The following is a 288,358-nucleotide window of genomic DNA, read 5'->3' on the forward strand; positions in this document are numbered from 1 at the left end:
TGCTAGTTGGTACCTTCAGCACAGGGTGCCAGGGTACACCAAAGGGTGCCTTACCATTCCCAAGGGTGCTGCTCTTGTCCCAAAGGTGCTGTGGGACCATATCCACAGAGTACCTACCTCCCCAGATTGGTACCCAAGCTATCCAGATGAATCCACAAGGTTCAGATCTGCTCCTACCAAGTCTGGTCTCCCACTTTCGGTTTCAGACACCTACCTCACCAAGATCATACGAGTGGAGTCAGCTGCTGATTTCTATGGGCAGCTTCCTCAAGGAACCACCCACATGCGCTCTATAACCAGCCCCCATTTTCCAACCCCCGTGAAAATGGTGAAGGATGAGTTCAGGACCATGACCTCCTGATTCGAGGGTCTGATGGCATTTCCGTTCAGATGGGGAGAGACCCTCTCTGCCTGCATGAAAATTCAGGCCCAAGAGTGCTCAATGGAATTGACACTAACTGTACTGGCCAACAGCTGCTAAACCAGATTAGTGTTTGCCTTCTCCCCACCTGCCACAAGGCAAAAACCTAAATACAAAAGATGGGTGGTGCTGAAAATCTGAAAGAAAAATAGAAAATCCTAGAAATGCTCAGCAGATCTGGCAGCATCTGTGGAGAGAGGAAAAGAGTCAATGGGCGTGACCAACCGGCTTCGTTGCGTTGGGGTGAGAGCATAATATTGCTGGTAAATCCTGGGAAGGGCCTCGCGCAGTTTCCCAGAAGCCTTTATGCCTCCCGGGATAAATACAAGTCCCGCGAGGCGTCAAATGCAGAATCCTGCCCAATGCCGGCATAACTAAACAGCGCGCGCCTAAGTAGGTTTAGCCTCCTTAGGCGCGCTTACCTGGGATCTACCAGCCTCCACAGTGAGGCCTCAACTGAGCGCCATTCAGTACTGGTCCACGGACCTGGTCCATTGGAAGACCCTGGGGTGCCAGGGATAGGGCAGCTGGCCCCCTGGCCCTTCCCCAAGGCCCCCCAGGCACCTTCGCACTGCCCAGCTGGCACCTTGGCACTCCCAACCTGGGACTATCAAAGTGCCCGCGTGGCACTGTTAAGCTGGCAGCTGTGCCAGGGTGCTAGGGTATCATGCCAGGGTGGCACTGCCAAGGGTGAGAGCCCCGAGGGGTGGCCATGCCCAGAAAACAAAGCTGGTTGGTGGGAGGGTTTAAGGGTGGGGGGTGCAGGGCAGGTAAGTAGGGAACTTTGGGAGGTTGTGGTGGTTGACCAGTGGGGGTCCCCAGGGACCCTATTGTGGGGTGTCCTCGACAATGTCAATCCCCCACACTTCTTACCCGTGTGTGTCAGGGCACACTTTCAAAATGGCACCCAGATCTCGGAGTCCGGCTCGCCTGCGCTAAAAAAAATTCTATGGCGGGATTTACCGACTGTTCACGCTTGTGGAAGATTCTGGTCCCAGCCGGGTGTACGGTTTTCCCAGCGATGAGGGGTGCAGTCAATGGGACTCCCATTGACAATGGGCGGTCCAGTAGATCCTGCTGGCAGGCTGCCTCTGCCACCGAAAAACACAGTGAGGTGGTTAGTAAATCCTGCCCCAAGTGTGGGTTAAACAAGATAGAAACTCCCAGGCCCCAAAAAAAGGTTAAGTGTCGTTTGATAGCGGTGGGCAACTGGCCGGCAGGAAACTCCCTGAAAAACCTGCCACAAATAAACTTAGACATTTTTCTGTTAATTTCCGCCCAATGTTTCAGGTCCATGATCTTGCATCAAAACACCAGCATTCCTTTGTTTTCTTTCTTTGATGGGATGTGGGTGTCACTGGCTAGGTCAGTATTTGTTGCCCATCCCCAATTACCCTTGAGAAGATGGTGGTGAGCTGTCTGCTTGAACCACTGCGGTCATCTGGCGGTACACTTACAATGCTAATAGTGAGTTCCAAGATTTTGATCCAATGGAGGATCGGCAATATAGTTAAGTATTTGGCTTGAAGGTGGTGTTCCTATGCATCTGTAGCCTTCGCCCTTCTAAGTGGTAGAGGTTGTCGTTTGGAAGGTGTTGGCGAAGGAGCCTTAGATTTCATAGAATTTACAGTGCAGAAGGAGGCCATTCGGCCCATCGAGTCTGTACCGGCTCTTGCAAAGAGCACCCTACCCAAGCCCACACCTCCACCCTATCTCCATAACCCAATAACCCTACCTAACACTAAGGGGAATTTTGGACACTAAGGGCAATTTAGCATAGCTAATCCACCTAACCTGCACATTTTTGGACTGTGGGAGGAAACAGGAGCACCCGGAGGAAACCCACGCACACACAGGGAGAATGTGCAGACTCCGCACAGAGAGTGACCCATGTCGGGAATCGAACCTGGGACCCTGGAGCTGTGAAGCAATTGTGCTAACCACTATGCTACCGTGCAGCCTCGGTGAGTTGCCGTGTAGACGGTACACACTGCCATCACGGTGCGTTGCTGGTGGAAGGAGTGAATGTTTAAGGTGGTGGATGGAGTGTCAATCATACAAGCTCCTCTAGCCTGGATAGTATCAAGCTTCTTGAGTGTTGTTGGAGCTGCACTCATCCAAGCAAGGGGAGAGTATTCCATTACACTCCTGGCATGTGCTTTGTTAATGTTGGGCAGGTTTTGGGGTGTCAGGAGGCGAGTTACTTCCCTCAGAATTCCCAATCTCTGACCTGGTCTTATAGCCATTGTATTAATATGGCTAGTCCTATTCAATTTCTGATCAATGATAACCCCCAGGATGGTGATAGTGGGAGATTCAGTGATAACAATGTCATTGAATGTCGAGGGAGATGGTTAGTGTGGTATCCTGACCACAAAAATATAGTCGAACACGGTGTGAAAGTTTAATCTTTACTTATGAAATTATCAAAATAATAGTATGGATTCAGAAACTAGCAGCAGTTATACACAACTATACACAGCTCCTCGTGGTGAATATTGAAGCCCGCCCTACCGATGATGTCACTCATGCATGCTCACACTTGCTAAAGATATCCATGCAGATAATCAAATAGCAAGATGCTTACTATAACTTTCTCAACAATTACATTCTCTCTTGTTGGGAGCTGGTCATTGCCTGGAACTTACGTGACACGAATGTTACTTGCCATTTATCAGCCCAAACCTGAATGTTGTCCAGGTTGAGCTGCATATGGACATGGACTACTTCAGTATCTGATGAGTCATGAATGGTGCTCAACATTGTGCATTCATCCACGAACATCCCCACTTCTAAGGTCATTGATGAAACAGCTGAAGGTGGTTTAGTTGAAGCCACTACCCTGAGGAATTCCTATAGTGATGTCTTGGGACTGAGATAATTGACTTCCAAAAACCCCGGCCATCTTCTTTCGTGCTGGGTATGACTCCAACCAATGGAGATTTTTCAAAATTTCCATGAACTTCAATTTTGCTAAGGCTCCTTGGTGCCTCACTCAGTCAAATGCTGCCTTGATGTGAGGGCCAGTCACTCACCTCACCTCCTGAACTCAACTTTTTTATTTTATGTCATCAAAATGCCTTTTGTTTATGTCATCAAAGTGTGGTACTGGTGGCACCCAAACTGAATTTCAATGAGCGAGGTTATTGCTGTCGCTGCTTGATAGGACGTGCTGACACCATCTTACATCACTTTTCTGGTGATGAAGAGCAGTCTGATAGTCAGTAACTGGCCGAGATGAGTTTGTCCTGCTTCGAGGGATACATACTCTGATCGTTCCTTGTTGCTGGGTGAAAGTCCTGGAACATCTGGACATTACCATGAGAGCTAGTTAGCGGTTCAAGAAGTTTCATTATCATCTTTTCAGGGCTTGGCACAAAATAAGGCCTCGTCACTGCCACCCGCAATTCATGAGCAAATATTTTTAAAGTTGTGTAAATGTTCCTTCAGAGTAATGTCAGCAGATTTCAGAACAAGTCTGCCCAATGCTAGCCCCTTCAGGGACACTTTCCCAATTACGTTATCCTGTCTTGGCTGCTTGCTGACGTGGGTACAAAAAAAAACCTTTATTTATCCAAACGGTATATATATATTTAAAAAAACTAATGACTGTGATCATCGCAGGCTCCAGTCTGCAAATTATTGCAATAATGCCCTCCACCTTCAGACCCTGGTATTACACAGTCACATTCCTGCTTCTGTGATCTTGATCTCAGCTCTCAAAATATTTTCTGAATGATTTGACAGATTTTGTTTTAAATTATGGGCGAGATTTACCAGCTGTTCACGCCAGCAGGAAATTTCAGTCCCACACCGGCGCATGGGTTTCCCGTCTGCGAGGGGTGCTGTCACCGGGAAATTCCGTTGACAACGGCGTGGTCGGTAATCCCGCTGGCGGGTCACACGCTCTATAATTCTAAATTCTAGGCATGGGAAGCAGTAAAGAAAACATGGATTTTACTCATTTTCAGACTCACGGCTTTGGTTTATATGTGCTAAAAACATTTTGATTGAACACCATGCTTTAACCGGTGGAGCACTTCATTTCCCTATGGTGAACTGCTTGAGATTCATACTGTTGTACAAATTACACAAAAATTCTCCCCCCCCGGCCCTGACCCAATTCAGTCAAGTACTAAGAAATCCAAACGCGGACCAAAATGGCAGAACTCATTAAATAAATGCTACGATACAAGAATTTATCCAGTCTGCTTGTGTTTGAGGGGTAGTAGTTGTCAGTCCTGACTGGATCACTGATTAGCTCTGGATAAATAACTAAATTTAAGATTGCATATGGTTATCTTCTTTGTTGCAGCCACAAAGAGAAAGGATCAGAGGTGGTGCATGTCACGTTTGTATAACATAATGCAAGGGGGTTTAGTTACAAGATGCTGCTCAAACAGGGTACAGTGGTGAACTCCGTAAGTAGCCCGCGAAATGCTCCAAAGATGTCATTGCGTTACACATGACAAGAGCCAATCGTGTTACTCTAAATACATCAGAATCATAAACCTAAAAACAGTACATATTGCAGAAATAGAAAATGTTCGAGGTGGCAGAGTGTCGCAGTGGTTAGCACTGCTGCCTCACGGCGCCGAGGACCCAGGTTCGATCTCGTCACCAGGTCACTGCCTGTGTGGAGTTTGCACATTCTCCCCGTGTCTGTGTGGGTCTCACCCCCACAACCCAAGATGTGCAGAGTCGGTGCATTGGCCACGCTAAATTGCCCCTTAATCGGAAAAAAAAAAGAATTGGGTACTCTAAATTTAAATTTTTCAAAATAAATAAATACAAAATGTTAGCCAATTTACTGCAGAGCTATTAAATGTATTAGCAGCATGAATGGGTACTACGGGCGGCACGTGGCACAGTGGTTAGCATTGCTGCCTACGGCACTGAGGACCTATCTTTGAATCCCGGCCCTGGGTCATTGTGCGTGTGGAGCTTGCACATTCTTCCAGTGTCTGCGTGGATTTCACCCCACAACCCAAAGATGTGCAGGGTAGGTGGATTGGCCATGCTAAATTGCCCCTTAATTAAAAAAAATAATAATTGGTTACTTTAATTTTTTTTTTAATGGATGGGTACTACAAGGGTGCGCACAACAGCCTACTTGATCAAAGCCTTGACGTAACCTGGACCTGCATGCAGTGGCACTAGATGTAAAATTCCAAGTGATTTTTAAGTGACAACTTGGTGTACTTTGACCTACACTTAATAAAAGTATGTGTTAAATTAAACCAAGCTGCTGGAGAAAATGCAAAGAATTGGAAAAGGGATTTCTTTTCCTGTGTTTGTGATATTTAAGTCCACTTGTCCTCGTTTGTTCTTTTTAAGGTCTGAGAGATCACAACTTGGCAAAAATGAGACAAAATTGCAGGGAACTGTAGCAAAACAAAGTTAGTGGGGGGAAAAAGCTTTTTTGCATAATTATTATATCCAAATGAGCAAATCTGCTCAGTAACCATGGCAACCGGAGAAGAGTACATGAAAAACTCTGCAACCTCGATTTGAACAGGGTATGCAAGGGACTATACAAATGGTGCCAGCATCCTTACCTCCTCATTCAAGCCAATTCTATTCTTAATCTCAGGTTTCAGGAGGCAGACGGGTACTTTGTAAATGTTCCAAACAAAGTCTGATGACCACTAAAGGGAATTTAACCTGGGGCCATGACTCAGGCACATTACCCATTGTGCCCAACAAATCTAGCATCAAGCAGGATCCCTCCTCAGAGACAGGAAGGATTCTGCATTTTTGTTGACTTCATGTAATAAGAAGACTCACAGAAAAATATTGGGCCTGGCCTCACCCAACCCCCAAGCCCAGCCAATTACCTCACCCCAAGGGATATTCTCTTGGGGCCTCAGCAGCTGTCGCCTGCCATTCCCAATTTCATCAGCCCAGTGGTGATGCCAGCCAGGCCTGACTGGACTTAAATAATGGAAATGCGACCTAAGGTTGAGGCTCACGCCATGCATGGCTCAGAAAACATGCTGCTTGCCCTTCCCCTGCCATTCTCTATAGCAGCTCCCCTCCAGGTTAAGTTTCCTTAGTGAGGAAAGTCACTCAGGGTCCCATTACCTCATTGCTATCCAGAGACAGAACAGGAAAAGACAGGATCTGAGCCCATCTCAGTGCTCAGAGTTGAATAACCTGTAAAAACTGATGGTCAAAGCTTACACATAGACAATGCCTACACGAACAAAATACAAGTTAGCTCTGTGCAGCCATGTAATTGTCCCCCAGGCAAGAGTAATTCAGATTTCAGGTAGCTGGAGAAGTTAAGAAAAAAAAAATATACAAGGGAAATATTTACCAACTGATGTAGCAACAACTTGGTTGCGGAGGCAGGACTCAATGCAAAACGCTCATTATTTTAGCAGGCTGTCACCCAAGAGAGGTCGACATAAAGAATAGCCATGGAGACAGCGTACAGGAATACAGTTCCACAGTGGCCAGCCACCCTCCTGTACCCAGTCTACATGCCTGTTGCACGTGTCAAATCCCAGATAGTCACTACTACCAGACCACTGGACGTGACAGTTATCCCAATTTAGTTCCCATTAAATAACGACATTTGTGCACTTACCAGCAGATATCAGTAGGTGAGTTCCATTCCCAAATGTGACCTCCTGGTCTCTTCCAAGTTTCTCTCACAACAGCCAGGTGTAGAGAATTCTCTGTACTTTAACACCATGTCATGATTGTCAACATTGAGGGCATTTAAAAGTTTATTGGATAAGCATATGGATGATAATGGCATAGTGTAGGTTAGATGGCCTTTAGTTTTTGACTTCCCATGTCGGTGCAACATCGTGGGCCGAAGGGCCTGTACTGCGCTGTATCGTTCTATGTTCTATGATGCTGCCAATAGCTTTCTTGCATTGAAATTCAGGAAGTTAAAAGCTCTGTTCAAGTCGGCAATACCTGTCAAAATTACATTTTCTAAACTGTACTAAACTGTACATGCGACAGTTCAACTCCTGAAGTTGTATGGCGCCTGGACACCTAAAACTGCCTTCAATGTCAGTGATGGGAATGAGTGAATTGGTCGAAGGTTATGAAGACATTGGGTTGGATCTTCAGTCCTTTTGAGAGGAGCAACCTAGAATCCAGGCATATCCGAAAAGAAAAATCAGCACAAGTAGGATTCACTGCAATTTATATCAATCATTTTCAGCAAGCTAATTTCAGCTTTCAGAGTCTTGAGAATTCCAAAACATGAACTGCTGTGAATGGTGTAATGTTTCTAGTTCCTGGTAAAATGAAACCATCAAAATTTCTTACAAATGTATTAGCTATTCATCCACTAATATTGTGAATCATGATTTCTATACAGTATTACCGAATTTCGAGCTGACAATTTCGAGCAGATAAAGTTGATTGTTGCTGGGAGCATTGGTGGTTTTCAATCTTATCTCAGACCAAAGTATATATTTTTCAAACTTCAGTGTTTTCTAGTCACAGGCACCGATTCAGAATGATAAAACTGTCAGTAATGTTCAGTTGGTCAATAACCCCTCAAATAAATTGAATTGTATATTCATCAACTACTTTAGAAACTCAGCAACTTACATCAGAGCTGAGAGGATCATAGCCAACTTCGCTGGACAGCTCAAAACGTCAACATCAGTAAATGCAAAGACTGTTTCAGATAATTACAGCCCCAAGTTAACATTTGGAATAATGTCCTTACTATGTATTTCTCTGTAGCTTTTCTCACTTATTTCAGGGGCATGCGTCAAATTCGATATTAAAATAATTGCAAACGGTGGTGTGGTAACAATTTTAAATTGGGTGTACAATATCATAGGAAGGAAGAAGTAATTATTAGGGGAGTCTGGATACATGTCCATTGTCAGAAAGCTTTGTCTTGTGACTCTAAGTGCCATGAGAGTTTTGGAGTCATGTATTTTATTATACATGTATACACATAAATACTTTGCTGAAAATACTTTGGCTTTATGTGAACATCATGCAGAGTAAAGGAATAAATCACATGCCTTCATATAGAATCCTTCAGAACCTTACAATGGCACAAAATGCTTCACAACCACTGAAGGACTTTTAAATTGTAGCACTACTCCATGCAAAGTCAAACCACAAAAATATATTTACCTGATAACTCAGTGAGCAGCTGAGTGTATAGAGAAGCATGATTAGCCAAATAGCTAATGCATTATCAGCCCATCCGTCTGTATTACTATCACACATAAATGGACTAGAAACTGGCAAAAGCTAGCCAGGAAACAGCAGCAGGAGGCCACCAGAAGTGACCCATTCACTAGCAACCTTCAGTCAACCACAGCCGGACTATAGAAGTCATCTATCCACCACAAATAGCAGCCACCGCCCAGCTGAGCCAGAATCAGCCAGAAACTAGCCAAGTGAATAGAGCTGAGAACTGGAGGAAGGGGGGTGGAGAAAGTGAGTAGAGAGAGAAGAGAGGGTAAGGGATGGATATTGAGTTACAAGTTTGGGGAAGTCTTTGGAACTTTAAGACCTGTGAAATAAATTCAAAATTATACTAACAAGGATTAATTGGTGCAATTATTAATGCTCAGCATGGATGCAGTAGAGAATGGAGAGTGCAAAGTCATATCCCAGTCAAACGTAGCTCATGGTTCTGGAAGAGAATACAAAATAAGGCCACACAATAGGGCAGAACTAATAAACTCTCAATTGCTTCCACACAATCCATGTATGATGCTCTCCCTTTGTTTCTCACATTTCTGGTTCATTAAAGCACAGCTGAAAATTACCTGCTATCCTTGTAATTTACCACCCACCACCTGTGGCAGACTGAAGATGATGGAAAAGGTGAAACGGACAGGTTAATTACATTTAAAAATGCCTATGTCGTTTGCACAATGAGAAAAGCGAATAATGTTTGGACTCAAGTTCATCATTATGGCCCTCAACAAAAGCTATTGAGGTCCCTCCCACCTCAATTAATACACTGTTCAGAATTATTTAATTTAATAGTTGCAAAGTTATTTCGAAAGAGACAGATTCTTCTTGCTCAACTTACTGTTGGATTAATGTGAACATCTTGCAGAGGAACAAATTACTTTCATTTATGTAGCACCCTTCATGATATCCCATAATCCTTATATCCAATTAAATTAAATCCCAACAGGTTTGTTTCAAATCACTAGCTTTCGGAGCACTGCTCCTTCCTCATAATTAAATTAAAGTTCAGTTACTGTTGTAAAGTTGGCAAATTCCTGTACCAGCCTCCTCGAACAGGCGCCGGAATGTGGCGACTAGGGGCTTTTCACAATAACTTTATTTGAAGCCTACTTGTGACAATAAGCGATTTTGATTTCATTTCATTAATTTTTCAAATGCAGCAGCCAGTTCGTGCACAGCTTCATCCCATAAACAGCAATTAGTTACAGGATCAAATATTCTGCTTTGGGTGTCTTGATGGAAGGATAAATAATGGTCAAGCCACTAGAAGAAGTCCCCTGCTGTTCTTTGAAAATGTCATGAGAATTCATATCCACACCAGAGGGCAAGATGGGACCTTGTTTAAAATTTTCACTCGAATACAGTATTTATCTATTCCTGATGATGACTTTTAAAAAATAATCCTTATTGTCACAAGCAGGCTTACATTAACGCTGCAATTAAATAACTGTGACAAGCCCCTACTTGCCACATTCCGGCGCCTGTTCGGGTACACAGAGGGAGAATTCAGAATGTCCAAATTACCTAACAGCACGTCTTTCGGGACTGTGGGAAGAAACCGGAGCACCCAGAGGAAACCCACGCAGACATGGGGAGAACGTGAGAATCCACACAGACAGTGACCCAAGCCAGGAATCGAACCTGGGACCCTGGAGTTGTGAAGCAACAGTGCTACCCAATGTGCTACCGTGCTGATCGTAAGTAAGTTTGACTGAATGGACATTGAGGCCCATTCTGGCTAAGAAGCAAAGCTTCAAACATTTTGTCTCAATTGATAAGTACCTTTGAAAACATCAATGAAACAAACATTCTTTCGTCAAAGCAAGACTGGTTTGAATGACTTTAATTATTTTGGATAAATCACAAGTTCGTACAAAGATACTTAATTTTTGTAACTGGTATTGGGCAGTGAGGGGTGGGGGTGTAAGACGTGGGGTGGGGGAATACTATTGTGAAGAGGACAGAAGGAAATGTTCAAAAAAGCTACAATTCAATGGACAAAATGTTTAAAAACATTTTATTTGGATATGTTCCAATCATCGTTGTTTTGACTTCATAAACTCACCTCTTCTTTTGAGCTTAATCAGAAATATTGAAAGTGCAAAGTACAGCTTTTATGAAGTTTTTATATTGAGGGCAATTATTGCTTCGGCCTTCCATTTTCATTGGGTTTGAGTAACGACGAGCGCCGAGAAACAGCAGCTAGATTCTTACAGTGGTCAGCGGCAATCTTCTTCTCAGACGAAGAGGCAGTAACTCGTCGGCACCCGGTTCCAGCTGCAATGTAGCTGCAATGTGTTCTGTAACCAGGAGGCCTGAGAAACTGGGTCTCAGACACAATTAATATTAGCCAGGTGCACTGCCACCTCCTATCGCAGAAATTAGTATCAGACCTCATGCCTCATCAGTTAAGTCTTGGGATGGAAAGCTGGATTGGAAATGATGGAGGTGTGTGGGGTGCAATCAGAAATTTGTGGAGTCAGAAAAGCACATCTGCTTCTCCAGGATCTGCAATGATTTTTTTTTTAAAACAGATCTTATTTTTTGGTAGCAGTCACTGTTGACAAATCCTGAGTGGAGCCTGCTGAATGTCTGCTGAGATATCAAATTTATATACACAAGGGATCTAACAACACCTATTCTACGTAGAGACACCAGACAGTTGGGCTGGATTTTGTTTAGGTCTCTTGGGTGTAGAAAAGCACTATCCAAAATGGACTGCTGTGCCCTCCTTTCCTCCAAGTCCCAACAAAGGCAAGTTTTAAAAGTTTCCTTCAAAATTCTCTTTGCTCACTCTTACATGCAGTCACCAAGTGGACTGCTGCAGACGCTTTAACTCTCTTCCATTTTAAGACAGTTTTGAGATCCTTCTGATGTAATGGGACCCTGATCCGAATGAATGGGAGAGGCTCAGGTGGCACTGCAAGTGGCCGGAAAAAAAAAATCAAGCTTGTAAAAATTGTAACTGAGGGAATTTAATGCAAGTGTCCACCTGCCAAGTATTCAACCAGACACAAGTTAAAAATTCCCTTCCAGAAGGGCAGCATGTGGCGCAGTAGTTAGCACTGGGACTGCGGCGCTGAGAACCCGGGTTCGAATCTTGGCCCTGGGTCACTGTCTGTGTGGAGTTTGCACATTCTCCCCATGCCTGCGTGGGTTTCACCCCACAACCCAAAGATGTCCAAGTTAGGTTGATTGGCCACGCTAAATTGTCCCTTAATTGGGACAAAAAATATTTGGGTACTCTAAATTTATTTATTTTTAATTACCCTCAAAGAGCTTGATAAAATCTGAAAAAAAGTTTGCTCAATCATTTTTGTCACACTTAGCCTCTGTAGTGTAAGCCTGGGCCAGCACAATTTCCCACCAGAAAGCAAGGGTGAAAGGCTCACACTTAACTCGCCCGTAACCAGGTGGAGGTGGCGTGAGACACATAACAGTTACGCGGTCGTGAAGTAAGTAAGTAAAGTCACCATAGTTCCACATGACCGTAGGCTGCTTTCCCCTCTCATGGGGCGATGGTCATTTAACCTGAGCGTCATCACACCTCAGGCGAGGGTCAAGGCTGAGAAGGCAGGGCCTTCATGAATAACCTCAGTCGGTACAGGAATTGAACCCATGCTTTTGGCTTCACTCTGCATCAAGAACCAGCTGCCAGGCAAGTGAACTAAACCCGCAGTATGTCCCAGAGAGAGAGAGCAGTGTAATAAGAACTTTATAGTAAAGGAGTACTACACAAGACTACAGCTGCTTAGCGCAGACAATCACATGATGCACAGGTGCTCTTTTTGTATTCTTGGACACAGCATCACAGCACATGGTTGTAAATTTTATCTACACCTACGAAAGATTGAATCCAAAGAGATTGAAAGATGCAACATTTATTACAGGAATTACACCTTTTTACAAGTCGGTTCTTTTTATTAGTGGACATCCAACCCCCTATGAATGGGAATGGAGGTACAATTTCCATCTTCAGTTTTCTCTTTACATTAAGAGGTAATCTCACTGTTAGCACCATTTAAACAAAGGCCGATTCCTTTTTTCCCCCAAAAATACCATGTTTAAACAGCAAATGGCAGCATAATTGGGGAAACTGGCTGAGTAAAATAATGGAAATGAACAACACAGAGTGAATAACGATACTCATCCCCTTTGGATGCTGCCAGTTTTACTCTGTGTGGATTCATTCAATTCTTGGGCTTCATGATGATTTTTCCCAGCTGGTAGCTTTCCTCCACTAATGAGGTCAACCGCACTCCAGTTCAAATTTTCAAAACGACGGGCATAGGACGAATGGCGGGTTTTCAAGGGGGCAGCAAGAATGAGATTTCCCTTCTGAAATGGTACAAAGCCTTACCGCTTCTGTGGCACAGTTGTTCACTCATTAACCGTTAACTAATCATTTAAAATCCCCCAAAGAACTGTAACACCATATTTAAGTCTCGGCTCCAAATCTGTACACTCGGGTTAAACAGCGGCAAGTCAAATTAAATGTGTCCGTGATTGTTGATCAGCATTAATCATTTATTAACAAAATCTAGAGATCACTCTTACACCAACAAAAGCTTACCATTCGAGAAATATTCCCATGTACTCCGATTAAAATGTGATTTGCTGGTCTGGCTGGGTTCTTTTTAAATCTACGACTACCACGCAAGATAAATAGATTACACAATCAAAACAATACCTCACAGGGCAGTAAAAACAGCATGGGCAAGGCAGATGGGGCGTACATTTGCAAACTCAGACAGCTGCAGCTCTAACCTGGCAGCAAGTCATTCAATGCTGCAAGTCCATGCCCCTAACCCACAACTATTTATACGCATTAAAGCAGAAGAACAAGGTACCCGGTAGACATCTTAAACTGTACATTGGGCTTCACAATTCATCAAACTGAATGAAAATGAGCATGGCAATTAGTAATAGTTTAAGAATTTGTGTATATTAATACAGAAACATTCATAGTTAACTTTCAATGACCAAGTTTCAATGTTCATTATGCCCTTTATTTATACCAGTCAACTCCAGAACTGTTTCATGTTGCAACAAGCAGAGACTTTCACAGTTGAGCAGCAAAGAGTACTGGTACATCACTGGTGTCGCTGCCAAGATATTTCAGTCAGTGTTTGTTGGGGCTGTGTGGGCACCAGTTGCGCCTTCTGTCTCTGTCGTTGCAGAAACTGTAATATTACCGGGATTGCCAAGGTCAAAAAAAAACAGTAGCATCAGGTTCGGAGACCACACAGATACCATCACTGTGCTGATCTCGTCAGTGGAAAGAAAATGCTGCTTCAGCAAAAACCACCCACATGCCTGAATGAGAGAGAAGTTGTTTACAGTGGATCAAAACTAATAGCCATTTTATCCATTATTTCGGGAGTGGAGTGGAGGCAGGAAGAAAGGCAAACCTGTTTTACAACATAGCTGTGTAACCTAGGATGATCACTAGCAGAGGAGGTAAAGGCCCCTTTCCTTTGTTAAGTGTATCTGCTCCACAATTCCGGGGGGAGTGCAGAGCTGACACATGGGAAAGGGTGGGAAAATATTTGTGTCAGCAAAGTGTATGCATCTTAGCTATAAACCACTGATTGGATAAATCATACAATAAAACAGGATAGCTATTAAAATCGGTCAAAATGTCAATGTCAAGAGTTTCCACTGTATGAATTGTTCACACTAAATGGAAAATACAATGACAGCCTCGAGTGTGAATATTCTGTTCTTTGAAAGTTTCACCACCAGTAATTAACACCAACCTTTTACTTTTACCTTGCTTTTCCTTAACTTAAGTCATTCATGAGCTAATGAGGATTTAAATGCCTTTTAACATGATTTGGGCTGCAAATAAGAGACTGCCTGCTTTTTTTCTGCCCTGTGTTAACATAATCAAGAAGAAAAATTTATGACAAAAATGACAGGCCTAGCTTAAATTACATAAATGCAGTCAGTACTTAACATCAAAAGGAAAGCTGGTTTGAACAGTTTCACAGTCTTTTGAGGGCGGGAGGGCTCTCTCTCTCTCTCTCTGAATTGGCATCCACAGGTGCCATCTTACAGCAGTTGCTGTCAGAATTCAGCAATGCTGAATAATAGGATGGAGGCAGAGCTAGAGCTCTGGTACGAAGCTGGCCTTAAAGTACCTTTCACATCATCAAGTGTCTTCTGCGGTGCAGTGCAAGGTGGTCCGAGCGGGAAAAGCTCCGGTCACAGTCCGTGCATTTGAAAGGCTTTACGCCTGTGTGCTTGCGGAAATGCCTCGTCAGCTCATCAGAGCGTGCAAACTTCCATGTACAGCCTTCCCAGGTGCATCTGTAGGGTTTCTCTCCTACAAAACAGAATAAGCAGAATAAAGTGTTAATTGCTGCAAATTTTAATAAAACAGCATTCCAAGACTACACCGCACATTTACCTGGGTTCACAGAAGTAGGGGATACAATTCTAACATCGGGCTGGAATTTACATCCCCCCCTCCATCCAGCATGTTTATCTTGGGGTGGGGGGGGGGCATAAAAAAATGTTGGGTGCCCAGCCCAACAGATGCCCGCCCTTAGGCATATTAAGGTCTTAACTACCCAATTATGGGCTTCAATTGACCTCCACTGCCATATAGCATGGCAGGGGTAGGCAGGCCGGAGAGGAAGGAAGAGGTGCTGATCAATCGAAGGTGACTTGTGCATATCTGGGAAAGCCGCCCCAAGATGTCACCACCACAATCCATCCACCCCCACTTTGATCCTCCCCGCCTGGCCTCCACGTTTCAGCACACCCCACCTCTCTCTCCAAGCTCTGTGATCCCTCTCCGCACTATGATCCATGATTTAACTGTCTTTGACCATCGTGATCTTCTTTCTGAGGCCTCCTAGCAGTCTCACCAGGGCCCCCGATGGAGTTCTGGCAGAAAACCCAAACTCAGCAGGGCCATTTGAACTCAACAGTAAGTTCAAACAGTTTTGGCTATTCCAAGGCCCTTAGCCCGTAGTGTGAGAATTATGAATTTATGGAGTAGATGTAAACACTCTTGAAAGGTGTTTAAGCTCTTGAGTTTAAGTGTTTAAGCATTGTGATCTGAGGTTTTTTAAATCCTCTGCTCTTTAAACTTGAGGAAAATACAGGCTTCCCCTGTCACTGGAAGTTAAAAGACACTGTCTGCTGAACTACTTGACAAACCATCTGGTGTAGATTATAAAAGCACATAACCACCTACTCCACAGATTCAATTAAGTTCACTGTTGTTATTTTCTGAGCGCATTTATGCCATAATGAATGCTTGGCTGAATTTCGAAACTATAAAAACATCTCAGCAGGGGTTCAGAGGTAGAAGGTATAACACCTGTTCTATCACCTTCGCCCTTCTCACCCCAAACACTCCTTTCAAATGGAAGGGATGTACTTGTACTTTTTTCAATTGAGAATACTGTATGTCCTCAGAGTGCCCTGGTGAGGTAATCTCGCCTGGCTCCCTGTGGTGGAGACCAGTAGTGATTCTTGTCCGCTTCACGTTGCGCTGGCGGGTGGGAGAATATCAGGAGCTAGGAGAATTTGGCTTAAAGGCAATTTCAAATATGTAAATGCTTTTAATATGCTAATCTGGTTCATGCCCTCAGATCATGTCAGCTCAAGCTGGCCAGGAGCATCATCCACTGCTCGCCGCCCGGCATAGCTCCTGTTTTGGCCTCTCTTGCTATTCTTTTGAAATAGTAGGATTTTCATGGGCTTTGCACTGGGTGCAGTGCAGCCGGAGAATCCCCCGCCCTCCTCCAGTTTCTTTCAAGAGGAGCTGCCTGACCTGCTGAGTGTTTCCTGCACTTTTGTTTTTAATCATGAGTTCAAAGTTTGAGTGACAGTTTAAAGAGTCTGTTAAAAGATTAACTGTCTTTGATGTGGCTACTGAATAGAAGTGTGTTTGATTTAATAACTGATTAACCACTCAAGGAGATTTTGAATAGGCTTTATGAGTGAAATCGTTTTCACAACCACGTATACATTTGCCAGACCTGTATTGGATTGTTGGATGCTTTTTCCCCACATGGCTCCTGAGGTCTGCCCATGGTGGACACTCGTGGCTATGAAGGTGTCATGGGGGGGGGGGGGGTGTGGGGGTGTGAAGGGCATTAGTTTTTAAAAAAGTAATATTAGAGGACCCAATTATTTTGTTTTTAATTAAGGGGCAATTTACCATTGCCCATCCACCTACCCTGCAGGTAGGTTGTGGCGATGAGACTCAAGCAGACTGTGCAAACTCAACACGGACAGTGACCCGAGGATCGAACCCATGAGACAGCAGTTCTAACCACTGCGCCACCATGTCGCCCATGAAGGCATCAGTTAGCATGAAGGTGGCATGGGGGATTATGAAGGGGCATGAGGGTGGGTGGGAGATGTGAGGATTAGAGGGCCTACCAGATCCCAAAACAACTGAATGAAGTCCCGAGAAAACAAGGGTGGGTCTTCCAACCAGCCCTTCTCAGCATTTGCCCGCCACTTTGATCTGCTAGGGTTTATTTCTGGGGTCAGCCGGCTTGACTCTATCCCGAACTCACCTTCCCAAGGTGAAAATTGGGTCAATAGGGGCCTTTAAATCGAAATGGGCCTGCTGAGTGGAGAAATTTCCCAAGCGAGCCACCCGTCTCAGTGGCAAAATCTAACCCAACAACTCTAATAATCCAACATCACTCTGTACTGAAGTGTCAGCCTGGATTGTGTGTTTAAATCCTGCAATGTGGTTTGACACTTTTAATCTATAGATGTGTGTGCATTTAACCATAATCACATTAGTTGAACAGTTCAATAGCAAAAGGAATAATATTAATTTAAAAGCAGATCTGGCACTGACACCCTTGAACATAAGCAATTTAATATGGCTCTCAATAGTTATCAAGATTCATGTTTTTTTGTTGTACTTTTGTAATGAAATTTAAGAACAGACTTAAAGGATAAAACAATCAATACAAGTGCACAGTTGTTCCTTGGAGGCATGGAGCGATTAGCTGCCCTGCACAATCTTGGAAATGGAGATCTGTTCAATTATTTTAATACTGAGGAAAACCTCATCACTAAAAGGTTTCAGATGTGTTAGTGGATACTTGCCATACTAAATGAGATGAGTTTAATGCACAGCAACATTGCTCACAGTCAAGAAATGACATGAGCACACTATAATAAAAAAGCAGTAGCTATATAAGCAAAGCAATTAATAGAAACCCTATCGCACAGGCTGGTGATGCAAGCACTCATGTGTTCACCCTCCCCTTAGAAAATGAATCCTATCAAATGATGACAAACTGTGGTGGTGGAAGCTGACTTGGTACACTATGCAAATCTCAACACCTTTTGCTGACACATCAATGCTGCTTTGTGAAAACATGCAAATTATCCCATATAGCAGAGATCTTTTGCATAGTGGCTGCATGTCTGGGCACACTACAAGTAGAGGGAATTTTGCCTTTTCCTGCTTTTCTCTGACCTGCATAGGAAAAATCCTGAAGAGTTCCACTGTATTAACCACTTCACAAAATTCTCCTTCATGAAAGATTTCTGAAGACTTTGCTTTCAAATGGAACCGCGTTAACCTGTTTCTTATCAGACGTTCATACAAGTTTATCATACATTTGTGTGAAACAAGGTTTAACTCATACACGGGCCATCTAGTTCAGTTATTATGAACAGGCTCCAGGAAAGGGAGACATTTGTGAACCCCTCATGGAGTACTTTACTAGATCTGTTTCCTCCCAGTAAAATGTTCTCGATGTACTTGTCTAAACAAAGCTCTTCTCACTTTTATTAGTTTCATCCGCATTCATTTTAATTGACCTGCTTTAGGAATCTAACAAAGTGAAGCACTGTTTTACTGATACTACTGCCTTTGCCAACCAAAAACAGATACTGCCACTTTTGTATCTTAGCAACGTCTTAGATAGAACACAAACAAATGATTTTATAACTGGCTATAATGTAAAAGGAATCTGCTCTCTTATCAGGGAGTTCAATCAAACTCCAAAGTCAGTCTACAATCATTATCTGCCAGTTTCCCTATAGCTGACTAGTTCACTTGATCAATTTAGTCCACAAATTATTTTTACTAAGGCTCAACAGTTTTACAGCATTTTTCTTCAATTCATATCTTTTACAGGATGTGGGCTTCACTAGCTAGGCCTGCATTTGTTGCCCATCGCGAATTACCCTTCAGAGGTGGTAGTGAGCTGCCTTCATGAACTGCTGCTGTCCCTGTTGTGTAGGTATTACACCACAGTGCTATTAGGGAAGGAGCTCCAAAATGTTGACCCAGCAACAGTAATGGAACAGTGATACATTCCCAAGTCAGAATGGTGACTTGGAGGGGAACTTCCAGGTGGTGGTATTCCCATGTAACTGCTGCCCTTGTCCTTCTAGATCATAGTGGCCGTGAGTTTGGCAGGTTCTGTCTGATGTGTCTTTGTGAGTTCCTGTAGTGCATCTTGTAGATGGTACACACTGTTCGTCGGTGGTGGAGTGGGTGAATGTTTGTGGAAGGGCTGCCAATCCAATGGCTGCTTAGTTCTGGATGGTGTTGAGCTTCTTGAGTGTTGCTGGAGCTCCACTCATCCAGGCAGTGGCTGGTATTCCATCACAGACCTGACTTGTGTCTTGTAGGTGGTAGAGAGGCTTTGGAGAGTCAAGAGGAGAGTTACTCACCAAAGAATCCCTAGCCTCTGACCTGCTCTGGTAGCCGCAGTATTTATATGGCTAGTCCAGTTTTTGATCAATGTAACCCCCAGGACGCTGATAGTGGGGAATTCAGTGATGGTAATGCCATTAAATGTCAAGGGACTGGATATTTCTGGACTGGCATTTCACGTGGACTGCTTCAGTGTCTGAGGAGTCACGAATAGTGCTGAACATTGTGCCAGTCATCAGCAAACATCAACACATCTGACATTACATTGGAAGGAAGGTCATTGACGAAGCAGCTGAGGATGGTAGGGCCTAAGACACTACCCTGACGAGCTCCTGCAGTGATGTTCTGGAACTGAGATGACAGACCTCCCACAAACACAACCATTTTCCTTTGTGCCAGATACGACTCCAACCAGTGGAGAGTTTTCCCCCTGATTCCCATTGACTCCAGTTTTACTAGTACTCCTGGATGCCATACTCGGTCAAATGCTGCCTTGACTTCAAGGGTAGTCACTCTCACCTCTGGAGTTCAGCTCTCTTGTCCATGTTTGGGCCAAGGCTGTAAGGACATCAGGAGCTGAATGACCCTGGCGGACCCCAAACTGAGTGTCAGTAAGAAGGTTATTGCTAAGTAAGTGCCACTTGATAGCACTGTTGATGACCTCTTCCATCACTTTGCTGATGATGGAGAGTAGACTGATAGGGCGGTAATTGGCTGGCTTGGATTTCTCCTGCTTTTTCTGTACAGAACATAGTTGGTCAATTTTCCACATTTCCGGGTGCTTCAGCTGTAATAGAACAGCTTGGCGAGGGGCGTAGCAAGTTCTGGAGCACAAGTCTTCAGTACTATTGCTGGAATATTGTCAGGGACCGTAACCTTCAACCACTTGTTGATCACATAGAGAGAACTGAATTGGCTGAAGACTGGCATCTGTGATATGGGGGCCTCTGGAAGAGACCAAGATGGATTATCCGGCACTTCTGGCTGAAGATTATTGCGAATGATTCAGCTTTGGCTTTTGCACTGATGTGCTGGGCTCTTCCATCATTGAGGATGGGGATATTTCCAGTGAGTTTGTTTAGTCCACCACCATTCACAACTGGATGTGGCAGGACTGCAAAGCTTAGATCTGATTTGTTTCTCGTGGGATCATGTAGCTCTGTCTATCACTTGCTGTTTGACACTGAGTGGCTTAATAGACCATTTCAGAGGGCATTTAAGAGTCAACCCCATTGCTCAGGAACTGGAGTCACATGCAACATGGCTGAAAAACTCAACAAAGTTTGCTTATTGGCCAGGTGGATGCAGGTGAATGTACTGCGTCCTTATTTGGTATTTATATACAGCACAAACCTGCAACGATAGTAACAGTTCTGCAGTGAAATGAATTGAAACTTTCACTTAAGTATAAATGAATGAGAAACCCAGTAAAACTTGTTACCGTACTGAAAACAGATTTAATATGATCATTCACAGTGTAGCATTGAGCCATGTAATTCAGAAAGTTCCATGGAGGAATTCCAGTCAGTGTTAAGTTAGCAGATCTTTGTCAGGGTACAAGTAAGACTCAGCGCCCCTTAGGATGATGAAGTTGTAGGGGGAGGGGGATTTCCAAAAGGAAATTCACGGATTCAGCCTTCTAATCCTGCAGAAATCAAACACGTGCTCATTAGGTGAAAACCAGACCGAGCTTAGCTGTGAAATCCCACTTAATCAAGGAATTAATCAAAATTTATCAATTCAGTCTGTTTACCCAAGTTCAAATAGTTTGCAGCTCTTTTTTTTAAAAATTACAATGGGATCACTAATTCTGAACTCTTCCGCCAATTTTTTAAAAGGTCAGTATCATAATGCCTAATTGTCCATAACCGCACATGGGGAAAATAAAATTCTGTGTCTTTTATAGGTTTACCGCAAATGAATCCACATTGCCTGGAAATCCCATAGTCCAGGATTAGCTTGCATCTGTGCAGCTTCAATATCTGGATTTAGGTCAGCTCAGTTTAATACTCTAGCGTCTAGATCTTCACGGACTCTGGGATAAACACCCAATAACTCTGGAATGATACTTCTGCACAGTGCCTGAGCTAGAGTTCATCACCAATAATAATCCAAATCAGCACACGCACAAATGTCAGGGCAGTCTGTTAAAACAAAATATGTACCTTAAACTGGCTATCGAAAATGAAGGAAGCCGTTTTTTCACACTTGAGGTCACACATGATGCAATAAGGAATTGCATTCAGTAAATAGCACAAGTATGCCTGTCCAGCACAAATGTAATGTTCTTTAGGCAACCTCCAACTGATAGACGATACCAGCTTTCCGACTGTCAAGGTGTGCTAAGTGTTCAACAAACCTAGAGCACATCACTCCTAAATTCATTGGATTTTGGAAAAGCTATTTAACACTGGCCTTACTGGCTGTTATCCGTTTCTTCCAGCATCACAACATTTCTTGCAACTGATGTACAGAAAACATTCATGATTGAAACAAGAAGGGGTGGCATGCGGCGCAGTGGATAGCACTGGGACTGCGGTGCTGAGGACCTGGGTTTGAATCCCGACCCTGGGTCACTGTCTGTGTGGAGTTTGCACATTCTCCCCATGTCTGCATGGGTTTCACCCCCACAGCCCAAAGATGTGCAGGTTAGGTGGATTGGTCACGCAAAATTGCCCCTTAATTGGGAAAAAAAAATAATTGGGTACTCTAAATTTTTTTTTTAAATGATTGAATGAAGACTATGAATTTGCCATTCCTCAAAAAGTGGTGAACTGGATTAGTGTCAATGTAGCTTTCATCCCACTGATGCACTAACTTTGGCAACCAACAGCATTGCCATGATGCCAAGATCCACAGGTGAATGTACTGCGTCCTTATTTGGCATTTATATCCAGCACAAACCTGCAAGTGAAAGTTCGGCAGTGAAATGAATTGAAACTTTCACTTAAGTATAAGTGAATGAGACACCCATTAAAACTTGCTACCGTACTGAAAACAGATTTAATATGATCATTCTTTCTCATGTGATAACTACAACACTTTTTACAAAGCACTGGTATGAAACAAACTTTTGTTTATTCATGTTAACTCTACGGAATTTTCATCTGATATCAGTCCTCTGGCCAGTTTTCCTCTCTTGAAGATTGGTAAAGTACAGTTCCATGTATATTCCCTGGAAAGTGGCTGTCATGTATGTGAAGCTGGACAATGAGTTGGGAAATAAACTTCACCGTGGGGGTGTTCGCAATCAAAATTTATCGGCCATCGTTGGTTGCTTGCACTTTCCAGTTGGCATCAGTGACGCAGGTGTCAAATCTTTGTTAATTTTACCGTCAGCAGCAATGCTCCCTTGTACAACAAGCTGCAAGGTACACCACAGGCCTTGTTAAATACAGTGTGTGAGCAAAACAAAAATTCAAGGGGTCACAGAAAATACTGGCCCTTCACACACACTAAAATTTAAAGGGAACATTGCTCATCAGCCTGCTGGTGCTGGAATTAATTGTTGTATTTTTAAAAGAAAATCAGTGGAATAGATTGACTACCTGGGAACAACAACAAGCAACAGAAGGAATTGCGTAGAATCAAAGACAGCTCTCCACAGTGGTCGACATTGTTCAACTGCGTGGTTTAATTGGTCCAGCGACCTCTTCTGCCTTCATGTTGTATTCTGCCATTCCAACGATTCGCAAGCCTTTTCTATGCACCTTCTCCTTCTCCAGAACAGGCCCCTCCCCACATTCTGTTTCAGGTTATTAATGTGCTGTAACCCTGTGTAGATAAGCGGCACATTTTTATGTTACTGTGGACAAGGAGTGTAGTCCAGGATAGTATAATACACCCTATGATGCTGAACAAAGAGGTCCCATGGTCAAGCCCTTGTCTTGGCTGAGCTAGTGATTTCAGCAACTGGCCTCAGTGTTTCTGAGCTAAGCGGCCTGGGTATATTTGCACACGTCAGGTGAATAAAAGACCAAGGGCTGGATTCTCCACCCCGCCGCGCCACATTTCTGCCCCGGCCCCCCCAGCAGGATTCTCCATTACACTGGCCGGTCAATGGGGTTTCCCATTGTGGGGCAGCCCCAGGCTGTCGGGAAACCCACGGGCGCCGGCATAACGGAGAATCCCGCCGGCGGAGAATTCCGCCCCAGGTTTAAGTGTAATAAATATAGAAAATGCTGGTCAGGCAGCATCATTGGAGTGTGGGAGGGAGGGTTAACATTGCAAACCTTATGTTCCTTTGTAGAAATTAGACCCAATCAGCTCTCTCTCCCCTGATGCTAACTCACCTGTTGACCGCTTATTCTTATTTAAGATTTCTTGCACCTGCAATTTTTAAAAAAAGTTTCCAATTAAGGGGCAATTTTGTGTGGCCATCCACCTACCCTACACAATCTTGGGTTGTGGGGGTGAAACACATGCAGACACGGTGAGATTGTGCAAATTCCACACGGACAGTCACCGGGGGCCTGGATTGACCGTGGATCCTCGGTGCCGTGAAGCAACAGTGCTAACCACTGTGCCGCCCGCACCTGCAATATTTTACTTTGCTTTTATTCTTTCATGGGGTATGGACATTGTCGGCTCGGTGCCCTTGAGAATGTGGTGATGAGCCCCCTACTTGAACCACTGCAGTCCATGTGATGTAGGCACACCCATAGTGCTGTTAGAGAGGGAATTCCAGGATTTTGCCCTCAATGGCAAAAGTGAAGGAACGGTGTTTTACCTCCAAGTCAGGATGTTCTGTGGCTTGGATGGGAACTTCCATGTGGTTGTGCCCTGGTCATTCGCAGTGGTAAAGGTCGTGGATTTAGAAGATGCTGTTGAAGGAGCCTCAGAGAGTTGTTGCAGTGCATCTGGAATATAGCACACACTGTTACCACGGTGTGTCGATAGTGAATGGAGTGAATGTTGAAGGTGGTGGATGGGTCGCCGATTAAGCAGGCTGCTTTGTGATGGATGATATTGAGCTTCTGGAGTGCTGCAGGAGCTGCACACAACCAGGCAAGTGGAGAGTATTCCATCACACTCCTGCCTTAAGGTTTATAGATGATGGACAGAGTCAGGAAGCGAGTTGCTTGCCACAGAATTCCCAGCTTTCAACGTGCTCTTCTAACCACAGTATTTACATGGTTGGTTCAGTTCACTTTCTGGTCAATGGACTTCAATTCCCCAGGATGTTGATATTGAGGGAACAAGCGATGGTAATGCCATTGAATGTCAAAGGGCGATGGTTGGAGTTTCTCTTGTTGAAGATGGTCATTGCCTGGCACATGTGTGCTGTGAATGTTACATACCACTCATCAAACCAAGCCTGAATACTGTCCAGATCTTGCAGCCTATTGGCCCTGACAACTACGAGAACCATCCTCCAGAACCCGCTCTGAGGAAGAGTCATAGAGACTTGTAATGTTAACTCTGTTTCTCTCTCCACAGGTGCTGCCAGACCTGCTGACTTTCTCCACAATTTTATGTTTTATTTCAGAACCATCTTCCGTTGCGCTAGGTATGACTCCAGCCGGTGGAGAATTTGTCTGATTCTCACCGACTTCAATTCTGCCAGGGCTCCTTGATGCCACACAGTCAAATGCTGCCTTGATGTCAAGTGCAATCACTCTTGCCTCCCCTCGAGTTCGCTCTTTTGTCCATGGTTCTATAGCAACTGTAATAATTTCCCCTCACTTGCTCCAACCCATCCAAGTTCAACACGTTATTCTTGGTGACGACCTGCAGTTCTTCAGCATCGATCATTGTCACCAAGAGAAAGAGTTTCAATGCAAAATGCAACTTAGAAAGAATAAGAAAAAAAAATTGCTAAATGGTGGGATGGAAATCCAGGTAGCCCAGGAAATCTGGATAACAGAGTCGATCAAATTGACAACTGCAGAAGAAATCACCTGTTGGGATCTGTTGACTGGGTTAAAAAAACCCTCCTAACCCTGCACCTCACTGAACCCGAGGTTGTTGAAGGATGAGCTCACTGAAGCAACCATAGTGATTAATTTCAAAACAAATTCCTCAATGATACTTTCATATGGAGGTGACATCCAAGGTAATCCAGTCCTTGCAGTCACAAGGGGCAGACAACCCCTAACTCTCATGCTCACTTTCCAAGAAAATAGACGAAAAATTCACTAGTCACAGAATCTGGTGCTACTGAGAAGCATCATATGGGCTGGGTTGAAGTAGGGTTGGGATGGGGGATTGGAGGAAACAGTGAGGAAGAAGGAGTGCTGTTAAACATGCTACATTTTTAGAAAAATTCCCAAATGTTTTTTTTTGTCACCTGAATTCTAATTTTCCATAAAGATCCTTGTGACACCTAGGAGGCCAGTACATTATTACATTAAAGCACTGAGTTTCTTCAGTCTTCCAGCAACCCCTTGTGGACATCAGATATCTATGTCAAGTTACTGAATTGTTTAGCTGCAATATGAATTGTTTTGGTTCCAATAGCACGAGTTAGTGCACGTTCTTAACCGACATACAATATTGATCTGAAAGCTGCACTTTGCCAAAATGCATTCTGCTCTTTTTGTAATTGAGTATGTTGGGAAGATTTGATTTGATTTATTATTGTCACATGTATTAGTATACAGTGAAAAATATTGTTCCTTGCAAGCTATACAGACAATGCACACCGTACATAGGGAAGGAAGGGGAGACTGCAGAAAGTAATGTTCCTCTCATGCAGGGCCTTAATTCATGTATGCAGCTCTATCCACATTTTCCTTTGCCTGTGTCGCCACAGTGATTGGCTGAAGGCACGGACAGGGATGAAGTATTTTTCTTTTGAAAACTTTTCACAACCACCATGGGCGGCACGGTTGCATAGTGGGTAGCACTGCTGCTTTACAGCTCCAGGGTCCCAGGTTCGATTCCCGGCTTGGGTCACTGTGCGGAGTCTGCACGTTCTCCCTGTGTCCGAGTGGGTTTCCTCCGGGTGCTCCGGTTTCCTCCCACAAGTCCTGAAAGACGATCTGTTAGGTGAATTGGACATTCTGAATTCTCCCTCTGTGTACCCGAACAGGTGCCGGAGTGTGGCGACTAGGGGCTTTTCACAGTAACTTCATTGCAGTGTTAATATAAGTTTACTTGTGACAGTAAAGATTATTATAAAATTATTATCTAAAAGTGCTTCACAGCCAATAAAGTGCATGTAGCAAACGTGACAGCTACACACCACACTGGTTTTGTGATATTGATTGAGGGATAAACATTGGCCAGGACATCGGGGATAACTCCCCTGCTCCTTTTGAGATACTGCTGAGGGATCATTTCCATCACTCCATGCGGAGCATGGGGTGTCATTTTAGCGGCTCACCGGAAGACGGTATCGGAACAGTGCAGCATCCCTGCACTCAAGTGCCAGGCTCGAGCTCAAGCTCAGGAGTGGGACGTGAATCTGGAACCTTGTGGCTTATAAGCTGGATGCTACCTGCTGAGTCACGGTTGACATGTGCGCACTTATGAATACTTGGCAGTGACACAGCATCAGAGGCGCAGAATTCGCCTTCAGCCCCTTGGGGTCAGGGGCTGGCAGAAACAGTGAATAATGCTGCTCCATTGTCTAAATAAAACAGAAAATGAAGAAAGAAGAAAAGAAGACTGAAGGAAGGAAAGGAGATAGAAGATCTATGATTCTATGAAGACCATGATGACTTGCCTTATTTTGTGCCTTTTAGGACTGCACAATGTCCCAAAGGAATGTAGTGTAGTGTCTTTACCATTGCAACATTGGAAACGCAGCAAGCAATTTGGTGAACACAAGCTCCCTTAGAGAGCAATGTGATTTTTATAGAATGTGTTTTTGTTAAGATGGATTAAAAGCTTGGACACTGCACAAAAAAAACAGGATTCTTAGAATCTCAACAGTGCAGAAGAAGGCCATTCAGTCCATCGTGTCTGCACCGACACTCTGGAAGAAGGCCCTAAACTATGCCCACTCACCCGCCTTATTCCCATAACCCCACCTAACCCTTCGACACTAAGTGGCAATTTAGCATGGCCAATCCACCAACGGTGCACATTTTTGGGCTGTGGGAGGAAACCGGAGCACCCGGAGGAAACCTGCGCAGACAGTGGGTAACGTACAAACTTCATGTGTTAGTCACCCAAGGTCGGAATCGAACCCGGGTCCCTGGCGCTATGAGGCAACACTGCTAACCACAGTTCTGTTCTGTTGTCCTGCATCATAGCCATTCCCACCTCAGTTAGGCTTGAGGCATTTTATTGGGAATTCTCAGTTTTCCTGGGCTGCTGGAAAGGTGACAAAATGGAACTCCGAATGGGACTGTTCTCCAAACCAGGATCCACTAGTGGGAGAAAAACAGAAAGAGAAGCAGCTGCTGGCATTGTGATCAACACAAGTATTGTGTTGGAAGGTGGCTGAAATCATAAATGGTGCTTCAATACCAACACATCATCACGTTACTTGAAGACTTTCACAACCACCTAAGCTTGCCTCAGTAACTGAAGGCCCAAAGGTAGATGGCAGTAAGACTCACCTCCATGCACATCATGCCCTCATGTAAATTACTGAGCGGGTGAAAGACTGAAACATTCGCAAGACACTCCGGGGAATGCACTGTTTTTTAAAACCACCACATCACTCTGTATACTTTCAATGCCTCAAAGAAGACAGACAGCATGTGACTGGAATAAAAACAGGATGTCCTGGAAATACTCAGCAGGTCAGGTAGCATCTATGGAGAGAAACAGTTAACGGGCACAATTTAACTGGACTAAAAGAGAGTCCCGTTTGGCGGGGTGTTTCTTGGCGCCTGTTGCACCAAGAATCACACCGCTTTTAACGGGACTTTGCCGGTGTTCTTGGCCACGGTGAGGAACACCCCGCTGAGGCCGTACTTACCTCATTGTCTGCACTGAGGAACTCAGCTCGCTAGTGCAGGAGTAGTATCCACAGGTCAGGGAACCATTTTTAAATGCCGGTCCAATATTTTGACCCCCCTCAGTCACCCCACCGTAGCTTCTGGACCCCCACCCACTGCACTCAACTTACCTCTTGGGGTGGGGGGGGTTCTCGAGCCCCGATCACTCCACCTCTTACGGACAAGGCCCCCCCTGGGCCTGACCCCTGGCACAAGCAACCTGGCATCCAGGCACCTTGGCACTGTCAGCGTTGCACACTGTCCCTGCCATCCTGGCAGTGCCTGGGTGGCAATCTCCAGGGTACCTGGGTGGCAGTGTCAAGGTGCCAGGCTGGCAGTGCCCGGGTGCCAGCTGGAGCGGCAGGGTACCACGCCTGACCACACCGAAGTCTGTAATGGCCTGGGTGACCCTCTACAGGCGCTGTTACACCTGGCCCACGTTTGTGTGAAAACCAATGCTAAATGACGCCTTGGCAAGGTCTCCCAGGTGAGGACCATAGTGCCAGGTCCGGGAAGAATCCGGTGTGGACATTTTTAAATGAGCCTAATCTGGATCTCGCCCTCTCGCGAGATCTCATGAAATCTTGCAAGGTGTTGTGTTTCGAGCATCGCAAATCTCACGAGAGGCCTCTCGCGAGATTCAACGGCCTCATCACGTCACCAAGACGTGCGCAACAATGCTATTAAATTACACTCAATGTTTCAGATTGACAACCCTTTTAGTACTTGATCGGAAGTTGGAAGTGAACCGGCAAGAAAAGGTTATTTGGTTGCCAATTAATCCAGCATATATGCGGCACGGCAGTCATTGTACATGAGTGTCCACTGTGCTAAACATGCTATAATTTCTTAATCTGTGAACAATCGCAGCGTCACCTCCTCCCCCAGTACCCTCCAAACCCTTCATGCCCTGAGCCCACCACATTGGCCTGGATGTGGTCCAGGTCAAGTAGACTGCCTGCACTGGTGGCTGAAAATTCCAATTGCCGCAGGAATAGTACCTTAATTAAGCAATCAAACAAAGTGGCTATCCGCTACTTGTCAATGGGCAGTCAATCTGATCCTGACCTGCCTTCTTTGTAAAGGACTCTGGGTCGGTATCATGGTGGCACTAAATTGTAGGTCCGTCTGCCTCCGATTTGGACCCCAACGGGATTGTTAAGACGCTGTGCCCATGGCCGTAATGTATGTGAGCAGCAGCCCAGATGCACTCACTCACAGGGGAGGAGTTAGTTAGTGAGACAGTGGGACTTGTTCACTGGGCGAAACGCTGCTCACCCGGGAGTGAAAACAGCAGAGGTGGAAAGCTATTTCTCCACAGACGATGGCGAAACAACTAGCATCATTTGAACAGCTTAAGGACCAAATCACACTGGCCAGATCCTCAAAAGCAAAATGACACAGAGGCAGCAAATTGCACAGGTAGTGTTTCCATCCTTGTGATGTAGCTGCTGGAAAAGCTCAGCAGGTTATCGGTGGGTCACATTCTCGCTCATCAGTCAGCAGGTCCCCCGTCCAAGTCACACTTTTGAGCCCTGCGCACGAAATCACCTTGGCGGCAGTCCTTTATCGGAAGGCAACTCCCAGCTGGCCGAGACAAGCACTAATGGTACACTGATGTGAAATCCAAGCTAGAGGGAGACGGTATACAGAGGTGATGAATGCAGTGTAAAAGCTTCACTCAGTCAACCATTATCAGTCAGAATGTCGAACAATGTTTCAAAACGTGAAGATGGTAGATGTAATTTTAATTATTCAGAAACTGTACCACTATGGTGTCACTATGCCCCGTACCAGCCTCCCCGAACAGGCGCCGGAGTGTGGCGACTAGGGGATTTTCACAGTAACTTCATCTGACGACTACTTGTGACAATAAGCGATTTTCATTTTCATACACTGAACTAATATTAAGGCTTTATCCAGAAAATAATTTTCAAAATTCAGCTCAGAATTTGAGAAAGCAAGGTTTCCCACAGAGGGTACTTCAGAGGCTCATAGGTGGCAGTAGGTGACTGCCTTCTTGCATTGCTCAAAGGTGAATAAAAAGCGCACAAAGATCTACCTGCTGCATAAAGTGTATTTCTGCCACCTCCTCCTTTCTCCCACCCTCAAACACACCCCATGGCTATCAATACTTCTCTAGATGCAGTAACATCTATGTCACTCATTAGAGGGTCTATGTTGACGAGGATATTTCAAAAGCCTGGGGCGGGGGGGGGGGGTCGGAGAATCGCCGTGGGCCGGCGTCAATCCCACCCCCGCCGTGTCCCGAATTCTGCCACCGGACATTCGGCAGGGGCGGGAATCGCGGCGCGCCGGTCGTCGGGCCCCCCACGGCAATTCTCCGGCCCACGATGGACCGAAGTCCCGCCACTGTCAAGCCTCTCCCGCCGGCGGGAATCAAAACACCCACCTGACCGGCGGGACTGGCGGCACGGGCGGGCTCCGGGGTCCTGGGGGGGGGGGGGGGGGGGCGCGGAGCGATCTGGCCCCAGGGGGTGCCCCCACGGTGGCCTGGCCCGCGATCGGCAGGCGGGCCTGTGTCGTGGGGGCACTCTTTTCCTTCCGCGTTCGTCATGGTCTTCACCATGGCGGAGGCGGAAGTGACCCCCTCCCCTGCGCGGGGATGACGTCATCAGCCGCTGTTGCTCCGGCGCATGCGCGAACTTACGCCAGCTGGCGAAGCCCTTTTGGCCCCGGCTGGCGTGGAACCAAAGGCCGTTCACGCCAGCCAGCGGAGCGCCAACCACTCCGGCGCGGGCCTAGCCCCTCAATGTGAGGGCTTGGCCCCTAAAGGTGCAGAGACTTCCGCACCTTTGGGGCGGCCCTACGCCGGAGTGGTTCACGCCACTCCATCACGCCGGGACCCCCCGCCCCGCCGGGTAGGGGTGAATCCCGGCCCTGGTCTTTGCCAGAGGCCAATAAACAAGTCACGAACTCCGATAATCAAACCGACTCGAATAAAACAGCCTGAATTTTGCACTTTGGGAGCTGCACTCACCTGTATGGATCCTTCGATGTGCCTTTAAGTGAGAACTCTTTGTATACACCTTGTTGCATCCCTCAAAGTCGCACTGGTGCACACGCCTCCGTTTGGGATCAGGCGACTCAGATCTTGGCAGCCGTCGTATTCCATGCAAGCTCTGAGCACTATGAGAGAGCGGGGAAAAGATGTAATGTTAGCATATAAAAATGTACATTTTGTTTTTCATAAAATACAGTTAAAAATCTTCCATTTCAAAAAAGAATTATCTGGCAATTGTGGTAGTATTTTTTTCAGGCCTCTGCCATTTCTCCCTGAAAAAGGGAGAACATTTGCACTGGCTTCGATTCTGGTATATCCTGCATGACTGAAGTTGCCCAAATATACCTCAGTGTAGCTGCCTAACTAAACAGCTTTGACTTCCAATGGATCAATAGCACCACCAACAGGACAATAACTGTAGTACAGCTTGCAAAAAAGGAATGGTTGCAAAAAATGGTTTCAAAGTGAATGATCAAGGTTAAGAGGCTAGTTAGAGAGATTTAAAAAAATCTTTTGAAGGTTCTTTTGCCTCTCTCGATTCGTTTTTAAAAAGATTTTGGCATTAAATTCCACCTGCACTATTTTCCACTTTTCCACTTCCATTGGCAGCACTGAATCCCATTTCTTCGTTAAGATTGTTGGAAAACTTTGAAAGACTGAAAAAGCTGGCGCAATAAAGATGCAGCCCCAATAAGGCCTTTAACAAAAAGGCTCATGGCGTGAAAGGGGGATTTAATCAAATGGTGTAGAGGGACATCACTTGTCAAGTAACCTGCTGCAGGTAAGTCAACAGTGAAAGCCTGAAAGGAGAAGATTTGAAGGAACAAGGTTCATCTTGCAGAAAGAATGTGATAACACACTCGATAATTTTTGATACTTTATTAGCGCTTTCGCCTGATGTTGGCTTCTGCGATAAGCATTGGGAGTACAGGTGAAAATATTCTATCTTGCTGAAAATTACTATCTAGCTGTCATTTTGGGGAATTAATTATTTTTCCTTTACCTGAGGAGGGAGCAGTGCTCCGAAAGCTAGTGAACATGATGGACTTTAACCTGGTGTTGTAAGACTTCTTACTATGCTGACTAATGGTAAGTTATCCTTTATCATGCGAGAATTGAAGTACAGGTGTAGTGAAGTCCTGCTTCAATTGTATAGAACCTTGGTTAGACTACACCTGGAATCTTGGTCCCCTTCACTCAGGAAGGATATTATTGCCACAGACAAAGTACAATGAAGGTTCACTAGACTTGTTCCGGGTATGGCGGGACAGTCCTATGAAGAAAAACGAGGGAAACTGGGCTGTATTCTCTAAAGTTTTGAAGAATGTGAGGTGATCTCATTGAAACCTAAAAAATACTTACAATTTCAAAAGGGGGAAGTCACTTAGGACCTAGATGAGAAGAAATGTTTTTACTCTTGATTCTTTGGAATTCTTCAGCTAGAGGGCTGTGGAAGCTCAGTCATTGAGTATGTATAAAGCAGAGATTGTCAGATTTCTAAATGCCAATAGCACAAAGGGATATGGGTAATAGTGTGGAGAAAAAGACCTTGAAATGGATGTTCAGCCATGATCACATTGAATGGCGGAGCAGGCTCACTGGGCTGAATGGTCAACTCTTGCTCCTATATCCTTTTGTCAATATGAATCCAAGCTCTCAATTACTCAGATTTTGGCTGGGCTTACTGTTCTGAAAGCCACTTAGTGAAACAATGACAGTATAGGACCAGCATTGGAGAACAAAGTTTCCCAAGAAAATCTGATATACTGTAATACAGAATGTAGACATTCAGGCTCAGATTTCAAAGACATTTACGCTATTCTGGGTCAGATAAGAGTAACGCGTTTTCATCTAGCTTGGAGGATGAGGAGCTTGAAGATTGATGGGAATCCCAGACCAACGTGTCTCATCCGATTGGAGAAGTAAATCAGGAAGCACAAAATGTGATTTTACCCTCACCTGCCCACTAAGAAGCTGACTGGATCAGATTGGCATCCAGTATTGTATCCTGCTTTAAACTTCACTGGGAAGTCAGGGATTTGGAAACAGTGCTGGGGGAAGAGGGAGCACTGGTCTGTCTGAGGTGAATGCAAAAGGATAGGGAAACGGTTACAGGCAGCCCTTTGTGGGGTAGGTGGGTTGCAGATGTTGAAAGAACTGCCGGTGACCGTGCTTTGGGAGAAATGTTTGCAGCTGCAGCTATGGTGCATCGTCAAGTAAACTAGACCCAAAGCGATCCAGCAGAGGGCAGCAGAGCAGAGCTACTGATTGGCTGTTCCGGGGAAATTTGCATACTCGCAGGGCGGTCAGCCTGATTTGAAGGTGTACCTGCGAAAGAGACCCGAGGAGTTCGAGTGAAGGCAAGCATCCAGCAGAGGGCAGCAGAGCAGAGCCACTGATTGGCTGTTCCGGGGAAATTTGCATACTCGCAGTGCGGTCAGCCTGATTTGAAGGTGGTTTGTGGAGGGTCTGTTGTAAAGTGACAGTTAAACCCGAAACACTTCGTCAGTGCTCCCCCCCCCCACCTCCTCCTCTAACCAAAAACAAAACCACGGTCGTTGGGAAGCGGGAGCAGGGGCCTGTCGTGAAGGTGAGTGAGTGCCTTTAAATTTGCTTACCTTTCAGCGGGAGCAGGGTTTGAGGGAATATCAGGTAAGCTCTTCCTTTCTCTTTCTTGTTTTTTTTAAATCTAGAGGTGATGTCAGGGAAGGCAGTACAATGCTCCTCCTGCAGAATGTTTGAGGTGAGGGACGCCGTCAGTGTCCCTGCTGATTTCATCTGTGGGAAGTGCACCCAACTCCAGCTCCTCAAAAACCGTGTTAGGGAACTGGAGCTCGAGCTGGATGAACTTCGAATTACTCGGGAGGCAGAGGGGGTCATAGATAGAAGCTTCAGGAAGGTAGTTACGCCAAAGAATAAATCTAGATGGGTGACGGTGAGAGGGGCTGGGGGTAAGCAGTCAGTACAGGGATCCCCTGTGGTCGATCCCCTTAGTAACAGGTATACCGCTTTGGATACTGTTGGGGGGGACGACTTACCAGGGGTCAGCCATGGGGTACAGGTCTCTGGCACAGAGTCTGTCCCTGATGCTCAGAAGGGAAGGGGGGAAAGGAGTAGAACATTAGTCATTGGAGGCTCCATAGTTAGGGGGATAGACAGGAGATTCTGTGGGAACGAGAGAGACTCGCGATTGGTCTGTTGCCTCCCAGGTGCCCGGGTTCGCGATGTCTCGGATTGTGTTTTCGGGATCCTTAAGGGGGAGGGGGAGCAGCCCCGAGTTGTGGTCCACATAGGTACCAACGACATAGGTAGGAAAAGGGATAGGGATGTAAGGCAGGAATTCAGGGAGCTAGGGTGGAAACTTAGAGCTAGAACAAACAGAATTATTATCTCTGGGTTGTTACCCGTGCCACGTGCTAGCGAGTCGAGGAATAGGGAGAGAGAGCAGTTGAACATGTAGTTGCAGGGATGGTGCGGGAGGGAGGGTTTCAGATTCCTGGACAATTGGGGCTCATTCTGGGGTAGGTGGGACCTCTACAAACGGGATGGTCTACACCTGTACCAGAGGGGTACTAATATCCTCGGGGGGAGGTTTGCTAATGCTCTTCGGGAGGGTTTAAACTAGTTCAGCAGGGGATTGGGAACCTGAATTGTAGCTCCAGTACACAAGAAGCTGAGAGTAGTGAGGTCATGAGTAAGGTTTCAAAGTTGCAGGAGTGTACCGGCAGGAAGGAAGGTGGTCTAAAGTGCGTCTACTTCAATGCCAGGAGCATCCGGAATAAGGTGGGTGAGCTTGCAGCATGGGTTAGTACCTGGGACTTCGATGTTGTGGCCATTTCGGAGACATGGATAGAGCAGGGCGAGGAATGGTTGTTGCAGCTGCCGGGGTTTAGATATTTCAGTAAGTTCAGGGAAGGTGGTAAGAGAGGGGGAGGGGTGGCATTGTTAGTCAAGGACAGTATTACGGTGGCTGAGAGGACATTTGATGAGGACTCGAATACTGAGGTAGTATGGGCTGAGTTAAGAAACAGGAAAGGAAAGGTCACCCTGTTAGGGCTTTTCTATAGGTCTCCGAAAAGTTCCAGAGATGTAGGGGAAAGGATTGCAAAGATGATTCTGGATAGGAGCGAAAATAACAGGGTAGTTGTTATGGGGGACTTTAACTTTCCAAATATTGACTGGAAACACTATAGTTCGAGTACTTTAGATGGATCCGTTTTTGTCCAATGTGTGCAGGAGGGTTTCCTAATGCAGTATGTAGATAGGCCAACAAGAGGCGAGGCCGTATTGGATTTGGTACTGGGTAATGAACCAGGACAGGTGTTAGATTTGGAGGTAGGTGAGCATTTTGGTGATAGTGACCACAATTCGATTACGTTTACTTTAGCGATGGAAAGGGATAGGTATATACCGCAGGGCAAGAGTTATTGCTGGGGGAAAGACAATTATGATGCGATGAGGCAAGACTTAGGATGCATCGCCTGGAGAGGAAAACTGCAGGGGATGGACACAATGGAAATGTGGAGCATGTTCAAGGAACAGCTACTGTGTGTCCTTGATAAGTATGTACCTGTTAGGCAGGGAGTGAGGGAACCATGGGTTACTAAAGCAGTTGAATCACTTGTCAAGAGGAAGAAGGAGGCTTATGTGAAGATGAGACATGATAGTTCAATTGGGTCGCTTGAGAGTTACAAGTTAGCTAGGAAGGCTCTAAAGAGAGAGCTAAGAAGAGCCAAGCGAGCACATGAGAAGTCTTTGGCAGGTAGGATCAAGGATAACCCTAAAGCTTTCTATAGGTATGTCAGGAATAAAAGAATGACTAAGGTAAGAGTAGGGCTAGTCAAGGACAGTAGTGGGAAGTTGTGTGTAGAGTCCGAGGAGATAGGAGAGGTGCTAAATGAGTATTTTTCGTCAGTATTCACAGAGGAAAAAGACAAAGTTGTCGAGGAGAATACTGAGATACAGGCTACTAGACTAGAAGGGCTTGAGGTTCATAAGGAGGAGGTGTTAGCAATTCTGGAAAGTGTGAAAATAGATAAGTCCCCTGGGCCGGATGGGATTTATCCTAGGATTCTCTGGGAAGCTACGGAGGAGATTGCTGAGCCTTTGGCTTTGATCTTTAAGTCATCTTTGTCTACAGGAATAGTGCCAGAGGACTGGAGGATAGCAAATGTTGTCCCCTTGTACAAGAAGGGGAGTAGAGATAACCCCGGTAACTATAGACCAGTGAGCCTTACTTCTGTTGTGGGAAAAGTCTTGGAAAGGTTTATAAGAGATAGGATGTATAATCATCTGGAAAGGAATAATTTGATTTGGGATAGTGAACACGGTTTTGTGAAGGGTAGGTCGTGCCTCACAAACCTCATTGAGTTCTTCGAGAAGGTGACCAAACAGGTGGATGAGGGTAAAGCAGGTGATGTGGTGTATATGGATTTCAGTAAAGTGTTTGATAAGGTTCCCCACGGTAGGCTATTGCAGAAAATACAGAGGCATGGGATTCAGGGTGATTTAGCAGTTTGGATCAGAAATTGGCTAGCTGATAGAAGACAGAGAGTGGTGGTTGATGGGAAATGCTCTGACTGGTGTCCAGTTACTAGTGGTGTGCCACAAGGATCTGTTTTGGGGCCGTTGCTGTTTGTCATTTTTATAAATGACCTGGAGGAGGGCATAGAAGGATGGGTGAGTAAATCTGCAGATGACACTAATGTCGGTGGAGTTGTGGACAGTGCAGAAGGATGTTACAAGTTACAGATGGACATAGATAAGCTGCAGAGCTGGGCTGACAGGTGGCAAATGGAGTTTAATGCAGAAAAGTGTGAGGTGATTCATTTTGGAAGGAATAACAGAAAGGCAGAGTACTGGGCTAATGGTAAGATTCTTGGTAGTGTGGACGAGCAGAGAGATCTCGGTGTCCATGTCCATAGGTCCCTGAAAGTTGCCACCCAGGTTGAGAAGGTTGTTAAGAAGCCGTACGGTGCGTTAGCTTTTATTGGTAGAGGAATTGAGTTTCTGAGCCATGAGGTCATGTTGCAGTTGTACAAAACTCTGGTGCGGCCGCATTTGGAGTATTGTGTGCAGTTCTGGTCGCCACATTATAGGAAGGATGTGGAAGCTTTGGAAAGGGTACAGAGGAGATTTACAAGAATGTTGCCTGGTATGGAGGGAAGATCATATGTGGAAAGGCGGAAGGACTTGAGGCTGTTTTCGTTAGAGAGAAGGTTAAGAGGGGACTTAATTGAGGCATACAAGATGATCAGAGGATTAGATAGGGTGGACATCGAGAGCCTTTTTCTCGGATGGTGATGTCCAGCACGAGGGGACATAGCTTTAAATTGAGGGGAGATAGATATAGGACAGATGTCAGAGGCAGGTTCTTTGCTCAGTAAGGGCGTGGAATGCCCTGCCTGCAACAGTATTGGACTCGCCAACACTAAACGCATTCAAATGGTCATTGGATAGGCATATGGACGATAAGGGAATAGTGTAGAGGGACTTTAGAAGGGTTTCACAGGACGGTGCAACATCGAGGGCCGAAGGGCCTGTACTGCGCTGTAATGTTCTATGTTCTATGTTTTACTAAAATGGAGTAAGTAGAGAAGGTGGGAGAAATACTTTAGGGTGTGTTCTGGGAGGGGAGGAGGTGTGGGGAGGGTTAGGGTGCGAGGGGGAGGGGGGTTGTGCGGGGGGGGGGCATTGTTGGGGTTGTGGGAGGGGGATGGGTGGTGGTGACGTGGGAGGAGCTGTGCTGAGTGGTGGGGGTGTGTGAGGGGGGTGTCTGGACAGTTGTGGGGGTGTGGGAGAGAGGGTGTGGGGGTGGGGTCATCGGTATGTGGGTTTGTTGGGATTGTGGGAAGGGCCATGTGAGGGGGCTGTTAGTGTGTGGGGTGGGGGGTCGTGTGGTAGGGGGGGCTTGTGAGAGGGCATGGATGGGGGGGGGGGGGGGGGTGGGGGTGTTTTGTGAAGGAAGAAGCCACAGCGGCATTCATGGAGTGGGGAGGAGAAAATTAGGAGCAAAGAGTTTGGCAAAATTTCACTTTGCTTTCCCTTCGAACATTAAGCATGGACATGTTTAGTGTTAACCTGTTTTTAGGCAGTGCTTCTAAGTTATTTAAGTCTCTGAGAAACATTTAGAGGAAATACTCTGTTGGACTTTAACCTGGTGTTGTAAGACCTTACTGTGCTTAATTTGATTGTGATGGATTACACAGGTGGCCATCAGATCCGACATGCTACACCTGCAACACTACACCATCTTCACCATCATTATTATGCTCAATTTAACCAATTAGGTTAAAGTTTGGAAATTATAGACTGTAGTCTATTGTTATACCAAATAGTTTAACTAGTTAAGCTATACATTTAATGCAATATATATCTCCCAGTACTGATTTAAACTACTATTATACTTTAGAGGGAAAGCATCTTTAAAAACTTAACAAGCAATCACCTGTCTGATCTCCAAATTAAAACCTGGAAGGCTCACCAGTGTTAACGAGTGGGCCTCTGAACACTCATGAAGCCTGCTAGGAATTGCTTCTGCAGAAATATATATCTGCATTGCCAAATAAATAATGCAACGAGAGGAACATAGAACACAGAACAGTACAGCACAGAACAGGCCCTTCGGCCCTCGATGTTGTGCCGAGCAACGATCACCCTACTCAAACCCACGTATCCACCCTATACCAGTAACCCAACAACCCCCTCTAACCTTATTTTTTTTTTAGGACACTACGGGCAATTTAGCCTGGCCAATCCACCTAACCCGCACATCTTTGGACTGTGGGAGGAAACCGGAGCACCCGGAGGAAACCCACGCACACACGGGAAGGACGTGCAGACTCCACACAGACAGTGACCCAGCCGGGAACTGAACCTGGGACCCTGGAGCTGTGAAGCATTTATGCTAACCACCATGCTACCGTGCTGCCCTAAGGAAAGGAGGAAAAAGGTAGAAGAGAACCATCACTCACAAATATGAGAGGTTGGTATTATGTATTTTCAATCACTCACAGGTGAACTAGTCAAATGAACAAAGACACCCACCAGAACATACTACAAAAAAAAGAGGCTTAGTAATAAATAATTTTCTCCACAGCTTCAAGAATTTGCCCCAACATAATGAGATGTGTCCACCTGTCAGCCCTTTCCCAGAGCTCTTCAATGATGGTTCCCTTTCCGTTCTGAAGAAATGTCCCTGAAGAAAGATCTCTGGAACCATTTCACATGGAAGGCCACAGGTGTGTTTGTGCAAAAACACTCTGACTGCACAATGAAGACATCAACTGGCGATGAACCGCACACAACGTTTTATAAATTAAGTTCTGTCATTTCATCCAATCCTCCTCAATCTAGTGGAATAACTAGGATCACACTCTACTGCTGCAAGTTACAGTAGTCATATTTAGCAAGAAACTTGTCTTAGGTGGTATCAAGAAATAATCCACATTGCATTGGATTTGTTCATTGTTATGTGTACCCAGGTACCGTGTAAAGTATTTTTCTGCGAGTAGCTCAACAGATCGTTAAGTACATGAAAAGAAAAGCAAATAAAAGAAAATAATAGGGCAGCACAAGGTACACATTGATAACATTTTGCATCACTTCGTCAAGGACGAACTTAACAGTAGTCAGCTTGACATCAATCCACTTGGGGGGGGCTACACAGGCCTCCGTGACCCCAATGTGGTCATCTCAACTGCTGGTGATGTCATGTGGGGTGGGGGGGGGGGGCATAATGTTGGGCGTGAACCTGATGACGGGGGGGGGGGGGGGGGGGGGGGGGGAGCCTTGCGCCTGCTGCAAACGGGCCCAGAAAATCCACACCCCACCCTACCACTGTATATCAGTGCACCTTCTGTGGCCACAAGAACCATATGCAATTGGTTTTGTCAGAAACAAGACAAATTGATCTATTTTCTCCCATATGAAAATGGGAAATCTCACAAAACCTGGAAGCAAAAGCAGTGGGTACAAACAAATATCCCAGTCGGAGGCAGAATTTTCAAGCTGTGTTACAAGTTAGAATTATGACTATTTATAGTCAATAACGAGAAAATATAGCCTAATGAGGGAACTCAGCTATTGTAGTGACAATAATATATATGTGCATGCACATACTCTCATTTTTACTCCCTCTCTCCCGTATCAGAAGAGGCTCTTTTTAGATTCAGGAGCACTTTCACTGACTAATCTATGAATGGACTAGCATGCAACGCCAAAGAGAACTTTAGGGTTCCCCCATGTCTGTCCAATGACAATCGTCTGTATATCAGGGCCAGCCACACTGGAGGCACCGTCAAATTGTTGCAGAGGGTAGTTCACCTGATCAAATGCAGAGTGTCTGAAATGACATTCTTTGAAAGTCGTCTTGGACACAATTGTCAAAGGACTTTATTACACTTACAAAATCATCATTCTTTACGGAACTGAACCAACACAACCAGCAGGGGGCAGCAAGGTTCTCTTTCCCCAGCAACTATATCCACCCTCCCCCCCCCCCCCCCCCCCCCCCCCAACCTTCGTTAAGGCAAGATTAAATCAGCTCTGGTGCACAGACGACAAACAGACTAACCTCCTTATGAAGTAACTTGGCCAGTTGCCTGCTTCCTGCTGTTGCGCTGCGTATAGCCTAAGCTGCACACAGACACTTGCGTAACATGTTTATCCGGGAAGGCCACTTCAGTTGGCAGGGGTAAACTATCGCCAGCCCTTTCCCCTTCCCGACTGGGTGTGGGCAGTTTGAAAACCCAAAACCTGTTTCAGCTTTTGAACTCAAACCTCGTTTACTTTAGTTTTTTCCCCCCACGGCGTTAGAAATAAAGAAAATGGCAAAAAACATGAGGGGAAACCGTAAGCTTTCACCCGGATTCTGCAGGTTGTGAGAGTTGATCAAACAGGAGAGATGATTTACTAATACTGACCTGAAGAACTTGTTGACTGGTGCTAAAAATAGAAGTGAAGAATGTAAATTGGTGTTTAGAGGTTGGGACATGACCCCGAGGGGTTTGCCCTGAATCACAGCGTTCTCAGATGAACCGTTCAGATTGTGTTTTCAGTGACAGTTTTTTAAAAAGAAACTACACAGCCCAGTCGTCATGGTCTTTGACACAAGTTGGTGTCATCGTCACACAACATGTCATATGTTGTGCCTGTGGGTCGGGGGGGGGGGGGGGAGACTTTTGCTGGGAGCTGGGGTTGCTGTGCTACGTGGCTTACTGAGCAAGCAGGAGGCCTGGTGTGACAACTGGGTGTGGTGCACTGTGACACGGTAATTGGAGACGGCTGCAGCACGAGAAGGCGTGGCAAGCAAGCACTGTGCTTTGGGACATGGCAAGATCACACAGTGCAGCCTCACTACAGAAGCCAAACAACAGATTCTGAGAGCAAGCATCACATGATAATTACACCAGTGGAGTGGGATGCCGATGTCACTGGACCGCTGAGATCTCTAATTCGCTTCTCTACCATGTTCTTTGTGTTATATGTAACGCACATGTAAATTTCATAGAATCATAGAATTTACAGTACAGAAGGACACCATTCGGCCCATCAAGTCTGCACCGGCTCTTGGAAAGAGCACCCTACCCAGGCCCACACCCCCACCCTATCCCCATAACCCAGTAACCCCACCCAACACTAAGGGCAATTTTGGACACTAAGGGCAATTTAGCATGGCCAAGCCACCTAACCTGCACATCTTTGGACAGTGGGAGGAAACCAGAGCACCCGGAGGAAACCCACTCACACACGAGGAGAACGTGCAGACTCCGCACAGACAGTGACCTAAGCCAGGAATAGAACCTGGGATCCTGGAGCTGTGAAGCATTTGTGCTAACCGCTATGCTACCATGCAGTATTTCAACATCACAGTTTGAAGTCCTCAGGAGCCAAGCGTTGAGTTGCTATGAAACTCTTCCCTGTCTTCTGCCATCTTCAGTATGGTTCTGGGGCAAGGAATTCAACTCCACCATAGAGCTGGATTGAAAGGGGTGATTTCAGTAAGTACTCCTTCACATAAAAGATCAGTGGAAATAGGCTACGTCACTCAAATATTTCCAAACAAATACAAATAGTTTTGTTTGGTACCACCATGTTTGGTGTCACCGTGCACTGCTGCCTCACAGCGCCAGGGATCCAGGTTTGATTTGTGGCCTTGGGCAACTGTCTGTGTGGAGTCTGCACGTTCTTTGCGTGTCTGTGAGAGTTTCCTCCTGGGTGCTCCGGTTTCCTCCCACAGCCCAAAGATTTGCAAATCAGGTGGATTGGATATGCTAAATTGTCCCTCGGTGGTGTTACAGGGAAAGGAAGGGGGCTTGGTTAGGATGCTCTTTCAGAGGGTCGGTGCCGACTCAATGGGCCAAATGGCCTCCGTAGGCACTGTAGAGGTTCTACAATTCTATTCTATGATATTAAGGAATAGAGAACCCAAGGCTGGTAAATGAAGTTGAGGCACAGATCAGCCATAACCTACATTGAATGGCAGATTAGGCTAGTACTCCTTCTTGTACTCCTATTTCCCCATATTGTTCCGCATCAATTCCTTAAATAAACAGGTTGGAGGGGGAAATTTGTGTAATTATTAAAATTTTGTTCCATTTCATGATACCTTCTGTTGCTGCGGTTTCTTCTTTTATAGAATTTACAGTGCAGAAGGAACCCATTCGGCCTATCGAGTCTGCACCGACCCTTGAAAAGAGCACCTCACTTAAGCCTTTGCCTCCACCCTATTCCCGTAACCCAGTAACCCCACCCAACCCAACTTTTTTTGGACACCAACAGTAATTTATCATGGCCAATTTACCTAGCCTGCACATCTTTGGACTGTGAGGGGAAACCAGAGCACCCGGAGGAAACCCACACAGACCCATGAGAATTTGCAGATTCCGCACAGATCCAAGCCGGGAATCAAACCTGGGACCCTGGAGCTGTGAAGTAACTGTGCTAACTACTGTGCTACCATGCTGTCCTTTCATCTCAGGTTATTTCTGGGTAACAGCACCACCCTATTTGGTTAGAAAAGCACAGATATCTGTGACGGCTATCAACAGACACACCCCTCCTCGAGCAGAGACTCTCACTCTCAAAAAAACCCCAATCTCACATACTGAATTGAGCTAGAGGGGTTAAATGGCCTTTTCCTGTTCCTATTTTTTGGGAATCAACTGTACCTTTTACCATACAGCGGCAAATAATGCAGATCCGTGTTAGACTAATCTCGCTTAAGCTACCTCACCTGCCAATCACTAATGCGTAGTCTCTAGTTCAGGGGTGGGCAAACTTTTCCGTGCAAGGGCCACATTCAGAAATTCACAATTCATAAAGGGCCGCACAGTATATTAAGTAAAATAATTACTTCACCAGGTTATGATTCTGGGCGCCTCATATAGAACATAGAACAGTACAGCACAGAACAGGCCCTTCGGCCCTCGACGTTGTGCCGAGCAATGATCACCCTACTCAAGTCAACGTATCCACCCTATACCAGTAAGTAACCCAACAGCCCCCCCCCCCCCCCCCCCCCCCCATTAACCTTAAAAAATAAAATTTTTTAACATTTTTTTTTTAATGACTTGATGGGCCGCAGAAATACCTTTGGCGGTCCGCATGCGGCCCGCGGGCCGTAGTTTGCCCACCCCTGCTCTAGTTGATCGGGAGTGTCTATATGGCCGCCTCCGATGCTCTCCCACTGAAAAGTGCACATGGCCATCAGGTTCACCTCCACTCTCCCACATTTTGAGAACTGCCCACATCTGACAGCCCCAGCTCAAAAATGAAGAATGGCTGTGAAAGGGGTGTCCAGGGGCAGCACGGTGGCGCAATGGTTAGCACTGCGGCTCACGGCGCCGAGGTCCGAGGTTCGATCCCGGCACTGGGGCACTGTCCGTGTAGAGTTTGCACGTTCTCCCCATGTTTGCGTGGGTTTCGCCCCCACAACCCAAAAGATGTGCAAGGTAGGTGGATTGGCCACTCTAAAGTGCCCCTTAATTGGAAAAATGAATTGGATACTCTAAAAATTAGAAAAGAAAAAGGAACAGTTTTTATCAGTGGCCCCAATATCCTGTCTCAAATATTCCATGGAGTGAAGAGGAAACCCGCTTTGGTATCCTGTCCCTGGATGAACAATGAGGTGGACAGGAATTGACTGCGATGCTAGGTTGACAATGTCCGAAAAACAACTTTAGAATGGACACAAGATCCTGGTAAAGAACTGGTGAAAGGATGGGGTTAAATCATGAGCTGATCACAAATCATCATTTTGCTTAAAGTAAATTTTACTGGATAATATAGAAGTGACAGCTCCAAGGATCGGATCAAGTCCAGCTGGGGTGGGATATTTATTTTTGGAAAATCCTATAATTAGTGTGTTTTTATCAGTGTTAGCCAGATTGATCTTGGCATTTATCCAGATCGGTCTCTTGTGGACACGAAACCAAGCTTAGAATAACAAAGCCGTCTTAACCAGGCTGATGTGTCTGTTGCTCTGTTTATTAAGCTATGCCATAACTATGAGGGAGGAACACCACATAAAGGCTAGCTCAATACTCAGACCTTGGAAACACTCCTACAGGCTATTTCTCTCGAGTTATGATGAGGTTCCTGTCATTCACTGAACTAGATTCTAGTGTTAATCAACGCCTTCAAGGAAGGTACAAATGGGAGGAAATTGTCTGTGTGTGTATAGGGGAGGGGGGGGGGGGGGGGGAGGTGGCAACACCAATCAAGGTAAATTATATGATTTTGTTTGAAGTGGGCCTCATACTAGACCGGGCATTACGGTAGCACAGTGGTTAGCACAGTTGCTTAACAGCTCCAGGACCCCAGGTTCGATTCCAGCTTGGGACACTGTCTGTGCAGAGTCTGCACATTCTCACCGTGTCTGTGTAGGTTTCATCCGGGTGCTCCAGTTTCCTCCCACAGTCCAATGATGTGCAGGTTAGGTGAATTGGCCATGCTAAATTGCCCTTAGCATCCCAAAAAAGGTTAGGTGGGGTTACCGGGTTACGGGGATAGGGTGAAGGTGTGGGCTTGAGTAAGGGTCTCTTTCCAAGGGCGGGTGCAGACTCGATGGGTTGAATGGCCTCCTTCTGCACTGTAGATTCCACGATTCTATGACTAGGTCTCATCCCATTTCATTAGTAAAATGGATACAATATAAAGAGAGGCTGAATAATCCCTCTGTAGTTGCTACCATCATGTGTTGCCAAGCCAACTGCCGTTTGAGATGCAGCATTCTATATTTGGAATTTTTAAAATAATGCACTCACATTGTTGGCCATGGACTGGAACAGAATCACAGTGTCGGAAAATTCGAGTCTGTGCTTGCACTTCAGTTGAGGCCTTCATATCTTTTTTATTCACTCATGGGTTGTCAGCTTGCGAATAAAGTCAGCGTTTACTGCACAGCCCTAATTTCCCTTGAGAAGGTAGTGGTGAGCTTCTTTCTTGAACCGTTGGTGTTCACGGACATCCACAGGACTGTTTGGGAGGGAGTTTTAATCCAGCAGCAATGAAAGGAATTGCGATATTGTTCTAAGTCAGGATAGTGTGTGACATTGAGGGAACGGAAAAGCGGTGGTGTTCCAATGCCTCTGCTACCCTTTGTCCTTCTATGCCATAAATGTCACAGGTTTGGAAGGAATCTAATCTCATCCCCCCACCATTTCCACACATGTTCCTTCATGTACACCCTCTTCAAATATTTCTCCAAAAACCTTTGGATATACTGAGTTTATGCTACCGGGAAGCAGCCTCAAGCTTAAGAAACTCACAATCATGTTGCTACATTGATCATGAAAATGAACGGTAGGACTTTACCCTCCATTTCCTCCAAGCCAAGTTAGTCAATCCTATAGTCTCTGCCTCAATAGCCACATGGGTGTCCTTGATGTTATGGAGCAGGGATCAGCTTAATGCACAGATTTATAAAATCTCAACTCCAATACTGTTATTCTTCCAGAAACTAACAAATTGATTTTTTTTTTTTTAACCAGGAGTCCATGTGATGGAACTTGTCTACAGCTTACTTAGCAAGTTAATTCGCCAAGGGAATCATAGTAAAATGTCACTCAGAGTGATTTTTTAAAAAAAATAGCAAATTGCTCTGTAGAGTAAGACTAATTTATAAAAGAAGCTGTCAAATCATGTGCTTACAATAAGACAGTTTTATGCTGAAAGCAGTACATGAATCCTCACCTTCTTCAATTTTTTGCCCCAAATGTTTTCCCTCCTAACCTGAAAATGCTGACTTATTTCACAGATATGACTCCATGGGTGCCAGCAGCTTTTATTCACTTGAGCCTCAACAATTAATGTCAGTATATTATCTATCTGACTGTGGCGCAATTTTAGAGCAGTTCATTCTCCAGATATCTATACAAAGGGATTTCCAGCAGGAGTTACTATATAGCAAATCAGGAGTAAGAAACCTGTCCATTTATTTCCTTATCTAATCTAGGGATCATAAACCAAGAGTAGCACCCTACCAATTAACCAGACTGAGATCAGCGAACCCTGTGCCAACTGAGGACAGAATTTGCAATCATTCTGATCTCCATCATTTCTGCTTGTTCCTCTCTTCCAGTTAATACCTGCAGCCCCTTGCGTTATTTCTTTGTTGAAAGAAGAAATGGTGAGTAGCTCACAGTAACCTGTTCATCCAACAGCCCTCCCTAACTTCCACAAAGAAAAGGTTCTGGCCTTTGCTTTGTACATGACATTAGCTGTGAACCATCATGTGTGGGTCAGTACCAACTTCTCACAGAGGCTGCTGAACTGGTGGGGTTGGAGGACTTGGAGGAAGTGTATGTGTTGTCCAGGGGGAATGGCTTTAGATACCTGCAGGTTCCAGATTTTGTGAGGAAAGAGGTGCCATTCTCTCCTGGGCTGCCACCCCTGGGGTTGCAGAACAAGGTGCTGTCGAAGGATAAAATAGGGGAGGCGAAGGTGAACCTTGCGGAGGGTGAATGCGTCTTCAACGTGTGCGGGGTTAAGCTTTATTCAGTATAAGGTGGTGCACAGGGATGAGTAGGTTCTTTGCAGGTGTAGAAGATAGGTGCGGGCGGTGTGCGGGGGGGAGCCCGGGAATCATGTCCACATGTTCTGGGCATGTCCAAGATTGAGGGGGTTCTGGTAGGGGTTTTTGGACGTGATGTCCGAGGTGTTGGGTGCAGAGGTGCTTCCGAGTCCAGAGGTGGTGATATTTGTGGTGTCAGAAGACCCGGGGGGGTGAGAGAGGCCAATGTTTTGAACTTTGCCTCCCTGATAGCCTGGGGTTAGGGTGCCGGGACTCAGAGCCTCTGAAAGCAGGAATGGTGATGAGCGACCTGCTCAGAGCTCCAGAGGCTGGAAGAGGTCAAGTTCGCTCTGCAAGGGTCAGCAGAGTGGTTCACCAACAGGCGGAAGCTGTTTATCGATTTAAAATGGGGAAGGTGGGACGTGGCGGGGTGTTGGTGTCAGGGGGGGTCAGGCGGGTTATGGTTGATTATTGAGTTGTTTTGTTGCTCTTCTGATATTTTGTGAAAATGCCTTGAATAAAAATATTGTTTTTTTTAAATAATTTGCAGAACTCGCTGCCCCATAGTATGGTGGAATTGGGGTCATTCAATGGTTTCAAGGAGGAGATTTTAAAAATGGGTTAGAGGTATATGGGGAACAGATGGAGAGGAGGTCAGCCATGATCTAATAGAATAGTGGAGCAGGCTAGAAGGGCTGAATTGCCTATTTCTGCTCCTAATTCCTATGTTTCAAAATTCTAAACCTTCAGTAGAACATTATCTACTGCCAACATGCAGGTTAAATCCAATGATTGGGAAATGACATATTACAAACAGAGAGCTCCAACAAAACAGCCACTGGCCCTGGTTTTTCCTTCACAGCCTGCCTTAAATACTCACCCATATGGGTCATCCAGCAGACGGGTGGGATCAATAGGCCACACTGAATCCTCCCTGGGGAAAAGGAGAAAGTAACTCTGTTCAGTCACTTCTATCATGATTTTTCACCCAATGCATGCACAAAACACATTGTAGTCATCCTACAATCAAGGAACTCACAAGAAATACATTTGCACACACCATCACTGTGGTTCCCAATAAATTGTGCCCACAAAGGGGTCAGTTATATTTCAAAGCTCTGGTGCCCTTGTGGTCTCACAATGAGGTTGGCACTGGGCTTGTTCTGGTTAGGGAACTCCACCAATAGATTCTCTCAGGGATTTCAGGTACAAGCGCAATGTAGTGCCCAACTGACAGAAAGTGCAAATACATGGCAGAGGCTAGATTATGTGGCAATTTACACCAGTTAATGCACTCAGATAACAACTGAAGGTGAGCCATTACCACCGCCGACCACAAAAGCAGAAGACATTGAATACTGTAGTCTCGTTTGCAATCTTGGCAGTTGGGATTTTGTAATAATTACAACAGTAAAGCAGGAGACAGCAGCAGACGGTCTGAATACTTACTCTCTCATCGCCCCCGATAGGTTGAGAATGGCAGAGCTGCTCTCATGAATGCTGTCGAAGGACATATTAGGCGAATCATCGTCTTCCTCACTGTCAGTTTTACCCTCCATAGGGGACATGGGACTCTGATCAATTCTCACTGCAATGAGACAAGAGAGTGTAACCATTACAAACGTTTTTGATCTTACTGAAAACTACACATTAAAAACAACTACACAAACCTATTCTCCCCCGGGTGGAGTTTCTCATTTTTTTCGGTCTTCTTTTCCACCGAAAATCTCAAAAATAAAATGGTCACCTGAACCCTATTTGCTGAATTACCCGATCCTCTCTCCTTCTGTTTCGAAGCTTGGTCTACTGCACTGTAAAGATGTTCCCATACTTCCTAACTGTCTTAGATATGTTAGTTAGCAGTGACAGGAGTGTTATAGCATGTATTCCTCTGCTGCTCAGGTAAGGAGGCATCTAAACTTTTAATGCCACAAGGTATCTTTGCTGTCGAAAGTCAGAGGGAGAGGTTGATTGTTTCTCTGTCGACTTGACAGCTCCTAAGGGCAGAAAATCCAGCAGGGAACGACTGGTTTCCACACCCTGTTCCATATGTGACACTTTGAAGTGAAACGTTTGGCAGGTGGTGGGCACACAACAGACAGAAAATGTTCACTAGTACAGACACGAAGGTAAATATAATTTATTTGATTTGGTTTATTGTCACATGTACCAAAGTACAGTGAAAAGTATTTTTCTGCGGTCGAGGGAACGTACACAGTACGTACATATTAGACAAAGAGAATAATCAACAAAGAACATTGACAAATTTTACATCAACAAAGTGATTGGTTACAGTGCGGAACAAGGGGCCAAACAAAGCAAATACATGAGCAAGAGCAGCATAGGGCTTCGTGAATAGTGTTCTTATAGGGAACAGATCAGTCCGAGTCGTTGAGGAGTCTTGTAGCTGTGGGGAAGAAACTGTTCCTATGTCTGGATGTGCGGGTCTTCCGACTTCTGTACCTTCTGCCTGATGGAAGGGTCTGGAAGAAGGCAATGCCTGGGTAGGGGGGGTCTCTGATAATGCTGTCTGCCTTCCTGAGGCAGCAGGAGGTGTATACAGAATCAATGTGGGGGTGGCAAGCTTGCGTGATGCGTTGGGCTGAGTTTACCACACTCTGCAGTTTCTTGCGATCTTGCACCGAGCAGTTGCCGTACCAAACTGTGATGCAGCCGGATAGGATGCTCTCTATCGCTTATCTGTAGACGTTTGTGAGAGTCGATGCAGACATGCCAAATTTCTTTAGCTTCCGTAGGAAGTCGAGACGTTGTTGGGCTTTTGTGACTGTTGCATCAACGTGAGTGGACCAGGACAGACTGTTGGTGATGGTGACCCCCATGAACTTAAAGCTAGGAAGTCGAGGATCCAGCTGCACAGGGAGCGGTCAAGTCCAAGATTGCATAGTTTGGTTATTAGTCTTGTCAGGATAATAGTGTTGAAGGCGGAGCTGCAGTTGAGGAACAGCAGTCTTACATAGGTGTCCTGGTTGTCGAGGTTTTCGAGTGTTGATTGTAGAGCCAGGGAGATAGCATCTGCTGTGGGACGGTTGGGGTGATAGGCAAACTGCAGAGGACCGAGACCGTCTGGGAGGCTGGCAGTGATCCATCTCATGACTAGCTGCTCACAGCATTTCATGATAACAGGCGTCAGGGCCATCGATTGGTAGTTGTTGAGGCAGGCTGCATTGTTCTTCTTTGGTACTGGTATTATGGTGGTCTTCTTGAAGGAGGCGGGAACTTACCTTAGAGTGGAGGAGTTAGGTGGTGAAGATATCTGCGAATACACTCGCCAGCTGGTCTGCACAGGCTCTGAGTGCTCGCCCAGGGGCTCCGTCAGGGCCTGTTGCTTTCCACGGATTCATTTTCAAGAAGGCAGCTCTTACCTCTTGAGGCTGTAATAGTGGGTATGGGTGTGATTTAGAGCTGAAACAGCATCATATAAGTCTTAGTCAATTAAGATCAACTGCTAATTGGCCCTTTGAAGATTCCTGTTAACTTTCCCTTCTGTTTTTGGCATTCGTTTTTAATGGTGAAAAAAAAAGCCACCATTAGGTCTGATTCACAATGGAAAATGCTCATGCCACTCAGTACCACTGTTGCCATATCATAGTCATATTATTTACAGTGCAGAAGGAGGCCATTCGGCCCACCGAGTCTGCCCCAACCCTTGGAAAGAGCACCCTACCAAGCCCAAACCATCACCCTATCCCCGTAAGCCCACCCAACCTTTTTGGTCACTAACGGCAATTTAACAGGGCCAATCCACCAAACCTACGCATCTTTGGACTGTGGGAGAAAACTATAGCAAGCCCACGCAGACACAGGAGAACGTGCAGACTCTGCACACCCAAGCCGGGAATCGAACCAGGGACCCTGGAGCTGTTAAGCAACTGTGTTAACCACTGTGCTACCCATATATAAAATATATATGGTTGGTGAGTCTAGAACCAGGGAACATGGTCTCAGAATAAGGGGCAAGTCATCTAAGGTAAGGCAGAATGTCTTCATTCAGATTCTCTGCCCTAGAGTGTTGTGGAAGCTCTTAATCATTGAGTGTTTAAAACAGAAATCGCTAGATTTCTGGATATCAAATGAAATCAAGAGATATTGGGACAATGGGGTAAAATGTCACAGAGGTGGATCATCAGGCAGGAACTGCTTGATTGTCAGAGAAGGGTCGATGGGCTGAATGGTCTCCTCCTGCTCGGATATTCCAGGAGAATCATATACAGCTTTGAAATCCTTCCATTTACCGGTGCAGATTCTTTTACAAATTTTGTTCAGTTATCAAGGAGGCTGTGGGGTGCACGCACCATTTAAGTGATACAAGACCATGCAGACCAGCAAAGTTTGAAATGTAATTCCTTATTTTCTACTGAATTAGTAAAGTGGTAATAGAGACACTACAAGCGAACGTCATTGTTTCTGCTCGGAGGACTACCCAGTGATCACCAGTGCCTTCAATGCTATTGTTAAGAGCCTTAGGGAGAGGAGAGGATAGGGAGAGTGGAATATCGTGAAGCCCTCTGGAATGGGAAATGAGGCAGACTTATTTTTCTTTTAATTTACAGTACCCAATTTTTTCCAATTAAGGGCCAATTTAGCGTGTTCAATCCACCTACCCTGCACATCTTTTGGGTTGTGGGGGCGAAACCCACCCAAACACGGGGAGAATGTGCAAACTCCACACGGACAGTGACCCAGAGCCGGGATCGAACCTGGGACCTCAGCGCCGTGAGACTGCAATGCTACCACTGCACCACCGTGCTGCCCTGAGGCAGACTTAGTTGAGTGTGAGGTAAAATGTCAGCTTCCTGCTGCGGGATGAAAGTTAAATTAGTGGCAAATGAAGGTGGGGAATGCTTCTTAGCGGCAAGTGTTAGGAACCTATTTTTAATACATTACCATGCCAATTAAAACACACCTAGGCAGATTAAATTGGACTGTTGGAAATGAGAAACACGTGTCCTCAAATTCACAACAGGTTAAAGGTTATGTGCAGCAGGAGAGAGAGGTTGCCTTCCTGGTGGATTTGGACAAAATAGGTGCTGCTTTTCCTCTATGGGAATTGTGTTGAACCGGGGAGAGGCGGCATTGCTGCTTTGAGATCAGATGGCAATTGTTGAAGGGGTATGGGGCATGGCTGACCAAGGAAGGGGAGGAGGTGGCAACTCTAAGAAAATGCATGGGGGATAGATGGACGAAGCTGAACTGTACAAGGAAGGTCAATGTCTACCGAAGGTAGGTCAAACATGATTGTGGGTAGACTTTATGTGGATGATTAATGGCGAGGTCAAGAGTCAATGGTAACAAATCGCAAATTAATGATGATAGAGGGAGGCCCAAGGATTTCCAACTTCCCCAGTGGCACAAAATGCCACACTGATTGCGGGAACTTTCTGACTAGCGTGTGAAGAAGCATGCCAAATCTTTGAAAGAGCTATCCTGGGTTATTCCCACACCTCAGCCTTTTCCTCGCACAGTTAACCTTGCAAATTAGTCCTCTCCAGGTACATGTCCAATTGCTTTTCTAAATGCCCTAAAGTAATATGCTTGCTGTGTGCTGAACAAGTGCTGCGGCATTTGGAGTTCTCCTGACTGTCCACTACGAATTTGCTGGAAGATCCCCAGGAACCCAGGGGGACAATGTAAACACAGCAGCGCCGTAATTAAACAACAATGAAATCGAAAAGAAAGAGTGGGTTGAAAATGTTGTCATGTGTCGATGGTGCAGTGGATTTCAAAGAATTATAGTTATTCTTGCTATCACATATTTGCCAAAAAGCAGTCTGCTGCAAAATGACATAAATCAGATTAGCAAGTAAACCGATAATCTGCTGCAGTGCACTTCAACCTCTTGCACTGTGCCAGCTCCAGGTGTGTGCCGCACAGTCCTGGCAGCGCATCCAGCTGCTGATTGCTGCAATGATGATATCCGCTGCTTCCAACTGCCTTTGCTTAACTGGTGTACTGTGAATGGAGCAGCTCAGGAAGATGGGTCTGTTCATTAACCATGCTGAGGATTCCCTCTCCACATGAACGGAAAGTGCACTTTGGCTTCGACCCTCTCTCGCATATCATCTTTGCGTGAATCGCATGCCCACATCCTCTGCCCAAACTCACAAATGCAGTTGGGTAGCAAAGACGAGAGAAAGAATATGGAACAAACATGAGGGAACAATGTGTTAGTTGTGAAATTTAACCTTTTAGCCAGAAATGACCAAGCATAAACCTGAGCATGGACAAAGTCCATCTATCCTTCCAGCATTTGACCAATACATCTACCGACACATATCAACAATTTGGCAGCACGGTAGCACAGTGGATAGCACAGTTGCTTCACAGCTCCAGGGTCCCAGGTTCGATTCCTGGCTTGTGTCACTGTCTGTGTGGAGTTTGTACGTTCTCCCAGTGTCTGCGTGGGTTTCCTCCGGGTGCTCCGGTTTCCTCCCACAGTCCATCGCGGGCCAGAGAATCGCCGCAGGGGGCTCGCTGCTCGACGTGGCGCGATTCCCGCCCCCGCCAATTCCCGGGTGGCGGAGAATTTCTGCCACGGGGGGGGCGGGATTTACGGCGGCCCCGGGAGATTCTCCGACCCTGCTGGGGGTAGGAGAATTTCCCCCCAGATGTTGGGAAAATGCTCTAAACGTTTATGTTTTAACAATGCACTTAGAAAAACATAATATCATTAGAACAAGTTAACATGGTTTTATGAAATGGGAAGCCTGTTTGACATAGTTATCAGACTCTGCAAGTAAGCACCCAAGTACAGCAGGCAGTAAAGAGGCAAATGGTTGTTGGCCTTCAGAGCAAGATGATTTGAGTATAGGAGTAGAGATGTTTCACTGCAATTGTATAGGGCATTGGTGAGGCCACACCTAGGGTATTGTGTGCAGTTTTGGTGTCCTTACCTGAGGAAGGATGGTCTTGCTATGGTGGGAGTGCAGCAAAGGTTTACCATGCTGATTCCTGGGATAGCGGGACTGTCACATGAGGAGAGACTAAGTCGGTTAGGATTATATTCATTGGAGTTTTGAAGAGTGAGAGGGGAATTCATAGAAATTTATAGGGCAGGATTCTCCGCGATCGGCGGGGCGCCAAAGACTGTCATGAACCACTCCGGCATCAGGCCGCCCGGAAGGTGCGGAGTCCTCCGCACTTCCGGGGGCTAGGCTGTGCCGAAGGGCCTCCGCCGGCTGGCGAAGGCGCAGGACCGCCAGCGTTGTCTGGCCATGCGCAGAACCGCCGGTGCGTTTCCTGCGCATGTGCAGGGGGTTTCTTCTCCGCGCCGGCCATCACGGAGCCTTACAGAGGCCGGCACGGAGGGAAAGAGTGCCCCAGGCCCGCCTGCAGGTCGGTGGGCCCCGATCGCGGGTCAGGCCACCGTGCCCCCCCCCCCCAGGGCTGGATCTCCCTGCACACTAGCGGGACTGGCCAAAAAGAGGTGGCCGCTTGCCCCATTGGGGCCCGGAGAATTGCCCGGGGGGGGGGGGCGCGCTGCCAACGGCCCCCAACCGGCGCGTCGCGATCCCCGCCCAAAAACCGGCGCCGGAGAATTTCGCAGCCGCTGTCGGAACGGCGGGGCGGGATTCACGCCGCCCCCCGGCGATTCTCCCACCCGGCGGGGGGTCAGAAAATCCCGCCCATAAAGTCCTAACAGGATTAGACAGGGTACATTCAGAAAGAATGTTCACCCGGTGGTGAGGGAGTCCAGAACTAAGAAAGAACAAAGAAAATTACAGCACAGGAATAGGCCCTTCGGCCCTCCCAGCCTGCGCCGATCCAGATCATTTATCTAAACCTGTCTCCTATTTTCCAAGGTCTACTTCCCTCTGTTGCCGCCCGTTCATATACCTGTCTAGATGCCTCTTAAATGATGCTAAAGAACTAGGGGTCATAGTTTAAAGGTAAGGGGTAAACCTTTTAGGACTGAGGTGAGTAAAAATTTCGTCACTCAGAGTGGTAAATCTGTAGAATTCGCTACCACAGAAAGTAGTTGAGGCCAAAACGTTGTGTGTAATTTCAAGACGGAATTAGATACAGCTCTTCGGGCTAAGGTGGGATCAGGGTATTGTACTTGATGATCTGCCATGATCATAATAAATGGCGGAGCAGGCCTGAAGGGCTGAATGGCCTCCTCTGGCATCTATTTCTATGTTTCTATATTGTTAGAGTTTTGCTTGGGCTGTAACGAGTAGGGTAGATAAAGGGGAATCAGTAGATGCAATGTACCTGAATTTCCAAAAGACATTCGATAAGGTGGCACTCAAAAGGTTACTAGACAAAATAAGGGTTCACATATATATAGATGACACGTGGAGTATAATATAGGGAAGTGTGAAGTTAGTAAGAAAAAAAAGATTTTTTTCTTTATAAGGTGAGAAACTTTATAAGGTAAGTAAGTGTTGTAACTTGGGTGTGCTGTAAAGGAACACAGAACGTTAACATACAGGTACAGCAAGCAACTAGGAAGGTAAATGACAATTTGCCCTTTACTGCATGTTGATTGGAGTACAAGAATAAGGAAGTCTTGCTACAGTTGTTTAGTGTTTTGGTGAGACCGATCTGGAATACTGGGCGGGATTCTCTAATAATCGGGCGATGTCCCCACTCCTACGTCAAAACACAGACGTTTCACTCTGGACTTTCCTGAAGAAAGTCCAGATGATTCTCCTACCTGAAGGGGGCTAGCAGGGCCCCGGAGTAATCCTCGGGGTAACAAGCAAGAAAATCTTTTAAAATCTATCTATCTACCACATTCTTCAGTCTAGATTCTGTTCTCCAAGAGAGGACATAAGCTGGTCTGATGTAATGACTGGTGATCACATGCAGACAGTTATAACTGGTGAGTAACCACCATTCCCCATTGCTCTTTACTGGTCTTCAGAAAATCTCTTCATACTCCTCTGGGCAATTAAAGAATGGAATCCTGCCAGACAGTTGCCAGCAAAGTCACTGATCATAGATCGTAGAATTTACAATGCAGAAGGAGGCCATTCGGTCCATCGAGTCTGCACAGGCACATGGAAAGATCACCCTAACTAAGCCCACACCTCCACCCTATCTCCATAACCCAGTAACCCCATCTAACCCTTTTGGACGCTAAGGGCAATTTAGCATGGCCAATCCACCTAACCTGCACATCTTCGGACTGTGGTAGGAAACCGGAACACCCGGAGGAAACCCAGGCACACACAGGAAGAACGTGCAGACTCCGCAGAGACAGTGACCCAAGCCGGGAATCGAACCTGGGACCCTGGAGCTGTGAAGCAAATGTGCTAACCACTGTGCTACCGTGCCTTGGACTAGACATTCCACTTCATTGGAGTATTTACTCCCACACTGGACTTTTTCTGGCTCTTTCTGACCTGCGCTAGTGTGCGGATTTCTACATCATGTTCCTCATCAGCCAGTTCATGTTTGCTCACCTCAAGACACAGAGATCTCAATATTGACCATCTATCTCCACCGTCATGCTGACATCAGGTAGGCTTGCATTTCAAGTTATCAAGTAATACAGGCTAATCTTTCCAAGGGCTGCGTTTCCTCCGGATGCTCTGGTTTCCACCCACAAGTCCCAAAAGACATTCTAAATTCCCCCTCTGTGTACCCAAACAGGAGACGGAATGTGGCAACTACGGGATTTTTACAGCAATGTTAAGCCTACTTGTGACAAGAAAGATTATTATTATTAAAGAGCACTACAGCAGTGTGCCAAACAGTGATTTGGGGTTTCTGTGCCTTGCATTGTGTGAGTTGAGGTTGGGTGGGGTCAGGAGGCATTAGCATCATTGGGGGCGGGGCTCGACATCATTGGCATGGAGTTCTACGTCATTGGGGTAGGCTTGTCGTCATTGGGGGTGGGATTCGGCATCATTGGGCTGTGGCACGACATCATTAGGGTAGGCTCAACGTCATTGGGGGGAGGGCTCAACATCATTTGGGGCGGGGCTTGATGTCATTGGGGCAGGGCTTGACTTCATTGGGGCAGGGCTTGACATCATTGGGGGCGGGGTCAACATCATTGGGGTGGGACCCAACATCATTGGAGGCGGGGCTGAATGTTATTGGGGTGGGGCTCAACATCATTGGGGGCAGGGCTCATCATCATTGGGGGCTGGGCTCAATGTCATTGGAGGCGGGGCTCGACATCATTGGGGTGGAGCTCGGCGTCATTGAGGGCAGGGCTCAGCATCATTGGGGTGGAGCTTGATGTCATTCAGGGTGGAGCTCGCCATCATTGGGATGGACCTCAATGTCATTGAGGGCGGGGCTGAATATCATTGAGGGCGGGGCTCAACATCATTGGGGTGGGGTAGGGCGCCACCCAGGCGGGGCATGGCGTAACATGAGGTGGGGCGGGGAACAACGTCACCTGGGCGGGGCGTAATCCCGGGCAGGGTGTAATCCGGGGTGAGACGCGGCATCACACGAGATAGCGGGCGGGGAGTGATGTCACCCTGATGTCATCCGGGGAGGGATGCGGTGTCATCCGGGGCAGGACACGGCATCATCTGGAGCGGGGCGTCACTCGGGGCGGAAAGCAGCGTCACCCGGGCGGCTCATCACCCAGGTTGGGCATGCGCTGGGCCCCCACAAAGAGGGAGAGCATGGGGTCCCCAAAAGTGTAAGTCCGTCTCTGAAGAGAGTATGAGGAGAGCGAAGAGAAAACAGGAGAAAAGTGCAAATTCAGGGTTAGGGTGAAGAACCCGAAAGGAGATTTGACCCAGTAGAGGCTGTGAGCAGTGAGAAGAGCATATTAATAAAGTGCATGGCTATTCCTGTCCAAAATGTAAAGTTGAAATTAAAAAACTTAAGTTTCACACTAACTGACAAACTATAATTAGAATACAATCCCTCTGTAGCTCTACCTATTACCCCATAAGGGAACACACACCCACATTTAAACGCAATATAGTTGGAAAGCGGGAATAACTGCCAGAAATTACAACTCAAAAACATCTTGAAATAGCAACCATGGCGCATTATTTTAAAATGGCTATAAAGATTTGTAAAACTACACTTAAATTAATTACAATGTGGATTTCTGTAAAAAATACAGCCTCTGTACTGTTGTTTATATATAACATATATTCCGTCAGTTAAACAATGACATTTTGTATTTTAGTCACAAGGCATTGACAAAACTATTCCATCACACACTGATCAGGTTTCTGCACTTTTTCCTACTGGAGGAATGTAGATCATTTCTATCTCTCTCTCTCTCTAACCAATTGTCCATAAGTTGGGCAACACGGTAGCATGGTGGTTAGCATAAATGCTTCACAGCTCCAGGGTCCCAGGTTCGATTCCCGGCTGGGTCACTGTCTGTGCGGAGTCTGCACGTCCTCCCCGTGTGTGCGTGGGTTTCCTCCGGGTGCTCCGGTTTCCTCCCACAGCCCAAAGATGTGCGGGTTAGGTGGATTGGCCATGCTAAATTGCCCGTAGTGTCCTAAAAAAAAGTAAGGTTAAGGGGGGGGGGGGGGGGGGGGGGGGGGGGGGGGGTTTGGGTTACGGGTATAGGGTGGATACTTGGGTTTGAGCAGGGTGATCATGGCTCGGCACAGCATCGAGGGCCGAAGGGCCTGTTCTGTGCTGTACTGTTCTATGTTCTATGTTCTATGTTCTATAAGTCTTACTCTAATCACACTCTAGTTATGACTTTTATGCAGAAAAAAAAAATATTTTGGTCTCCAATATAGGTAAAACCTTTCCTCGGTTGCCTTTGGCTCTGACACTTCAGACCGATGACACTTTGCATGGGACTCTCATGCTTTGTAAGTGAGTCCATGCATCTATTCACTGGATGGAGTATTTTATTGGGTTGCTCGACATCCCTGTGGTCTAGGATCAAGCCACCTGCTCTAACCAGATGTACCAGCAAGAGGAGAAAACCCCAACTCGGAAAGAAAAAATAGGAAGATTGTAGCATGAAGGACCATGCAAATTTTGAATCTGGATTATCATAGAATTTACAGTGCAGAGGGAGGCCATTCAGCCCATCGAGTCTGCAACCGGCCCTTGGAAAGAGCACCATACTTAAGCCCGTGCCTCCATTCTATCCCCGTAACCTAGTAACACCACCTAACCTTTTTGGACACTAAGGGCAATTTATCATGGCCAATCCACCTAACCTGCACATCTTTGGACTATGGGAGGAAATCAGAGCACCCGGAAGAAACCCACGCAGACCGAGGGAGAAAGTGCAGACTCCACACAGTGACCCAAGCCGGGAATCGAACCTGGGACCCTGGAGCTGTGAAGCAACTGTGCTAACCACTGTGCATATAAAAATGTGGTAGCCCCAATTTCTTTAATAATTTGGTTTCTGTGACACCAACATCAGAATTTAGCTACTAAACATTTGGCTTGAGAAGTTCACATTTTCAATGAATCACTGGTCACATTTTGAACGATTAAGCTCAAAACCTGAGAAAACAATTTGTTAATGGTCACTTTACTAATATCCAGGTTACAGGTTTCATAGATGCAGTTCATAGAACATCACTGGAGCATCATTTTCTGGGCATTGCACTGATTAATGGCCAAAATAAGTAAGTTGAAACCAGTGCATATTGCAAAAAGTGACAGACTTTTGCAAGCTCGTCAAGCTTCTCCTCGAATGCATCAACTCCTTTCAGGGGTTACAGTTCCACAAGAGACAGATAGCAACTGGCACAATATCCATTAAAACTATTTGTTCTTGGGGTGGATGTGTTGGCCACGAAATCAATCTTCATTGCCTAACCCAGACTGCACTGTGAAGATGGTGATGTGCTATCTTCTTGAATTACTGATAGTTGGTTTTGATGTTAACCAAGAGGCTCTCTTGTTTACTTCAGAGTCAAAAACTTGGGACTGGAGTCACATATAGACCACACCAGTTTAGTATGGCAAGTTCCCTACCTGAATTTCAGTTGTGACTCAGTTGGTAACACCTTCATCCCAAAGTTATGGTCACAGGAACAGCCCACATTTCTTACATTACAACAGTGACTACACTTCAAAAGTACTTCATTGGCTGTAAAACTCTTTTAGATGTCATGAAGTTGGGAAAGGCACTATATAAATGCATGGCTTTCTGAAAAGAAAGTTAATTTTCTTTACTACTACATTCCAGCAGCTCCACTGTCACACTTACTGACTTTTCTTTAAAAAAACAAGATCAATTCTTCATGGGTGCATCTTGACAGAGAAAATTAAGCAGGATATTCAAGATTGATCCTGTCTCTTTGACAGGAACCGTGACCAACTTTACCTTTCTCTAACCCCGGACTATTCTTACTAACTCACCAGAGCAGTTGCTGAAATTAGCTTGGGATTTGAACCTGGGACTTTCTAAATCTATTTGGCTCCACTTTTTGCTGAAAAGTAATGTGCTGAGCCATCAGGGCAGCAACTCTGATCTTTCACTGACTGGTGATCAGAAGATGACCATTTTCTTTCAACTTTTGCACAAAACCTATCACCGTTTAAAGATTCATCTGAATGCTTTGTAGAAATAATCTCAGGCACACAATTACACAGGCTATGTGGAGAATAAATATTCCTATATCAATAGAGCTAATATAATGCAACCTTTTTTTGTTAAATGTCTTCAACTTTGAGCAGCCTAAAGTGAAATATCTATTGTAATACTTCATACAATGAATTGAACAAAAAGTGTTACAAAATTGGATGCCTAGCTTAAAAGAATACAGAATATTCAACAACAAAGAATGAAACACATCAGCTTCTTTGAGAAACCGTTCTACCACCTTCCCTTTCAGTTTGGTGTTCGGTAGTAAGATACCACAACTCCAAGCCGCCAATTTCCACAACTAGAATCAGTTCCTAGAATTGAGTGAGTTAATTTCTGAACCGTCTTAAATGGACACATCAATTTCAAGTTCCAGTTTTATATTTTTAAAAATCTGTAGTCAGCATGTGTTGGTGAGTTGCACCTGAATCTCCAATCACAGCACAGTCACAAGGCTGTACAAATGGGAAAATAACCGATTTATTCATTAATATGATTACTCAATAAAAGGGAAGAGATAGAGCACAACTTTGTTGCAGAAATTATCACATTATGTCCAGTCGTATTTCTCACCTGCACCTTCACTTTTCCCATCATCTCCTATCAGAGGGACAGTGATTGATGATGTTACACCGTCTGGCTGCACTGTTGTGTAGACTACAGGCAATGACTGGACAACCACAGGTATGTGCTGGAGGTTTCCCATTTTGCTGGGTAAATTGATTGATGGTACAGTGTGTATAACGTGCAGGATCTGCTGTCCTCCAACTCCCTGAGACGAGGCCAAGATAGAGCCTGGTGATAATACTGCTGGGATGGCTGAAGTAACATTGACTGGTCCCCCAGATGAGAAGTCCGAAGAAGAGCACGAAGAGACTGCTGTTACAACTGGAAGCGAAGATGAAACCAATGGCGCTACAGGTGAGGTCCTAGATTTGTTTAAGGACAGATCAACAGGTTCTGTCTGAGGCTGGTTGTCATCATTTGAAAGTAGTTCCTCTGGTGGTTCCATTTTAATGTTGCTTAGTAACACTGGTGCATCTGTTTTTAGATCACGTAGCAATGTAGAAGATTCCATTTTCACATTATTTATCAACATGGGGACTGCTTCCATCCGCACATATTCAGAAGCTTGAACTGACTGTTAAAGAGAAGAAAATTAATTTTTAAAATGTATTCAAATGAGAAGCTTTGCTTTTATCAGATAGGTCAGACACATTTCAATAGGCAGAAATTATTGATTTGCACTATTCCCTTCAAACATACGAGAGACTCCAAATATCGGGCTGAATGAATGAAATGTTAACATGTGGCATCACTTCTACTCTCAGGTAATAGAATTGAAATGATTGAAATGCTAGGATTACTGAACGGCTGGGTACACAGGGTTGGAAACCAAACACTTTTGAAGCAGTACGTTTAAAAAAAAAATTTAGAGTACCCAATTCATTTTTTCCAATTATGGGGTTATTTAGCGTGGCCAATCCACCTAGCCTGCACATCTTTGGGTTGTGGGGGCGAAACCCACGCAAACACAGGGAGAATGTGCAAACTCCACACGGACAGTGGCCCAGAGCCGGGATTGAACCTGGGACCGTGGCGCCGTGAGGCAGCACTGCTAACCACTGCACTGCCGTGCTGCTCAGCAGCAGTACATATTTGAGCATAAACTAGGTTGGTATCGCATAATTCAGGCCAACTCTACAATAGTGACTGGTCTCAGGCCCAAGTGTGTAGGATGGATTGGGATGGTGGGGGTTTATTCAGTTCTCAATTAGGCTAGGACACCACATGAAAATTCTCTGCTATTTGCATTCCATAGTGTAAGTGAGGCAGTCTCTTAGCATTACAGACCCAGAAGTTATTTTAACAATGAAAACATGGCCATTGCTAGTGTATTTTCTTTCAATGGAAATTCCTGCATTACAGCAGTGAGTGGCTGCACTTCAACAGTACTTTGTTGGTTGTAAGGTGCTTTGGGATGTTCTGAGTTCATGAAATCTGCTATAAAAACACAAGTCTTTCTTCCTTCTGTACCCACAGGGACAACCTGAAGAAGAAAGTCCGCACTTGAAACATTAAAGCTGCAGAATGACAGACCCATCACTTGCTTAACTGGATGCAAATACAGCAGCTTTTTAAGTTACCCAGCGAAATCTCACACTGACCACTTATTCAGTCTATTAATCAAATTGCTCTAGCTGGTAGTCACAGAAAGGTACATGGTCAAATCAAGATTTCTTTTGCGGACAAACACGGAAAACACTGGACAATCTCAGCAGGCCTGACAGCATCTGTGGAGAGAGAAGGAAGCTAGGCAGGGATTCTCCCCTACCCGGCGGGGCGGGGGGGGGTCCCGGCGGGACGGAGTGGCGTGAACCACTCTGGCGTCGGGCCTCCCCAAAGATGCGGAACTCTCCGCACCTTTAGGGGCCAAGCCCTCACATTGAGGGGCTAGGCCCGTGCCGGAGTGGCTCCCGCTCCGCCGGCCGGCGTGAACGGCCTTTGGCGCCCCGCCAGCCGAGGCCGAAAGGCCTTCGCCGGCCGGGGGAAGTCCGCACATGCGCCGATGTGTCAGCGGCTGCTGACGTCACACCGGCGCATGCACAGGGGTGGGGGTCTCTTCCGCCCCCGCCATGGTGAAGGCCATGGCGGGGCAGAAGATAAAGAGTGCTCCCACGGCACAGGCCCGCCCACCGATCGGTGGGCCCAGATCGCCCCTCTCCCCCCCCCCCCCCCCACCGGACCCCGGAGCCCGCCCGCGCCGCCAATCAGGTAGGTGTTTTGATTCCCGCCGGCGGGAGAGGCCTGTCAGCGGCAGGACTTCGGTCCATCGCGGGCCGGAGAATCGCCACGGGGGACCCACCGACCGGCGCGGCGCAGGGGGTCGGTGAATTCCGCCCCTAATGTTTTGAGTCATCCAGATTTCAGCATCCACAGTAATTTGTAAGTTTTTTTTTAATGTTTTGGAAATAAATAGCACTGACAAGATAAAAACAGCCTATACCAAGACAATCTGGTAACTGGAATAACCAGAGACACATATAATCCCCATCACTGCACATTGATAATTGCAATCCACGAGCAGTCTTTTTAAAGGGGCACTTGTGGTTCCCAGTCTTTTCTACAGCACACTAGCAACAGATAAAACTCATCCAATCACACTTACAGTAATATACCCAGAGTGTGCATTGAAATTGGCTTAGTCATCAATCTGAAACGTTAACTCTGTTTCCCTCCACAGACGTTATCTGACCTGCTCAGTGCTTCCAACATTTTCTGTTTTTATTTTAGATCTCCAGCATCTGTAGCACTTTGCTTTTGCACAGAATTGGTTAGTTACTAGTACAGGTAATTAAGGAAGTGGATTAAAAGCTGACCTGCAATTCAAAGCTCATGAAGTAATGGCACCTTCAATGCCTTTTCCTGGTGTTAAAATCACTTACTATTGAGCAGAAAAGCACCAGCAGCAGCAGCAGCAGAGTTTCCAGCCTGATTGTACAGGCAAACAGCAAAAGTTGAAAACTTGACAAGCAAGCTTTCAATCATGGGTTTAAACCATCCACTTTCTGCTGCGTCCTTCCTCAATTCAGATGAGGGGCTGCATTTTACACCCCTCCACTGGACATGGGGGAGGGGGTGTAAAATAGGACGGGTGCCCACCACACCACGGGCGGGATTCTCCCCTACCCGGCGTGACGGAGGGTGCCGGCGTAGGGGAGTGGCGCCAACCACTCAGGGGTCGCGCCTCCTCCAAAGGTGGGGAATTCTCCCCACCTTTGGGGGCCAGCCCCGCGCCGGAGCAGTTTGCACCGGTAGACTGGCGCAAACACCCGGCGCAGTCGGAAGCGGGGCTGGCCGAAAGGCTTTCGGCGGTCGGCGCATGCGCCGGCAGTGACGTCAGCGGCAGCTGGCCGCTGACCTCACTGCCGGCGCATGCGCGATGCGGGGTTCTCCTCCGCGTCCGCCATGGCGGAGGCCGTGGCGGCGCGGAAGGAGAAAGAGTGCCCCCACGGCACTGCCCCGCGGAGTGAGCGGGGGGCCCCGATCGCGGTCCAGGCCTCCGTGGGGGCACCCCCCCGGGTCCGATCGCCCCCCGCCCCCCCCAGGACCCCGGGGGCCCGCTCGCGCCGCTGAGTCCGCCGTTTCCGAGGTGGTGTACACCTCGGCGGCGGGAGAAGGCCTCCCAGCGGCGGGACTTCGGCCCATCCGGGCCGGAGATTTAAGGTTAGTTGTTAAAAAAAGAAATCCCGCCGGCGCCAGCTGTTTTCACAGGCTGCCGGCGGGATTTGCACAACGCCGGTTTTTTACCGGCGGGAGAATTAGGAGACCTGCGGGAGCGGAAATCACGCCGCTTCCCGCCAATTCTCCGACCCTGCGTGGGGTCGGAGAATCCCGCCCCACATTCCCACCCATCCCAGAGCTCACCCGTTAAGGGGATAGGTGGAAGTGTGGGCCTAAGCAGGGTGATCTTTCTTGGCCTCCTTCTGTGCTGTAGGAATTCTATGAATATGCAAGGGTGGGCACTGAAACTGGAAGCCCACAGCCATATTTATAAAATCAAGCGTCAATTAGTCTGGTTACGAAGCAAACTGACCCTGATAATACATTGTCGATGCCATAGAACAGGGGTGGGCAAACTTTTCCGTGCAAGGGCCACATTCAGAAATTCACAATTTTAAAGGGCCGCATAGTATATTAATTAATAGTCCCGGTTGTAACCAATTAGCGTGCGGCATATACCTCAGCGCTTCCCCCGGCAGCATCCTGCCTTTAGCCCTCTTTTTCTCTACTTTTCAAAAATGGCGCTTCACCCGGTTATGATTCTGGGTGCCTCATATAGAAAATAGAACATAGAACAGTACAGCACAGAACAGGCCCTTCGGCCCTCGATGTTGTGCTGAGCAATGATCACCCTACTCAAGTCAACGTATCCACCCTATACCAGTAACCCAACAGCCCCCCCCATTAACCTTATAAAAAAAATATAAAAAATTAAAATTTTATGACTTGATCTTGGTGGGCCGCATAAAGACCTTTGGCGGGCCGCATGCGGCCCGCGGGCCGTAGTTTGCCCACCCCTGCCATAGAATGATTGTGTCAGGCAGGAGCGTGCAGCCCAATGTTTTGATCAATATCTTCGAAGGGCAAGCAAGGAGTCTAACTACAGAGGCTGCCCTTTGCCTATCAGGGAACGCCCCCTCCCCTTTTTCATCCTACCACCAGCAGCCTTAACCCCATAACCCCCTCCCCAACTTGACCAAATCCTCCCTGCCCAAGTCCCCGGACTTGCCTATACCTGGGGATCAATGAGCCTCCTCCCCCTCTTGCAGTCCCAGCAGCATCAGTAACGTGCTCTTGATGCTGCTCATGTCCCACTCGGCCCTTCATTAGCCTGCTTCATTAGCAAGTTATGGCTGCAAGGTGGGCCGGCATAGACCAGGTCAGCTCCATGTTATTGTGTTGCGAGGCAATGGACAAAGCAGTGTTGAAACATAAAAGAGGTGTACTGAACAAAGGCAAATAATATGCACTGGACAGCACAACTAATACTTGTTCCCACAACTCCCGGGCTAACTCTGACCAAGCCCCAGTGACCAGAACCGCATCTAAACTCCTGATAGTGTGACTTGCATACTTGTTTCCCAATAGGTCGTAGGCCCATCTCCTGACCTGCGAAGCCACCCTTTAAAGGGGACACACTACCATTTTCCTCCCCCCTCTTTCCCTTACGGATCCCGGAAGTACAGAAACAGAGAAACTCTTCTTTACAGTTCTTTACATACAAAAGGGTTTCAGTATTGGAGCTTAAAACAAAGTTCCGAAGGTAAGTCTATCAGGCGACTTCCTAACTCTTGCCAATGTCTCAAATCGACTCTTCCAGATTAGGAACTCCTGAAGCTACAGATCTGCCTGCTGTTGCTGAAGAGTTCACAACAAGGGTTGTGCTGACGACCACATCATCTCCCTTGGTGGCCATTGAAGAATTCCCTTGAGACGATCTCTTTTCTAACACCCCCACCTCAGCAAGTGGTATATTGGTAACTGGGAATGGGTCCACCTGCCCCTTTTCCGAGATGCTGGATTCTCTCCTCCTGAGATGGTCGATGTACTTTCTCGCCCCATGGCCCCTGTAGGTCTGTGATGTAGGGTACTGGCCCAGTCCTGGCAATAACTCTTTCAGGCAACTATTTCAGTCCTCCACCAAAGTTCCACACATATACTAAACCGTCTGTTTGAAACGTATATCATTCGCCTGAGTTCAATACACTTTCCTAGTTGTATCGTGGTAGCTTTGCTTAGCCTCCACCCTGTCCGATAAATTTGGAAATCCCAGCCATTAACAATTCAGCCAGGATAACTGTGCTACCCAAAATAATAAAAGCAAAATACTATGGACACTGGAGATCCATAAGCGCTGGAAAAACACAGCAGGTCTGGCAGTATCTGTGGAGAGAGAAACAGGGTTAACTTTTTGTGTCCAATTTGAGCTTCTTTGGAACTTTCTTTTCCAATTTGGTCCCCTCCTATCCAGAAGAAATTAGGTCAGTGAGGTACTGTTCAACAGATGACGGCTACCATCCAATACCTTTCACAAGTGGCTATTATTCATGAGCACTTGACAGCGAATATTTGCAGAATGATTGTGAAGGCCAACAAGCCACGCCCAACCTTTTCCTTACCCATCAGCCAGACACATACATGTTACATTAGTTGGCACTGGACAGCAATAAGAGTAGGAACCTCAGTTGATTTTCTATATCAAACAAGAATCCGTCAGAATACCACATTTGCACAGATTTGAAGTCACAGACCATTTATTTTGGTTACAACTGCAAATAGCCAGACTTTGACATTTTAACTTCATACAGCTACATAGTAGTCCTTGTCCAACATTTCCCAGACAGAAAGTGGGAACACCTTCTTTGTGCTTACTGAACCAAAACAGATACTTAGAACTAAATGACTTTTTTAAAAAACCGAATGAAATACTTTCCTCATGTTTCATGTTGTAACAGGCGAGCGAGGGAAGCCATCCCAAAGTTGGCAAGCCTAGGCACCTAGGGGTTGAATTTTGATGGTGGACATCCTCATTGACCATCGTGGCTTCAGAGGCTGAGTGGGTGCAAATGTTCCTGAACTGTGAAGTGTTACAGTGGCATGGCACAAAGCATCCATATTAATGTGCGCCTCACCAGGCAGTTCAGTGAAGTTAATACCAGAGAACAGGTTTCTGCAAAATTGACCATCAACTTAAAGCCCCAGGTTACCATTTGGCATGAAACAAAGATCCAAAACTAGGCTGAAGTCAGATCAGGTGCAAAAATAGTTAAGAAAATGATTAAACCTTATGAGCGATTCCATGATATTGATCTGTAGGGCTCTTCCAGAAATACTTGTATTGTTATCTATTTATTAAATATATCAGAGATTAAAATACTGAGTTCCCAAGTGATCCTTTGACATCTGCTGGATCACAGAAATTCCATCTCACTGTCTTTTGGATACAAGCGGCTAAAAGCTCCTCCATCCAGCCTCATGGACCTGCAAATGTGTGATTTTGTATTAGCTTTTTGGATCACTAAATGATTCAAGGAACTATATAATTTCATATTACAAAGTAATGCTGTTTGACATTACAGGGATAACTTTATGACTTGCATGATTGCTCTATACCAAGGCTGTAGGCAAGAACATTGATGAAGTAAAGGTCAGAGACACACAAGTACTTCCAGAGTCCAAAATAGCAAATTCAGTTTTGCCAAAGTTAAACAAGAAGAGATTTTAGCCCATGCATGTCTTTTTGTTTGGTTTTAGCATGGTCAATCCACCTATCCTGCACATCTTTGGATCGTGGACCTGGGAGATTGTGCAAACTCTACATGGAAAGTGACCCAGAGCTGGGATCGAACCTGGGTCTTTGGCGACGTGAGGCAGCAGTGCTAACCACTGCGCCACCGTGTCGTCCCTACCCATGCATGTCATAATGGTACTGGGAATGCAGACAGTTGGAGAATGTAGCAATAGTCACTGTTTGGAGGAAACAAGGAGGTAATAACAGTGAGAGATGGATGTTTTGCTTGGTGAGAATAGGGTAAGTGACCCATTACTAATGCCAATAGATTTGTGTTGTACTTGACTGTACTTTTAGTATTTACTGATTAATTTAAGAGCTTGTGGTTGTAAAGCACCTTTCATATCCTCAAGACACCACAAGGTGCTTAACAACCAATGAACTACTTTGTGAATTTAGGCAAACGTGGGGGAAGACATTTCAAAAGGTTCCCGAATGCAGCTTCTGGTTCACGACTCCTGTAAGAAGGCACCCAGAAGTTGGCCCCATTGCATAAAGATTTGGTGAGGGGCAGAATATGAGATGACACACAAGTGCCAGACAACAACCATCTCCAACAAGAGAGGATCTAACCACCGCCCCTTGACATTCAATGGCATTACCATTGCTAAATCCCCCACAATCAACATCTTGGGGATTACCATTGATCAGAAGCTGAACTGGACTAGCCACATTAATACTGTGGCTACCAGGGCAGGTCAAAGGCTAGGAATCCTACGGTGAGTAACTCACCCCTGACCCCCCAAAGCCTGTCCACCATCTACAAGGCACAAGTCAGGAATGAAATGGAAATTCTCCAGAAGACCAGAAGACATAGGAGCAGAATTCGGCTGCTCGGCCCATCGACTCTGCTCCGCCATTCAATCATGGCTGATATTTTTCTCATCCCCTTTCTCCTGCCTTCTCCCTATAAACCCTGATCCCCTTATTAATCAAGAACCTATCTATCTCTGTCTTAAAGACACTCAGTGATTTGGCCTATTCAGCCTTCTGCGGCAGTTCCACAGATTCACCACCCTCTGGCTGAATAAATTCCTCCTCATCTCTATCACTTTGTGCTTCTGATTTTCTCAGCATTTCCCCATTTAGTAAATAGTCTATGCCTTCATCACTCCTTCCAAAGTGCATCATCTCACACTTTTCCACATTGTGGGCGGGATTCTCCCCTACCCGGCGTGACGGAGGGTGCCGGCGTAGGGGAGTGGCGCCAACCACTCAGGGGTCGCGCCTCCTCCAAAGGTGGGGAATTCTCCCCACCTTTGGGGGCCAGCCCCGCGCCGGAGCAGTTTGCACCGGTAGACTGGCGCAAACACCCGGCGCAGTCGGTAGCGGGGCTGGCCGAAAGGCTTTCGGCGGTCGCGCATGCGCCGGCAGTGAGGTCAGCGGCCAGCTGCCGCTGACGTCACTGCCGGCGCATGCGCGATGCGGGGTTCTCCTCCGCGTCCGCCATGGCAGAGGCCGTGGCGGCGCGGAAGGAGAAAGAGTGCCCCCACGGCACTGCCCCGCGGAGTGAGCGGGGGGCCCCGATCGCGGGCCAGGCTTCCGTGGGGGCACCCCCCCGGGTCCGATCGCCCCCCGCCCCCCCCAGGACCCCGGGGGCCCGCTCGCGCCGCTGAGTCCGCCGTTTCTGAGGTGGTGTACACCTCGGCGGCGGGAGAAGGCCTCCCAGCGGCAGGACTTCGGCCCATCCGGGCCGGAGATTTAAAGGTGAGTTTTTAAAAAATGAAATCCCGCTGGCGCCAGCTGTTTTCACAGGCTGCCGGCGGGATTTGCACAACGCCGGTTTTTTACCGGCGGGAGAATTAGGAGACCTGCGGGAGCGGAAATCACGCCGCTTCCCGCCAATTCTCCGACCCTGCGTGGGGTCGGAGAATCCCGCCCTGTATTCCATCTGTCACTTCTTTGCCCACTCTCCCAGCCTGTCCAAGTCTCTCTGTAGCCTCCCTACTCCCTCAATACTACCTGCCCCTCTGCATATATTTGTATCATCTGCAAACTTAGCAACAATGCCCTCAGTTCCTTCTTCCAGATCAAAAATTTATATTGTGAATTGTGTGGTCCTAGCACCGACCCGAGACACACCACTAGTCACCAGCTGCCATCCTGAAAAAGACCCATTGATCCCCACTCTCTGCCTTCTGCCAGTCAGTCAATCCTCTATCCATGCCAGCATCTTACTTAACACCATAGCCTCTTAACTTATTTAACAGCCTCCTATGCGGCACTTTGTCAAAGGCCTTCTGGAAATATAAATAAATCACGTCCACTGGTTTTCCTTTGTCTAACTTCCTAGTTACTTCCTCAAAGAACAGAATTGTCAGACATGACCTCCCCTTGACGAAGCCGTGCTGACTCAGTCCTATTTTATCTTGCACTTCATGTGATCTCATCTTTAATAATGGACTCTAACATCTTACCAATAACCAAAGTCAGGCTATAATTTCCTGCCCTCTGCCTCCCTCCCTTCTTAAACAGGGATGTTACATTAACCATTTTCCAGTCTTCTGGGACCAGCCTGCCTCCAGAGATTCCTGAAAGATCACCACCAATGACTCCATAATCTCTTCAGCTATCTCCTTCGGAACCCGAGGGTGTAGTCCATCTGGTCCAGGTGATTTATCCACCTTCAGACCTTTCAGTTTCCCCAGCACCTTCTCCTTAGTGATGGCCACTGCACTCACCTCTACCCTCTGATTCTCCTGGAGTGCTGGTATCCCACTGGTATCTTCCACCGTGAAGACTGATGCAAAGTAACTTTTCAGTTCCACTGCCAATTCTTTGTTTCCTATGACTACTTCTCCAGCCTCATTTCCAGTGTTCTAATGTCTATTCTTGCCTCTCTCCTACCTTTTCTTTATTGAAAAAACTCTTGCTATCTTGGTGTCTTCCACATTGAAGACTAATGCAAAGTAACTATTCAGTTCCTCTGCCATTTCTTTGTTTCCTATTATTACTTCTCCAGCCTCATTTTCCACTGGTCCAATGCCTACTCTTGCCTCTCTCTTAACCCTTTTATATATTGAAAAACACTGTTCATATCTTCTTTTGTGTTACTAGCTCGCTTACATTCATTTAATCTTCTCCCCCCACTTACTGTTTTTTTAGTTGTCCTCTGTTTGCTTTTAAAGGCTTCCCAATCCTCTGGCTTCCCACTAATCCTCACCACTTTGTATGCTTTTTTTTAATGCTGCCCTTGACTTCCCTTGTCAGCTATAGATGCCTCGTCCTCCCCTTAGCATGTTTTCTTTCCTTTGGGATGAATATCTGTTGTGCCTCCTGAATAACCCAAAAATATTCCTGCCATTGCTGGTCCACTCTCTTCCCTGCTGGGCTCCCGTTCCAATCAACTCTGGCCAGCTCCTCCCTCATGTCTTTGTAGTTATCTTTATTTAATTGTAAAAATTATAGATTTTGGAATAATACCAATTTTGAAGAGAATTTGTATTGGTGCAAATTATTACGTGGAATAATTGTTGGTCCCTTTGTCATATACCCCTCCAAAAAAGCACAGGAAAAGTAGATAACCTCAAGAACATTGTTTAAAAATCATCTTCCAGCCAATAGACAGCCTAGCTGTGTGGAGACTGAAGTATAAAACAGCAGCTCTCCGAATTTTAATACAGAGCAGAATCAATAAAATAACGTTGGGACTGTGAACTGAAAAATGCAAATTGCCTCTCACAGAGTTTAGAGATCAACCAGCTGCAAAGTTTGCGAATTACAACACATAGCTCCTTTGCATAAAAATGAATCGGTAAAATTTCATATGCACACAGAACCACACACTTATGTGTATTATGTCATTTACAATACAATAAACAGCAAACTAATCACAGGGTATCTGAGCTTTCATGACAGCAATTTGGTTGACAAAATGTAATGTCAGAAATGAATCCCCCATAGCCCTGGATCATCCAGCGGAAGAAATCTCTCAGAGTCAGTCCAAATTTCATCTCCATAAAGCTGACTTCAAAGAACAGGCTAACAGATGGAAAGAACGTTTCAAGTTCACCTCAGGTTCATCTTAATCAGCTTCAAATTCAAGTTCATCAATTGTCATGCTGTAACAAACGCATTTCTGTACAAGACTCGAATAATTTCTTGCAATCAATTCAGAAAATAGTCCATTAACAGGCAAGCTATCAAGATAGGAAGAACAATCATACGTTATTTAATTTGGGTTCTAAATGCTGACTGCAGAAAACTGACAGCACTAATTATGTTAATGAAATAAAATGTGATCAGCTGCAGTCACACATTGGCTGAAAACCTATTCTGATTGAGGTGGCATTCTTTCAGTCTCCCGTTAAATATGAAACCAACACTCAGAGAAATTACACCATCTGGTGCATTACTAAGTCACATGACCCAAGGAGACACCAGGTTTAATCCCAATTTGTGCTGCGTCAATTGATATAAACTAAGTTGACAGTATTTACGCTATAATTGGTCCAGTGTCCCTGGGATAAGAAAGTGACTTTAGCTAAATTTCCACCCCGATTAATATTGAGATACCCCTGCTGTTGGGCATGTAGACAATGGGTTGAATTCAATTTCCTCCCCTTGCCGAGTATGGTGATGGTGGACATTTAATTGGGTGGGAGGGTTGCAGGTGGGAAACATGCTGCCTTCCCCACTTCGACCCTGATCAAGTCCATGGCAGGAACAAGCATGGACTACCCCACCCCCTTCTAATTGAGGCAATAAATTCCCACTTAATAGCCTCTTTCCACTGCCGCTATTATTCACCCTGTGGCAGCTGAGGGACTCACCATATGGGAAGCCCAAAATGCAACCTATCAGGACTGCTTGTGGGCTTCCGGGGGAAGAGGGTGTCATATTGGGAGTGTGGGGGGAGGGGGGGGGGGGTGAAGAGAGAGAGAGAGAGAGAGAAAAACATACGGTATCCCCTCCCACCAGCACGGACTGTGGCCCAGGTCCCTCAGCGAGTCTGGGACTCTGATGGATTCATTATCAGCAGCCGCCACTACCTCCCCAGTAGACCTGCATAATGAACATAGGGCGACAGGGTAGCACAGTGTTTAGCACCGTTGTTTTGCAGCGCCAGGGACCAGGGTTCCATTCCCGGCTTGGGTCACTGTCTGTGTGGAATCTGCACTTTCTCCACGTGTCTGTGGGGGTTTCCTCCAGGTGCTCCGATTTCCTCCCACAAGTTCCGAAAGACGCGCCATTAGGTAATTTGGACATTCTGAATTCTCCCTATGTGTATCCGAACAGGCACTGGAATGTGGAGGCTTTTTACAGTAACTTCATTGCAGTGTTAATGTAAGACTACTTGGGACACTAATAAAGATTATTGTTATTAACATTGCCAGTCTCCGATTGGCTGACAGCTCTCAGGGGACAGGATTACTGCCGCAAGATCCTTGCTCCTCGATAAAGCGTGCACTGCCCAGTTAAGTGTCTATTTTGCACTTAACGTGGCAAGTCTTATCAAAAAGGTGACACGAGGCTCTCCAGACCCCAATGAACTACATAAAACTTCACTCCCTGAGAGAGGGTGAAGGGGCTCAGTGATGATGTCCATCCCACTCCCCCATCCAAAGAAACCAAGGAATGGCCATTTGGACATGGTACCAGCAGGCTGCCTGTGTCAATCCAATTAAGTACTTAGTATAACTGAATAGATTTTCTTGAATTCGGTGAACCCCAAGTTTACAAAAATGTTTTTAAAAACTTTTATTTTCTGATTTCTAGTACGGGTTACCCAGTTTCATGTGACAGGTCTGATGTGCTGATTACCTATTGCTTAAAAGCTGCAAATATCAACAACAACACAAGTTCCCAGAGTAAGAATAGCACAGTGGGAAAGGAGCTGAGCATTCATCAAGCTATCAGAAGAGCCCAGCAATACTTCAACCCCCACCAAGGGCAATGGCTTACAGCAAACCAAAAACACATGGATTACACCCGGTGTGCCACGAAGTGCCACCAAAACCAAAAAGGAAGTCAGCAACTTCAGGAGCAGTCTCCTCATAACTTTTTCATTTAAAAAATAATTTCCTCCCCCACCCGCTCAGAATGTAACCGGCTTCAACATATACAAAGGTTAGTGTTTTCTAGGGCGGCACGGTGGTTAGCACTGCTGCCAACGGCACTGAGGACCCTGGTTCGATCCCGGCCCTGGGTCACTGTCTGTGTGGAGTTTGTGCATTCTCCCAGTGTCTACGTGGGTCTCACCCCCACAACCTAAAGATATGCAGGATAGGTGGATTGGCCACACAAAATTGTCGCTTATTTGGAAAAAAATAATTTGGTACTCTAAATTTATTACCAAAAGGATCTTTCAACTCTGACATGGAAAAAGTCACTTTCTAAAATAAATCAGGTTTCTCTCTCTCGTGCACATTCACAGCCCTGCTGTACTAACGACATATTGCAATGTTGCGGTGATACAGATGCACATGCTGTACTCCCTCTCCCACACTGCCCTGCTTTATCACCCAACAACTTCCTCCCACCCTACTTTACTGTACTCCACACAGCTGTCGCAGTACTTGCTGTACTCCCTCCCCTGCCCCTCCTATACACAAAGCCCGGCTCTACACTCCCTCCCCTATTCACACACAGTCCCAGGATACTCCCCTCTCCTTCATACACACACCCTGCAGTGCTGATTTCCACAGGCACAGCCTTCTATACTCCAGAGGTCACATTTAGCGTCCAGCCCCATGGATCATTTTCTCATTTGAGACCGAGCCAGCAGTTGCCAAGGTAACGAGAACAGGACGTGGAAGGGGATCTGAAAAACAGCACAGTCTACGCTTTTCACAAGTGCTGCAGAAAAAACGGCATGGATCAAAAAAATAATCCTGAAATTTACATGGGGAACAATTCAAATCGGAGAGATTAAATCGGCACAGACGCACACCATTCTGCCAAGACAGTACAGCTTTCCCTATTAACAGCAAACCGATGTACACATCAGACACTTCACCAATGCCTGCCACCCAGGCCAATACATTCAGCCAACTGCAGAAAAGTCTTACGGGGCAGGCAGCTTCCACACAAAAAAAGTGCAGTATTGTGCCTCACCCATTTGCAAGATATAAAGCCACGTGAAACAAGCAAAGCATCTTTTTAATGTTGCAGGGAAAATGCGAGATAGGTTCGGAACATGTACCTGAAGCTGAAGACACAACCTTGAATAGTGTCCCTCTGATAGTCCCATATGATGGGTAACAAAGCCAAGCTCCTCATCGAAATACAACAAATTTAACTCAATAAGTATATTAAATGTATAAGAAAATGTGTACCTTAAAATAATTTGACAATTATTGCAGCATAGAACACATATTTATTTCAATTCATTTAATTTCAAAATGTAATGAATTAATCATAGTCACATTTAAACTGAATTCATTGCCACAGGCTTCATCAAAATTTATTATGCAAAATATTCATAAATCTAAAATGCATTAGTTACTGATTCTCTGTTCCATTTATGGACCCGAGGATAATCGTTTAAAGAAAACATTTGTTCAAAGATCTTCTTTTCCTCTGAAAGAAAATTATGTAGAAAGTTTTATTTTGGCTTTTTTTTAAATATCTGTTTTGTTGGCAGCATGGAGACCCGCTCCCTCTTAGGAGGATCTAGTAACATTAATAAAGGGAGTGGTCTGGAACAGCTCCACTGTAAATAACAGGAGGAAGTTCGACTTCAGATCTGCACTGGAGCCACCTAACCCCAGGAAACCACATTACAATCTGCACATCCACATTTCCCAGCATAGATTGTCGGGGTATGGCATTGCAAAATGGCCCATTGGCAGATCTGAAGTACCATCCAACATGCAAATTCATGGAACCATACAGCGCAGGAGGTGGCTTGCCTATTGTAGCTGTATAGGATCTGTGAAAGATCTATACAGATCTATACAGGGGCCTCACGGTAGCATGGTGGTTAGCATCAATGCTTCACAGCTCCAGGGTCCCAGGTTCGATTCCCGGCTGGGTCACTGTCTGTGTGGAGTCTGCACGTCCTCCCTGTGTGTGCGTGGGTTTCCTCCGGGTGCTCCGGTTTCCTCCCACAGTCCAAAGATGTGCGGGTTAGGTGGATTGGCCATGCTAAATTGCCCGTAGTGTAAGGTTAATGGGGGGATTGTTGGGTTACGGGTATACGGGTTACGTGGGTTTAAGTAGGGTGAACATTGCTCGGCACAACATCGAGGGCCGAAGGGCCTGTTCTGTGCTGTACTGTTCTATGTTCTATGTTCTATCTATCCAATTAGTCCTATTCTCCTGTTCTTTGTCCATTGACTTGCCATTATCTCCCCTTTAAATGCACGTTCAATTCTCTTTTTGAAAGTAATTGCTGAATCTGCTTCCACAATCCTTTCAAGGAGTACATTCCACATCTGAACAAGTTGCTGCACAAGAAAGTTCTAATTGCTCTTCTGGTTATTTTGCTTAGTACCGCAAATCAGGGTAGTGACCATTCTGAGCTGTGACCATTTTCCCCTTATTCACTATATCAAAACAAATCATGATTTTGAATGCATCTATCAAATCTCCTCTTAACCTCCTCCATTCTAAGGAGAACAACCCCACCTTCTTCAGTATCTCCACCCATTTCCTACTAAATCTCTTCTACACCCTCTCCAAGGCTTCAACATTGCTCCTACAAAGTGGCGCCACAATACTCCAGCAGAGGCCTAGCCAGTACTTTATAAGCGTGCAATTTTCCTCATCAACCATATACAGAATAGTCTTATCCTCCATGTTTAAATTTCATGTCAATGTACAACTCAACTTTAAAAATAAATTCACTCAGGTCTGTTCTGCTAATCACTACCCAGTATCCTCTGCTGGAAAGTGCTCTGTGTGGACAGGAATGGCTAAGCTGCTCACTCAGGGACCGGTTAATTGGAAGGGTTGGCGGGTACCCACGTAGTCAAATTCCAGCACAAACCAACATATCCACGGTGAAAATCTGAGGGAATTCTCCAAAGGAAGCGCTTTCCAACATTCACTCATTTACAGAAAGCGATCTAGCTTTCATAAAACATCTAAAGGAATAGAACGACGTACCCTAGTAACCAGGCGTGTGGCCTAAGGGAATGCTGTCACCCACTTGGGTTTCTTCCACCCCTATGGCAGGATTCTACCCTGCATAGCAACTACGATGCTGTTGGTTTCACCGTTGCACAAGCAGCTCAATATGGATTCAGCCCAAAGAAAGTAGAAAGGCACAACTCCAGTTTATCCCTGCACAAAGTGAATTTCCAGCGATACCTAATAGTGAAAGAATTTGAATCAGCTACACTGCTGACAGGACCAAGCGAGTTCACATTTAACTGCCTTACAAAAGACAGTCTGAGATTTACTAACAACTTCCTACAATGAAGATCTCTATAATAATAATAATAGTTTATTGTCACAAGTAGGCTTCAATGAAGTTACTGTGAAAAGCCCCTAATCGCCACACTCTGGTGCCTGTTCGGGGAGGCCGGTACGGGAATTGAACCCGTGCTGCTGGCCTTGTTCTGCATTATAAGCCAGCTGTTTAAACTGTGCTAAACCAGCCCCTACTAATTGTGCACGGCCCCAGTGAAAGAGTTGAACAGTTATGAAAGGAGATAGTATCATGAACATCTTGTGAAACATTAGCCTACGCAAATCATCTATTAAGCTATTAGACTACTGAGTTGGATGATCAGCCATGATCATAATGAATGGCGGAGCAGGATTGAAGAGCCGAATGGCCTCCTCCTGCTCCTAGTTTTTCTATGTTTCTATCTTTTCACATTACCCCTGACATCATGGCACTACCAGGACCACCATCATCACGGCAGTGAATGTGTGAAAGATCCCCTCCCCATTCTCCCCTGCACAGACAATAAATGAATATATTCACAGTACCTGCTCTATTGCTGGATGAACTGTTGAATTCACCTACCCTATGCTAAGTGGCCACGGATACTCTTTTTTTTGCCTTTGACGCGAGTTCAAAGCTAAAAGAGTTAAAAGTTTAAAGAACAAAATATTTACCTGTCGACACTGGAAACTAGGATCCAGAATCTCATGGGAATGATGGAAGTCCAAAGCATGTGACTTTTGGCCCTGACAGATTCCATGTCTGAACTCATCCTAGCTGGCAGACAGGTTTGGTTCCCGCAGGCAAAAGGACCAGGTCAGTTTGATCCATCACCTCAACTCGACAATATGAGGGGGCCTGATAGCGGGGGAGCGATGGGAGGTGACGGGGGCAGAGAGAGGTGAATGGGTATGGCTACTCCTTCTATTCCACAGGAAATTGGTGGATTTCCCACGGCTCAGGAAATCCAGCTGGCCAGATTGGCTTTCCGATTGGCTGTCCAGAGACCAGCAAAGTTTATTGGACTTGGAAATATTTCTGGGTAATGAGATCAGTATTTTGCACTTGGCAACTGTTCTGGGTTTTGGGTATGGACTCGGAGATGAGAAGTTAGGTCAATCATTAGGTCAATTTACTGCTAGTGAGCAAAACATGCTCCTGGTAGTTGCCTTCCTGTAGTCACCAGCCTTACAGATCTCCGATATCTCCTCACTCACTTCTGGCTTCTTGTATATCTATTATTTCCAATGCTCCACGATTAGCAGCCATGCCTTCAGAGGCCAATGCCCAAGGTTCTGGAATTTCCACCCTAAAGCTGCCTGCTTCCTTCTCTTCCTCTCAGGCACCCCTTAAAACATTGTTCTTTCAGCAAGCTTTGGGTCATTTGCCCTGCTACCCCTTGTTATGTGGCTGCATCAAATTTAGTCTGGTGTTTCTGTGAAGCTCGTTAGGGTGTTTTTGTGTATCAAAGTTGCTATATAAATGTACACAGCTGTTGTTATTGACTTGGGAGTGGATTGTTCTCACTACCCTCTTGGGTAAGAAAAGGCAGAAAACAGTGGGAGTAAGGCAAAAGGAAAGGACATACCTACAAATAGGTAACTGCATTATTAACAAAAACAAAATCAGCTCATTTAAACTTCTGGATCATGAACAATAGAGTTTTACAGACTGTTTGACCACGTGCCAGACTCTGGAAGCAGCCAGCAATCCGAACATTTGTCCACAGGAATGAGATATCTGCTGAATGGATCCAAAACAACTTTAACTTATGTAACATATTAATGGAGCAGTGCAGCTTTAAAGTATGTCAGCATTTGAGTACTCTATCTCACTTGCTTCAGTCTGAGGACTTCAACATTCTGGTTGCCACTTTGGACAGTCGGAAAAGGAAACTGGTTGCTGCTTGGAAGTCAGAATTGCGACTGACGGGTTGAAGGCTTCACAAAAGTGAGATCAGGGAGGTGAGGAAGTCAGCGCGGGGCCAACAGAAGTAGAAATCGATCAGAGCAGGAGTTTCAGAGCCAACACCAGAACAAAACAAAAAGCTCCAGCCTATAATCTACAGCTGGATTTGAAGGCACCAGATGTAAACAACGTCAGTAACTGCCCAGCTGTTTTGGCACCAGGGGAAATGAAGAGCTCTGCCTTTTTGCACGTCAAGCATCATATTAAAACTATGCCAGTGGTGTGGTTCCCCACCCCATGCAGCCCGCACTGGGTTCCTGGCAGCTCACACAGTACACCAACTTCATGTCGACATGGATGACTACATGGTCCGAGGGTTTGGCTGGTTAAGGATGTGCTCCAATAATCTTTACGAAAGCAAAGTGTACAAAGAGAAACAAGAGTTAATGGGCGGGAATGAGGCCACCCCCCCCCCCCCCCCGGGGCCGGATCCCCCACGGCCCCCCCAGGACCCCGCTAAGCACCCTCCAAGCCAAGTCCCACCGGGATAGACCTTTTCCATTTCACGCCGGCGGGACTGGCCGAAAATGGCCAGCCGCTCGCCCCATCGGGGCCAGCAGAATTGCCGGGGGAGCCGCCCCCCCGCCCGCCACAGGTGTGGTGAACCATTAAACAAAAGGTTCTTCAAGCCAAGATTCCTTAAAGAAAAAGCCATTTTGCAATAAGCAGTACTTAAATAGTATGTGCTCCTTTAAATAGGGCTAATTAACAAGAAAACTTGAATTTACGTAACACACAGAGCAGGCGGCATGAGGAAAATCAGAAGGAAAATTGAAGGTGGAAATGACCAGGATGACATGAAGCTTGGTCAAAACTGCTGGACAGGAATTTCCCTGCAGCCTTCAGAACCCCAACCTCCGGCTGGAGCTTGCTCTTTGTGGGAAACAGTCACTCATTTTCCTCAGAGCAGCCAATAAAAGACCAGAGGCCGGACTCACTGTCCAATTAGGGATGGCGGGCGGGTTTCCGAAGCTGCAGTGCTGATCAGCTTGGAAGGAGCAGCAGGCTACAAATTGACTGGGCGCTTCAAAATGGAGGTGTGCTCCAACATTTATTTTTTTTTAAGTATAAAAATTGGCTTCAGCATCAGGCCACTGATGTGGACTTGGGGGAGGAAAGGGAGGGGTGGAAGGGCCCGTGTAATGAGCAGCCCAAGGCTGCTGCTGCACAAAGGCAGGCGGGGAGGGCTTTAGGCCTGTCTGGAGCCCTGGAGCATGTCCACACCTCAGGGCTGCTGCCCGGAGGCTGTCTAGTCCATGCAGCATGCAGGGACCTGGAGGCTGACTGGAAATTCCCACTTAATTCCCACCCTTAATTGGTCTTAATAGGTTGTTGATAATGTTAATCAGCTATCTGCCACCTGTGCTCAGGTGACACTGCGATGTCCCTATCCTCCCTCCGCAAGGATGGCCCAGAGGCAGGAGTGAACAGAAGAGCCTGGCAAGCAGGCCAGTGCATGATTGTTAACTCCCACTTCCAATTCTGACAGAGCCTAGAAGTCAAGCTCGCAGGCTTCAAAATGAGAGAGGGGCGGAGAAAGTGGAACTGCAGAGAAACACTGAGTAAATTCCAAAGGATGAGCCTAAGCAGCTACTAATAACAGGACAAAAATAAGAGGCAATGCTCAATATACCAGAGTCAGAGGAAGATACAGTTTGTTTGGAGGTGCTTGAAGGTTTGGAGGAGGCTACAGAGATATTGATGAGCAAGGCCATAAAGAGATTGAAACATGAGCATGAGAAGTTAAAATTGCAACACTCACATTCTGGAGCCAAGGAAAAGTCAGGGAGGAGATGGTGTTGGCTGAGCAGAATGTGATCCAAGATAGCATGCAGACACAAGCCAGAACGTTTGACTATTATTTTCATCCCGAGTGATATGTGCAAGTAATGAAGACTTCCACTGATAAAGAACAATGGAACAGTGGTATCGATTCACATCACATATTGCACAAATGCTTCGAAGTGAAATACGGAGCTTATTGCAATGATGATGAATTCACTTCAGACTTGCACACCGCTGCAGTTAAGGCACTATCTCCAGAGTTGTTTATCATGGGTTCAGAAACATTGGCCGGGATCGTCTCGGAATCAGCAGGGCGGCCCGTACCGGTGTCAAAGAGCGGCGTGAACCACTCCGGCGTCAAGCCGCCCGGAAGTTGCGGAATCCATCGCACTTCCATGGGCTAGGCCGGCGCTGGAGGGGTTGGCGCCATGCCAACCAGCACCGAAGGGCCTCCGCCGGTCGGCACGAGTTGGCGCATGCGCAGGATGGCCAGCGTGTTCTGGTGTTCATGCCACCCCCCGGCGATTCTCCGACCCGGCGTCTTGTTTCTCTCCGCACAGTTACTGCTGTATCTCCAACACTTTCGGTTTTTACTTCAGATTTTAAGTATCTGCCATATTTTGCTTTTGATCATCACCTGCACAACTTTCTCCCAGACCTCCCCCATGTCAGTTTCAACAAAAAGTGGCTATGGATCACTTTTCTTTCAAATTGCTCTTCGTGGTTAGCACTGCTGCCTCACAGCTCCAGGGACCCGGCCTCGGCTGTCTGTCTGTGCGGAGTCTGCACATTCTCCCCATGTCTCCATGGGTTTCCTCCGGGTGCTCCGGTTTCCTCCTACTGTCCAAAGATGTGCAGGTTAGGTGGATTGGCCGTGCAAAAGTGCCCTTTGTTCGGGCAGCACAGTGGCGCAGTGGTTAGCACTGTTGCCCCACAGCCCCGAGGTCCCAGGTTCGATCCCGGCTCTGAGTCATTGTCCGTGTGAGTTTTCACATTCTCCCCATGTTTGCGTGGGTTTCGCCCCCACAACCCAAAGATGTGCAGGGAAGGTGGATTGGCCACGCTAAATTGCCCCTTAATTGGAAAAAATGAACTGGGTACTCTAAATTTATATATTAAAAAAAACACACTTTGTTCAGGGGGCACTGCGTGCTCCGCCTGAACAGGAATCCTGATCGGCGATCGAGCAATGGAGAATCCAGCTCCTAATCTCTTCCTAACTGAAAATCTTTGCAGCATATGCCTTTCATCTGTCAAACTTAATTGCGATTCTCCACATCTACCCTGACCATACAAATAGGATATCAGAATCTGTTCCATAATAATGCAGATAACGCAATATTTCCTTCAACAGTTGCTGCTCTCAGTCCTCGAACCACGGGATGGTAACAAAACATTTGGGGATGATCCTTACATAACGATGCAACTGCACTTCTGAGGTACTTCATGGCTGCAAAACGTTTTGCGACATCCGGAGATCATAAAATGTTCGCAATAAATGCACGGCTTTTCTTTCTTCAGGTGTTTCTTCTGGATTATCTATTGGATTTCTTGGTGACTAACTTATATTGATGGTCTCTAGTTATTCTCATACCTGAACTTCAGGCCTGAGATTTCACTGAATCAGGAGGGCTCTGAGCCTTAGCCAAATGGCGCCAGAGCCCTGAATCCACAACTTCTTCCCCCGGATCTGGCACCCATCATTTTCGCAGAGTGGGGGTGGAATGAATTTTGCCCATCTGTAAAGCCAGCTGCCTTCACACAGAAGCAGTTTTGGTCACCCCTATTTCTGAAAGAAGAGTTGTGGGTTTTAGATGTTTGAGGGAAAGGTCTAAACCTGGTGAAGCTCTTTGGAGAAGTACGGTATCCTTTGGGAGAGCTCAGATATTCCTTTGGGATTATTAAGAGTAGACATAAATGTGTGTAAGAAGTGGATAATACCTGTTGAACTGTTAAAGTCATTTAAATCATTGTTCTATAAATTTTTGAAAAAAGCCTGTAGTTGCTTGCAAATGCACTAGCTGGTTACTGACATAAGCCTAAAGGTTATCATTGTAGAATTTTTTTTTTTAATAAACAATTTTATTGAGGTAGTTTTTGGCTTTATAAACAGTTACAGACATCATCAGAAAGGAAGCAAAAAAGGCAAAAATGTGCAAACATCCACGTACTTTCAATACTTCCACCGTAACATATTGCACAAGCCCGCTCCCCTCCCACCGGTACTACCCGCCATATTTTCCCTCCTACTCTACTCTAACCCCCCCCCCCCCCCCCCCCTGCTGACGCTCACTCTCCCGCAAAGAAGTCAATAAATGGTTGCCACCTCCGGGTGAACCCCTGCACAGAACCCCTCAAGGCGAACTTGATTTTTTCCATCCCCAGGAAACTCGACATGTCCGCAAGCCACCACTCCGTCTTCGGGGGCTTTGAGTCCCTCCACGCCAATAATATTCGTCGCCGGGCTATCAGGGAAGCAAAGGCCAGCACATCGGCCTCTTTCTCCCCCTGGACGCCCGGGTCTTCCGAAACCCCAAAAATTGCCACCCCTGGGCTCATCACCACCCTTGTTTTTAGCACCTGGGACATGACCCCCGCAAATCCCTCCCAGTACCCCCTCAGCTCAGGGCATGCCCAAAACATGTGAACATGGTTCGCTGGTCCTCCCGCGCACCTAGCGCATTTGTCCTCTATCCCGAAAAATTTGCTCATCCGAGCCACCGTCATATGGGCCCGGTGAACGACCTTAAATTGGATCAGCCCGAGCCTAGCACATGTCGCGGTCGAGTTTACCCTACTCAGGGCCTCTGCCCACAGCCCATCCTCCATTTCCCCGCCTATCTCCTTCTCCCATTTAAGTTTCAGTTCCTCTGTCTGGGACCCTTCCTCCCTCATGAGCACCTTATAAATACCCGAGACTCTACCCTCCCCTTCATCCCTCCCAGAGACTATTCTGTCTAGGATCCCCATTGGCGGGAGGCGCGGGAAAGATGGGACCTGTCTACGAACAAAGTCCCGCAACTGTAGGTATCTAAAATCATTTCCCCTTACCACCCCAAATTTCTCCTCCAAGCTCCTCAAACTCGCGAAGCTCCCTTCCAGGAACATATCACCCACCCTTCCCGCCCCTGCTCGCCGCCATACTCGGAACCCCCCATCCATACTGCCGGGGGCAAACCGATGGTTGTCGCAGATTGGCGCCCAGACAGACGCCCCCATCTCCCCCACATGCCTCCTCCACTGGCCCCATATCCGCAGGGTCGCCACCACTACCGGGCTGGTGGTGTACTTGGCCGGCGGCAGCGGTAGAGGAGCCGTGACCAGGGCTTCCAAACTGGAGCCCCTGCACGAAGCCGCCTCCACCCGCTCCCAAACAGACCCCGTACCCACCATCCACTTCCTTATCATAGCGATGTTGGCCGCCCAGTAATAATTGACCAAACTCGGCAAAGCCAGCCCTCCCTCGCTGCGGTTCCTCTCCAACATCGCCTTCTTCACCCGCGGAGACTTTCCCGCCCAGACAAAGCTCATGATCAGCCCGTTAACTCTTTTGAAGAAGGACTGTGGGATAAAGATCGGGAGGCACTGAAAAATAAACAAAAATCGAGGGAGGATTGTCATCTTTACAGTCTGCACCCTCCCTGCCAGCGACAGCGGAAGTGCATCCCATCTCCGAAACTCTCCCTTCATTTGCTCCACCACCCTGGCCAAATTTAACTTATGCAGCCTGCCCCAGTCTCGTGCCACCTGGATTCCCAAATACCGGAAATTTTCCTCAACCAGCCTAAACGGTAGCCCTCTCAATCTGTTCTCCTGGCTCCTTGCCTGGACCACAAACATTTCACTCTTGACCGTATTTAATTTGTATCCTGAGAACTGGCCGAACTCCCTCAGCATTCCCAGTATAGTTCCCATTCCGGCCACTGGGTCCGACACGTACAGGAGCAGGTCGTCTGCATAAAGAGAAACCCTGTGTTCAACCCCGCCCCTCACCATCCCCTTCCAACCCTCTGCGGCTCTCAGCGCCATCGCCAGCGGCTCTATGGCCAGCGCAAACAGCAGCGGGGAGAGCGGGCAGCCCTGCCTGGTCCCTCGGTACAACCTAAAGTACTCCGACACTTCTCTGTTGGTCCTGACGCTGGCCCTCGGGGCCTGATATAATAATTTGATCCAATCCACCAATCCCTCCCCGAACCCAAACCGTCCGAGCACCTCCCATAGATAGTCCCACTCCACCCGGTCAAAGGCCTTCTCGGCGTCCATTGCCACCACTACCTCCACCTCTCTACCCGCCGGGGGCATCATTATCACGTTGAGCAATCTCCTCAGATTGGCCGCCAGCTGCCGACCTTTCACGAACCCCGTTTGATCCTCCCCAATCACCTCCGGTACACAGTCCTCCATTCTCCCCGCCAGTACCTTTGCCAGGAGCTTGGCGTCTACATTAATCAGGGAGATTGGCCTGTAGGACCCGCACGCCTCCGGGTCTTTACCCCGCTTCAATATCAGAGATATGGTGGCTTGTGACATTGTCGGCGGCAGGGTCCCTCTGTCCCTTGCCTCATTGAAAACCCTCGCCAAGACCGGGCCCACCAGCTCAGAGAACTTCCTATAAAACTCTACTGGGTATCCATCCGGCCCCGGGGACTTCCCCGACTGCATGGCCTTTAGGCCCCCCAATACCTCCTCTACTCTAATCGGGGCGCCCAGCTCTTCCACTCGCCCCCCCCCCCCCCCCCCCCCCCCAACTGTTGGGAATGTTAACCCGTCCAGAAACCTTTTCATCCCCTCCGGTTCTTCCGGCGGCTCCGAAGAATACAGCTTACGATAGAAGTCCCGGAATACCCTATTCAATTCTGCCGGATCCTCCACTTTGCGCCCCCCCTCGTCCCTCACTCTACCTATTTCCCTGGCCGCCTCCCTCCTCCTGAGTTGCTGCGCGAACAGTCTGCTAGCCTTTTCCCCATACTCGTACACCACTCCCCTCGCCTTCCTAAGCTGTTCCACGGCCCTGCTCGTGGATAGTGCCCCCAGTTCCGCCTGTAGCCTCCGCCTTTCCCTGAGTAAAACCTCCCCCGGGGACTCCGCGTGCTCTTCATCTATCCGGCCCATTTCCCTGACCAATCTATCCATCTCTGCCCGGTCTGCCTTGGCTTTGTGGGCCCCAATTGAAATCAGCTCCCCCCGCACTACTGCCTTTAGCGCCTCCCACACGGTCGCCGCTGAGACCTCCCCAGTGTCATTCACCTGCAGGTAATTTTTTATACATTTCCGAAGCCTCTCGCAGATCCCCTCCTCCGACAGCAGTCCCACATCTAGCCTCCATTGCGGGCGTTGATAACTCGCTCCCCCGAACTGCAGGTCCACCCAATGCGGGGCATGGTCTGAAATGGTAATTGCTGAGTATTCCGTGTTCTTTACCTCCCCCATACAGTCCCTGCTTATTACAAAGAAATCTATCCTGGAATATACTTTATGGACATGCGAGTAAAATGAGTAGCCCCTTCCTGTTGGCTGTCCCTCTCTCCAGGGGTCCACTGCCCCCATTTGCCCCATAAACCCTTTCAGCTCCCTTGCCATTGCTGAGAGTCTACCCGTTCTGGGACACGACCGATCCAAAGTCGGGTCAAGGACCATGTTAAAGTCCCCTCCCATTATTAGCCTGCGAGAATCCAAGTCCGGGATCTTCCCCAGCACTCTTTTAATAAAGTCCACGTCATCCCAGTTCGGGGCATATATATTCACCAGCACCACCCTTCTCCCCTCCAGTCTGCCCCGTACCATCAGGTATCTGCCCCCCCTGTCTGCAGATATGCCCTCTGCCTCAAATTACACGCGCTTGTTGATCATGATTGCCACCCCTCTGGACTTCGAGTCCAAGTCCGAGTGGAAGACCTGGCTAATCCAGCCCTTCCTTAGCCTGGTCTGGTCTGACACTTTCAGATGTGTCTCCTGCAACATAATTACGTCCGCCCTCAGGGCCCGCAAGTGCGCGAACACCCGCGCCCTCTTAACCGGCCCATTCAGTCCCTTGACGTTCCAGGTGATCAGCCTGGTCGGGGGGCACATCCCACCCCCCCCACCCCGCCGGTCAGCCATAGCCTTTCTCGGGCCGGCCCCTGACCCGTGCGTCGCGCCATTCCTGGCCCGCCCTTTGGCTGCCTCCACCCTCGACCTCCTTTCCAGTGCCTATTTCAAGTCCCTCTCCCGTCATCAGAACAACCCCCCCTCCCCTAACCCCATCCCCCGATACCCCCAGCCCCGCCATCTACTGGCTGTAACTTCCCCCCCCCCATCTGACTTCCTTGACTAGCCAATCTGCTAGCCCGGTGACTCAACACTCCGGCGCCTTCCTGTCCCATTCCCCTTGTTCCCCGTCCTCCTCCCCCCCCACTGGGGCAAGCCGGCTCCAGTGTCTTCCACGAACTGCACAAAAAGCCCAAACAGGAAAAAAAAAAAACATAAAAAGGGAAAAAACCACAGAAAAAAGAGAAAAAGCACATAAATGTCCATGAACATAAGGAAAGAGTCTCAAATGTTCCGCTTGGCCCCTTTGGCCCCGCAAACCGTTGAGCAGCGGTCCAGGCACATTCGGCGTTCCTTCCCACAAAAATCCTCGGGCCCTAACTCGCGTCCTTGGGGCCTCCTTTCGGGACCAGCCCCAGGTCCCTCACAAAATCCATCGCTTCTTCGGGCTCGGAGAAGTAGTGGTGTTGACCCTGGTGCGTGACCCATAGCCGGGCTGGGAACAGCAGACCAAACTTCACGTGCTTCTTGAACAGCACCTCCTTGACATTCTTAAAGGCTGCTCGCCGCCGAGCCACCTCCTGGCTTAGATCCTGATAAATGCGGAGAACACTGTTGTTCCACGTGCTGCTCCTGGCGCTCTTTGCCCACTGCAGCACCCGTTCCTTGTCCACGAACCTGTGGAACCTAATCACCATCGGGCGGGGGGGTCCGCCCGGCCGCCCCTGCCTTGCCTGCACTCTGTGTGCCCCCTCCAGCTCCAGCGGTCGTGGAAAGGCTTCGGCTCCCATCAGCTGCTTCAGCAGGTCTGCTACAAACGCTGCAGCATCAGCTCCCTCCGCCCCCTCCGGGAGGCCGACCATCCTCAGATTGTTCCTGCGGACTCTATTCTCCAGCTCCTCCACTCTGTCCAGCAGTCTTCTCTGCCGCTCTTTCAGGCCGTCCACTTCTACCGCTGCAACCGTTTGCGCATCCGCCTGCTCCTCCACTGCCTCTCCCAGCTCCTTAACTTTAACATCCTGGGCGTCCAGCCTCTGGTTCAGCTGATCCACCGCTTTCTGGATTGGGTCCAAGCTGTCCCCCTTCAGCGCTTCAAAACTGGACTTCATTACCTGGAGCATGTTATCCAGCGCCAACTGGATTGCTGAGTCCGGGGTCCGTGTGTCCGCCATCTTAGGTCCCAGGTAATTTTCTTCAGGTCCTTGTCTCTATCCCTTTTTCTCCTTCTTCTTCTGCCTTCTGGAGTCCTGCTGTTCCATATGCCGCAGCCCGCTCCTCAGCGCCTTCGCTGCCGCTTTCCTTTGCCCAGCACCTTAAATTTTTCCCCCCTCCTGGGCATCTGAAGTGGGTCCAAGCTGTCCCTCCTCAGCAACTCCAAACTTTTTTTTCCCTTTGTCCTGGAGGAAGGAAGGTCCGTGGGTCCGCCATCTTACCCTTCAGGTCAGCTTCCTCCTTGTCTCCGTCTCTCTCTCTTTCTTCCTCACCTGCTGGCCTCCCACACTTTCATTTTCTGCAGCCCGCTCTCCTCTTCTATTCCCGGCAGCCTTTCTGCCGCCTCCGTGGTCCCGCTATCGCGGGGAAACAGCTGTTCAGGCCCGCCGGAGTGAGAGCCCACCGAATGTGCGGCTCACTCGGACATCGCCGCCACCGGAAGTCCATCATTGTAGAATTAGCACTCCTTAACTACTTCTATAACCTATTGCCATTAACATGGAGGAAGGGGGGAGGGCTGTAAGTTCAAAATTTGATTGACAGCTCCAAGAGGTTTTTGAAAGTTTCTTTTAATGTGGGGTAATAAATAGGTGTTTGTTTTTATAAGGAATTAAGTACTTGAAGGATTTAAATGAATTGAATTGAATTGAATGGGCTTTCATGAATCACTCTTTGTTTTCATATAGTGAAATCTATAATAGATAGAACACCATTTTGTTTCATCAGCATGGCTAGTGGGTCTACCCATGGTGGATGCTGGATGAGTTGGCATGGGAAGGTGCTAAGGGAAAAGTGTAGTGGATGTGAGGATCAGGAGTTGGCAGGAGTTGGATAGGGGCATCGTGAGTTGGCTTGGAGGGTATGAAGAGCCATGGAGCGTGGGTGGGGGGGCATGAGGTGGTACAGAATGTGGCATCAGGGATATGAGGGGGTCAGGTCCGGTTTTTTGTTTTATGCTTTTTCTTAAAATTGGGATGAAGGCTCAGAGCACCGAGGCGGACGGCTTAACCAGCCCACCTCAGCACCTGGCAGCCCGTTTCCAGTTTCAGTGGGCCTGATACTAGTCAGCTCCCATTTACCACACCCTGATGGTTTGGGGCAATTTTTCCTGAGTCAGTCTTGCAGTCAGGCAATTTCCCAACTCGGCAACCCAACTTGGGAGTGGAAATTCAGGCTTAGCTATGGGCTAACCAAGGCTCAATACAGGTTTAACATAACATCCCTACTTTTCAATTCTATCCCTCTAAAAATAAAGCCCAGTTCTTGGTTTTGCTGTTTTATGGCTTTGCTGACCGGTGGTAGAATTTTTACTGATTGTCGTATTTGTACTCTGTGATCTCTTTGTTCCTCTACTCCAGGATGCAGCTCTCCCTAAAGCACAAGACAGCCACAGAAAGGCAGCTGTAGTTACAAACATACATGTCACAGTTTGTTTCAACTCAGCAAGATCATACAACAACAAAGCAAGGTAATTATGTAAAGCAGTAAGAACAAGTAGCAAAATACTGAGGGGATGAATCACCCTGCTCCTCTTGGACCTAAACACCTGCGAAAAAAACATTGGTCTTCAAGACAGTGAAAATTTATGCGAACCTATTGAAGGAACAAGGGACGTGTCAGAAGTAGGTGTTCATCAGAGTTAACCCAGTCCTATCCCAAAGAGAGTCATTATTGGAAGTAAAGACAAACATTTGGACGCAAGTACATTGCAGATCATTCTGCATCTGGGTGCAATTTATAATCAAACTGAGAGTTCTCATCAGATCATGGTAGCACAGTGGTTAGCAGCATTGCTTCACAGTGCCAGGGTCACAGCGCCAGGGTCCCAGGTTCGATTCCCAGCTTGGGTCACTGTCTGTGCGGAGTCTGCATGTTCTCTCTGCGTGGGTTTCCTCCGCGTGCTCTGGTCCCCTCTCATAAGTCCCAAAAGATGTGCTGTTAATAATATAATAATAATCTTTATTGTCACAAGTAAACTTCATCCACTGCAATGAAGTTACTGTGAAAAGCCCCAGGTTGCCACATTCCGGCGCCTGTTCGGTTACACTGAGGGAGAATTCAGAATGTCCAAATGACCTAACCATAAGTCAAGGTAAATTAGGTAATTTGGACATTCTGAATTCTCCCTCAGTGTACCCGAAAAGGCGCCGGAATGTGGCGACTAGGGGCTTTTCACAGTAATTTCATTGCAGTGTTAATGTAAGCCTACTTGTGACAACAAAGATTATTACTTTAAAAAAAGATACAAACAGAAGTGTAGAAATGATTCATTCACCAGAAAATGAGAAACAGGCGCAAAGAAAATATGGACCCATGATTACAAAGATTTGGCATTTTGAAATTCTCAAATATGCACAAAAAAACTGAAGGTTTAAATATGGCTGTGATCTCACAATTCTATTTTGCCTGGTCTTGAAATTGCGGGATTTAAAAGCTAAAAACCGCATCACCCTTATTCTATTTCACAAAGCAAGAGGATCGGAAATATTTGAAAGGGCTCCCAAATGTGCCACATCACCCTGTTTTCTCTCCCCCACCCAAGGTGGGACAGTTGGTGGCAGCCGAAAACATTGTTCAGAGCCAAACAAGTAAATGATTCAATCCTGGTGGATTCGCCAGGATCAGGGAAAAGAGGAACAGGCATTCAAGGCCACAAAAAACAGGGACGGTCAATTGGCTCAACCAGTCTTTGTTGGTATTCATCCCCTGTTTCCATATATCCCTTAAATTCCCCTTTCATTCAATGACCTATCTAACCTATTCGTGGGAATGGTTTCTGTTTCAATCACTTACTCAGGTAGTACATTCTACAGCCTTTCAGCCCAAGTTTCAGACTGCTAGCTGTACTAAATTTTTTGCACTTAATCTTATACCAATATCACCTTGTTCTAGATCATGAACCACTGTAAGCAGTCTGCTTCTCTGCCACATTCTTTCTTAGCTGAAAAGCCAAAACTCCTGCAGTCTTTCCTCAAAGCTCTTGCGATTGATCTTGTGAATCTTGTCTCCACTACCTCCACACTCGAATGTCTGCCTTCTTTTCTTCAAGGTTGGGTCTGAGCAAACCTCTGATCCCTCTGGCTTATACTTTACAATAATAAGCTTTACTATTGTCACAAGTAGGCTCACATTAACACTGTAATGAAGCCACTTTGAAAAGCTTCTAGTTGCCACAGTCCGGCGCCTGCTCGGGTACACCGAGGGAGAATTCAGAATGTCCAATTCACCTAACAAGCTCGTCTTTCGGGACTTGTGGGAGGAAACCAAAGCACCTGGAGGAAACCCACAGACACGGGAAGAACGCGCAGACTTGGCACAGACAGTGACCCAAGCGGGAATCAAACCTGGGACCCTGGTACTATAAAGCAACAGTGCTAACCACTATGCTATCGTACTGGTCAGAGGCAGCACATCAATTTCAGTCCTACAAGTTTATTCAAATTGTGGTTTGTCAACATATGTTTTGGCAGGCCAAAATGATAACATACAACAGAACTAAGTTCTTGAATATTCACCATTGGATATTGTTAACAGTCAGATGGTATATTTTTACTGAAGTTTTCTACTTCAGCTACTTTTTCACATTTAGAATGGTCACACACAAGCCGGTGTTGGGCCTGAGACACTCACGTTCAAAATTTAAGTTTAGTTCCTCAGGATAAGCACCTTCGCTGCCAGTTCTGAAATTATACTGCCTCCCATTTCTTTTAGTAACCAATTCTATGGGGAAATATCCAGCATTTCACCCTTCCTGCCCATAACAGTGCTACGCCTCAGCAGAAATGTGGGCGTGAAAGTCCTTTCATCGCTATAGATACCAGATGTCACGTGTGCAACCTCTCCCTATAACGCCCACCTCATTTCATTGTCGCTGCATTCACCACTCCATGGCCAGCAGACACTGACTGAACGCTTGAATAGTTTTGACCAATTCTTACAAAACAAACACATCAGAATGCATCTCACTCAAAGGTCACATCCACCCATTGCAAGGTACAAGTAGAACAGAAATCAGCAAAATAGAACATTTTATAGACTTACCTCATTATGTTAGGACGGTAAAAAGTCAGTGAGACATTTACTCTCTTGTGATATCACATTACAATTGAACCTGACTGGTAATTAGGAGGGTGTTCCCAATAGCTGATAAAGTAAGTGCACAGTGTGATTCAGAGCCATGCAAAGATTCAGGCCCCAATCTACACTGCATTAGATTATCTCAGGTGGAGCCATGCTGCATTATGACCTCAGAAGAGAGTAAGAACCCACAGCCTATCTGTCCCTAAATCATATCCAGTTGATCCTGTTGGATTGAGGCCTAACTGTTACAATTTTCATCTTCAAAAAAAAGAGGAAACTGAAACACAAAGCATTTTTATTGTGTTCCTTCAGCCTCTGCTACAGATCCCGCATCATTGAAACAATAATCTTTTATCTGGAAACAAAAATCATCGCGAAATACAGAAAAGTGGCTCCTACTCTTTGAGAAGGCTGTTGGAAATATATTAGAGAGAGAAGAAGAAATATAAGAGGGGGAAAAAAACATCCATGGCTATACATGGAAGTTAAAAGATAAGGGGTGCGATTCAATGGCATCACCGCCCCCAACTCAGTGATGCAACGAGACCATTAAATCTCACGAGAGGCTTCTCTCAACATTCGCGATGCTCAGGACGCCTTGCAAGGTCTAACGGGATCGCAAGAGGGCGAGATCCACATATGCATATGTCAGTACCCAATTCTCCAGAGGCTAGGAACAAACACCCATGCCTGGGAGACCTTACCATGGCGCCGTTTAGCACTGATCCACACAACCATGGACCAGGACAAGGCCTAATAGCACATGGGGGGTCCCAGACCATTGGAGACACCTGGGTGGCCAGGAACAGGGCAGGATGGCCCCCTGGCCCTCCCTCTGGCACCATGGCAATGTCTCAGGGCACCCAGGTGTCACTGCCAGAGTCCAAGTGCAGTGTGACAAGGTGCCTCAATGGCACTGGCCAGGGCAGGTATGAAGAGGGCTCTGCAGTTTGGCGATGAAGGGTCGTGGGGAGGCCCGAAAGGGGAGTGGATAGGCCTGAAAAGGGGAGCCATCAGCAACCCTATAGTGGGTGGGGGACACACTCAAGCTCACTTAGAGATCTGGGCACCCCTGCAAAATAGCACCCTGATCTCTGCGGAGCCAGTCTCACCCATGAGTTCAGCTCTCCATTCATTTCTAAGTGTGGGGTAGACCGGTGAGAAATTCCCCAAGGCCAAAAAAAATGACTCTGGGAAAAATCTGGGTAAATGCCACAGGAGACCTCTCACGGCGTTTACCAGGCTCGCCACGCCTCGCAAGATCGAGACATTGTGATCTAGATCCTGCCAACAATGGGCGGGATCCATATTTGGCAAGATGTGTATTAAAGTGAGCAGCTAGTCTCACTTTAACATGCACTCGCCTGATCTACTCAAGGCATTGGGATCAAAACCTTTTGCCTCGGAGACCCCAGGCGAGCACCGGTTAGTGCTGGTCTTCACAAATGGGAACCATATCTAATCCATTGGCTGCAAGATTGCATAGTTCAGTCTGTCGCATGATGCTTTTGCTGTTTGGCATGCAAATAGTCCTGTGTGCAGCTTCGCTAACTTGACGGCTCATTTTTAGGTATATCTGGTGCTTATCCTGGAATGCCCTCCTGCACTCTTCCTTGAATGGGTAAGGGTGTTTATGAGGGAAACCCAAGTGGGACATTTAAACTCAGTGCACAGGACATGCAGACGCAATTTCCACCCTTGGAATGGCCTCAACACACACCAGAGTGTTCTACAACTTCATGGTGGAGGCCTAAATCCTCTTGAAAGACGATGGTATGTCCGTTAAGCTGTCAAGTGATTTAAATCCACTGGCCTTTACACTTTGTAAAAAAATTGCCTGCCTGTATCCAAGAATGAAAACAAATTATTTGTGCTTTTTCAATAGGTATCTGCTGATATAACCCGAAGGGCTATCATTATTATTACTTGTTACTGTTTTTACAACCTGTCATTATCAAAGTTGGGAGGGGTGGGAACAGTTGTAAGTTCACAGCTCCAAGTGATTATTAAAGGATTTGCAGACTTGATGTGGAGTTAAGAACAAGAAATCCAGGTACAACCTCCGCAAAGCCAACCAGGCTTATCAGAGACAATATCAGACCAAGCTCGAGTCCCAGACTAGCGTTACAGATTCTCGTTGATTGTGGCAAGGCCTAAACAACATAATGGGCTACAAAGCGAAACCGAACAGTAACTCCGGCAGCAGTGCACCCCTCCCCGATGAACTTAATGCATTCTATGCTCGGTTCAAGCAGGAAACCATCAAACCACTGCCCCAGCAGCCCCGGGCACACCCATACCCACCGTCAGAGTTTCCGAAATCATTTCAGCCTTCCTGAAAGTGAACTCTCGGAAGGCGACTGATCCTGCACAGACCAGCTGGCAGATATGTTCACGGACATCTTCAAACTCTCCCTACTCCTTTCTAAGGTCCCCACCTACTTCAAGAAGACAACCATCACACCGTTGCCAAAGAAGAACCAGGCAACGTGTCTCAATGACTACTGTCCAGTGGCCCTGACATCGATTGTAATGAAGTGCTTCAAGAGGTTGGTCATGAGGCACATCAACTCTATACGCCCAGGGTACCTTGATCCACTGCAATTCGCATACCGCTGCAACCGGTCCGTAGCAGACACCATCTCCCTGGCCCTACACTCATCCCTGGAGCATCTCGACAACAAGGACTCCTACATCAGACTCCTATTTATACACTACAGCCCTTTCAACACCATAATCCCAGCCAAGCTCATATCAAAGCTCCTAAACCTAAGACTTGGCTCCTCACTCTGCAACTGGATCCTCGACTTTCTGACCCATAGACCACAATCAGTAAGAATAAACAATACGCCTCCTCCATGATAGTCCTCAATACCGGGGCCCCACAAACCAGCATACTTAGTCTCCTACTATACTCCCTGCATGTCAAATTTTGGCTCCAACTCCATACATAGGCTTGCTGACAACACGATCATAGTGGGCCGGATCTCAAACCATGAGAAGTCAGAATACAGGAGGGAGATAGAGAGCCGAGTGGAGTGGTATAACGACAACAATCTCTCCCTCAATGCCAGCAAAACTAAAGAGCTAGTCATTGACTTTAGGGAGCAAAGTACTGTACACACTCCGGTCTGCATCAACGGGGCTGAGGTGGAGACAGTCGACAGCTTCAAATTCCTAGGTGTAAACATCACCAACAATCTGTCCAGGTCCACCCACGTTGACGCTACGACCAAGAAAGCACAATACACCTATACTTCCTCGGGAAATTAAGGAAATTCAGCATGTCCACATTGACTCTTAGCAACCTTTACAGGTGCACCATAGAAAGCATCCTATCTGGCTGCATCATAGCCTGGTATGGCAACCGTTTGGCCCAAGACCACAAAAAACCAGAGAGTCGTGAACACTGCCCAGTCCAGTGCACAAACTCGCCTCCCATCCATTGACTCTTTCTACACCTCCCACTGCCTTGGGAAAGCAGGCAGCATAATCAAAGACCCCTCCCACCCGGCTTACTCACTCTTCCAACTTCTTCCATCGGGTAGGAGATACAGAAGTTTGAGAACACTCGCAAACAGATTCAAAACCAGCTTCTTCACCGCTGTTACCAGACTCCTAAACAACCCTCCTATGGACTGATCTGATTAATACCACACTCGTGTATGCTTCACACGATGCCGGTGTCTATGTATTTGCATTGTGTACCTTGTGTTGCCCTATTGCATATTTTCTTTTCATGTACAAATGTCCTGGAGGGTATCTGAGGCAAACTTAGGCTTCCCCAAAAACCTCTGCCCATTATAAAGAAAATAAATTATTACATTCATATTGTGCTTTGATTACCGCAGAGCCTCCCAAAACATGTTAAAGCCAAAAAAGGACTTTTTAAACTGTTGTTACGCTCTCTGTAGAACTCAATGGAATTCTTGTCAGCCAAAAGCTGACTTCAGTCCCACTGAAGCCTCACACTTTCACTTGGCCAAGGGAGTTGATGGTTTCCAGGATCAAAAAGTTTCATCTTCCTTCACTCAGGATGTAGCTGGGAGCACCTCAAGCAGATCGTCATTAGCATTCAGGGCCAGGAGTCATTGAGGTGCCTGTTATATAAATTACCCCATGACCATGACCAAGAACAGGGCCCTCCAAATTTGGGCGAGGGCAGATGGGAATTCTACTACACCACACTTGCAATGGTAAACTGGGTCTGGACGTCGGAGATCCATGCTTTTCCTAAAGTTTCCCAAATATAAAGTAGATGAGTGATCAGCAATCAGGGAGGGAGGGAGACATGGGGTTGTAGGGGGGAGACACCCACTCAGCTATGATTTTCCACAAATTAATCAATAAATGAATATCAATGTTGCACGTAACACAGCATGGAGTGAATTACACTCAATTTTTAAAAAAAATTAGAGTACCCAATTCTTTTTTTAAGCATGGCCTATCGACCTACCCTGCACATCTTTGGGTTTGTGGGGGTGAGATGCTTTCAGACACAGGCAGAATGTGCAAACTCTACATGGACAGTGACCTGGGGCCGGGATCGAGCCTGGGTCCTCGGCTCCGTGAGGCAGCAATGCTAACCACCATGTCACTCCAATTAAACGTGATAGCACATCTTGAGGGCCGCATGGAGGCACAGTGGTTTGCATTGCTGCCTCACAGCACCAAGGTCCCAGGTTCGATCCCAGCTCTGGGTCACTGTGTGAGGAGCTTGCACATTCTCCCCGTGTTTGCGTGGGTTTCGCCCCCACAACCCAAAAGATGTGCACGGTAGGTGGATTGGCCTTGCTAAATTGCCCCTTAATTGGAAAAAATTGATTGGGTACACTAAATTTAAAAAAAACGTGATAGCACATCCATCATTATACAGGTCATACTTTGTTTTCTAGATCATTTTCAATGCAGTGCAGATGAAGTCACATCAATAAGATAAAAAGCATCATATATTTGGTTAGCACTGTTGCTTCACAGCCCCATGAACCTGGGTTTGATTCCCGGTTTGGGTCACTGTCAGTGCGGAGTCTGCACGTTCTCCCCGTGTCTGCGTGGGTTTCCGCCGGCTTTTCCCACAAGTCTTGAAAGATGTGTTTGATAGGTGATTTGGACATTCTGAATTCTCCCTCAGTGTACCCAAACAAGTGCCGTAGTGTGGCGACGAGAGGATTTTCACAGTAACTTCATTGCAGTGTTAATGCAAGACTCCTTGTGACAATAAAAGATTATTAGATTATCATTTCTATTCGGTCATCAGGAGGATATTCAGCATGCCATCCTTGGTCCATTGGTTTACATGCAACCACTCTGCAACAAGCTGTAAACCTAGGACTAACTTTCATTGTCCCTGATGACACTAACTACCTCTAATCTACCACCATTGACTCTTACTTCTCAGCTGCCTGCTTTGACAAGTCATAGATGAACCAACACTCACTACAATTTCGCATTGGCAAAACTGCTACACAATCTTTTGTACCCAGCTGACCAGGCTTACAAAGCCCCACTTCAATTATAATGCAACACTCGAGTCAGCTGTACCTTGACATGTCAGACAAAGTTTTTAAGTTTAAGTCTAGAAGTGGATCTTGAACTCACAGCATTCTAACTCTGACGCAGGCGTGTTAACGACAGAGCCAAATTGGCACTTTCAAAGGATGTAATAGCTGAAAGCCAGACCTCTGGTGGTGGAGCAGAGGCAGTGGGATAGGCTACCACCTAAAATCAGAAACAATGTTGACGAAATATAGTTGTAGAACATTCCAAAACATGAAGGGCTTTCTCTCAAGTTGCAGAGAACTTACACAGATGAACAAGGGTAGAATGATATGCTTGTCGGACCTTGTCCTGTAGAGAATTAGGGTCAATGGATTAGCTGAAATTCACAAAGATTGGCAACAGCGAAACCAATGAGGAGAGTCCTCAAGAATTTGATCCTCATGTGATCACTGCTTGGCTAAGCTTTGACAACGGAAGAATTGAAGAAACAGTCTTGGCCATGTGGGGTAGAATGATCTTCTCAAGAGTTAAATGGAACAACAAGGTTGTTTATTGTATAGCAATTGGACATTTAATTGTATTCAGATGGTGGCCATTAACTGGGGACTCACTTGCGCTCCTACGTAAACAATAAAAAGCATGTTGTTAGTTGAGTTTGGAGGTTGTTTGTAATGTGTCTCTGTAAATTAAAAATGATAAATGTGTAAAGACGAGGCTCTGGTTCTATCTGTTGCTGCCTGGCTATCCGAATTACAACAATAATTGTTCGCCATAAGTCTCAACCAAAATAGGCCTGGGAGACAGATGGTGTTAGCACCAGAAGCAAAAAAGAGATCAGTTTTACTCAAGAGACAAACAGATTCCGCAGCTAACAGGGAAGTGGTAACCAGATGGGATATTAAAAGGATAAAACTGAATTAAAGTTACACTAAAATTACAAAACCCTCTACATCATTTCTGCATTATAAGCACAAAGTACATACAAATTTCATCATTTAACTCCTTCATTGAGAACCCAAACTATGTAATAAAAAAATAAGATTTGAAAGGACACATCTCCAGCCCATTTCCTTCCTCTTGTCGGGTCCCTTACCCTTGGTGGTTCCCTTCTGTCACATCAGCCAAGTATCTCTTCTTTGCAAACCAGCCTAGTCAATGGCAATAATTACAGTCAACCCCAGCCCAATTTTCAAGTCCAAAAGAAACTCCACAGTCCAACAGCAACCACTGAACATCAGCCAACATTAGCAATCCTTCCTTTCCCCTGTGTAGTTCAGGGAGCCAGCTATAACCGAGCAGGGGTATGGGTTAATATATTGGAATGCACTGGTTTCTGTGCCTTAGTATTGGAACATATTAGCGTTGCCAACTCTGTTTGGATGTGTTCCTTGAGGTTTCATTGTATGACCTCCTGCCTCCAGCTACTCCACCCAGTCAAGTATTTTTCCACCATCTCCCATACCTTTATAAAGAATGCACTCGTGTCCAATGAAAAAAATACCAGCTTTTCTTTTTAGTTGCTCGTAGCACTGTCCAGAACATTATTCTTTAAATTTTTAAGGACTCCCGAGTAATCCTGGAGAGATGGCAACCCTGTTCCATGCATATGCTTATCCAATAAGTGCAGAATACAATGAAATGTTTTAGCAGATGTATCAACCATTATGTTTTACTGAAATCCCAAAGCCAATAATCTCCAAGAATGAAAGAACAAAAAAAAAGTGGAACTTCAAATGATTCTTTTTGCAGTGAAATTGTCAACTGAAAATAGATATGACAAGCTTATGGCCATGTGCAACATATTTGTATGGTCTAAGTTACTTGAGGACATAGGTGAGGATTAACAATCAGCCTGGGATGAGTGATGCGGATCAATCTGCTCCGATAAAAATTTGTGCTCTCTCTCTGTGCTACAATTGGAGCTGCTCCAAGTTTTGATACATGGGATGCTCATCATACCCCAGTACACTTCGCAACAATTCATATTAGCAGCAAGAATACCACTCCTTTCAAGAAAATTAACCTGCGCCAGGGTAGACGCCACCAATCTGAGCTCATCCCACCCATTCTCAAGAATCAACCCATTGCACTTAACAGCGGGAGTGCATTAACTAGGTGATTGGCGGCGAGTTTTAAGAGTTTAACTTGGATTTTTGCTCCCAAGCCACAGTATAGGGATCTTTCCGGCTTCCACTTCAGGAAGAAATGCCCTGAACAATGGGCTCTTTGTTCGAGGGTGGGTAGGTGCTTGCCAGAGTTGAGTTTGCTGGCCGCAGGTGGCAGGTCAGAGGCAGCATAAGGCCTGCCAAATGCCGAGATAGGATGTTTGAACAGATTTAATTATGACTAGTATCAATTTTTTTGCCTCGGTTCTCTGGGACTTTGTCCCAATTGTTTTCTTAAGCATTTGGCCCTTTAGTTCTCACCTTTCAATGCCCATCCAAACTCAACATGCTACCTCATGCCAGCCCATGCCCCAATCCATCCCCATGGCCCTTGGAAACTTAGTCCCAACTCATGACCCACCCACCATTATTGCTCTTACACCTGCAAGTCAACTCGGCCAGTATCTAATGTGGGCAGATCTCAGGAGCCATACGGAGATAAAAATAAGATTAAATCTATTTTTTGTAAAAATCATCCATTCATGCAAGTCAATTCAACATATTTAAAGCCACTCGATACTTAATCTGTTATGAAATCAAAGCTAGTTTTAAGGGATTTATATTTGTATTGGTAAACAATAAAAATCATGCAGAGTTTTACATGGGTTCAATTTAATTTTTCTGTGCCTGTAAGGGTAAAACCTACAGTTAGATTCATGCCGGAAAAAAGTGTTTGCATGTGTGGGGGTTGGTTAAATTCCAGCTGTGTTTCCATTGTGCTTAGAGAGGCTACGGCATGAAGAATAAATAAACCAGCATTGGTTGCTTAGCAACTGGGGTCTTGTAAAATAGAGAAGCTTTTACGTTTTCGTTTACCTACTTTTATTGAAGGTGGAGTTAGGCAGTGAGAGAGAAAGCAGGTCTCATAGCGCTGTTAGAAACTGTTGGTTTAAACGGCTAGAGTGGGAACGTTCTCTCAGCTTTGCTAGAAGAGAAGCCATACCACAGAGTGTTTGTTAAGAAATCCTAAGTGTAGAGATCTGTAGGGCATCGAGTGAAGGAAACTAAAGAAATGAAGAGAAGTTTCCAAGCAGCCAGAGGTTAAAGGTATTAGAAAAGAACACTGTTCAATAAAGTATGGATGACTATTTGACAAAGCTGAACTAAAGTTCCGAGTCTGGGTGACTCTTTGCCAAAGCGTTGACGAAGAGTCATCCAGTTTTGAAATGTTAGCTCCCTTCTCCCTCCGCAGATACTGGCAAACCTGCTGAAATTGTCAGATATTTTCTGTTTCTCTTTGAGTAAGATTAAGGAGTCGCCCAAACTCGTGTGGGAGAAATAGACTTTGAGTCATGGGGCATTTGCACCAGCACCAGGAGCTGTATGTCTTTCACGTCAATCGTGCCAGGACCAGTGTCCTGGCCAATTGTATAATTCTTTTCATATAAATTTAAAGCACCAATTTTTTTTTCCAATTAAGGGGCAATTTAGCGTGGCCAATTCACCTACCCTGCACATCTTGAGATTGTGGGGGTGAGACACATGCAAACATGGGGAGAATGTGCAAACTCCACACAGACAGTGACCCGGGGCTGGGATCGAACCCAGGCCCTTGGCACCGTGAGGTAGCAGTGCAAACTACTGTGCCACCATGCGACCCTTGCCCTTGTGAATTGTAAAATTATGGCGGTAGAGGTGGTTTTAAATTAAACGGGTGGGGGGGGCAGGGGTGTGTTCATATGAGAGGAGATTTGGATACAGTTAATGTTAACTAGAGAATGACAAGAAGGGACAGCATACAAACATGAGAGTCAACGGCAAATATGATCCATATGGGCTAAAATGGCTTTAAATTAAAAGGGGGGGGGAGAGTGGAAAGGAAAGTTAGGGTGAAGGGATATTTAGAAATCCAAAATGACAAAAGTTGAGGCAATGGGAGATCGCGTGATGCAGGCGCAGGAATGGCAGCGTTTTCTTGAGTTCTGTTGCTAGTCATCCTCCAATCCGCTTGTTTATCCTGTTCACGTGGCACATACATTTAGGGGCAGCACGGTAGCATTGTGGGTAGCACAATTGCTTCACAGCTCCAGGGTCCCAGGTTCGATTCCAGCTTGGGTCACTGTCTGTGCGGAGTCTGCACATCCTCCGCGTGTGTGCGTGGGTTTCCTCCGGGTGCTCCGGTTTCCTCCCACAGTCCAAAGATGTGCAGGTTAGGTGGATTGGCCATGATAAATTGCCCTTAGTGTCCTAAATTGCCCTTAGTGTTGGGTGGGGTACTGGGTTATGGGGATAGGGTGGAGGTGTTGACCTTGGGTAGGGTGCTCTTTCCAAGAGCAGGTGCAGACTCGATGGGCTGAATGGCCTCCTTCTGCACTTTAAATTCTATAATACTATCTAATCCAGGAGTGTGTCCCTCGAAGATTTATGGTCAGGTATTATTAAAACGGTGCCAAGGAATCCTAAAAGAAAGTGAAGATGAGGGAGCAGTTGGTTACAACTGGGGTGGAGCTGACTCTTAAATATGGCAACCTCTGGTTTTAGAGCTTGCTCTTTATCCAGTTCTTCTGAAGGTGTTGCAGATCATGACTGCAAACTTGGTTTGTTGGCACGGAATATTAATGCTCACAAGGCTGAGCTACAGAATTCTAACAAGAGGCTCGATGACAAGGAGGAGAGAATCCTGATTATCCAAAATGCAACTTTCTCAGCTTGTAATCCTTGGAAGCCCAACTTTGTGGTGTCAGAAATTCTAGAGGACCTGGAGAACTGAGGCCGGAAGAAAAATGTTTGGGTTATCGGTTTGCCAAAGAATTAAATTCTTTGAGAGCTGGCTGCCATGTTTCCATAAGCTGGACTTATTTGAATTGCACTGCATCCTGTTTCTGAGGCTCAGGGACAACCAATATATCTGTAATTAATTACCCTTTCCATAACTTTGGAGGTCACGAGTGTTGGAGCGGCGAGGCATGGTGGGACCTGGTGAGGGTCTATTTTCTCAACGCAGCAGAAATGTAGATACTTTGATGAAGTGAGAAAGTGACTGAAGGCTGTTGAGTGAATTATGCCTTGCATTGTCCTGCAGCACTGAGGGTGGTGTACAACAACTCTGTAAAGACATTTGACAATCCGACTATATCCTTGGCTTATATGAACTGCATGGAAGGCAATAACTTGAGTAATAATCTGCAGCTCATTGTAAAATTTGGACTCTGTCCCTGTTATAATGCATTGTCTGTTTGTATGTCGCTATTTTTCATATTAGCCGGGATATTTTCCCAGTCAAGCACTATATTGAATGTTTTATTCTGAAGAACCTCAAGGACTTCCATCTATTTTGAATGGAAAACATTCTTCGGCATGCTCCTTCTCGCTGGGAGGTGCACTGTGTAGGTGCTGTGGTAGCGGGGCTGCCTGATAGATATGGGTTTTGTCTTCTTCTTATTCATACTTTAGGATGATAATCTATGTGCTTTAAGATCTTCTTACTTTAATCATGATAAATATGAGCAGCACAACTGCTGGGAGGTGGGTGCGTGGTTTAAGTCTTCATGGGTGGGCGGGGGACAGCATGGTGTTGGGGGCAGCACGGTGACTGCCTGACGGGTTCGATCCCGGCTCTGGGTCACCGTCCGTGTGGAGTTTGCACATTCTCCTCGTGTTTGTGTGGGTTTCGCCAGCACATCCCAAAGATGTGCAGGTTAGGTGGATTGGCCACGCTAAATTGCCCCTTAATTGGAAAAAATGAATTGGGTACTCCAAATTTATTTTTTTTAAATGGGTGGGCGGTACGGTGGCGCAGTGGTTAGCGCTGCTGCCTTACGGTGCCAAGTTCGATCCCTTCCCCAGGTCGCTGTCCATGTGCAGTTTGCACATTCTCCCCACGTCTGCATGAGTTTCACCCCCACAACCCAAAAAGATGTGCATGATAGGTGGATTGGTCATGCTAAATTGCCCCTTAATTGGAAGAAAAAAGAATTGGTACTCGAAATTTATTTGAAGAAAAAAAATAGTTTTCATGGGTGTGGCCAAAATACGGGAGGGGCATTTAGCATCATTCTCATTCTGGCTCATCTTTTCTTTTCTGAGGAGTATGTCTCCTGAGTGTAAGGATGGAATTGTTACAGGGATAGCCCTGCGGGTCCTCACACGCGTTAAGAAATGTCCCCTTGGGATTAGTTGCAAATATTTTGTTGTTTTTTGCATTTGGGGTTAAGAATTGTTAACTGGATCCTGCAATGGTACAGGCAGGTCACTTATTTGAGTAAAATACATTACATTGTATCTACGGTGGCACTGACACAATTGGAAATGTGAGAGTTATGTTTTGCTGCACGACAAACGTGCCGCGAAAATCTTATTCTAGATTTTGTCCGACTGATCGAGCAATGGCGGCAGCTACATTAAAAATTTGCTCAGGGAATACATCATTCCATGAAGAGAAAAAGATTTTGTCATCCCTTCAAAAGGAGAGAGTTGGCATAGCTTTGTTGCAGGGAGCTTGTTTAGATGACAGGGAACACTTAAGGTTGAGGCGGGACTGGGTGGGGCAGGTTTTTAACCTCATTTTTGACCAACCCGACGACGAACAGTTCCTCAAACATCATCATGAACAACCCCACCATCTCCCGAAGCCCTCCGCTGCCCCCTCAACACAAATTTAATCTTTTCAAACAAGAGAAAGTTGTACAAGCCCCCAGCGGTGTATCCGACCTCCAATTTAGCAAGATCCTTTGCCGGGCAATTAGAGAGGCAAAGGCCAAACATCACCCCCGTCCCTTCCAGCAGTTCCGGCACTTCCGATACCCTAAAGATAGCCACCATTGCGTCTGGCCTGACCTCTATCCCCGCAATTTTAGTTAGCATCCTAAATACTGCTTTCCAGTAGCTCTCTAACGTCTCGCAACCACAGAATAGGTGTGCATGATTCGCCCATCCTCGCCCACACTACTCACACTCATCAGCCACCCCTTGGAAGAATCCACTCATTCTCGCCCAGGTCATATGCACCATGCGGCACCTTAAACTGAATCAAACTCATCCTCATGTAGAAGGAAGTTGAATTCATGCTACGCATCGTTTTGCACCACAGCCCCCTGTCTATTTCCCCCCCCCAACACATCTCCCATTTGTTCCTGATCCTCACCACCTGTAACCCCCCCCCCCCCCCCCCCCACACTCACTCAGCCACCCATATATACCCAATCCTACTCTCTCCCAACTCATCTGGGAGCAGCAGTTGTTCCAATAACGTGTACTCCACCAGCCTGGGGAACACCCTCCACTCCTTTCGCAAAAGCTCCCTCACCTGCATATATCTAAATTCTCTCCCCCTCGGCAACTCAAATCTTTCCGCAACTCATCCAGATCTGAAATCTTCCCTTCCAAATACAAGTCCCTCACCCTTTCCAGCCCGGCCACTCTCCACTTCCCATTTCTTTCCCCCCCACCCCCACCGACTTTAGCCTATGGTTCCATACAGTGGTGTTAACATTAGTTGAAGGGGATGGCAAAGTGTCTCCACAGCTGATTCCACATCCTGACCACAAACTGTACCATCAGGCTCCCCGAATACTTCCCCGGAGCTAATGGTAGTGGAACCGTCACCATAGCCCTCAGACTGGAACCCCTACAGGACTACTACCACCACCCCCTCCCACCTTCTCCACACCAGCCAATAATAATGCAGCAGATTTGGAAGCGCCAACCCCCCTTTCTACCTCTGTAACAGGGTCCTTTCTACCCTTTGCACCTTCCCTGCCCATATCAACTCTGAAAACGCTTCTCTCCAATTTCTGAAAGAAGGTCTTAGGGAGAAAGATCGGGACGGTCTGGAAAACTAACAGCAATCTTGGCAGAACATTAATCTTTAACACCAGCACCCTACTTGCCATTGTCAGGTGTAATGTATCCCATCATTTTCACACTCCTGTCAACTCCCAATAACCATTCACCTCCTTTGCTTATCAAGAGTCTATCTACCCTTGCTTTAATGATACTCCAGGGCTCTGCGTCAACCACCTTTTGTGAAGAGAATTCCAATGTATAATAATCCAAAAAAAAATGTCTCTGTCCTAATTGGATGGTCCCTTATTTTCAAACAGTGACTCAGAGTTCTAGATTCTCCCACAAAATCATAGAATCATAGATTTACAGTGCAGGAGGCCATTCGGCCCATCGAGTCTCCACCGGCCCTTGGAAAGAGTGCCCTACCTAAGCCCACACCACCATCCAATCCCTATAACCCAGTAACCCCACCAAACCCAACCTTTTTTGGACACTAAGGGCAATTTAGCACGGCCAATTCACCTAACCTGCACATTTTTGGACTGTGGGAGGAAACCGAAGCATCCGGAGGAAACCCAAGGAAACATCCATCCTGTCAAGCTGCCCGAGGGTCTTACATGTTTCAAACAAGCCTCCTTTTACTTTTCTAAACTCCAAGGTGGCCTGAAAATGAAGGATGACATAAGGACAATAGTGAAAAAGGACCTTTGCTCAGAAAATCAAAAAATGGAATAAGTATGGTTGGGATTAAGAATAGAATACGTAAAGGTTAGCATGGTGGTGCAGTGGTTAGCATTGCTGCCTCATGATGCCGAGGTCGCAGGTTCGATCCCGGGTCACTGTCCGTGTGGAGTTTGCACATTCTCCCATGTCTGCGTGGGTTTCACCCCCACAACCCAAAGATGTGTAGGATAGGTGGATTGGCCACACTAAATTGCCCCTTTATTGGAAAAAATGAATTGTGTACTCTAAATTTATTTTTAAAAAGGAATAGAAGTATAAGTAGGGATTAGGAATAGTAAGCTTCACAAAATGCTTGGGAGTAGTTAGGAGCAGTTTATAGGACCCCGAGCAGTAGTTATGCCATTGGACAGAGCAAGAAACAATAAATTACTGGAGCTTGTAATACAGATAATGTTACAGTTGAGGAGGACTTTAATCTTGAGTGGACCAATCATATTGGCAAAGGTGCCTTGAAAGAGGAGTTTGTAGAATGGTTTTGTGACAGTTTCCTGGAACAATATGTTGTGGAACCAACTAAGTATATAGCTATTTTAGATTTATTGTAGTGCAATGACATAGGGCTATTAATGTAAAAGATCAACTGGGAAATAGTGATCATAATACATCTGAATTCAACATAAAGTTTGGAAGCAACATATCCCAATCACAAACAAGAAACTTAAACTTAAACAAAGCCAATTACATAGATACGAGGAGAGCTGGCTAAGGTTGCTTGGGAAAATAGACCAAAAGTTAAGGAGGCATATAAACAGTGGGCAACATTTAAAGGAACAATTCAAAATGTTCAACAAAAGTGCATTCCAAAGCACCATCCAAGAAAGGAGAGAGTGGGATGACATGGAACCACAGGCTAGTTAGCTTGGAATCACTCTGAGGAAAAGTGCTGGAATCTATTATTAGAACCACACAATTCCTATAACACAGAAGGTGGCTATTCGGCCCATTGGGATGCACTGCCCTCTGAAAGAGCACCCTACCTAGGCCCACTTCCCACTCTATACCCATCACCCCACCTAACCTGTGCATCCCTGGACACTATGGGGCAATTTAGCATGGCCAAGCGACCTAATGTGCACATGCTTGGACTGTGAGAGGAAACTGGAGCACCCGGAGAAAACCCACGCAGTCATGGGGAGAAAGTGCAAATTCCACACAAAGAGTTATCCAAGGTTGGAATTGAACCCGGGTCCCTGGTGCTGTGAGGCAGCAGCACTAAAATCTGTGCCACCGTGCCACCCACATTAAGAGTGTCTTAATACACTTGGAAAAATTTAGAATGGTTAGAGCAAGTCAACATGATTTTACGATTTTACGAAAGGGAAAGCCTCTTGGAAAGAAAGTTGAGTTTTTTGAGGATATAACCCAGTGGCTTAGACAAATGAAAATCAGTAAACGTAAGGTGAATGGATTTCCAAAAGGTGTTCGATAAGATGCCACACAAATGTTAATACAAAGATATTGTATGGAGTTGGGGGTGGTTTATTAACATGGGCAGAGAATTGATTAACGGACAGGAGCAGAGAGTAAGGATAAAGGGCACAGTTTCAAGTTGGCAGGCTGTGATTAGCGGATGCCTCAAGGATTAATGTGGAAGGGCAGCACGGTGGCACAGTGGTTAGCATTGCTGCCTACGGCGCTGAGGACCCGGGTTCGAATCCCGGCCCTGGGTCACTGTCCGTGTGGAGTTTGCACATTCTCCCCATGTCTGCGTGGGTTTCACCCCCACAACCCAAAAGATGTGCAGGATAGGTGGATTGGCCACGCTAAATTGCCACTTAATTGGAAAAGGTAATTGGGTACTCTAAATTTAAAATAACAAAAAAAAAGGATTAATGCGGAGGGCTTAGCTATTGTCAATCGATATTAATTACTTCAATCTTCGCTGCCAATGTGAGTGTCTGGACTCAAGGAATCTCCCAACTCACCAGACCCACCTGGGTAGAGGCCCCCATATAGCACACATTTCTTTCCAGGGGTCCAGGGGTCCAGGGGAGCAAGTGCAGGATAGAATCCGGCCCACCTCCCTAGAAATGGAACGTAGGTAGCCACAGGGGTAGGCAAGTGTAGGAACTTTGTCCTTGCTGCAGTGTGCCATTTTCGGCAGCATTCTAGCTCTCATCAAAAGACATAGAAAAATATTTGCCTGGGGCAACTACATGCCAAAAAATACCTTTTAAAAAGAAATTAATACAAATTATTGTTTTGAGTAATTGCCTACCATTGGCAGCTATCAACATAATTTCTACCATCTTATATCTCGAGTGCAAGCGAGATTATGAAAGAACATTCTCCAGTCACCCGCTCACACCCCCACCCACATTCTTATTCTCTCCATCGCCAATTCATGTCAACCCATCCAAACCCATGGCTTTTTTATCCCTAACTGCCCTTGAGAAGGTGGTGTTGAGCCGCCGCCTTACACTGCTGCAGTCCATATGGTATAGGTACCCCCAAAGTGACATATTGATTGGCAGAGCAGGCTCGACAGGCCATTTGGTCTTCTGCTCCTATTTCTTACGGTCTTACAATTATGGATTTATCATGCAGTCATTTGAAAATGAATGGCTTCCGGTTTTGTAAATAATGTGTAATTGGCAAGGAATTTCCCTGTAGTTAGTTCCAAAACCCCTCGCAACAGTTTTCAGCAGCAATCATATTACAAAATGGTTCATGTCTGAACACCGTTGTGCATTAACCAGAAGCTCGCATTCGTTTGCCATTCCTTTCCCCCTGCTACATATTATATGCCTTGCTCTCTTTCCCTACTTCTCTCTCCCACCATCTCAACCTAACACCACCCCAGCAGCCAGCTGCACCGTAATCCAGCACTGAAACAGAGATGCTCTATCCAATGCCAACATTGCATCCAAAGCAAAACACAAGAGAAGCTTGCAGCACAAAGCTCACAGTCACCCCAGCTCAACCAAGATTATTTTACACTTCTTCAAAAATGTACATTAACCCTTGCTCTGCCCTTACTTGCAAATAAAATGACTTTGCATTCTGCTCTCTGCTCTAGCACAGTAAAGATTTGGAATAAAAAAGGGACCCAATTCTGCTAAGATGTAATACTCCCTTTATATTGCAACTGGAAATTGCTGATTTTATTGAAACCAGTGCTATAATGTGCCAGGAATCCTGGTGTTGTGGAATCGATTCCATTTATGTTGCAGGACAGATTAAGTAGTACAATTGACAAACAACTGTGCAAACGCAAGGGCTGCATGAAGCTGCGCTTTTGAGCTTGTCATTTCATTGTGTAGACTTTTCTTCATAGCCAGGAAAGGACACACGGCAGGTAGAAACTAAACAGCTGACCTGTACAAGTGAGCTATGCAGAGACAACACCCGATCATTAATATTGCAATGCTGCTTCTGAAAACGGGGCTGCTGGAGACTGTGACGTTAGGGAGCATATAACAATCAAACCAATAAAAAGACATGTACATTGTTAACTTCTCTTGACACAGAAACTAATCTAGATTTTTTTTTAATAAATGTGCTATTGTTTCACCACACATACAAATGGTACATATAGATATGGCCCAGAACTAAAAAAAAAACTTGCCTACAATGAACAGCAGGCCAATTAGCATCTGCAAGAAAGGCTGGCCAACATTTCTGTTTCTGACATAAGGCCGCAACAATCTGTCATCTACTTCAACATTTATTTTATATTTTTGATTCCCCATCTTTGCAGGGGGTTTTTAAGCCAACATTCAAATCCCGTAAGACTACTCCCAAACAGAAGGAATCCTGAAAAGAAAGACATAAGGTAGACATTCTCACCTCACAGCATTTCCAGGTGCAAGTGCTGAATCCTGTTAAACAGCGACAAAAGTGCAGGCTGGAGCATTGCAAGAAAATGCAGCATTTCGTAGTCAAACTGCTTTTGCCACCCTAATTTCCTTGAAAGTGGAATTGCCATAACGGTCTATTCCATATGTATTTCAATTTATAGGTGCCAGTTAGTGTTACTTGTGTTAGGATCTACTCCTTAACAATAGTGTCTTCACTGTAAGTCTTCTTCACTGAGCAGCAAGTTACTTCTTTTTTTTACTCCTTTCCCTTACAAATCACCTTGGCTTTCTTGCTTTCTACTTCTAAACATTTTGGAACTCTCTGACTTTCCTCCTGCGCTCCTGTTCAATGTCTTATCAAGTTCATTTACTCTCAGAAGAATTCAGTTCCAAATATGTCTCTACCACGAGGCTTGTTCACACAACCACGCCCTGCTCCCTCACAGGCTAATATGGCTGATCATTGCTGGTCTGTGCCTTTCCTTTCAAAATTCAACTAACACAATCCTTCATTTCACTTATGGACGCTCCTCAGTTACAAGGTGCTGAACCTTCGTTAGGCCTAAATATTTCAATAAATTAAAGCTTTGATTTCATAATTTGTCAGTCCAAATTGTGTTTCAATATCCATTTGTCCTTTTCAATTGCTTCTGTCCCAAGTCTTTTACCCTGCCCAGGCCTCCTTCATAGTTTGTTTTAATAGATCTGTCTGCTTCCACCCCATTTATTTGCTTTAGATGCTAATTCGACATTCTCCTTGGTCCCAATTATCCAAATATACCATCGGAGCCCAATCTGCATATTTAAAGCAAGACCCTGCTGCTTTCTCACTTGCTAAAAAGAGCAAGTAATTAGAGATCTACAGGAACAAGTGGGGTCAGCCACATGGGGCATTTTAACTCTCTGCCCGCCCATTCAGTTTCTGTCAGGTTTGCCAGGAGGGGGTGCAAACATTTGCATTCATTGTCATTTTTTAAAAACACTTCTCGTTAAACTGGCAATTCACACTGGGGTGCACTTACACGGGCACCAACTACCTTCTGGCACCTCATCCAAACTGGCATTTCACCTTCAGCCTCCTCGCTCTGTCTGGGCCACTTGACCATAGGATGCATTGCAGCAGTATTTAACCATGCTCCACCCAACGCCCACACTTCCCCAAAGGCGTGGCTGCTAATTAAAGGGGAGCAGGAATCTTGCGCAATGTTCTCCTCCCTAGCCCAAGGGAATCAAAGCTGACTATGTTGTTCAGACGCCTTGTTGAGCTCAATTAACTCAGCACAGAGTAGTAATTGAACCTTGGTCTCTGAATCTCAGTATCGTTTATCGCCATACCCACTCCATGGGTTTCAAGCACTAACACAACCTGCCTTTATTCTTTCCACTTCAGTATTTGTTGTCCATTATACAGCTGTATCCCTTAAAGCAACTTCTTTTGCACCCAGGCTTCTTCTCTTCTTTATGTTTTTGCTGACGCTGTGCATTTTTAATTCCCAACATAGAATCGTCCTTGATATTAGTGAATTTGTCCAGCTCAGTCTTAACCTTCACTTTTCCTCGGGGCCCATCACTTCCTCCTGTCACCCAGCATTCTATATTTTTGCCTCTTAAAAAATAACTTATTGGAAGCAATTCAAATAAGATTCACTGGGCTGACTCCTGGGATGAAGGGGCTGTCTTATGAGGAAGGGTTGAGCCTATATTCGCTGGAGTTTAGAGGAACGAGAGGTGATCTCATTGAAACATAAGATTTTGAGGGGGCTTGACAGGATAGATGTTCAGAGGCTGTTTCCTCTAATAGAGAAATCTAGAAATAATGGGCAGTTGCAAAATAAGGGGTCTCCCATTTGAGATGGAGACGAGGAGGAATTTCTGTTCTCAGAGGGTCTTTCGTCTTTGGAATTCTTTTCCCCTGGCAACAGTGAAAACTGGGTGAGGGGAGTGAAGGGATAATGGGGGTGAGGTTGAAACCACAATCAGATTAGCAATGATCTTCTTAAATGGTGGAGCAGGTTTGATGGGCCAAATGGCCCACTCCTGCTCCTATTTCTTATGATCTTATGATGTTTGTGATCTTATAAAACGAGCAACAATTGATCAACAGGTTTCAAAAAGCTAACACAGGGACAGAAAAACTGATATTTCAAAAGAGCCTGGAACAAAGCTTCTATTTAGTCTAATAGCGCATGAATATAATGAGTACTTGTAAATACCAATGCAGCGTTTTCAGAGGGAAGTATTGGTGCTTACTGAGGGTGCAGTAGAACATGGGTCTGCCTGGCATCCCACACTATTGCAGGTAGAAAAAAAGTTCCTAAACGCAGAAGAGCAGAGTACAGAAGACTAGAAATTATTGAAGGAAGCTTTGAGTACCAGTGATGGGATCACTAGTGATATGACATTTATTTTTAGCAGCATATAGTGATCAAGTACACATTTTCCACAGGAACACATGATTATTTTGATATCATTGGTTACTTTTCCAGCATTTGAATATCATAATCAATTGTCTTTTAAGTCAATAATGATTTTCTCTTGAAAGGGTTATACTTTAAATATGAAAATAAAAGTGATTGTAGGGACTCTAACAGACTCTACAGGCTTCAGGTCCACCTCGTTCAGAACCTATGCAGCTTGTTAATTTGTGAAGGATAAATTTTATAATATATAGTCAGAATAAATCAAACTTTAAAACACAGCAATCTGGGAAGGCCTGGGTAGAGTGGACGTAGAGAGGATGTTTCCACTTGTAGGAAAAACTAGAACCAGAGGACAGCATCTCAGACTAAAGGGACAATCCTTTAAACAAAGATGAGGAGGAATTTCTTCAGCCAGAGGGTGGTGAATCTGTGGAACTCTTTGCCACAGAAGGCTGTGGAGGCCAATTCACCAAGTGTCTTTAAGACAGAGATAGATAGGTTATTGATTAATAAGGGGATCAGGGGTTATGGGGAGAAGGCAGGAGAATGGGGATGAGAAAATATCAGCCATGATTGAATGGTGGAGCAGACTCGATGGGCAGAGTGGCCTAATTCTGCTCCTATGTCTTATGGAAGGACTGTACTGTAATAGATAATAGTATTGAAAGGCATGTTGCATCCCTCTGGACACGACATTGATGGGAGGCATTAGACCATTTATATAGCAAAAAACATTCAAGCATATTATACTTTCATCCAAGAATTTTTTCGTTGGTGCCTGGAAAGATTATTATACAGAGTTAGTCACAGTAAGGATTCAGCTGCAAGAAATTGGAAGAAACTGTTGGCTTGTACTGCAGACCTCGCAATGTTGTCAATATAATGGTAAAGGAACAGAACTCAGTATCACTGAAAAATTCTTAAGAGTTGCTCTGGGTACAAGGGGAGGGAGGGGCAAGAAGTCAAAGTAGCAATACCATTTTGTGATGACAGGGCAGTTGGTAATTACCAGGCTGACCAAATCCCGAAAGGAAAACTTAATCAAACTATTTGTATTTTATTACACAAAGGGGCACGATTCTCCCAACTGGAGACTGAGTGCCGACGCCGGAGTGAAACCCGGAGTTTTTCACTCCGGCGTCGGAGGCCACTCCTCCCTCTCTCTCTCTCTCTTTCTCTCCCCCCCTCCCCCCCCCCCCCCACCCCCGCCCCCAGGGGCTAGAAGCGGCGGTTCGTGAATCCCGAACGTCCGGCCTTGACGCTTGTGTCAAAGCGGCGCGCCGGGAATGATGCGGCCGGCGGCGCCGAGGTGATGTCAGCCACGCATGCGCAGGTTGGCCGGCTCCAACCTGCGCATGCGCAGTTGCCGTCTTCCCCTCCGCTGCCCCCGCAAGACATGGCTATTGATCTTGCAAGGCGGCGGAGGGAAAAGAGTGCGTCTCTTAGAGACGCCGGCCTGACGATCGGTGGGCACCGATCGCGGGCCAGTCACCTCATGAGCACGCCCGTGGTGCTCGATCCTCCCTCCGCCCCCCACAGGCCCCACATTTACCTGTCGCGCGCTGTTCACGACAGCAGCGACCAGGTGTGGTTGCCGCCGGCGTGAACCAGTCGGGTTCGTCAGGCCGCTCAGCCCATCCATGCCGGAGAATCGCCGGTCGCCATAAAAAAACGGCGACCGCCGATTCTCCGAGCAGCGTGTCGAAAAACGCGACACGCCATTTTTGGGGGGGATGGGAGAATCGTGCGGGGTGCCAGGACGGCGTGTTTTGATTCGCCCGGCCCTCCTGCGATTCTCCCACCCGGCGTGGGGAGCGGAGAATCGCGCCCAAAGGTTTGTGTACTGAAGTCAGGAGTAAAAATTCCAGGACCACTTTAGAGATTTTTTAAATATTAAATTAAAACAAAAGAAAATGTAAACACACACAATTACATTTACACAGTCAATATTAGTCTTACAAACATTCCCCAAACTATTTACACTTAGTTAGACTCACAAATAAACATCCTTTTTCAGGCAACAGTCTCTATACATACTTAATCCATAAAAATTCCAATAATATTCCCGCAGGGCACCCACTCCTACTCTCGGGGAGGTATTTCACAGGTCTTTTCTTTCCCTCTCACTGGATAATGGAAATCCAAAGCTTCTAACAAAACGTTGCTTTCTGGAACAACACTTTTTTGGGGGTGGAGAGAAGATGCTTACTTCACAGGTCTGTCCCAACACAGCACACTCTTCAAGGTATCACTTGGCCACTCCTTTGCACAATCTTTCCTTGCATATGTTTTTCCTCTTTTATCTTTAAACCCAATCTAACTAAGTCAAACTTTCTTTGGAAGTTATATTTCCGAGAATATAAAAATCTTACATGTTGTCTTTATGGTCGCTACTTCTGGGGAAAATGGTCCGAAACCAGTTTCCTGACAGCTTCTGCACTGCCCTTGGCTCTACATGGGCACATTGTAATTACATCAGTTGGCACCATAAAGATTGATAATGATGATGCAAAACAATTGGATAAATTAATGAAGGTTCCAATATCAGATCCACCTCAAGTACAATCCAAATGCAATGTCTCAGATTATAGCTACTGTTACAAAAGGGAGATATTGGGAAATTGTATCCAGAAATGGAAGCGAAGATGTAGTAGGCAATTTAGGGGTTAAACAGATTGAGGGAAAAACTGCTAGCACAGAGTCAGAAAGATACGCCCACACCTGGCCTGAGTTACAGTGTCCCATTCAGAAAGTCGTTAGTGGGAATACACAGGGTGCCCCTGTTCAGGCAGGGTGATTCACCCGTGATCCATTGTCCTTCAGGACACTCTTGCTTGACCAGTCATTAGCTTATTGCAGAGTCTTTTGTCCATAAATTGAAGGTTAGTTGCATATCAGTAGCATGGTGCTGTTCTTTTATATAAACTAGAGTGGGAAATCAAACAGCCAAGATAACAATAATGGGTTCAAATCTGGACACCTCAGGAGAGAACCTTTGTTTGAGGGGCTGGTGGAAATCAGAGAGCTAGACAAAGAATCCTGTTTGAACAGGTGAGAAGGAGGATTTGAAAAGCTCCCAAAATAGGCCATGAAAAGCTGTTCCAAAGGCTAGCTTTCGAAATGGGTTCTGAAGGAACTTCACTAACTGCAGAAAAACTGCTTTTTAAATGCATCTAGCTCCTTTGCCTGCCTGTGTAATTGGAATGCGAGTTGCATCTTCATTTGAAGTGCTGTTTAATGGGAACTCATTGGGTGGAGATGTGGCTTAAGTAGAGAGTTCTCCCCAGGGGCTGGTGCAGACTCAATAGGCCGAATGGCCTCCTTCTGCACTGTAAATTCTATGATTCTATGAATCGATCTTTCCGCACTGCCTTAAACATAAAAACATTATGGTTCTGGTCCAGTATCTTAGCCACTGTTTAGGGCTGACCAGACACCCATAACACTACAGAACACCCGAATTCCATAAAGTGGCACACGAAAACTGAAATAGTATAAATACGCTTCCAAATCACAAACACATATTCAGTTAACCGTTATTCTCCATTTATTTAAAATGAATGACTCAGGAGATGCCCCCAGCTCCAAGCAGGTTATTGGACAGCAAACATATTGCCCAACGAACCTCATGTGTCCCAGAGAAGAATGAGTTAGATAAACAGCAAAGGGAGCCACATTCATGTTCTCAGGAGGAATGTTCTTAAAACAAAAGCATAAACACAATATACTTGCCCGATACCAAAAAAAAACGCTGTGCCATTTATGCTTGTCATGTAGAGATTGTTAACATAGTCCCTGCAAATTAAAGCATGATAACAATTCTCTAACAGAAGATTCATCATATTGCTATATGCTTACACACATATAAATATGTGAATATAGGACACACAGCAATTGCTACTGCAGCTATAATTCGGTCATTTATTACAGAAATCGCTCCTTTCTATTCCTCTGTGGCAATTAAAGTGAAGTAAAATATTTCATTTTTCCAAGCTCCTCGTCAACACCCCAGCTGCAATGCGGAGCAAAGGCACTACTCAGTCATCACCATTTTTTATGAAAGATTAAGCATGAAGCAAATCTCCCTGGGGAATGGCAGAGATGGCAGGGTGGTGTTGTGGGGGATTTCGGGGGTGGGGGGGGGGGGGGGGGGGGGGGAAGTAATTTCAGCATTCAATCATACCATAACATTGGGGATACTACTTCAAATCTACGAAGGTCCAAAGAATTGATCTAACAATCTCGGCCCTCCCTTTTCTGCTTCAAGGTCGTTTGCCGTCCCGGGCCAGGGCAGATCAGGTCGCACCATCTACCTGTTACAAATGCAAAGGTAAGGGCGGCATGTGGCGCAGTGGGTAGCACTGGGACTGCGGCGCTGAGGACCCGGGTTCAACTCCCGGCCCTGGGTCACTGTCCGTGTGGAGTTTGCACATTATCCCCATGTCTGCATGGGTTTCACCCCACAAACCAAAGATGTGCAGGGTAGGTGGATTGGCCACGCTAAATTGTCCCTTAATTGGAGAAAAAAATAATTGGGTACTCTAAATTTATTAAAAATAAATGAAAATAAACAAATGCAAAGTTGCAATATTAATCAACAAAATATAAACTCCAGTTGAACCACAGAACTTATGAACAGCATCACACTGGTCAACCTCCTGTGATTGACATGCTGAGTAAAACCCCAAGTGTAGAATTCAGGTGGAACAAGGTTAGAGGGTAAGGGATGATTGGAAGAAGCACACATGTGAAATGTCTCCATTTTATTCATATATCCTATCTGTATTTTTATATAATACAGTACTTCAATTTTACACATGCAGTTAAATAGCAAACACATTTCGGAAGCAAAATTATTTGGAGCAGAGCAATTTCTTAGCAGTTCAGGCCAGGATCTGGGAAACTCAAAAAATGAAGCACTATAGTACAGACAGGTGTAAAGTGTCAAATCCACATAGACAACTTCCAATATTAAAGTGAGCACAGGAATTTATGGTGCTGGTTTAGCACAGTGGGCTAAATAGCTGGCTTTAATGCAGAACAAGGCCAGCAGCGCGGGTTCAATTCCTGTACCGGTCTCCCCGAACAGGCGCTTGAATGTGGTGACAAGGGGCTTTTCACAGTAACTTCATTGACGCCTACTTGTGAAAAATGGGTCCACTCGCCACCTCTGTGCAGTAATATTCTGTGATTTACTTTTCAACTTTACCTCCCATTTCCTGTTTCTCCTCCCATTTCTTGTTTCTCCCTTTGTAATCAACCAGTTAACTTATAAGAAACTACAATTTGTTACAACTATAAACAACTATTTGCAGAGTGCTTTAAAATGCTCTTTCTATACTCAGCTCTAGGGTCCAACTGCTTGGACAAGTCCCAACGCATCCCAGTGATTTCCCAACAGCGTCCCTGATTAGATTAGCAGGTCACAAGACTCCTCCCACAGAGGAAGGTCCCTTCTTAAAAAGGTATTGGCTCATACCCGAGAACCATTCCACAGGTGCTGGTCATCCGCCAATGCCTTGCACACACATAAGATTATACAGCAAATGAAGAGGGCCCTCAAAAGGGTTTATACCTCCGCCATGCTGTATTTTTACAATTACACAGTCCCTCCGTGAGGCTATTCCTGCTTGGCTTATGCTGTGTAACCATAAAGCTGAAAAAAAAGATATTTTTCACAACTTTCATCTCACTTAGTGGCTTCAGGCCAATCCACATCCAACAACCTGCTCCAAAAGCTCTGCTCACACTTTGACAGCCATGCCAAATTCCACCATAGCAGCTGAGGCAACCCATGACATTTTAAAAGATTCAATCAACAGCATTCTTAAAAATAAGTCAATGGACCCCCATCTCCCAATATTAATGGATCCTATAAATATATTCCAGGATCCAGATATGCATCTTCGCCAGATACTTAACAATTCTTCTTTGGGTCATATCCTAATTCATGAGGTAAACTTGCCTACCAAGTTTAGTTGAAACCCAACCATTAGTTTGTAGATATATTTGAAGACAAACAGATTATCAAATGGATACAAAAATATTACTTCGACCCACCTTCAGTGACAGAAATAATCAGTGTTAACCGGTTATTTTGATTCCACGAGCATCATAGCTGAGCCCAGTCTTGACCTCACCCAAGGTCACCTACGTATTAGTGGTGGCCACCATAAAGCCAGAAATAGCTTTTATTCCATCGGCTCTAACTTTGCTGACAAGCTGGTTATGTGGCACATTTGTTTGGATGTCCACACAAACCACACCAACTGTATTACCCTCATCAACCTTCTCTCCCGTTACCTCGTCAGAAAGGTTAGACACGAATTTCCTTTATTGTCCAACAAACTTAATTTTGTCCAGGATTATTTCTAAAAGCTTTCCCATCACCGACATTCAATTGAATGGCCTGGAGTTTGCCGGGTTTATTCTTTCACATTTTTATGAAAACAAAGGTGTGACATTTGCAATTCTCCAGCAGCAACCTGTATCTGAGGATTGGAAAATTAGAACCAGTGCTTCCATAGTTTCCACCCTTGCTTCCTTCAGGTTTCCTCAGTTATATCTGTTCCAGTCCTGGTGATTTCTCAATTTAGGTACAGCTAGCTTATCTAACACTTTATCCATTATTGGCCACCAATGCCTCAAACACCTCCCTTTTCACCATGAATTTGGCAGCATCTTCTTCCTTGATAAAGACAATTGCAAATCATTCATTTAGATTCGGGCATGCCCTCTGCGTTCATACACACGTGCACTTTTTAAATAGCTGGAAGGCCCCACTCTTCCTTCGACCACTCTTAGAATTCACAGTGCAGGAGGAGGCTACCAGGCCCATCGAGCCTGCACTGGCCCCTGGAAAGAGCATTCCACCCAAGCCCATGCCTCTGCCCTCTCCCAGTAACCCCACCTAACATTTTTGGACACCAAGGGTAATTTAGCATGGCATTGCTAATCCACCCAACCTGCACATCTTTGGACTGTGGGAGGAAACCAGAGCATCCAGGGGAAACCCACGCAGACACAGGGAGAGCGTGCAGACGCCACGCAGTGACCCAAGCTGGGAATCAAACCTGGGACCCTGGAGCTGTGAAGCAACAGTGCTACCCACTTGCTATCATGCTGGATATACACGGATACGAGTAGGGGTCAAATACCTCCAGCTCCCAAAATTCAGATATTAGGCTTGGACAACCCAGACCAAATGAAACTGGCCTAGTCTCAAGACCCCTGCAAACCCATGGCTAAGAATGGAAGTCTTATATATGGAAATATTTATACTGTGGGGTGAGAGAATGAAAGATTGGTCATTGCCACAGAAACCAAGGGAACAAAGTGCCGATAGCCACAGAAACCAAGGGGAAAGAGTGCTAATGGCAGTCCCCATGGAAAACAAAAGGTGTGAAAGGCCAAACAGCAGAGAAACTAACATCAGAGGGTAACTGTGACAGATGTAGATATGGGGGGAGGGGGAAGGGGAAGCAAAAGGGAGAAAAGGTAAGGAGAAGGTGGATAAGATGGGGGGATATATAGATATATAAAGAAATACAAGAAAGAAAGAAATGGTAAAAGACAGCAAAAAAAATGAAATGGGATGAAAACAAAGGGGTCGAGGTGGGGTTGAGCTAATCATCTGAAGTTGTTGAATTTGATGTTGAGACCGGAAGGCCGTAGTGCGCCTACCCGGAAGATGAGATGTTATTCCTCCAGTTTGCATTCAGCTTCACTGGAACATTGCAGCAGGCCAAGGGTGGACATATAGGCATGGGAGCAGTGTCTTGTGTTAAAATGGCAAGCAACGGGAAGGTCAGGATCCTGAATGCGGACAGACCGAAGATGATCAGCAAAGCAATCACCCAGTCTGCATTTAGTCTCTCCGACATAGAAGAGACCACATTGGGAGCAGCGAATGCAATTGACCAAATTGACAGAGGTGCAAGTGAAATGCTACTTAACCTGGAATGAGTGTTTTGGGCCTGGGATGCTAAGCATGAAAGAGGCCATTCTTACCCTGGTGGAGTTTATCTTGATAGAACTCCAAAAGCATAGCATAAGGAGGACCTAATGTCAGCAATGAAGACGGCAATTAAAACCACGCTGGCCCTCATAGGTGGAGCGATGGACAGAGTGGAGCGACAGCTGGAGGCCCATCGAGCAACAATCCGGGAAGTGGAGAAGGTGGTCACCAAGCAAGACAAACAAATCGCCTCATGTGAGGCCGAAATAACAAGGTTGGTTGCAACTCAAAACACACTGGAAGGCCCAGGACCAAGAGAACACAACCTCTGGATTGTCAGGCGACAAGAGGGCACAGAATGTAGGAGCACAACTGAGTTCATGTCAAAGATGCTTTGGAAACAGGTCAGGGAGGAGGGCTTCTCCAAACTCCCAGAGGTAGACCAAGCACACAGGTCGCTCCGAAAGCAGAGTCCAGGGAAACCACCGGGGTAAATCATCGTAAGACTACACAAACATCAAGACAAAGAATGAATCCTGAGATGGGCGAGAAACACACGAGGCCAGAGGACTGGCACTCCTCCTTGGGCATCAAGGCCCATCCTCTGCCAGCACCAAACAGGGCAACACTAAATAGGGACGGCAAAGAGACAGGGGTGGGTGGTGCCCCACACTAGCAAACAGGCTGATGAACGGGAGTAACGCGAGAGACGGGGGCCGCAGCATGTCTCCCGAGGGATGGACCATCTGGCAGGGGGGAGGGGTAAGTTAGTGGGTGGTACAGGAGAGGATAGATCCATGATCGGAGGGGATCAGGGTGGGGGTCAAGGGGGGAGGGAGGGTAGAATACTGGTTATGCAAATTACATGAGGGTATGGGTGGAAGGAGGAAGGTGGTGGCAGCCATCTTGGGCGGGCCAAGAGCAAAAGGAAACCCTGGCATGCAGGGACATGTCCATGAGGCGAACATGACTGACCCCAAAGTAGGGGGCAGGCAAATGTCCCCGGTCAGGATAGTCACCTGGAATATGAAGGGACTTTTAAAAATAAATTTAGAGTACCCAAATCTTTTTTTCCTATTAAGGGGCAATTTAGCGTGGCCAATTCACCTACCCTGCACATCTTTTTGGATTGTCGGGGTGAGACCCACGCAGACACTGGGAGAATGTGTAAACTCCACACTGACAGTGATCAGGGGCTGGGATCGAACTCGGGTCCTCAGCGCCGTGAGGCAGCAGTGCTAACAACTGTACCACCATGCTGCCCAGAATGTGATGGGACTTAACAGCCCAGTCAAAAGATCCCGAGTCTTTGTTAACCTGAAAAGTCCGATAGTCAGCGTAGGGCTGGTTTAGCTCACTCGGCTAAATCGCTGGCTTTTGAACCAGACCAAGCAGGCCAGCAGCATGGTTCGATTCCCGTACCAGCCCCGCGGGACAGGCGCCAGAATGTGGCGACTAGGGGCTTTTCACAGTAACTTCATTGAAGCCTACTCGTGACAATAAGCAATTTTCATTTCATTTCATTTTTCATTTAATAGTTCTCCAGGAGATACATCTAAGAATGAAAGACCAGATGTGGATAAGAAAGAGCTGGGTGAGATAGGCGAGTTTCGGCACGAGGGCAAGGGGGTGTGAATCAAAAGGACAAAGGCAAAGATCCCCAACCTCGACTCCCACCAACCGATCATAGGGGGAGACTTCAATTGTGTCCTGGACCCGAAGGCAGATCTTGCCCCAAATCAGGGGCAAAATCAGGAATGGCTAAGGAACTGACCATCTTTTTGGGACAGATGGGGGGTAGACTTGTGGAGGTTCCGCAGAGAATGAGTTGCCGTCTTCTTCCAGGTCCACAAGTACCAAATAGACTTCTTTGTGGTGGGGAAAATCAGTGCTTCCAGGGGTAATAGGGGCAGAAGGCTCCGCAATAGTTATCTCGGACCACGCACCACACTACTTGGATGTGAGGCTAGAGACGAGTCAGGCCCAGTGCCCCCATGGAAGTTGCACCCTTCTCGCCGACAAGGCTTTTAGCGAAAGGATGACACGAGCCACAACAAATACGTAAGCTGCAACCAGAACAGGGAGGTCTATCCCTCCACATTCTGGAAGGCACTGAAGGCAGTGATCAGGGGGGAGATAATATCATACAGAGCCCATGGAGACAGGAGAGAGAAGCTGGCCAGGAAACAGCTGATTGACTCCATACTGGAAGTAGACCCTCCACATTCTGGAAGGTACTGAATGCAGTGATCACGGGGGAGATAATATCATGCAGAGCTCATGGAGACAGAGGAGAGAAGGTGCCAGGCAGCAGCTAATTGACTCCATACTGGAAGTAAATCGGCAGTACTCCACGGATCCAACTATGGGGCTGCAGCGGAGAGGAAAACATTACAAATGGAATTCGACCTGTTCTCCACTGGGAAAGCAGTGTGCAGCTCCACCAGACACCGGAAACCTTCTACGAACAAGAGGACAAGGCCAGCCGCCTACTGGCACACCAGTTGAGGAAACAGACGGCCACACGAGAGATAGCGCAAATCAGGGACAAGAAGGAACGGGTGGACACTGCCCCAGAGGAGACCAACGGAGTCTTTGGATGGTTGTCAGGTACTGTACACCTCCAAGCCCCAGGAGGGAAGTAGAGGATGAAGCAGTCCCTGGACGGGCTGGTTTTCCCAGCTGTTGGGGAGGAAAAGGGACTGGAACTGCAAGCACTACTGGGTCTAGAGGAAATCATTGAGTGCATCAACTCCATGACATCCAGGATGGCATCAGGACCTTCGTCCTGCAAAAAAGCGTTTGCAGAAGCAATGGCCCCTCACACTGCCGGAGATGTTCATCGACTCGCTGTCGAGGTGGGCCCTGCCACCCACGCTGGTGCAGGCCTTGATCTCACTGATCCTGAAGCAAGAAAGAGACCCGGCGGAGTGTGGGTCATACAGATCTCACTCCTGAACACTGATGCCAAAGTTCTAGCGAAGTGTTTTGGCAAGACGTCTAGAGCATTGCCTGCCAGAGGTGATCACGGAAGATCAGACTGGGTTTGGCAAGGGCAGACAGCTGATGGCAAACATCAGACACCTGCCGAACGTGGTCATGTCCCCACCCGGCGAGGAGACACCAGACGTGATCATCCCACCTCCATAGATGCACAGACAGCCTTCAGCCGTGTGGAGTGGAAGTAGCTCATCGAGTTTTGGAACTGTTTGGATTTGGGTCAGTGTTCACCTCATGGATGAAACTCCTGTACAGCTCTCCCATGGCGAGCTTGCAGATGAATGCCACCAGCTCAAATGACTTATGGCTGCACAGAGGCACGAGGCAGGGGTGTCCATTGTCCCCACTGCTGTTCGCTCTGGCAATTGAGCCACTGGTTATCCCACTCAGATCAGCTCAGATCCCCTATCTCCCGTGACTGAGGAAATCCTCCCAGAGATGCACTGTGGCTACAGATTGCTGGACAATCCGAGAAAAAAATAAGTTTGAGAACAATACCAGGAACTCTTCATTGCATTTACGTCACTGACCAAAGCATTTGAATCAGTAAAAGCAATTCCATTCACTTCCATGCCTCACAGCCTGGAATCCTTACTTCCTTCAGCATCTCATTAGTTCTATCAACTCTTCTGCCAAGCTTAATGGCCACATTAGACCAGCTTCTCTACGAGAGTCAGATTATGGCCTTCTCTCAGTGTATTAACAAAAGCACTTTATTATTTATCCAATACCTTCAAATGAAATGATACTTCCAGTACCTGGTAGTACTCTGCAGACTGGAGGAGGAGTCAATCACTTTGAAACACCTTCTCCAATTCCAAGCAGCTTCTGAAGACATAGTTTCACGGTAAGTACAGTACTATGTTCACTTCCATGACAGATTATGGCGTTGAAAGCAAATTGAAATCCCTGGAAAGAGGCCTTGGTCATTTGTTATGAGAGAAGAAATGGCAAGAATTATGAACTCATAGGTATCCAGGTATGGAGATTTGACAAAGTTGTGTGTGGAAAGGTGTTCTTCTGGCACAGCTTCTCCAGCAACCATGGGGTGTGGAGTTATTATAAGGCGTGGAAGTTGCAACGCACATACGTATAAATTAGGAGTAGGCCATTTGACCCCTCAAGCCTGCTCTGCCATTCAACAGAATCATAGAATTTCCAGTGCAGAAGGAGGCCATTCGGCCCATCAAGTCTGCACCGGCCATCGGAAAAAGCATACAATCCAAGCCAACACCTTCACCTTATACCCGTAATACAGTAACCCCACCCAACCTTTTTTGGACAGTAAGAACAATTTAGCATGGCCAATCCACCTAACCTGCACATTTTGGAATGTGGAAGGAAACCGGAGCACCCGGAGGAATACAATGCAGACGCAGGGAGAGAATGCAGACTCAGCACAGACAGTGACCCAAGCCGGGAATCGAACCTGGGACCTTGGAGCTGTAAAGCAACTGTGCTAACCACTATGCTACTGTGCTGCCCCCAGATCATGTCAGATCTGATTGCAACCTCAACTCCACATTCCATTCTATACCCAATAACTTTTCATCCCTGTGCTTATCCAGAATCTATCTTTTTCAGCCTTATTCAAAGACTTCCGCTGCCATTTGGAGAAAGGGATTCACAAGCTTCTGAGAGAAAAAAAAGTCTTGTCATCTTGGTCTTAAATGGGCAACCCTTAGTTTTAAACAGTCACCCCTAGTTCTAGCATTTGCTACAAGAGGAAACACCCTGTCAAGACCCCTCAGGATCTTATATATTTCAATCAGGTTGTCTCTTACTCGTCTAAATTCGAACAGATACAAGCCTAGCCTGCCCAACATATCCTCATAAGTAAATCTTGGTACTAGTCTATTAACCTTCCTTCTCTTAGCTGCTTCCAACACATCTGTATCCTTCCTTGACTAAGGAGACCATTGCCGTACACAGGATTCCAGATGCAGTTTCATTAATGCTCTATATAAACTTAGCACAACCTCTCTCCACATGGTTGGTTGGTTATGAACTCAGATCTTGAAGACAACCATCTGCAGCAAAATGTACAATTGTCACCTTTTCAAGTTCCATGTTTTACAGCAACCCCACACCGCATGACTGCTGGAGAAACTGTGAGAAGAACAGCTTTCTACACATACCTTTGTCATAGCTTTACACTTGGATAATACTCCAGAAGATCACAAGGACCACAATTAATTTCTAATCTTTGACAACCACGCCCATTATTTGGAAGACTTGCCAACTGGAATAGAAGATACACAAGTAGTAATTAGCGGTATTCCATGAAGGACAGGCATGTCTCTCAATTAGAGAGGGATAATTGCTTACATAGCTTGATGGGCACCACTCCACATCGGGCGGGGGCCACGATAAGGAGGCTGGCCTTCATGAACAACCACAGCCAGTACAGAAATTGAACCCGTTCTGTTGATAACTACAACAAGCAGGCCAGCATTAAACTCCTTGCTACCTACATGAGGATACAGGAGTCTCCCACCATCACAAAGTACAGTCACTCCCGACCATGTAACATGTGGCTGAAATATGGGGCTGAATTCTCCGCCGTCGGGATTCTCCATTTTGCCGGCAGCATGGGGCTTCCCTACAGTGGGAACCCCATTGACCAGCCAGCGAAATGGAGAATCCCAATGGCGTGCCAAATGGAGAAACTCGCCCAAAGTCAAGTGCAACTGTAACAAATCATGTTCAATCACTGCCTGCAACTTGGGACATACCAACAAGTGGACAACCCATTCTTTAGAGACGCATTCAACAAAAAGTGTACAGCCGTCCATTGATTAGCCACGAAAGACAAAAATCCCAAATGACAAGATCTCCAGGACACAAGGCCTCCACCCCTATTTTGTAGCTCAACTTACATTTAGAATCCAAAGCCAAACAAGCTGTCTTAACCATGGACTTGCATTGCTACCACTACAAACTAAGAAGATAGCCTGAGCATATCAGTGCAATTCCTCTCATAAGTAGCATGCAATCAAAGTTTACAACGTCTTCATAAAATATCGAGCTAAATGTACACTTAACTTACAATTGCTACATAAAACGCGTGTGAAAGTATTTTATGCTTCCAATAAAACATGAGAAAAATATAATGAGATGGGATGTAGCGAACACTCCAGAACATTATCACTGGCAGTCGCTTACATTCCAAATTAATATTGGGACTCCAGATTGCTCAAACAATACACAAAGGGATAATTAATCTCTCATTTATAAAATAGCCGGTTATTTAGTTGTTATATATAAAACATTAATCACTGCAACAAAAAAAACAGCTGAGTTTCTCACATGTTAAGAATTGGGGAAAATTACGATTAAAAATGAAATTGGGATAAAAGAAAATAAGACAGGGTGACATCCAAAGAGATTGAGATGTGAATTAGCATACAATGAGAAAAGCAAGTGTACACCTAGGTGACCTGTGGAAGAGAAATTAATGTAAGGATTAGTTGCCCACTTAGAGCATACATTAATTTCTGAACAAAATAAAAAGGTCAGGTAACGGAAAAACATACTACTTAATATTTTGGTCTCGGCCTTCTTATGATAACACATTGTCTTCCCGAAAGATAACAAATGCGTATGAGAATTGTTCTTAAACCAAGGGCAAAACTTTCATATTTCCTCTTGCGTATGTTCCCAAGGTTTTATTTCTTCAGAGTTGTTTATTTCACACTATAAATATAATGGTTTTCAACTGTATAATTCAGAGTACTGTGGAATTTAAGACTAGGGAGGTTATGTTGCAATTGTATACGGTGTTAGTGCGGCCACACCTGGAGTATTGTGTTCAGTTTTGGTCTCCTTACTTGAGAAAGGACGTACTGGCGCTGGAGGGTGTGCAGAGGAGATTCACTGGGTTAATCCCAGAGCTGAAGGGGTTGGATTATGAGGAGAGGTTGAGTAGACTGGGACTGTACTCGTTGGAATTTAGAAGGATGAGGGGGGATCTTATAGGAACATTTAAAATTATGAAGGGAATAGATAGGATAGATGCGGGCAGGTTGTTTCCACTGGCGGGTGACAGCAGAACTAGGGGACATAGCCTCAAAATAAGGGGAAGTAGATTTAGGACTGAGTTTAGGAGGAACTTCTTCACCCAAAGGGTTGTGAATCTATGGAATTCCTTGCCCAGTGAAGCAGTTGAGGCTCCTTCATTACATGTTTTTAAGGTAAAGATAGATAGTTTTTTGAAGAATAAAGGGATTAAGGGTTATGGTGTTCGGGCCGGAAAGTGGAGCTGAGTCCACAAAAGATCAGCCATGATTTAATTGAATGGCGGAGCAGGCTCAAGGGGCCAGATGGCCTACTCCTGCTCCTAGTTCTTATGTTCTTATGTTCTTATGAATGGCCATTTAGCCAGACTACGGCCCTTTCCACAAATATGTGTGTCAAATAAATTTCCTGAATCGAAGCTCGAAGAATTTGTCCTTATTATAATTTCCACAACATGACCAGAGGAAAACAATGAGGTTATAGAAAAGGTAACTTCAAAGTGGAGAGATTGACACGTGTATCCAAAAAGCCACCTCACAGGGTGGATAACATTAAAGGGAAAATAGTATATCCATAGCACAGCGACCAAGGAAAAAGGAAGGCAGGGACAAACACAGACATTGACCATCAACTAAACCCAGCTAAAGAAACCGCCTCCCGAAAACAAGTTATTGCTAAGCAGGCAGCCGGTTAAGATCAAAACCCAAACTAAACTGATTTCGCCTTTGCTGAAACTAAAAATGCTTTTCCCCAAAGGTGGCCACATAGCCTATGCATGGTAATTATTTGCTGGATTTCGCTCATAGTTATATAATATTCAATACTGTTTGGGAACAAAGGGGTGTCTCAGAGTTCAGGAAACTTAGGCAGTTGGAACCAAGGGGTAATTTCCTGTAGTACTGTGTGTATATAGCCATCTGTGTACTTGTGTGCTGTAGTGTATTATAATCCTTCTTATAGTGTGTTCTACAAATTAATAAATATTCTTTATTAATTGTTCACACAACAACTGGACTATTCCTCCCTGGTTCACATATCTTTTCTCACAGTATATCAGGTTGAAAATATGCACCACTATGAACACGTGTTCCAAATTACCTTTCTGGGTTTTGGAATACTCTCGCATTTAACATCAGTGGAGTTCTTAACACATGTCACAAGCAAGACAAGTGGTCTATCTTCCATGCCAAACAATGATTTATGACTATTGGGCTAGATGTCCATCCAGAGGATCAACGCTGACTGGTTGAGCCAAGTAACACATCTCCCTGTTTTTACCTTGGTGTATTTTTATATATAATCCCATGAATGAAACATGGGAAGACAAACGGCAATGTCTTTGGCGAGATTAAAGTTTCTTAAAACAGCATGTTATGGATAAGACTAAATAGAGGGCGCAATTTAACGGGGAAAAAACAGTCCCGTTGTGGGTACGTTTAGTGGGGGTTTTCCTGGCGCTTGCAGTGCTGAGAACAATCCCGCTATTAAACGGGACACTCGGGCCTCGGCAAGGAAGATCTTGCCAGTGGCTGGATTCTCCATCCCGCCGCGCCAGATTTCTGGTTCAGCACGCCGGCAGGATGCTCCATTTCACCGGCTGCTCAATGGAGTTTCCCATTGTGGGACAGCCCCACGTGGTTGGGAAACCCCCGGGCTGCCGGTAAAATGGAGCATCCCGTCGGCCGAGAATCCAGCCCCAGATCTCTCAATCCCCCAACGTGACCCCGGCACCCACCCAATGCCCCAGTTTACAGATTAGGGGCTCCTACAGCGCCCCACCCCCACACATTGCACTGATATCCGGGTTCTCCGGTTTCCTCCCACAAGTCCCGAAAGACGTGCTGAATTCTCCTTCTGTGTACCCAAACAGAATGTGGCGACTCGGGGATTTTCACAGTAACTTCATTGCAATGTTAATGTAAGCCCACTTGTGACACTAAAGATTATTATTATTATTTCTGCCACCTAATTTTTTTCTGACCGGCATGACTGAAGTGATACACATGTAAAGAAAGGGCAAGCGATGGGAGGTGCTCATTACACACAACATTGGCTGTGAGAGCCGTGTGCTCCCTCTACATCCAAATTGCAAATATTTATTTTGTTATTCCTGTTTGAAGTCGATGACAGTTCTATTCGTATACAAAATGGTTAAGTATTTGTAACTCGTTTTGAAATATCCGGCATCTATAAAATGCATTTAATCTTATTAATAGGGTCATGATTAGTGAATGAGCCCGATTTCAATCTTGTGCCCGACTGGGATCAAGAAGGGCCATTCATGCAGCCCCCCTCACTAGCCGAGGTTGCCCATTATTGGTCTTCTTGGGGGAGTCAATGCTTCCCTCTGGGTATTCCTAGATTGGCTCATCAGGTAATCTGTGTTTTGGAAATAGCATTCCCATCTAACCTATTCATTCTTCCTGTCCATATTTCTCCCAATTATTCCACCAAGGGTCAATTCTGTCAACCTCCTTCCTGTTCCACATACCCTTCCCACTGCTCAAACCATGGGCAAAATCTTGAGCCATCCGTGCCGCCGATCCCATCCCACCAAAAATTATACAGGGCAGGAGAAGGATGTGAGAACTGAGGGAGGCTTTATTTCCCACCTGATTACTTTCCATTACCTGCCACGTCCAAACCACTGTGCTGGCATTCATCCCCAAAACTCATTTTGGTCTGTCCTTCTACTCCTCTGGCACTTTCTCTCATCTTGTTACACCATTCTCACCTCACATCTTCTACTCTATAACGCCCACTCAGGCACGGCCCAGGTGGGTCACGTTGGTATCTTCACTTCTTTTCCCCATTCTGAAGAGTTACCTCTCACCCTTGGTAATTTCAAACTCCATTTCAACTCTCTCTTCAGACTTCACTGCCTCCTGTCCTGTCTTAACCTCCCTCTACCATATAAACTCACCCAGCCATATTCAGCGCCACCTCCTCAACCGTACCATCTCACAGCACTGTGGCACAATGGTTAGTACTGCTGCCTCACAGTTCAATTCTGGCCTTGGGTGACTGTCTGTGTGGAGTTTGCCCTTTCTCCCAGTGTCTGCGTGGGTTTCCTCGGGGCATTCCTGTTTCCTCCCACATTCCAAAGATGTGCAGGTGAGGTGGATTGGCCATGCTAAATTGCCCCTTAGTTTCCAAAAGGTTAGGTGGGGTTACTGGGTTATGGGGATAGGGTGGAAGCGTGGGCTTAAGTAGGGTATTCTTTCCAAGGACCTATGCAGACTCGATGGGCCTCATTCTGCACTGTAAATTCTATGATTATAATCTTTCAATTCATATTGCCACAGTCAAAGACAAGGCCATTTCTGATTACTTCCTTGCGTTTCTCACCACTCAGTCCCCAACCCCCTTCCAACATTGTCTGCCATGAGAAAAACTCATCATCCCCAAGTCTAGTCAGACCACATCAAGCACCCTACTCCAAGATCTTCCTTAAATGCACAAAAACCCCAGGGTTCTTTACTCCACTACCAATCAAATCTGTGGAATCCCTTTCCCTCCCTGGTCCACCTACCCTCACCAATCGGTGTCATGGACATCTTCAGCACCAACGTCTATTCAGCTGTCTCCACCACATTTATTGCTTCTCCTTGCCAACAAAGTCAATCTTCCCCACCAAAGTTAATCCCTGATCTTGTCCTTAGTGCATATTTTTCTGCAACTACCCACCTATCTCCACCCCCCCTCCATGCCTTGTCTGAGCTCAACTTGTCACCTTCTGCTTGCTCGACCATAAACTCAATAAACTTCTGAACAGTTTTCCTTCCTACCCACATACTAGCCGATACTGCGGGTCCCAGTTTAACATTGCCCAATTTAATGTTGTTTTGCTTTAATGTTGGTCAATTAATGGGGCATTTATTTTCATTTAGCATCATGAGCTTGTTTTGAAGTTGCTTCCCACTGATCTGATGTAGAGTCACTTGACCAGATCGACACCATTTTGGAATAGCCCCTCCCGCTCTCTAAGCCACCCTCTTGCTCCTGACCCTCTGACTTGCGACCTCGCTGACTCAACCGCTCACCGATCCTCCGGCTCCCTAACCCGCCCACTCCTTTCTTCCCTGTCCTGAACCTGTGTTCTGTTCAAGGTCCAAATGTGTCAACACGCACCAGCTCGGGCTCAGAAGAAGAATTCAGTGAGTGGGAGCAGTTTTAAGAAAACACCGATTATAACAGCCCCACCTCGGTAATCCTGCACCATCAGGACCTGCACTTTCACAACCCTGGACCTCCAGCATCAAATCTGAATCTGGATCAGCAAGAGGGTGCCATAGGGACGGGTAGAGGACACAAGTCGGAAGCAAGAGAGGGTGGGTTAGGGAGCGGGAGAGGACATAAACTGGGCAACAGGCAGGAAGAAGGGACGCAGCAACCAAGGTGGTCAGGGAGCAGGATATGTGACGAGCGGAAGGATCGGGAAACAGAATCGACAATGAGATTGAGGTACTGTAGGTATTTTATAATGTTTTCAAAGTTATTTCATTCCTCAATATCGGAATTTAGCTATGTAAAGTATTTATTTTTTTAAATAAATTTAGAGTACCCAATTCTTTTTTTTCCAATTAAGGGGCAATTTAGCGTGGCCAATGCACCTAGCCTGCACATCTTTTGGGATTGTGGGGATGAGACCCACGCAAACACGGGGAGAATGTGCAACCTCCACACGGACAGTGACCCGGGGCCAGGATCGAACACGGATCCTCGGCGCGATGGGGTAACAGTGCTCACCACTGCACCACCGTGCTGCCTCAATGTAAAGTATTTCAACTTAAGGTATAATGCTTCAATATTTTTTTCTGGAGAGGAATATCCTACAGAACCAACGAAAGCTTTTACATTGGTTTTAATGGGGAAATTAATTTGCATAAAGTTGTCTCACTCAAGTCGCGGTTTTCAGGAATGCAGCTACAACTTTTTAAGCGTGGACTTCCTGTAATATAAACAGCTGCCTCTCCCCAGGTACTGACTCCTCCCTTTCAAATCTACTCTCATAACTCTGCTCAAAAATCCCCAAACTGACTCCTCTGTCCCAGCAAACTATCAGGTCATCCCTAATTTCACTTTACTCACCAAAGTCGTTGAATGCGTCATCACCTCCCAAATCCACATATCTTTCCTGCAACTCTATTTAACCCTCTTCAACTTGCTTTATGCCACTGCCACTGAAACGACCAACATCAAGTTGACAAATGGCATCCTCCTCTATGTCTGTGAACATGCTGCACTAGCCTTCACCAAAGTAAAAGCTGCACTGGATGCTGGAAATTTGAAATAAAAACAGAAAATGCTGGAAAAACTCAGCAGGTCTGGCAGCATCTGTGGAGAGACAGAGAGAAACAGAGTTTTATATGACTCTGCTTCCAAACTCAGTTCCGAAAGAGAATCATACTGGACTCAGAACGTAAACTCTGTTTTTCTCTCTAGGTTAACACTGCTGCCTCACAGCGCCAGGGACCCCGGTTCAATTCCAACCTTGGGTGACTGTCTGTGTGGAGTTTGTATTTTCTCCCCGGGTCTGCATGGGTTTCCTCCAGGTGCTTCTATTTCCTCCCACAGATGTGCAGCTTAAGTGGATTGGCCAGGCTAAATTGCCCCTTCGTGGGTCCAGGGATGTGCAGGTTAGGTGGAGTTATGCGGTTGCGGGGATAGGGTGGGTGCGTGGGCCTAGGTCGGGTGCTCTTTCGGAAGGTCGGTGCAGATTCGATGGGCCGAATGGCCTCCTACTGCCCTGCGGGAATTCTATCATGTCATTGGTTGATGAGAGTTGGAATTTGGTTCCATGGGTTATGGGAACCTTTAGTGCCTCACTCAAGTGGCAATTCTTCAGGTGCCAGCCTAGACACAGAATATTAGTGGGTCATTCAGCATCACAGGAAAAGTTTGCTCTGCGCTCAACCAGTGTCAATTCACTCTTCACTTTCCCACAGGTAGGTATGTCTGGATGGAACTGAAGACTGTGAACTCCAACTAATTCTCTTTTGCAAAAGGCACCAGCACCAGTATAACTACATGAAATGAAATCAGCTGATAATCCTCCTGCTTTTTCCTGCTTGGTTTTTCATAGAAAGGCAGCAAATAGTTTCACAAGAAAGCAACCAAGTAGTTGCATAGTCCCTGAATATTTTTTATTTTAAAAGCAAACCAGACAAAATTCTTAGCTGCAACATCAATAAATTGGAAGGGTTCTATCCTGAAGAGAAAACATTTTGAAGTTTATGGGAAAAGGCTTGGGAGTGGGACTAGCTCAGGTGTTCATGCAGAGTGCCAGAATAGATGCAATGGACCGAATGGCCTTTTTCTGTACTGTAACAATTCTATGATATCTAACTTTTCATATCATTTCATTTAATTTCTTGAATATTGGGAGAATCCAAATCACTTTCAATTTTTTTTTTTAAAAAGAGCTGCGACGTTTCCTTTCTGTACCATTTATGTGTTACTGGTGACATGGAAACTCTTCCAGAAAAAAAAACAGGGAGGGGTCATGGCTGGCATCTTTAAGGAAAAAACATAGGTTTCAAAACATATTTGCTTTTGTTCATTTAAAATGCAATGAGAAATAATAATTCTTGTATAAGCAAATTGTATAAAAAATGTTTAGTTACAAAAATCCTAGAACAGATTCTGATCCCAGTAAACGATGAAAACAGTGGACACACCTATTCGCAAATGCAGATCTGGAGGCATGTCAATGAGACCAGTAAAGGGTTAATCTTTCAACTTCCTTAATCAGTAACACTGAAAGTTGTCCTCATGGCCTATTTCCTCTCCTTATCCCCACTCCCACCCCTCACATTTGTAAGTGGGAAAAAGGATTACTAAAAATCAGGAAAATAAACATTTCAGACGATATGCATACATGAGAAAATCAGACAGATAAACAAGATTAATAATGATTTACTTCAAAAAATGTTGGCACGTGTCAGAAAATGCAACAAAATGAAAGGTGCTTTTTTTTTAAAAAAGCACCAACAGATCAAAATGTCTATGTAACAAAAGATCACATTAGACATTGCCTTTTACGTCTAAACGAAATGGGATTTATACACCGACAGAAATATTTCCCTTCCTTCTTCAGACTATGGCACTTTGTTCTCGACATTCCTGAGGTCTGGAAATAATTAGTGAAGTGTCTGGAGAGTTGGACTTACCCCTTGCCCAGGTTCTGGAGGCTCCGTTTTGATTCTTATAGCTGGCATTCCTTCAAGCATTAGCATACTGCTGTACTCCACATCCCCAGTGCCTACAGAGCTCTGCAGAGAGGGAGAGGGTGGGGGAGGGGTGGGAAGAAAAACAAGCTATCAGAACAGTTTTATTTCCTGAACTCACAACCACAAACAGCTTCTTCTACCCAGACAGAAGACAAAGCGAGTAAATTAAAAGGATTCTTTTTTTTAAAAGAGTACCTTCTCCTGTTAAGAACATAGCCCACAGACTGACTGCCCATTTTGATTTTTATTTAAAGCAGCTTCCAATCTCAAGGTGTCGACTGCTGGAGGTTTGCTGGCTCCACCCTCTTCTAGGGTGGAGTGCAGGCTGCTAATTTACTACTGCAGGGCAGAAGAGGTCCAGCTGTTACACAGATTGCTGGGAAGAGCTGCCTCCCTGCCCTGTGCATACAGAACACTGGTGCTCCAACAGAGCGGAAATAAAGAGAGGCCTCATTCCCTCAAGCAATGTTATTCACAGACAATGAGGAATGAATAGATGGCATGACCTCCCCGCCACCACCACCACACCCCCGCCCCACCTCACTACCCCATCACACCCCTTTCCCAAAAAATAAAGAAATGCAGTCCCCAATTTTCAAAGTCTAACAGCAGGATGTGAAAAAAACAATGTGATGTGATTATTTTGGTTAACAACCGTTTCTCGGGGCATATACTGCTGGCGGTACAAAATCAGAAAACTCACCTGACTTAGCATTTATGTCCTGTCCATTGAACAGCACAAGTGTGGCTGCATTAATAGCAGCACAATAGGCTGGATTTATAATCTATGTAAAATACACAAATATTTGGCAATTTTAAAATACATAGATCCTTCCCTTTCCAACATGTGTGTTGTGTGTACATGCATAGGAAGAACTAGGAAAATTGTTGTAGTCGTTTACACAGTCCAATCAGTGACCAAATAATGATGACACTGGAAGATAAAGATGAGGACATTCTGCAACAGTTTCTGAAATTTAACACTTGCTATGCTGCCGAAGATTTATTCTCTCCGCAGTTCAACCAAAACAGTCAGCTGCCAGCAGGACAACTCATTAAGCAGCGGCAAGTCTCTGTTTGAATCCTGAAGGACACATCAAATATTGACCTGGAGACATGTGTTCCATGAAGACTGTGTGGGACAATTGCACCTTGCCTTATATTCCAGATCAAATTAGATGTTCTAATCACACTTGTGCCTAAGTATTTGTTTCTGGCCGGATACTACCAGCACTAATGAGAACAATGGGCAGAACGGCCTCCATTACCATATATAACACAGCAGTATAGATTAAAATATGGGCCTTCAACCAATCCAGAAGCCAAACTCTCCTATTCTGGCCCACAACCAACTAGCAGGCATCGGGTTCGTCCACTACATAAAATCAGTGCAGAAGTATGGGGTGGGATTTTACCACCAGCCTGCTGCCTGTTTTTGAGCGGCAGAGGTGGTCCGCCAGCGGGATCTACCGGTTCCGCCGTTGTCAACACCTCTCGTCACCGGGAAACCCTTGCGCCGGCATGGGACCGAAATTTCACGCCGGCGTGAACATCTGGTAAATGGCATCCACCGCTTTTTTTTCTCCTTGCAATTTCTACCCTCCTTACTGATTTTCTCTGCCTCCCTATGGCACCAGCCAATTAGAAACAGTTTTCTGTGAGGGGAAGGATGGAAGGGTTCTACAAGGGGAAGATGAAAGGGTTCTACAATTCATGGGCATTATTCATTATGCACTTTCGGGAATTGATTACATTGAACACTGGGGGGGGGGACACCATGTTAATGGTGACTATGGGTGATTCCGGATTCCTTTTTGTCATTTGTTTATGTTAACATGCGGACTAATGTTTGGGGGTTTGGTGGGAGAATGGGATCGGTGTTATTGATATGGGGATTGACATTACATTCGTTACTGATTGTTGTTTATTGTTGGGTGTAAATTTGGGAGAAAATGTGAAAAAGGAGAATAAAAATATTTCTTTTTTAAAAGAAACACTTTTCTGGAATTTGTGTCAGGATCAGCCAGACAGCACAAAATGTGGAGCTATCATGTACAGTTTAATATCCAAATGCTGGCGGCACCGTGGTTAGCTCTGCTCGCTTTAGTAGCCAGCAGAGATCCCGGGTTCAATCTCGGCCCCAGGTGACTGTCCGTCTGGAGTTTGCACATTCTCCCAGTGTTTGTGTGGGTCACACCCTCACAACCCAAAGATGTGCAGGGTAGGTGTATTCGGCAAGCTAAAATTGCCCTTTAATGACATTTTTTTTAAATGAACAATGAGAATCACCCCTTGTCTAATATTACTCTTGGATGCACTCAGGGAAAAGCCAACAATCCCTAAGATGCAGGACTAATCGGTTCTTGAACACAAAATTCTTTATAAAGGACTTTGGACAGGAATTTGATGTATGGTTGAGGATATGCACTCAGGATGAAATTAGTGGATAGATAATTTTAATGCATTAGAATAATTATTCACATATTTTATTTAAAGCTAGAACTCTGCAATAGGACAATTTTCTTTTGTTTTATTGCTATACATAATTTTAATGAAAAAGCAATGTACCCAGAATTGATTTATGTATGAACAATAAAGTAAAATAGAAAAGAATTGAATAGAAATTAGCTATTTGAAGATAATTATAGATCAAAAGAGTAATCAGACTAATTCCTCTTCCTCCACCTAAACCCAAAGATATCAGCAAATAATTTAATTGAAGTATGATGCAATCAGCTCCTCTCGAGCCCACTTTGTGTCTTTTTGTATATATGTTAAGATTCTGCACATACCCAGTATGGGAAACTAAATACCGGGGGGGGGGCGATTACCCCAATTCTCCCAAATTCTCCCAAACCACCCAAGCGGTTCACACCGCTCCCGCCTCCCTTCCCGGCGCCAAATGGGCACCGCACCAACCTGCGCATGCGCGGGGGAAATTCAGCGCACCGACCCCTACTCAGCATGGCGTCGGTGTTCAGGGGCCGGCCGCGCAGGAAAGTATGCCCGGGGTGGGGTGGGGGGAAAGAGGCCAGCCTGCCGATCGGTGGGCCACAATTGCGGGCCAGACCCCATCAGAGCCCCCCCCCCCCGGGACGGTGCCGCACTGCTCCCCCCACAGGTCACCCCCGACCTATTGCGCAGAGTTTCCGCCGGCAGCAACCAGGGTGAACGCCGCCAGCGGGACTCTGTCATATCCGTGCGGCCGCTCAGCCCATACGGGCCGGAGAATCAGCGGCCCCGCTGATTCCATCGGCTCGCGGCCGGCGGCACTCCAACCACGATGGCGCAAATGGCGCCAATTCTCCGCTACCTCGGAGAATCGCGTACCAGCGTTGGGCCATCCTGGCGCGGTTGCGGCGATTCTCCAGCCCAGCGCGGGGCTCGGAGAATCGCCCCACAGATACTCATGCTTCAGTACTTAATAAATTATACTCGTTTCCTGGTCGATAAATCACTGCTCCCTGACCTTCAATGATGCCACTATTGTTGAACACCCCAACATCATTATCCTGTTGGTCACCATTAACCAGGACCTTAATTGGACCAGTCACACCAGCAGCATGGCTACTAAAGCGGGCAGAGACTAGACACCCTGCCATGAATAGCTCAACTTCCTGTTTCCTCCAAATCTCTCCAGCAAGCAAGGTTCAAGACAAGTGTGCAATGGATTACTCACCACTCACACTGGAAGAGTGAAGACCACACCAACTCTCGAGCAACTGAACACCAACCTTAGCAGAGGAGACTACCTGATTAGCCCCCACACCCATCCCTCTACACTCGGTAAATTGTAGTGGCTTCAACACTTCGGAGTTTGAGGGAGGATGGGAATAGGATGATTTAAATATCAGATCGAGTGCAATCTTCTGCCCAATTTTTTGATGAAAAAGTGCATGTGACTGTCCAAAGATGAAATGATTCCTCCTGGGCATTTTGCCCTCTGTTGCAGATTCGTTTGCCAACATTGACTGTCTGGACCGACGAGATAAATGACCATTTGGTACTGAAGACAGCTTATGTTGTGCAGAAATGTGCTCTAGCAGGGGTCAGCACCTTCAGAAAAGCGGGGGGGGGGGGGGGGGGGGGGGGGGGGGGGTGGTCGTGAAAAAGTTCATTTGGAAACTAGAAGAGTTCCTCACTACACTGGCAGCTGAAGTGACTCCATTATTGTTTACACTCGGCACACTGTGCCCAAGGGACATTGATCTCAGCTGCTCTGTATGCATCAGCCACATTGGCCCAGCACAGATAAGAACACAGGGCTGCCAATGGGATGTCAACAAATGTTGCAGAGGTCACTACTTTAACAAGGCTGTTGCCTGGAAACCAGGAGGCATACTCAGAACAGAGCTTTGTCACAACTCCATTCAGAGCGCCTGCAAAGTGAAACCCATGCAGCACCTAGGACTCATTTACAGCAGATTTATATTCACAGCAGAATTTGATGCTGATATCTTTTAAATCTAAGTCAGATTTACTACTGAATAAAATGCCCATGTTAACAGAAGATTTGCACTGATTTTAAAACACATTCAACTACAGCCAGATTTACTAAAATCTCGGTATAAATCCAATGTCATCATCACCAGTTTCTTTTCCAGCGAAGTGGGTATTTGAAACCTTCATACTATGTTCACTTGGGTTGTGCAAAACATCTAACTGTACAGTCCTAAATATCTTGAGTTTCCATAGGTGCGTTTCGGCTTGTCCATCGTAACTTCAGCTGAATAGCTGCAAAAAGCTTGGAGAAGCTAACCTTTATCTGGGGTTTCTGTGGCCCTTCATCAATGATAGGGTGGATGAGGAAGTGGAAGGGTGGGTTAATAAGTTTGTCAATGACATGAAGGTTGGTGGAGTTGTAGATAGTGTCGAAGGCTGTTGCAGGTTACAAGACATTGACAGGATGCAGAGCTGGGCTGAGAAGTGGCAGATGGAGTTCAACCTAGATAAATGTGAAGTGATTCATTTTGAAAGGTCGAATTTGAATGCTGAATACAGGGAGGATTCTTGGAAGTGTGGAGGAACAGAGGGATCTTGGGGTCCACATACATAGATCCCTCAAAGTTGCCACCAGTTGATAGGGTTCTTAAGAAGGTGTATGGTGTGTTGGCTTTCATTAACAGGGGGATTGAGTTTAAGCGCCACGAGGTTTTGCTGCAGCTTTATAAAACCCTGGTTAGACCACACTTGGAATATTGTGTCCAGTTCTGGTCGCCTCATTATAGGAAGGATGTGGATGCTTTGGAGAGGGTGCAGAGGAGATTTACCAGGATGCTGCCTGGACTGGCGGGCATGTCTTATGAAAAAATCTTGAGGACTTTTCTTACTGGAGTGAAGAAGTAAGAGAGGTGACTTGATAGAGGTGTACAAGGTGATGAGAGGCATGGATAGAGTAGATAGCCAGAGACTTTTCACTGGGCGGAAATGGCTATCACGAGGGGACATAATTTTAAGGTGATTAGAGGAAGATATAGGGGAGATGTCAGAAATAGGTTCTTTACACAGAGAGTGGTGGGTGCGTGAAATGCACTGCCAGCGGAGGTGGTGGAGTCAATAGGGACATTTAAGCGACTCTTGGACAGGCACATGGACAGCAGTAAATTGAAGGGGTGTAGGTTAGGTTGATCTTAGATTAGGCTAAATGGTCGGCACAACATGTGGGACGAAGGGCCTGTACTGTGCTGTACTATGTTCTACAAGCAAGGAAACCCCCGGTGGAAATTTCCCCCTCCTATTCTTTCAAATCTTGTTGGGCCTTGGGTTATCTTTCTACGTCAAAGATGCTAAATAAGTATGAGTAGTTATTGTCGCAGAGAGAGAGATGTCTAAATTGAAGTTTGAATGTTAAAAACAAAAACAGAAAACACCAGAAAGGTTCAACAGGCCAGTCAGCACCTCAGGAGAGAACAAAGGAGAGAATATTTTGGATGTGGCCCCTTCATCCAAATGTTTTGATAAAAGGTTCACAACCTGAAATCTTCACCTTCAGCTTTCTGCCAGTCTCAGTTGTTTTGCTTTTTAAATAGGATAGCTGACGATAGGTAGGCAATAGCATTCTGAATTGAGAATATCACAAAATAATTGTCCTATAATACAACACAATTGACTTCAGTGCAATTTTCCCCATAATGTGTCGAAATACACAAATTGAGCCGAGCAATCACACTGAAGCCATATCTTCACAGCACTATTTACCCGAGTCAATACAGCAAGTGAGATAAATAGGAATAGTAGATCAAGAATTTGAATTTCAATCTGTCTTCAGGATTCACCTTTCATGAGTTCAGGGTATCCGAGAGCACATTGCAGACACTCAAAAATATTTCTGAAATACCAGTCACTAATATACAAATTGCTGCAGGAAATTTGTACACAGTAAGGCCCCTAGATAACAATTTGGTAATGACCAGATGGTGTTTCAATGATTTTGCTTCAGAGATAAATATTAGTCAGGACACCTGCATTTCTTCAAAATACTGCCATGGGATCTTTCATGCCCATCTGAAAGTTAGGGCAGAGGGACCCTTGGTGTAGCATCTCATCCAAAAGACAACACTTGCAGCAGGGCAGCACATCCTCAGTATTGCACTGAAGTCACAGCCTAGATTATTTCCTCAAGTCTCTGGAATGGGACTGAAAGCCATAACCTCCTGACTTAAAATCCAAGAGAGTGTTACAACTGAACCAAGCTGACACAGCATGATGCAAATGTTTCCACAGACTAAGCAAGCATCATTCAAGTAAACATCTGACTTACGGGTAAAATATTCTTCCTCCAGCAGACACTGTTACAGTCACCAAGCCTGAAAACTATAAGAACATGAAGGATGGGATTTTCCGGCCCTTCCTGCTGGTGGCATCTTCCAATTTTCCCCCTTACCCCCATGGCGGGTTGCCCAGCGGTGGGCAAGCGAGCTACGCAAATGACCATTGACTTTGGCAGGACTGGAAGATCCCACTGGCAGTCATCTGCTCACCACCTCTGCCTTGGGAAAACCCGCTGCCGAGGGGGAGGGGGGCAGGAAATCCCAGCCCAAGGCTGCCTTACTAAGTTAGCACACAGCATTCAGATCTCGGAGAGATTTTGTGATGTCAAACACTGGCACAGTCTAATCATGTTGGTTCAGTTTGTTACCGTTTCACCTCGTCCAAGATATAAACTGTAAATGCTGCAAATGTGTCAGGGCCCCAACAGCATATGAAAGAGAAAAACTGGTTAAGATTTTGGGTATGTCAACCCTGCAAAATAAAGCCTTAGGAAGAAAGCTGGTAGACCCTGGAACAAAAACAAAAACCTCGGGGGAAACATTCATCTTCACTGTCTGTACCCTTCCCTCTCAGGTCAAAGGGAGGGCATCCCACCTTTTCAAATCGGTCTTCACCCCATCCATCAGACGAGAAAAGTATGGAGCTTGAGGATTGGGGGACCTGATGGAGGAAACCCCCTCAGTATACCATGAGGGGGCGGCGGAAGTGTTCTACTCGAAGTGGCAACCCTTTGTCTCCTTTTTCAGGGAACTGGTCACCATCAGCTAGAGGGGAGGTGTGGGGAGGGTTGTATTTTTTTAGTCTGATTAAGGTTTTGTTTTTTTGTGGGGACTTCGGGAATAATATGGGGTTGGGATCTGTTGTATTGTTGTTGTTTTTGTAATAATGAAAATTTTGTTTGGATAAAAATATATATCTTTTAAATTTTATGTGCGACTCGCTCTCAAAATAGGCCTGCTACACATTTCCAGATTTTATTGGATTCTGGCATGCACACTCCACCCAACACCAACCAAACTTGTTTTACAAATGTTACCAAAATATTACCATCCAAAGATCTTGCTCTTTACCCACTCAAACTACATTGCCGCTTATTAAATGTTAAAATTAGCCTCAAATTTGAACGCAGCTCAAAGAGTAAGTTTGCTCAACCTGCATTAACATAGTTTGGACCAACAAAAATCCAATGCACAACAGGAAACGTTACACCAATATAAATGTTACAAGTCTGCTCAGCATTAAATCCGATATAAAAATCTATTCAGAGAATTCTGAAAGGCCCGCTGGCACCGGTGACATGGCACTACATCATAACAACCAGAAGGTGCTAGATTCAATCTGAATCAATGCAGCATTAGCAACCTCAGCTGGTGAGGTTCTAGAATTGACTTTGTGACCCGTGGACCTGCGAAAGGTGAAATCCAACAAGATTGTCACTGGTATCTGCTGGAAACAGTGTGAGAGAGCGACTTATAGACATAGAATCATAGTATTTACAGTGCAGAAGGAGGCCATTCGACCCATCGAGTCTGCACCGGCCCTTGGAAAAAGTACCCTGCCTAACCCCACCCCCATCCTATCCCCATAACACAGTAGTCCCAACCAACCCAAAGCTTTTTGGACACTAAGGACAATTTAGCATGGCCAATCCAACTAACCTGCACATTTTTGGACTGTGGGAGGAAACCGGAGATCCCAGAGGAAACCAACGCAGACACAGGGAAAAAGTCCAAACTCCTCACAGACAGTGACCCAAGCCAGGAATCGAACCTGGGACTCTGGAGCTGTGAAGCAACTGTGCTAACCACTGTTCTGCCGTGCCCCCCACAAAATTAGACATCATCTAATTTTGCACATGAAGAATTAGCACTTAGACAATGCAGAAGAAAATCAGCAAGATGTATCATCTTCCAAACTTCAGATGTGGGGTTGAGATCCATTGATGAAATTTGCTGTATGTATTTGTTTAGGGAGTCTGCATTGAGGCTTTACTTTGGTGACTGTTCCTTCTTATTAATGGCATCTGTTTTAAACTAATGGTTTAATCAGAAATATTAGGAAATCACAACAAGGAGCAGTTAAGGAAAGAAAAAGAATTTGACTTCAATTGAGAACTAGTATTTTGTAATTCTAATAACCGAGAAAAACAGACCAAAGGGAGCAGCACAGTGGTTATCACTGTTGCTTCACAGCTCCAGGGTACCAGATTCGATTCCTGGCTTGGGTCACTGTCTGTGCAGAGTCTGCACGTTCTCCCCGTGTCTGCGTGGGTTTCCTCCGGGTGCTCCGGTTTCCTCCCACAAGTCCCGAAAGACATGCTGTTAGGTCATTTGGACATTCTGAATTCTCCCTCTGTGTACCCAAACAGGCGCCGGAGTGTGGCGACTAGGGGATTTTCACAGTAATTTCATTGCCGTGTTAATGTAAGTCTACTTGTGACAATAAAGATTATTATTAATAATAAAACAAAACTGAAGAAGCATTAGCAGGCAATGCTTGGAATGGTTTTGCCCCACAAACGTTGACGGGTATCATGTCTTAAACAAGCAAAATCTACATTTTTCTGAATTCTTCCAGTGGGCTATTGGGACTTGTTCCTCCTTAGTTTGCCCACAGAATAATGATTGCACTTTAAAAGGTGCTTAATTGATAGCAAAGCACTGATGTACACTGCTGAATAATAAGGTGCTTTACAATTTCACATCTTTGCTTTCATGCATTGAGAGTGATACTAATTTATTAAAGAAAGTCCCTCTGGCTTCAAGAGATAGCTTTTTTGTTGAAAAATAATCCTAAATTACTAAATTAGACACCATAGAGAATCATAGAATAATTACAGCTCACAAGGAGGCCATTCACTCATCATACCCATTCCAGCTCACCCATTCCAGCTCACTGCAAGAGTTACTCACCTGGTCCCACTCCCCTGCCTTTTCCCCTTAGCCCCGCTATTATCTCCTCTTCAGGTAATTGTCTAATTCACATTTGAAAGACAGTTTAACCTGCATCTTCAGGAGTGCATTTCAGATCCTAACCACTCGCTGCATAAAAATGTTTTTCCTCATCTTTGACCGATCAGCTTAAATAAGTGCCCTCTGGTTCTTGATCCTCCCAGCAAAGGGAACAGTTTCTCTTTATATATTCAGTCCCGGCGTCACATGATTTTAAATAACTTTATCAAGTCTCCTCTCAACCTCCCTTCTCCAAGGAGAACCACCTCAAGCTTCTCCAATTTATCCACGTAATGGAGGAATTTTCTGCACCTTCTCTGGTTTAGGGGCTGGTTTAGCACAGGGCTAAATCGCTGGCTTTGAAAGCAGACCAAGGCAGGCCAGTAACAACCTCCCCAAACAGGTGCCGGAATGTGGTGACTAGGGGCTTCTCACAGTAACTTCATTTGAAGCCTACTTGTGACAATAAGCGATTTTCATTTCATTTTCTTGAAGGCCTTCACATGCTTTCCAATGTGGCTGCCCAGTACTGGACAAAATACTTTAGTTGATGTTAAAAGAGCGTTTTATAAAGGTTTATCATTACTTTCATGCATTTATTTATAAAGCCCAGGCTCCTATATGATTTATTAACCACTTTCACATCCTGCTTTAACTCTTTCAATAATTTGCGCATACCCACCAGGTTCCTCTGCTCGTGAACCCAATTTAGAATTGCACGGATGCTGCCAGACCTGCTGAGCTTTTGCAGCGTTTTCTATTTTTAAGTTAAATTTGTATCCTTTATTTCACATTGCCTCTCCTTACTTTTCCCACCAAAATATATCACTTCTCACTTTTCTGCATTAAATTTAATCTGCCATGTAACTCTCCATTCCACCAGCCTGGTCTACATTCTCTAGAAGCTATCACTATCTTCTTTACAGTTCGCAATACTTCTAAGTATTGGGCTGGATTTTCAGCCTCGAGCCAAGGTAGCAGGAGACGGGAAAATGCCCAGTTCGGTCTGCCCACCTTGGGACCAAGTGTCGACAAGGGTGGGATTTTTATTGTGGGAATTATTCAGGGGGGGGGGAGGGTTACCCCTATGGCCCCACATGCCCTCCACCCCTCAGAGGGTTATGAACCTTGACAGAATCCCTGGCAATCAATCCCTGAATCCCATTCAGCAATTATACAGTGCACAGAACCAATGAACCCTACAGTGACAGTAGGATGTTTTAAAAACAAAATTTCTGTCAAGGTTCATAACCCTCTGAGAAATGTATCCTCATTTCGGTCCTAAGTTTCAAATGTACAAAGGGTCCTGGGTGCCCTTGTCCAGTCACTGAAGGCTAACCTGCAGGTACAGCAAACTATGAGGAAGGCTAATGGAATGTTAGCCTTTATCACAAGAAGATTTGAGTGCAGGAGTAGTGAAGTCTTGCTTCAATTATATAGAAGCTTGGTCAGGCTGCACCTGGAGTCGTGTGTAGATTTGGTCCCCTGACCTCAAAACTCAGATGGAGTGCAATGAAGGGTTAACCAAACTGGTTCCTGGGACGGCAGGACTGTCATATGAAGAGAGATTGGGTAAACCGGGCTTGTATTCTCCAGAGTTTCGAAGAATGAGAGATGATCTCATTGAAACCTGTAAAATACTTAAGAGTTAAGAGAGTGGACAGGGTAGATTTGTTGAGGATTCTAGAACCAGGATTCTAGAACCAGGAGGCAGAATTTCACAATAAGTAGTTGCTGAGATCATTCTTACACTTTTTTGAACAAGGGTGAGCCATTTGCAATTCTCTAATCCTCAGGCAAAACACCAGGATCCAAGGAGGACTGGAAGATTATGGTCAGTGCTTCCACAATTTCCACTTTTCCTTCCCTCGGTATCCATGGAAATCTTTCATCTGGTCCTGGTGACTTAACCAGCCTACTTATTACCTCCTGTGTTATCAATGTTTAGCCCATCAAGTGAATCAACCCCTTTCACTGACTTGGGCAGCACCTTCTTCCTCGATAAAGACAGTTGTAGAGAATGTGTTCAACCATGCAACTTGCTTCCATGCACAAAACCTCTTTTGGGACCCTAACTGGCACCTCTTCCCCCTTTACCATCCTTCACTATTCATATGGCCAGAGAAGACTTTTAGATTCCCTTTATGTTAGCTGCCAGTTTCTTCACATGCTCTTGCTTTGCTTCTCCCTTATATATTCAGCCCAGTTCTCACTTGTATCAATTACCTGACGAGCTGTCATGCACACACTTTTTCTACTTCATATTACTCTTGATCTCTCTCCGGAGTCTGAATTGGTTTGCTGTGTGTGTCCTCCTCATGGGGATGTACCTTGACGATACCCAAACTATCTCCTCTTTAAATTCAGCCCGTTAACAATTTTGCCTGTCAAACTTCAATGAAGAAGCCCCTCTTCCAATTAATTATGGTTACTCTGGATTGCTTTCTGTCCTTGTCAATAACCAACCAATGGTAGAACAATTTTATAAACAGCAAAACCTCAATCGGTCAAAAGCGATTCTCCAATATGGAGCCACCGGGCCCGGGTACGACCGATTCTGGCCCCCACAGGGGACCAGCACAGCGCTAGAGCGGTTCACGCCACTCCAGCGTCCTTTCGCGGTGCCAAATGGGCGCCGCGCCAACCCACACATGCGTAGTTGGGCCAGCTCAATCCTGCACATGCACGGGGGACTTCTTTAGCGCGCCGGCCCCGACCAACATGGCCGGGTGTTCAGGGGCCGGCTGCGCCAGAAAGTACGCCCGGGTTGGGGGGGGGGAGGGGTGAAGGGTGGGGGAGAGGCCAGCCAGCCAATCGGTCGGCCCCGATTGCGGACCAGACCCCATCAGAGGCACCCCCCCAGACCGTTCACGCAGAGTTCCCACCGGCAGCGACCAGCGGTGAACGGTGCCAGCGGGACTCTGTCGTATCGGCGCAGCCGCTCGGCCCATTCGAGCGGGGGAATAGGTGGCCCCGCCGATTCCAACGGCCCGCGGCCAGCACCACGCCAGCGCAAATGGCGCCGATTCCCCGCACCTCGGAGACTGGCGCGCCGGCGTTGGGGCGCGGTTGCGGCGATTCTCCAGCCCAGCGCGGGGCTCGGAGAATCACCCCCTACATTTTTACAAACAATGAAGGTTAATCTGGTTAATGCATGGCACAAACATTCTTTTATAAACCAAACTATGGGTGTTACTAATACATGCTGGAAATCTCCAATCACCAGCTGTGCCAGCCAAACTACAATCTGCCCTCCTTTTCAATGGATCAGACTGACTTAAATTAATTCCGGTCTTAAAAAAAAAGGAGAAAGTGAATATTTGCTTTTGCCATTTCCTAAGCTATGAACAAGGAGCTGATTAAAAGGCAAATTCCTTTTAAACCACAAAACTGAAAATCAGGGACAGGCAGGCAGCAGAACACGTGTTGAATTGTTGTCAGGAATGTACTTTCCTCTCCCATCAGTTATAACCACGTGCGGTATCATAGGAGCAAATGCTCAGTGCTCTATTCCAGCTGGTACTGAACACAAATGGACCAGATTTCAATGTGTACCAGTGTAACACGCCTTCAAAGTAGCAAAAATCAACTCTTCCCACCCCCATCCTCACCCCCACTCCCCAAACCCAAGGCCACAAGTATCATTGACTGGCTTTTAATGAGCTGCAAATTGATTTGTGCATCTTGTATACCTGCACACTCTATCATCACATATTACATCATGTCAATATTCATTAATTTATTCATTATTTCCATTTATGAACATAGAACATTATATCCTACTTTGGTAAACCAACCATAATGTATGAAAATATCACACATGTAAACAGATGGCGTCTGCAACTTTGCTGCTTGTTGCCACATTTTGTGTCAACATCTTTCATTATAAATTTTTGATTTGAAAGAGAAATGAGTAAACATACCCTGCGGTAATTACATTCTCCCACCAGTGGTGGCACTGGAATGCCTCAAGATTAGATCTTTAAATCTGTACTGCACATCCACACACACGATTCGGCAACTAACTCCACATTCCTGCTTACCACATTACAGTAACATTTCCCATCATCACTATAAATAACTTCAAAATGTAGCATGTTAAAACCTTCATGTCTACACAGCCTGCTTCCCCGTTCCCTCCGCACCCCCCCCCCCCCCCCCCCCTCCCCCTCCCCCGACCTTATTTCACCTTACTTCACCTGAAGTACAGACTTAGTCTCGAACCCCCTTACGCAACACTTCTGGAAATCAAAGGGTGAACTTAAAAGTAACTGATTGTGCTTCAAGTTGATACACAAATGAAAATTGTATTCATTCTGGAAATGCAACAACTGTCAATGATCAAAGAATTACAAAGCTAGATCCAGCACCCAACAAGCAACCATATTGTTATTATGTTCAATCATCCCCACCGTTCAACCCTGTGAAAAATGTGACAATCGGTATTGGGAAAGATGGCATACCTCCTGGCGAGCTGGCTGATGACATTACTCTGCCACCAAACTGAGATACAATCAAAGCTAACATCCAACAAGAATCCTCAAGAACCACAGTGCAACTACTCAAACTTAGACGGCTAGGCCATAGAATCACAGAACAGAATTCCTACAGTGCAGAAGGAATCAATTTGGCCCATCAAGCCTGCACCAGCCCTTCGAAAGAGCACCCTACTTGGGGCCATGCCTCCAACCGATCCCCATAACCCCACCTAACCTTTTGGACACAATGGGGCAATTTAGCATGGCCATTCCACGTACCCTACACATCTTTGGATTTGGGAGGAAACCAAAGCACCCGGAGGAAACCCACGCAGACACGGGGAGAAAGTGCAAACCCCACACAGTCACCCGAGGCCAGAATTGAACCCGGGTCCCTGGAGTTGTGAGGCAGCAGTGCTAACCACTGTGCCACCTCAGGGAGATTGCTGTAATATGCCCCAGATAGAGGCCTAGAAATTGTTCCATAATTGAAACAAAGCTCAATCTCAGTGCAGTACATACTACAGGGTCTAATCTGATTGGTGGGGGGACCACAGCAAAATCCACCCACCAGCCTCCTGAGCATAATCAGAGAGCTATAGGGGCCCATATGGCCCCTTAGAAGCTCACCACTTGCAGGGATGCAGTAATATTGGCCAACACCAAAGTTTTCTGGAGATACACGAGACGTAGCTGGCAACTGTCTGAAATCCAGCCATTCATGCTCATATTAGATAACTTAAAACCTGTCTTTCAGACGGCAGCCTCTAAGAACCGCAGGTTTGTTTGTCAAGTGTCTGATGACACTGAACAGGTGCACAGAGCTTGCTGTGGTCATCATACACAGTCCAATTTCACGAAGGGGCCTCACAAACTGACTTTAGGCCTGATTTGCAAATGTAGTGGTCCCAATTGCAGTTTTAGGTGTGCATTCTGAACAACTACAGAGAAGTTCTAACAGGTACCATGGGTAGCACACTTCTGATAAGGAATCAGCCCATCGCCCACCATTCTAGATGCCAAGGTACCCAGTTTACGACTGCGAAACAGGTCTAGCACAATCTAATTCCAAAGCCAGAATGTCATGAAATTGTGTTGCCTACTGCATATGGCACAAAAATTACACTGCAATGAGTATTTGGAGGACAGCAGCGGCTGTTGTCAGACAAGGAAGAACTGGGGATAGGAGAGGAAACAGCAAGAGATTTATGGGATCAGTTCCTAACTCAGTGTTTCCGCTGAACCTTCTCACATCTCTGCCTTAGGAATTTAGGCGGAGGCCTCGGTATAACAGCCCTTGCTACATCATTCACCACTCCCTTCATCTCGCACTGAAGAACATGCAAACTATTCAGGCAACTTCTGTATAATATTTCAATCATGAAGACTCTGAAGGAGCTACAAAACCACCCTACAGACCAAGGTACTAAAGGTGATAAAGATGATTAATTGAAAGCCAACCATTATAAATGCCTTCCATTCCTTTGCCATGGTGTTTTTCTCTTTAAAAAAAGGCTTTCTACACCGTTCTTCCACATGGTTCTCCCCAAGCAGAATGAGTAGAGTTGGTGGAAGGCTGCTGAACTTTAGGAGGGAACCCTTGAGATGTTTGAGGTCAGTGACTTCTGGGTGCTTGGACCCAAGGGTTTGGAGCTTATTGCTGCACCTCAGCTGTTGCTGGGCAGTCTGACGCAGTCAAAATGCTGGTAGTATGGTGAGTGCTGGCTGAGGAGGGAGGAGGGAGGAGAATGTGCAATCGTGTTGATATCCTGACAGTGTCCAACCCACACTCCTCCCATGGCAGTAGCCACTGCTACTTTCAGGTCATTAGGGGCTCATTGCCCTCCTGGACCTCCAGGAGAGCAGACTGCAAAAGATGAGAGCCCCTTTATAGAGTCTATTTAATCCACCAAACTCTCCCATGTGGAACCGAGATTCTACATGGCGGCCTTGGAGCTTTCATTAAAGCTGCAAAAACTCTATCTGAGTGCTCGGCTGCAGCATCACTCCAAGTGAAAACACTCCCTGGGACAGACTGCACAATGACAATGCCATGTGAAATGAGACCACAGAGGCTGCAAGCAGACTCATCCACACTCACAGCCATAATGCTCAAACTCTGTGGCAGGCCTTTCAGTTCCTCACAGGGCTAGTTTGAGAGAGGCTGGAAGTTTTAATCTCACGGCAAAGCCCTCAGTTTTGCTATCTTCAACAGAGCTTGCCAAAGGCCTTTGCCTTCAGAATTCTTACTAGTGCAAGCAGCTGTTACACAATCAGCAGAAACCTTCAGCTCATTATCTAGACGATGTAGAATGCCATTGTCTTTGCTGATGCTGGGAGCGCTGGAGCTGTTTTCCCTGAGGGAATGTCCCCCAATTTTTATTTTAAAGAATTCCTACAGTGCAAAAGGAGGCCATTCAGTCCATTGAGTCTGCACCAACCCTCTGAAAGAGCACCCAACCTAGGCCCATTCCCCTGTAACCCCAGCTAACATGTATATCGTTGGATACTAAGGGGCAGTTTTTGGCATGGCCAACCCCCCTAACGTCCAGGAGTCTCTTGCTGTGGAAAAGGTCCTGAAAGAAAGAAGACAGAAGGCTTTAGATATGCGGGAGAAATTATTCAATCAGGTAAGTATTGAGATTGCAGGTTGAAGTTAATACTTTTGATGCAGCTGTGCCGAGACGAATGAAGTGGAGATTCCGGCGTTGGACTGGGGTGAGCACAATAAGAAGTCTTATAACACCAGGTTAAAATCCAACAGCTTCGTTTCAAATTACTAGCTTTTGGAGCACTGCTCTTTCCTCAGGTGAATGAAGAGGTGGGTTCCAGAAACACATATATAGCCAAAGTCAAAGATGCAAGACGATACTTTGAATGCGAGCTTTTGCAGGTAATTAAGTCTTTACAGATCCAGAGAGAGGGGTAATCCCAGATTAAAGAAGGTGTGAATTGTCTCAAGCCAGGACAGTTGGTAGGATTTTGCAAGCCCAGGCCAGATGGTGGAGGGGTGAATCTAATGCAACATGAATCCAAAGTCCCGGTTGAGGCAGTACTCATGTGTGCGGAACTTGGCTATAGGTTTCTGCTCGGCGATTCTGCGTGTTGCGATTCCTGAAGGCTGCCTTGGAGAACTCTTACTCAAAGATCAGAGGCTGAATGCCCTTGACTGCTGAAGTGTTCCCCGACTGGAAGGGAACTTTCCTGCCTGGCGATTGTCACGCGATGTCCTTTCATCCATTCTCGCAGCATCTGCATGGTCTCCCCAATGTACCATGCTTCGGGACATCCTTTCCCGGTAGACAACGTTGGCCAAGTCGCACTAGCATGTACCATGTACATGGTGGGTGATGTTCTCACGTGTAATGGTGGTACCCATGTCGATGATCTGGCACGTCTTGCAGAGATTGCCATGGCAGGGTTGTGTGGTGTCGTGGTCGCTGTTCTGAAGGCTGGGTAGTTTGCTGCAAACAACGGTTTGTTTGAGGTTGCGCGGTTATTTGAAGGCAAGTAGTAGGGGTGTGGGGATGACCTTGGCAAGATGTTCGTCTTCATCGATGACATATTGAAGGCTGCGAAGAAGATGTCATAGTTTCTCCGCTCTGTGGAAGTACTGGATGGTGAAGGGTACTCTGTCGGTTGTGTCCAGTGTTTGTCTTCTGAGGAGGTCGATGCGTTTTTTTGCTGTGGCGTGTTGGAACTGTCGATTGATGAGTCGAGCGCCATATCCCGTTCGTACGAGGGCATCTTTCAGCACCTGTAGATGTCTGTTACGCTCCTCCTCATCTGAGCAGATCCTGTGTATACAGAGGGCTTGTCCATAGGGGATGGCTTCTTTACTGTGTTTAGGGTGGAAGCTGGAGAAGTGGAGCATCGTGAGGTTGTGGTAAAGCAAAGTGCTGAGATGACTGTCCTTGATGGAGATGAGTGTGTCCAAGAATGCAACCGATTTTGGAGAAAGCCCATGGTGAGTCTGATGGTGGAATAGAACTTATTGATGTCATTGTGTAGTCGTTTCAGTGATTCTTCTTCGTGAGTCCAAAGGAAAAAAATGTCATTGATGTATCTGGTGTATAACGTCGGTTGAAGGTCCTGTGCGGTGAGGAATGAAGATATTCAAGCAAGATGTAGACGCCCTGCTTGGGTACACCACCAATTTCCCCAGGCCAGGTGCTCACCAGGTCTCTCCTTCTGCATGGATGAGGATTACAATGCTGCGCATGCTTCCCCTCAATTTGGTTCCCCCCCCCCTAATAATATGTACTGATTTGTCCAGCAGAGAGAGCAAGAGTTAGTATCTGTTGAAAAGACATGTGGATAAATGTAAAATTTATGCAGATCAAGCACGTGCTGAGAGCTGGAAAACGAGTAAGATGGAAAGAGAATGGAAAGTAATTAATATAAAGCTGGGTGAATTGAATGTGAAGTGATAAAGGAGCAGAGCGGTGAGAAAAGACTGATATTATTGTGGGGTGTGAAGGGAACAAAGGAAAAGATAAGAGTGTGTTTAGAATGAGAAAGACAGGCGGTGCAGTGTGTCCTTGCTGAAGAATGTGATGGGGGATAGGGATGAGAGGTGTGTAATCAGGCACTGCTTACAGGGCTGGCAAGATGAAGAACAGTACTCACCTTTGCTGATCTTGTGAGCCCAACGGGCCTCCTTCCATATTGAAAGTGGGCCACAGACACCAACTCTCCTGGCCCTTTCTGTCCAGAGAGGCCTTGGAGAGGTAAAATAACCCAGCCCTCACACAGTTAATGTCACGGAGGCTTGTTCAATACCCCTGCCTTCACAATTCCTGCGCGAGTTAAAAACAGAGCTTTCAGTGTTAATAAATAAAGAGGCCCAGTGGGTCTCTGGTCGCGTTCCCGGCAACGTGGAACTAAACACCTATTGCCGGTCGGGATGCTCACGTGAGACTGCGGCTGCCCTGGTTGGGGGCGGGCGGATCGGAGACCAGGGGGGCCTTACAGGCGGCCGGGGATTTAACATGCGGGGGTTGAGGCTTGAGCGCACAGCCAATTGGGGGGGTCTTTTGCACTCCGGGTCCCTGCTAGCCCCTTACAGGGCAATGAATTTGTTTAACTTTTTTTGCAGGCATTTCAGGAGTAAAGCTCCACCGTTTTTACGCCGATTGATGCACTATCAATTGACCACAGAAGCGAGGTTGTAGTCCGAAACTGAAGGCTTTAATAGACAAGATGTTTCCCCAGCAGCTCAGGTACAGAAAGGAAGCTGTGGGGAACACACGGGCTCTTATACCCCGCCTTACAGGGCGGAGCTACCTTACAACTCTAACCAATGGGTGACTAGTGTTACATACCATTGGACCAATGAGCAGCGAGCCTTCTCCACCAATGGTGTCTCGGCATTGCTAGTTACCGTAATACCTCTAGTCATACTACCACACCGGCGTGGGGTCATAGTCTCAATAATGGAAAATCCAGCCCATGATACACACATACACGTGTGAAAGTTGAGTTTTGAAGGAAGGTCCTTGACCTGAAACTCTGGGTGCGATTCTCCCAAAAGGAAACAAAGACCCATAGCGAGTATGTTTTGCCACGAGTTTCCCAGCGCTCACAGTGCCTAGAAACAAATTGCTATTCGATGCGACTCGCGTTGCAGAAGGGGCCTGATACCAGCCACCCGGGGGCTTCTGACCCTCTGGGAGACCCCACCTGCCTCAAGAGCCGTTCCACCTGGTCCCCGTTTGTGGGGACTAGTGCTGAATGGCACCTGGCTGGGGTCTCCTTGGTAAGGCCGCCAGCACCCGGGAGCCAGTTCAATCTGCGTCGGCAGAGTTTTTACTCGCTTAACTCTGCCATCGTGGGCTGGATCCAGATTGCAACGTCTTGCGAGATCCGACCATCGGGAATCCCAGGAGAGGCCTCTCTCCCGGGATCAACCGGCCACATCCTGTCCCGGTCATTTCAAACACCATGTAGCAAACAAGAGCTGAGACCCGAAGTGATTTTCCCCAATCTCAGCTCAGAGAATATACAAAACAGAAATAGGTCACTCGTCCAACAGACCCATACCAGCATATATGCCCCACATGAGCCCCCTCCCGCTCAATTTTAGCTAACCCTATCAAAATATTCTTACATACCTTCCTACCTTGAACTTCCCTTTAAAGACATCTGTTCTATTTACCTCAACCACTCCTTGTGGTTACAGGTTCCACATTCTTTCCATTCTCAAGTTAAAAAAAATAATAAATAATTCAGGAAAAATTTCCATCCCTGATTATTTCATATTTCTGGCTCCTCATTTCAGATTTCCGTATCATGTTCTCTGAGTGTATCCAATCAAACTTGTTCAGAACCTTAACGACCTCCATCAGGCCATCCTCTCGACCTCCTCTTTTACAGAGAACAGGAGCCCAGTCTATTCAGTCCATCCTGATGGTTAGAACGTCTCAGTCCTGGTAGCTCTTAACCTCAGCAGAGGCAGGAATCGAACTTGGACCTTGCTGAACACCTCTTGCCAAATTGTTAGTACAGGCAGTAATCAAGCGGTAAAGTATTTTTAAAATTCATGTGCAGGAGTACAGGGAACAAAAAGGGGAACACACATCCTGCAACGTAGCTCATACTCTTTACTTTGTTTTCGAGAAATTATAAAACACAGGCGTGATACAAAAAGATTATTCATTGAACATTTTCCCTGTTATTTAAAAATACAGATGTGTCGCAGAGTTCAAGTGTTTTTTTTAAAAAGCCGTTCTCTGAAAACCAAACAGGGGGTGGGAAGAAAGCCACCACTGTAGCGGATACAAAGTAGACTTTAAGTCCACATTAAGCTCCATTAGACAGGGAGTGGCCTTTGCCCAATTAAAATACATCACACGCCAATATTAACCACTCCCAAATGTCAAGAATGCACTGGTCGTCAGTATGACTGCAGCAGTTTGTACTGGATTAGGGTGTGGTTCAATAGGAGTGCCTGGCACAAAGGGAAACAGACACACACAGACACACACGGCAGCTGTGACCTTCAGCTTTACATTGCCATCTTGTTTCAAGGAGTGTATCAAACCAGTAATATCCTGACAGCAACAATCTCCTCCCCCCCCCCACATCCCCTCCACCCAAGCTTTGGTCATCCAGAAATCACACTGTTAAAACAGGTCAACTTTCAGTCTGGGTACAATGCAGCAAAATAACAGAGGATACCTTCCTGGTGAAGACCTTTTCTATCATTACCGCGTACTGGGACACAGACTAATTCTGTTTTGCATGAGAGTAACAAAAATAGAGCACTTTAACGGATGACTGTCTACTGAACCGTGCAGGCCAGCAAGGTCTCAAAAGTGCAACTCTGCTCTGTGCTGAGTTAGCTGATACCAGCTGCTGCAACAGTGCAGGCATTGTAATTGGCTAGCTTGTCCTTGGGGATGGCAGTCGGAAAGGATTATCAGTCGTGGTTTCCACCCTGATCAGCATTCAGTATTCAAATCCAAGTTTATCCATTCAGCATCTCCTTCTGAAAAAGACACCTGCAGACAGCTCGTGGGGGTAGATCAGGCCCAATTGTGATGCCCTCAGTTAATAAGTAATAGTGTTGACTTGTCTTCCTGACACGTGTGAAAATGAGAAAGGGAAAGGAGAGCAAGATGTCAGGACCCTTGGAACTAAAGCCTAGTAAAAATGGGAGTTATAGTGGATCCGCATTGTTACTTACTTTGAATAATTACTCAGTTTGTCTTGTTACCTGTGTGGTAGGTAAATGTGCTACTCAATCCAGTTACAGCAGAGGCTTCCAGAAGAAGGCTCAAAGTCATCCAGAAATTTATGTAAGGTTTATTAAGTAACAGAACTTAACAACTGCATGAGTTCTTACTTTAAGACCTATACTAGTAGAAAGATTACACCTTTTACATGACAACTAGGCCCGACCACACCAGCAGCCTGAGCTGAATCTCTGCTCTCCTCACAGTCTAATCCACCAAAGAGACCGGAGGGCTGCTTGCTTCTCTGTTTATACCCGCCAGTGCTGCCCCCTAGTGATCTTTCCATTTCCTATCAACCCCTTCTGTACATACCCATGTAAAGATCACTACATCCTCCTTTTTCTCTTTGTTTTTTTTACATAGTTGTAGTGTTGTAACTAAATGGAACAAACACAGTTGGTGTCATGCACAAATACATTAAAGAATGCAATGATTGCACCAGTTCAATGTTCATAAGTTCAAACGGTTGGGCGCTCGTCTGATTCGGGTCGATCTCCTACGTGGTTATGGAGACCCTGAGGTTTTAATGTCCATCTGGTCCCTGGCTGATGGTGTCATGGGATGTCGCATGATACAGTCCTGCAGATCTAACGTCGGAAAGACAGGTTGAGGAGGTGGAACCTTCAGCAGGTCTCGTCGATTGCGTCTGAACAGCCCACCCTCGTCGTACTTTACAATGTACGATCGTGGCAAGATGCGTCATAGCACCACTGCCGTGTTGGACCATCCTCCACCAGAGTGTCATAGGCGAACCATGTCATTGATCACTAATGGATACAGCAATTTGGCATGTCGGTCATAGTGCTGCTTTTGTGTGTGACGTTGGTAGTGCATCTTGTCCAGCACAAAGTTGTCCAGAAGTTTATGTAAGGTTTATTGAGTAAACCTACATTACAGCAGGGGAAAAGAGGGATTTGCACTGTGTGGTGGTGGGGCGGGTGGGGGGGAATGTGAGGGGGTAGCCACCAGACGTCGGTATCAGGCTGCCCGCTCAAAATTAAAGCTATCACTTGGTGCACTCTTGTCGGTGCACTATTGCATGTTAAAATGCTGAGTGGATGGCAGCATTTTATTTCAAAATGCATCAAAAACTCTTACACCAGGCTCATTTATGACATAATCTGTTAAATTTTTAGTGTTCAGAAGTAATGCTATACTTGCAGTTGGTGTTGAGAGAGCATTCTTCTACGCTGATTCATTAGCTGCTAAAAATTATACTTATGCTCAATAGATACAAAGCAAGTTGAGCCTGCTTGCAGTCGCTGGCTCCAGTCATCAACAGTCACAATGGACCAGCCATGCTGTTAGGAACAAATAGTTAGGTATTACTATTTAACATTAAGTTCAACTTTTTAAATCCCCAACAGTTTTCCTGAACTTGCAACTCCTCATTGTTAGCTGAATCTCTTTACAAGTTCTAGCTCCAGCCTCCTGAAGAGTCCTAGTCCGTGAAACTACAACCTAGTCTATCATTCTCCTTTGGCACAGACAATAAGAAACTGTCCTAGTCTCACCCACTCATCGGGAGCACACATTTGCTCTCTAGATTCCTCAACTTTCGACACTCACCGGCCATATCATCACCGTATCCAGTTCAATAACATCGCTGCTCATTTTCCAAAAGATGCCATAGGATCTAATCTCAGGTCTCAGCAGAGTTAGTCCTTGCAGAGTTAAAAATTCTAAAATCTACATGAAACTATTCTGAGGGAGCAAATGGGGCTTCAGTTGAAAGTCCTGCGCTCCCTCAGTATGACCCTAGAGTGTCAACCTAGATATTTGTGCACAAGTCTTTGAAGTTACTACTGAATTCACAAACCTCTAACTTAGAGGCAAGATGTGAGTGCCAACAACTGAGCCACGACCAACATCTCAAATTAAGTATCTCAATCTAAAATGGCCCAGTCAAGCCTGTTGGTTTTTTTCTTCAATCCTCCAATAAAAAAGGAGCATCTTGTTCCCCTTAATCAAAATATTTAAAAAGGAAGTTTGGCTATATACAAGAGACATGGCTTAGAGATCCTATATTAAAAAACTGTTCAAGTGATCCCAGCACAGCTCTCAAGACCCACAGAAGCAAATGAAATCTTCAAAAATATTTTACTTATTTCAGTGTTTCATGATAGTCTGTTTACTAGTGTGGAAAACTGATGTTTTTCAACCCCACCAATTCCACACCCTAGGCCGTACTACTGCAAAAGCCCAAACATGTAGACTAAGAAAATCAAAAATACCTGATTGGCAGCTGGCAAAGGATAGGCTAATGACCGAGCAGAGAGATCATTATTCATAGCATGGTACATTTTAAACTAGGCGGACAAAAAAAAGAGCCTCTGTACAATTAGCTTTTTTGCGTGCAAGGGAGGAGAATAAAATGCTTCTTATTCTACAAATATATTAACAATGTGGGAGATGGGCAGCACGGTGGCACAGTGGTTAGCACTACTGCCTCATGCACCGAGGTCCCAGTTTCAATCTCAGCTCTGGGTCACAGTCCTTGTGGAGTTTGCACATTCTCCCCGTGTTTGCGTGGGGTTTTCCCCACAACCTAAAGATGTGCAGGGTAGGTGGATTGGCCACACTAAACTGCCCCTTAATTGGAAAAACTGAATTGCGTACTCTAAATCTACATAAATAAACAATGTGGGAGATGGTGGTATATTGGTAACATCACTAGACTAGAAAGCCAGAAGCTGAAGCTAATGCGCTGGGGTTGTGGGTTCAAATCGCATCACGGCAGTTGGCAAAATTTAAGTACAATTTTAAAATCTGGAATTGAAAGCTAATCTCAGTGATGGTGACGATGAAGCCTTCATCGACTGCCATTAAAAAAAGTCTGGTTCACACGTGCCCTATAGGGAAGGAAATCTGCCACCCTTACCAAGTCTGGCTTATAGTCTGGACTCCAGACCCACAGCAATTAGATTTGATTCTTAAATGGCCCAGCAAGTCACTTAGATCAATTAGGGCAATTAGTGATGGGCAGCAAAGGCTGGCTTTGCCACAGACACCCATATCCAATAAAAGAACAAATTATGTATTTAGGTTGCCCAGAGAAAAACGTGTAATCAACCAAGCAAAAGAACATGACAAAGAAAAGAGATTGCACCTGTTCAGAGTCAGAATCTGTTTTGCCGGATGATTCTGACAGCTGGTTCACTAACCTCTAGCTCAGGGGCTGAATTCTCCGGCCTCCCAGCAGCTTGCTTCTCGGCAGTGGGAGGCAGCATGCTGTTTGCTGGTGGCGTGATTCTCCTCTCCCATTGGGAATTCCTATTGAATCTACCCCACACCGCCAGGAGACACATGGGCAGCGTTGCGCTGCCAGCGGGACCAGAGAGTACCACGCTCGGCAAATGGCCAGAGAATTCCTGCCCAGGTCTAGCATTTTTAGGCTAGCCTTGGCAGCCTAACGTCTCAACACACCTAAAGCAAGGAAGCAGGCACACTTTGGGCAGGATTCTCCAACCCTCCGTGCCGACATCGCGCTCGAAATCGGGGGCGGAGGATTATCCAAAATAGGCCCCCATGGCAGCATGCGATTCTCCGGCAACCGGAGATGCACCATCATTCTCGCACGCGCGATCAACGCAGCGCCTGTCGGGGGCCGTTGGAACAGGCCCACCCCCCCGGCGATTCTCCGTGCTCGATGGGCCGAGTGTCCGCCGAGTCCCGCCAGCATGGTTCTAATGTGGTTCCACCCAGCGGGAACTCTGAGTCGTAGCTGATGTGCGCGTTGTGGTGGGGTGGCATGGGTATTGGTCACTGGGGGGGGGGGTGCCTCGACGACGATCGGGCCAGCGATCGGGGGCCACTGCGATCCGGGAGTGACCTATCTTTCACCGCAGAGGGCTGCTGTGTGGCTCCGCCATGACGGCGCCCACACCGAGGTGGGCCGCCGTGTGCATGCGCGGACACGTTTGCGCCCACCGTGCGCATGCACGGCCGCACAGTCTGTCCAGCAGGGCCCCGCCGGCAGCCAGAGCTGCGGGATGCATGCCGTGGCCCTGCTAGCCCCCTGGAGAACGAGGAATCACCCCGGGCTTTCTAGGAAGATGTCCGAGTGATTCTCGTCCGTTTTCCGGCGGGCGTGGGGACTTAGTCCCCCAAAGGGAGAATCCCACCCTTTACCTTTGTTGGGTCTATACAGACACCCCCGGACATGAAGGAAAGTTCCAGGCAGACAGGCAACAAGCAGTATGCACTGATAGCACGAGTATGAATTTCACGGGTGTCAATATCAACATCGTCGCAGTTGCCAAATTCTCTTCACAGTAAAAAAAACAGGACAGTTCATCAATAAGGGAACTGAGTTATATGAGCAGAATTTGAAACAGAGTTTCCAGAATTGCAGACTATGGGCCATTTTATGGTTAGTGAAGCAACTGATTTATACACTTCATTTAATAACTGTAACCGAAATGACTGGAGGACATTAATTCCTCATTGATTGACTTCCCCCAATTCGCAATAGGTAAATGGATCATCTCCAATGACATTAAATGATTCACAGTTAAGATCTCTGGTTTTTAGTCAGATTAGTTGACATTAGCCATGACAGTAGAGGGACACTATCACTGGCTTCAGCATCCCAGAGTTAATAAGGGGAATATAACTCATGATCACTATCCATGACTCCTGATGAAATAATGGCAAGGCCAAGATTACATTCAGCTGTGACCTCTCCTCCTGGTCAAACACCTTTTCAGAATTTATCATCAAGACATGGAAAATGGAGCGGAGCCGGAAGGATAAAAAAAGGTAAGAAAGAGCGAGACTCAGAGCAAGGTGCTAGCTTGGAGTTTGGGGCTGACCTGGGGCAAGTGGAAGCAGCTATTTGGGTGATTATAATCCAGTAAATATTTAATACTTTTATCACTTATAGTTTCGACGGTCTATATTTTGTGGTCTGTAGTTTGTAAGGGCTACATTCTGTAGTAACAAGGACCAGGGAAGAAGGGTTCTAGGATAATTGATATTATTTGATTTTAAGTATCTTCCAGAAAGTTAAATTTAAAAGGGATAAGTCATGGCAGGAGAGCTCAAAGCTGTGATGTGCTCCTCCTTCTCCATGCGGGAAGCCCAGAATATTTCCAGAACCCAGGGCCAGCAAATCTGGAACTGTCTTCAGCTGCAGCTCTTGGAAGCCCAGGTTTCGGAGTTGGACGGCAGCTGGGGACACCGTAGAGCATCCACGAAGCAGGGAGTAACGTGGACAGCCTATATAGAGAGGTGGTCACAACGGAGGCTAATGTAAGCCTACTTGTGACACTGATAAAAGATTATTATGCCCTTCTATGCACCCTGTGACATCAGGGAGTCCCCTCCATAAAGCAATTCCCTCTAGGGCGACATGGTGGCACAGTGGTTAGCACTGCTGCCTCACGGCGGCCAAGATCTGGGTTTGATCCCAACGCCGGTCCGTGAGGAGTTTGCACATTCTTCCCGTGTTTGCGTGGGTCTCAACCTCACAAACTCAAAGATGTGCAGGGTAGGTGGATTGGCCATGCTAAATTGCCCCATAATTGTGAAAAATAATTGGGTACTCTAAATTTATAATAAATAAATGAACTCCATCAATGTACAGCTGGTATGTGACCACAAGAAGTGATTCATGCACTTGTGTGTATTTTTTCCAGAGAGCATGCACGACAGTTACATCCTCAGACAATCGCAGATCCCAGACATTTTCGAAGGTCACTCAAGGCTGTAGGGACGCCTCATACGGGACAAGAGATATCCCTGTAGGTGTTGGCTGATGTCAGTGGGAAAGCCAGAAACAGCAGCAGAAGTCCGGTACAGCGAGGCTCACATGATGAGGAGTGCCAGCGGGGGCTTGAGGATGTCGGTGAGACGCCGGGTGTTGGGGACCTGCAAGATGGCGGCATGTGGGATCGAGGTGAAATCTCGGTGGGTGGCGGAAGGGGAGAGTTTAAAGAGGAGACAGGGAGCATTTACCACGGATGATTGGAGTAGGTCATTCATCTATTTTTGGCAATGCACACCCATCCTCTTGGTCAGGCTTCTGACACTGACCAGTGCTGCCACCATGTCCCAGACGGGATTTGTCACCTTGGTGGAGGGCCTCCTGCCAGCCCCAGGGTATAGTGTAGCCCGCCTCTCCTCCACCGCAACCAGCCAACGGTTGAGGGGCCCCTCCATAAATCTAAGAGGGGATTTCCTCGCTGCCATCCTCCTTGAATAAGATGGGCCGAAGGGCCTCTTGTGCACTGCATGTCTCTATGAGAGAAAATACTGCAGAGGCATTTAAATGCAGTGCCCCCTCATTGAAGTGCTCAGATGACAACTCCACCCCCTCTCCCATCGGGTTGGACAAAACGTACGCTTCGCGCCTCAGCCATTTTTCATCTGCTGGGAATCCTTCTGAATGCCTGAAGATTGTGGTCAGGATCACGCTGCCGGGGCCGGTGGCGATCACACTGATTTTCTCACCGAAAACGACACGTCATACTTTTTTCCGGAAAATTCTGCCCATTATGTTCTGCAACATTGCATTACTTTGAAGTGCAAAACAAGCAGCAGATGGTTGAGTCAAGGCACTGCCACAACCAAATGTTGTTCAGTATTCTCAGCTGAGGCAGTAAACATTGACATCATCCTAATGGGAATAGGGAGATTGTTTCAAAAGGGCACATGTCATCTAATTTGGGTACATGGTGGGGGGGGGGGGGGGGGGGGGGGGGGGGGGGCGTTGGCAGCAGAACCATGAGGGGCTGTAATCAGTAAAACGGGCCCATCTGTTTCCAGAGTGATGTCATTTTTGGGACATCATCCATACCAAACACCGCAGCTTCATCAGACCCCAGACTGCACAACATCAAGTCAAGTTTCCAAGAAAACATCATTTTGGGACTTTAACCAGTGCTTTTTTCTCATCCCATCTGAACCCAGCAATGATTGCCCACAAGAAAACACTCTTGTCAGTATTGTGTTCAGGCAGAACAACACCAATTTGTATTTATATAATGCTCTTTAATGTGATGAAATATCCCAAGGGTTTTCAGAGGAGCGTTATGAAACAAAATATATACGCAGCCACACAAAGTGCAATTAGGTCAGGAAAACAAAAGCTCACTCAAAGAGGTAGGTGATGGAGTATCTGAAAGGAGGAATGGGAGGTAAAGAGGTGGCGAGGTTTAGGGAGGGAATTCCAGAGGTTCAGGCAGCAGGCGGGTGGGTCACTACCTAAATTATGGATCACGGAAACAGCAGAGTGGATGGCAGGATCCCCCATCTTCCAAGACTGCACCCTGCACTGGCAGCACACGAGGCCACTAGGCATTGCCTCTGCCCCGCTCGTCTCTCGATTTTCACTGTATCTTGAAGCCAGGCCCCACCACGAACCCGTGGGCATGCCTCAGCTGCTGACCTGCAATTCACCTGAGCCTAACCCCTTCGCCTGGCTCTACAAGAATGACCTGGGCTCCAAAATCAGCAACTTCAATACGCTGAACCTGCATGTCTCCCCGCTTCCTGGTCATGGTCCATGAGCTGAAGAGGTTCCGATGAATGAACAAACTGATGTGTACATAAAATAACAATATTTTTACAAAGTACCTCAAAAACAATGATTTCCATATTTATGTAATGTATTATATGTTGATCTATAATAAGTGAACTTTAATAATTATAAACAGAATGTTACTTTGCTGCTGTATCATCTTTGTTGGCTTCTGGGTTCATGTTAAGTGGTAAAATAGGGTCATATTGGAAAACATTTTCAGAAGTGTTGGCTTAGGGTCTAGGCAACTGACGGCATGGCCAACAATGGTGGAGCAATTCAAATCTGGGGTGTTCATGCGGTCAGAATTATATCAATGCAGAAATCTCAGTGGGTTGTGGGGCTGGAGGAAATGACAGAGCTTGGGGTGAAGAACATTGAGGGATTTGATAACAAGGATGAGAATTTTTCAAACAAGATGTTGTCTGACTGGGAGCCACAGTCGGTCAGCAGGGGCAGGATGGTAGGTGAACGCGGACTCGGCGACAAGTTAGGAGACAGGCAACAGAGTTTAGTTGATCTCGAATTTACGGAAGATAGAAATTGGGAGGCCACCCAGGTGTATATTGGAATAGTCCTGTCTTCGAGATAACAACTATAAGAATGAAGGTTTCAGCAGCAGACAAGCTGAGGCAGAACAAGTTGGATGATGATCTGCAGGTGTGAATAAGTAGTTTTAGGGGTGGAAGAAATGAGGTCACAAGCTCATCTTAAGGTCAATTGAGATATCAAGGTTGCAAAACAGTTTGGTTTTGTCTCAGACAGTTGCCAACGAGGGATACGGAGTTCATAGCTAGGGAACACAGTTTGGAGGGGGGTGGGGGAACAAAAAAGCTTCAGTTTTCCCAATAGTTATATGAGGAAATTTCAACTCCTCCAGTTCTGGATGTCAGGTAAGCACCTTTAAAAGTGGAGGAGTCGAGACCAGTGGTAGCATGGTACAGCTGGGTGCCGTCAGCTTATGTGTGAAACCTAAAATTGCGCTTTTCGATAACAGGGTAACACATGGGTGATCGATCCTTAGGAAGCAGCAGACACACTGGTTCAGGAGCCGGAAGTTTAGATCGATAAGAATGCAACCAAGTGAGAGTAGTCCCACCCAGCTGATCAACTGTGGAGTGACGGTCGAGGAAGAGTCAAAAGCTGCAGACAGCTTGAGAAGGACAAAGGGGCAAAAAGTTCACCTTTGTCACAACCACATAAGATGTTGTTTATGACTTTGGTAAGTGAGGTTTTTGTACTGTAACAGGGACGAAAATCCAATCGAAGGGATTCAAACATGGACTGCTTGGAAATATGGGCACCGCTAGAGGCCTCTGGAGAGGAATGGGAAGTTGGAGATGGGATGGTTGCCTGCAGGGACATTGATGATGATGGCAGATTTGAAGCAGAGAGGGGCAACACTTGTAAAGAGAGAACCGTTAAAAATATTGACTAACATAGATGCATGGATGTAAAATTGAATGATCAACAGTTTAACAGTTTAAGATTGTAAAGTCACAAGAAATAGGAGGAGTAGACTGTTTGGCCAATTGAACTAGCTCTGCCACTCAGTAAGCTGAGCAGATTGTGGCCTTAAGCCAACGTTCCTACCTGCCACCCATAACCAATGCCTCCCTTGTGGATCAGAAATCTGGCTAACTCGTCTTCAATATATTCAATGACCCAGCCTCCACTGCTCACTGAGAAAGAGAATTCCAAAGATTAACGACTCTCAGAAGAAATTCTTCCTCACCTCTGTCGTAAACAGTGCCCCCTAGTTCTAGATTCCCCACGAGGAGAAACATTCTCTCAGCATATACCCTGTCAAATCCACTCAGAATCTATTATGTATCAACAAGATCAGTGCTCATTCTTCCAAACTCCAATGGGTATAGGACCAACCTGCTCAATCTTTCCTCATAAGACCGGCCCGACAAACAAAGGATCAGCCCAGTCAAGCTATCCAAAATTGCTTTCATTGTAATATACCCAAGGAAGGAGACCAGAACTGTACACCGTACTCCAGGAGCAATTTCACCAATGCCCTGCAAAGCTGTAGAGAGTCCACCCTACTTTTATACTCCAACCCCTTTGCAATAAAAGCCAACATCTATTTGCCTTCCCAATTACTGTATTGTGATTCATGTACAAGGACACCCACATTTCTCTGTTCGGCAGCATTGTATAGTCACTCCCCCTTAAATAATATTCTAATTTCCTATTCTTCCTGCCGAAGAGGACAGTCTCACACTTTCCCACCATTGCCAATCTTTTGTGGACTCACTTAACCTACCTATATCCCTTTTCAGGCCCTTGTATCCTCTCTCAATTTGCTTTCCTATCTACAGTTGTTTGATAAGCAATGTCGGCTGCAATACAGTCTGTCCCTTCATCCAAGTCTTTAATATAGATCATAAATGGTTGGAGCCACTAGCGCTCCACTAGTTACAGTTTGCTAAGCTGCAAATAATTTATCCTTACTCCATTTCCTGTTCGTTAGCCATGCCAATATATCATCTCCAACACTATGAGTGCTTGTTTTGTGCAGTAACCATTTGTGTGACACCTTACCAAATGCCTTTTGGAAATCCAAACACACTATATCTAGCAGGATCCCTTTATCCACCTAGCTCATTCCGTCTTCAAAAGAGCATTCTCAAAATGTGTCACCATGATTTCCCTTTCACAAAACCATGTAGACAAAGCTTGAATATATTATGATTTCCTCAATGTCCTACTGCTACCTCCATAATAATGGATTCTGGCATTTTCCTAAATACAGATTTTGTACTAACTGGTTTATAGTTTTCTGCTTTATTTCCTTCCTTTCTTTCAGAGGTGCTGAATTTGTGGTTTTCCAATCCGATGTGGCCATCCCAGAATCTAGGGAATTTTGGAAGATTATAACCAATGCATCCACTATCTCTGAAGCCACATTGTTTTGGCCTTAAAATTCAGGCCATGGGGCAGCATGGTGGCCTAGTGGTTAGCACAATCGCCTCACGGCGCTGAGGTCCCAGGTTCGATCCCGGCTCTGGGTCACTGTCCGTGTGGAGTTTGCACATTCTCCCCGTGTCTGCGTGGGTTTCGCCCCCACAACCCAAAAATGTGCAGAGTAGGTGGATTGGCCACACTAAATTGCCCCTTAATTGGAAAAAATAATTGAGTAATCTAAATTTTTTTTAAAAATTCAGGCCATCAGGCCCAAGGGATTTATCAGCCTTTAGTCCCATTTGCTTTTCCAGTGCTTTATCTCTAATGATTGGGATTGTTTCAAGTCCTCCGTCCTTTAGCCTCTTGCTTTTCTACTATGCTTGGGATACTTTTTGTGCCTTTTACAGTGAACACAGGTACAAAATACTTATTCAAAGACTTCCGCCATTTCCTCATTTTCCGTTATTAATTCCCCTCCAAGGGACAAACTTATACTTTAGCTACTCTTTTTGTGAGCTTATAGAATCTTTTACTTTCTGTTTTTATATTTCTTGCTGGTTTTATCTCAGACTCTGATTTCCCCCTTTTTTTGTAAACAAAAATTCATCCTTTGCTAGTTTCTAAAATATTCCCAATTTTCTGACCTACTATTAATCTTCGCAGCATTGTTCATCTTTTCTTTCAGTGGGAATAGGTTTGGAGGGTGCAGAAGCAAATTTAAAAAATTTTTAAAGGTGAAAGAATTGTAAAAAAAAAGCAACACTAGGAGTTCTGTTTTATAAATTGATTTTAGTATATTATAACTGACTGAACACGATCGAAGATTCACTTTCAAATACTATGAAATTCCCTCGGGAGCTGAAAGGGACTAATGAGGAGGATATCTGTGGGTGTCCTGCTACAGACAGTCAACAGGTACTGGAAAATGTCCAGCCACTGGAAGCAAGCCAACACAATACCTTCAATTAAAAAGGGAAACAAATCTGAATTAGGCAATTACAGGTCCATTAGCCAAACGTGAATAAATAATTTTTTTAAAATGTAACCCATACTGAACCATAGGGTGGGGAGTATCTATATATCTCTAGCTTAACAAGAAACAGCCCACATGGATTTAGAAGAGGAATGTTCAGCTTGACTTCTTTTATGAAGTTGCAGATGTTAGTGGAACTCCCTATGATGCAAATGATGTGGACTTTAAAAAGGTTTTTGACTAGTTCCCACATGAAAGACTTGTAATAAAACTATAAAGTGTGGAAATCTAGTATAGAACACGGACCTGAATAAAGTTTAGGCAAGGATGGTATGCACAACAGAAACAGAGTCAGACTGGAGGTGCAAATCTCACAAATGGAGTGCTGCAGGGAATGGTGGTTGGCCCAGCATCTCTTGTGTGTAGATGAGAAACAGAGGTGGAAACCAAATGGAAGTGTGTTACATCTACAAAGAGCACCATAACTAGATTGAAAAGTGGGGACAGGAAATGTTGTTAACAATTTGAATTAATTTTGGTTAAGTTTTGCAATTGGGAAGACAAATGCATTCAAATTTAGTACGCTGTAGGGCAGCAGGGCGACACAGTGGTTAGCACTGGGATTACAGCGCTAAGGACCCGGGTTCGAATCCTGGCCCTGGGTCACTGTCCATGTGAAGTTTGCACATTTGCCCCGTGTCTGCGTGAGTTTCACCCCCACAACCCAAAGATGTGCAGGTTAGGTGGATTGGCCATGCTAAATTGCCCCTTAACTGGGAAAAAAAAATAAACACTTCATAAATGCTTGGAATGATCTACCAATCAAGATAGTGGAATTAATAATATTCTAGAACTTCAAAATGTATTTGGGTGCTTGGAAGGGAAAGTTGGAATGCTAGAGGTACATATCTTAATGGAAGCCCTTATCCTCGCCTTCATCTTTAACGTTTCGCAAATCCAATGATTCAGTAACTTCACAACCCATTATGAGATTAAGTTGTACCAAAATTATTGCAGGAAAGTTACATTTTGTCAAAAGTTTTTCATCTTGCACTCATCAGGACAATCACAAGAATACCAATGTCAGGGGAAACAACAATACTATACTATACTATATGAGAAGAGTGCTGATTGGTTCGTAGGTGGACTCTGGTGGAGGTTTTGCCATGAGAATGCACCAGTTAATGGGACCGAAGGTTAACTGCCAAGCATTGTTTCAAAAATTTAAACTCAGCAACTTGACTCCGATTGGTCAAGGCAAATCAATTAACATTCAATTTACAACAGCTTTATATTCAAATCTTGGGAAAAATTTCCATCCTGTGTGGCAGCTAGAAACCCATCTGGAGGCACAGAACAATTGTGCAATGGTTACTTGACAGGGAGCACATTTAACAAATGGCTATGTTTTTCAATTTATGTAACAAAATGGATTTTAAATCTACATGTGTGTTGTTGTCTTGCCTCTTCCAAAGGCTCGGACTCACAACTGGCACCTTGCACAAGTCACAAGGCCAAATATGGTGTCCTTACATCTAGATCATGTATCAAATGTGGGCTAATAAAACTTGGACAAGTAAAAGATATTTCAACAGGTTCACTTTTTCCAAGTCTCTTATTTATTCCAAGTCTCTTATTTATTCCAAGTCTCTTATATATGCTAGTTCTTTCTTTTCACACTTTTTTTTTAAAAACACAGATATATTGTTTCCCTTTTCGCAAGTATACATATGCGCTATTCCCAAACATTGTATTTACAGGTAATGGTGCAGCATTAGCCATTTTCCAGGGTGGAAAACATTTTTGGTTCAGAAGTTCAACTTCAAAACATTCAGTCTAATTAGATCTTGAAAAATAATCTTTCCATTATCAGATAGTTACAGGACACAAGTTCTTCCATTAAAGGCTCCCTGTATTCTTGCTTTATTCATATTTCAATATGCTCCACAGGTTCCTCAGGCACAGATGATTCATACAGGTTCCGAGACACACAACATTTGAAACTGAGATGTGTAAAATTTTCCACTCCTGCAGTGCACTCAAAAGCAGATCCTGGCGAAGATCTAAAATTGCTGTGCATGGCCGGTGGGTTAGGTTGAAAAACCTACGGACCGGAATAAAGCAATCCTCTTCAGTTCAGTTTCCTGGGTCAGTTAAACCAGAAATCCTTGCCCTGTCCAATCCAAGCTTAAGTCAGCAGGTCTGTAATCGAGTCAATAATGTATACAAAGACAAATCTGTTCCAAATGTTGTCAGCTTAGTTTCTTATATGAATCACCTCTGTCAAGAGGTCAGAGTCCAAATCCCACCAATTACAAGAGTCAATTTCTGCCAACCACTGTTCACCAAGAAACACGTCTCTTTTTCATTGATGATTGTTCAGAAAAGCTTTTAGAATTTTCAACAGAGTTGTGAAATAAAGATTTCATTTTTTTTTTAAAGCTCTTTATAGAAGTCTCAACATAATTTCTCAGCTAACTACAAGAATATATGTAGCTGCTGCAGGAGTAGCTTAAGAAAGAAATGAACGTGTACAGCTCAATCTGTAAAGTACATTGTATTATGGATAGCAAAATACTAAAAAGGTGTTCAAAATGCAGCACAATGGGACAGTGGTCAGAATTGCTGCTTACGGCGCTGAGGACCCGGGTTCAATCCCGGCCCTGTGTCACTGTCTGTGTGGAGTTTGTACATTCTCCCTGTGTCTGCGTGGGTTTCACCCTCACAACCCAAAGATGTACAAGTTAGGTGGATTGCCCACACTAAATTGACCCTTAATTGGAAAAAAGTAATTGGGTACTCTAAATTTTAAAAAACATTGAGGGCTGCTATGATGATCACGATCACAGGGAGCTGGTGTCCTCCACCTCTGCGTGCCGCCAAGATGGAATGAATGTGGCACAGGTACCACACTGTCCCCCTGGTGAGGTGGTATCTCCTGCATGATACGTTGTCCGACAGCTCTATGAAGGACACACGGATCCTGTATACCCTCGGTCTCATTCTTCGCCTTCGAGCACCCTGATTGGATGGTGCGGCCTCCGGCCCTCAGCCTACCCAGCGGCCCGCTGGTCTACTGGCGCTGAGCATTCCCTGGGTGGTGCCACTCATTGCTCCTGGGGTCTATGTTTTATCAGAGCTGTGATAAGCAGAACTACCAGTTCTGTCTATATCTCTTGGTTAGCTATATGAGAGAACTAGAGCACGAGAGCACAAGAGAACGAGAGCGAGAGAGCGACAGTCCTGGAAGCAGCCAAGCCTACACTTTATCCGGCAGCTACTGCTCACTCACATCTCAGGTTCCCTTCCATCTCCATTGTGTGACCCGTCCCAGTCAATACCCCGCCTCGTCAGTCACCTCTGGCCACCCGCCTAGTTATTGCCTCCCTTATTCTCTACATCACTCGGTATTCTGATAGGATGTTTTCCCCTCCTTCATGGGCAGGGTCTACTGGACGGTGATGTCCACCTTGGGGGGTCAATGGATCCTCATGGTAGGCGTTGGGGTCTGAAAAATAAGCAGACAGTCCCTCCCGATCCAGTGTACCCTAGAGCCTGTGCTTGAATGTTGAGTTATCACCCCCATCCTCGACACTGAACTGTGGAAAGCTGACATTAAGAGTTAACTCTTGATAGCCAACTAGTTTGACGAGCAAGAGTCTCAGGAATATTAGAGGGCACAATTATTTTCTGCACCAGGGTTAGGTAAGGCACCCTTCTTACTCACCTACACCATTTAGGAATTTCATTGCTGTTGGGCCTTTACACTCCTGGACAGCCACTCAATTAATTTTTTTTTTTAACGAATGCCCCCTGACCGCCGCCCCCCCCCAACCCGGGCAAGGCACCCAGCCCATGAGGCCCGCCTCCTTCACTCTCATCACACCCTCATGTGCCCCATATCCACAGCCACACCATACCCCCAATCCACAATCAGCTCACTAACACACTGCTCTAAGAACTTTTCATACAACATGGGCCGCAGGCTTCGGAACAAGCACACCAGCTGCCAACTCCATCCCAAAAGCCCCCAAACCGCCTGGTGGGTGGGAAGATTTAATGAGGGCTGAAGATGCAACGTGAACCATCCACAGTATATTATCATGGATTCAAATTGATGCAAATCAGGTTCATACCCTTCCTGGGCGTGAACCTGATCACGTCATTGGAGAGAGCCTGGGGAGATCACGTCCCAAAATCTCGCCAGTGTGAAATTTAATGGCCATTACGGGATGTGTGCCTGTAGCTAACAGGCCTGATAAACTCTGCCCAGTTTTGTACTGTTGCATATTCAAATAATGGAGACTTACATTTTCCTTAATATGGTGAGGCATTTAGAACTATATTTCTCAATGAATTATTTTCTCCTCTTCTGGCTGCAGTGACCACATTAGGATTTTCTTTCATTGGTGCTGTTGCCCCTGTTGTGCCTTGCGCAATGATCATAGAAACTTAGAAAATAGCAGGAGGAGGCCTCCCAGCCCTTTGAGTCTGCTTCACCATTCATTATCATGGCTGATCATCCAACTCAGTAACCTGTTCCCGCTTTCCACCCGCATCTTTCGATTCTTTTAGCCCCGAAAGTTGTATCTAAATCCTTCACAATGTTTTGACCTCAACTGTCATCTGTGGCAGTGAATTCCAGAGGCTCACCACTCTCTGGATGAAGAAATTTCTCCTGATCTCAGTCCTAAATGGTTTATCCCATATCCGTAGACATCCCTGGTTCTGAACTGCCCTGCCATCGGAAACATCCTTCCTGTCTAGCATCTACCCTGTCTAGTTCAACTGGAATTCTCTAGGTTTGAGGGGGCGGCATGGTGGCTCAGTGGTTAGCATTGCTGCCTCGCAGCGCCAAGGACCCGGGTTCGATCCAGGCCCCGGGTCACTGTCCAAGTGGAGTTTGCACATTCTCCCTTGTCTGCGTGTTTCTCATCCCCACAACCCAATGTTGTGAGGGTAGGTGGATTGGCCACGCTAAATTGCCCACGCTAAACTGCCCATTAATTGGAAAAAGATTTTTAAAGAATTCTATGAGTTTCTGATATTCCCCTTCATTCTTCTAAACTCCAGTGAATATAATTCTAATCGACTCAATCTCCGCTCATAATCCTGCCATTCCAGGAACCAGTCTGGTAAACCTTCGCTGCACCCCGTCCATAGCAAGAACATCCTTCTTCAGATAAGGAGGGCAAAACTGCATGAATATTCCAAGTGTGGTCTCACCAAGGTCCAGTATAATTGCAGCAAGACATCCCTGCTCCTGTACTCGAACCCTGCTCCTGAAGTTGAATCCTCTCTCTATGAAGGCCAACATACCATTTCCCTTCCTTACCGCCTGCCACACCTGCATGCTTACTTTCAACATGTGGCGTACAAGGACACCCAGATCTCGTTGCACATTTCACCTCTCTCAACCTAAACCCATTCAGATAATAATCTGCGTTCCTGATTTTGCTACCAAAGTGGATAACCTCACATTTCTCCACGTTATACTGCATCTGCCACGCATTTGCCCACTTACTCAACTTGTTCAAATCACTCTTGAAGCTTACCTCCTCACAGCTCACCCTCCAACCCAGCTTTGTGTCATCTGCAAATTTGGAAATATTACATTTAGTTGCCTCATCTAAATCATTAATATACATTGACAATAGCTGAGATCCTAGTCACTGCATGTCATTTGGAAAAAGACCTGTTTATTCCTATTGTTTGTTTCCAGTCTGCCAACTCAATACACTATCTATCTCAATACACTACCCCCAATCCCATGCCCTTTTACACTCTAATCTCTTATGTGGGACTCTGTCGAAAGCCTTCTGAAAGTCGAAATATACCACCTCCACTGGCGCCCCTCATCAACTCTACTAGTTACATCCTCTAAAGAATTCCAGTAGATTCCCACTCACACAAGCTGCAAACTCCATTTCAGAAGCACCAAACTCTCCCCCACCCCGAGCACCCACCACCCTATTCTCGAGAGCTGGGTAGTGGACTCTGTCACCTTGGACTCCCTGGTGCTAGGTGGAGGCAGTGGTGCTCACCTCCTTCCTCCCTCGCAGGGTTCATGGCACCTGGTTCCTCTTTTTTACAACCCAGTAGCAATTCACCCTGGTGTGACATCAAGCCTGGTTGGTGGATAGATCCAATGAAGTCTGAAGATTCGGCTTTAATCTCGTTAAGGACGTTATAGTGGATTCAAATTGATGCAAATCAGGTTCAGGCCCATCCTGGGTGCGAACCTAATGATGTCACGGGGAGGGAACAGGCAGATCGTGTTCTGAAATCTCACTGGCACAAATCTGCTTTTTGGCCTCTCATGATATTTAGCGGCCATTACGGGATTTGTGCCCGCTGCTAACGGGCCTGCTAATTCCTCCCCACCGGCTGCAGAAACTGCCATTCGCATCAGCCTCAACCACACTGGAATTTCAAGGTTACTCTGCCTCAGCCATAAGCAACAGTGAAGTCTCCAATTTCTTTTTCCGTTTATCATTGAATCTAGAAGGAGAGGTCACAGATATAGGTTGAGAGGCGATAGATTTGAAACTGAGATGAAGAGGAACTACTTCTCGCAGAGGGTGGTGAATTTGTGGAACTCACTGACCCATAGTGCGGTGGAATCGGAGTCATGAAATGGTTTCAAAGGGGGAAGATAGATATATTTCTGATTTAAAAAAGAACAGGTCAAAGTGATTTGGGGAACAGGCAGGTAGGTGGATTTGAGACCAGGAAGAGATCAGCCCATGATCTGATTGAATGGCAGGGCAGGCCCGAGGGGCTGAATTGCCTATTTCTGCTCCTAATTCCGATGTTCCTACCTTACTTCAGTCAAAAAGTAACCTTTCTCTACTATAAAACTTATAATTTTGCATTCTTGTGTGCGTGCGCGTGTGTGCATTACAAAGGTTGGAATGTGTGCTTACAGATATCTGCACACCTTTACCCGGGTGGATTTTTCACACCAGAAAAAAAAACACTTTGCTTAAATTTAAGAAAGCTTGTTGGACTGAGTTCTTTGCAGTCAGCACATAAATAAAAACCCTGTTACGATCAACCGAGGCACGGGAAGGAAAGGCCAAGTCCTGACACCAAGTCCCCACGGGTTTGACAGTTGTTAATTCATTTTTTAAAAGTTAATATGCTTATGTATTGCACAGAGGTCACTGATTAAAATGGGGATTATTAATGGTCTGTAAATACACTGCCATATAGCTACGGTCTACAAAATTATGAGGGGCACAGACAGAGTGGATAGTCAGAGGCTTTTCCCCAGGGTAGAGGGGTCAATTACTAGGGGGCATAGGTTTAAGGTGCGAGGGGAAAGGTTTAGAGGAGATGTACAAGGCACATTTTTTTTTTGCACAGAGGGTAGTGCGTTCCTGGAACTCGCTGCCGGAGGAGATGGTGGAAGCAGGGACAATTGTGACATTTAAAGGGCATCTTGACAAATACATGGATAGGATGGGAATAGAGGGATACGGACCCAGGAATTGTAGAAGATTTTAGTTTAGACGGGCAGCATGGTCAGCACGTGCTTGGAGGGCCGAAGGGCCTGTTCCTGTGCTGTACTTTTCTTTGCTCTTTCTTTGTTAAACTCCCATAAAGCTGAAGTTATGTTAGTCTTTAATGCTTTAGTAGCATTAGCAATTCACCTCAGGGAGCCAGTTTCAGCAAATCGACACAGGAGTTGCCATATGCCACACATGACTCACCCATCGTACCAGAACACAACAGAAAACAATACAAAAGCAGCAAACAGTTGAACATTATTCAACAGATGCATCTCAACTAGATGCCGCACCTCAACGAGGTTCTGAATTTGAGACCAACTACACACAAGGTTCTTCTACACTACTGAACAGTTTCTGCGTGATTCCAGTTTGGCCGCCAGTTGATGAAGCCTATCAAGCGTCTCTGCACAACTTGCTCCAAAGCTACAGATGAAGCTTTAATACTACCACAGAATTAGTACCAAGTCAAGGCTATAATTTTGCCACTCTGAGCGAAACACCCAGAACCGCAGAATCTTTACAGTGCAGAAGGAGGCCATTCAGTCCATTGAGTCTGCGGCTGGATTGCAAAAAGGGTAGTCTACCTAATCACACTCTGCTGCCTTATCACCGATACCTTGCACATTCTCAGGGGTGGCACAGTGGCGCAGTGGTTAGGGGGGGGGGGGAGGAGAGGAGGAGGAGAATTGGGTACTCTAAATTTATTTTTTTTAAACATAAATTTGAACAAACCTTGCACATTCTCTTTTCAGATATAGAAATCCAATTCCCTTTTAAATACCTCAATTGAACCTGCCTCTACAACCCTTTCAGGAAGTTTGTTCCAAACCCCAACCACCCTCTGGGTGAAAAAATTCTTTCCTCAGATCATTTCAACTCCTTTTGCTCATTATTCTGAATCTGCTCCCTCTGGTTCTTGATATACTCTTGAAAGGGAACATTTTCTCACTATTTACTCTGTGCATATTTCCCTCAGAATCTAGAATACCTGTATCAAGTCTCCTCTCAGCCTTCTTTTCTCGAAGGAAAACAGATCCAACCTCTCCAATCTATCCTCATAGCTACAGTTTGTATCCCTTGAATCATTCTTGTAAATTTCCTCTGTTCTCAAGAGTCTACACATCTTTCCTCCTAGTATGTCACGCAGAACTGGACGCAGTGCTCCAGATGTCTTAACTAGTGTCTTATACAAGTTCAACGTGACCTCCTTACCTATACTCAAATGCCCCTATTAATAAAACTGAGGATACCATGCTTTAGAACATAGAACATAGAACAGTACAGCACAGAACAGGCCCTTCGGCCCTCGATGTTGTGCCGAGCCATGATCACCCTACTCAAACCCACACATCCACCCTATACCCGTAACCAAACAACCCCCCCCCCCCCCTTAACCTTACATTTTAGGATACTACGGGCAATTTAGCATGGCCAATCCACCTAACCCGCACATCTTTGGACTGTGGGAGGAAACCGGAGCACCCGGAGGAAACCCACGCACACACAGGGAGGACGTGCAGACTCCACACAGACAGTGACCCAGCCGGGAACCGAACCTGGGACCCTGGAGCTGTGAAGCATTTATGCTAACCACCATGCTACCGTGCTGCCCTAACTTCACTGTTCTTTCAACATGCCCTGCCTCCTTCAATGACATATGAACATATACACTGAGGTCCCCATGTTCCGGCACCTCCTTCAGAGAGTTTCTCCCTTTATTTTTTACTGTCTCTCCACATTCTTCCTGCCAAACTGAATCACCTCTGAATTGAACTTGACCTGCTACTTGGTTGCCCAGTATGTCAATGTCCTTTTGAAGTTCAAGGCTTGGCTAACATTGACAATGCTTCCAATCTTCCTACCATCTGCAAATTTTGGAATCATGCCTTGGACACCACAGTCTAGGTCATTCATAGATATCAGGAAGAGCAAGGGTTGCAGCACTGACCCCTGGCGAACTCCACTACAAACCTTCCTCCAATCTGAAAACAACTATCTATCATACCCTCTACTTCCGGCCACTCAGTCAATTTCTTATGCAAGTGCCTACTTTCCCTTTTATTCTATGAGGTAGAATTTTACTCGCAAGTCTGTTGTGTGGCACTGTATCAAATGCCTTTGAAAATCTATATACACCACAGCAACAGCACTACCCTTATCCATCTTCTCTGTTACCACCTCAAAAAGCTCCAATAGGTTAAACATGATTTTCCCTTACGGAATCCATGCTGGCTTTCCTTACTTATCCTACACCTGTCTAAGGAGCAACTGATTTTGACCCACACTATAGTTTCCAGAGGTTTCTCTACCACTGAAGTCAAACTGTCTGCAGTTGTCGGCATTATCTTTGCATCCCTTTTTGAACATGGGTGTAACATTTGTACATTCTTCAGTCCTCCAGCACCAGTCTTGTGTCTAAAGAAGAATGTAAGATTATCATCGGTGCTTCTGAAAATTCCACTCACGCCTTCCTCAGTGTCCTTGGGTGCATCTCATCCAGTCCTGGTGCAGTATCAATTTCAAGTAACGATAGCTTTTCTAATCTTCTCAACTGTAAATGCCTCGAGTGTGCCAGTTACCCCCTCTCTTACCCCAGCCTGGGGGGCTGTTTAGCACACTGGGCTAAATCACTGGCTTTGAAAGCAGACCAAGACAGGCCAGCAGCACGGTTCAATTCCTGTAACAGCCTCCCCGAAAAGGCGCCGGAATGTGGCGACTAGGGGCTTTTCACAGTAACTTAATTTGAAGCCTACTCGTGACAATAAGCGATTTTCATTTCATTTCATTTTTCATTTCATCTTCTTCCTTTCTAATGACAGATGCAAGTTACTTGTTTAATACCTCTGCTACCTGTCCTGCCGCCACACGCCAGTCCCCTTTTTATCCCTCATCATAGAACATAGAACGATACAGCGCAGTACAGGCCCTTCGGCCCTCGATGTTGCACCGACATGGAAAAAAACTAAAGGCCATCTAACCTACACTATGCCCTTATCATCCATATGCTTATCCAATAAATTTTTTAATGCCCTCAATGTTGGTGAGTTCACTACTGTTGCAGGTAGGGCATTCCACGGCCTCACCACTCTTTGCGTAAAAAACCCACCTCTGACCTCTGTCCTATATCTATTACCCCTCAATTTAAGGCTATGTCCCCTCGTGCTAGCCACCTCCATCCGCGGGAGAAGGCTCTCGCTGTCCACCCTATCTAACCCTCTGATCATTTTGTATGCCTCTATTAAGTCACCTCTTAACCTTCTTCTCTCTAACGAAAACAACCTCAAGTCCATCATCCTTTCCTCATAAGATTTTCCCTCCATACCAGGCAACATCCTGGTAAATCTCCTCTGCACCCGTTCCAAGGCTTCCACGTCCTTCTTATAATGAGGCGACCAGAACTGTACGCAATACTCCAAATGCGGCCGTACTAGAGTTTTGTACAACTGCAACATGACCTCATGGCTCCGGAACTCAATCCCTCTACCAATAAAGGCCAACACACCATAGGCCTTCTTCACAACCCTATCAACCTGGGTGGCAACTTTCAGGGATCTATGTACATGGACACCGAGATCCCTCTGCTCATCCACACTACCAAGAATTTTACCATTAGCCAAATATTCCGCATTCCTGTTATTCTTTCCAAAGTGAATTACCTCACACTTCTCCACATTAAACTCCATTTGCCACCTCTCAGCCCAGCTCTGCAGCTTATCTATGTCCCTCTGTAACCTGCAACATCCTTCCGCACTGTCTACAACTCCACCGACTTTAGTGTCGTCTGCAAATTTACTCACCCATCCTTCTGCGCCCTCCTCTAGGTCATTTATAAAAATGACAAACAGCAACGGCCCCAGAACAGATCCTTGTGGTACGCCACTCGTAACTGAACTCCATTCTGAACATTTCCCATCAACTACCACTCTCTGTCTTCTTTCAACTAGCCAATTTCTGATCCACATCTCTAAATCACCCTCAATCCCCAGCCTCCATAATTTCTGCAATAGCCGACCGTGGGGAACCTTATCAAACGCTTTACTGAAATCCATATACACCACATCAACTGCTCTACCCTCGTCTACCTGTTCAGTCACCTTCTCAAAGAACTCGATAAGGTTTGTGAGGCATGACCTACCCTTCACAAAACCATGCTGACTATCCCTAATCATATTATTCCTATCTAGATGATTATAAATCGTATCTTTTATAATCCTCTCCAAGACCTTACCCACCACAGACGTTAGGCTCACCGGCCTATAGTTACCGGGGTTATCTCTACTCCCCTTCTTGAACAAAGGGACCACATTTGCTATCCTCCAGTCCTCTGGCACTATTCCTGTAGCCAATGATGACCTAAAAATCAAAGCCAAAGGCTCAGCAATCTCTTCCCTGGCTTCCCAGAGAATCCTAGGATAAATCCCATCCGGCCCCGGGGACTTATCTATTTTCACCTTGTCCAGAATTGCCAACACTTCTTCCCTACGCACCTCAATGCCATCTATTCTAATAGCCTGGGTCTCAGTATTCTCCTCCACAATATTATCTTTTTCTTGAGTGAATACTGACAAAAAGTATTCATTTAGTATCTCGCTTATCTCCTCAGCCTCCACACACAACTTCCCATCACTGTCCTTGACTGGCCCTACTCTTACCCTAGTCATTCTTTTATTCCTGACATACCTATAGAAAGCTTTTGGGTTTTCCTTGATCCTACCTGCCAAAGACTTCTCATGTCCCCTCCTTGCTCGTCTCAGCTCTCTCTTTAGATCCTTCCTCGCTTCCTTGTAACTATCAAACGCCCCAACTGAAACTTCATGCCTCATCTTCACATAGGCCTCCTTCTTCCTCTTAACAAGAGATTCCACTTCTTTGGTAAACCACGGTTCCCTCGCTCGACCCCTTCCTCCCTGCCTGACTGGTACGTACTTATCAAGAACATGCAATAGCTGTTCCTTGAACAAGCTCCACATATCCAGTGTGCCCAACCCTTGCAACCTACTTCTCCAACCAACACATCCTAAGTCATGTCTAATGGCATCATAATTGCCCTTCCCCCAGCTATAACTCTTGCCCTGCGGGGTATACTTATCCCTTTCCATCACTAACGTCAAGGTCACCGAATTGTGGTCACTGTTTCCAAAGTGCTCACCTACCTCCAGATCTAACACCTGGCCTGGTTCATTACCCAAAACCAAATCCAATGTGGCCTCGCCTCTTGTTGGCCTGTCAACATATTGTGTCAGGAAACCCTCCTGCACACATTGTACAAAGAATGACCCATCTAATGTACTCGAACTATATCTTTTCCAGTCAATATTTGGAAAGTTAAAGTCTCCCATAACAACTACCCTGTTACTTTCGCTCTTTTCCAGAATCATCTTCGCCATCCTTTCCTCTACATCCCTAGAACTATTAGGTGGCCTATAGAAAACTCCCAACAGGGTGACCTCTCCTTTCCTGTTTCTAACCTCAGCCCATACTACCTCAGAAGAAGAGTCCCCATCTAGCATCCTTTCCGCCACCGTAATACTGTCCTTGACTAGCAGCGCCACACCTCCCCCTCTTTTGCCCCCTTCTCTGAGCTTACTAAAACACCTAAACCCCGGAACCTGCAACAACCATTCCTGTCCCTGCTCTATCCATGTCTCTGAAATGGCCACAACATCGAAGTCCCAGGTACCAACCCATGCTGCCAGTTCCCCTACCTTATTTCGTATACTCCTGGCATTGAAGTAGACACACTTCAAACCACCTACCTGAACACTGGCACCCTCTTGCGAAGTCAAATCTGTGCTCCTGACCTCTATACTCTCAATCTCCCGTACCCCAAAACTACAATCCAGGTTCCCATGCCCCTGCTGAATTAGTTTAAACCCTCCCAAAGAGCACTAACAAATCTCCCCCCAGGATATTGGTGCCCCTCAGGTTCAGATGTAGACCATCCTGTCTATAGAGGTCCCACCTTCCCCAGAAAGAGCCCCAGTTATCCAGAAATCTGAATCCCTCCCGCCTGCACCATCCCTGTAGCCACGTGTTTAATTGCTCTCTCTCCCTATTCCTCATCTCACTATCACGTGGCACGGGCAACAACCCAGAGATAACAACTGTGATTGTTCTCGCTCTGAGCTTCCATCCTAGCTCCCTAAAGGTCTGCCTGACATCCTTGTCCCCTTTCCTACCTATGTCGTTAGTGCCAATGTGGACTACGACTTGGGGCTGCTCCCCCACCCCCTTAAGGACCCGGAAAACACGATCCGAGACATCACTTACCCTTGCACCTGGGAGGCAACATACCAAACGTGAGTCTCTCTCGCTCCCACAAAATCTCCTATCTGTGCCCCTGACTATTGAGTCCCCAATTACTATTGTTCTACTCCTTTCCCCCCTTCCCTTCTGAGCAACAGGGACAGACTCCGTGCCAGAGGCCCGTACCCCATGGCTTACCCCTGGTAAGTCCCCCCCCCACAAGTATCCAAAACGGTATACTTGTTACTCAGGGGAACGACCGCAGGGGGTCCCTGCTCTGACTGCTTCTTCCCAGTCCCGCTTACAGTTACCCATCTATCTCCAGTCTTTGTTGTAACTACTTCCCTGAAGCTCCTATCTATGACCCCCTCTGTCTCCCGAATGATCCGAAGTTCATCCAGCTCAAGCTCCAGGTCCCTAACACGGTTTTTGAGGAGCTGGAGTTGGGTGCACTTCCCACAGATGAAATCAGCAGGGACACTGACGGCGTCCCTCACCTCAAACATTCTGCAGGAGGAGCATTGTACTGCCTTCCCTGACAGCACCTCACACTCATCGGCTCCACTGTTTTATTTGCTACTTACCATCCTTTTATTATTCAAATGCTAATAGAAGACCTTGGGATTCCCTTTCAGGTTAACTACCAGTCTTTCCATGCTCTGTCCTTGCTTTCCTGATGAGATTTTTCACTTTCCCCTCTGGTCCTTCGATGTTCAATCTGATTTGCCATCGTATTTGCTACCTGACACACTCGCTGCTTCCTTTTCATCTTCGCCTCCATCTCCTTCTTCGTCCAGAGTGTTCCATATTTATTTGTTCCACCTTTTCCCTTCAAGACAATATACCTTGACAGCTCCTCCAATACTATCTCTTTAAAGGTGGCTCGCTTGTTCACCCACATTCTTTTTGGCCACATTTTATCCCAAGTCAATTGACTCAGATGCATTGTCATCCCATCAAAGTCGGCTTTCCCACAACTAATTATCCCTGTTCCAGATTGTACCTGGTCTTTTTCCATAGCCAACCTAAACCTTATGATACAACAATTCATTATCTCCTAAATGCTCTCCAACTGTTAATTGATCCACTGGGGTCAACTCATTCCCCAGAACCAGGTCCAACAGTACCTGTCCTCTTGTTGAACCAAAAACATTTATTCAAGGTTGAGGAAGTGCAGATCCTCTGCCACCCTGTGCGAGTGGATTAAGAGGTGAACCTCTCAGTGGACTAAGCTGAGTGAGGTCAAACGTGGCAAGCTCAATAGTATAATTGGAAGCAAGGAATGAAAACTCCATCCCAATAAGTTTTTGGCACTTTCAACAGAAAGTGAGTCAAGTTATTTATATGACAAGGTTACTGTTAATGGCATGCTTGCCATCATATCCAACCCAATAATATAAAAGAAGCAATAATACTTTAACTGTAACTGAGCGGATACAAAATTCCACACTTAAAAAACTGTGCCTTTGAGCATTTGCAAAACAAGCAGATAAAACATTCAAAAGCATGAATACATATGAAAAAGTTTCTGCAGAATTAAAGGATATTGAATTTTAGGGTAATTTGGCCTTCGCCCAAATTATTCATTATTGGATTGGATTGGATTTGTTTATTGTCACGTGTACCGAGGTACAGTGAAAAGTATTTTTCTGCTAGCAGCTCAACAGATCATTAAGTACATGGGAAGTAAAGGGAATAAAAGAAAATACATAATAGGGCAACACAAGATATACAATGTAACTACATAAGCACTGACATCGGATGAAGCATACAGGGTGTAGCGTTAATGAGGTCAGTCAATAAGAGGGTCATTTAGGAGTCTGATGACGGTGGGGAAGAAGCTTTCTTTGAGTCTGTTCGTGCGTGTTCTCAGACTTCTGTATCTCCTGCCCGATGGAAGAAGTTGGAAGAGTGAGTAAGCCGGGTGGGAGTGATCCTTGATTATGCTGCCCGCTTTCCCCCGGCAGCGGGAGGTGTAGATGGATTCAATGGATGGGAGGCAGGTTTGTGTGATGGACTGGGCGTTATTCACGACTCTCTGAAGTTTCTTGCGGTCCTGGGCCGAGCAGTTGCCATACAGGCTGTGATGCAGCCCGATAGGATGCTTTCTATGGTGCATCTGTAAAAGTTGGTAAGGGTTAATGCCGAATTTCTTTAGTTTCCTGAGGAAGTATAGGCACTGTTGTGCTTTCTTGGTGGTAGCGTCAACGTGAGTAGACCAAGACAGATTTTTGTAGATGTGCACCCCTAGGAATTTGAAACTGCTAACCATCTCCACCTCGGCCCCATTAATGCTGACAGGGGTGTGTACAGTACTTTGCTTCCTGAAGTCAATGACCAGCTCTTTAGTTTTGCTGGCATTGAGGGAGAGATTGTTGTCGCTGCTCCACTCCATTAGGTTCGCCATCTCCCTCCTGTATTCTGACTCATCGTTATTCGAAATCCGGCCCACTATGGTCATATTGTCACCAAACTTGTAGATGGAGTTGGAACCAAGTTTTGCCACGCAGTCGTGTGTGTACAGGGAGTAGAGTAGGGGGCTAAGTACACAGCCTTGCGGGGCCCCGGTATTGAGGACTATTGTGGAGGAGGTGTTGGTGTTCATTCTTACTGATTACTTTATACCTCCTGCGAAATGCAGACATACTTAATTGCTCAGGATTTTCAAAATCCTCTTAAGTGGGAGGCAAAGGAAGTGATGCTGTGGGCAGGCTGTAAGCATCCACAGTAACACTGCATGGTACTAGTTTCCCACTCTCCGAAGTATGCAGTGAGTTAGTATGGGCTAAACAGTAACTTGTTCCAAAGCACCAAAACAGAACAATTAAAACATTTTCCAAATTTAAAAAAGAGAGAGATGGTTATACCACAAAAACACACATCATTGGGAAGTGTGAACTGAAAAAATTCTATTGAATGCTACAAACTGTAAGCAGGTTGCACCAAATTTGCTGAGTTTAGCAGAGAGCCTAAAGATGATATGTCGATTACTATGTAAAATTAAAGAGCATGGGACTGCGGGAAACGTCATGAGATGGATAGAGAGCTGGTTAGCAGACAGGAGGCAAAAAAATTGGAATAAATGTGTCTTTTTCCGATTGGCAGACAGTGACTATTGGGGTACCGCAGGGATCTGTGCTGGGACCCCAAATGTTCACATTATATATTAATGATTTGGACGAGGGAACTAAATGTATTAACTCCAAATTTGCAGATGATACAAAGTTGGGTGGGAGGGTGAGCTGCAAGGAAGATGCAGAGATGTGCAGCAGGATTTGGACAGGTTGAGTGATAATATAATATAATACTTTTTATTGTCATAGTGGTATATGCATGTCAGAAGCAGTATAAATTATAAATGGATAAATATGAGGTTATTTGCTTTCATGGCAAAAATAGGAAAGCAGATTATTATTTGAATGGGTGTAAATTGAGAAAGGTGGATACACAGCGAGACCTTGGTGTCCTCGTTCATCAGTCGCTGAAAGTAAGTGCGCAGGTACAGCAGACAGTGAAGATGGCAAATGGTATGTTGGCCTTCACAGTGAGAAGATTTTACAGAAATAGTGATGTTTTACTGCAATTGTATAGGGCATTCGTGAGGCCACACCTGGAGTATTGTGTGCAGATTTGGTGTCCTTATCCGAGGAAGGATGTTCTTATCGAGGGAGTGCAGTGAAGGTTTACCAGGCTGATTCCTGGGATGGCGGGACTGTCGCGAGGAGAGACTAAATCAGTTAGGATTATATTTATTGGAGTTTAGGAGACCGAGAGGGGATCTCATAAAAACTTATAACTTCTAACAGGATTAGACATGGTAGTTTCACAAAGAATGTTCCTGATGGTGAGGGAGCCCAGAACCAGGGGTCATAGTTTGAGGATAAATACGGTAAACCTTTTAGGACTGAGGTAAGGAGAGATTTCTTCACCCAAAGAGTGGTGAATCTGTGGAATTCACTATCCATAGAAAGCAGTTGAGGCCAAAACATTGTATAATAAGGCGTTAGGTAAAGCTCTAGGGCTAAAGGGATCAAGGGAGATGGGGGTGGGGGAGAATCAGGGTATTGAACTTGATGATCAACCATGATCATAATGAATGGCGAAGCAGGCGTTTGAGGCTATATAAGACTCTGGTCAGACCCCATTTGGAGTATTGTGAGCAGTTTTGGGCCCCGTATCTCAGAAAGATCCAGATGAGGTTCACAAGAATGATCGCTGGAATGAACAGCTTGTCGTATGAGGAATGGTTGAGGACTCTTGAGTCTGTGCTCGTTAAGAGTTTAGCAGGAGTTTAGAAGGATGAGGGGAGATCTTAATGAAACTTACAGGATACTGCGTGGCCTGGATAGAGTGGACGTGGAGAGGATGTTTCCATTTGTAGGAAAAACTAGAAGCAGAGGACACAATCTCAGACGAAAGGGACGATCCTTTAAAACAGAGATGAGGGGGAATTTCTGCAGCCAGAGGGTGGTGAATCTGTGGAACTCTTTGCCACAGAAGGCTGTGGAGGCCAAATCACAGAGTGTCTTTAGGACAGAGATAGATAGGTTCTTGATCAATAAGGGGATCAAGGGTTATGGGGAGAAGGCAGGAGAATGGGGATGAGAAAAATATCAGTTATGATTGAATGGTGGAGCAGACACGATGGGCCGAGTGGCTTAATTCTGCTCCTATGGTCTTACGAAACAACTGTATAAGGGATGACCTTATATTTCTATTTCCTATGTATGTTTCTATGTATGCATGAATTGGTACCAGTTTCTTGATTACTGAGTGATGAATAAGGGGGAAATAAAAACCAGATTTGCTATCTGGCTATATAACAGTGGCTAGCACTGTTGCTTCACAGCACCAGGGACCCGGGTTCGATTCCCGGATTAGGTCACTGTCTGCACATTCTCCTAGTGCCTGCGTGGGTTTCCTGCGAGTGCTCCAGTTTCCTCCCACAAGTCCCAAAAGGCGTACTTGTTAGGTGAATTGGACATTCTGAATTCTCCCTCAGTGTACCCGAACAGGCGCCGGAGTGTGGCGGCTAGGGGTTTTTCCACTGTAACTTCATTGCAGTGTTAATGTAAACCTACATGTGACACTTATAAAGATTATTATCACCTAATTGTAGAGATTCCTGCTTGACTTACTGATCTGTGGATTCTAGTTTAAATCAGAATCAAATTAATCTGTAAATTCTCTTTGTAATATTTTAAAAGCCTCCACACTCACCCTCACCCTGGTGGATGCAGAGGCCAGCCAGACGTCTAATGATTTTCAGTAGGACTGGGAGATCGCGGCTGTGGGTGCGACCAGAAAATCCCAGCTACCGTCAAGATTTACATTTGAATAATTGTTATTTGGCCAAGTTGTTAAAGAATATCTAGTGTTCCTGTACTTTAAGAACCAATCATCGAAAGGGAAGGACAAATAAAATTGAAAATTGCAAGCAAGCAGAAACTTCACTGGCCTGTCCAAACTTATTGGAATATCACTACAGTTCTGATCCTTCAATCAAAGTACACTATTATCAGCTCAATTTCTAAGTTTGCCTTCTTAAATTTGCAAAGTGAAGGGAAAGACGTTACATTTATTATGGGCCACTGTTTAGAGAACCCTAAAGGACATCATGGAGTTCACCTGACCCACAACTTTTGGTAGATATTTTGGTTCTGGGGAGCACAAGGGCCCACTTTACAGGTGTGATACAACAGAGAACTAAAGTATTTTTAAACAAAAACGTTTATTATAGAATCAGAACAGTACAGCACAGAACAGGCCCTTCGGCCCTCGATGTTGTGCCGAGCCATGATCACCCTACTCAAACCCACGCATCCACCCTATACCCGTAACCCAACAACCCCCCCCCCCCCCCCCCCTTAACCTTACATTTTAGGATACTACGGGCAATTTAGCATGGCCAATCCACCTAACCCGCACATCTTTGGACTGTGGGAGGAAACCGGAGCACCCGGAGGAAACCCACGCACACACGGGGAGGACGTGCAGACTCCACACAGACAGTGACCCAGCCGGGAATCGAACCTGGGACCCTGGAGCTGTGAAGCATTGATGCTAACCACCATGCTACCGTGAGGCCCCTTTTCTTTTTTAAAATGCACACTGATGTACATTTATTCTATGAATCCAGTTCACATTTTATAAACACACAGTAAACAGTTTATCAACTACCAACCCTGACCAGCCCCCAAAAGATACAGTACTCTATAAATAACCCTTAATGACTTCCCAAACAACATACATAAGTTAAACCCTTTTTAAATAAAGACAGCAGGTTTAAATTCTCTACAGAAAAGGTATTACTTTGAAATCATCAAGTGATTTGGAGACAGTCTTTAGATTGCAGAGAGATATACAGCTTCTTGTTTGAACTCTGAAAATGAAACTAAAAACATGGAAGCTGCCAGTTCAGAACGAAAGTAAAAGCCATGACAGCCCAGGTCCACTCACACACTGACATCACTGTAACTATTTGATAAACATCAATTTCTTAAAGCTACATCCACCTGACACATTTCATCAGATTAAATAGCCAATGTTTGTACACAGATCATCAAATATCATTGCCTTGCACCGGGCAGCACAGTGGTTCGCACTGGGACTATAGCGCTGAGGACCAGGTTTGAATCCCAGCCAGGGTCACTGTGTGTGGAGTTTTCACATTCTCACCGTGTCTGCGTGGGTTTCACCCGCACAACCCAAAAGGATGAGCTGGTTAGATGGATTGGAAAAAAAAGATAATTGGGTACTCTATATCACTGCCTATAATGCCCTGCAAAAAGTAGAGGGGGTGTATAAGGAGTAGATAAAGCAGGCATTAGAACTAGATCTGTCCCAATTACATCTCTAGCAAAGTCAGTATACAGGCTAATATGTCTGAAGGAATCAACATCAATACTATCGCACTGGATCATTTTACAAAATACTACTTTCTACAAATTATGTATTATGATGCCAATGGGTGGAATTTCTCCATATTTTTTTTCCAAGAGTGTCGGGTTCTGATTGAAAATCGACATTTAGCTCTCTAGCTGCACAGCTGAATTTTTACACCGTATATTCTGGCAAAATGTTCAGACCAGATTTTCCAGAAAAACAAAGTGGGCACGGTATTCGCTGTCACTCTGGCAGGGCGGGGCCTGATAGAGCCTACACAGTCGGCTCCACAGAGACCGGGGCGCCATCTGTAAATGACGCCCTGATCAGCAGAGCAAGTAAACACAACCCCACCAGCACCCCTCCACAGACTCGAAGGACCCCCGCACAAGCATCTAGCCCCTCCCCCAAACCACAGTGCAAACGAGGTTTCCCCCCTCTGCTCCCCCAATCACAACGCAACAATCAGGCCTCCCATTTCACAGGTATTGGGGCCAACTCCCTCACCACCACCACCTCAGTCTCGGGGGCACTCCGCAAGGGTGTGAATATCAAGTGAGAGAGGAATCATGTGTCGGGGACTCATCAATTACATTAAAATGCATTCAAATTAAGTAAAATGAGGTTCAGGTTACGTCATTGACAAGGGGCGATGAAAATCCAGAACCGCCCCGACTCTCGCAATATTTTTGCACCCATATCACCATTCTTGTTGACAGCTAATGTGGGTGTAACATGACCCGCACTATATTTTTCTGTCACTTGCATAACATTATGAAAATACTGACAAATACTAACATACTTGATCAATCAAGTACAATGGGCACGATTCTCCAAAATGGAGAAATGCGACTTAAGTTCCAATTCTTCTTTTCCCGAATTATGATCAACATTCCAACCTTCCTGCCCTCGTAAACATACCTTGAAAAATGTTCTCCTTATCCATCTTGTAAGACCCTTGACAAATAATCAAGGGTGGGCTAAAATGGACAGCCCCCAGGAATAGGCATTATTCACATCCATAGATGCGCATAGCATGCCAATTTGAGTTGAACCACCCCCACATCCAACCCACACTAACTGTGCTGTTCATTAGCTCATCACAACAACAGGGAGCCAATATCATTAGTGGCCAGCACCATTTAAACCTCGCCTATACCCCCCAAAGAATAGGTGTTGGGAGCTGTACAAGAAGTGAATCTGACCTTGGAAACATTGAAGAATGGCACAACATGGCAGACAGCAGGCTCTGAGGTTTTCAGATGTTTTATTAAAACTTAAGAGTACCCAATAATTTTTTTCCAATTAAATGGCAATTTAGTGTGTCCGGTCAATCTACCCTGTACATCTATGGGTTGCGGGCGTGAGACCCACGCAGACATGGGGAGAATGTGCAAACTCCACATGGTCAGTGACCCGGGGTCGGGATCGAACCTGGATTCCCCGGCGCCGTGAGGCAGCAGTGCTAACCACTACACCACTGTGCCGCCCTCACTGGAGGCATTGGTGAAATAGGAGAATTTCCTGTATCCACTGTAAAGAAGGAGGCTCTCCAGACACATGGTCAAAAAGCCGTGGAAGCAAATAATCATAGAGGTCAGTGTCAGGAATCAACGTCACGAGTCAAGCCTTGAAAGAGCTGCATAAGATGCCACAAGAATTTCAATTGCCTCACATAAGTGGTCACGGTCAATGAACGCAGCTTCAAATTTGTCCTATCAACTGCACCAGCAGCCTCAGACACTGCTCAAACCACCGCATCCCCATCACGTACCTAGCAACAAATTCTATCAATCAGGGCTCATATGAACAGTCCTACGATGCCTGTTAAGTTCGTCTCAGCTGGAATGGCAGTAAGTACAGTAAAACTGACCACCATCAACACACCACCCATCAATACCCAAGCTTCTCCTACACTGGGTTGGCAGCATGGTAGGGAGAAGAAAAGTGAACCAGTGTTCATGCACCCAATCACTATATTCCATCGGACAGTGCGCAAGTTCATACTGAATAATAGCATAATTAGGCTCAACTCTGATGCCCTCCCGATATTCATTTTTGGACTTGGGGCGGCAAGGTGGCACAATGCCACCAATGCCTTTCACCAGTGCCTCCAGTGAGGGCAGCACAGTGGTGAAGTGGTTAGCACTGCTGCCTCACAGCGCCAGGGACCCGGATTCATTTCCAACCTTGGGTAACTGTCTGCGTAGAGTTTACCCTTTCTCCCCACGTCTGCGTGGTATACGCCCACAGTCCGGGTGGTCTGGTTTCCGCCCACAGTCCAAAGATGTGCAGGTTAGGAGGATTGGCCATGCTAAATTGCCCTTACTGTCCAGGAATGTGCAGGTTTGGTTAAGGGGTTATTGGGATAGGATGGAGAAGTGCGCTCAGGTGGAGTGCTGTGTCAGAGAGTCAGTGCAGACTCGATGGGCTGAATGGCTTCCTTCTGCACTGTAGGGATTCTATGTTCTATGACTCAAAAGTGAAGGATGCATGCCGAGTTGACATATTGACAGGTATCCAGCACAGTTGTAATTATTGTTTTGCCATCGTGTCATCACATCATGGTCTACAGTTGGATTATCCAAAGCATGTCTGATTTACATTTACGGAAAGAACTCTATGACATTTCTGGGGCAGCACGGTAGCATAGTGGTTAGCATAAATGCTTCACAGCTCCAGGGTCCCAGGTTCGATTCCCGGCTGGGTCACTGTCTGTGCGGAGTCTACACGTCCTCCCCGTGTGTGCGTGGGTTTTCTCCGGGTGCTCCGGTTTCCTCCCACAGTCCAAAGATGTGTGGGTTAGGTGGATTGGCCATGCTAAATTGCCCGTAGTGTCCTAAAAAAAGTAAGGTTAAGGGGGGTTTGTTGGGTTACGGGTATAGGGTGGATACGTGGGTTTGAGTAGGGTGATCATTGCTCGGCGCAACATCGAGGGCCGAAGGGCCTGTTCTGTGCTGTACTGTTCTATGTTCTATTTAGGTAGATCAAACCATGAGATGCCTACCAATGTTAAGACACAATCGAGTAAGGGAAATAACAACTACAGATATTCTGTGCCTTAAATAATCTGAGTCAGGACAGCAGCTCATCACAATTAGCTTTAGCGCCCCAAGCAGCGGGAACTCATCAAAGTTCGAAAGTTCCTTGTTTATGCACCATTTCTGGACTGTGATACGCCATTGTTCAATTGCTGCTGCCTCAGCTAATATGAAGATTCTGGTTCGGTAGCCACTGCTGTCCATGGAACCAGACAGAGGGGAGTGAGGAAGAGAAATAGAGGAGGGCAGGAGGAAAACTACTGAAGTGACAAGTCAGTCACCATGGACAGAAAGTCAAAACAAATCCTCTAATGGATGAGTGAGGCTGGGTGTTGCTATGCAACCACAGCATTAAACTTCATTACAATAACAGAGGTCTTGGGGCTGTGGCAGTTTTGGTAAATACTAAGTATAAAGGATAGTTAGAAATGTTGTGCCCAGAGGGGGGTGGTGGGGTGGGGGGCGCGGTTTAGGGAGGGGGGTAGATGGAGATAGATTATGTGGGATCAGTGAGTGGAGGAGGGGGGACTGGGGAACTGTGTGTGTAAGCCATGTTGGCTGGGTATGGTTGTTGGTTGGGGGAAGGTTATCAACTGAGTTATGTTTACATTTGAATTTGTTGTTATAAAATCATAAATGCCTTAATAAAATGTTTTCCAAAAAAATACGTTGTGCCTCTACTACTAAGTGAAATATCAATTTTACTTTTTTCCACTCTGCACCAACCGACATTTGCTAATGAAAAAGAAACGTAATTAGTATTATCTAAAGATATTTGTGCATTACACTGAAGTATTGGAGTATTATTTAAGCATCACTCAGAAATATCATTACCTCACTCTTCTGCTCCAGATTTTCTCCATTTGAACGATATAATTCAAGGATAGACGTTGAATTTGAGGAAAACTGTGAATAAACAGGAAATAATTAATTTGCTAATCCAATTTCAAAACTTCCAATGTTTTTAATCCCATCCTTTCCCACGGCTATATTTAAAAAAAAAAAAATTTTAGAGTACCCAATTCATTTTTTCCAATTAAGGGGCAATTTAGTGTGGCCAATCCACCTACACTGCACATCTCTGGGTTGTGGGGGCGAAATCCACGCAGACACAGGGAAATTGTGCAAACTCCACACGGACAGTGACCCAGAGCCGGGATCGAGCCTGGGACCTCGGCGCCGTGAGGCAGCAGTGCCAACCCCTGCGCCACCGTGCTGCCCTTTGCCACTGCTATTTTGATGATTTTCTTTTTCCAGTATCGCCTTCCCTCTCACTCTAATATTAGAATTCTCACTTGTTATCTCACTTGTTATCAAGCCAGAGGATTCACTCATTTGATTATACTATTACCTCCATTGCCTACAGGCATTTCAGATGACACTGTTAATAATAGTAATTTGGAGGAAACAAATGCTGGTCAAATTAAAATTGCAAGCAAGAAGATTGGAACCCAATACATGGGAAATGGAGAAATGTTGGCTGGTATTTCTCTTTCATGGAGGTTTTGAGGAAACAACAAATTCTCTCATTGTTCCATTTTATTTGTTTCATTTAACTGCATTTGTGTTCGAATCCCAATCATGTCATTTGGCAAAAGGGTTGGGAAATGTCTGCTAAAACCAGTCACAACTTTAATGGCAGCCCAAAGCACCAGTGCCTTCTTTCTTAACGAAAGTGGCATTATAGGATGAGGGGTATTATTCCTAGCCCATTTCTCAATCTCAGTTTTAGATCCAATCCTGTTTGTTCAAAAAGCCTCATACCGAAAACAAAACACACTAAACTAAAATGGGCTATGATTGATTACAAGTGTTCATCACCGAAGAAAGAAATTGGACGTATACATGCAGTTGTTGGAACGACAATTAATGCTATAAAGTCTTAACTCTCTACAGGATAATGCTTTGGTTTTTAAATGAACAAAAAAAAAGGACCTACATTTTATAACTTAATATGCCCCAAACCAAGTAAATTAATTGATATGTGAAAATCAAACTGGTCCAGCTTCAAGACAGTGCGTGGGGAAACTGAACCAATTTGTAAGAAAGTGAGCTAAACTGATGTTTAACTGTAAAGATATCAAAGCCACGTGGCATGAAAATACATGCACGTATGCCCCTTATACATTACACCACCATTACTGACACTGGCAGCACTGCTGCCTATGGAACAGCTGTTTTCCCTCAGGCTACTGAACAGGTAGTGGCACCACTAATTGCAAATATTTGCTTCTTGTCAATTTTATCTTCTCTCCTTGCCTGAGAAGCTTGCTTTTTACTGGGATACAGATACACATAAAAACCCACTCCAAAGACGGACTTACACCTTGGAGGCCCCGCAATCTCCCTCTTTGTGGGGGCCCAGGTCATGCCCTGCCCCAAATGACATCAAGCCCTGCTCCCAATTAGGTCAAGCCCTCCAGACCCCACTCACCCTCAGCTCACACAATGCAAGGCACAGAAAGCCAAAATCTCACCCTCATTGCCAGGTCCAGTTGCTACCCAGCCCTCTCACTCTCAGCTCTGCCTGGCTCCGGCAGCACGGTGGCGCAGTGGGTTAGCCCTGCTGCCTCACGGCGCTGAGGTCCCAGATACGATCCCAGCTCTGGGTCACTGTCCATGTGGAGTTTGCACATTCTCCCCGTGTTTGCGTGGGTTCCCCCCACACAACCCAAAGATGTGCAGGATAGGTGAATTGGCCACTCTAAATTGCCCCTCAACTGGAAAAAAATTAATTGGGTATTCTAAATTTATTTTTTTTAAAAGCTTTGCCTGGCTGGCCTCTGGCTCTGATCAAGTAAGCCTACTCCCGCTGACCACTTCTCCCCGATTCCCTGAGACAAGATGCCAGCGCTTGCCTGGTCTTCTTCATACCTCCCAACTGGTGCTCTGTTCACCTCTCACTCAGTCTGAAGCTTCGATCCTGAACAGCCACATGCAAGGACTTCTGCTAGGAATAATGGAATCGCCAGCAACAGCAGAAATCCTGGCCCCCTTTCTTCATCCAGAAGTATGAGGCCAATTGCTGCACCTCAGTTCATACCATGCTTCAGATTAACTGACTCTACACAGACCCAGAATCAAATCTGTGAACATCTCACCTGTGTAATTTAAGAGCTGCGTTGGATTTTTATCTCCTGCGCTTGTGAGAAACCATCTTGCATTGTGATAAAACTGGAGGGTGGAATGGGTTTCCACATTATCTTCCCACCTCGAGAACATGATTGGAGCCAAGCTCAAATCGATGGAATTAAACTCTACTATGTGAGAACTCCAAAAGTCAGTTTTGTGTCAACTCCTTTCTTATTGGATGTGTTCCCACGGCACAAAACTGCAAATAATTAGCAATCCTGATAATTGTGATGAATTATGGCATCCTTCTATCGTAAAGTAGATATATTTCACATTTTATCCGTGAGATGTATAAATTACTTAATACTCAGGTTGGAAATGCGGGATAAGATGAAGAAAATGACTTTCCCAAAAGGTAATTACAAACTTGGAACATATATATGTTTTCATAGACTTTGTGCAGCAGGCGCAATGAGTTGGTAAACAGTGTATACGGACCTTTACAGGTCGAATGGTTCCATTCCCACTCTGCACAATAATTGAACGTGGTGACCTTGGGCTAGCAAAGTTTTTATTTTTAACATCATGGCTCCTGCTCTTAATTGATAGCCAAAGAGTGTGTTGGAAAATGGAATGGATCAGGACTCACGTGTGATGGTCACAACTAGACAGTCAGACTACACACCTACACACCCACACACCAAGAGTGACAATCTTGCACAGGAGAATGTAAAAGCATGAATAATTCTCTCTTCCATGAAGGAGAAATGATGTGGAGATGCTGGTGTTGGACTGGAGTAAGCACAGTAAGAAGTCTTACAGCACCAGGTTAAAGTCCAACAAGTTTGTTTCAAATCACTAGCTTTCGGAGCACTGCTCCTTCCTCAGGAGAATGAAGAGGTAGGTTTCAGAAACATATATATGGACAAAGTCAAAGATGCAAGACAATACTTTGAATGCAAGCATTTGCAGGTAATTAAGTATTTACAGATCCAGAGAGAGGGGTAATCCCAGGTTAAAGAGGTGCGAATTGTCTCAAGCCAGGACAGTTGGTAGTGTTTCGCAAGCCCAAGCCTGATGTTTGGGGGTGGGGGGGGTGAATGTAATGCGACATGAATCCAAGGTCCCGGTTGAGGCCGTACACATGTGTGTGGAACTTGGCTATAGGTTTCTGCTCGGCGATTCTGCGTTGTCACGCGTCCTGAAGGCTGCCTTGGAGAACGCTTACCCGAAGATCAGAGGCTGAATGCCCTTGACTGCTGAAGTGTTCCCAAACTGGAAGGGAACATTCCTGCCTGGCGATTGTCGCACAATGTCCGTTCATCCGCTGTTTTCAGCGCCTGCATGGTCTCGCCAATGTACCACGCTTCGGGACATCCTTTCCTTCAACGTATGAGGTAGACAATGTTGGCCGAGTCGCACGAGTATGTACTGCGTACCTTTTTGTATCCAATTATTTTTTTCCAATTAAGGGGCAATTCAGCGTGGCCAATCCACCGAACCTGCACATCTTTGGGTTGTGGGGGTGAAACCCACGCAGGCACGGGGAGAACGTGCAAACTCCACACGGACAGTGACCCAGGGCTGGGATTTGAACCCGGGTCCTCAGCGATGTAGGCAGCAATGCTAACCACTGTGCTGCCCTATGTACTGCGTACCTGGTGGGTGATGTTCTCACATGTAATGGTTGTACCCATGTCGATGATCTGGCACGTCTTGCAGAGATTGCCATGGCAGGGTTGTGTGGTGCCGTAGTCGCTGTTCTGAAGGCTGGGTAGTTTGCTGCAAACAATAGTTTGTTTGAGTTTGTGCGGTTGTTTGAAGGCAAGTAGTGTGGGGTGTGGGGATGACCTTGGCAAGATGTACGTCTTCATCGATGACGTGTTGAAGGCTGCGAAGATGTTGTAGTTTCTCCACGGGACACAACTGTCAGAGTACCCTTCGTCGTCCAGTACTCACCCGCTGACCCCCCACCCCCACCTCCCTCCTGCAGCTCCCACACCCGCGCAGGGTACACTCTGGCCCGATTACCTCCATGCAAAAAATACCAGCTCAGCACCTTGGCAGTGCCAGCCCACAAGGGCTGTTCCATCTGGTCCCTATTTGTGGAGGCCAGCACTGAACTGTGCTCTCCCAACATCTCCAAGATGACGGGGTTAGAGTTCATGTCTTTCTTTGATCTTGGGAACACATAGTAAAGTGAGACTAGCTATGTCACTGTAACATGCAAATTTGCCAGAAAGTCATCCCACCCACGACGGGCGGGATTCACATCACAACGTCTTGCGAGATCGCATTAAATCTTGCGAGTTGTGGTTAGCCGGGTAGATCCCGGAAGTGGGAATTCCCAGCATCTACTGGTGGCGTTGCGCTGCTTTTCAGGCGCAACTTGACTGGTAGATCCTGTCCAATGTTTGGGTCAAAAATAAACTGAAACTAAAATAAATGTTGAAGGTTTTAAGAATGAAACAACTGCTGAGCAAAAGTACAGCCATACCCTCATAATAAATTGTTACGTTAAAAAGGAGTATGTAATACAAATAACCAGCATGCGAGAGGACCAGTGCATGTGGGTGGAGTGAGTGAGTGAGTGTGTGTGTGTGTATGTGGTGGCGTGATGGGGGAAGAGTAAGAAACGTGAGACTGGGCGTAGGGCAGACACCCTCCCTCCCACATATGCACCATGGCAGTATCCCGGGCCCCCAACTCCGACTCCCCCCCCCCCCAGGGCTTCAGGTCAGATGGACCTGGCTGCCTGGGCTCTGGCCTCGTTGTTTATTTGCTTCTCTCGGCCCCTCAGCCCTCTGCATACTCACCACTGCAGTGTTCACTTTTCCTCCAATCACAGTTCTGCTCCCTCATTTGCTGCTGATAGGCGGACTAGTGAGAAAAGCGGGAGAGAACCAGCCTGTGATTGGAGGAGCAGCTCCAAGAATAATCTTCAATTGAAATTCACCTCTTGGACCGACATTTTGAAAACTGGTGCCAGGAGCCCCATACAGGAGTTTTGCAGACCACCTCGGCCCCCAGGTCGTACTTTGGACATGTCTAGTCTCGGAATATAAACTTTTCTTCATACTGCAATATCAGTATATTCTCCATTCTGACATTCCGAATTCCCAATCACCAGTATTCAGTAAAATGCAAATTACATTGTTGAACCAAATAATCAGAATTACCACTTGCAGTCTGAGAGACAGAGAGAGAGACAGACAGAGAGAGAGACAGAGAGAGAGAGAGAGAGACAGAGAGCGAGAGAGAGCGAGACAGAGAGATAACACAAAGAACACAGCTAATGAGTCCAAATGACAGGGTGAAGTATCAAAAATGGTTCTGTGAAATATGTTGACTTCAGCACTTGGGTAATAAACCCTTTGTAATACCGAGGCTGCATAACACCGGATTAAAGTTCATTTAAGTACACAACACCCCGCAAAGAAAGCCAATGGTGATCCACACATTGTACATACTAGCATCTAACACAGGAGAGAAGGGGCACCGGAGAATCCACAGAATAAAACAAGATAAACACACCACCTATTACGATTCTGGAATGAACAGTTTTGGAATGGGTTCATTCTTGCTACCAGTAAGGGTGTGGCAAAGTTTTAAAATTGGTTTCAACACTTGCGACTAGTTTAAACTTTTGTTACCTCCCAGTTCCTGGTCCCCACCCACCCCTCCCCCAAACTCCGGCTCCAAAAACACAGTTCGGAACATTATCAGAGCTTTGACGAGCCATCATCTACCACCACCCTGCCACACCCAATTAACTGTTTAATGTCAGCTCGATCCACAAAAACCTAAACAGTTCCAATCTGATCTTTGCACCTCACTATGGGAACAGATTAAAGTCTGCCTTATTAGGTACAGGAAGAGAAACAACATGAACTCATTTTGACAGTGATAATTACTCACCTGTACAGTAGACCATTGTATCCCTGATATTGACATGTTGTCTTTGTGGGTTTCCTCCCACAATCCAAAAATGTGCAGGTTAGGTGAATTCACCATGCTAAAATTGCCCCTTAGTGCCCAAAGGTTAGTAGGTGGGGTTATTGGGTTATGGGGGATAGGGTGAGTGTGGGTGAGCAGAGGAAGGGAGCTCTTTCGGAGGGTTGGTGCAAACTAGATGGGCCAAATGGCTCTTCCTGCAGTGTAGTGATAACAAAAAAACTCACCTCAACATTATTTCACATGGAATGAAAGCAAGCCATGTGTCAATAATTATCTGCATCTATTTGCCTTTTTTAAAATATATGGGTACCATATTTGCCTATTTTAATCTAATGATACCTCATAGGCATCTATTCCCTGCCCAAAAGCTCACACGTGTACAGTGGCCATTTGGATACAGTGCCAAAGAAAGAGACATATATTCTGCAACTGAATCCCAGCATACATCACAGCTTTTAGAAAATTACAATCATAATAATATATAAATTATCCAAACAATGTTTCTTTCCAACCCCCTTAACCTTTTTTCTTCCTTCAAAGTGCAACTTCATACTGGTGTACTATTTTTTTTACACATGCATCGTCCATTTTCCTGTATTCCTAGGTTCAAAGGTCAATTTTAACACTCTGGGAAAAGACAGCTAACACAGCATAAAGGCAGATTAAATCTGTAACCATCCTGATATATCTGACTTGGTTATCTGGGCAAGTCAATTGGCAGCAATTAACAGTGTTCTGAAAAAGAGCATTTCAAATAGTCACTGATCCAATATAGAGATTAATCCAATGCACTCCTTTGGGAATCAAATTTCTCTTCGCACAAAATGAATGGCAGTTGTTCATCCTTATATTAAGTATGCAGTTGAATTGTCATTTACCCAGCATAAATTGCACATTGAGCAGTGCAGATGGAGGGAAATTCATGTTCAATAAAACACAGAAACAATACAAATAACCAGACTTATTGGAGATCTTGGGATAGAGTGTAAACATGACCAGGAGGTCAAGCAGTTGTGGACATCCATCGTTCATGGAGCAACTGGAAAAATGTTCTCTGATAAAAAGAAAAAACGGTGCATCGCGATAGGTGCAGTTTAGGATATGCGATCGGAATTGATCCAATAACCCACTAAAATTGCAAAAGGGAAGGAATGAAGGTTGTTGATGAAACATACCAAAAAAGGATAACCTAGATCAGTCATTCTCAAACTGGGTTCTGCAGCGGCTTTCCAAGGTTTGATGAAATAATGATATTGAGCTTACTGAGCAGGGTTGGTCTTATGGGTTGGCGACCAGAAAGGGCTGGGGGCAGTGCTTCATGCGAGCCAGGAGCAGAGTGCAGCCGCCACGCGGCACTGCAGCATAGTGGCTAGCACTGTTGCTTCACAGTGCCAGAGTCCCAGGTCTGATCCCCGGCTTGGGTCTCTTTGTGTAGTCTGCACATTCTCCCCGTGTCTGCGTTGGTTTTCTCCGGGTGCTCCGGTTTCCTCCCACAGGTCCCGAAATATGTAATTTGGACATTCTGAATTCTCTCTGTGTACCCAAACAGGTGTCAGAATGTGGCGACTAGGGGCTTTTCACAGTAACTTCATTGCAGTGTTAATGTAAGCCTACTTGTGACAATAATAAAAGATTATTATGTTTAGTGCAGAATGGGCTAGTTATCTTACAAGGAGGGATGCACACATCTGTACTGAGAGAGGAATGAAGATCACGACATCTTTAAGTATCTGCTTTCTTATAAGCATTATTAAAACACACATTGCACACCGGACTTTCATACAGTACAATACAAGGTTTATTAATTGAGGTGGATCTGTGATTCCTAATTGATTTGGAAAGGTGGGATGGGGTGGTGGGGGTCCTTCAAACAAAACGTTGGCAATCAATGATCTGATAGATGCGAATGGGAAGTCATCAGTATTTAAATAAAGAGCTGACAATTATAATGTACTGAATCAGCTCTCAATCTGCAGCCTAGATGCTTTCAGGTAAACTATGCAGAAGATAATTCAACTGCTCATTTAATGCATATTGCTCATCTTGTCGAAAAAGGCTTTGAGCAGAAAGTGCCAAGTACTGTCAGTGATTTTCCTACTGCTCATGAATTACTGAGTACTTTTTGCTGAGGAGCACAAAGGCATAGCAGGGCTCTGAACTACTTTTCAATCTCCTATCTCACAGAAGCCACCTGTTCAACCCATTTTCACCCTTGAATAGGTGATGACCAAATGATTCTCAAGTTACAGACATACTTTGTAAATGATGAAGGAGCAAACAAATTTTTTTGATTGTAGTAGTCACACTGCAATCATACATTTGATGTATTTTTCCGTTGAACTCCATGCCATGTTACAGATGCTCGAATGATCACAAGGTTGCAGTCAAGAGCACCTTGCAGAGTGTCCGGTATGTGGCCATCACAGCCAACGCAGCTGCCAAAAGGTGTCTGCATACCAAGAAACCTGCCACAGTGACACTATTCAAAATTGTCCTTTTCAATTTGATGGTAGGCCTCAGAGGGCCCCTTTCGCTCCGTTAAAGCACTCACTGAGGCAACATGGGTGTGTGCGTGGGTTTCCTCCGGGTGCTCCGGTTTCCTCCCACAGTCCAAAGATGTGCGGGTTAGGTGGATTGGCCATTCTAAATTGTCCGTAGTGTCCTAAAAAATAAGGTTAAGGGAGGGGGGGTTGTTGGGTTACGGGTATAGGGTGGATACGTGGGTTTGAGTAGGGTGATCATGGCTCGGCACAACATCGAGGGCCGAAGGGCCTGTTTTGTGCTGTACTGTTCTATGTTCTATGTTCTATGGGGAACCATTAAGGCAGCTCCTTCATTGCTTAACATACATGACCAAACTACAGCAGTACACACTTCCTATTTGCAACTTACTTGCAGCTCAAAACTGGAAGCCTGGTCACACAGCTTTAAAGGAGTTCTCGGAAACTTTCTTCCTACAAAAGCTAGCGGGGTTCATTTGCGGCATGGTAGCACAGTGGTTAGCACTGTTGCTTCACAGTGCTAAGGTCCCAGGTTCGATTCCCGGCTTGGGTCACTGTCTGTGGAGTCTGCACGTACTCCCCATGTCTGCGTGGGTTTACTCCGGGTGTTCCGGTTTCCTGCCACAAGTCCCGAAAGATGTGCTGTTAGGTGAATTGGACATTCTGAATTCTCCCCGTGTACCCGAACAGGTGCCGGAATGTGGCGACTAGGGAGTTTTCACAGTAACTTCATTGCAGTGTTAATATAAGCCTACTTGTGACATTAATAAAGATTATTATTTACACATGCATTGAAATAGACATTCGAGTAACACTATAGGTGCTCCGAACGTTTATAACATCGGCATCCCGTTTGCTTGCAATCAATTTTAAGCCCATGTAACCACTTCAAGCAGGCAGTTGTTGAAGTCAAAGAAAGTAAAGACAAACCTGGCAGATTAGTACTACCCTTCTCCTAGGTCTTCTTCCTAAACGTAGTCAAAGGCACAAAATCTGGCATAGAATGATATGCAAGCTTGGCCTAGGCTACTACCAGAATTCAAAGATCACCAATGAAAAGCATTGTTGCATACAATGTTGTGTAAGTATCACTGGAAGGAGTATCACGGATCTAACATTTAATAACAATGTTATTCTTCTGTTTCACTTCCCACCATACAGCATCCTCCCAAACACCAGCAGGGTCATCCATTTAGATAGTCAGCTTGAAACAACAGCAACAGCGGAATCCCAACTACACAATTGAGGAACAGCAAGTGGTTGTGGCTGTGCTGAAGCAGGAACCTGCTCGCCCGAAGGCCAGCCCCCTCGTCCTTCCCCAACTACAGAGCCCGCAGATCAGCACTTCCATTGGCTCTCCATATAAAAGAGCTGCTACCAGAGTACAGTTGTCATCTGGAAATCTTTGATACTGTGTAAGCTGTGGCAGTGAAGGAGACCAGCAGCTACAGCTCTGTAATAATGAACAAGTATTTATCAGCAATCCACTGGGGAATACAAGGCAACATCTGCAGCAATGCCTTTTGTCAGAGTTCAGGTTAAAAGTATCGCTTAGAAATGTCTAGGTTGCAATATTTCAGGCCTTTTGCTCAAATTCGCAAAAGGTTCCCAACAGGCTTACATATATTGCTGGGGCATATTGAAAGAGACATTAAATAGAACTTCACAAGCAACAACCCCCCCTCCCTCCCCTCCCCCGTCCCTCCCCCACCCCGTTGCCCATAGCTGTGCTCTTTCACAGATCAATGGACAGTCGGAGGTACCAACATATAACTGGAATAAGCATGGTGTTGCTACATCTGATACCGTCCCACTGCTAAATCACATAATACTCTTTTAAAGTATTTCCTATCTCAGGATAGGAGTACTGCTGGCAAGGGCAGCACATACAACCCACCCCTATGTTCCCTTGGGAAAGTGGTGGCATGCCCCCTTCTCCGATTGCTGGCAGTTCTACACCAGGGGCGCAGGTTATGCAGAAGATTGCAGCAGATGGCACAACTCCACATTTGCCTCCCTGATGGACAAGGACCCTAGACTTCAAAGCCAATTGTCATCAGACATTTCCAATATAGAGTGTTAAGCTTGGTTTTGTGGTTTTGAAATCAACCACAAATCCAGGCAGTGGAGCACAAAAAGCCAGGCCTCCAGGAAATGCTGCATCCTCAGAGGTACTCCATCTCTGTTGAACATTAAATCAAGTCCCCCACCCCAATGGACATACAAAAAAAATCCAAAGCATTGTGAAGAAGAGGAATTCTCCTGGTCAATATTTATATCTCTCAGCCACTGCCACCAAACCAAATTAACTGGCTGTTTGCCTTCTTGTTGTATGTTGGATCATTGTGTGTACAAATTGGCTGCTTGTTTGCCCATTTAACAACAGTAAATACCATCAAACTAATCCACCTGATCCAAAGTGTTTTAGCGCACTCGGAGATTTTGTTGCAGCAACCAAAAGTATCTTACTTCTCCTTTAAAAAGTCACTTGATGGACCAAAGCTGCACATTTATGTCACCATTCATAAGCACAGTGAGATCCCATCCAAAAGAACAACATTTTGCATTTGACCTCCACACCATCAGATTTATATATCACTGATTATAATGGTGATATGTGCAAGAACAGCTTTTGTCAGCTAAAGTGGCCAGCTGGACATAATGCAAGCATTCTGAAAATCATTGAAGCCACCCCAAAAATCTCCAAAAACGTCTAAATCATATACCGTTAAAGGAGAACTGCAAGAAACGACACATGGTCTTAAAGTGGCCCAGTAGATGTTTAACGAGGCCCTACGTTATGATTCAGTGTGGTGGGGGAGGGGCAGTGCTCTGGCCCCCCTGAATAAGTTAATTTATCCAAAATAGGGGGACACAAAAAGGAGACAATTCACTCAGCTAGCAAAGCAAAAATACATGAGCTGAAAACGGTCTGAGAACACCGCATGAAAAAAGATAGAATAACTAGGCAGTTAAGCATTTTTTTTTTAAGTGTGTAACTGGAAAATTAGAAGAGAATGGAAACAGGAGAGAGAGAGAGAGAGAGAGTTATGGGTAACGTTAAACTCAGAATAGAAGTGATGCAGTTACTGAGGCACATCAGAAACACGCTATGGGAGGTTGGTGAAAGACTGCAGCATTTCCTGGAATAGTGGAGTGTTGCTTTAAGGGCCTAGCAGAAATTTTACTTGTAGTCATTCTCAGCATGTTAAAATATTGCTTCTCCATGCCTTCATCTGACATACAGAAAACCATCACAGCACAAGGCTAACAACCAAGCATACAGCATTAACTGACCTGATGTTTCACATGGTCCTGTACATTTGTTTTTTTTTAAAAAGGAAACTTCTTACATTGCTGGTTTTCTGAGCCTAGTCTATTCTTCCGCCCACTGCACTTGTCAGCATTCGTCAGCAATCACATGACAGCTTACTGCACTGCTGGTCAGTGGGTGGGACATCTGCTGAAGCAAGACAATACAAACGGCCTCTGCTTCAACCTACAGCAGATGCCCAGAATCTGCAATGGTTTGAAACAGGGGAACTTGGGACTTAACCACAAATGTTGTAAACAAAGACGTCCCAAGAAATACTGACTGTATAAACTGAACCTAAAGCTAGAATTCTCTTACCAGACTGTCAGCCACCATTTGCGCCTGTACAATTACCCTTCCCTGCATTCCAAAACAATTATCTTCTTTCATAGTTCAAAATCCTCAACATACCACTTCAGTGGGCCTCAGTCACCATGCCCAGGGAAAAGAAACAGAAATCACACTACAAAGTTAAAGGCCCAATTATATATTTGGAAGGTGACCCTCACATGACCCCTTACACTCATCCCACATAAACTATCTGACCATCGTTATAGTGTCAGGCTTTCAATAGAATTGTTGCGGCGAAGAAGGCAGACATTTAGCTCATTGCGTCTGCACTGGTTCACCAAGCCAGCATCCATACCTTAGTGCCATTCCCCTGCCTTACCATACCCCTGCACATTGCGTCTATTCAAGTAGTCATCTAACACCCTCTTAAAAGCCTCAGTTGAACCTGCCTCCACCACACTTCCAGACAGTGCATTGCAGACCCGAACCACTCATTGTATGAAAACCTTCTCATATCACATTTGTTTCTTTTGCAAATCACTTTAAAATCGGTGATAAAAGCACCGGATGCTGGAAATCTGAAATAAAAACAAAACATGCTGGAAAAACTCAGCAGGTCTGACAGCATCTGTGGAGAGAAAAACACTGAACGTTTCAAGTCCATTGATCCTTCTGCAGAACTGAAAATGGATAGAAATGTGATTATTTATATACTGGGAGGGGGACGGGGACAGAATTAAAAGTCAGTGATAGGTTGGAACTAAGGAGAGATTGGCAAAGATGTCATTGACATGAGACATGGTCCCATTAGAGCAGGGGTGGGCAAACTACGGCCCCTGGGCCGCATGCGGCCCGCCAAAGGTCTTTATGCGGCCCACCAAGTCATTAAAAAAAAATTATTTTTAAAAAATTTTTTTTTTTTAATTTTTAATTTTTTTTTAAGGTTAATGGGGGGGGGGCTGTTGGGTTACTTACTGGTATAGGGTGGATACGTTGACTTGAGTAGGGTGATCATTGCTCGGCACAACGTCGAGGGCCGAAGGGCCTGTTCTGTGCTCTACTGTTCTATGTTCTATATGAGGCGCCCAGAATCATAACCGGGTGAAGTAATTATTTTACTTAATATACTATGCGGCCCTTTAAAATTGTGAATTTCTGAATGTGGCCCTTGCACGGAAAAGTTTGCCCACCCCTGCATTAGAGTGTTAATAGTGACAAAGGTAGGATTGTGGAATGTGTTAATAGGAAAGCAGAGATCAATGCTCAGTGGGAAAAGCAAGGGACAGTGGCCATGGGGATTGGGGCAGTTTTGGAACATGCCAGGGAATCTGAATACAGAAAAGAATATGGGGATGGGGGGGTAGAAGAAGTCAAGATGGAGGGGACGGTTTACAGCCTGAAAAGTTGTTGAACTCAATGTTGAGTCCAGAGGGCTGTAAGATGCCTAATTGGAAGATGTGTTGTTCTTCCAGTTTGTGTTGGTAGTGCTGGCTACCTTAGCCATTTTAACAAACTGAATACGTTGATAAATGTGCAATGTAAAAACACGGCAAATGTAGCAATCTAGAATGCTCTTTCAAATAGCTAGTTCAGGCTCAATGGGCCGAAGGGTCTCCTTTTGCATTGTAAAAGTTCTGTGAGTGTGCCCTCCAGGATCAGTAAACATTCAAATAAAGAAGAACGGGAATGGATATGGCATTTACTCTGCACATGCAAGCCATTCAGTGGCTGTGAGGTGACCATTGTGACATCCCAGCAGAAGCAATCCTATCCTCGCTCATTCTCCCAGCCAGGGAAACAGGAAACTCAACTGATTTTGCTTACTCCCTACACCAACAGGCACTAAAGCAAAAGTAATACCAACATCACTGCCCTGGCTGAGATCAACAAACTCGTTAGGTGCCAGATACTGAACCCAAAAGCTTCTTCATCCCTCAAAGGTGTACTCTGGAAGATTTAGTGCAACATAAAATGTAGCTTTGACAAAGTCATCCAGACTCAAAACGTTAGCTCCCTTTTCTCTCCACAGAGGCTATCATGTCTGCTGGGATTGTCCAGTATTTTCTGTTTTTGTTTCACATACCAGGGCACTAATACCACAAGGCATTCTGTGAGTGTTAATGCAGATACCCAATCTAACCTATTGTGTTTACTACAGTACTGTTTACTGGCACAGGAGGCCAGATACACAATTTATAATCTATAGATTTAAATTCCAATTTTAGAACAAACATCCACAGGTAGAATTTCCACAATAATCAAGGCATTATATCCAATTATATAAGCATCTATACCAATTTTGCCAATGTCAAGTTAATCATACAATTATGGTGTAACAAACTATATAGTCATTTAAATGCAGAACAGAAATCCCTTCCAGCATTTTCCGGACTTGTCAAATGCCTTTATCAGCAATATATTTACAGTTGTTATCTGCTACATTGAATCAAGAAGCACAACATTAATTTCAATATGCATTGACTGTCAAATGGATATTTAGTTTTATCATGAAATCACAAGCAAGTGACTAGAGAACAATTCTTGGAATATGGTAATAAATCTGAGTGACAAATGGCCTCCTTCAAGGGGCACTTCTTTCAAAGCTTGCAGAGTGTGGAAAAATTATATTCCACCTGTGGCTGTGGGGTTTAGGACAGGCAAAGTCCAGTTGCAAGGCAATCTAGTTGGAATGGCGGATAGGATGGGTCATTAACCATGGAAGAAGGCAAGCTATCTCTTCCTGTCAGTATGACAATTCCCATATTACCAAAATAATTTGCCTTCTGCCACCAACACAATTGAGTTATATTGCAATTATATGATTTAAATGGAACCAAGAGCGGAGTCTTGCTAGAATTTGGAAAAGTGTCAGGCTCAGACTGAAAACCGAAGTGTAACTCTCCAGTTGCTCAGATCAGTTTCACTACAGATCTCGCGCCCTTTTTTTAAAAAGAGTGGGCGTGGTTTACGGCATCATTCTAGCAGGGCGGGGCCTGATAGAAGCGGCAACTGATTCCAGAGAGACCTGGGGATGATCTTTAATGGGCACCTTGATGGGCCCTGAAACCTAACAGCCCGCAGCCCCTACCACGGAGGTATCCACAACCTGACCCCGACATTCATCATCATCATACACTGCCCCGGACAATCATCACCAGCATTCCACCATCCCCTGCTCCCCACCTCGATACTCATCGCCGTCAGTCCACCCCCTACCCCTCCGATAATCATTTTTTAAAAATAAATTTAGAGTACCCAATTATTATTTTCCAATTCAGGGGCAATTTAGCATGGCCAATCCACCTAACCTGCTTTGGGTTGTGGGGGTGAAACCCACAGACACTGGGAAAATATGCAAACTCCACACGGATGGTGACCCAGGGCTGGGATCAAACCCAGTGCCATAGGCAACAGTGCTAAACCAATGCGCCACCATGCCGTCCTACCTCCGATAATCATTGATGGTATTCCCCTCCTCTCCACCTGCCCCCCCCCCCCCCGCCTCGACAATCATAGTCAAAATTCCCCAAACCCCCTCCCACTGCAGAAGTAGCGCCAGCATTCCCCCCCCCCCCCCCCCCCCCCCCCCACTCAGTGACCATTTTCCTCCCCATGGTCTCCCACTAGGAGCCCACCCTATCACTCCACTCGACTGATTCTAGGATGGCCAAGCCTGTTGTAAACCTTGCCAGTGTGATGGTATGAATACTTAGTGAGGGGGGAAATCATGTGGGGGGGGGCTGTTAATAATACTCAAATGAATTACAATCTATTCTCCCGAGAGATTCACATTTCCCGATTCTGGATTTTGCGCCCGCGGCGCCATTCCTGCGCCTAGCTAGCATGGGCTCAAAAATCACCCCCTAAATCTCTACCACTGGGCAATATGCCTTCGCTAGGAGTACAAAAATGTCATCCGTTCTTATATGTCATTGTTAGGATATTACAGTGCACAAGTAATTGAAGATACTTATTTGAGCTGTGTCTATTTAACAATTTTTTAAAAATCAACATTTCTTCAAAGTCATTAACCTGAAATGTTAAGTCTGTTTTTCTTTTCCACAGATGTTACCTGACCTGCTGAGTATTTCCAGCATTTTCTGTTTTTAATTTAATATTTCTTTGAAATGCCTTTTGATGCACAATCAATGACTACTAAAGCGAGGTTGCAGTACAACTGAAGGCTTTAATAAGCTAGATGTTTTCCCCAGCAGCTCAGGTACAGAAAGGAAGCTGCTGGGGCAGCACGGGCTCTTATACCCCGCCTTGCAGGGCGGAGCTACCATACAGGCTCGACCAATAGAAAACATATATTATCTACCAATGGTGTTCCAGCATTACGAGGTACCGTAATACCTCTACACAGACTACCACATTCACCCCTTGTTTAAAAAAAAGAGTCTGACGGGGGTGGGGGCTTGGTATTACAACATGGTAACGTGGTAGAAGTTATGGTTATGAAGATACCATTATGCCTCCGTACAGCGTTTTGCCTTATTATCGTAACTATTTACAATTTTACAGTTAACTATATCCACGTTAAAATGAAGCAATCAGTCGATTGAGGGCCTTGGTCGTCCTCTGTGATCATCGAAGCTTCGGTGGTGACGCCGGTGGAGGTTCGGGCGTCAGTGACTCCGGGAGCGTGGTTTCGATCTCTGTGGCAGCTTCAACACCCCTAGACGGCGCTGGTGGGGGAGCTGATTGACCTAGGAAGGGAGCATCTGCGAGGTGTGTCGGTGAGCGGGGGGGCCTAGATGGGGCCGGCAGAAGGACTGATCCTCCTGGGAAGGGGGCAGCTGTAAGGTGCCCCGGTGGGATAGTGGGTGGACTGGTGGCGGGGGTGTGCGCGGGGATCCGGCGGGCGCCAGGTCTCGTAGGGAGACCTTGTCTTGTCGGCCGACGGGGTACGCCACGTAGGCGTACTGGGGGTTAGCGTGGAGAAGATGGACCCTCTCGACCAACGGGTCCGACTTGTGCGCCCGCACGTGTTTTTGGAGCAGGATGGGTCCGGGGGCTGCCAGCCAGGTCGGGAGCGAGTTACCGGTGGAGGACTTCCTGGGGAAGACAAGGAGACGTTCATGAGGTGTTTGGTTGGTCGTGGTACAGAGCAGGGACCAGATGGAATGGAGGGCATCCGGGAGGACTTCCTGCCAGCGGAAGACTGGGAGATGTCTGGTCCATAGGGGCAGTAGGACGGTCTTCCAGACCGTTCCGTTCTCCCACTCTACCTGTCCGTTACCTCAGGGGTTGTAACTGGTCGTCCTGCTTGAGGCAATGCCCTTGCTGAGCAGGAATTGATGCAGATCGTCGCTCATAAAAGGAGGACCCCCTATCACTATGTATGTAAGCGGGGAACCCGAACAGTGTAAATATGGAGGGCTTTGATGACATTTTGATGACAGTCATGTCGGGGCAGGGGATGGTGAATGGGAATCGGGAGTACTCGTCAATCACGTTTAGGAAGTACATGTTGCGGTCGGTGGAGGGGAGGGGACCTTTGAAGTCCATGCTGAAGCGTTCAAAGGGACAGGAAGCCTTTATCAGGTGCGCTTTCTCTGGCCGGTAGAAGTGCGGCTTGCACTCCGCGCAGATTTGGCAATTCCTTGTGGCTGTCCTGACCTCCTTGATGGAGTAGGTTAGGTTGCGGATCTTGACAAAATGGAAGAAGCGCGTGACCCCCGGGTGGCAGAGGTCCTTGTGAGGGCTCGGAGGCGGTCCACTTGTGCGTTGGCACATGTGCCGCGGGACAGGGCATCAGGAGGCTCGTTTAGCTTCCGGGGGCGATACAAGATCTCGTAGCTATGGGTGGAGAGTTCGATCCTCCACTGCAAGATCTTATCGTTTTTTTATCTTGCCCCGCTGTGCATTATTGAACATGGTCAGTGAGGAGAATGAATCTCCTGCAGGCCAGGTAATGCCTCCAATGTTGCACAGCTTCTACTATGATTTGGGCCTCCTTTTCGACTGAGGAGTGGCGGATTTCGGAAGCATGGAGGGTAGGTGAGAAGAAGGCCACGGGTCTGCCCGCTTGGTTGAGGATGGCCGCCAGAGCCACGTCGGACGCGTCGCTCTCAACCTGGAAGGGGAGGGACTCATCGATGGCATGCATCGTGGCCTTTGCAATATCTGCTTTGATGCGGCTGAAGGCCTGGCGGGCCTCTATCGTCAGGGGAAAGACTGTGGATTGGATCAGAGGACGGGCCTTGTCTGCATTGTTGGGGACCCACTGGCGTTGTAATAAAAAAAACCTAGGCAGCACTTCAGGGCCTTGGAGCAGTGAGGGAGGGGAAACTCCATAGGGTGCGCATGCGTTCAGGGTCGGGGCCTATAACTCCATTTCGCACTACGTAGCCAAGGATGGCTAGGCGGTCGGTGCTAAACACGCATTTATCCTTGTTATATGTAAGGTTAAGGATTTTCGCGGTCTGGAGGAATTTTCAGAGGTTGGTGTCATGGTCCTGTTGGTCGTGGCCGCAGATGGTGACATTATCGAGATACGGGAATGTTGCCCGTAAACCGTTTCGGTCAACCATTTGGTCCATCTCTCGCTGGAAGACCGAGACCCCATTAGTGACACCAAAAGGAACCCTTAAAAAGTGGTAGTGCCGCCCATCTGCCTCGAAGGCAGTGTACTTGCGGTCACTCGTGCGGGTGGGGAGCTGGTGGTAGGCGGACTTAAGGTCTGTGGAGAAGATCTTGTATTGCGCGATCCTGTTTACCAGGTCGGATATGCGGGGGAGAGGGTACGCGTCCAGCTGCGTAAACCTGTTGATGGTCGGACTGTAGTCGATGACCATCCTATTCTTCTCCCCGGTCTTTACCACCACTATTTGAGCTCTCCAGGGACTGTTGCTAGCTTCAATTACTCCTTCCCTTAGTATCCGTTGGACCTCTGACCTAATAAAGATCCGGTCATGGACACTGTACTGTCTGCTCCTGGTGGCGACGGGTTTGCAATCCGGAGTGAGGTTCGCAAACAGGGAAGGCGGATCGACCTTGATGGTCGCGAGGCTGCAGACAGTGAGAGGAGGTATAGAGCCGCCAAATTTGAAAGTTAGACTTTGGAGGTTGCGCTGGAAGTCTAACCCTAGGGGTGTGGCTGCGCAGAGGTGGAGAAGGAGAAGCCGGTAATTTTTGAACTCCCTTCCCTGGACCGTGAGATTTGCTACACAGAACCCCTTTATCTCTACTGAGTGGGAACCGGAGGCCAGGGAGATTTTTTGATTAACAGGGTGGACGGGGAGAGAACAGCGCCTTACCGTGTCGGGGTGCATGAAGCTCTCCGTGCTCCCAGAGTCGATTAAGCAGGTCTGTTGATTAGCACCGTTGGAGTAGCAGTTGGGAGTGTTCGAGGCTGAGAATGGTCCAGGGTCACCGAGGCTAGACGTGGCAGCAGCTAGGTGTTCTCGTCGGGCAGTGTGTGGTCACCTGCACTGAGGTCCTGGGAGTCCATCCAAGATGGCGGCGCCCACTGGTTGCACATGGCTGTGGGTGCACAAAATGGCAGCGCCCATCCGTCGCACGTGGCGTCCGTGGAACAAGATGGCGGTGCCCGGAGGCCACACATGACCCTGGTGGGGGAAAATGGCGGCATTCGCTGGCGGCATGGAGCCCGTGGAGACGGTTGTAGTGGCGGTCCGCATTCGCTTCCGGAGACCGCAGCGACCGCCTGGGCCTGGCATACGGCCACGAAATGGCCCTTTTTGCCGCACCCTTTACAGGTGGACGAACGGGCTGGGAAGCGCTGTCGGGGGTGTTTGGCTTGCCCGCAAAAATAGCAGCGGGGCCCCCCAGGGTTGCATGGCTGACTTGCAGCGCAAGCTTGCGGGGGAGTGTGGGGAATTGCCTCGGTGTCAGCTGCAGAGGGGTTCTACGCTGCCCAGGGGGCTGCCGCGCGGTCGGCGGCGTAGGCGCGGGCGTTTCGGGAGGCCACATCCAGGGAACCGGCAAGGGCCCATGCCTCCTTGAGGCCTAGAGTTTCTTTCTCCAGCAATCGCTGGCGGATTTGAGAGGGCAGCATACCCGCAATGAAAGCGTCCCGAATCAACAATTCAGTGTGGTCGTTTGCTGAAACTTGCGAGCAGCTGCAGTTTCCCCCCAACACTGGGAGCGCACGGTAGAATTCTTCTAGTGACTCACCAGGAATTTGTCGCCTCGTTGCTAGTAGATGCCGGGCGTAGACCTGATGTACAGGGCGAATGTAATGACCTTTCAGCAACTCCATCGCGGCATCGAAATCGTCCGCGTCCTCGATGAGGGTGTAGACTTCTGGGCTCACCCTCGAGTGCAGGATCTGCAGTTTCTGTTCTCTTGTGGGTGTGTTTTCTGCCGTTCCGAGGTAGCCATTGAAGCACGCTAGCCAGTGCTTGAAAGTCGCCGCCGAGTTTACTGCATGGGGCTCGAGTTGCAGACACTCCGGCTTGATTCGGAGCTCCATTCTTTAAATCTAGCTTATTAAATTGATGCTAAATCAATGACTACTAAAGCGAGGTTGTAGTACAACTGAAGGCTTTAATAAGCTAGATGTTTTCCCCAGCAGCTCAGGTACAGAAAGGAAGCTGCTGGGGCGGCACGGGCTCTTATACCCCGCCTTGCAGGGCGGAGCTACCATACAGGCCCGACCAATAGAAAACATACATTATCTACCAATGGTGTTCCAGCATTACTAGGTACCATAATACCTCTACACAGACTACGACACCTTTATTCAGTAAATATGCTTTGATTAACTATTCAAATCAGAGGGCAGCACGGTGGTTAGCATTACTGCCTCACAGCGCCGAGGTCCCAGGTTCGATCCCGGCTCTGGGTCACTGGCCGTGTGGAGGTTGCACATTCTCCCTGTGTTTGCGTGGGTTTCGCCTGCCACAACCCAACTGCGCTGTAATGTTCTATGTTCTATGTGCTGGGTAGGTGGGTTGGCCACACTAAATTACACCTTAATTGGAAAAAATTAATTGGGTACTCTAAATTTATTTTAAAAAACGATTGGTGAACGAGATTTGGTGCAAGTGAGGACATGAGCAGCTGAGATTTGGATGATCACAAGAACGTGCATGGCCACCAGCACAGTGCGCGTGGCCGCCAGCACAGTACGACGTTCGGGATGGTTAAAGTCGTAGGTAAACAAAAAGGCATGGTGCGGAGCATGTGCTCATAGTGAGAGCGAGAATGAGTGACTGAAAACTCATATCAGGGTCAAATATTACACCAAGCTTGCAAATACTCAGGTTCAGCCTCAGATAATCATCAGTGAGAAGGATACAGTGGATGGCGAGACCACATGAGTTCGTAGAGGGGACCTAAGAAAATGGCTTCAGTCTTCCCAATATTTAACTAGAGGAAATTTCTACTCATCCAGTACTGGATGTCTGATAAGCAGTCTGACAATTTTAGAGATGTTAGATGGGTCGAGAAAGGCGATGGTGAGGTCCAGCTGGGTGTCATCAGTGTACAGATGAAAGCCGATGTTGAGTTTTCAGATAATGCTGCCGAGGGGCAGCATATAGACAAGAATAAGAGGCCAAGAGTAGATCCTTGGAGACACCAGACACAACTCTTCAAAAATGAGAAGGGAAGCCTTCAATGGTGATTCGCTGGAATAAGGCAATTACTGTTCCAACTGGACAAATCTGGAGAGGCATTGTTGGAGAATAGCGAGGTCAATGTGAGAAAGACTGCGCATATATGTCGAGATGGATGAGGAGTGAAAGTCTGCCTCTTTTGCAATCAGAGTTCCAGTTCGTTGTGACTGGAACCATAATCTAAAAGACTGGGAACTTGTACCATATCCATGAAGAATAAATGTGCATGCAAACGGCAAAAAGAAGCCGTTTTAGGGTGGATTTCAATTATGCCAAATAGGTAGGGGTAGTAACAGTGTAAAGGGGGAGGAATTCCTGACATCTACAGGCATAAACTTCCTTAATCAAGGTATCTGCAGATCAAAAACCAAACAGTTTGAGGTCTAGATCTAAGGATTGAAGTGGGACCATATTTCTGTGGGAGAGCACTTGATCACGATGACCAGTGATTATATTATCAGAAGGTGGGCAGCACGGTGGCCTAGTGGTTAGCACAGCTGCCTCACGACGCTGAGGTCCCAGGTTCGATCCCGGCTCTGGGTCACTGTCCGTGTGGAGTTTGCACATTCTCCCCATGTCTGCGTGGGTTTCGCCCCCACAACCCAAAAATGTGCAGCGTAGGTGGATTGGCCACACTAAATTGCCCCTTAATTGGAAAAAATAATTGGGTAATCTACATTTTTTTAAAAATAATATCAGAAGGTCTACAATTCTTGAAAAGGAACAACGTGCAATCAGACACTAAATATTCTTTACCGGAGAACAGCTCAGGTGGCCCAGGGGAGTTGGAATCAGAAATGGGTAGGCAACATGGTCATTAAGCAATAGTAGGCCTTCTAACAGAACAAAACAGATGCATTCCCATGAGGGAGAGAAGAAGGATATCCAAAGCTAGACCTCACTGGACGACTAAAGATATCAAGGTTAAAATTAAGCAGAAAAGGGAGACTTATGACAATTGTATGGCTCATTATACAGTAGCAAACTAAACTGAATACAATGCAAAAGTCTTTTCTATACACAAAAAGGCATAAAAAGGGTGGAGTCAATTAGGAATTAAATCGGAGATACTGGGTGCAATTCTCCCAAAAGGTAACAAAGTCCCCTAGCAAGCGCGCTTCACCGCATGTTTCCCAATGCTCACAACTTGCGTTGAATGAGGGGCCTGAATGGGAACGCACAGCCAAGGCCAAACATAGCCCCGTTTTGTACGGTGGAGAGTGCCACTCACCGCTCCCCACTGGAACACAAGATCGGGAAGCCATTTTTAAATGGCATCTCAATCTCCAAGGCCCCCAGAACAAGCCCCGCCCTCCCCCAGCCCAAATGCACTTTGGGGAGGGTCCTCCCCCCCCACCTTGGCAGTGCCAGACTGGCACCCAGTTGGCACTGCCAGGGTGCCAGGCTGGCACCAATCATGCCAGGGCACCACCCTGCCCAAAGAGCATGCAATCGCCTGGGAGACCCCACGGGTGCCATTGCATCGGGTCCCTGTTTGTGGGGACCAGTGCTGAACAGCGCTCGCCTGAGGTGTCTACGGCAAAGGGGTTGAATCCCAAAGCCTCAGGAATCTGCACATTAGAGTGAGGCTTACTGACTCGCTCTAATGTGCAGATTTACCAAAATGTGAGCCCGCTCATTGTGGGTGGGATTCACATCGCGCGAGATCCCATTGGATCTCGGGAGGCGTGGCAAGCCGGGTAGATCCCAAGAGCGAGGCCACACTGCACCGTGGTGAGCTGCTTTTCAGGTGCAACATGGCCTTTGGATCGTGCCCATTCTTGCGTAGTCAGCAGGCATAGCTCAGTTACTAAATGAGAACTTTGCATCTGCCATACAGAGAGAAAGGAAACTGCCAATACAGCAGTGATAGAGATTGGGGAGTTCACAAAACAGAAAAGTATTGTGGTCCAGGTGGGATGTATCCTAGGTTACAAAAGAAAGTAAGGATGGAAATTGAAGAGGCTCTTGCCGCAATCCTCTAATCCTTCTTAGTTAAGGGGTGGTGTCAGAAGACTGGAAAATATCATAAACAAGTTTAAAAAAAGATGGAGTGGATTTAAGTAGCATCATCAGTAGCAGAGACACTTTTAGATATAGCAATCTTAGACAAAATTAGTTGCCATTTAGTAAATGCAGAAAATTTGCGTTGCAGGCTCTTTCAGATTGGGCTGTGTCTATGCTGGTGAGAGACAGAGACGCAGCAATAAAAAATAGCGAAAATGTGGATGGAGTGTTAGTTAAACCTAAATTTCCTCATTCCTGCATGCTGGAAATTGGCATTGTAATGCAATTATCCCTTTGCTGGGTGCAAATTGACTGGAAATTGAGGGCCCAATTGTTCTTTTGATCTTTTGTTCGAAGAGGTATCTGTTAAGAACATTCAAACATCGCTACTACTGTAAAACAAAGTGAAGTGAAACCTGTAAGTTTACAAAGCTAACCCCTAACCACTGAGCATTTGAGATATCTCACTCTTGTTCAAAATTAGGACTTTTTTTTATATGGCAGCAAATATAGCTTCTATGGGAATAGTGTATATAGTATTAGTTGATCACCCCAACATTGCTCAATTATTCTAACAACAGAATACATGAATGCTGGAAATCTGAAATCAAAACAGATCATGTTGTTTAAACTCAGAGGGACTGGCAGCATCTGTGGACAGAAAGAGTTAACGTTTCAAGTCCATATAACGCTTCTCCATTGTTCAGTTAATATTCAGCTACTAACCAGGACTGGTCATTAAAAGGCAGAGCTTAGGCAATTTGGGGAGCATTTACAACATACTATATAAATGCAAGTTAGGATTATTGTATTTACTGATCGATTCCCTTTCTTAACTATGGAGTTTCTCGCTTTTATAAAATGACACCATACCATATACTTTTTTTTAAATCATTCACGACTAAGCATGACTAGCAAGACCAGTCCTTATTGCACATCCCAAATTGCTCTTGAGAAGGTGATGGTGAGCCTCCTTCTTGAACCACTGCAGTCTATGTGGTGTTATTACACCGAGAGGTTCGGTCGGGAGTTCCAGGATTTTGTTCCAGCAACAATGGAGGAACATATATTTCTAGGTCAGGATGGTGTGCGACTTGGGAGGAGAACTTTCAGGTGGTGATGTTCCCATGGATTGCCTGCGCTTGTTCTTCTATATGGTTGAGGTTGCAAGTTTGGAAGGTGCTGTCAAAGGAACCTTAGCAACTTGCTACAGTGACTTTGTAGCTGATGCACACTGCAGATGTAATGTGGTGGAGTGTAGATGCATAAGGTAATGTAGACTGGGATGCCAGTCAACTGTACTGCTTTGTCAAGGTTGCTGTTGAGCTTCTGAAGTGTTGTTAGAACTGTACTCATTCAGTCAAGAGACTTACCTAGGGAAAGAGTCACTAACCACTGAATACCCTGCCTCTGACCTGCTCTTGTAGCCACAGTACTTATGTGGTGGGTTCACTTAATGGTGACCCAGGATGTTGACGATGGGGGATTCTACAATGGTAATGCCAATAAATGTCAAGGGGAGGTTTTCAGCCCATCTTTTGTTGGAGATAGTCATTGGGCTGGATTCTCTGTTTTGGAGATTAAGTTCCCACGTCGTTGTGAAAACGGTGGTCTTTTACGCCAGGAAAACTGGCGTCAAAAAGCCACAGATTCCCTGTTTTGCTGTGGATAGCAGGGAGCCGGCATAGAGCTCGCAGTTCTTTCGGGTCAGAGGCCGCTTATGCACATCGCGGCGGCCTGTTGCGAACGCGCCGTGCTCCATGGCGGACTCAGCCCACGGACCTGGACCGGCAAAGTAGTGCCCCGCATCGGCCACTCACGTGCCTCGGACTGCCCGCCCACATTGCCTCAGCCCCGAACTAAGCCCCCCGCTGCCCGCCGATCGACCTCCCCCGATTGTGGCGGCCCCAGACTGAGTCCGCAGCCGCCTTGCAAGGCTCCCGTAGGCTGGGACCACGAGAGTCCCATGCCTTCGGGAATCCAGCCGGTCGGGGATGGAGCATCACAGGGCAGGCCTCAGGCAATGGCCTGAGGCGGTGGTGGATACTCGGCATGGCATATCGATTTTTGGGGGGGGGGGAATATAAAAACCAGCGCCACTCCCGATTTTGGCACCAAAACGTATTCTCTGCCCCGTTGATGAACGTGATTTTGGCGTTGGGAGGGACAGAGAATCCAGCCCATTGTCTTGGCACTTACGTGACACGTAACTCTCATACCACACATCAATCTAAGTCTGAATGGTGTACAGGTCTTGCTGCAGGTAGATACAGGCAGTTTCATTATCTGAGGAGTTGCAAACCAATCAGTATTCAATCACCAACAAACATTCCTTCTTTGAACTTATGATGAAGGGGTGATCATTGATGTAGAAGCAGAAGATGGTTAGGCCTAGAACACTGAGGAACTCCTACTGCATTATCCTATGGTTGAGTTGGTTGGCCTCCAACAAACTTCCTTTGTGCTAGAAATGATTCCTACTAGTGGAGAGGACAGTATTCCCTCAGTTCCCATCAACTTGTAGTTCTACTAGGACTTCTAGATGCTGCACTCAAGAGAAATGTTGCAATGATGTCAAAACCAGTCACTCTCAACTTATCTCTGGTGTTCAGCTCTTCTCATCATGTTTGGACTCAGGATGTAATGTGGCCTGGAGTCGGGTGGCCATGTCTGAACCCAAACCAAGCATTGGTGAGCAGGTTACTGCTGAGTAAATATTGTCTGACAGCACTTTCAATGGCTCTTTCCATCGCCTTGTTGATGTTTGAGAGTAGGCTGATGGAGTGACGGGATTAGATTGATCTTGTATCAAGAAGTAACTGAGCATGTTGGATGAGGTGAATAGGATTGTCTGAAGACTGCTTTTGTTAATTGTGGCAGACTCAGGCATAGCTAAAATGGATTATCCACTTGGCACTTCTGGCTAAGGTCATTGCAAATGCCTTTCTTTTGCTTTTCTCTGTCATCATGGAGGATAGGGATATTTGTGAAGCCTCATGCTCCCCTTAGTTGTTTCATTGACCACCACCACTCATAACTAAGGGCGGTATTCACCCAAGCATTGGCTGGTGGGAGAATATGGCAGGGGGGGCCAGAAATCAGTTTCATGCTGGTGTGTATAGTGGGATCTTATGGTGGTGTCTGCTATGGTCAGCCAGAATACCCACCAAAGGACAGCATGAAACTATATGCATCTTGTTAATGGAATGCAGATTAATGCACCAATGACAAGCCCACCCCACCCGCACCCACTCCCTATTCTCAGCAATGCTGGTGGGAAACAAGTTTGTACAACATGACGCGCAGATATCAGGACTCATCTGAACACAATCTTAGACTGCCTCCAGGATGGAGGTCACCCACAACCCTGGACCACCACAGCAGTGGGTCAGGGGAGCATCTGCAGGCAGACCTCGCACATCAGAGGTCCTGGAGGTGGTCTATCACCTAGCCTCAAAATGTTCCTGGCGAACTATCTTCGTTCTCAGGAGGTCCATATCCCAGTCTCATTAGAGTGCTCCTGGCGATCTATCTTCATTTTCAGGCAGTCACCTTCTTTCTTCAATAGTGGGTCAGTGATGTTGGACGCCTTTTCAATATGGCACCCGGTCACGGCTGCGGACTACAGGACTGCGGACCTACCCCACCAGTGAACTCAGCATGAAATACCCAATTGCATCATTAATTAGGTCGGGGTAGACAATTTGGCATGTTTTCCCACCAGCTGCCTCAATAGGAAACACTCCACGTTGCCATCCCAGCCACGGTCTCAAAATGGGAGAATTGCATCCTGGATGTGGTGGGACTGCAAACCTTTGATCCGATCTGTTCATTGTAGGATCGCTTAACCCTGTCTACAGGATTATGCACCTGCTGTTTAGCATGCATACAGCTTAACCCAGTTTGAGGGGGGGGGGGTTCCAAGTACGCCTCATACATCTCCTTGAAAACTCTCCTGGACTCCTCATTGAACCAGGAATGGCTTGATGGAAATTAGCGAGAGAAATGTTGATCCTGAGTTTACAGATTGCTGTAAACATGAAAGAGGGGGGGGGGGGGGGGGGGAGCATTAAACCATGCCAGCTATTTTAAGACCAGTCACTTATATAAAGATTATTTAAACCTATACGTGAAGAAAAGAAAAAGGTTATTTATACCAAACTTTTTTTTTAACGGTGAATAAGAGGGCAACTCCTTCGGCCCCATCATCCACACCATTTAAAAGAGGATTTAAAAAGATGCAAACGGGAGGATTGCCGCACTATAAGCAGTGGTCATGTGAAAGGAGTGTCTGGATACATGCATCAATCAATCAATAATGTTTGGGACGTTAACCGAATATATTCCCACATGAAGCTAAGATGAAGCATTGATGCTGCAGCCCCGCGTTTAAATGCCGCCTGTTGGGGGTGGGGTAGGCGGCACTGCTGTGGGGGAGGCGGGCACTCTGCCTTTAAGAGCACAATGTCCGGCTGCCTGCCCGCCCCTGGTTCCTGCCTTTGTGAGCGCCGAGGCCAGGGCTTCAGGCAAATGAAAGAAAGGCACCGGTAACCCGGTCTCCGCCCATGTGAGACACAGACAGAGATAGAGCAGCCGTACCGGGTGCCAGTCTTGCCCGGTGAGGGTTGTCTGGGCAAAGGGAGGAGGGGAAGGAATCAGCGACACAAAACGACAGACTGGTTCCGCCACTTACTTTCTCCACCTCCGAATGCATGTTGCCGCTGCTGCGTCTTTCACTCTGCTTCCTGGCGCTGACAGCAACTGGCTCTCATAGCGTGGCGACTGGGTGTGGGTGTGTGTGGAGGGAAGGGGTGGGGTTTCTCTCAGATATATATATATTTTTTTGCCGCCCGGCTGCCTGTCGAAACGAGCAGCCCGGCCCTAACCCCACCCTTGCGGCAACGCCCCGTCTGTGTGTGTGTGTGTGACCGTGGAACACGCAGTGCGGCACCGCCTCAAAAAGCAATCCAAGCGGCCTGGAACTGGGGGCTCCTGAAACAGAGCATCAGTGAGGGGAGGGCCACCACCGCCCTGCTCCCCTTTACATAACTAGCCAGGGTACATGTTAAAATAGGACTAATTCCTCAAGAGAACATTGACCTCTCCCTCCTCATCGTTTACTTCCCTTAACGACACGATCCAATCTGCTGTGAAACGTGTAATTTAGTGACCAGCCTAACCAGGGAACCGCCTTTGCTCTCCTGTTCCGCCGCAGGCGTTAACTGACAAATATAGGGTGGGGTGATTCACAACGTGCTCAAACCTTACTTCATCCCGAGAAAATGTTATTTCCTTCAAATAATGTGGGATGCATTTTGAACATTAAAAATAGGCACCACAGAAGGAGGATATTTGATTCCTGATACCCACAGCGAACCCCTCCACTTCAACTATTGCCCGACACTTTAAGCCCATCTATTCTTCCTCTGCAAATGCATCTCCACTTTCCTTTAAGAATGAATTCCCCTTTGAATTATTTTTATAGTTTCAGCCTGAATGTGTCCTGTGCTTTTAAAAAAAACTTTTCTGTTTCCTAAATTTGCTGGTTTCTCTGCATTGAATGGCAACCGAATCGCTGCCCATCTGCCCAATCTAGCGTGTGTCTTCCAGTATTTCTGCTCATCATTTTCTATTTTCTTTCATTTTGGTATTGTCAACGAACTTCATTGTCGTTCCTCTTGTGTGTATGCCTGAATGTTTCTTGGAAATGGAAAGTAAAAGAGATCCCTGATGAGTTCATTGGAATATACCAATTCAAAATGTATCCAATTATTTTTGCCACCTTTGTTTCCTGACCCTTTCTCTATACATTTGGCTACATTTAATTTGATAGCATGTGGCTTAATTTTTGTAGCAAGTTACTTATGCGGTAACTTATCAAACACTTTATGAAAATCTACAGACACTATTTTCACCATACGCCCTTGTGTTATTTCAAAAAATAACTAGTCGTGCATGACCTCTATCAACATTTACTGACTATTCCTGATTAGTACATGGCTTTCTAAGTGTTCATTCCCTTTATCTGATATTATGAACTTTCAACATTTTACCTCCAACAGATCTAACACTAAATGTTGGTGGATTCTTCTAACCTTGTGTTAGTGTTCTGGATCACATTGGGCCCAGTTCATTTCAACTTTTTTAATAGTATCCTGAATTGTGGCTTGTAAAAACACCCTCAGATATTCTCATGTTCTACTTTGACATTCTTTGATGAAAAACTGAATAACCTACTAAGCATCTCCACTATTCCACTCTCAAATACAAGATGGTCCCTTTCATCTCCAAGGGTCTCTGCCTCTTGACTAATCTTTTGATTCCGATGACTTTAAATTAAGGCCCAATTTTATTTGTAATTTTCCAATTAAGGGGAAATTTAGTGTGGCCAGTCCACCTATCTTGCACATCTTTGGGTTGTGGGGTGAGACCCACACAGACACGGGGAGAATGTGAAAACTCCACACGTAGACAGTGACCCGGGGCCGGGATCGAACCTGGGTCCTTGGCGCCATAATAATATGTCTCAATATTAAATCTCAAACAAGAGATGGTAGAGCAGATCAGAGAGCACTGGCAACAATGTCCATTATATAGTGATGTGATTATGATTGGGCTTATGATGGGAAGGAGAATGAGTAAAGTAGAAATAAATCTTCTGGTTTAAAAGAGCGGATTTTGAAGTGATTGTACATGGGCCAAGGAGGCTGGACTATGCATGATTGTTAGAGGGTCAATGCATAAGAGGAAAGTGAATCATGTTTAGAAAGAGTTGAAACCGGTACCTGATTCCCTGTCAGGAGGGAAGCCGTGTATCCCCCGACAGACACATGCAGATGATAGAGAGCAGAAACATACTTTCAAGGAAGAAAGTTAACAGTGAAAATATGGGCAGCAAAGCAAGTAATACAAGGAATAATGGGAAAACAAAATAAATTGTTCCTAAAGAATAAGTTTGTGAGTATGTGGAAATGGAAATAAAATCAATTAAGAAACAGGTCAGGAGACCTCAAATATAAAATGAGGTTAGCACAGCAGGGAATATTAAAAGAAATTCCGAGCATTGCTATAAATATGTTTGCTGCAAGAGAATGGAAAAGTCCCAAATGTGGCATGATGGAAGTTACTAAAGATGATCAAATAAACAAAATGAATCAATTTTCTGTGTTCACCTGGAAGCTGATGCACTTCTCCACAGCATGGACGTGGGAGGAGGTAGAGGAATGAAAGAAAGTGGAGAGGTAGTATAGTGAGGCATTATGGGTGGAGCTCAGGAATACGAAGGGTGAAATGACAATGTTAGGAGTGTACCTTTGACCTCCCAACAGCCCACAGGAGACAGAGGAGCAGCTGTGTAGTCAGATACTGAAAAGGTGTGAAAAAAGCAGGGTAGTTGCGCTGGGTGACATTACCTTCCCCCATATTGATTGGGAATCCCTGACAGCTGGATGGAGAACAATTTGTGAGATGTGTCCAGGAGGGCTTTTTGATACAGTATATTGACAATCCAACTAGCGAGAGGGCTTGCAAGGCTTGGTATTGGGGAATGAGCCAGGCCAGGTGATTGATGTTTCAGTGGGGGCTTCAGTGTTTTAGGCTTAGCAGCCATAATTCCATAAGGTTTTGGATAGTCATGGATAAGGACAAGAGTGGCCTGTGGCTGAGGGTGCTTAATTGGGCGAAGGCCAATTACATCCAGATTAGACAGGAACTGGGAAATGCAGATTGGGAATGGCTATTTGAGGGCAAATTCAATTCTGACATGTAGGAGGCTTTTAAAGGCCAGTTAATTGAAGTGCAGGATAGGGATGTCCCTGCAAAAATGAAGAATAGAAATGGCAGGATTCGGGAACCATGGATGACAAGGGAAATTGTAAGCTTAGTCAAAAGGAAAAGGGAAGCATACAATAGGTCTAGGCATCTAAAAACTGACAAAGCTCATGAGGAGTACAGTGAAAGTAGGAAGTAACTTAAACGTGGAATTAGTAGGGCTAAAACAGGTCATGAAATGTCTTTAGCAAACATGGTCAAGGAGAATCCTGAGGTTTTTTAATGCACATGTTAGGAGCAAGAGGGTAGCAAGACAAAGAGTAGGCACACTCAAGGACAATGGAGGGAAGTTATGCATGAAACCATAGGAAGTGGATGAAATCGTTAATGAGTACTTTGTATCAGTATTCACCAGGGAGCAGGACATGATGGAGTTGAGGTCAGGGATAGGTGAGTGAATGCTCTTGAGAATGTCAATATATCAAAGGAGGAAGTGTTGAGTATCCTAAATTGCATTATGGTAAACAAGTCTCCGGGGTCAGATGGGATCTATCCCAGGTTACTGGAGGAGGCAAGGGGAGAAATCGCTGGGGGCTTTACAGATATCTTCACATCTTCTTTGACCACAGGCGAGGTTCCAGAGGACTGGAGAATAGCCAATGTTGTTCCCTTGTTTATGAAAGGAAGCAGGGGAGCAGCACAGTGGTGCAGTGGTTAGTGCTGCTGCCTCATAGCACCGAGGTCCCAGGTTCGATTCCAGCTCTGGGTCACTATCCATGTGGCGTTTGCACATTCTCCCCGTGTTTGCGTGGATTTCGCCCCCACAACCCAAAAGATGTGAACGGTAGATGAATTGGCCATGCTAAATTGCCCCTTAATTGGAAATAATGAATTGGGTACTCAAACATTTTTTTTAAAAGAAAGGAAGCAGGGATAATCCAGCAAATTATAGGCCGGTGAGCCTGGCAGTCCCCCGGTGGGGAAGCTTTTGGAAAATATACTGAGGGACAGGATATATTTGGAGGAAAATGGACTAGTCACTGACAAGCAGCATGGTTTTGTACAGGGAAGGTCGTGTCTCACAAACCTGATTGAGTTTTATGAAGAGGTGACAAAAAAAATTGATGAGGAAAGGGCTGTGGATGTTGTTTATATGGACTTTAATAAGGCGTTTGACAAGGTCCCACATGGCAGACTAGTACAAAAACTAAAATCACATCAGATTCAGGGTGGACTGGCTAGATGGATACAGAACTGGCTTGGTTATAGACGACAGAGAGGAGCGGTGGAAGGGTGTTTTTCAGATTGGAGATTTGTAGCTAGTAGTGTTCCGCAGGGATCAGAGTTGGGACCTCTGTTGTTTGTAGCATATATAAATGATCTGGAGGAAAATGTGGGTTGTCTGATTAATAAGTTTGTGGATGACACAAAGATTGGCGGAGTTGCTGATAGTGCCGAGGATTGTCAGAGGATACAACAGGATATAGATAGATTGGAGACTTGGGCACAGAAATGGCAGGTGGAGTTTAATCCAGACAAATGGGAAGTGATGCGTTTTGGAGGATCAAATCTAGGTATGAATTATACTGTAAATGGCAGAACCCTTGCGTACATTAACATACAGAGGGATCTGAGGGTCAGGTCCACAGTTCTCTAAAAATGGCAACACAGCTGGCCAAGGCGATTAAGAAGGCATATGGCATGCTTGCCTTCATGAGTCGACGCATTGAGTACAGAAGTTGGGAAATCATATTGCAGCTATATAAAATCCTGGTTAGGCTGCATTTGGAATATTGCATGCAATTCTGGTCACCGCATTATCAGAAGGACGTGGAAGCTTTGGAGAGAGTGCAAAAGAGGTTCACCAGGATGTTGTCTAGTCTTGATGGTGTTGGCTATGAGGAGAGGTTGAATAAACAAGGTTGTTTTCACTGGCGAGACAGAGGCTGAGGGGAGACCTGAAAGAGGTCTACAAAATTATGAGAGGCATTGACAGAGTGGATAGTTTGTGGCTTCTTTCTAAGGGTGGAAGTGTCAATTATAAGGGGGCACAGATTCAAGGTGAGAGGGGGAAAGTTTAAGGGAGATGTGCGGGGTAGGTTTGTCACGCAGAAAGTGGTGGGTGCCTGGAACTCACTGTCAGAGAATATAATAATAATTTTTATTAATGTCACAAGTAGGCTTACATTAACACTGCAGTGAAGTTACTGTGAAAAGCCCCTAGTTGCCACACTCTGGCGCCTACACCGAGGGAGAATTCAGAATTTTCGATTCACCTAACAAGCACGTCTTTCGGGACTTGTGGGAGGAAACTGGAGCACCCAGAGGAAACCCACACATACAGTGACCCAAGCCGGGAAGCAAATCCAGGTCCCTGCCGCGGTCAAGCAACAGTGCTAACCACTGTGCTACTTAGCAACATTTAAGAGGCATCTGGATGGATACATGAATAGGGAGAAAATAGAGGGGCACGGATCAAGTGAGGGCAAAAGGTCTTTTATTTAGTGAGAGCATCATGATTGGCACAGGCTTCGAGGACTGAAATGCCTGTTCCTGTACTTTTCTTTGTCCTTTAAAATAAAATTGAGAAATGGCAGTCATTGAAAAGGTAAGGAAGTTAAGGGGAAACAAGTCATCAAGTTGGATGGCGCATGTACAAAAATTGATAAAAGTGACGAGTGAGGGCAGCACGGTGGCGCAGTGGGTCAGCCCTGCTGCCTCACGGGGCCGAGGTCCCAGGTTTGATCCTGGGTCACTGTCCGTGTGGAGTTTGCACATTCTCCCTGTGTTTGCGTGCATTTCGCCACCACAGCCCAAAAGATGTGCAGGTTAGGTGGATTGGCCACGCTAAATTGCCCCTTAATTGGAAAAATGAATTGGGTACTCTAAATTTATTTTTTAAAAGTGACTAGTGAGATTGATCAATCCCTCGATGCTATCAATAGGAAGTAATTATCCTATACCATTAGAAAATGAGTAATTCCTGAGGAAGAGGTAACAGTTAATATGATACTAAAATTATAAAGTGGCACCCCGAAAAGGGGATAATGAAGTATTTGGGTGAGTATGATTTAGTAGAAGAGAATCAGAACGCATTTATGGGAGATAGGTCACAAGAAATTCAGTGAACGTGTTATATTTAGATTTCAGCATGACTTGGACTATATGCACATGTGTTTAGTTCCCAAGGTATGGACCAGGCAATAAGCTTCTGAAGTGGTTTGAAATTTGCTTAAACAAGATTGAGCCAAAATGAGAATGAGAATGAGCAAATGGGCATGAGCAGGGTTCTGCAGGGATCACTGCCAAGTCCATTGCTTTGCACAGTGTATGTAAATAATTCGGAACTGGAGACAAAAAGAAAATTGTCTAGGTTTGCTGATGACATAAAATTGAGAGGAGTTTCAAACAATATGATGCAGGAAAGTCAAATACTAAGAGTTAGATAGGGCAAGTGCAGAGTTATGACAATAGTGAAGATTCTGAATCAATTTACAGAACTGGTCATTATTACGATCTCAGGATGGCAAGGTGGAGCCGCACGTTGCGCAGTGGTTAGCACTGGGACTGTGGTGCTGAGGGCCCTGGTTCGAATCCCGGTCCTGGGTCACTGTCTGTGTGGAGTTTGTACACTCTCCCCGTGTCTGCGTGGGTTTCACCCCCACAACCCAAACATGTGCAGGGTAGGTGGATTGGCCACGCTAAATTGTCCCTTAATTGGAATTTAAAAAAAGAATGATTACAATCTCAGGCCAGGCCCGAACAGTGGCTAGGATACTGGTTTGAAACCCCAATATTTCATTTTAATTTCAAAAGACTGTGAGGAAAGGGTACTTCACTCCAGGAGTGATTGCAAGAAAAAATAGGAATATAGTACATTAAAATAAACTTGATTACTAACACTATTAAAATCTTCAACCTCACACCTGGAAATAGCTTACAATTGCTTCTTAAACAATACTGCTCAACCACAGTGAAAATATTACCTGACTTGCGATCTTTATTCTCACTGAAACAACAAGAAAATAGTCCATTTCAACTCTATCTGGGGCTGGAGCATCCCGCCCCGATGAACTAAACAAGTTTTATGCCCGCTTTGAACAGTCAACCAATACATCAGTGCTACCCGCCCCAACAGCCCTGGACACACCCATGCCCACTATTACAGCCGCAGAAGTAAGAGCTGCTTTCTTGAAAGCGAACCCGTGGAAAGCAACGGGCCTCGACGGAATCCCTGGATGAGCACTCATACCTTGCACTGACCAGCTGGTGAGTGTTTTCGCAGATATCTTCAACACCTCACTTCTCCACTCCGAGGTCCCCACCTGCTTCAAGAAGACCACCATAATACGAGTACCAAAGAAGAACTATGGCTCCGAAGTGGAGATGGTCAATAGCTTTAAATTCCTGAGGGTCACCATCACAAACAGTCTGACCTGGTCCACTCACATTGATGGAACAGTCAAGAAAGACCAACAACGTCTCTACTTCCCACGAAAGCTAAAGAAATTCGGCATGGCAGCATCAACTCTCATAAACTTCTACAGATGTGCCATAGAAAGCATACTATCCAGCTGCATCACAACCTGGTATGGCAACTGATGTGTTGAGTAGGCTGGGTCTATGTGGACTGCGTTTGCTGCAGTGTAGCGAGAGACAGACTTCCAACACTTGATGAGATGCAACACGATTTTATTTAACATCTAACTATTTTACATGTTCAACTGGAGTTGACACTATGTTGACTTGACTGGAGTCCTGAGGCTAGCCTGACCAGACTAACTGACTACCAAATGCGGAGAATCGTAAAGGCTGCCGCGGGACAGGCCGTGACCCACGGCAGCCTTCACGGCCACTTCCGGGGCCGATTCTCCCCCCCGGGCGGGGCTAGGAGCGTGGCCCCGTGCGTCACGGCGGCGCGGCCTTGACGACGGTCGTCAAGGTCGCACGTCAAGCGTCACGCTGGCTGACGCGGCCGATGACGTCAGCCGTGCATGCGCAGGTTGGACAACGCCAACCCGCACATGCGCAGTTGCCGTCTTTTCCCTCAGCCGCCCCGCAAGACATGGCGGCTTGATCTTGCGGGGTGGCGGAGGGAAAAGAGTGCGTCCGTTACGGACGCACGACCCGCAATCGTGGGCACCGATCATGGGCCTATGCCCCCCTTGGCACGGCCGTGGTACTGCCGTGCCAATCGGGCCCCCAGATGCCCCAAACGGGCATCTGACGCCCGTTTCACGATGGCAGCGAGCAGGTGTGTTTGCTGCCGGATTGAAACGGGCGTGGAGGCCCGGCCGCTCGGCCCATCGGGCTCGGAGAATCGCCGCTCGCCATAAAAAACGGCGAGTGCCGATTCGTGGCATGGGTCAGGTGTGGGGGGGGGGGGAGAATAGCGGACGGGCGTGAAAAATGTCGGGAGACCCTCCCGCTATTCTCCCACCTGGCGTGGGGGGCGGATAATCGCGCCCATGGTGTTTGCACTGGCTAATGCTCACAAGCTCTGACTGTCTCAGAGGCTGGATCCCAAGAGAGCGGGAAAACTGGTGCCCTCTGGCTTTATAGTGGTCGTGTCCTGTCTGGTGATTGGCTGCTATGTTCTGTGTGCTCACTGGTCATCCTGTGTGTCAATCACTGCCTGTCTGCACTCCATTATATACATGGATGTATATTATGACAGCAACTGCAGAATCACAATCACAGAACCAAAATCACAAGAAACTGCAGAATGTGGTGAACTCAGCCCAATGCGTCACACATGCTTGCCACCCTCCCATTGATTCTGTTTAGAAAAGAAAGAATGAAAAAAATCACGTGTTGTGACAAGTAGGCTTCAAATTAAGTTACTGTGAAAAGCCCCTAGTCGCCACATTCCAGCGCCTGTTCGGGGAGGCTGGTACGGGTTTACACCTCATACTGCCTCAGGAAGGCAGACAGCATTGTCAGAGACCCCTCACACCCTGGCTTTGATCCCACCACCGGGTCACTGTCCGTGGGAGTTTCCACATTCTTCCCGTGTCTGCGTGAGTCTCACCCCCACAACTCAAAGATGTGCAGGCTAGGTGATTGGCCATGCTAAATTGCTCCTTAATTGGAAAAAAAGAATTGGGTACTCTAAATTTAGTTTTAAAAAGGAAGTATTCTAAGGTCTTTATCTTTGTGACCGCAAACATGTTTTGCCGCAGTCCATTTTAGGATAATTAAAATCACTTTCCCTTTTATTTTTGTTACCACTGCAGATCTCTCCTAATAACTCTAAATCTTAATCTTTATTTCAAATCAATTATTTTATGGTCAATAGAGTGAAAATTATACTTGACCTCATCCTCACCAATCTGCCTGCTGCAGATGCATCTGTCCATGACAGTATCAGTAGAAGTGACCACCGCACAGTCCTTGTGGAGAGAAAATCCCATCTTCACATTGAGGATACCCTCCATCGTCTTGTGTGGTATGTTGCTCGTTTTACTGGAGTGTATTAACACGCCTCCGTTTAAAGGCCGTGTGCTTAACACTACTATGGCTCTGTGTATGTAATTATGCTCAGGAGTCGCCAGGTGCCGTATTTAGACACCTCACAAGTATATCAAGGTCAGGTTCAAAGTAATAAATCTGTACACCGATTAGTAAGTCCAAACGATTGATATTTATTATGACAAATAATAAATACACATGCATACGCTAAAGAGACTAACTTACTTCTAATACTAAACAACTAAAATACTTATCTAGACAGGAACAGGCAAGGTCAGGGAGCAAGGCCTTCGTCCCGTTCTTGGTCTGCAACTCTCAGGTACTTAAAGTTGTCAGGATCTAGCAACGTCTGGATCACGTAGCGATCGTTGTATTGGCACTTACAGTTCGATGGCTGATGGCTCAACGGCTGGTGATGGAACTGGAGTCAGGATGCGATGTAGCAGCAAAGCAGAGCCGGAGCGACAAAACAGCAGAGAGCCGGAGCCAAAACAGACTGAACCATGTGCGGGGTCTACTTTTATAGTCCCTAGAAGTCCGTGCCCCTTCGGGGCGGGCCTTTTACCTGCCATGTATCGATTGGGCCTTTCCCAATCGATATCTTCCAAACCCCCCAATCTGAGGGTCGTTCCTCGATGAGTGGGCTGTCCCTATGGTTCATTGTGTTGGATACAGTGGTGCCGTTCTGTCTGGGCGTCTACTCAAAAGTATCCGTTCATACTTAAATGTTTCTATTGTGTGGGGTCTGGATCCGGATCACCTCATTACTATGTAGATCTTGTTGCCATTTACACCTTTGGCTGAGACACTGCACCTGGCCACAAACTGGTTTCTGTATGTGCAGAATGCTAATTAGTCTCCTGCAAACTGCTTGTCCTTGCTAAGACTGTTTTTCCCTGCAGCCTTAGCAGTTCTCCATTTTGTAGCCCAGTGTCCATCTTAGGTGGCTACAGGTACTACCACCGTAACAATAATAATCGCTTATTGTCACAAGTAAACTTCAGTGAAGTTACAGTGAAAAGCCCCTAGTCGCCACATTCCAGCGCCTGTTTTGGGAGGCCAGTCCTGGAATTGAACCTATGCTGCTGGCACTAAATGGGATAGACTTCGAACAGATCTAGCAACTCAAGACTGGTCATCCTTGAGATGCTGTGGGCCAACAGCAGCAGCAGAATTGTTATCAACCACAATTTGTAACCTCATGGTCAGGCATATCCCCCCCCTCTACCATTACCACCAAGCCACGGGATCAACCCTGGTTCAATGGAGAGTGCAGGAGAGCATGCCGGGAGCAACATCAGGCATACCAAAAAATGAGGTGTCGACCTGGTGAAGCTACAGCACAGGATTAAAGCATAATCGGCAAGTAATAGACAGAGCAGGGCAGCACGGTGGCACAGTGGTTAGCACTGCTGCCTCACGGCACCGAGGTTTCAGGTTCGATCCCGGCTCTGGGTCACTGTCCATGTGGAGTTTGCACATTCTCCCCGTGTTTGAGTGGGTTTCGCCCCCCAACCCAAAGATGTGCAGGGTAGGTGGATTGGCCACGCTAAATTGCCCCTTAATTGGAAAAAATGAATTGGGTACTCTAAATTTAAAAAAAAAGTAATAGACAGAGCTAAGTGATTCCGCAACCAACGCATCAGATCTAAGCTCTGCAGTCCTGCCACATCCAGCCGTGAATGGTGGTGGACAATTAAACAACTCATTAGAGGAGGAGGCTCCACAAAGATCCCCATCCTCAATGATGGAGGAGCCAAGCCCATATGTGCAAAAGACAAGGCTGAGGTATTCGCTACAATCTTCAGCCAGAAATGCCGAGTGGATGATCCATCTCGGTCTCTTCCAGAGGTCCTCAGCATCACAGATGCCAGTCTTCAGCCAATATGATTCACTCCACGTGACATCAAGAAACAGCTGAAGGCGGCAGTGGGCATGGTTTTGGGGTGTCCAAGCTGACCCCGCCGCGGAAAGTGCTCTTCACCTCGCTCAAAGGAGCTAGCGAGCTGCTGGTAGATGCCACTGAGTGGTTACTGTGTGGAGCAGTTTTCAGCTATCAGCTGGCTCATGCGTTGAAGCAGGTGAAACGAGCAGTGTTCCCAGATGGAGAAAGCGGTCAGTTTGGTTGAGGAGTCGGAGGCAGATGAACAGCGCTACAAATCAATCGAACAGTTGCTGGGATTCACTTCTTCCTCTGGATGAGATGATCAGACTGGATTTCGTTAATCAATTTAAAAGCTTTATGCTCCTCCCCAGATTGAAACTGTGGGATTAAACACAAAATTATTTTTCTCTGTAAAATGTGCACCAGTGAGTGTTTTGAATCATGTTATAAATGTACATAATAGATGTGGGATTCTGTGTCCAGGGGATTTATTTGGGTCATGTAAACCTTTTTTTAAATGATGCATGGGTCTGTGAGCTGAACTGGTAATAAATTGATATTATTTTACAAATATATTTCTTGGGCTGAATATTAACTTCAGGCAATGTGTATTTAGCTTGGAAAAGAGGAGGACCTGGTGATCTAAAGGGCTGAAAAATAGATATTCTCGTTAAAATATTTATAATTTGTGTTCGGAAGCCATAACATGCCAAGGATTCATGTTCCACAACCTACTGGTGGCCGATTTGAGCAAATACCGACCATATTTGAAAGATGTAACCAGAAATTGCTGGAGTAGGGCATCCTGCAGAGTCCTGTGGGTTCACAACCAACACCGCAACCCCCCTCCCCTCCAAACCCCTTCAACCACACCCCTAGCCAAGCTGTTCCAGTACAGCTACAACACTGGTATCTACCCAGCAATGTGGAAAATTGCCCAGGTGTGTCCTGTACGCAGGAAACAGGACAATGCAACCCAGGCAATTACCATATCATCACTCTACTTTCCATCATCAATAAAGTGATGGAAGGAGTCATCAACAGTGCTATCAAGCGTCCATGTAGAGTTTGCACATTTTCCCCGTGTTAGTGTGGGTCACGCCCACAACCCAAAGATGTGCAGAGTAGGTGAATTGGCCACACTAAATTGCCCCTTAATTGGAAAAAAATAATTGGATACTCTAAATTTATTTTAAAACACAGTGTTGTCAAGAGGCACCTACTCAGCAATAACCTGCTCACGGACGCTCAGTATGGATGCTCAGTTTGGATTCCGCCAGGGTCACTCAGCTCCTGACCTCACTCATCTCCAACAACTCTCAAGAAGCTTGACACCATCCAGGACAAAACAGCCCTCTTGGTTGCTCCCCCTTCGACAAACATTCAAACCCCCTACCACAACGAACAGTGGCAGCCGTGTGTACCATCTAAAAGATGCACAGCAGTAACTCGCCAAGGTTCCTTAGACAGCACCTTCCAAACCCAAGGCCACTACCATTTCAAAGGACAAGAGCAGCAAATATCTGGAAACCTCACCACCTGGAGGTTCCCCTCCAAGTCATTCACCACCCTGACTTGGAAATATATCGCCGTTCCTTCACTGTCGCTGGGGCAAAATCCTGGAAGTTCCTCCTTAACAGCACATTGGGCAACCTACATCTGAAGGGCAACTATGGATGGGCAATTAATGAAAGTCTAACCAGTGACACCCACATCCTATAAATCAATTTTAAAAATAATATATTTCCCCCAAAAAGTTGCCAATTTCTCCTGAACTTTTAACCCACCCCATGACAGTATCAATAATTATTTACATGACTGCAATCTTGGCTGGGATTAATAAGGTCTTTCTCCTTACTGTTCATCTTCTCAATGTCTCAGTTACTGGAAATAAGAGACCCTATTAATTAATTAATTGACATATAACAAGGGATTGCAACACTTATTATAAATAGTGCATTTGCTGAATTATTGTAAGCAGGGTACATGCTAGTATGTCTATATACTGATAGCATTGTGGACAGTACACACTTACTATGGATCACATTTACTTTGTGTAAGACTTTATGAATAAGATCACTGATGTTATAAGCAAGGTACTGGTAAACTCACTGTTAACTAACAACACAGGAAGTTTGCAAATTTATTAAAATTTTTACATATAATGTCTCTCTGTACACTTTCACCTTGCCTTCTTCAGTTGTGATTTTTCAACCACTCTTTATGTTAACATCACAACTATTATATAACATATATTTTGAAAGCGGAAGGATGGCACAAGAGAGCTCATCATCAGTGCTACACACCAGAATTGACTCACCAGGCATGTCCTGCATTAATTGGGTGTGTTCCATCATGCATATGTATCGCGTCCATCATGTGTAACCCCAATAATTGGGAGTTTTATTGCAGGCCCTTTATTAAGGGCCTGGTCATGTTAACTTTACTGCTAGATTCTGGGCTCCATTCATTACCCATGCAACCATTTAAAAAAAGAAATCTTTATTGTCACATGTAGGCTTACGTTAACACTGCAATGAAGTTACTGTGAAAAGTCCCTAGTCGCCACAATCCGGCGCCTGATCAGGTACACAGGGGGAGAATTCAGAATGTCCAAATGTCCTAATAATAGGTCTTTCAGGACTTTTTCAGGAAATGCGAGATCTGGAGGAAACCCACACAGACATGGGGCGAATGTGCAGAATCCGCACAGACAGTGACACAAGCCGGGAATCGAACCTCGGACCCTGGTGCTGTGAAGCCATAGTGCTAACCACTATGCTACCGTGCTGCCCGTATTTACTTATAGAGAGTAGAAATCCCCTCTCTCATCTTTGGAATTGTTCAGCTGCAGCTTCTTTTACTGCAAGGGGAGATTTTTATTCAGTGGCTCAATGACTGCAACAATATTTGGAAGAAATAGAGCACCCACTTCTAAGGATTGAAGTAATAATTGAAATATTACTGCAGAAATTATGGGGATGGGAGAGGGGGGGTGGTGTTAGGCATCCATTCTCTTTGCCAAAGCTGAAAGATATCTAGGTTAAAGCTGGAAGGGTTACACAGATGGTGAAAGAGTACGTTAATCAGACAGCATACTGCACATGACTAAGCTGCATTTGTCTTGTGCGAGAAACTGAGATGCCTGTTCATTGCAAACATAATAGAAAAATATTTTCTACAGTGGGGCATTAAACAGAGTCTTTCCTTAAATAGATTAGTTAGCTGAGCTCTGTGCTCTTCAGCCCCAAAACATTTTCCCCTTAAATTTGCTGAGCATGTGTGGTGATAACAGCATAATAATAATTGCTTATTGTCACAAGTAGGCTTTAATGAAGTTACTGTGAAAAGCCCCTAATCGCCACATTCCGGCGCCTGTCCGGGGAGGCCAGTACGGGAATTGAACCCGCGCTGCTGGCCTTGTTCTGCATTACAAGCCAGCTGTTTAGCCCACTATGCTAAACCAGTCCCTCATAGCAGACAATTGGGAATCTGGGAACTGACTGAACACAGAAACCAGAAGGATATTTCCTTAAGCAATGAAATTTATGGATTGAAAAGTAAATGTAGGAAGGATTGGGAAGGATGGTGAATTAAAGAAGGTGAAATCAATGGGCGGATTCTCCGAAAAAATGATTGTCATTTCAGGCAAGAAAACAGTGCGAATCATGCCGGTTATTCCGACATGATTCCCATCGCAATTCTCCCACAATTAGTCATTTTTTTGGACCCAGGGGTGAAACCGCCGAAAAGGGCCCTGAAGGTACCAGCAACGTCAGATCCTCAGAGAGGGGGGCGCCCTGATCTCAGAATAACCCTGAGGCACCCCCTCCCCCACAATCACTGACAAGGCCCCCATCCCCCAAGTGAGCAACACACCACTATTGGTTCACCAAAGGCCCTCCCTTCAGGGACCCCCTTAATGCCCCTCCCCCTTCAAGAACCCCCTTCAATCCCTGCCCTATGGCTGTAGCAATCTGGCACTGCCCCCGGCACCCTGGCAGTGGGAAAATGGTTGCCACTGACTGGTTGGCACTACCAGGGAACAGGGTGCAGCAGTCAGACTGATCTTTCTAAGAAGGACTTCTAAGAAGAACAGAGGAAACTCCAGTTGAAAAAACTGTGGTTAGAAACAACACCTGTTCAAAAGATGAAGCACTTCAAAGTTAATGGACTGTGAAGAGTTATTTTTTTTTTTTAAATTTAGATTACCCAATTATTTTTTTTTTATATTAAGGGGCAATTTAGCGTGGCCAATCCACCTACTCTGCACATTTTTGGGTTGTGGGGGCGAAAACCCACGCAGACACGGGGAGAATGTGCAAACTCCACACGGACAGTGACCCAGAGCCGGGATCGAACCTGGGACCTCAGCGCCGTAAGGCGGTTATGCTAACCACTAGGCCACCGTGCTGCCCTGACTGTGAAGAGTTATAACAATAAACAAAGGATGGGATTCTTCAGGTCCCAGCTGGGTGTTTCTTGGCAGCGGGACGCAGCACACCATATGTTGGTGGTGGGATTCTCTGCTCCCACCGCTGTCATTGACCCCTTACCACGCTGTCGGGAAACCCACAGGAGAGAGTGTGCTGCCAGCAAGACCAGAGCATCCGTTTGGCATGAACAGCCGGAGAATTCTGACAAAAGCTGATCGCAGCTTTGAAATTGCCTATATATGTCAATAAAGAGGCGTGTAACTGTAGTGGACAAAAAAATTGAATGTAAATAATGGAGTTCAAAGCTTGTATGCATACCAGCAAGCGCAAAGGCTTGAAAAAGTTAAAGGGGGATGAAATTGAATGTGAAAAAAGAACTTCAAAGGGACCAACATAGAGAAGACGTTAACCTTCATTTGACAGATTTTTGAACTTGATATGCTGGGAGAGACATCAAAGGTTTTCAAGGTTATAGAGGGAAGATTTTTTACCTACAACTGACGGATCATTGAAATTGACATGCTGGGAGAGTGTCTAAAGGTTTTCAAAGCTAAAGAGGGAAGACATGCCATACTCCCCTATCTCGGGAAAGATCCCTGACCTGAGCACCCCCAGCCCAAGCCACCCACCAACCCCCATCTCCCCTTAATGATCCCCTAGGCACCCTGGAGGTAAGTGTAGAGTGGGTACTCACCCCTTTGCTCCCCCTCAGTGTCTCTGGTACCTGGTCCCTGTTTTTAGGGAACAGTAGATTCAAGCCCGGGTGACGTCCAGCTGGGGGCAGCGGGTGAATGAGGCTGCTGTATTCAACTATTATCTCACTAATGAGATTAAAATGAATGTGAATTAGTTCATTTTTAATTTTTCCAATTAAGGGCAATTTAGCATGGCTAATCATGGGGAGAATGTACAAATTCCACACGGACAGTGCTACCACTGCGTCACCATGCCGCCCAATGCTAATAAGTTTTGATGCGTTTCTCTCTCTTTCTGGGCAAATCCAGATCGCGCCAGCTGAAATGGGCTGGAAGAATGGGATTTCTCTCCCGACATAGCGGGATTTGCGCCAATCGGCCAGAGAATCCTCCAATGTCAAATTAATAATAAAGGGAAATAAAGGGAGAAAAAGAAAGACTTGTTTAAGAGAAAAAGGAGAGACTAAAAGGAAAAATTAAGACAAAATGTTAAGTTTAATATTTGACATTTTAAAAATCTTATCAGAGATTCAAAACCTGAAAGAATGAGATTCCACAATTCTAATAATGAATTTTCAGTGTCAGAGGGTTTGATTGGCTATCATTGACAAATTGCATTGTTCAACGGTATTTATGTCTGTAATGATAAGATTTCACTTTCTGTGGTGAGCATTTAATGAACAAGTACAACAAGTTTCTTAAAAGAAAAGGGAAGTCTAATGGGAGATGCCATTTTCATGAAGCTATAGGTGAAACAACTGAAACAGAAACTTTTTGATATTTACATTTTACTGTGCATTTGCTCCTCTGTTGTCACATGAATCAGGAGAATTGCATACGCCAGTCTACTATCCTGTATGGATTACCTGACTCCCTACTTATATTACTAAAGAACCAAAACCTTTAGATTCAATCCATACATTTACGGAGATGAGAGAGGAATCCAGAAGTATCCTTTAGCATTTCTTGTTGTCTCAGTTTTGGCCAGGGATGAAGGTAAAGGGTGATTACACAGTATTGAGATTGTGATTTAGGCTAAACATCGTGAAATTAATTTAGTAATTTTTTTCAGAGGCATCTAACTTTAGCTCCTGTCTGCATTGTAGGGTAGGTCTTTCATTGCTAGGCAACTGTTGGGTGCTGTAGCTTTAACTGAACGCATCACTTGTTCTTTGATCAGACTGGGAAAAAGCAAATTGTAGAAAGCATCTGGGAAAAAGTAAGTTACAATGGGGAAGAGACTGCTCCAGTGAAAGATCTTTAAATATCACATTAAGCTTGTATTTTTTGCTTATTTTAATTGCTTCTCTGCTGAATTTTCCAACAGACCAATGGCATTGCGAGGAGAGGGGCAGAACAAGAAATTTATATATCAATCAATTTCTTAACAAATATTGCCAATAAATCATAATTTTTGTATTGTCAGGGCAGCACGGTGGCTCAGTGGGTTAGCCCTGCTGCCTCACGACGCTGAGGTCCCAGGTTTGATCCCGGCTCTGGGTCACTGTCCGTGTGGAGTTTGCACATTCTCCCCGTGTTTGCGTGGGTTTCGCCCCCACAACCCAAAGATGTGCAGGGTAGGTGGATTGGCCACGCTAAATTGCCCCTTAATTGGAAAAAATTAATTGGGTACTCTAAATTTATAAGAAAAAAAAAATAAAAAAATTTTGTATTGTCAAATGGGGGCAGGTTAGCTCAGTTGCCGAGATAGCTAGCATGTAGTTCCAAATAATGCCAACAGCATGGGTTCAATTCCAGCTGAGACAGACTATCTTCTTACCCTATTTCTAAGAGAGGAAGGCAATGGCAAACCACCACTGACAAAAACTGCCAAGAAAACAGCTCAGGATGAAGCATCAGCAGTGAACGAGCCAAGGATCTGCCTTTGACATGACATTGTCAAATGCATTTGCAGAGTTAATTTGTTCTGAAAACATTACAGAATGCATCATTTTGATTGGAAACTGTACTCCTTATACAATACCTTATTTTCTACAACATATAGCTTATTTCAAATGTGTTAAATATACATAGAATATTTTGTTCAAATACTGAATGCATAATCCATTTGAAAGTGGTAATAACTAACATTTGAACCTATTTGAATGTGCTGGGATAGCAAAGAAGAGCCTGCCCAGTTTGTGAAATTAGGTTTTAAGATGCCCATTTTCCACATAAAATTACAGCAACAAGAATGCCCATTAAGGGCGGCATGTGGCGCAGTGGATAGCACTGGGACTGCGCTGCTGAGGACCCAGGTTCCGAATCCCGGCCCTGGGTCACTGTCCGTGTGGAATTTGCACATTCTCCCCATGTCTGCGTGGGTTTCACCCCCACAACCCAAAGATGTGCAGGTTAGGTGGATTGGCCACGCTAAATTGCCCCTTAATTGAAAAAAAAATAATTGGATACTCTAAGTTAAAAAAAAAAGAATGCCCATTAGATTTTGTAAGCCAGTCCTTCCCCTGTGATCATCACTGTGCATGGCTGGAGCTTCTAACCACATCCTAACCAGCTTCTAACCCATACCAACTGAGTGCTGTCCCTGAGCCCACCCTGTGGGACCACCTGAAACAGCATGCAGCGAACTTTGAGTTAGAGCGAGTTTTTAATGTTTTTTTTTATATAGTACATGCATCGTTACTTAGTTTCTGCAAAAGATAGAGAAACTATTAACGTTTCTAAAAATATATGTATGGGGCGGCACGGTGATGCAGTGGTTAGCACTGCTGCCTATGCCACTGAGGATTGGCCACGCTAAATTGCCCCCTAATTGGAAAAATGACATCTGAACCAGGAGATGATGGCACAGTGGTATTGTCACTGGACTTCGTAAGCCACAGATTTAGAGTAATGTTCCGGGTTACCTGGTACTGGGTTCGAATCCCACAAAGGCAGATGGTGAAATTTGAATTCAGTATTTAAAAAAATCTGGAATTAAGTGCCTGACGATCACCATGAAACTATTTTTGATTGTCATAAAAAAACACGTGGTTCACTAATGTCCTGAGGGAAGGAAATGAAATGAAATGAAATGAAAATTGCTTATTGTCACGAGTAGGCTTCAATGAAGTTACTGTGAAAAGCCCCTAGTCGCCACATTCCGGTGCCTGTCCGGGGAGGCTGGTACGGGAATCGAACCGTGCTGCTGGGTCTGCTTTAAAAGCCAGCGGTTTAGCTATCCTTACCTGGTCTGGCCTACATATAACTCCGGACCCACAGCAATGTGGTTGACTCTGAAATGGCCTTGCAAGGCACTCAATTCAAGGGCAATTAGGGATGGGCATTAATGCTGGCTTTGCCAGTAATGCCCTCATCCTATGAAAGAATTTTTAAAATCCTCAAAACCTGATAACATCCAGGAAATTGCACTGAATGTTTACATATATTTCTTTTATCATAAATTTAGAGTATCCAATTATTTTTTTTCCAATTAAGTGGCAATTTAGCATGGCCAATCCAACTAACCTGCACATCTTTGGGTTGTGAGGGTCAAACCCACGCAGACATTGTGAGAACGTGCAAACTCCACGTGATCCAGTGATCCAGGACTGGAATTCGAACCTGGGTCCTCAGCACCGCAATTCCAGTGTTAACCACTGCGCCTCATGCCGCCCCTCAAATGTCTACATATATTGGTGGGAGATAATACTTGTACCCTGCTGGGTCAGATGTTCTTGCATATCCAATGCAATTAGGTATTTGATGATGAGAAGAGCCCGATAACTTTAGTAATAGTGATACATGATGGTCTCAGTTGGAACATTGTGAAATTTATACAACCTTTTAGAGTTTGAATTTCTGGATGTAATCTTCTCTTGCCCAATTCTCATTGGCTCAGGTTTGTGGCATTACCTGACCACCCCAGCCCTTTATAAACACTGCTCTGCCTGTTCATGTTTCTGCGAAGATTACAGACAGATTTTATATGTATCAGTCTATGCTTCATCTTTTTTTAAAATAAATTTAGAGTACCCAATTCATTTATTCCAATTAAGGCGCAATTTAACGTAGCCAATCCACCTACCCTGCACATCTTTGGGTTGTGGGGACGAAACTTATGCAAACACAGGGAGAACGTGCAAACTCCACACGGAGAGTGTCCCAGAACTGGGATTGAACCTGGAACCTCAGCGCCGTGAGGCAGCAGTGCTAACCACTGTCTATGCTTAATCTTGCTTATGATAGCTACTATTTTGGAATTGCAGTGGCACAATAGTTAGCACTGCTGCCTCACAGCGCCAGGGACCTGGGTTGAATTCCGACCTCAGGTGACTGTGTGGAGTTTGCATGTTCTCCCCATAGCATGGATTTCCTCTGGGTGCTCTGGTTTCCTCACACATTCCAAAGATGCGTAGGTCAGGTGGATTGGCAATGTTAAATTGCCTCTAAGTGTCCAAAGGTTACACAGGGCTACGGGATAGAGTGGTTGAAGTAGGGTGCTCTTTCGGAGGGTTGGTGTAGACTCAATGGGCAGAATGGCCTCCTTCTGCACTGTAGGGATTCTATGATCCAATGGGGAGCTGAACCAGACACACAAGGAGGTTTGATCCTCAGTTTGTGCAGTTATTGATGTCAGCCAGGACAGCAGGAGAAGAGCTAGTGTTCAAACCTCGATGTGCATATGTTCAGACATTGAATGAGGACAAGATTAGCTTCAAAGGAAATGCCCCATGACTCAGTGAGACCACTGACACTCACCATCAAGGCTCCAAACTGTATAACAGTTGAGATGTCAGACGATCCATGAGGAAAGCAAGTATCATTTTGGACTGTCAACCCTTGCAGGACAATAACTGAGAGAAGGAAAGAATTGTTGAGCAGGAAGTTGAAAGCATTGCAGCAAACATATTTTAAAAATACTTTTTCTCTAAAGCACCAAAAACTGACCAGATTTCTGCCAACTATCTATGAATTTAAAGATAGCTGGTATGTGTGAATTCACATTCTTCTGATTCAAAGAGTTGAATTTTACATGCCCATGGCAGGCGTGTTTCACATGGACAGGGAGGGGGCGAGTAAAATCAGCTGGATGCCCACCCCATCTCCCCTTCTGGAGACGGAGGGAGGATGGAAGATGAAGGAGGGGGGATGGAGGGTGAAGGAGTGAGGGTGAAGAAGGGGAGATGGAGTGAAGGAGGGAAGATGGGGGCGAAGGAGGGGAGTTTGTGGGGTGAAGAAAGGTGGGATGGGGAGGGTCAAGGCAAGGGAATGGGAGTTCATGGAGGGGGAAAGATGGGGTGAAGGGGGGGGGTAGGGGATGGGGTGAAGGAGGATAGGGCGAAGGAGAAAAGATGGAGCAGAGGCGGACTTACAAGGAAACACGCAGCGCTGAAGTGCGGGAAACGGGCCAATGGTGGTGGGGCCCGATACTGAGAGGTAGCTATGTGTGCCGCCAAAAGTGTAGGCCCATTCTGCTGTGAAACCTTCAGTGAGTAGGCGGCACTGGCCAAAGACCATCAGGGGGGAGAAGCAGGGTGACTCTTGATCTCCAGGGCAGGGCTGAGGACGGCGAGCAGGCAACCGACTAAAAAGAACAGAGGCCACGAGACCAGATAGCCAGCAGCCAACTCAGTAACACATGTGGTCATCGAGGAGCGAGGCTCAAGGCCCAGCCACCCGAGTGAGAGCCAAGAGGTGAGCAGGGCAGCAGTCAGGAGGTGCGAAGTAAGGCTGGCAATGGCTGGTGTTGTGTCTTGGGGAATTGGGAAGCAGCATTCAGCTGGAGCAGGGCTACTCGACCAGCAGCCAGACTGGGCTGAGAGTGAACGGGCTGGGCAACAACTGGACTGGGCAGGGAGGGAAAGATTTTGGCCTTCTGTCCCACACACGAACTACAGGTTGGAATGCTCGTCTTCCCCCTGCTCCTTGCAGAGGACGAGAGCCCCCGTTAGGGGCAGAGTATCTCAATTACCCGGTGTATATAAGGTCGGCCAGGAAGGCATCGCCAAGCAGGTACCTGGTAGGAGTCTACCAGGAAGTGTATATATATTGTTTCTAAATAAAACTTTGTTCTTACTTTTTTTCTTATAAATTTAGAGTACCCAATTCTTTTTTTCCCCAATTAAGGGGCAATTTAGCGTGGCCAATCCGCCTACCCGGCACATCTTTGGGTTGTGGAGGTGTAGCCCATGCAGACACAGGGAGAATGTGTAAACTCCACACGGTCAGTGACCCAGGGCGAGAAGTTCTATATTATTTAAATTTTGACCAGAATAAAATTTCTTGCCTAAGACTGCTGCAAAATTTTGTGTTGAGATGTTGACTGAACTGTGGCGGGTAACAATGCAGGGTACAGAGAGGGCTGCTTTATTTATCCCAGCTTTATTTTAATGAAAATCAGTTGAGGCAGTTGTTTTGCAATGTTACAAAATAAGAATTTGTGAGCGTGAATGCTCTTGTTGTCAAAATGATTTCTGCTCTTGGTATCTCCTGGACATGGGCTTGGTTCCAACTGATAACAACCCCTATTTGTCCCAGACTTGGTGCCTTTCCTTTGCCACACCCTGCAGCATGATATCTCACACAGTTCACGGCACAGCAGGATGTTAAAGCTTGTATATGCTCGCTTATTTTGCCAAATTGAATGAATTATTTAATAAGGGAGTTAAATTTTCTGATCTCTTTTTCACGCAATACAACTTTAATAATTGGGCAAAATAAGGAGCGGCATTTTAAAATATCCCGCAGAATTTCTGACAACACTACATGCTACTGGCTTTGACACGCAAATCCCCTTAAATATGAACCAAGCTGTTGAAACTGAAAAGTGGAATCGTTTTATAAAAAGAAGCTTGTCTCATTGAACAGCAGAGTGAGTGTAACTGGTGAGGAACTGATCCATTAAGATACCAAATTTGATGCCTTGACTGTACCCCTGGGCGAGAGGAAAATTGGCTAGAAAAGTAACCTGTTTCTATCCAATGAGCCTGTTGCAAAATGTATGTATAGTTCTCAGGGAGGCTCATGTCATGAATCCCATGCATCATGTTTGACTACTTGCCAAAATCCATCGTTGAAGCTCACATATGAATATTGGACACATAACAGAGCAGCTGTGGGCTCTAAAACAGAGATTCGTAAAATAGTCAATGATTTAAATTGCGAATTGAATGGAAGAAAATTGATGAAAAAATACATAGAACATAGATAGAAAATAGAAGCAGAAGGAGGCCATTTGGCCTTCGAGTCTTCGTGAAATCACACGTTTTGGCCTCAACTACTTTCTGTGGTAGTACACTGTATTATGCTGCAGGCAAGACAATAATGACACAACTTAGTTATTCTTAATTTTCTTTCAACTTCTTTGGATGGAGCCTGCTCCAGCTGCATCCAAGCCCCAATGAGGAGCCTGGGGCTGTCAGGCACCCAGAGGTGATGGGGTTCATGCTGGTGACTCCCACAGGCGAGGTTCTGGAACACCACAGCGTCTCTGAATTCCACCCCCCCCCCCCCCCCCCCCCCCCAAGCTATCACTGCTGCATCACGGCAGAACAGCGTAGTACTTCGTCACCTGTGACACCTGGAAATCGGCCAGGGCTATTCAGGCCCCATAGTTCCAGAGGATGTCCACCAAAGGGGACCCATCTCACAGGGTGGGGATATGCAGCAGGCCACCTCCACATCTGGTGTAGATTGAACTACCTCGAAGGAACATTAGGACAGGTAAGATTAGAAAGTTAGGACCAGTTAACTTGGCACAGGTGCAGCACAGAGGATAGCATTAGGGGACAGGGTGCAGTTTTGTACACAGCACTGACACCAATAAACACTGATGTTCCGAACACCTTCAGTCCCCGAAGAGTATGAGGGATGGGCTGGGTTGGGTGCAGAGAGTGTGTTGGGTGTGGAGGGCATGGTATGTGGGAGGCCGGTGGTGTGGGGGTTTTGGAAGAAGGCATGTGACAGGGCCCCCAGGACAGTCCGACGTTCCCTCCGGGGTCAATCTCGGAGATGGCAGGGGACCAGAAATGTGGGGGTGCCATGTGGTCAAACCTTCTCGTTGAGTGATCTATCACCGCTCACCACTCTCATAACCACCCCTCACCCCGAATCAAAGCCCCAACCCCGCCACCTAAGGATGTCTATGGGCCCATGAGATGGAATGGCCAGTGCGCATGCAGGGATCAGCCAGGCGGACAGTGGACTGTGATACCGAAGGCAGGAGTCAGATGTTGTCAATGCGGAGCACCTGAGCTCAACACATAGTGGGTCGTCACCATCCTCCATCCCCTGGACGAGACCCGCTGATAACTCAGGGCCAACACCCTGTAGTAAAGCTGGTGGAAAGCACGGAAGGTGTATGCAGGTGCTGGGGTGTGGGCGATGTAGTGCAGTAAGAGGGGACAGGGGAGGGGGTGGGTAGCTATGGCTGGGGGGGGGGGGGGAGCATGGGAGGCGGGACAGGGAGGCTGGGCTGCCAGTGACCAGGCCTCCTAGTCAGCATACCTGGAGGTTATAAGGTTCTCCCATGTGCGGCAGCCCTGGCGCACATGTAGTGCTGCCCCCTGTGCCTGCCCAAGTCCCATCCTGGCCATCCTCCGCATATTCCTTGTGGTGAGGTTTGGCATTCCTCCTCCTCCTCCTCCAGCATGTTGCCCCAGCGGTCCAGGCATCGGAACCACGTCTTTAGCATGAATCAAAGTGTTTTAATTCTCAATGGATTTCCATTGACAGGGGAAGCCAGTCTGCTTCCTGCACACCAGACCATGGCAGCATGACAGAAAACGTGGCTGCCAGGCATTATTACCGAGCAGCCAATCCAACATTCAGAGGTGGGCAAGAAGTCACTTTTTAAATATTCTGCTTTGCAGAACACTGGAAAACAAGAAAGTTAGGCAAATGAACTGCTCAGCTCTGTAATTTCACTTTCAAATTACTTCATTACATGTCATAGCAATAGTTTTATTACATTTGGACAAATTTGTGAATATTCAAGTGCAATCTGTGACCAAAGGGCAGCAGAGAATGGCACGAGGAGAATACACAATATCACTCATTTAAATCTCCAAGCTCTTCTGGAGATTTGATGGTAAATACTTCAGAATTATTAGCCAAATCTAATTATTACGCCCCCTTTGGGGGCCAAGGACTGTGCTCTATACGAATCCCCCTTTCACAGCTGAGTATGAACTCCCCGGGAACATTGGGTAAGGTTTCCCCTTAACAAGGGGGAACCACTCAGTATAAAAACCCTGACCTGGGTACAAATCAGGGAGCGTGGTCCCTCAGGGAGAAGAGTTGTAGTTTTGTTATTTGTGTACACCGTAATAAACCAGTCGTACCCGACCGTCTATTCCTGTTGTCTCTCCCGTCGGATTCTACAGCTTCGATAATGGGGTATTTAAAAACAATATCATCACCACAATATTAAACAGTAAATCATAGAATTCACAGTGCAGAAGGAGGCCATTCGGCCCAGCGGGTCAGCACCAGCCCTTGGAAAGAGCAACCTACCCAAGCCCACACCTCCACCCTATCCCCATAACCCCACCCAACATTTATGGACACTAAGGGCAATTTAGCATGGCCAATCCACCTAACCTGCACATCTTTGGACTGTGGGAGGAAACCGGAGCACCCGGAGGAAACCCACGCACACACGGGGAGAATGAGCAGACTCCGCACAGACAGTGACCCAAGCCGGGAATCGAACCTGGGACCCTGGAGCTGTGAAGCAACTGTGCTAACCACTGTGCCATCGTGCTGCCCTATTTAAAAAATTTTTTTTTTTACAGTACTCAATTCATTTTTTCCAATAAAGGGGCAATTTAGAAGTGGCCAATCCAGCTACTCTGCACATCTTTGGGTTGTGGGGGTGAAACCCATGCAAACACGGGGAGAGTGTGCAAACTCCCCATGGACAGTGACCCAGAGCCGGGAACGAACCTGGGACCTTGGCGCTGTGAGGCAGCAGTGCTAACCACTGCGTCACCGTGCTGCCGAGTTAAGGATCACCATTTAGAAGCCTAACTATTGTACGTTTGTCCATCATCTCAGTTTATACAAGTAGATCTATTACATGCTTTTCAAATTGAGACATGTCAGACTTCTCCCTGATCTTTAATTACTGTGCAACAAATCTTAAGTATTTCAGTGCACACAGATGCCAACATAAATAGTTTAAAACAAAAATGCCATATCGTCATATCACTCAGAATTTTCCCTAATAACTTGATGGACAGCTTGATTTATTAATGTAGTAGGATGGTGAGGTGTATAGATCATCCAGGCTCTCAGTTCAGTCTGTAATCTGAGGGAGGTGTCATATAATATTGCATAGTATTTACAGCATAACCTCATCAACAAATCCATCTATTCCTTTCTCCGTTAATTGTTTATCTAGCTCCCCCTCAAATATATTTTGAGGGCAGCACGGTAGCATAGTGGTTAGCATCAATGCTTCACAGCTCCAGGGTCCCAGGTTCGGTTCCCGGCTGGGTCACTGTCTGTGCGGAGTCTGCACGTCCTCCCCGTGTGTGCGTGGGTTTCCTCCGGGTGCTCCGGTTTCCTCCCACAGTCCAAAGAATGCGGGTTAGGTGGATTGGCCATGCTAAATTGCCCGTAGTGTCCTAAAAAAAAGTAAGGTTAAGGGTGGGGTTGTTGGGTTACGGGTATAGGGTGGATACGTGAGTTTGAATAGGGTGATCGTTGCTCGGCACAACATCGAGGGCCGAAGGGCCTGTTCTGTGCTGCACTGTTCTAAATATTCACTTTTTTTATTTATTCATGGGATGTAGACATCGCTGGTTGGGTCAGCATTTGTTGACCTTGAACTGAATGGCTTGCTAGGCCATTTAAGTTAACCACATTGCTGTGGGCCTGGAGTGACATGTGGAGCAGGCCAAGTGAGGATAACAGGTTTCCTTCCCTGAAGCACATTAATGGGATTTTATGACAATCAACAACGGTTTCATGGCCATCATTGGACTTTTAAATCCAGATTCAAATTTTGCCATCTGCCATAGTGGGTTTCTAACCCGGGTCCCGAGAACTTTAGCCCTGGTCTCTGGATTACTGGTCCAGTGACTATATCAGTACTCCACAGCCTGCATGTCCAATCATTATGGAAGCGAGTTCCACATCCTAATGAGGTTTGCCCAGAATTCCCTATTGGTTTTTTGTTAATGACAATCTTAAATTCATGGTGTTAATTTTGGACTTGCCCACAATTGGAAACATATTCTCTGGTGGAAATCTTCTGGTTCCACCCGTTGCAGGAAATGTTGTGGGCAGAACAGAGAATTTGATGGACAAGCTAACGGTCTGTTGACCTCGGGTGGGAATTTCCATCACTGGGCGGGCGTGTCTGGAAAATCCCGCCCTCCATGTCTGTCCTATAAAACTCTTTCATAATCTTCAAATATCTATTAATTTATCCTCAGTCTTCTCTTTTCTAGAGAAAAGACTCCCAACTTGTTCAATCTATCCTGGTAGGTATAATTCCCTCTGGTATAATTCTAGCAAATCTTTATTTCACCTTTTCTCTTATCTCGATATCCTTTTTGTAATATGAAGACAGAAACTGTTCACAGCACTCCAAGTATGGTCTAACCATGGGTTGGTACAGATTAAACATAACTTCTCAATTTCAGTTCTATCTCTGTGGATATATACCCCAGTGCTTATGCTTTTTGAAAACTAACCCTATTAAATGGTGGGTGCATTGCTAGCAGCTGCCATCAGTACTGCTGAGTGGCATTAAATCCGCCATGTCATCCCCAAAGGGGCACCTGTTTTTTAAAAATAACCTTTGTTTTCACAAGTAGGCTTACATTAACACTGCATTGAAGTTACTGTGAAAAGGCCTTAGTTGCCACATTCCAGCGCCTGCTCAGGTATACGGAGGGAGAATTCAGAATGTCCAAATTACCTAACAGCACGTCTTTCGGGACTTGTGGGAGGAAACTGGAGCATCCGGAGGAAACCCACGAAGACACAGGGAGAACGTGCAGACTCCGCACTGACGGTGGCCCAAGCCAGAAATTGAACCTGGAACCCTGGAGCTGTGAAGCACCAGTGCTAACCGTTATGTTACCGTGCCGCCCTTAAGAGACTATGGCCCATTGGTTCTCCAGCCAATGTGCCATAGCCCATCACTTGCGGTAAATACTGCCCGAGGCTGCCTTCACAGCTCTTATACCTCTTTTTTTCCTTTCAATAATGGACAGAATGTTACATCGCCAAGATCTTCCAGAGGCCCCTTTACTGCCGCCCTTCACCTCCCCCACCCCCACCCTTCATACCCCCCTCAAACCTCCTTTCCCGAGCAAATGGCAGTCATCTGGGCACCTGTCCCTAACCATCTAGGGATCTCCAATGGGCTGGGAGCCCCCCCCCCCCCCCCCCCCCCCAGATGCCATGATGCCTGGCCCACATCTGTGTGGACCAGTACTAATTGGCATCACCGTGATCACTCACTAGGGAGCCGTTTAGATCATGGGAGGCTATTCGATCGGGGGTCCTTCCCATTAACGAAATGGAGATTGGCTTTAATTGGTGATTATTGGTTTCTCGCCAAGTTGCAGCAGGATCCGAATCTCGCCAATGGGATCGGGCCAGTTAGATTGGAAACCGTTTGCCACCCGGCGTGGTTCCTAATTTCGGACACTCCCTCAATCTAACCATTTGCTCGGATTTGAGCCATGCACGCAACGGTCAGATCGCGCCCAATATTCCTGATGTAGCCTGACCAATGCCCGGCACAATTAATAATAATTTTTATTATTGTCGCAAGTAGGCTTCCATTAACACTGCAATGAAGTTACTGTGAAAATCCCCTAGTCACCACACTCCGGCATCTGTTTAAGTACACAGAGGGAGAATTTAGACTGTCCAATTCACCTAACAAGCACGTCTTTCGGGACTTGTGGGAGGAATCCCATGCAGACATGGGGAGAACGTGCAGGCTCCGCACAGACAGGGGCCCAAAAAGGTTTTGGACACTGAGGGCAATTTATCATGGCCAATCCACCTAACCTGCACGTCTTTGGACTGTGGGAGGAAACCGGAGCACCCGGAGGAAACCCACTCCACAAGACTACCCTCCAATCTGTACCTCTAACATTCCATTGCCACCAATGGATCTCCTATTTCAAGGGCCATTTCCTTAAATATTCTCATTTGAAGATTATCAGAATTAATCCCATCAATTTCCCCCAAAAGTTGTCTCTACTAATACTGATTTCCTTCAGTTCCTCACTAAATCTCGCGTTTCTCATAACTTTTGGTACATTATTCATGTCTTCTTTTGTGAAGACAGAAGCAAATTATGTATTTAGTTCCTCAGCTATTTCTTTGTTCCCTGTTATGAATTTCCCAGTTTCTGACTGTAAGCGGCCTCCATTCATGTTTGTCAATCTTTTTCTCTTTGCATACATATAAAAACTTTTAGTCAGTTTTTATATTACCCGATAGCTATATTTTCCCTTTCTTAATCAATCCCTTTGTCTGCCTTTGATAAATTTTAAACTGCTCCGAATCCTCAGGTCTATTGTTTCGTCTTGCCAATTTGTTTGCCCCTTCTTTGAATCTAATACTATCTCTAATTTCCCTTGTAAGCATTGGTTTGGCCACAGTTCCCTTTCTACTCTTGTGTCAAATAGGAATAAACAACTTTTGGAATTCACCTATGAATTCCTTGAATACCTGTTATTGCCTAACCACTGTCCTTCCTTTCAGTAATATTTCCCAACCAGGGCGGCACTGTGGCGCAGTGGTTAGCACTGCTGCCTCACGGCGCCGAGAACTCGGGTTTGATCCTGGCCCCGGGTCACTGTCCATGTGGAGTTTGTACATTCTCCCTGTGTCTGCGTGGGTCTCACTCCACAACCCAAAAGATGTGCAGGATTGGCCATGCTAAATTGCCCCTTAATTGGAATTGAAAAAAAATAGTAATGTTTGTCAGTCCATCGTAGCCAATTTATTTTTTGATTTGATTTGATTTATTGTCACATGTACTGAAGTACAGTGAAAAGTATTTTCCTGCGGCTGAGGGAACGTACACAATACGTACATGGTAGACAAAAGAAAATCAACAGAGAACACTGACCAATGGTACATTGACAGTGATTGGTTACAGTGCGGAACAAGGGGCCAAACAAAGTAAATACATGAGCAACAGCAGCATTGGGCATCGTGAATAGTGTTCGTACAGAGAACAGATCAGTCCGAGGGGAAGTCGTTGAGGAGTCTTGTAGCTGTGGGGAGGAAGCTGTTCCTATGCCTGGATGTGCGGGTCTTCAGACTTCTGTGCCTTCTGCCTGATGGAAGGGTCTGGAAGAAGGCAATGCCTGGGTGGGAGGGGTCTCTGATAATGATGTCTGCCTTCCTGAGGCAGGGGGAGGTGTATAAAGAATCAATGTGGGGGTGGCAAGATTGTGAGATGCGTCGGGCTGAGTTCACCACATTCTGCAGTTTCTTGCGGTTTGCCATACCAGGCTGTGATGCAGCCGGATAGGATGCTCTCTGTCACACATTTGTAGAAGTTTGAGAGAGTCGATGCAGACATGCCAAATGTTTTCCAATTCGTGCCTCATGCCATCATAGTTACCTTTATTGAGATTCAAGACCCTGGTCTCAGAATCAACCAGCTCACTATCCACCTTGATAAAGAATTTTATCATATTATGGTCACTCATCCCAAGGGTTCTCTCACAACTAGGTTGCCAACTAAACCTTTCTCATCGCACAATGCCCAGTCCAAGTTGGCCTGTTTCCTTGTTGGTTCCATAACGCATTGGTTCAGAAAACCATCCAGTATACACTCCAAAAATTCCTCCTCTATTGTATTGTGACTAATTTGACTCACCCAATCTATATGCATATTAAAATCACCCAAAATCACAGATGTCCTTTTATCACATGAATCTCTGATTTCCTGTCTAATACTATTTTCAACACTACCACTGCAGTTTGATGGTCTGCATACCACCCCACTAATGTTTATTGCCCTGCGGTGTTTCTTAACCCAACCCATACAGATTCCACATTGTCTGTGCTAATATCCTTTCTCAATATTGTATCAATATCTTCTTGTATCAACAATGAAACTCCGCCTTTTTCTTTCTGTCTGCCCTTCCTAAACACCCCTCAATGTTTAGTTCCTATCCTTGGTCTCGTTGGAGCCATGTCTCCGTGACCACAACTATATCATACCCGTGTACATCTATCTGCGCAGCTAATTCATTCACTTTATTTCAAATGCTCCAAATGTTCAGGTACAAAACCTAAAGCCTAGTCCTTCTAACGTTCCATGTCCTTTTTCTACTATTTTACTACTGTGTCCTTATTTGATTCTGGCCCTTGATTACTCTGCCTATCACTTTTCTTATTCTCCTTGCTGTATTTTACTCTTGTTCTTGATTTCCTCTGCTTTGAATCCTTACATAGGTTCCCACCCCCTGCTATATTAGTTTAAACCCTCCCCAACCACTCCAGCAAGTACCCACCCCCCAACCCCCAAGGGCATCAGTCCACGTCCTGCCCAGGTGTAACGCATCCAATTTTTACAGGTCCCACCTCCCCCATAACTGGTCCCAATTCCCCAGGAATCTGAAACCATCCCTTCAATCGCTTATTCATTCTATATATCCTGCTGTTTCTAGTCTGACTAGCACATAGCACTGGTAGTAATCCTGAGATCATACCTTTGAGGTCCTACTTTTCAACTTGCTTCCTAACTCCCTATGTTCTGATATTCGTTCCGATCACAGAAGCGTTTATCAATTTCCCTCACAATTGAATGTCCGATAACTATTGCTCCTCCCCTGTGCAGCAGAGCCAATTGGGGCTGCCTCTGTTATCCCCTGAGAGGCCATTCCTCTCAACAGTATCCAAAACGGTATATCTATTTTGCAGGGGAAATAGCCACAGGAGACTCCTGCACTGCCTGCCTAGTCCTCTTCATTCTGCCTGGTCATCACCCATTCCCTTCCTGCCTGTGGAATCTGAGCCTATGATGTGCTCCGTAGTGTCCCGAGCTGCCACCCCAGCTCCGAAACCTGAGCTTCCGGGAGCTACAGCTGGAGACACTTCCTGCATGCCTGCTGGTCCTGAGAACTGGAAGCGTTCCTGGTCTCCCAAATGGAGCAAGACAGGCAGTCTACGGCTTGGAGCTCTCCTGCCATGTCTTACCAATTTAAGGTAAATTAACCTGTTGATATCAAATAATATTAACTAGCATTAACTAATAATAATTAGGGCCCTTCTGCTCTGATCTTTGATATTATAGGATATATAACTGTACTCACCTAATCAGCTGTTTGGCTTTCCTTAGGAATATAGGGCGTAATCTACCGGTCATATTGAGGACGATGAGGAGCGCAACATGTGCGGTAGATGTTGAGAGAAGCCTCCCGCGAGTTCCCCAGCAGCCACGACGCTTCGCGGGATCTACCCAAGTCTCACGAGGTGTCGCAAGCAGAATCCCACATGCAATGGGCAGGATCAGGCCGTACGTGCTTCAGTAGGTTACCTACTTAAGTGTACTTACCCATGATCTGCAAGCCTCCCAGGATCTATTGGCCTCCCCAGGGAGGCCTGAACTGGGCGGCATTCAGTACTGGTCCACACAAACATCAGAGGCCCCTGGGTGGTCAGGGATAGGGCAGGGTGGCTCCATGGCTCTCCCCCTAGAACATGTGCACCTTGTCACTGCCAAGCCAGCTGGAGCACTGCCAGAGTGCCAGGTTGGCACTTCAAGGATGACCAGGTGCCAGGGTGGCACTGCCAAGAGTGAAGGCCCGATGGAAGGTGGACTGGGGTATGGAGGGGGACGTAAGACTGATAAGAAGGAGCACCTGGGAGGTTGGGGGAGTGACGGGTGGTATCCTAGAAGGGGATCCCTGTAAGAGGGCTTGGGGCCTGAAGAGGTGGGTCCTCAGGGGCCACATAGCAAGGTGTCCTCACTTGGGGGCCTGTTGGGTACTACCCATATGTACGGGGAGTCACATTACCTATGGGGAATCCACAAGGTCAGATAGAGATTGGGGCAGCCTTTCAAAATGGCAGCCCAACCTCTGAGTTCAGCTCCCCATGACGAAAGTAATTCTAAATGTGGGCTAAATTGGTGAGAGACTCCCCAAGGTCCAAAAAAGTGACTGTGTCGTTAGATAGAAGTGGAGAACTCACTGACAGAGCTGGCAAGACACTCCCAGCAAAACCTGCCACAAATTACACTTAGAAGATGTTAACCTGCCTGAATCCTATTGACTGGGGACAATTGCTTATCCCAGGACTCTTGGATAGTATGATCTCCCCCAATGAGGGGGGTGGGGCGCCGCCGCCTACATATTGTTGTCAATAAAGTTACTTTCTGTTTGACTCTCCAAACCCGTGCTGGATTCTTCGTGGCCCTTGCAAAAGGATCTTTTCTGTTCTGGCTATTTTGATGTAACAATGTAGTGTCTAGTTTCAGCTTGGTAGCAGTATCTTCAATTCAGTCACTATGCTAAATAATTTCAAAATAAAAATAAATCCATCAATTTTTAAATGCATTTTTGGGATACATGCAATGCTGGCAAAGCCAGAATTTGCTGCCCTTCCCTAATTGCCAGTGAGAAGGAACCCCCTTCTTGAATTGCTGCTGTCCATGTGGTGTAGGTACACCCAAAGTGCTATTAGAAAGGGAATTTTAGGGGCAGCACAGTGGTGCACTGGTTAGCACTGCTGCCTCATGGCACATATTCTTTATCCAGGGACAGTGAAGAAATGACAGTTCCGATGTCACAATGGTGCACCATTTGGAGAGAGCTTACAAGTGGTGGTGTTCCCATGCATCTGCTGCTTTTATCCTTCTGGATGTTGGAGGTTATGGGTTCGGAAGATGCTATCAAAGGAGGCTTGGTAAGACTTCAAAACTATGGCCATTATCTATGTTGGTAGAAATTTTGTGAAAGTGTGTTTGTTTGACTGCAAAGCTACAGTTTGAGTAGAGGAAGTGGGGCAGATAATTCAAATCATCAAATTATATAATTTACAGTGCAGAAGGAGGCCATTCGGCCCATCAAGTCTGCACCGGTCTTTGGAAAGAGCACCCTGCCCAAGCCCACACCTCCACCCCATCCCCATAACCCAGTAACCCCACCCAACACTAAGGGCAATTTTGGACATGAAGGGCAATTTAGCATAACTAATCCACCTAACCTGCACATCTTTGGACTGTGGGAGGAAACCGGAGCACCCGGAGGAAACCCAGGCACACACGGGGAGAACGTGCAGACAGCACACAGACGGTGACCCAAGCCTGGCTCCCTGGAGCTGTGAAGCAATTGTGCTAACCAATATGCTACTATGCAGCCCATCTAAGCTACCGTGCTGTCCATGTAAGATATTCATCATATGTTAAACTAGCAGTCCACTCACTGCCAGAGAGAAATCACAAACTGATTAGGGCGGCACAGTGGTGTGTGGTTAGCACTGTGCCTCACAGTGCTCAGGACCCGAGTTCGATCCAGGACCCAGGTTTGATAATGGCCTTGGATCACTGTCCATGTGGAGTTTGCACATTCTCCCCGTGTCTGGATAGATCTCACAGCCACAATCCCAAGGTGTACAGAGTAGGTGGATTGGCCACACTAAATTGCCCCTTAATTGGGAAAACAGAAAGAATTGGGTACTGGTTACACACAGATATATCTGACCAACTTCATACCAAATGCCACAAGAGTCAAAGTCAAAAATGCAATACGATACTTTGAATGCGAGTCTTTGTAGGTAATTAAGTCTTTACAGGTCCAGATGGAGCGACTGGAGAGAGGGATAATCACAGGTTAAAGAGGTGTGAATTGTCTCAAGCTGAACCTGTAGACTTAATTACCTGCAAAGACTCGCATTCAAAGTGTCATATTGTATCTTTGATTTTGTCTATATATATGTTTCTGGAACCCACCTCTTGAAATGAAAAATGAAATGAAAATTGCTTATTGTCACGAGTAGGCTTCAATGAAGTTACTGTGAAAAGCCCCTAGTCGCCACATTCCGGCGCCTGTCCGGGGAGGCTGGTACGGTTCACCTGAGGAAGGAGCAGTGCTCCAAAAGCTAGTGATTCGAAACAAACCTGTTGGACTTTAACCTGGTTTTATATATGGATCAACACAACTCCATCACATGACTAGCCCCTCCAACTCCTGGGCTTACTCTGATTATCCTCCTCTACCCAGGTCCAGTCCCTGACGCCCGATAGGCCCAGGTTCGCACACTCCATCCTCATAGGTTCTGGACGAGTCACATAGCCCGTGAAGGATCGCCCCTTAAAGGAGAGAGGTAGAGGGGCGGAAAGGTTAAGGAGGGAATTTAGGAGCTTAAGTCTGCTACAAAAAAAAGTGTAGAAATTATGATTGTTTATTTTACTTTTGAGCAGCCAATTTAGAATAAGATACTGTGATGAATGTACAAATTTCAGATACATTGTATTATAGGTATTTAGTGCAGTAAGGTTAAACGCCTGAGTTACTGTGTGGCTGCTACGTTTTAAAATAATTCTGATTTGAAAGCTTGGGATCCAGGGATGTAATTAAAGCATCGTAATAATAATAATAATCTTTATTGAAACAAGTAGGCTGGCATTAATACTGCAATGAAATTACTGTGAGGGTTTATGGAGTGCATGGGGATGGTGGATCCGTGTGGGTTCAGGAATCCGGGAGAGAGGGAGTACTCCTTCTTCTCGCACGTGTGTAAGGTATATTCCAAAAACAATTTTTTGTGGTGAATTGAGCGGTGTTGATGGGGTGAGGGCGGAGTATGTGGGAATTGTGATTTTGGCGCATGCACCACATTAGCTGGAGGTTCAGCTCAGTTCGGGGCAGGTGCAGAAGGCGGGGGGAGGTCGGATTCGGGACTTCTGGCGTAAAAGGCGTTTTCTGAAAAGGTGAGACGAGCAATTTGGAATTATTTGGAGCTTAATCGGAATGGGGAGGTGACGGCGGCCATGTTTTGGAACGCTTTGAAAGTGGTCGTTCGTGGTGTGATTATTTTGTTCAGACTCACAAGGGTAGGAGGAGGATGGAGAAGCACAGGTGGCTGCTGGACAAGATAGTTGATGTGGATAGCAGATACTCGGGGGTCCCCACGAAGAAGTGGTTGGCAGAGGGGAAGAGGCAGCATTGGCAGTTTGACAGGTTTACGATGAGCAAAGTGTTGGGCAGCTGCGGAGGGCGAGAGAGGTGCAGTATGAGTATGGAGAGAAGGCGAGTAGTATACTGGCCCAACAATTGCGGCGGCAGGTGACGTCTCGGGAAATTTTAAGGGTGTGGGCAGAGAATGGGGAGCTGGTGTCAGAACCGGAAAAGATAAATGAGGTGTTCAGGAGGTACTATGAAGAGTTGTATAATGCCAAGCTGGGTGGAAATGTGGGAGATATGGACGATTCCTGGGTGGGTTGGAGTTCCCAGAGTTGGAGGAAGGGAAGAGGCATCCATTGGAGTAGCCGCTAGGGCTGAGGGAAATGATCGACAGTATCAGGGGAATACAGTTGGGGAAGGCCTAGGGGCCAGATGGCTTTCCAACGGAGGTTTTACAAGCTGTTGGCGACAGAGTTTACCCCCTACTTGTTGGGGATGTTTAGTAAAGTGGTGGAGAGGGGGGGAGTAGTCAGCGATGCTGTCAGAGGCATCAAAGCTCTGGGGAAATATACATGGAGCCCATGTATGGAACTAGTTGAGGAGGTATTTTAAGTTGGAAAGTCTGGTGGTGTTGACGCTACCATGTGGGAACCATAGGTTTAAGCTGGGGGTGATGGGCAGGATGTATGGGAAATGGAGGGAGGCGGGGCTGGAGCGGGTTAGGGACATGTTCTCGGAGCACTGGAGCACTGAGTTTAGGGATATGCAGGTGTTGGATTTTGTGCGAATGGAGCGGCGGACGTTCCCCAGGCTACTGGAGTATACGCTGTTGGAGTAACGACTGCTTCCTGATGACTTGGGGAGAGTAGGATTGGAGATATATATGGGAGGTTTGGCGAGCAGGGTGGAGCGCAGGTGGTAGAGATCAAGAGTAAATGGGAAGTGGAGCTAGGGAGGGAAATAAGTTGGGGGCTATGATGTGAGGTGATGCAGCGGGTGAACTCAACCTCCCCCTGTTGCGTTATGCTGCTTCGGATAACACAGGCTGCTACTTGATGCAGTCTTAACTAAAGGATGCTCCAGACTCTGAAATGAGTTCAACGTGTTTATTGAACGATTAACACAGTTCTCAAATGAGTTCGACTCTCTGCTAATCTAACTGTAGTAACTCAGTCTAACTGTACCTGCTTGCTCTAAGCCACTTGCTGGGGTGTGATGCTGCTGATAAACCCTATCTAACTCTCTAGATGTCTATCTGTGGAGAGAGGCAGGGTGTGAGTGCCTCATCCCTTTTATAGTGTTTATGTCATGCCCCCTTGTGGTGATGCCACCTCTGAGTGTCCTGACTGCCCATTGGTTATGTCCTATTCCGAGTGTTCATTGGTTGCATGTTTGCACATCATGACACCTCCTGCGCGAGGGTGTGCTAGATTCAGTTCAAGGTGGTGCACAGGGTACACATGACTCCAGCGAGGATGAGTGGGTTCTTTCGGTGGGTGGCTGATGGGTGTGAGAAGTGCGGTCGGGGGCCGGCGAATCACGCTCACATGTTCTGGAGCTGTGAGAAGCTGGAGTGCTATTAGGAGGCAGGGCTTGGGATGCTATCTATGATAATGGGGGTGGAGGTTAGGCTGAACTATCTCGGGCAGGATGGAGAATTTGGCAGACCAGCCAAAGATGCGTTGATTTTGGACAGAAATCTCTGGTCCCACAGTGGGAGGGGTCAGAAAATCCCAGAAAGTGTCCTCTTCGTTGGAATGTTAAAATAAGAGCCATCGGAAATTAAACATTCCAATTAAATTTTATAAATAGAACAAAACAGATTGCTTACAAACCAAATCACTCTTCTGCATTCTCTTGTTGCCTGTCCAATGCCTGCTTTTGCCTGCTCTAGTGCTCCTATACAGTGGCTGTTTGCAGTTTGGTCAGTGGAAGGCTGATATCAGACTTTCAGTGAGGGAGACTGCAGAAAGCCTCAAGCAGCTGTGGCCAGCCTCTGACAGGCTGGCTGGCTGACAGGAAACAGCAAGGGCATTGGCACAATGGCAGTAACGGGAGGATGAATCCTGCTATCCAGATAGAGGACGGCAGGCTCATGCTCCTCGGTGCCAGTGCCACTCCCCGGGGCAGTGACTCTGCAATCTCAGCAATGCGTCGAAGGACAGATTGCTGGCCGGCTGTTCCTCAGCAAGTCCCTTTCAATACTCGTATCTGCAGCTGTGATGGAAGCAATCCAAGCCTTCATGACAGAACAGTGGGAGTGTGTGGGAGAGCACAGTGAATTTGTGTGGCTTCAGTCTGTGAGTCCACTGCAGCACCAAGACATTGGGTGGCTTCTGCTTGTGCTGCAATGAAAGCTGAGACATTGATCATCAGACGCTGCATCATGGATAGATTTGCAAGGTGCAGCACAAGGTGGCGCAGTGGTTAGCACTGCTGTCTCACAGCGCCGAGGTCCCAGGTTCGATCCTGGCTCTGGGTCACTGTCTGTGTGGAATTTACACATTCTCCTTGTTATAACCCGCCTGCTTACCACTGGCGGGGGACTAATGACAATCCCACAATCCTGTGTGAGTATGAGCTTCCCCAATGAGGGGGTGGATAAATCATTAGCAGACTCCCTGCATAAATAGAGCTGGCCAGTTTGGAACCAGCAGAGAGAGAGGAGTGAGCAGCAAGGGAAGTTGCTGCTGCTGTTGTATATATACGTTATTGTAAATAAATGTTATTTCTTTGTATCCTGAAAACTGGTGCTGGATTATTCGTGGCCCTCACAAAACTCCCCAAAGTTTGCTTGGGTTTTGCCCCCAAAACCGAAAGATGTGCAGAGTAGGTAGATTGGCCACGATAAATTGCCCCTTAATTGGAAAAAATGAATTGGGTACTCTAAATTTATATTTTTTTAAATGGATAGATTTGCAAGTATTTTCATGGAGTTGGCCACCAGACTGGAAAGGATGGACCCTTAGCACTGCACAGACCCTTTGGTGCCAGAGTCCTGTATGCTCCTTGTCATTGAGCACAGACCTCCTGGCAGTCCTGCCAATGAATCAGGCATTTCCGTTTACATACCCGTCAGCCTTCTTCTCAATCCCAGGCCTCAGCTTAGTCCTCTGTAACAGAATCTGTGTTCAACCTCACCCTCGAGTGAGCCAGCGCCTTTCCAACTCTTGCCCCTTTCCTGGCTGAAGGATGCTTGTGCCCAGTATCTCACCCAACGCAGCCACCATCTCTACGTTAGCTGCTAAAGTTTGTACAGTGACAGAATTTGAGTCGGTGACTGCAAACAAGAGGAGTGATGGTTAAATTTAGACTTTCAAAAGACAAAACTGGGACACAGTGAAAAGTCTTGGGAAGGCAAGACTGTGATGATTGGCATGTCGGCTGACCAATGGCAGGGGAGGTAGGAGGTTATATGATGGCATTTTAATTGCCATAAACAATCATGCAAAATAATTGTTTGGTCAAACCGGTAGTACAGAACTTCAGTGTTGCTAAAAAAAGAAACATGCTGTTCAAGCTTTTTATCTTGCACCCATTAGGTGAGGTTCACAAGAATACTAATATCCTCTGGTGCAGAATAACATCATTGTCTCTTTTTTGAGCAATATTCGAACCACGTAAAAATCAAAAAGTGAAAAGCCCATCACCACAGTGGCTTCACTGTTTTGGCTTGCATTACTTGCTACCGATTTTAGGTACTATAATTTAAGTGTGCAATTATATCATGAGATTGGTATTAATAAGGGGAACATGGCAGCATAGTGGTTAGCACAATTGCTTCACAGCTCCAGGGTCCCAGGTTCGAGGTGCCAGGTCCCTGAGGGAGACTGTGTCTTGGCAGCCGTCGGGGTACGCCAGGCGTACTGCGGGTTTGCGTGGAGCAACTGTACCCTCTCGACCAACAGGTCCGATGTGTGGAGCTGCACATGCTTGCGGAGGAGAACGGGTCCTGGAGCCGCCAACCAGCATAACCCCGGAGGTGGACTTCCTGGGGAAGGCAAGGAGACGTTCATGGGGGGTTTCGTTAGTCGCAGTGCAAAGTAGCGATCGGATGGAGTGAAGGGCGTCGGGGAGGACCTCCTGCCAGCGGGAGACCGGGAGATTCTTGGACCGTAGGGCCAGCTGGACGGCCTTCCAGACCGTCCCATTCTCCCGCTCCACCTGCCCATTTCCCCGGGGGTTGTAGCTGGTCGTCCTGCTCGAGGCGATGCCCTTGATGAGCAGGTACAGAGACAGCTCATCGCTCAGAAATGAGGATCCCTGGTCGCTGTGGACGTAGGCAGGGAAACTGAACAGAGCGAAGATGGTGTTGCGTGCTTTGATGACGGTGGCAGACCTCATATCGGAGCATGGGATGGCGAAGGGGAATCTGGAGTATTCGTCGACCACGTTAAGGAAATACGTGTTTCGGTTGGTGGAGGGGAGGGGCCCTTTGAAATCCACGCTGAGGCGTTCAAAGGGACGGGAGGCCTTCACTAGATGCGCGCGGTCTGACCGGTAGAAATGCGGTTTGCACTCCGCGCAGACCTGGCAGTCTCTCGTGATAGCCCTGACCTCCTCAATGGAGTAGGGCAGATTGCGGGCCTTTATGAAGTGGTAAAAGCGGGTGACCCCTGGGTGACAGAGATCATCGTGTAGGGTCCGGAGTCGGTCTACTTGTGCGCTGGCATATGTACCTCGGGATAGGGCATCGGGGGGCTTGTTGAGCTTACCGGGGTGATACAAAATCTCGTAATTGTAGGTGGAGAGCTCGATCCTCCACCTCAAGATTTTATCATTTTTGATCTTGCCCCGCTGTGTGTTATTAAACATGAAGGCAACCGACCGTTGGTCAGTGAGGAGAGTGAATCTCCTGCCGGCCAGGTAATGCCTCCAATGTCGCACAGCTTCTACGATGGCTTGGGCCTCCTTCTCAACAGAGGAGTGCCGAATTTCAGAGGCATGGAGGGTGCGTGAAAAGAATGCCACGGGCCTGCCTGCCTGTTTGAGGGTGGCGGCCAGAGCGGCGTCTGATGCATCGCTCTCGACTTGGAAGGGGAGCGTCTCGTCGACCGCGTGCGTCGTGGCTTGGGCGATGTCGGCCTTGATACGGTTGAAGGCCTTGTGAGCCTCGGCCGTCAGTGGGAAAACGGTGGAGTGAATGAGTGGGCGGGCCTTGTCCGCATAGTTAGGGACCCACTGGGTGAAGTATGAGAAGAACCCCAGGCATCGTTTGAGGGCTTTGGGGCAGTGGGGGAGAGCGAGTTCCATGAGGGGGCGCAAGCGATCGTGGTCGGGCCCGAGAACTCCATTTTGCACCACATAGCCGAGGATGGCTAAGCGGTTGGTGCTTAACACGCACTTCTCCTTGTTGTATGTTAGGTTGAGGAGTTTGGCGGTGTGGAGGAATTTGGAAAGGTTAGTGTCGTGGTCCTGCTGGTCCTGGCCGCAGATGGTGATGTTATCCAGGTATGGGAAGGTGGCCCGCAGTCCGTACTGGTCAACCATTCGGTCCATCTTCCGTTGGAAGACCGAGACCCTGTTAGTGACGCCTTGCGAAAGGGGAGCTGGTGGTAGGCAGATTTCAGGTCCACTGTAGAGAAGACCCAGTGCTGTGCAATCTGATTGACCATATCAGCTATACGTGGGAGGGGGTACACGTCGAGCTGCATGTACCGATTGATGGTCTGACGTAATGTCAAAGACCATCCTGTTTTACTCCCCAGTTTTCACAACTACCACTTGGGCTCTCCAGGGGCTGTTGCCTCGATAATGCCTTCCCATAGCAGCCGCTGGACCTCAGACCTGATGAAGGTCCTGTCCTGGGCGCTGTACCGTCTGCTCCTAATGGCGACGGATTTGCAATCCGGGGTGAGGTTTGCAAACAGAGAAGGCGGGCCGGCCTTAAGGGTCATGACACCACAGACAGTAAGGGGTGGTAGGGACCCGCCATATTTCAGGGTTAGACTTTGGAGGTTGCACTGGAAGACCAGGTCGAATAGCAAGGCAGTGCAGAGGTTGGGGAGGACGTAGAGTCCGAAGTCACTGAACTCTATGCCCTGGATGGTGAGGGTGGCGGTGCAGTACCCCGGATCGCCACGGAGTGGGATCCGGAGGCCAGGGAGATTCTCTGGTTGGTGGGGTGTACCGTGAGGGAGCAGTGCCTTACCGTATCGGGGTGGATGAAGCTCTCAGTGCTCCCGGAGTCAAGAAGGCATTAAATCTTGTGCCCATCGACCTTTACTGTCATCGACGTGGTCGCGAGTTTGTGCGGTCGGGACTGGTCGATCATGATGGAGACGAGACGTAGCTGGTGTCGGCGGTGGTTACAGGCGATGAGTGGCCCGATGAGGTGCCCGACGAGCAGGGGCCCTGAGGCGGGGAAGAAGGTGGCACCCACAGAGTGCACGTGGCGGGCGACATTAAAGGTGGCGCCGCCTGTGGGCAGCACGAGGCCTGATGGGGGGAAGATGACGGTGCCCAGGGGCCACACGTGTCCTGAGGCAAGCAAGATGGCGGCGCCCATGGGCTGCACGTGGTCTGAGGCAAGGAAGATGGCGGCGCTCACGGGCCGCACGTGGTCTGAGGCAAGGAAGATGGCGGCGACTACGGGTCGTACGTGGGGGGTGCAGGTTCAATGGGCCTGGTTACAGCAGCGATCGAGCGGGCCTGGCACACAGCAGCGAAATGTCCTTTCTTCCCGCAGGCCTTGCAGGGCACGCTCCACGCAGGGCAGCGCTGCCGGGGGTGCTTTCTCTGTCCACGAAGTAGCACTTGGGTCCTCCGGGGTTGTTTGGCTGTCGCGCGGCGCAGGCTTGGGGTTGGCTGTGGGTGGTCGCTGGTGGGATCCACGATGGGGTGTTCGCTGGTGGGGTCCATGATGTCCAGGAGGGCTGGGCCGTGCGGTCGGGGCCTATGCTTGTTCATTGCGGGAGGCGACCGTTAGTGAGATCGCGAGTTTCTTGGTCGCCACGAGGTCGAGAGTAGCCCCTTCTAAGAGGCGTGGCGGATGTACGGCGACCCTGTGCCCGTAACTAAAGCGTCCCTGATTAGGAGTTCGGAATGTTCAACGGCTGAAACGGCCTGGCAATCGCAGTCCCTCGCCAGGGTGTGCAGGGCACGCCAGAAATCTTCCACAGACGCACCAGGGAGTTGATGCCGCGTGGACAGGAGGTGCCTGGCGTAGATTTTGTTGGTCTGCTGAGTGTAGTTCTCCTTCAGTAGCGCCATGGCCTCAGCCTATGTCGGTCCGTCCCAGATGAGGGGAAAGATATGGGAGCTCAGCCTCGTATACAGGATCTGGAATTTCTGTGTCTCTGAGGGTGGTTCTGTCGCAGATCCGATGTAGGCTTCAAAACAAGCTAGCCAGTGGGTGAAGGCCAACTTGGCGTTGTCTGCTTGAGGGTGCAGCTGCAGGCGATCCGGCTTGATGCGGAGATCTATCGTTGTAAAAGCTCTGCTTAATAAATTGATGCACTATCAATTACGACGAGACGAGAGTAGATTGTAATCGAGGTTTTATTAAGCAGAGATGTGTGGGCTCACCGAGCTGCAGCCATTTTGGCAGAGCCAGCAGGCAGGGATCTACCCCCAACCTGTAGTACAGGAGCCTTACCGTATTACACCTCATGTGTGATATATATGCAACAGTGGTTATTAAATTTATTAATTTACTAAATTTGCTAAATTTATTAAAACAAAGAGATTGGTATTAATATAATTGCATTTAAAGTGAGGTGTGAGTCGGTTGTAAAGTGGGTGTTGGGGAATCAGTGAAGAAAAGTTCAGCCCCGCCCTGCCACCCAGGTTTTTGTAATGCTGCAGCCTCCTGCAGCAATGCTTCCCACCCCAGCTCTGTCTCACACACTGCTGAGAGGTGTCCTCAGGCTCTGGTATGCTGTGGAAGAAGCAATGTGTTCGGCAACTTGGTTACCATGGTCGAATATCTGACAGCGTATGCAGCTGTGAGATGTGGGTGGTGGCTTGCAACAGAGATAAGAGTGTGAGGGTGAGGTGAAGAATATGACTCAATCTACACCTCCCGCTGCCTTGGGAAAGCAGACAGCATAATCGAAGGTCCCTCCTACCCGGCTTACTGACTCTTTCAACTTCTTTCATCGGGTAGGAGATGCAAAAGAACACGCACGAACAGATTCGAAAACAGCCTCTTCCTCACTGTTACCAGACTCCAAAACAACCCTCTTATGGAATTACCTGATTAATACATTCCTGTATGCTTCACCCAATGCGGTGTCTATGTGTTTACATTGTGTACCTTGTGTTGCCCTATTATATATTTTCTTTTCATGTACTAAATGAGCTGCTCGCAGAAAAATACTTTTCACAGTACCTCGGTTCACGTGACAATAAACAAATCCAATCCAATCCAATCCAATGAATGGCATCCTGATTACTGGAATTTACTGTTGGGTGAGCAATGGGGTTGTGGTGCATTGAGCAATGTGTGGCGTCGTTAAGAAATGGCATTTGAAGATGCGTTCATTGATCTTGATCACTTGAGTGAGGTCATTAAATTTCTTCTGGCACCGTAACCATGTCCTTTGGGTCAGACTCCTGGCTTTGACCTTTATAACGATTTGTTCCCACTGCATTCGCCGTGTCTTTTGAGAGTGTCTCCCGGGGGCGGCATATGACACAGCGGTTAGCACTGGGACTGCGGCGCTGAGCACCCGGGTTCGAATCCCAGCCCTGGGTCACTGTCCGTGTGGAGTTTGCACATTCTCCCCGTGTCTGCGTGGGTTTCACCCCACAACCCAAAGATGTGCAGGGTAGGTGGATTGATCACACTAAATTGCCCCTTAATTGGGAAAAAAAAATAATTGGGTACTCTAAATTTATTTTCAAAATTTCAAAAAAAGAGTGACTCCTGGTCTCATAATGTCCCCGCTCCTCCTTTCAAACCTCTGCATTAGGGTCTCCATCACTGCATCTGAAATCTTTGGAGCCCCGCTCTGGCCTGCAGCTCCATTATTCAGAAGTCCGTCGACTCCTGGTGTTTTTCATTTCTTGAAACACGGGAAGAATGTGCAAACTCAACAAGGACCGTGTCCCAGAGCCAGGATCGAACCTCGGAACTCGGCGCTGTGAGTTTTTCTTTCCTTAAATAGATTTACAGTACCCAATTTTTTTTTCTAAATAAGGAGCAATTTAGCCTGGCCAATCCACTTACCCGGCACATCTTTGGGTTGTGGGGGGGTGAGACCCACGCAGACACGTGGGAGAATGTGCAAACTCCACATGGACAGTGACCGTGGTCGGGATCGAACCCAGGTCCTCAGTGCGTGAGGCAATAGTGCTAACCACTGTGTCGCCCCCCCGGTCCTTTTCTGTCAGTGGAATAGGCTGTTGCAGCCAGAATTCACCCTGCCTCATATCTCCCACTTTAAATAGTGCAGAGTGTCTTTAATGGGTACTAGCCTTAAGCGAACCTAAGCTCCTTGCTGGATGTGCAGTCATCCAGCAGTGCATTCTGGGCTGCATGTATGCTGCTGTCGTTGTAATAATAGGGAGCATGCAGTTTACTTGCTGCCTGCATCATTTCTTGGGCACAGCATGTACCTCCCAAATCCATTAACCTTTTGTCCAAAATGTATTGAAAGATAGCTACGGATGAGATTGCCTAAACAGTACCCTGTATAGGCAATAAGCCATTCATCAACCTGAGTTATAAATCAAGAAACTCCTCAACATGGTGGCACAGTGATTAGCACTGCTGCCTCAGGGACCAGGGACCCGGGTTCAATTTCAGCCTTGGGTGACTGTGTGGAGTTTGCACATTGTCCATCTCTCTGCGTGGGTTTCTTCCGGGTGCTCTAGTTTCTTCCCACAGTCCAAACATGTGCACGTTAGGTGGATTGGCCATGTTAAATGTCCCCTAAGCGTTCAAATATGGGGTTACAGGGATAGGCAGTGGAGTGGGCCTAGGTGGGGTGCTCTTTCAGAGGGTTGGTGCAGACTTGATGGAATTCTCGGGTTGTTTCCTCCAGCTGTTTTCTCCAATTGAAGGCCCAATCACGTTGAGATGGCTAAATTCAAGAGAATTATAGGACATCCAGAATTATAGTATCCAGGCAATGGAAATGGGACTTGTGGATCCCAACAATTTGCTAAATTATGCTATGTGCAGCTTCATTCTCTCTGTTTTAACCGCCTCAGATAATGGAAAGGAATCATCAGTCATGGTTGAAGTTGGCATGGCTAGTCACAGCCATTCTAACCAAATCTCTTGATATCCCATACTTTCTGAGAGTAAAAGATTTGCAGTTGCTTGCTGGATTAAATTTAGAGTAGCCAATTATTTTTCTTTTCCAATTAAGGGGCAATTTAGCATGGCCAATCCACCTAACCAGCACACCTCTGGGTTGTGGAGGTGAGACCCACGCAGACATGGGGAGCATGTGCAAACTCCACACGGATAGTGATCCAGGGTCAGGATTTGAACCCGGGTCCTCAGGGCCGCAGTCCCAATGCTAACCACTGCACCACATTCCGCCCTTTTAATATGCAGAATTAACATCACGGTAGCATAGTGATTAGCATAGTTGCTTCACAGCTCTGTGCGGAATCTGCACATTCTCCCCATGTTTACGTGGGTTTCCTCTGGGTGCTCTGGTTTCCTCCCACAGTCCAAAGATGTGCAGGTTAGGTGGATTGGCTATGCTAAATTGCCCTTAGTGTCCAAAAAAGGTTAAATGGGGTTACGGGGATAGGGTGGAGGTGTGGGGATAGGGTGGAGGTATGGGCTTAGGTAGAGTGCTCTGTACAAACACCACACAGTCACCCGAGGCTGGAACTGTGGTCCCTGGCTGGAACTGTGGTCCCTGGAGCTGTGAGGCAACTGTGCTAACCACTGTGCCACCATGCCACCCAGTTGGCATTAATGAGACTGCACGTGGGGAATTCCAACCATTGGAAAGATGTTATTAATTCCCTCAGTTAAGCCTGAATGGGCATTCATTATTTGTGCAATGCATTAATGTTTTACTGATTTACTGTTGTCAGTAATGTCATTGGGTCCTAAACTCAGTTTGACAGTCTCCACAGCGTTCCAGTCAGGCTGATGAGACCTGTCGAGAAAATAATTTTTTTGTGAGGCTGGTCAGTAGAAGCAGTTCCTTGGAGTCTGTGGCCCTGCTCTGGGTCTCGGGAAGCAAGTTGTGTTCTCAGCCCAGGATTCCACTCTCCCGCAACACCCTTCCATTCACCTACTCATGCCTGTAAGCAGCTATGGGCCACCGGATTTACCATTGGCCAACAGCTGCTGCCCCACCACATGCCCCCCCCCCCCCCCCCCCCACCCCCACCCCATTTCCTGCCCATTCAGTTCTCATCCTGCCCTCTGTTCATGATTAAAATCAACCCTGATGCAAGCTGCATGCATCATTTAACATTTCAAACACCTGGGCAGCTTTCTCTTATATCCTAGCATTTCCCCTCCGTTGTAAGGAATCTCTGTTTTGTATCTTTTGTTAAAGCATCAACCTCCACTTTAATTTCCTGACTAAGTGAAATACTGCAAAACTGAAAGCAACAGTTGCAATTTTTAGCCTCCAGTTGCATCAGTGTAACGTGGTCACCCTACTGGCACATTCTAAAGTGTAAGCATCCATTGTATTGATTTTTTATTACCGGCATCCCAATCCAAGTATAATTACATGTTCAGACCCAACATAACTTCACCAATTGCAATTTACAATCCAACTAAATCCTGCCCCAGGATTGAAGGATTTTAGTCCAGTGACTCGCCCAAATCTTTCTTGCAAACTGAATACTCATCCAAATACACTTACAGCTGACGGACGGCACAGTTGTTTCTCGATGCTCAACACGTGTAAAAGTCAGGCTTGTGTTTCCTTAAAATGTTGTACCTTTGGTTTTTTTCAAATTAAAATATAGGTGGAGGTAGAATCTTTGCTCCTTTGAAATTAAATCGCTCAACTCCGGAGGTAGTTGACAGGAGAGAGGTCCTATTGTTCTCCAGAGGTCAAGAAGCTTTGAATTAAAGAATGTTGTGAACTGGTTTAGGAGGTGACCTCTGCCCAGCAACAAGATCCCCCCCCCCCCCCCCCCCCCCCTCTCCCATCAGCAGGATGTCCTTTGTCTCCCACTCAAAAAGATAAAGGCAGTCAGGAACTCTGACCTTTGACTTTCTGGAGGGATTGATCTCCATTGAACTGTTAAAAGTCTGGTTGTGGGGGTGGAGGCTGATTGAAGGGGGTGGCAGAACCAGTTGTACAGAATGCCCAGATCTGCGAGAGGTTCCCAAACTCCCGAAAGCATGCAGAGTTTGTATTTCTTCAGGCTCATCACAGATTTATTGCCGGCATTTCTCTCTGCTCCTAATTCTGCTCATTTGACCCTCTGTGACTCTTAGCATCACACAGGCTTTCAGTGCTGCCCTATTAGTTCATTCACTGACTTTACTCATTCCTCCTCTATTGCCTGAAACAGAGTGATCAATGGAGCAAAACCGAACAGTCCAAAGAAAGGAAAGAAAAGTGCAACAGGAAAAGTAAAAACAAGAGTAATTCGAAAATAAAAAGGAAACGAGAGAGTGTGAAAAGGTGAAGAGAAACTCATTTTTTCAATTAATAATTTCTCTGCACCTCACTCCAACCTAAACGTTTGCTGTGGAAGGGCAGCAATCAAGAGTGAGAACCCTGGGAGCAGGCCGGGGTCGCTAATGGTACCCGAGTGGTGATCAGCCATCAAACCTGAAATTATTTCTGGCCTGTCTGTGCATCATTGAATAAAATCACAAAACTACTGGGGAGGTCTGATGTTCTATAGTAAGAAGCATTACAACACCAGGTTAAAGTCCAACAGTTTGGTTGTGAATCACTAGCTGTCGGAGCGCAGCTCCTTCCTCAGGTGAAGGAGCTGTGCTCACCTGAGGAAGGAGCTGTGCTCCGAAAGCTAGTGATTCAAAACAAACCTGTTGGACTTTAACCTGGTGTTGTAAGACTTCTTACTGTGCTCACCCCAGTCCTACGCCGGCATCTCCACATCATGATGTTCTATACTCAGCGACGAACCAGATTACAGTATGTAGGTTCAGGAACATTCTGTAGCTGAAGGACCCAAATTTAATCCAGGTTGAAAGATAATTTTCTGCGCTAGAAGAACCATACATTCTAACTTCAAGAACAAACATCTTGGCATTTTCAACTTCTTGGCACATGCCATTTTGTCATATAAAGGTGCTAGTCTCAAAGATTTCTATAGTTGTCAGCTGTGACACCAAATAGGGCGGCACTGTGATTAGCACTGCTGCCTCACAACGCCTTGGACCCAGGTTCAATCTCGGCCCCGGGTCACTGTCCGTGTGGAGTTTGCACATTCTCCCCGTGCCTGTGTGGGTCTCACCCCCACAACCTAAAGATGTGCAGAGTAGGTGGATTGGCCACGCTAAATTGCCCCTTAATTGGAAATACTATGTCTGACAAATGTGTTAGAGTTCTTTGAGGAGCTACCAAGGAGTTAGACAAAGGAGAACCAGTGGACGTGATCTATTTAGTTTTCCAGAAGGCCTTTCACAAGGTGCCATATAGGAGGTTATTAAATAAGAGCCAATGGTGTTAAGAGTATGATACTGGCACAGATAAAGATTGGCTGACTGGCAGAAGGCAGAGTGTGGGGATAAAGTGGTCTTTTTCAGGATGGCGGCCGGTGACTAGGGGTGTGCCTCAGGGGTCAGCGTTGGGACCACAACTTTTCACAATATACATTCCTGATCTGACAGAAGGAACTGAGGACACTGTTGCTACATTTGCAGATGACACAAAGCTATGCAGCGGGACAGGTAGTATTGAGGAAGCAGGGGCTGCAGAAGGACTTGGACAGGCTAGGAGAGTGGACAAAGAAGTTGCAGATAATAATCTTTATTGTTACAAGTCAGCATACATTAACACTGCAATGAAGTTACTGTGACAAGCCCCTAATCACCACTCCCAGGTGCCTGTTCGGGTACACAGAGGGAGAATTCAAAATGTCCAATTCACCTAAAAGCACGTCTTTTGGGAGTTGTGGGAGGAAACCGGAGCACCCGGAGGAAATCCACACAGCCGTGGGGAGAATGTGCAGACTCCATACAGACGGTTATCCAAGCCGGGAATCGAACCTGGGACCCTAGCGCTGTGAAGCAACATTGCTAATCACTACGCTACAGTGCTGCCCACTTGGAATACAACGTGGAAAAGTGTTAGGTTATACACTTTGGTAGGAAGAATGGAGGCATAGACTATTTTCTAAATGGGAAACGGCTTAGGAAATCAGAAGCAAAAAGGGAATGGGGGTCCTAGTTCAAGATTCTGTTAAGGTTAATGTGTAGCTTCAGTGGCATTTAGGAAGGGGAATACAATGTTATGTGCTGGTCTTGGAAAGGGTCCAGAGGAGGTTCACAAGAATGATCCCTGGAATGAAGAGCTTGTCATATGAGGAGCAGTTGAGGACTCTGGGTCTGTACTCGTTGGAGTTTAGAAGGATGAGGGGGATATATTGAAATTTACAGGATACTGAGAGGCCGAGGTAGAGTAGACGTGGAGAGGATGTTTCCACTAGTCGGAAAAACTATACAAGGTCCCAGGTTCGATCCCGGCTCTGGGTCACTGTCTGTGTGGAGTTTGCACATTCTCCCCGTGTTTGCGTGGGTTTTGCCCCCACAACCCAAAGATGTGCATGGGAAGGTGGATTGGCCATGCTAAATTGCCCCTTAATTGGAAAAAATGAATTGGGTAATATAAATTTTTTTTTAAATTCTACTCTAGGTCTTGAGAACACAATCTAGGTTGAGACTCAATGCACTGCAGAGGAAGTACTACATTAATGGAAATATTATCCTTCAAATGAGACATTAACTAAGGTCTTGTCCATAAGTGTAATTTGACATGTCACGATTTCATAGTCTTTTCCCCAGAAGAGCAGAGAAGCTGTCTTGATCTGCTGACCAGCAATTATCCCTGAACTAATATTGTCAAAAAGAGATAACTAGTTATTAGATGACTGATTTTTTAGTAATTAGTCTGTTAAAACTCACTGGGTAAAATTCTCCACCTTGCGCCTTCCACCGCAACCATGAACTGCAATCGGGCACCTGGCCAGAATTGAGGACCGCACCCAGTGCCGTTCGGGAGCCATGCTCCGGTTCCTCTCTAGTGGCGGTAATGAGGTTTGCACCCTAAGCCGGCAGCAGCGGCATGCTAAACTGGCATTTGCATGCATTTAAATGTGATTAGCAGGTTGGACACAGTATGCACTTACACTTTCCCACTTACTGCCTTTTGTTTCTGTCCCTGTTTTACTTTCCTCCGACTTCCAGCATTGGTTCCCATCCTCCTGCCACATTAATTTAAACCCTCCCCAACAGCACTAGCAAATACCCCCACTAGGACATCGGTTCCAGCCCTGCCCAGGTGCAGACTGTCCGGTTTGTACTGGTCCCACCTCCCCAGAACCGGTTCCAATGCCCCAGAAATTTGAATCCCTCCCTCTTGCACCATCTCTCGAGCCACGCATTCGTCCTATCTATCCTGACATTCTTACTCTGACTAGCTCATGGCACTGGTAACAATCCTTTTTTAAAAACATTTAGAGTATCCAATTCATTTTTCCAATTAAGGGGCTATTTAGCGTGGCCAATCCACCTAGCCTGCACATCTTTGGGTTGTGGGGTGAGACCCATGAAAACACAGGGAGAATGTGAAAACTCCACATGGACAGTGACCCAGAGCCAGGATCGAACCTGGGACCTCGGCGTCGAGGCAGCAGGGCTAACCCACTGTGCCACCATGCTGCCCGAGCAATCCTGCGGTCCTACTTTTTATTTTAACTCCTAACTCCCTGAATTCAGCTTGTCTGACCTCATCCCGTTTTTTTACCTATATCGTTTGTGCCTATATGCATCACGACAGTTGGCTGTTCACCCTCTCCCCCCCCCCCCCCCCCCCCAGAATGTCCTGCAGCCGCTCCAAGACATCCTTGACCCTTGCACCAGGGAGGCAACATACCATCCTGGAGTCTCGATTGCGTCCACAGAACCGCCTGTCTATTCCCCTTACTATTGAATCCCATATCACTATAACCCCACCATTCTTCTTCCTGCCCTGCTGTGCAGCAGAGCCAGCCACGGTGCCATGAACGTGGCTGCTGCTGCCTTCCCCTGGTGAGCCATCTCCCTCAACAGTATCCAACTCAGTATGTCTGTTTTGCAGGGCGATGACTGCAGGGGACACCTGCACTGCCTTCTTACTCTTGTTCTGTCTTTTGGGCACCTTATATAATGATTCAACATATAGAACTATTGTGTTAAAGAGGGAATAAGGATTATATCAAACATTCGGGAGGGAGGGTTGGGAGAGTTGGGGGGAGGGGACTGTATATGCTAATGGTGACTATGGGTGATTTCTGATTCCTTTTTGTTATTTGTTTATGCTAACATGCGGGCTGCTGTTTGGGGATTTGGTGGGAGGATGGGATTGTTGTTATTGAGATGGGGATTGACATTGCATTTGTTACTGATTATTGTTTATTGTTGGTAGGTGTAAATTTGGGAGAAAATGTGAAAAAGGAGGAGAATAAAAATGTTTTTAAAAAAAAGAGGGAATAAGGATGTCGACGGGGGGAGGGGATGGGGTGGGGGAAGCAACACAACTGAATGTGGTACATGAATTTTCATGTCAGTATGATGCCAGGTATGTAGGCGATTCCCAATGACTGATAAGTCATATCAAACAACGCCTTGCTTCAGCTGAATGTAATATGCAGAATACTGATCGTGCCCAGCCCAGACTTGCATTACTCAGAACATAGTGTCCACCGTAGATGGTGATTCTGCGAGTGGACAGCACTTACTGAAGAATCCGAAGTGTGTTAAGAATGGCGCTAACAGACAATTTAAGATTATCAATCAAGCTTGCACTATGATTCACAAATGCTTGCTGGAAGCTACATGTATTCAAATGCAGGGCTCTGTCCTCTGCAAACAGAAGGAATATGTCCAGGCATTGCACTTTTTCAAAATTAAACAAAGCATGGGGGGGAACATTTTTCGTGCAATCCCGTGACCAATTAGAACAAACTTGGCTTTTTAAAATTTAAACAAAAGTTTGAGGGACAATCATTTTCTGTGCTTTCTCCATGGTAACGTCTGGACCGATCAAAGTCCACCAAGTAGCCATTCATCACCCTTTTCTTACACAACATAAATACTTGTTCCCTTTGAAATTTGATATTTTTACTTCTGTCCTGATGAGTGCAAGATGAAAAGCTTCAACATCATGTCTCTCTTTCAAGAATACTCAAGTTCTGTACTGTCAAGTGACTAACAATAGTGTAATTTAAAAAAAAAATTTAAGTAACCAATTTTTTTTTACAACTAAAGGGCAATTTAGCGTGGCTATTCCATCTACCCTGCAAACCTTTGGGTTGTGGGGGTGAAACCAATGCACACATGGATGAATGTGCAAACTCCACATGAACAGTGACCCGGAGCATGGGATCAAACCCTGGTCCTTGGCGCTATGAGGCAGCAGTGCTAACCACTGTGCACCATGCCGCTCCTAATAACTGTAGAGCATAGATAATGGGGGACTTGAAATAACTTAATATAAACTGGGTTAGCAATAGTGTGCATGATAGAGAGGGAAATGCATTTCTGAACTGTATTCAGGAGAATCTCCTTGCCAAGTACATTTCCCACCCAATGAGAACATAGAACATAGAACAGTACAGTACAGTACAGGCCCTTCAGCCCATGATGTTGTGCCAACCATTTATCCTAATCTAAGATCAACCTAACCTACACCCCTTCAATTTACTGCTATCCATGTGCCTGTCCAAGAGTTAGTTAAATGTCCCTAATGACTCTGACTCCACCACCTCTGCTGGCAGTGCATTCCACTCACCCACCACTCTCTGTGTAAAGAACCTACTTCTGACATCTCCCCATACCTTCCTCCAATTACCTTAAAACTATGTCCCCTCTTGACAGCCATTTCCACCCTGGGGAAAAGTCTCTGGCTATCCACTCTATCCATGCCTCTCATCACCTTGTACACCTTTATCAAGTCATCTCTCTGCTTTCTGCGCTCCAGTGAGAAAAACCCTAGCTCCCTCAACCTTTCTTCATAAGACATGCCCTTCACTCCAGGCAGCATCCTGGTAAATCTCCTCTGTACCCTCTCCAAAGCAGTCACATCCTTCCTATAATGAGGCGACCAGAACACGACACAATATTCCAAGTGTGATCTAACTAGGGTTTTATAAAGCTGCAGCAGAACCTTGCGGCTCTTTAAACTCAATCCCCCTGTTAATGAAAGCCAACACACCATACGCCTTCTTAACAACCCTATCAACCTGGGTGCCAACTTTGAGGGATTGATGTAGTTGGACCCCAAGACCTCTCTGTTCCTCCACACTTCCAAGAATCCTGCCTTTAACCCTGTATTCAGCATTCAAATTGGACCTTCCAAAATGAATCACTTCACATTTATCAAGGTTTAACTCCACCTGCCACTTCTCAGCCCAAAAAAAAGATGATCTTGTTCCAGGGAATGAAGTGTCAGAAGGGGCACATTTAGGGAACAGTGATCATAGTATCACAAAACTTAGATTAGTTATGGAAAATGACAAGGAACAATCCGGAGTAAAAATAATTAATTGAGGGAGTGCCAATTTCTTTGGAATCAGAATGGACCTGTCCCACATAAACTGGAATGAAAGATTGACAGGAAGAACAGGCACAACTGTAATGGAGCAATGGGTTGCTTTTGAAGTAAAGATAGTTTGGTCAATTAATAGTGGCACGTGGCACAGTGGTTAGCACTGCAGCATACGGTGCTGAGGACCCGGGTTCGAATCCCAGCCCTGGGTCACTGTGGAGTTTGCACATTCTCCCTGTGTCTGCATGGGTTGCACTCCCACAACCCAAAGATATGCAGGTTAGGTGGATTGACCACGCTAAATTGCCCCTTAATTGGAAAATAATTGGGTACTCTAAATTTTATTTTTAAAGTTTGGTCAACTAAGGGCTTTCTCCTGCATTTTGCCCTTCGTCCTCTATCATGGGAGTTCCTCTGTCATGTGTGGAGACCAACTGTTAAACTTTGGTGCTCTCCTGTGAGCTCAGCCATGAGCATGTCCTTCTGACCAGGCATTCTATGGCCAAGGGAGGGCCTTCCCGAGGCAATAACTGATCTGCAGCAACTCACCCTCTGCCCTCACCCATCCCTCCACCCCACACTTGGGCCTGCCTGACTGGACAAGGCAATTCTGCCCCATTCACATTGTTCCGAGCCATCCATTCTGCTTTTCCAGACTGGATGCAGTCCCAGCAGCAACCTCTGCTACTGGTTGCTGGCTCTCCGATCGGCCAACAGCCTTTGGAGGCAGGATCCCATTCTCTAAAGGGATGGGTGCCGCGATTTCAGCTCATTTGCTCGAGATGGAAATAAAATCCGGAAGGGTCTCCCAGAAACAATTGAGACGGGGCTCCATCTGACTCTCTGGCCCATGGACAGACTCTTCGCTGCCTCCGCAAAATCCTGGTCCATAATTTCTAGTATCTCTCATCAGCGCTATATGAGAGGATCATGATATATTTACCGGTTATTTGATGATCATTTTTCTCTGGCTGTTGCTACAAATCTACACATTTCTGGTGTTTTATACAGTTGTTTCAGATTGCAGAAGTCTACCAGGGGGTGATGTGACTTTAGTGCTTCTGTACAAACCAGTTGCTCTCAGAAATGGGGGCACCAGGAATTAGACACAAACGGCAGACAAGGACATCCCCTAAAAGATTGAGTGTGGGGAGAAGTGCTCTCAGCATGAGGTCATAACCACCCAGAATGATCAGGGGCCAATTCTCCTCTCTGAACTTTAGCAACAATCAATGTTTGAGATGTCTTTGCTTCATGAAGGAGGTTATCCCTGAAATCTATCAACTGCTGCAGTCACATTCCAACCAGATCAAGAGTAACAATGGCATTGCCCGTGACTGAGGCGGTGACTATGCTAAGAGACCTTTCTGTATGTGGCTCTCTCCAGGATGTTTCTGGAGATATTAACAACATGTTGCAGTTTCCAATCCACTGTTGTATGAGGGAAGTCACTGTGAATCCGTATTCAAGGAGGGACTATTTCATTTCATTCCCTCTTGCCAGAGAGCAGAAGCAAGCAAAACAAGCACAAGGGTTTGCAAGGACTGCAGGCTTCCTCATGCCATTGACTACACTCACCTTGCTTTGCCTCATGTCAACTCTGCCATGCACTGGAACCGAAAGAAATGTCATTGCTTAAACATGTAGCTGGCATGAAACTATACACATCATTACAAGCAGCTTAATGCCCAGTATCCTGGCAGCAGCCATGATACATTCATCCTGCAACTGTCCACTCTGCCGGTTGCATTTCAGCTACCCTGGTAAACCGAAGGATGGTTAGTGGGCACAAAGGGCTGACAACATGGCTCAGGACTCCAGTGAGCGACCCAGCGTACAATGAGATCCATTCTCCTGCAAGAAAATGTAATACAGGCCTGTGGCATGTTGAAACAAGGATTCTTCTGACTGGACCACACTGAAGAAACCCCACAGTGTTTGGCAGCACAGGTCTCAAGATTTGTGGTGGATGCTGCAAGCTGTACACTATTTAAAAATAAATTTAGAGTACCCAATTATTTTTTTCCAATTAAGGGGCAATTTAGCATGGCCAATCCACCTAATCTGCCCATCCTTTTGGGTTGTGGGGGGCAAGACCCACACAGACACGGGGAGAATGTGCAAACTCCACACGGACAGTGGCTTGGGGCCAGGATCGAACCTAGGACCTCGGCGCTGTGAGGCAGCAGTGCTAACCACTGAGCCACCATGCCGCGCTCAAGCTGTACAACTTTGTTATTTAGAAGCACTTGCCACCACCTATCAGGGATGAAGGTGAGGAGCAGGAGTATGAGGAGGAGGAGCGGGAGAGATGAAGGGAGGTTGCAATCTGGACAGCCTCTTTCTGCCCACTCTTGTACATGATACCAGGAACCTCAATCCCAATTCTCCACTCACTAATGATCTCACACACCATGGGCGGGATTCTCCATCGACCGACGGCAGAATTGGGAAATGCAGTTGGACAGTGAATCGGTTTGACGCCGAAATCGCGGCGGGGCCAGTTTCACGCCAAATCACAATTCTCCGGTGCCTCAACAGTAGCGTCAATGCGTTCCACGCATGTAAAGTAAACGCCGTCGACATATAATTCGCGGACCTGACCTGGTATTCTCCGGGGGCTCTGTGATTCTCCGCCTCCACCGGGGCAAATTCCCAACGGCAAGGTTCACTTGAGTTTTTAAAAATCGTGAAACAGGCGCCGTGGCTGATGAGGGAGAGAGAGGGGGTACAGAAAGTATCCAACATAGTTTGCTGACAGTTGTGCTGCTGGCTGGGGGGCTTCTGCCAGGGCTGGTGGGTGTAGTGGGGGGTGGCCAGGAGGTGGGCTGTAGGGTCGGCGTGGAAGGAAATGGAGAACCATTGCCACAACCTGCAAGGCAGCCATGCAGCTGCATAAGCCACTGACTGTCCACTGTGAACTTAGGGCCACAGGTGGTTTGGTGTCCCCCCCAGGATACCCCTGTAGATGTCCTCTGGCCCCAGGAGACCCATCAATAGAATGGCCAGGCTCCTGCGCAACCAGTGCCATCTTGTTGGCTGGGATGAGTGTGTGTGGGGATTGTAATGTGTGTACGCGGCTTCAGCTTGCCAGCCTCCCAAGTGTCAATCCTGGTGAATCCGGCATCGTTTCTTATTGGAATCAATTGTGTTCCACGTGGTACCGGTGCTAACCCCTCCATGCTTGCTGAATGGGTCCAGGGCGGTGCCAGTTTTGCTGTCGTGGAAGTTCACAAATCCTGCTCCGGTGTCAACACTTAGTCTCAGGAACGGAGAATCCAGCCGCATAACTTCTCTCATTTAGTATCTTTTGGCATAATGCAAAAATAAAAGCCACACACCAAATCATTTTGCAAGCAAAATTAAACGAATCATCTTTGTGCACATTGTGCTTGTCTTCAGTGTGCCTCTGCCTCGTCTAGTGTTCCTAAGAAGTACAGTGGCTGCTGAAAGGCCGCTCAGCTTGAGTGATGGAATCTGCAGTTGGCAGAGAACTACTAGAAAGCATAGTTGTGGACTCCAACGTCAGCCTAGGCTGACTGGCTGACAGACAACAGCAAAGGCACGGGCAGAGTGGCAGGACTGAGAACAGAAATGCTGCTTTCCTGTGGATGGACAGAAGATTCTTGCTCCATGGAGCCATGGGTGGTGCCTCAGGAACCCGAGTAACTTGTTGGAGAAAAGACTGCTGGGCTGGTGTGAGACCTTGCAAGCCCCTTTGAGCACAGGTATCCATGACCATGATCACAGGCGTCTGAACTATTATTGCACTACACAGATATCGAATGGCTGCTGCTAGTGCCACAACGGAATCCAAGACATCGTGATTGGTTCCACAAATGCAGTGATGGAATTTGCCACCAATTGCTAAAACCCTATGCTGAACACTGTGCCCGGTTAGTGCTCCTCTACATTCCTTAAGTGAATACAGGCTTTCTAGTAATTCTGCCGAGCATTTCAGTGTGTATTCCCATCAGCCTTTTCTTGCAACCTGGCTCTTGGAGTCTCCATCTGAATCCCCTGCAGCAGAAGTCATGGAGTCATAGAATCCCTACAGTGCAGAACGAGGCCATCTGGCCCATCCAGTCTACACCGACCCTCTGACAGAGCGCCCTACCTCGGCTCCCTCCTCCGCCCCATTCAGAGGGCATGGCCACATAACCTTTGGTCATGAAGGGGAAACTTAACACGGCCAATCCACCTATCCCGGAACTTCTATGGACTGTGGGAAGAAATCCACAAGGCAGCAGTCATTGTCATATGAACTAGCCAAGTCATGTGTCACCTCATTGTCATATGAACTGGCCACTTGTTATCCTTGACTTCTGCCATGGTTGCAGAACGCTTTTAAAAAAATTTGTTCATGGGACGTGGACGTTGCTGGCTGGGCCAGCATTTATTGCCCATCCCTAATTGCCCTTATTGGGGCAGTTAAGAGTCAACCACATTGCTGTGGGTCTGGAGTCACATGTAGGCCAGACCTGGTAAGGACAGCAGATTTCCTTCTCTAAAGGACATTAGTGAACCAGATGGGTTTTTACGAAAATTGGCAATGGTTTCATGGTCACAATTAGACTTTTAATTCCAAATGTCACCATTTACAGTGGCAGGATTCGAACCCAGGTCCCCACAGCATTACTCTGGGTTTCTGGTTTACTAGTCCAGTGACAATACCACTGTGCCACCGGCTCCCCTGCACTGTGTACAGTTCCGGCCTCTAAGCCATCCTCTGTGCAGTCTCAGTATCTGAGCTGGTGAATGTGAGTGTGAAATCAAGTGATAATCTGTCTTCATCGTCACTGTTTCTTGATCTTCCACCATTTTCTGGACATATTGCAGTTTTCGGATATCTGAGATAAATAAGAGGTATCATAGAATCATAGAACCTTCAGTGCAGAAGCAGGCCATCTGTCTATCAAGTCTGCACCAGCTCTTGGAAAGAGCACCCTACTTAAGCCCACACTTCCATCCCAACCCCGTAACCCAGTAACCCCACCTAACCTTTTTGAACACTAAGGGCAATTTAGCATGGCCAATCCACCTAACCTGTACATCTTTGGACAGTGGGAGGAAACGGGAGCACCTGGAGGAAACTGGGGCGAACATGCATACCCCGCACAGACAGTGACCCAAGCTGGGAATCGAACCTGGGACCCTGGAGCTGTGACGTAACAATGCTAACCACTGTGTATTTGTTGTGGGAAAGGTCACGGGCTTGCAAGTAAGAAGTGCGTGCACACAACATTTGCAGCTTGTAAGTCAGAAGAGAGTTTGGGAGGAGAAGGTGCTGGGATGGAGAAGGAGGATTAGGTATGAGGATACTGTCATATTCAATGATTTTAGCCCTTTCCGTAGTCACAATCTCAGTAATGGCCTTTCCCATAATAAGAACATAAGAACATAAGAACTAGGAGCAGGAGTAGGCCATCTGGCCCCTCGAGCCTGCTCCGCCATTCAATTAGATCATGGCTGATCTTTTGTGGACTCAGCTCCACGATAATGGACTGCAGCATCTCCTCCATGGAGGTTAGAACATAAAGGCTCATCTCTTCCCCTCTGCTTTGTTCCTGCTTTCCTCCCATTGTGCAAGAGAGAGGGAAGTATCTCAGTTAATGTTGTGCAATAACATCATGTGGCTGTCATGTTGCGAATAGCTGCCAGTGAATTCGGGTTGTGAGATGGGCCTTGAGGCTTGCAGCAGTGCAACCTGTGTGGGGTTGAGGTGAAGCTGTGAATGAGAGGTCTGAGTCCTGATTGACATAGATTGTTGGTAGATGAGTGAAGCAAAATTGGTGAACTGAGCAGTGTTGAGGCTTGTAGTTCATATATAAGAATGAGGCATTTGAAGATGCATTCACTGATCTTGACCACTCATGTGAGGTCTTTAAATATCCTGCGGCACTGCATCCACGTCTTCGGGGTTAAACTCTTGGCATTGACCTCTGCAGCCATCTGCTCCACTGTCTCATGCATCTGGAGAGACTCCCAGCTCTCTTGAGGATTCAGGGCTTCTCTCCTCCTTTTCACCTCTCCCACCAAGACCTCCAATGCAGCATCCAAAAACCTGGATGAAAAGAAACATGAGAATGCAAATAGGCCATTTTAGCCCTTTGAGCCTGTTCTGTGATTCAATGAGATCATTTCAGATCCTAAGTCCATACTATTGTGTTCTATGACCTTGTCTTTGCAATGATTCATACAGAACTGATGGTGACTGAACTAGAATGATGATTTATTGATTTACACGTGGTAAGGTTACAATCAGAATGCTATACGGACCAGGTTACTGTTTGAGTTACATGCTCTCTTCTGGAACTACCCCTATGTGTGACTACCCAAAGTCCATTCTCTCTCCTCGTCAGCCATTGTTCACTCTTTCCCAGGTCATCTACAGTTGGTGAACAACTCCCATCACTTTCCCCAGCCAAAATGCACCTCCGCCCCCCAAACCCCTGTCTTTAAGAAGTGCAGGCGAGCTCTAATTCCTGCAAGTTACTGGTGATATTAGGCCCTCTTCTGAAACATGCAGCCAATGACCAGTGCAGTTTAGTGCTGGCTGCACATAGGAATCATTATAGTGAGCAGGTAGCACAAAGGTGACTGGGAACAGGTTAACTGTACACCACGATCCTCGAGTCCATTTTGAGGGTTACCCAATTTATCCCCCATGTTAGAAGTGAAGGAAGTTTGCTCCCCAAACAAATTTGGCTTGTAGTTATACAGTAGCCTTTTGCATTTTTCAGGACACAAAAGGGCAAAGTTCTAATTGTGGAAAAAAAGAAATGGGAATGTGCACTCTCTCCAAATATTTTACTGCTCAAAAATAGCTAGAGTTTGAAAGGAAGAGGGAAATTGATTTCTGCCTCTTTTCTTCTATCCCAAAAGAGCTAATTTTAACTTGGGGAAGAAATCAGAGATCTGGGAGGTGAAGGAGCCACGGACCACCGGGTCCCTTCACCCACCACCCCGCCTTCCTAGAGTGAGAGCCAGGAACTGGCTGGAATGATGGTGCTGCTGGCAGGTTGAGGTTAATATTGGTGCAGAGTTAGGCTGGCCGCAACCCACAAGACAATCTTTAACAAGGTGGGCAGGGATTGACAAGAGTTGGCAAGTCTGCAATCAATCGGGGTAGGAGCCCAGGCAGGGGAGTAGCAAAGTTTCCTGGGTCTTGTTCCCTTAAAATGATCAGGTTCCACAGGGCTGCAGTTGGTCCCACTATTAAATCGGTGAGGCATTCTGGCAACATCAGCTTGACATAACATCGCACCACATACCCGGCATGAAAACAGGTGACTATAAATGGCGCAGGTGAATGCTGCCCATGTCCCTCTTGGGTCATACCGTCCTCCCAAACTGCACAGCCCACACTGTTCCCACCAGACGGGTGAAGTAAGGTGGAGAGGAGGTGATGGGGATACAACTGACCCTGTAGAATAGGGCAAAATCAAAAAGCCGCAAAGGGCAGTGCTGAAAATGTTATTATATAAAATGACATTATAATTTCTCCTCATCCTTCCATCAAGAAATATTTTTACATTTGCTTGAAATTAGTTTCATTTCCACACCTTTAGCAGTCACCGCTGCCCATCTGTTCTGTTAACATACAGTGCAAAACATGATACTGAGCTTATCATTTTGACAAGGTACCACATGTTGCATTGGCAAATGGAATGAAACTACAGGTGGGTAGGAATCCAGTGTCAGTTTATTATTATCTGGTTTATAGTGCTCTGATGCTAGCCACTGGGTTTATAGGTTAGCTTTAACCTTTGCTCAATGCAGCATTGCGCAGCTGCAGTAAGAAGCAAACCTCTGCTGTTATTCCGCTGGGTGTGCTGTAGAGATGGCCTGGGACCCAGTTACACTGAGTGTCAACCTAGACCAGGCTTTCACAATCACTCTTGAATGGAGTCTACCCAGCGTGTTGTTGCAAAGATGTGGGGCTGGATTCTCCATCCCGCCACACCAGTTTTCTGATATGGCGCGCCCCAGCCGGCAGCGGGATTCTCCACCTCGCTAATGTGGGCAACCCCATGCCGTCGGGAAATCCCGGGTGTGTGTGCGCTGTCGGCGCAATGGAGAATCCCAACAGCGGAGAATCCAGTCTGTGCTTTTTGAAGGTACAACTTTGAATTTTAATTTTTTTTTTGGCTGGATTTTAAAGCCCTGGGTCCCTACACAGACAATGCATAAACTGCCCCGGCTTCTGAAGTACACACAATTTCACATTCTACCAAGTGGGATGAAGACAGACACTTAACACCCTGGGGAATGTGAAAGATCTCATCCTCTGATTCACGCCACCCTGAGACATCAAAATGCAATGACCTGTTCTGAAACAATAACTGCCGCGAACAAGAACTAATAGAATTTCTCTGGAATATACAATTAGTGAGGTACTTCAGGGGCCTTAACAAGGGCCTCATTGACCACAGGATGATTAAAGTGGTGCACTCCCTCCCTCTCTCTCTCTCCCTTTCTGTACTGGTGTCTATTTGGACCCAGATGAATATTATGTAGCCATATAAATGTAAATGGTGATTGCATTTTACCTAGTTATTTTTAGCTCAGGAAATAGATTCAAGAAACCTATCTTGTTCTTTGTTTAACCGAAGAAAACATCTCTTAATAATTCTTTACAACCTCAAAGCATAAACAGAGGGACTCTTACAAAACTTGGGAAACACATCCTCACTAAATTCTTAATTAAAAACCCTGTTACAGTCAAACCTGGAGCGGGAATAAAAGGGGAATAATTTCACCTCTCCTCATGTGCTCATAACAGTATAAGGACATTGATTTGGACAGGGGCTAGGCCTTCCTCTAGCAAGAGTTCTTGTTTCGTTCGCCCCTTTGGAACCTAGCAGATATCTGCAGGCCAGTGCGCCCAGTCAGATGAGGCATACCAACATCAACTAGCACACAAGTGGGCCTCACGGTGGATAGCTGGGAAAGGGGATAGGGAGAGAATGAATGCCAGGAAGGTAGCCTGCTCTCTTGGTAAAAGGGCAAATTAAATTTTAAAACAATTTTTGTTGAAGGGTATTGGCAGGCATATTTTGACAATACTTTGGGCACCATGCCCCAGTAGATTGCAGGCCCACTACCTAGGATGGAATATGCTTTTCAACCCCGTTATGACTTCCAGCTCAACAAACAATACAGACAGAATAATATCTTCTGGTCCATCCAGTCTGTCCCACACAATTGTGCTATATGTACACACCCTGGGGCTGGATTCTCGGCCCCGCCGCATCACATTTCTGCCTCGACCCGCCAGCGGGATTCTCTGTGATGCCGGCCGACCAATGGGGTTTCCCATTGTGGGGCAGCCCCACGCCGTCGGGAAACTCCCAGGTGCCGGCAAAATGGAGAATCATGCCAGCAGCGAATCCCGCCCCATATCTCACTAAAAAAAATGTTATTTGCTGGAAGAGACAAAGATAAAAATCCAAACCAATCTGGGTGGAAAAAAAGCAGAGAAATTTCTCTCCAACACCCATTTTCCTCACCCACCATGTTCTCCCCTATGTGTTCAAAGCAAGTGCAGGAGATGGCTCCGGCCCTGCTAATTCATTGCAGTATGAGGTGATTTCCACCACTGCCAGAAACAAGTCCAGCATTCACTTGGAGGAATCCAGTGAATCAGTGTCCACTGCACATAATGGCCTGTGACACCTATTCTCTGGGAAAAGATATCTAATCTAACTCTGCCCATTAATTAAAACGATGACCCTTTGTCCTTTCTAACCTGTTTAATTGGAACAAACTGTCAACTCAAACATAATCATCAACTCACAAACTTTGATCAGATCAGCCCTCAGTCTTTACTTCTCTAAAGTGAAGAGTTCCTGCTTTCCGTGATAACTAAAATGCTTTAAACTTGGATTTGATCTAGCAGCCTTTCTCTACGCCCACACACAAGCCTCAATATCGCCCACATTTGAGGAGAATAAAATTGGATATGGTATTTTAACTGAGACCAGACCAAGGCAAAGCACTGTACTATTCTATGCCTTACAGTCAATTGCCCTTCAAATGCAGCCCAACACCTTAGTTGCCATGATATTGCCCAAGGGTCTTTTGAGCATTGGAACACCCAGACCTCTTTCTTTCTCCACCTTCTTTAATGATTTTCCCTGAAGGGCTTATGCATCTTGAACATTTACCCTGTTCACACTGTATTTATCCAAGTTAAACATGTTTTCCCAGCTATATGAGCCCAATTTCCGAGCATCAAACTCTGACTGAAACAGTGTTATCTGCAGACTTATACAAATCTTAGTAACAACTGCAAATTTTCACATTGTACCCTCAACATTACATCTAAATCATTGAAAAAAATAGTAAAGAGCAGCAGTTCAAATATTAATCCCTGAGGGAGGTCGTTAGTGACTGCTCTCCAATCAGCTCCATCTGTAACTAATTTTTACCTATGTGCTTCCATCCAGTTCTTTTTTTAAATAAATTTAGAATACCCAATTCATGTTTCCCAATTAAGCGGCAATTTAGCGTGGCCAACCCACCGACCCTGCACATCTTTGGGTTGTGGGGACGAAACCCACGCAAGCATGGGGAGAACGTGCAAACTCCACACGGACAGTGACCCAGGGCCAGGATCGAACCTGGGACCTCGGCGCCATGAGGCAGCAGTGCTAACCACTGCACCACCGTGCTGCTCTGCTTGCATCCAGTTCTAAAACTTGCTCAATGTTTGTTTTTTTAATTTTCCAATTAAGGGGCAATTTAGTGTGGCCAATCCACCTGCCCAGCACATCTTTGCGTTGTGGGGGTGGCACCCACTCAGACACGGGGAGAATGTGCAAACTCCAGACAGACAGTGATCCGGC

At 46.2% G+C, this 288,358-nt stretch overlaps 1 protein-coding gene and 1 pseudogene across 9 annotated transcripts; one reads left to right on the forward strand and one right to left on the reverse strand.

The window, feature by feature from the left end:
- Positions 1 to 12,482: 12,482 nt before the first annotated feature.
- Positions 12,483 to 222,632, reverse strand: LOC119951340 (Krueppel-like factor 12). 9 transcript variants are annotated; one of them, XM_038774459.1, is made up of 9 exons: positions 222,223 to 222,449; positions 193,636 to 193,707; positions 135,709 to 135,810; positions 90,424 to 90,501; positions 61,301 to 61,868; positions 48,658 to 48,796; positions 48,089 to 48,142; positions 31,170 to 31,318; positions 12,483 to 14,945 (listed from the first exon to the last, which is right to left on the reverse strand). In XM_038774459.1, the coding sequence occupies exons 1-9, from the start codon at positions 222,241 to 222,243 to the stop codon at positions 14,764 to 14,766; spliced, it is 1,365 nt and encodes a 454-aa protein (XP_038630387.1). In that variant the 5' UTR covers positions 222,244 to 222,449; the 3' UTR covers positions 12,483 to 14,763. The 9 variants fall into 9 exon arrangements, with proteins under 9 accessions (XP_038630387.1, XP_038630390.1, XP_038630389.1 ...); XM_038774462.1 differs by lacking the exon at positions 222,223 to 222,449 and adding an exon at positions 205,629 to 205,752 and having other exon boundaries at positions 14,764 to 14,945; XM_038774460.1 differs by lacking the exon at positions 12,483 to 14,945 and adding an exon at positions 22,600 to 23,048 and having other exon boundaries at positions 222,223 to 222,632.
- Positions 222,633 to 233,045: 10,413 nt separating this feature from the next.
- On the forward strand, positions 233,046 to 233,972 carry LOC119952443 (annotated as a pseudogene).
- The last annotated feature ends 54,386 nt before the right edge of the window (positions 233,973 to 288,358 follow it).

Source organism: Scyliorhinus canicula, chromosome 17, assembly GCF_902713615.1.
Source record: "Scyliorhinus canicula chromosome 17, sScyCan1.1, whole genome shotgun sequence".
In the NCBI taxonomy this organism is placed as follows: Eukaryota; Metazoa; Chordata; class Chondrichthyes; order Carcharhiniformes; family Scyliorhinidae; genus Scyliorhinus; species Scyliorhinus canicula.

Coding starts and splice junctions, on each gene's coding strand:
- LOC119951340 (XM_038774459.1), bottom strand. CDS start 222,243: ATGCATTCGGAGGTGGAGAAA. Junction 135,811..193,635: donor ATCTGGAGCAGAAGAGTGAG/GTAATGATATTT, acceptor CCCTCTCTGCAG/AGCTCTGTAGGCACTGGGGA. Junction 14,946..31,169: donor ACATCGAAGGATCCATACAG/GTGAGTGCAGCT, acceptor TCTGTTTTGTAG/GAGAGAAACCCTACAGATGC.